Raw genomic sequence first — 288,358 nt, 5'->3', positions numbered from 1 at the left:
CCTCCGAGACGTGTGGAGCAAATTTGGCTCCTATCATATCTGGACAATGTCGGCCAGGCGTCAATAGTATGGAGTGTTAGATGCAGCCATTGTTGATACTAGACCAGAGGCTCACACGGGAGCAAATTCGGCTCCTGTTAAATTTACTTGGACGTAGTGTTATGGAAACTAAAGGTGTACCATTATCAACACGCTGTCTACAAATTCAAGTTAAGTGTTCTTTCCGAAACCCATTATCTATCATTAGTGGCCATTAATGTCATTGGGTAGGGTTAGCAGGTTAGAACGCGAAATCGCCTCATACTAAAGGTAATTAAGCCAGGTCTTTATTGTTCCATGTACTGTATAGTGTTTTCTCTGATATAGCTTGTCATATATAGGATTCTGGCTTCACAGCTAGCGCACTTTTGACAGGTCAAGACGAGGAAGCAAGATTTGTGCACCAGTTACTGGGTGATGGAAGCTACCTCAAAGAGGATAATTTGGTGTCTACACCCTAGTTATACCTGGTGGACTAACCTGCTGTACTATAAGATAAGGAACCACTTCAATGTATGTAGTTAATACTGTAGTTTGATTGGCTGCATATATATAAATATAACCCCCCTAATGTGTAGAGGATCGATTTGTGAGATTAAGAGATTATTGCAGAAATACAGTCCACTTATCATTATACAAATTGCTATCGAAGTATACAAATTAACGTAAATATAAATTCATATAAATTAAATAAATATAAATCTCACAGGTCGGTTCCCACAACGCATGCTATACCCTAGACACGCCACTGGTGGTGCTCAATACGCGTGCCATTCTCTAGATACGCCAATGGTGGTGCCCAAGACGCGTGCCATAACCTAGATACGCCTTTTTGGGTTGCTCGGAACGCGTGCCATACCTTAGATACGCAACTGATCGGGCCCAGGACGCGTTCTATACCCTAGACACGAAACTGGTCGTGCTCAGGACACGTGCACGATACCACTAGATACCACTGGTAGTTCCCAGGATGCGTTCCATACCCTAGATACGTCACTATTGGTGCTCATGACGCGTGCTATACTCTAGATAAGCTTCTTGTGGTGCTCAGAACGCGTTCCATACCTGAGTTACGCAACTGGTGGCAGCCAAGACACGTGCCATACCCTAGATATGCCATTGGTTGTGCTCAGAATGCGTGCAATACACTAAATATGCCACTGGTGGAGCTCAGGACGCGTTCCATATCCTAGATACGCCACAGGTGGTGCTCAAGACGCGTGCCATACCCTAGATATGCCACTGATGGTGACAAAAACGCGTGCCATACACTAGATACGCCACTGTTCATGCTCTGAATGGGTGCCATACCATAGATACGCCAGTAGAGGTGCTCAGGACGCGCGCTAACCTTAGATAACCTATTGGTTGTGCCCAGAACACGTGCTATACCCTAAATACGCCACTGGTGGCGTTTAGGACGCGTGTCACACCCACGACACGCCACTGGTGATGTCCAGGACGCGTTCCATACCCTAGACACGAAACAGTTGAAATCCAGGATACATGCCATACTCTAGATACGCTACTGGTGGCACCCAGGACACGTGCCATACCTTAAATACGGTACTAGCGGTGCTCAAGACGCATACCATACCCTAGATACGTCACTGGCAGGGCCCAGGACGTATCCCATACCCTAAATACGCCACTGGTGGTGCACAGGATGCGTGCTATTCATTAGAGCTGCCACTGGTGCTGTCCCATGACGCTTGCAATTCCCTAGATACGATACTGGTGGTTCCCTTGGACGCGTCCCATATCCTAGATACGCATTGGTGGTGGTCTGGACGCGTGCCATACACTAAAAATGTTAAGGTGGTGGTCAGGACGCGTGCCATACCCTAGATACGCCACTAGTGGAAATATTTCCACTTCGATATTTCACTCCGGACTAGTAAAATATCCTAGATATGCCACTGGTGGTGCTCAGGGTGCGTGTCATATCCATGATACGCAACTGGTGTTGCGAAGGACGAGCGCTATACCCTAGATACACACCTAGTGTTTCTCAAGACGCGTGCTGTATCCTAGATACGCAACTGGTGGCGCTCAGGACACGTGCAATTCCTTAGATACGCCACTGTTGGTGCCCAAGATGTGTGTCAAACCCTAGATATGACACTGGTGGTGCTCAGAACGCGCGAGATACACTAGAAACGCCACTGGTGGTACATAGGACTTGTGCCATACCCTAGATACGTCACTGTTGGTACTCATGACGCGTGTCATACCCTAGATACGCCACTGGTGGTGCTCAAAACGCACGCCATACCATAGATACGCCACTAGTGGCGCCAAGGACACTTGCCATTCCCTAGATACGGCACTGGTGGTGCCCAGGACGCGTGCAAAACCTTATATATTACCAAGACGCGTGTCATACCCTAGATACGCCACTGGTGGCGCTCAGGATTCGCACCGTACCCTAGATACGCCACTTGTGGTGCTCAGGATGCGTGAAATACCCTAGATTCGCCACTGGTGGTGCTTAAAAACGTGTGCCATACCCTAGATACGACACTAGTTATGACCAGGACGCGTGCCATATCCTAGATACGCAATGGTGGTGCTCAGGACGCGTGCTATAAACTAGATACGCCACTGGTGGTGCACAGGACGCGTGCTATACCCTAAATACGTAACTGGTTGCGCTCAGGACGCGTACCATGCCATAGATACGCCACTAGTGGTGCACAGGACGCGTGCAATACCCTGGACATGACACTGGTGGTGCTCAGGACGCGTGTCGTACCCCTGATTCACCACTGGTGTTGCCAATGACGCGCTCAACACCCTAGATACGCCACTGATGGTGCTGAAGACGCGTGCAATTACCTACATACGCCACTGGTGGTGCTCAGGACGCGTGCAATACCCTAGATACGCAACCGGTGTCGCCCAGGACACGTGCCATATACCCTAGATATGCCACTGGTGGTGCTCAGAACGCGCACAATACACTAAAAACGCCTTTGGTGGTGCCCAGGACTTGTGCCATAACCTAGATACGCCACTGGTGGAGCTCAGAACGCGTGCCATACGTTAGTTACGCCACTGGACGCGACGAAGACTCATACCATACCTAAATACACCAATGGTGGTGCTTAAGACGCGTGACATACCCCTAGATGTGCCACTGATGGGGCACAGGACGCGTGCTATACATTAGATACGCAAAGGGTGGTGCTCAGGTCACAAGAAATACCCTATGTACGCCACCAATGGAGCTCAGAACGCGTGCTATACCTTAGATATGCCACTGGTTGTGCTCAGGACGCGTGCCATGCCCTAGTTACGGCACTAGTAGTGCCCAGGACGTGAGCCATGTCCTAGATACGCCATTGGTAGCATTAAAGACGCGTGCCATGCCGTAGATATGCTACTGATGGTGCTCATTACGCGTGCAATACACTAGATACGCCACTGGTGGTGCCCAGGACGTATGCCATACCCTATATACGCTACTGATGTGCCCATGAAACGTGCATTACATAGATATGCCACTGGTGGCGCTCAGGACACGTGCCATACCTTAGATTTGCCACCGGTGGCGCTCAGGACGCGTGCCATTCCTTAGATCCGCCACTGGTGGTGCTCAGAATGCGTGCCATACCTTAGATACGCCACTGGTGGTGCCCAGGACGCGTGCCATAACTTTAGATACGCCACTGATATAACTTAGATACGCGACTGGTGGTGCTCAGAACGCGTGCCATACATTAGTTACGTCACTAGACGCGACGAAGACTCATGCTATATCCTAGATAAAGCACTGGTGGTGCTCAGGAAGCGTGTAATACCCTAGATACTCCACTGGTGGCGCTCAGGAGGCGTACCATACCCTAGATACCCCAATAGCCAATGGTGGTGCACAGGACACGTGCCATTCCCTAGTCACGCCTTTGGTGGTGCTCAAAAATAGGGTATTGCTCGTGCAATACCCTAGATATGCCAATGGTTACGCTCAGGACACGTGCTATACCCTTAGAAACGGCACTGCTGGTGGTCAGGACGCGTGCCATACCCTAGATACGACACTGGTTGTGTCAAAGACACGTGCTATACCCTAGATACGCCACTGGTTGTGCCCAAGGCACATGCAATGCCCTAGATACGACACTGGTAGTGCTCAGGATACGTGCAGTACCCTAGATACGCCACTGGTGGCAATCAAGACACGTGTAATATTCTAGATACGCCCCTGGTGGTGCTCAGGACGCGTGCCATATCCTTCATCCGCCACAGGTGGTGCTCAGAACGCGTACCACACCCTTGATCCGCAATGGTGGTGCTCAGGACGCGTGACATATTCTTGATCCAAAACTGGTAGTGCTTAGAACATGTGCCACACCCTTGATCCGCCTCTGGTGGCGCCCAGAACACGTGTCACATCCTATATACAGCACTGATGGTGCTCAGGATGCGTTCCATACACTTGATACGCAATTGGTGGTGCTCAGGACGCGCCCCATACTTTAGATACATTGGTTGCGCTCAGAAATCTTGCCATACCCTATATACGGCACTGGTGATGCTCAGGACTCATGCTATACTCTATATACGCTACTGATGGCGCCCAGGCACGTGCCATACCCTACATACCCCACTAGTGGTGCTCAAGACACATGCAAACCCTAGACACGCAACTGGTGGTTTCCCAGGGTGCGTTCCATACCATAGATACGCCACTTTTGGTGCTCCCAGGACGCGTGCTATATCCTAGATACGCCATTGGTGATACCCAAGACACGTGCCATACCCTAGATACGCCACTGGTGGCGACCAAGACACGTGCCATACCCTAGATACGCCACTGGTGGTGCCCAGGACGCGTACCATATTTTAGATACGCCCAGGGTGCGTTCCATTCCCTTGATACGCCACTGGTGGTGCCCAGGACAAGTGCCATATCATAGATTCGCCATTTGTGGTGCTCAGGACGCGTGGCATACCCTAGATACGCCACTGGTGGGGCTCAGAACGCATGCCATACTCTTGAGAGGCCAATAATGGCGCTCAGATGGCGCCCAGGGCGCGTGTCATTCCCTATATACGCCACTGGTGGTTCTCAGGACGCGTGACATACCCTAGATACGCTGCTAGTGGTGCTCAGGACGCGTGATATACCCTAGATACGCCACTGGTAGCATTCAAGGCTCGTGTGATAAAATAGATACGCCACTGGTGGTGCTCGGGACGTGCGCTATGTGTTAGAAATGCCACTGGGGGTGCTCAGTCCACGTGCCATACCTTAGATACGTCACTTGTTGCACCCAGGACACGTGCCATACTCTAAATACGCCAATGGTGGTGCTCAGATTGCGTTGCATTCCCCAAATACGTCACTGGTAGTGCTCAGGATGTGTGCCATATCCTAAATACGGCACTTGTGGTGCTCAGGACGCGTCCCATACCCTAGACACCCTTCTGGTGGTGCCCAGGACGCGTGCCATACCCTAGATACTCCACTAGCTGCGCTCAGGACGCGTGCCATAACCTAGATACGCCACTGGTCTTGATAAGGACGCGTGCCATACCCTAGATACGCTACTAGTGGGGTTCAGAACGCGTACCATACCTTAGATACGCCACAAGTGGCCTTCACTCCGCGTGCAATATCCTAGATACGCCACTGGTGGTGCCCAGGACGCATGGCGTACCCAATATACACCATTAGTAACACTCAAGGCACGAGCGATACCCTAGATATGCCACTGGTGGTGCTCAAGACGCGTGCCATTCACTAGATTCGCCACTGGTGGTTCCTAGGACGCGTACCGTACCCTAGATACGCCATTGGTGGTGCTCAGGACGCGTGCAATATCCTAGATACGCCACTTGTGGTGCTCATGACATTTGCTATACCCTAGATACTCCACTATGTCGCTCAGAACATCTGCCATTCCCTAGATACGCCACTGGTGGTGCTCAGGATGCGTACTTTACCTTAGATACGCCACTGGCAGTGCTCAGAACGCGAGCTATACCATAGATACGCCACTGGTGGTCCTCAGGACGCGTGCTATACCCTAGATACGCCACTGGTGGTGCCCAGGTCGCGTGTAATACTTTAGATACGCCACTGGCGGCGCTCAGGACACGTGCAATACCCTCGACACGCTTTTGGTGGTTCTCAAAGACACGTGCAATATCCTAGATACGCCACTGGTGGCGTTCAGGACACGTGACATACATTAGATACGCTACTGGTAGTACTCAGGACACGTGCCAAACCCTAGATACGCCACTCCTGGTGCCCACGACACGTGCTATACTTTAGATACGTCACTGATGGCACTCGGGTCAAGTGCCATACCCTAGATACGACACTGGTGGTGTCAAAAACACGTGCCGTACCCTAGATACGCCACTGGTGGTGCCCAAGACGCGTGCCATACCCCAGATACGGCACTGATGTCGCTCAGGGCGCTTGTCATACCCTTGATTCGCCACTGGTGGCGCTCAGGACACGTGCCATACCGTAGATACGCCACTGTTGTTGCTCAGGACGTGTGCTAGACCCTAGATACGGCATTGGTTGTGCTCAGGACGCATGCTATTCCCTAGATACGCTACTAGTGGTGCTCAGGACGAGTGCCATACCCTGGATATGCCACTGGTGGCACTTAAGGCACATGCCATACCCTAGATACGCCACTGGTGGTGCCCAGGACGCGTGCTATACCCTAGATATGCTACTGGTGGTGCTCAGGACGCGTATCATACTTTAGATACGCAACCAGTGGTGCAAATACGCAACCAGGATGCGTGCAAATACTCTAGTTACGCCACTGGTGGTGCTCAGGACACTTGCTATACCCTAGATACTCTTCTGTGGCGCTCAGAACATCTGCCATACCTTAGATACAACACTGGTGGTGTCAAAAACACGTGCCATACACTAGATACGCCACTGGTGGTGCTCAGGACGCGTGCCATACCTTAGATACGACTCTGATGGCACCCAGGGCGCATGTCATACCATTGATTCGCCACTGGTGGCGCTCAGGACACGTGCAATACCGTAGAGACGCTACTGTTGTTGCTCAGGACGTGTGCTAGACCCTAGATACGCTACTAGTGGCGCTTAAGACGCGTGCAATACCCTAGATATGCCACTGGTTGTGCTCAAGACGCGTGCTTTTCCCTAATACGTTACTAGTCGTGCTCAGGACAAGTCACATACCCTAGATATGCCAATAGTGGCACTTAAAGCACATGCCATACCTTAGATACGCCGCTGGTTTTGTTCAGAACGCGTGCAATATTTTAGATACGCCCAGGGTGCGTTCCATTCCCTTGATACGCCACTGGTGGTGCCCAGGACAAGTGCCATATCATAGATTCGCCATTTGTGGTGCTCAGGACGCTTGCTATACCCGAGATACGCCACTGGTGGTGCTCAGAACGCGTGTAATATCTTAGACATGCCAATAGTGGTGCCGAGGCCGCGTGGCATACCCTAGATACGCCACTGGTGGGGCTCAGAACGCATGCCATATTCTTGAGAGGCCAATAATGGCGCTAAGGCGCGTGTCATTCCTTATATACGCCACTGGTGTTGCTCAAGACGCGTGTCATACCCTAGATACGCTACTAGTGGTGCTCGGGATGCGTGATATACCCTAGATACGCCACTGGTGGCACTCAAGACTCGTGTAATACCATAGATACGCCACTGGTGGTGCTCGAGACGTGTGCTATACCCTAGATATGCAACTGGTGGTGCTCAGAACGCGTGCCATACCTTAGATACGTCACTGGTGGCGCCCAGGACACGTGCCATACTCTAAATACGCTTCTGGTGGTGCTCAGATTGCGTTGCATGCCCCAAATACGCCACTGGTAGTGCTCAGGACGCGTGCCATATCCTAAATACGCCACTGGAGGTGCTCAGGACGCTTGCTATACCCTAGATACGCAACTGGTGATGGTTAGGACGCGTGCTATACGCAAGATTGCCATTGATCTTGCTCAGGACACGCACAATACCTTAGATACGCGTGCCACACCCTTGATACGCCAATGATGGGGTCTAGGACGCTTACTATACACTAGATACACCACTGGTGGTGCTCAAGACGCGTGCCATACCCAAGATACGCCACTGGTGGCGCTCAGGACGCGTGCCATACCCTAGATACGCCACTGGTGGCGCTCAGGACGCGTGCTATACCCTAGATACACCACTGGTGGTGCTCAGGACGCGTGCTATACCCTAGATACACCACTGGTGGTGCTCAGGACGCGTGCTATACCCTAGATACACCACTGGTGGTGCTCAGGACGCGTGCTATACCCTAGATACGCCACTGGTGGCGCTCAGGACGCGTGCTATACCCAAGATACGCCACTGGTGGCGCTCAAGACGCGTGCCATACCCAAGATACGCCACTGGTGGCGCTCAGGACGCATGCAGTACCTTAGATACGCCACTGGTGGCGATTTGGACGCGTGCCATACCTTAGATACACCACTGGTGGCGCTCAGGACGCGTGCAGTACCTTAGATATGCCACTGGTGGTGGTCAGGACGCGTGCCATACCCTAGATACACCACTGGTAGTGCTCAGGAGGCGTGCCATACCCTAGATACACCACTGATGGCGCTCAGGACGCGTGCCATACCTGAGGCCAGTGGTAGAGAGCTTGTGGGACCCTAAGCTAAGGTATCCTCGTATGAAGGAGAAGACATAGTCTATTGGTATGTTACTAATTTGTAGTCCATTGTTTCGCTTATTCACTTGTCTGTTACATGTGACAGACATTAAACATTTCACTGTTTACATGTGACTGTGGGTATTGGTATGTACAATGATGGCATCTACACAGGTAATTGCGATATTATAGGTTTTGCTGGGGCCCCTTTCCCCAGGTGAGGAGGGTGGGGTTGGGGGAAGGACGGCTCTCAGGGTTATCTGTGCCTGGCCGAGTCCACTTCCCCAGGACTCTTGAGGCATCTTCATACACTCCCTTCCCTTCTCTTCACTCCTTCCATTCTTTCTTTCCCTTCACTGTGTCACTCTACTGTGTTTACGGCCGCAGTTATACATAGTCATATCCTTGCCTCCTGTATTGACATAGACACAGTGATCTAATGTGTCAGTAATTTTGTATGAAATCAGTACTAAATTTATTAAATTTAGCGCCGAGAGGCGAGTTTGTTAGGGCGCGTCACTCATGGTGTGGGTTAAAGGTTTTATTTGTTAACTTTCATTCATCTGTACGTTCATTGTTTTTAATTTGGGTGTTTCTTTATTATATGTTTTTAGTTACAACCACACGAGTGACTGACTCTACAACCACACGAGTTACTGACTACAACCACACGAGTGACTGACTACAACCACACGAGTGACTGACTCTACAACCACACGAGTGACTGACTCTACAACCACACGAGTTACTGACTACAACCACACGGGTGACTGACTACAACCACACGGGTGACTGACACCACAACCACACGAGTTACTGACTCTACAACCACACGAGTGACTGACTCTACAACCACACGGGTGACTGACTCTACAACCACACGAGTTACTGACTCTACAACCACACGAGTTACTGACTCTACAACCACACGAGTTACTGACTCTACAACCACACGAGTTACTGACTCTACAACCACACGAGTTACTGACTCTACAACCACACGAGTTACTGACTCTACAACCACACGAGTTACTGACTCTACAACCACACGAGTTACTGACTCTACAACCACACGGGTGACTGACTCTACAACCACACGAGTTACAGACTCTACAACCACACGGGTGACTGACTCTACAACCACACGGGTGACTGACCCCACAACCACACGGGTGACTGACCCCACAACCACACGGGTGACTGACCCCACAACCACACGGGTGACTGACCCCACAACCACACGGGTGACTGACCCCACAACCACACGGGTGACTGACCCCACAACCACACGGGTGAGGGTGGTGCCTGTAGGTGGCTGGGTGAGGGTGGTGCCTGTAGGTGGCTGGGTGAGGGTGGTGCCTGTAGGTGGCTGGGTGAGGGTGGTGCCTGTAGGAGGCTGGGTGAGGGTGGTGCCTGTAGGTGGCTGGGTGAGGGAGGTGCCTGTAGGTGGCTGGGTGAGGGTGGTGCCTGTAGGTGGCTGGGTGAGGGTGGTGCCTGTAGGTGGCTGGGTGAGGGTGGTATCCGTAGGTGGCTGGGTGAGGGTGGTGCCTGTAGGTGGCTGGGTGAGGGTGGTGCCTGTAGGTGGCTGGGTGAGGGTGGTGCCTGTAGGTGGCTGGGTGAGGGTGGTGCCTGTAGGTGGCTGGGTGAGGGTGGTATCCGTAGGTGGCTGGGTGAGGGTGGTGCCTGTAGATGGCTGGGTGAGGGTGGTATCCGTAGGTGGCTGGGTGAGGGTGGTGCCTGTAAGTGGCTGAGTGAGGGTGGTGCCTGTAGGTGGCTGGGTGAGGGTGGTGCCTGTAGGTGGCTGGGTGAGGGTGGTATCCGTAGGTGGCTGGGTGAGGGTGGTGCCTGTAGGTGGCTGGGTGAGGGTGGTGCCTGTAGGTGGCTGGGTGAGGGTGGTGCCTGTAGGTGGCTGGGTGAGGGTGGTGCCTGTAGGAGGCTGGGTGAGGGTGGTGCCTGTAGGTGGCTGGGTGAGGGTGGTATCCGTAGGTGGCTGGGTGAGGGTGGTGCCTGTAGGTGGCAGGGTGAGGGTGGTGCCTGTAGGTGGCTGGGTGAGGGTGGTATCCGTAGGTGGCTGGGTGAGGGTGGTGCCTGTTGGTGGCTGGGTGAGGGTGGTGCCTGTTGGTGGCTGGGTGAGGGTGGTGCCTGTAGGTGGCTGGGTGAGGGTGGTGCCTGTAGGAGGCTGGGTGAGGGTGGTGCCTGTAGGTGGCTGGGTGAGGGTGGTGCCTGTAGGTGGCTGGGTGAGGGTGGTATCCGTAGGTGGCTGGGTGAGGGTGGTGCCTGTAGGTGGCTGGGTGAGGGTGGTGCCTGTAGGTGGCTGGGTGAGGGTGGTATCCGTAGGTGGCTGGGTGAGGGTGGTGCCTGTAGGTGGCTGGGTGAGGGTGGTGCCTGTAGGAGGCTGGGTGAGGGTGGTGCCTGTAGGAGGCTGGGTGAGGGTGGTGCCTGTAGGTGGCTGGGTGAGGGTGGTGCCTGTAGGTGGCTGGGTGAGGGTGGTGCCTGTAGGTGGCTGGGTGAGGGTGGTGCCTGTAGGTGGCTGGGTGAGGGTGGTGCCTGTAGGAGGCTGGGTGAGGGTGGTGCCTGTAGGTGGCTGGGTGAGGGTGGTGCCTGTAGGTGGCTGGGTGAGGGTGGTATCCGTAGGTGGCTGGGTGAGGGTGGTGCCTGTAGGTGGCTGGGTGAGGGTGGTGCCTGCAGGAGGCTGGGTGAGGGTGGTGCCTGTAGGTGGCTGGGTGAGGGTGGTGCCTGTAGGAGGCTGAGTGAGGGTGGTGCCTGTAGGTGGCTGTGTGAGGGTGTTGCCTGTAGGTGGCTGGGTGATGGTGGTATCCGTAGGTGGCTGGGTGAGGGTGGTGCCTGTAGGTGGCTGGGTGAGGGTGGTGCCTGTAGGTGGCTGGGTGAGGGTGGTGCCTGTAGGAGGCTGGGTGAGGGTGGTGCCTGTAGGTGGCTGGGTGAGGGTGGTGCCTGTAGGTGGCTGAGTGAGGGTGGTGCCTGTAGGAGGCTGGGTGAGGGTGGTGCCTGTAGGTGGCTGGGTGAGGGTGGTGCCTGTAGGAGGCTGGGTGAGGGTGGTGCCTGTAGGTGGCTGGGTGAGGGTGGTGCCTGTAGGTGGCTGGGTGAGGGTGGTGCCTGTAGGTGGCTGGGTGAGGGTGGTGCCTGTAGGAGGCTGGGTGAGGGTGGTGCCTGTAGGTGGCTGGGTGAGGGTGGTGCCTGTAGGTGGCTGGGTGAGGGTGGTGCCTGTAGGTGGCTGGGTGAGGGTGGTGCCTGTAGGTGGCTGGGTGAGGGTGGTATCCGTAGGTGGCTGGGTGAGGGTGGTGCCTGTAGGTGGCTGGGTGAGGGTGGTGCCTGTAGGTGGCTGGGTGAGGGTGGTGCCTGTAGGTGGCTGGGTGAGGGTGGTGCCTGTAGATGGCTGGGTGAGGGTGGTATCCGTAGGTGGCTGGGTGAGGGTGGTGCCTGTAGGTGGCTGGGTGAGGGTGGTATCCGTAGGTGGCTGGGTGAGGGTGGTGCCTGTAAGTGGCTGAGTGAGGGTGGTGCCTGTAGGTGGCTGGGTGAGGGTGGTGCCTGTAGGTGGCTGGGTGAGGGTGGTATCCGTAGGTGGCTGGGTGAGGGTGGTGCCTGTAGGTGGCTGGGTGAGGGTGGTGCCTGTAGGTGGCTGGGTGAGGGTGGTGCCTGTAGGTGGCTGGGTGAGGGTGGTGCCTGTAGGAGGCTGGGTGAGGGTGGTGCCTGTAGGTGGCTGGGTGAGGGTGGTATCCGTAGGTGGCTGGGTGAGGGTGGTGCCGTAGGTGGCTGGGTGAGGGTGGTGCCTGTAGGAGGCTGGGTGAGGGTGGTGCCTGTAGGTGGCTGGGTGAGGGTGGTGCCTGTAGGTGGCTGAGTGAGGGTGGTGCCTGTAGGAGGCTGGGTGAGGGTGGTGCCTGTAGGTGGCTGGGTGAGGGTGGTGCCTGTAAGTGGCTGAGTGAGGGTGGTGCCTGTAGGTGGCTGGGTGAGGGTGGTGCCTGTAGGTGGCTGGGTGAGGGTGGTATTCGTAGGTGGCTGGGTGAGGGTGGTGCCTGTAGATGGCTGGGTGAGGGTGGTGCCTGTAGGTGGCTGGGTGAGGGTGGTATCCGTAGGTGGCTGGGTGAGGGTGGTGCCTGTAGGTGGCTGGGTGAGGGTGGTGCCTGTAGGAGGCTGGGTGAGGGTGGTGCCTGTAGGAGGCTGGGTGAGGGTGGTGCCTGTAGGAGGCTGGGTGAGGGTGGTGCCTGTAGGTGGCTGGGTGAGGGTGGTGCCTGTAGGTGGCTGGGTGAGGGTGGTGCCTGTAGGTGGCTGGGTGAGGGTGGTGCCTGTAGGAGGCTGGGTGAGGGTGGTGCCTGTAGGTGGCTGGGTGAGGGTGGTGCCTGTAGGTGGCTGGGTGAGGGTGGTATCCGTAGGTGGCTGGGTGAGGGTGGTGCCTGTAGGTGGCTGGGTGAGGGTGGTGCCTGTAGGAGGCTGGGTGAGGGTGGTGCCTGTAGGTGGCTGGGTGAGGGTGGTGCCTGTAGGAGGCTGAGTGAGGGTGGTGCCTGTAGGTGGCTGGGTGAGGGTGGTGCCTGTAGGTGGCTGGGTGAGGGTGGTATCCGTAGGTGGCTGGGTGAGGGTGGTGCCTGTAGGTGGCTGGGTGAGGGTGGTGCCTGTAGGTGGCTGGGTGAGGGTGGTATCCGTAGGTGGCTGGGTGAGGGTGGTGCCTGTAGGTGGCTGGGTGAGGGTGGTGCCTGTAGGTGGCTGGGTGAGGGTGGTGCCTGTAGGTGGCTGGGTGAGGGTGGTGCCTGAAGGTGGCTGGGTGAGGGTGGTGCCTGTAAGTGGCTGGGTGAGGGTGGTGCCTGTAGGTGGCTGGGTGTGGTTTGTGCCATTAGGGGAGTGAGTGTGTGAAGTTGAGTTTGATTTGTTGAGCAATCAACCACAGAAGGTGATTGTAGTGCTTGTTAAAATGCTTAAGAAACCTGTATTCATCACCACACAGTTGGGTCTGGGGTCCTCCTAGACAGTCGACTAGTAAGGTCAGCGCTGGAGTACAACTGTCAATGAGTCTTGACCTTAGATTTGTTGTTATGAAGCGTCGAGGGTAACATATCTCTGCTTCTCCCTCACACAAGTTGTAACTCAGACCCAGCCAGAGGAGGAGGAGGTGGGAGAGGGAGAGGAGAGGAGAGGACGGGCGCCCGAGGATTGATGGCGCCTGAATGGGGAGAGGAAAGAGGGTAAGAATAAGGAGTAAGAAGGGGAGAGGTTGAAGGTAGTGAGGTATTAGAGGGCAGGTCTGGGGGTGGAGGGTGAGGGGGAGAGGTAAGGTGGAGTGACCACTTACCTTTGTTTACCTCCACCCACTCTCCCCACTACGGCACGAACCCTTCCCCTCTACCCCTTCCTCCCCCACCCCTTCCCCTCCACCCCTTCCTCCCCCACCCCTTCCCCTCCACCCATTCCCCTCCACCCCTTCCCCTCCACCCCTTCCCCTCCACCCCTTCCCCTCCACCCCTTCCTCCCCCACCCCTTCCCCTCCACCCCTTCCTCCCCCACCCCTTCCCCTCCACCCCTTCCTCCCCCACCCCTTCCCCCCCACCCATTCCCCTCCACCCCTTCCCCTCCACCCCTTCCCCTCCACCCCTTCCTCCCCCACCCCTTCCCCTCCACCCATTCCCCTCCACCCCTTCCCCTCCACCCCTTCCCCTCCACCCCTTCCTCCCCCACCCCTTCCCCTCCACCCCTTCCTCCCCCACCACAACGACACCAACCCCCCCCCATCGTGCAACGACCCCCACTACGCCACCCCCTCACAACGACCCACGCCAAGACCTCTCCTACCACTATACACACCACAACACCACCACTATACACACCACAACACCAACACTATACACACCACAACACCACCACTATACACACCACAACACCACCACTATACACACCACAACACCAACACTATACACACCACAACACCACCACTATACACACCACAACACCACCACTATACACACCACAACACCACCAACACTATACACACCACAACACCACTACCACTATGCACACCACAACACCACCAACACTATACACACCACAACAACACCACTATACACACCACAACACCACCACTATACACACCACAACACCACCACTATACACACCACAACACCACCACTATACACACCACAACACCAACACTATACACACCACAACACCACCACTATACACACCACACCACCACCACTATACACACCACAACACCACCACTATACACACAACAACACCACCACCACCACTATACACACCACACCACCACCACTATACACACCACAACACCACCACTATACACACCACAACACCACCACCACCACTATACACACCACAACACCACCAACACTATACACACCACAACACCACTACCACTATGCACACCACAACACCACCAACACTATACACACCACAACAACACCACTATACACACCACAACACCACCACTATACACACCACAACACCACCACTATACACACCACAACACCACCACTATACACACCACAACACCAACACTATACACACCACAACACCACCACTATACACACCACACCACCACCACTATACACACCACAACACCACCACTATACACACAACAACACCACCACCACCACTATACACACCACACCACCACCACTATACACACCACAACACAACCACTATACACACCACAACACCACCACCACCACTATACACACCACAACACCACCACTATACACACCACAACACCACCACCACTATACACACCACAACACCACAACAACACCACTATACACACCACAACACCACCACCACCACTATACACACCACAACACCACCACTATACACACCACAACACCACCACCACTACTATACACACCACAACACCACCACCACCACTATACACACCACAACACCACAACACCACCACTATACACACCACAACACCACCACCACCACTATACACACCACAACACCACCACTATACACACCACAACACCACCACCACTACTATACACACCACAACACCACCACTATACACACCACAACACCACCACCACCACTATACACACAACAACACCACAACACCACCACTATACACACCACAACACCACAACACCACCACTATACACACCACAACACCACAACACCACCACTATACACACCACAACACCACCACCACCACTATACACACCACAACACCACAACACCACCACTATACACACCACAACACCAACACTATACACACCACAACAGCACCACTATACACACCACAACACCACAACTATACACACCACAACACCACCACTATACACACCACAATACCAACACTATACACACCACAACACCACCACTATACACACCACAACACCACCACTATACACACCACAACACCACCACCACTATACACACCACAACACCACAACACCACCACTATACACACCACAACACCACAACACCACCACTATACACACCACAACACCACCACTATACACACCACAACACCACAACACCACCACTATACACACCACAACAACACCATCACTATACACACCACAACACCACCACTATACACACAACAACACCACCACTATACACACAACAACACCACCACTATACACACCACAACACCACCACCACTATACTCACCACAACACCACCACTATACACACCACAACACCACCACCACTATACACACCACAACACCACCACCACTATACACACCACAACACCACCACTATACTCACCACAACACCACCACCACCACTATACACACCACAACACCACCACCACCACTATACACACCACAACACCACCACTATACACACCACAACACCACAACACCACCACTATACACACCACAACACCACCACCACCACTATACACACCACAACACCACAACACCACCATTATACACACCACAACACCACAACACCACCACTATACACACCACAACACCACAACACCACCACTATACACACCACAACACCACCACTATACACACCACAACACCACCACCACTATACACACCACAACACCACCACCACTATACACACCACAACACCACCACCACCACTATACACACCACTACACCACAACACCACCACTATACACACCACAACACCACCACCACCACTATACACACCACAACACCACAACACCACCACTATACACACCACAACACCACAACACCACCACTATACACACCACAACACCACAACACCACCACTATACACACCACAACACCACCACTATACACACCACAACACCACCACCACTATACACACCACAACACCACCACTATACACACCACAACACCACCACCACCACTATACACACCACAACACCACCACCACAACTATACACACCACAACACCACCACCACCACTATACACACCACAACACCACCACCACCACTATACACACCACAACACTAACACCACCACTATACACACCACAACACCACCACCACTATACACACCACAACACCACAACACCACCACTATACACACCACAACACCACAACACCACCACCACTATACACACCACAACACCACCACTATACACACCACAACACCACCACTATACACACCACAACACCACAACACCACCACTATACACACCACAACACCACAACATCACCACTATACACACCACAACACCACCACTATACACACCACAACACCACCACCACTATACACACCACAACACCACCACCACCACTATACACACCACAACACCACCACCACCACTATACACACCACAACACCACAACACCACCACTATACACACCACAACACCACCACCACCACTATACACACCACAACACCAACACCACCACTATACACACCACAACATCACAACACCAACACCACCACTATACACACCACAACACCACCACTATACACACCACAACACCACCACTATACACACCACAACACCACCACTATACACACCACAACACTACCACCACCACTATACACACCACAACACCAACACCACCACTATACACACCACAACACCACCACCACCACTATACACACCACAACACCACCACTATACACACCACAACACCACCACTATACACACCACAACACCACCACTATACACACCACAACACCACCACCACCACTATACACACCACAACACCACCACTATACACACCACAACACCACAACACCACCACTATACACACCACAACACCACAACACCACCACTATACACACCACAACACCAACACCACCACTATACACACCACAACACCACCACTATACACACCACAACACCACAACACCACCACTATACACACCACAACACCACCACTATACACACCACAACACCACAACACCACCACTATACACACCACAACAACACCACCACTATACACACCACAATACCACCACTATACACACAACAACACCACCACTATACACACAACAACACCACCACTATACACACCACAACACCACCACCACTATACACACCACAACACCACCACTATACACACCACAACACCACCACCACTATACACACCACAACACCACCACCACTATACACACCACAACACCACCACTATAAACACCACAACACCACCACCACCACTATACACTCCACAACACCACCACCACCACTATACACACCACAACACCACCACCACCACTATACACACCACAACACCACAACACCACCACTATACACACCACAACACCACCACCACCACTATACACACCACAACACCAACACCACCACTATACACACCACAACATCACAACACCAACACCACCACTATACACACCACAACACCAGCACTATACACACCACAACACCACCACTATACACACCACAACACCACCACCACCACTATACACACCACAACACCAACACCACCACTATACACACCACAACACCACCACCACCACTATACACACCACAACACCACCACTATACACACCACAACACCACCACTATACACACCACAACACCACCACCACCACTATACACACCACAACACCACCACTATACACACCACAACACCACAACACCACCACTATACACACCACAACACCACAACACCACCACTATACACACCACAACACCAACACCACCACTATACACACCACAACACCACCACTATACACACCACAACACCACAACACCACCACTATACACACCACAACACCACCACTATACACACCACAACACCACAACACCACCACTATACACACCACAACAACACCACCACTATACACACCACAACACCACCACTATACACACAACAACACCACCACTATACACACAACAACACCACCACTATACACACCACAACACCACCACCACTATACACACCACAACACCACCACTATACACACCACAACACCACCACCACTATACACACCACAACACCACCACCACTATACACACCACAACACCACCACTATACACACCACAACACCACCACCACCACTATACACACCACAACACCACCACCACCACTATACACACCACAACACCACCACTATACACACCACAACAACACCACCACCACTATACACACCACAACACCACAACACCACCACTATATACACCACAACACCACCACTATACACACCACAACACCACAACACCACCACCAACACTATACACACCACAACACCACCACTATACACACCACAACACCACAACACCACCACTATACACACCACAACACCACCACTATACACACCACAACACCACCACCACTATACACACCACAACCCCACCACCACTATACACACCACAACACCACCACCACCACTATACACACCACAACACCACCACTATACACACCACAACACCACCACCACCACTATACACACCACAACACCACAACACCACCACTATACACACCACAACACCACAACACCACCACTATACACACCACAACACCACAACACCACAACACCACCACTATACACACCACAACACCACAACACCACCACTATACACACCACAACACCACCACTATACACACCACAACACCACAACACCACCACTATACACACCACAACACCACCACTATACACACCACAACACCACCACCACCACTATACACACCACAACACCACCACCACAACTATACACACCACAACACCACCACCACCACTATACACACCACAACACCACCACCACCACTATACACACCACAACACTAACACCACCACTATACACACCAGAACACCACCACCACTATACACACCACAACACCACAACACCACCACTATACACACCACAACACCACAACACCACCACCACTATACACACCACAACACCACCACTATACACACCACAACACCACAACACCACCACTATACACACCACAACACCACAACATCACCACTATACACACCACAACACCACCACTATACACACCACAACACCACCACTATACACACCACAACACCACCACTATACACACCACAACACCACCACCACTATACACACCACAACACCACCACCACCACTATACACACCACAACACCACCACCACCACTATACACACCACAACACCACAACACCACCACTATACACACCACAACACCACCACCACCACTATACACACCACAACACCAACACCACCACTATACACACCACAACATCACAACACCAACACCACCACTATACACACCACAACACCACCACTATACACACCACAACACCACCACTATACACACCACAACACCACCACCACCACTATACACACCACAACACCACCACCACCACCACTATACACACCACAACACCAACACCACCACTATACACACCACAACACCACCACCACCACTATACACACCACAACACCACCACTATACACACCACAACACCACCACTATACACACCACAACACCACCACCACCACTATACACACCACAACTCCACCACTATACACACCACAACACCACAACACCACCACTATACACACCACAACACCACCACTATACACACCACAACACCACAACACCACCACTATACACACCACAACACCAACACCACCACTATACACACCACAACACCACCACTATACACACCACAACACCACCACTATACACACCACAACACCACAACACCACCACTATACACACCACAACACCACCACTATACACACCACAACACCACAACACCACCACTATACACACCACAACACCACCACTATACACACCACAACACCAACACCACCACTATACACACCACAACACCAACACCACCACTATACACACCACAACACCACCACTATACACACCACAACACCAACACCACCACTATACACACCACAACACCACCACTATACACACCACAACACCACGACTATACACACCACAACACCACAACACCACCACTATACACACCACAACACCACGACTATACACACCACAACACCACAACACCACCACTATACACACCACTATACACACCACAACACCAACACCACCACTATACACACCACAACATCACAACACCAACACCACCACTATACACACCACAACACCACCACTATACACACCACAACACCACCACTATACACACCACAACACCACCACCACCACTATACACACCACAACACCAACACCACCACTATACACACCACAACACCACCACCACCACTATACACACCACAACACCACCACTATACACACCACAACACCACCACTATACACACCACAACACCACCACCACCACTATACACACCACAACACCACCACTATACACACCACAACACCACAACACCACCACTATACACACCACAACACCACCACTATACACACCACAACACCAACACCACCACTATACACACCACAACACCACCACTATACACACCACAACACCACAACACCACCACTATACACACCACAACACCACCACTATACACACCACAACACCACCACTATACACACCACAATACCACAACACCACCACTATACACACCACAACACCACCACTATACACACAACAACACCACCACTATACACACAACACCACCACCACTATACACACCACAACACCACCACCACTATACACACCACAACACCACCACTATACACACCACAACACCACCACCACTATACACACCACAACACCACCACCAGTATACACACCACAACACCACCACTATACACACCACAACACCACCACCACCACTATACACACCACAACACCACCACCACCACTATACACACCACAACACCACCACTATACACACCACAACAACACCACCACCACTATACACACCACAACACCACAACACCACCACTATACACACCACAACACCACCACTATACACACCACAACACCACAACACCACCACCAACACTATACACACCACAACACCACCACTATACACACCACAACACCACCACTATACACACCACAACACCACCACTATACACACCATAACACCACCACCACTATACACACCACAACACCACCACCACTATACACACCACAACACCACCACCACCACTATACACACCACAACACCACAACACCACCACTATACACACCACAACACCACCACCACCACTATACACACCACAACACCACAACACCACCACTATACACACCACAACACCACAACACCACCACTATACACACCACAACACCACAACACCACCACTATACACACCACAACACCACAACACTACCACTATACACACCACAACACCACAACACCACCACTATACACACCACAACACCACCACTATACACACCACAACACCACCACCACTATACACACCACAACACCACCACTATACACACCACAACACCACCACCACCACTATACACACCACAACACCACCACCACAACTATACACACCACAACACCACCACCACCACTATACACACCACAACACCACCACCACCACTATACACACCACAACACTAACACCACCACTATACACACCACAACACCACCACCACTATACACACCACAACACCACCACTATACACACCACAACACCACCACCACTATACACACCACAACACCACCACTATACACACCACAACACCACCACTATACACACCACAACACCACCACTATACACACCACAACATCACCACTATACACACCACAACACCACCACTATACACACCACAACACCACCACTATACACACCACAACACCACCACTATACACACCACAACACCACCACCACTATACACACCACAACACCACCACCACCACTATACACACCACAACACCACCACCACCACTATACACACCACAACACCACAACACCACCACTATACACACCACAACACCAACACCACCACTATACACACCACAACACCACCACTATACACACCACAACACCACAACACCACCACTATACACACCACAACACCACCACTATACACACCACAACACCACAACACCACCACTATACACACCACAACAACACCACCACTATACACACCACAATACCACCACTATACACACAACAACACCACCACTATACACACAACAACACCACCACTATACACACCACAACACCACCACCACTATACACACCACAACACCACCACTATACACACCACAACACCACCACCACTATACACACCACAACACCACCACCACTATACACACCACAACACCACCACTATAAACACCACAACACCACCACCACCACTATACACTCCACAACACCACCACCACCACTATACACACCACAACACCACCACCACCACTATACACACCACAACACCACAACACCACCACTATACACACCACAACACCACCACCACCACTATACACACCACAACACCAACACCACCACTATACACACCACAACATCACAACACCAACACCACCACTATACACACCACAACACCAGCACTATACACACCACAACACCACCACTATACACACCACAACACCACCACCACCACTATACACACCACAACACCAACACCACCACTATACACACCACAACACCACCACCACCACTATACACACCACAACACCACCACTATACACACCACAACACCACCACTATACACACCACAACACCACCACCACCACTATACACACCACAACACCACCACTATACACACCACAACACCACAACACCACCACTATACACACCACAACACCACAACACCACCACTATACACACCACAACACCAACACCACCACTATACACACCACAACACCACCACTATACACACCACAACACCACAACACCACCACTATACACACCACAACACCACCACTATACACACCACAACACCACAACACCACCACTATACACACCACAACAACACCACCACTATACACACCACAACACCACCACTATACACACAACAACACCACCACTATACACACAACAACACCACCACTATACACACCACAACACCACCACCACTATACACACCACAACACCACCACTATACACACCACAACACCACCACCACTATACACACCACAACACCACCACCACTATACACACCACAACACCACCACTATACACACCACAACACCACCACCACCACTATACACACCACAACACCACCACCACCACTATACACACCACAACACCACCACTATACACACCACAACAACACCACCACCACTATACACACCACAACACCACAACACCACCACTATACACACCACAACACCACCACTATACACACCACAACACCACAACACCACCACCAACACTATACACACCACAACACCACCACCACCACTATACACACCACAACACTAACACCACCACTATACACACCACAACACCACCACCACTATACACACCACAACACCACCACTATACACACCACAACACCACAACACCACCACCACTATACACACCACAACACCACCACTATACACACCACAACACCACCACTATACACACCACAACACCACCACTATACACACCACAACATCACCACTATACACACCACAACACCACCACTATACACACCACAACACCACCACTATACACACCACAACACCACCACTATACACACCACAACACCACCACCACTATACACACCACAACACCACCACCACCACTATACACACCACAACACCACCACCACCACTATACACACCACAACACCACAACACCACCACTATACACACCACAACACCAACACCACCACTATACACACCACAACACCACCACTATACACACCACAACACCACAACACCACCACTATACACACCACAACACCACCACTATACACACCACAACACCACAACACCACCACTATACACACCACAACAACACCACCACTATACACACCACAATACCACCACTATACACACAACAACACCACCACTATACACACAACAACACCACCACTATACACACCACAACACCACCACCACTATACACACCACAACACCACCACTATACACACCACAACACCACCACCACTATACACACCACAACACCACCACCACTATACACACCACAACACCACCACTATAAACACCACAACACCACCACCACCACTATACACTCCACAACACCACCACCACCACTATACACACCACAACACCACCACCACCACTATACACACCACAACACCACAACACCACCACTATACACACCACAACACCACCACCACCACTATACACACCACAACACCAACACCACCACTATACACACCACAACATCACAACACCAACACCACCACTATACACACCACAACACCAGCACTATACACACCACAACACCACCACTATACACACCACAACACCACCACCACCACTATACACACCACAACACCAACACCACCACTATACACACCACAACACCACCACCACCACTATACACACCACAACACCACCACTATACACACCACAACACCACCACTATACACACCACAACACCACCACCACCACTATACACACCACAACACCACCACTATACACACCACAACACCACAACACCACCACTATACACACCACAACACCACAACACCACCACTATACACACCACAACACCAACACCACCACTATACACACCACAACACCACCACTATACACACCACAACACCACAACACCACCACTATACACACCACAACACCACCACTATACACACCACAACACCACAACACCACCACTATACACACCACAACAACACCACCACTATACACACCACAACACCACCACTATACACACAACAACACCACCACTATACACACAACAACACCACCACTATACACACCACAACACCACCACCACTATACACACCACAACACCACCACTATACACACCACAACACCACCACCACTATACACACCACAACACCACCACCACTATACACACCACAACACCACCACTATACACACCACAACACCACCACCACCACTATACACACCACAACACCACCACCACCACTATACACACCACAACAACACCACCACCACTATACACACCACAACACCACAACACCACCACTATACACACCACAACACCACCACTATACACACCACAACACCACAACACCACCACCAACACTATACACACCACAACACCACCACTATACACACCACAACACCACAACACCACCACTATACACACCACAACACCACCACTATACACACCACAACACCACCACCACTATACACACCACAACACCACCACCACTATACACACCACAACACCACCACCACCACTATACACACCACAACACCACCACTATACACACCACAACACCACCACCACCACTATACACACCACAACACCACAACACCACCACTATACACACCACAACACCACAACACCACCACTATACACACCACAACACCACAACACCACCACTATACACACCACAACACCACAACACCACAACACCACCACTATACACACCACAACACCACAACACCACCACTATACACACCACAACACCACAACACCACCACTATACACACCACAACACCACCACTATACACACCACAACACCACCACCACCACTATACACACCACAACACCACCACCACAACTATACACACCACAACACCACCACCACCACTATACACACCACAACACCACCACCACCACTATACACACCACAACACTAACACCACCACTATACACACCAGAACACCACCACCACTATACACACCACAACACCACAACACCACCACTATACACACCACAACACCACAACACCACCACCACTATACACACCACAACACCACCACTATACACACCACAACACCACAACACCACCACTATACACACCACAACACCACAACATCACCACTATACACACCACAACACCACCACTATACACACCACAACACCACCACTATACACACCACAACACCACCACTATACACACCACAACACCACCACCACTATACACACCACAACACCACCACCACCACTATACACACCACAACACCACCACCACCACTATACACACCACAACACCACAACACCACCACTATACACACCACAACACCACCACCACCACTATACACACCACAACACCAACACCACCACTATACACACCACAACATCACAACACCAACACCACCACTATACACACCACAACACCACCACTATACACACCACAACACCACCACTATACACACCACAACACCACCACCACCACTATACACACCACAACACCACCACCACCACCACTATACACACCACAACACCAACACCACCACTATACACACCACAACACCACCACCACCACTATACACACCACAACACCACCACTATACACACCACAACACCACCACTATACACACCACAACACCACCACCACCACTATACACACCACAACTCCACCACTATACACACCACAACACCACAACACCACCACTATACACACCACAACACCACCACTATACACACCACAACACCACAACACCACCACTATACACACCACAACACCAACACCACCACTATACACACCACAACACCACCACTATACACACCACAACACCACCACTATACACACCACAACACCACAACACCACCACTATACACACCACAACACCACAACACCACCACTATACACACCACAACACCACAACACCACCACTATACACACCACAACACCACCACTATACACACCACAACACCAACACCACCACTATACACACCACAACACCAACACCACCACTATACACACCACAACACCACCACTATACACACCACAACACCAACACCACCACTATACACACCACAACACCACCACTATACACACCACAACACCACGACTATACACACCACAACACCACAACACCACCACTATACACACCACAACACCACCACCACCACTATACACACCACAACACCAACACCACCACTATACACACCACAACATCACAACACCAACACCACCACTATACACACCACAACACCACCACTATACACACCACAACACCACCACTATACACACCACAACACCACCACCACCACTATACACACCACAACACCAACACCACCACTATACACACCACAACACCACCACCACCACTATACACACCACAACACCACCACTATACACACCACAACACCACCACTATACACACCACAACACCACCACCACCACTATACACACCACAACACCACCACTATACACACCACAACACCACAACACCACCACTATACACACCACAACACCACAACACCACCACTATACACACCACAACACCAACACCACCACTATACACACCACAACACCACCACTATACACACCACAACACCACAACACCACCACTATACACACCACAACACCACAACATCACCACAATACACACCACAACACCACCACTATACACACCACAACACCACCACCACTATACACACCACAACACCACCACCACCACTATACACACCACAACACCACCACCACCACTATACACACCACAACACCACAACACCACCACTATACACACCACAACACCACCACCACCACTATACACACCACAACACCAACACCACCACTATACACACCACAACATCACAACACCAACACCACCACTATACACACCACAACACCACCACTATACACACCACAACACCACCACTATACACACCACAACACCACCACTATACACACCACAACACCACCACCACCACTATACACACCACAACACCAACACCACCACTATACACACCACAACACCACCACCACCACTATACACACCACAACACCACCACTATACACACCACAACACCACCACTATACACACCACAACACCACCACTATACACACCACAACACCACCACCACCACTATACACACCACAACACCACCACTATACACACCACAACACCACAACACCACCACTATACACACCACAACACCACAACACCACCACTATACACACCACAACACCAACACCACCACTATACACACCACAACACCACCACTATACACACCACAACACCACAACACCACCACTATACACACCACAACACCACCACTATACACACCACAACACCACAACACCACCACTATACACACCACAACAACACCACCACTATACACACCACAATACCACCACTATACACACAACAACACCACCACTATACACACAACAACACCACCACTATACACACCACAACACCACCACCACTATACACACCACAACACCACCACTATACACACCACAACACCACCACCACTATACACACCACAACACCACCACCACTATACACACCACAACACCACCACTATAAACACCACAACACCACCACCACCACTATACACTCCACAACACCACCACCACCACTATATACACCACAACACCACCACCACCACTATACACACCACAACACCACAACACCACCACTATACACACCACAACACCACCACCACCACTATACACACCACAACACCAACACCACCACTATACACACCACAACATCACAACACCAACACCACCACTATACACACCACAACACCAGCACTATACACACCACAACACCACCACTATACACACCACAACACCACCACCACCACTATACACACCACAACACCAACACCACCACTATACACACCACAACACCACCACCACCACTATACACACCACAACACCACCACTATACACACCACAACACCACCACTATACACACCACAACACCACCACCACCACTATACACACCACAACACCACCACTATACACACCACAACACCACAACACCACCACTATACACACCACAACACCACAACACCACCACTATACACACCACAACACCAACACCACCACTATACACACCACAACACCACCACTATACACACCACAACACCACAACACCACCACTATACACACCACAACACCACCACTATACACACCACAACACCACAACACCACCACTATACACACCACAACAACACCACCACTATACACACCACAACACCACCACTATACACACAACAACACCACCACTATACACACAACAACACCACCACTATACACACCACAACACCACCACCACTATACACACCACAACACCACCACTATACACACCACAACACCACCACCACTATACACACCACAACACCACCACCACTATACACACCACAACACCACCACTATACACACCACAACACCACCACCACCACTAAACACACCACAACACCACCACCACCACTATACACACCACAACACCACCACTATACACACCACAACAACACCACCACCACTATACACACCACAACACCACAACACCACCACTATACACACCACAACACCACCACTATACACACCACAACACCACAACACCACCACCAACACTATACACACCACAACACAACCACTATACACACCACAACACCACCACTATACACACCACAACACCACAACACCACCACTATACACACCACAACACCACCACTATACACACCACAACACCACCACCACTATACACACCACAACACCACCACCACTATACACACCACAACACCACCACCACCACTATACACACCACAACACCACCACTATACACACCACAACACCACCACCACCACTATACACACCACAACACCACAACACCACCACTATACACACCACAACACCACAACACCACCACTATACACACCACAACACCACAACACCACCACTATACACACCACAACACCACAACACCACCACTATACACACCACAACACCACAACACCACCACTATACACACCACAACACCACAACACCACCACTATACACACCACAACACCACCACTATACACACCACAACACCACCACTATACACACCACAACACCACCACCACCACTATACACACCACAACACCACCACCACAACTATACACACCACAACACCACCACCACTATACACACCACAACACCACCACCACCACTATACACACCACAACACTAACACCACCACTATACACACCAGAACACCACCACCACTATACACACCACAACACCACAACACCACCACTATACACACCACAACACCACAACACCACCACCACTATACACACCACAACACCACCACTATACACACCACAACACCACAACACCACCACTATACACACCACAACACCACAACATCACCACTATACACACCACAACACCACCACTATACACACCACAACACCACCACTATACACACCACAACACCACCACTATACACACCACAACACCACCACCACTATACACACCACAACACCACCACCACCACTATACACACCACAACACCACCACCACCACTATACACACCACAACACCACAACACCACCACTATACACACCACAACACCACCACCACCACTATACACACCACAACACCAACACCACCACTATACACACCACAACATCACAACACCAACACCACCACTATACACACCACAACACCACCACTATACACACCACAACACCACCACTATACACACCACAACACCACCACCACCACTATACACACCACAACACCACCACCACCACCACTATACACACCACAACACCAACACCACCACTATACACACCACAACACCACCACCACCACTATACACACCACAACACCACCACTATACACACCACAACACCACCACTATACACACCACAACACCACCACCACCACTATACACACCACAACTCCACCACTATACACACCACAACACCACAACACCACCACTATACACACCACAACACCACCACTATACACACCACAACACCACAACACCACCACTATACACACCACAACACCAACACCACCACTATACACACCACAACACCACCACTATACACACCACAACACCACCACTATACACACCACAACACCACAACACCACCACTATACACACCACAACACCACAACACCACCACTATACACACCACAACACCACAACACCACCACTATACACACCACAACACCACCACTATACACACCACAACACCAACACCACCACTATACACACCACAACACCAACACCACCACTATACACACCACAACACCACCACTATACACACCACAACACCAACACCACCACTATACACACCACAACACCACCACTATACACACCACAACACCACGACTATACACACCACAACACCACAACACCACCACTATACACACCACTATACACACCACAACACCAACACCACCACTATACACACCACAACATCACAACACCAACACCACCACTATACACACCACAACACCACCACTATACACACCACAACACCACCACTATACACACCACAACACCACCACCACCACTATACACACCACAACACCAACACCACCACTATACACACCACAACACCACCACCACCACTATACACACCACAACACCACCACTATACACACCACAACACCACCACTATACACACCACAACACCACCACCACCACTATACACACCACAACACCACCACTATACACACCACAACACCACAACACCACCACTATACACACCACAACACCACAACACCACCACTATACACACCACAACACCAACACCACCACTATACACACCACAACACCACCACTCTACACACCACAACACCACAACACCACCACTATACACACCACAACACCACCACTATACACACCACAACACCACCACTATACACACCACAATACCACAACACCACCACTATACACACCACAACACCACCACTATACACACAACAACACCACCACTATACACACAACACCACCACCACTATACACACCACAACACCACCACCACTATACACACCACAACACCACCACTATACACACCACAACACCACCACCACTATACACACCACAACACCACCACCAGTATACACACCACAACACCACCACTATACACACCACAACACCACCACCACCACTATACACACCACAACACCACCACCACCACTATACACACCACAACACCACCACTATACACACCACAACAACACCACCACCACTATACACACCACAACACCACAACACCACCACTATACACACCACAACACCACCACTATACACACCACAACACCACAACACCACCACCAACACTATACACACCACAACACCACCACTATACACACCACAACACCACCACTATACACACCACAACACCACCACTATACACACCATAACACCACCACCACTATACACACCACAACACCACCACCACTATACACACCACAACACCACCACCACCACTATACACACCACAACACCACAACACCACCACTATACACACCACAACACCACCACCACCACTATACACACCACAACACCACAACACCACCACTATACACACCACAACACCACAACACCACCACTATACACACCACAACACCACAACACCACCACTATACACACCACAACACCACAACACTACCACTATACACACCACAACACCACAACACCACCACTATACACACCACAACACCACCACTATACACACCACAACACCACCACCACTATACACACCACAACACCACCACTATACACACCACAACACCACCACCACCACTATACACACCACAACACCACCACCACAACTATACACACCACAACACCACCACCACCACTATACACACCACAACACCACCACCACCACTATACACACCACAACACTAACACCACCACTATACACACCACAACACCACCACCACTATACACACCACAACACCACCACTATACACACCACAACACCACAACACCACCACCACTATACACACCACAACACCACCACTATACACACCACAACACCACCACTATACACACCACAACACCACAACACCACCACTATACACACCACAACATCACCACTATACACACCACAACACCACCACTATACACACCACAACACCACCACTATACACACCACAACACCACCACTATACACACCACAACACCACCACCACTATACACACCACAACACCACCACCACCACTATACACACCACAACACCACCACCACCACTATACACACCACAACACCACAACACCACCACTATACACACCACAACACCAACACCACCACTATACACACCACAACACCACCACTATACACACCACAACACCACAACACCACCACTATACACACCACAACACCACCACTATACACACCACAACACCACAACACCACCACTATACACACCACAACAACACCACCACTATACACACCACAATACCACCACTATACACACAACAACACCACCACTATACACACAACAACACCACCACTATACACACCACAACACCACCACCACTATACACACCACAACACCACCACTATACACACCACAACACCACCACCACTATACACACCACAACACCACCACCACTATACACACCACAACACCACCACTATAAACACCACAACACCACCACCACCACTATACACTCCACAACACCACCACCACCACTATACACACCACAACACCACCACCACCACTATACACACCACAACACCACAACACCACCACTATACACACCACAACACCACCACCACCACTATACACACCACAACACCAACACCACCACTATACACACCACAACATCACAACACCAACACCACCACTATACACACCACAACACCAGCACTATACACACCACAACACCACCACTATACACACCACAACACCACCACCACCACTATACACACCACAACACCAACACCACCACTATACACACCACAACACCACCACCACCACTATACACACCACAACACCACCACTATACACACCACAACACCACCACTATACACACCACAACACCACCACCACCACTATACACACCACAACACCACCACTATACACACCACAACACCACAACACCACCACTATACACACCACAACACCACAACACCACCACTATACACACCACAACACCAACACCACCACTATACACACCACAACACCACCACTATACACACCACAACACCACAACACCACCACTATACACACCACAACACCACCACTATACACACCACAACACCACAACACCACCACTATACACACCACAACAACACCACCACTATACACACCACAACACCACCACTATACACACAACAACACCACCACTATACACACAACAACACCACCACTATACACACCACAACACCACCACCACTATACACACCACAACACCACCACTATACACACCACAACACCACCACCACTATACACACCACAACACCACCACCACTATACACACCACAACACCACCACTATACACACCACAACACCACCACCACCACTATACACACCACAACACCACCACCACCACTATACACACCACAACACCACCACTATACACACCACAACAACACCACCACCACTATACACACCACAACACCACAACACCACCACTATACACACCACAACACCACCACTATACACACCACAACACCACCACTATACACACCACAACACCACAACACCACCACCAACACTATACACACCACAACACCACCACTATACACACCACAACACCACAACACCACCACTATACACACCACAACACCACCACTATACACACCACAACACCACCACCACTATACACACCACAACACCACCACCACTATACACACCACAACACCACCACCACCACTATACACACCACAACACCACCACTATACACACCACAACACCACCACCACCACTATACACACCACAACACCACAACACCACCACTATACACACCACAACACCACAACACCACCACTATACACACCACAACACCACAACACCACCACTATACACACCACAACACCACAACACCACCACTATACACACCACAACACCACAACACCACCACTATACACACCACAACACCACCACTATACACACCACAACACCACCACCACCACTATACACACCACAACACCACCACCACAACTATACACACCACAACACCACCACCACCACTATACACACCACAACACCACCACCACCACTATACACACCACAACACTAACACCACCACTATACACACCAGAACACCACCACCACTATACACACCACAACACCACAACACCACCACTATACACACCACAACACCACAACACCACCACCACTATACACACCACAACACCACCACTATACACACCACAACACCACAACACCACCACTATACACACCACAACACCACAACATCACCACTATACACACCACAACACCACCACTATACACACCACAACACCACCACTATACACACCACAACACCACCACTATACACACCACAACACCACCACCACTATACACACCACAACACCACCACCACCACTATACACACCACAACACCACCACCACCACTATACACACCACAACACCACAACACCACCACTATACACACCACAACACCACCACCACCACTATACACACCACAACACCAACACCACCACTATACACACCACAACATCACAACACCAACACCACCACTATACACACCACAACACCACCACTTTACACACCACAACACCACCACTATACACACCACAACACCACCACCACCACTATACACACCACAACACCACCACCACCACCACTATACACACCACAACACCAACACCACCACTATACACACCACAACACCACCACCACCACTATACACACCACAACACCACCACTATACACACCACAACACCACCACTATACACACCACAACACCACCACCACCACTATACACACCACAACTCCACCACTATACACACCACAACACCACAACACCACCACTATACACACCACAACACCACCACTATACACACCACAACACCACAACACCACCACTATACACACCACAACACCAACACCACCACTATACACACCACAACACCACCACTATACACACCACAACACCACCACTATACACACCACAACACCACAACACCACCACTATACACACCACAACACCACAACACCACCACTATACACACCACAACACCACAACACCACCACTATACACACCACAACACCACCACTATACACACCACAACACCAACACCACCACTATACACACCACAACACCAACACCACCACTATACACACCACAACACCACCACTATACACACCACAACACCAACACCACCACTATACACACCACAACACCACCACTATACACACCACAACACCACGACTATACACACCACAACACCACAACACCACCACTATACACACCACAACACCACCACCACCACTATACACACCACAACACCAACACCACCACTATACACACCACAACATCACAACACCAACACCACCACTATACACACCACAACACCACCACTATACACACCACAACACCACCACTATACACACCACAACACCACCACCACCACTATACACACCACAACACCAACACCACCACTATACACACCACAACACCACCACCACCACTATACACACCACAACACCACCACTATACACACCACAACACCACCACTATACACACCACAACACCACCACCACCACTATACACACCACAACACCACCACTATACACACCACAACACCACAACACCACCACTATACACACCACAACACCACAACACCACCACTATACACACCACAACACCAACACCACCACTATACACACCACAACACCACCACTATACACACCACAACACCACAACACCACCACTATACACACCACAACACCACCACTATACACACCACAACACCACCACTATACACACCACAATACCACAACACCACCACTATACACACCACAACACCACCACTATACACACAACAACACCACCACTATACACACAACAACACCACCACTATACACACCACAACACCACCACCACTATACACACCACAACACCACCACTATACACACCACAACACCACCACCACTATACACACCACAACACCACCACCAGTATACACACCACAACACCACCACTATACACACCACAACACCACCACCACCACTATACACACCACAACACCACCACCACCACTATACACACCACAACACCACCACTATACACACCACAACAACACCACCACCACTATACACACCACAACACCACAACACCACCACTATACACACCACAACACCACCACTATACACACCACAACACCACAACACCACCACCAACACTATACACACCACAACACCACCACTATACACACCACAACACCACCACTATACACACCACAACACCACCACTATACACACCATAACACCACCACCACTATACACACCACAACACCACCACCACTATACACACCACAACACCACCACCACCACTATACACACCACAACACCACAACACCACCACTATACACACCACAACACCACCACCACCACTATACACACCACAACACCACAACACCACCACTATACACACCACAACACCACAACACCACCACTATACACACCACAACACCACAACACCACCACTATACACACCACAACACCACAACACTACCACTATACACACCACAACACCACAACACCACCACTATACACACCACAACACCACCACTATACACACCACAACACCACCACCACTATACACACCACAACACCACCACTATACACACCACAACACCACCACCACCACTATACACACCACAACACCACCACCACAACTATACACACCACAACACCACCACCACCACTATACACACCACAACACCACCACCACCACTATACACACCACAACACTAACACCACCACTATACACACCACAACACCACCACCACTATACACACCACAACACCACCACTATACACACCACAACACCACAACACCACCACCACTATACACACCACAACACCACCACTATACACACCACAACACCACCACTATACACACCACAACACCACAACACCACCACTATACACACCACAACATCACCACTATACACACCACAACACCACCACTATACACACCACAACACCACCACTATACACACCACAACAACACCACTATACACACCACAACACCACCACCACTATACACACCACAACACCACCACCACCACTATACACACCACAACACCACCACCACCACTATACACACCACAACACCACAACACCACCACTATACACACCACAACACCACCACCACCACTATACACACCACAACACCAACACCACCACTATACACACCACAACATCACAACACCAACACCACCACTATACACACCACAACACCACCACTATACACACCACAACACCACCACTATACACACCACAACACCACCACCACCACTATACACACCACAACACCAACACCACCACTATACACACCACAACACCACCACTATACACACCACAACACCACAACACCACCACTATACACACAACACCACAACACCACCACTATACACACCACAACACCAACACCACCACTATACACACCACAACACCACCACTATACACACCACAACACCACCACTATACACACCACAACACCACAACACCACCACTATACACACCACAACACCACAACACCACCACTATACACACCACAACACCACCACTATACACACCACAACACCAACACCAGCACTATACACACCACAACACCAACACCACCACTATACACACCACAACACCACCACTATACACACCACAACACCAACACCACCACTATACACACCACAACACCACCACTATACACACCACAACACCACCACTATACACACCACAACACCACAACACCACCACTATACACACCACAACAACAACACTATACACACCACAACACCACCACTATACACACCACAACACCACCACCACTACTATACACACCACAACAACACCACTATACACACCACAACACCAACACCACCACTATACACACCACAACACCACCACTATACACACCACAACACCAACACCACCACTATACACACCACAACACCACAACACCACCACTATACACACCACAACACCACCACTATACACACCACAACACCACCACTATACACACCACAACACCACCACTATACACACCACAACACCAACACCACCACTATACACACCACAACACCAACACCACCACTATACACACCACAACACCACCACTATACACACCACAACACCACCACTATACACACCACAACACCACCACCACCACTATACACACCACAACAACACCACTATACACACCACAACAACACCACTATACACACCACAACACCACCACTATACACACCACAACACCACCACTATACACACCACAACACCAACACCACCACTATACACACCACAACACCAACACCACCACTATACACACCACAACACCACCACTATACACACCACAACACCACCACTATACACACCACAACACCACCACCACCACTATACACACCACAACAACACCACTATACACACCACAACAACACCACTATACACACCACAACACCACCACTATACACACCACAACACCACCACTATACACACCACAACACCAACACTATACACACCACAACAACACCACTATACACACCACAACACCACCACTATACACACCACAACACCACCACTATACACACCACAACACCACCACTATACACACCACAACACCACCACCATCACTATACACACCACAACAACACCACCACCACTATACACACCACAACACCACCACCACCACTATACACACCACAACACCACCACCACCACTATACACACCACAACACCACCACAATACACACCACAACAACAACACCACCACTATACACACCACAACTCCACCACTATACACACCACAACACCACCACCACTACTATACACACCACAACACCACCACTATACACACCACAACACCACCACCACCACTATATACACAACAACACCACAACACCACCACTATACACACCACAACACCACCACTATACACACCACAACACCACCACCACTACTATACACACCACAACACCACCACTATACACACCACAACACCACCTCCACCACTATACACACAACAACACCACAACACCACCACTATACACACCACAACACCACCACTATACACACCACAACACCACCACCACCACTATACACACCACAACAACACCACTATACACACCACAACAACACCACTATACACACCACAACACCACCACTATACACACCACAACACCACCACTATACACACCACATCACCACCACTATACACACCACAACACCAAAACCATCACTATACACACCACAACAACACCACTATACACACCACAACACCACCACTATACACACCACAACACCACCACCACCACTATACACACCACAACAACACCACTATACACACCACAACACCACCACTATACACACCACAACACCAACACTATACACACCACAACAACACCACTATACACACCACAACACCACCACTATACACACCACAACACCACCACTATACACACCACAACACCACCACTATACACACCACAACACCAAAACCATCACTATACACACCACAACAACACCACCACCACTATACACACCACAACACCACCACCACCACTATACACACCACAACACCACCACCACCACTATACACACCACAACTCCACCACAATACACACCACAACAACAACACCACCACTATACACACCACAACACCACCACTATACACACCACAACACCACCACTATACACACCACAACACGACCACTATACACACCACAACACCAACACCACCACTATACACACCACGACACCACCACTATACACACCACAACAACAACACCACCACTATACACACCACGACACCACCACTATACACACCACAACAACAACACCACCACTATACACACCACAACAACAACACCACCACTATACACACCACAACAACAACACCACCACTATACACACAACAACACCACCACTATACACACCACAACACCACCACCACTATACACACCACAACAACACCACCACCATCATACTAGTTATTGCTCACTCCTATGCATAAATATCCTTAGTTATCTCCATTTAGAAGTTATGGGGCCAACCCAACTCAACCAGTCCGCCACCGTGGCTGGTCCACAGAGGACAAAACATGCTTCAGTTGTACTTAAAGGTCACCTGACAAGACAGCTCAGTAAATGTAAGAATTTGTCCCAGGAGTTTCCAATTGATTATTACCAGCTGGGAATCTCCTTAAGGGTGACTGGTTACAAATTCGATCAAGTGAAACTAATGATTGAGTTTTACCTAGATGAGCTCCTTGCCAATGACATTACAACTGACGATAAGGAGCAAATCATGTCTGACCTGGCCATGTATGAGGATGACATTCAAGCCAGGATGGATCACTTGTTAAGGATGCTTGCACCAAATCAAGCAGCCAGTACATCAGATGAAATAGATGATATTATGGCTGATCTGGCTCAATATGAGGATGACTCTCAAGCCAGGTTAGATCCTTTCGTCAAATCAATCACCGATGATAATGTCTCATCCACCACCGCGTTTCCTAACACTACACAACCTGAAGTCGAACTGACCATAGTCAGTTTACCCACATTTTCTATGGATTTTGAAACCTCAATACCTGAGGCTACCGAATTATCGTGCCTCCAAGGTGAACATAAGGCTGAAGCTGAATCTGAAGTAGCAAATTGAAATAAAAATAGTGACAGCACTAATCTTACAGTCCAACTCCCTGGGGATAATGCTGACAAGGAGAAAGCTGTCACAGATCTAGTCCACAAATTGTTGGACTTACCCCAACCTAATCAAACAACTGACTCCCTACAGGCTTTCAGATTGGAGTTTGAGTCACTACTTAGAGCACTCAGCCTTAAGGTTGACATAATCACTGCTGAGTGGATGACTAAAGTTGTCATCCGACGAAAACTGCTCAGTGATATACTAGATGAGTTATAATTACATCAACACAAGACTGCCCTGACAGTACAGGACTTCTCTGAAGGTTTTCGTTCTGTCGTAGATAGACGACGAGCAAACAAGGATTTTACAGCCTATTGTAAGCCCTCAAATGTGTGTATTAATCTTGACATATTGAACATCAAGTGAAATGGTTTATTATGAGACCCATAATAGTAAATATATAATTGATCAACTTATTTTGATAAATTGTCTTTAATTCTAATCCCTAGATCATGAATTTTCTACGATATAGTGCAAGTTAGAGTGGAGAGCACTCTGGAGTTTGCGGGCTTGAAATTTTGAATTAAATATTCTTGGTTATACGAGTACATGCTTACAGCTCGATGTAAGATATTATCAAAGATGATAGCATCTTTGATAATATTGTTGTACAGACAAGTTCCATTCCTTGTCATATATATAATTAACTAGAATGGATGGTGGTAGCATATTTCTAATTTCTACTCTTTAAATCTTTTCTAACTACTCTTACTTTCTACCCTTTTTAACTTTTCTACTGTCTACTCTTCTACTTTCCTCCTTGATCTCATCCTTTCTCTCTCATTCTTAAGCTTTCCCTTTCTCCTAACCACTCCTTCCTCACACCTCCCTTCCACTTCTCTACCTCCCTCAACCTATCAATGACCTCTTTCTTCTTTTCTTCCTTTTCATTTCCCTATTCGTTACAATGGTAAGCAGCGGTGCTGAATAATGTTTAAAGTAGATGGTGTTAGTTAACATTGTTCAGTCCCACGTGTCTTTGCCACTCAGGCGCTATCACAGAGACTTTGCCAGGTGTTTAATTTTCTCGATGTAGCGAATTTTTCAGGTTAGTGATTCTCTGGCGATGTGTTCTCGGGAACAGATTTGAGAATGGTCCAGGACGGACCGAAACGTCGTCGTCCCTTCACCTTTTAGTGTGTGGTCTGGTCAACATACTTCAGCCACGTTATTGTGACTCATCGCCTGCATGTGTTCTCGTGATTTTGGGAGATTTGTGAAGTTCAGGGAATGTTCACCAGAACTTGAGTGTGTAGTGAGATTTGTGATAGTGGTAATATTTGGCGATTTGGAAACTTAGCAGTTGGCGGTCGTTTGTAGAGGTCGTATAAGTCAGAGAGACAAGTGACTCGCTAGTTCCCAGGGGGACACACAGCCTTGGTTGGTTTACAGGTCATCTGTGGAGTAAGAGGTGTGGTGGAGTAGTAAGAGTTTCAGTAATAAGGTGTAGCAGTAAGTATAGGGAAATAGGGATAGGTTTTTAGGAAGTAATAATTTCTGTGAGAATATTATTTTATTGTGTTTAATGATTAAGAATTGTTTCATGTCATATTCTTCATTATATTTGTGTGGCCATTCCATGCTTGAGAGAGCACGTCTGGGAACTGTAAGGATAGGGAGGCTAAGCCAAGGAGGCTGGTAGTATTAAGGGTGTAGCGATTACAGACAATATACTCACTCCAACCTCTCATTAGCTTCATGGCGTAACTAAGTAGCACTAATTACAGAAGCTATAATCTTTTCCCTAATTACAGGTAACAGTCCTTCCATCCATCTATCCTATTGGAGGAAGCTGAGGGGTAGTCATCAAATATAAGGCAAGCAAGATGCAAATAGCTACATTTTGGTCCGGGAGACATCTCCCGTCACGCAGGGTGCAGTCGCACCTCCACAGATCTCCAGTATCATCTATTGATTCTGGTGATGGCTCAAAAGGGCCACCACTTACGAGCTATTCATGCCTGTGCCACCTTTTGGGTGGCTTCATCTTCATCTTAACACATTCACAAGGGAGACCGTCATGCAGGGTGCATTCGCACCTCCACAGATCTCCAGTATCAGCTCCTGATACTGGTAATGGCTTAAAATGGCCACCACTTACGGGCTATTCATGCCCGTGCCACCTTTTGGGTGGCTTCATCTTCATCTTAACACATTCACAAGGGAGACCGTCATGCAGGGTGCATTCGCACCTTCACAGATCTCCAGTATCAGCTCTTGATACTGATAATAACTCAAAAGGGCCACCACTTACGGGCTATTTATGCCCGTGCCTCATCTTCATCTTCATCTTAACACATTCATAAGGGAGACATCTCCCGTCATGCAGGGTGCCAGTCGCACCTCCACAGATCTCCAGTATCAGCTCTTGATACTGGTAATGGCTTAAAAGAGCCACCACTTACGGGCTATTCATGCCCGTGCCACCTTTTGGGTGGCTTAATCTTCATCAATCAATTATCAAATAGCTAATCGCTCATCGTGCCTTTCCTGTGCCAGGTAAGTCCACTACGGGCTCACCATAGCCCGTGCTACTTGGAACTTTTTGTTCCATGTAGCGAATCTTAAACAACAACAACAACGAATAGCCAACATTATGGGCTATTCATGCCCATGCCACCTCTTGGGTGGCTTAATTTTCATCAATCAGAATAGCCAACAGTACAATTTCCAGTGATTCAGATAACTTCAGTACTGATGCTTCGGATACCACACTTCTTCAACCTTAAGAATGTAGCAGTCGGTGTATGCAGTTCTTATCGACCCCAAGACGCTACAGCTTCGACACAGCAGACAGCAGATTACGACCGCATCGAGCTACAACGCTCTCGCTCCCCCATCGAGTTTAGACACTCGTGATTCCCCATTCGCCACGCTCTCCCACATAGAGCTCTGCGACTCCGGCCACACTCAGCTCTCTGCTCTGCTTCAAGATCCGTCACAACGTCTACGACACTGCTGTATCCAAGACTACTAAATAAATATAAAAACCCACTAAACACTGTGTATCTAAGCTACCCAACAACATAACATAACAGTACGTTACCTTATCTTGAGGTTACCTTGAGGTGCTTCCGGGGCTTAGCGTCCCCGCGGCCCGGTCGTCGACCAGGCCTCCTGGTTGCTGGACTGATCAACCAGGCTGTTGGACGCGGCTGCTCGCAGCCTGACGTATGAGTCACAGCCTGGTTGATCAGGTATCCTTTGGAGGTGCTTATCCAGTTCTCTCTCTTGAACGCTGTGAGGGGTCGGCCAGTTATGTCCCTTATGTGTAGCGGAAGCGTGTTGAACAGTCTCGGACCTCTGATGTTGATAGTTCTCTCTTGAACACTGTGAGGGGTCGGCCAGTTATGTCCCTTATGTGTAGTGGAAGCGTGTTGAACAGTCTCGGACCTCTGATGTTGATAGAGTTCTCTCTCAGAGTACCTGTTGCACCTCCGCTTTTCAACGGGGGTATTCTGCACATCCTGCCATGTCTTCTGGTCTCATGTGATGTTATTTCTGTGTGCAGGTTTGGGACCAGCCTCTCTAACATTTTCCACGTGTAAATTATTATATATCTCTCCCGCCTGCGCTCAAGGGAGTACAGATTTAGGCTCTTTAGTCGGTCCCAATAGTTTAGGTGTTTTACTGAGTGAATTCTAGCAGTATAGGATCTCTGCACGCTCTCCAGGTCGGCAATTTCTCCAGCTTTGAAATGGGCTGTCATTGTGCAGCAGTACTCCACTCTAGAGAGCACAAGCGTTTTGAAAAGTGTCATCATCGGTATAGCATCTCTAGTGTGAAAAGTTCTTGTTATCCAACCTGTCATTTTTCTTGCAGTTGTGACGGCTACTTTATTGTGTTCTTTAAAGGTAAGGTCTTCCGACATGAGTACACCCAGATCCTTTACATTGCCTTTTCGTTCTATGTCATGATTTCCCTGAGTTTTATACGTGGTTTCCGTTTTTATATTTTCATATTTCCATAGCGCATGAGCTGGAACTTATCTTCGTTAAACACCATATTATTTTCTGTAGCCCATAGAAAGACCTGATCTACATCTGACTGGATGTTTGCCGTGTCCTCTATGTTGCCTACTCTCATGAAGATCCTAGTGTCATCTGCAAAGGATGATACAGTGCTATAGGTTGTGTTCTTGTCTATGTCCGATATGAGGATGAGAAAAAGTACTGGAGCAAGCACAGTACCCTGGGGGACTGAGCTCTTCACGGTTGACGGGCTGGATTTTATTTTGTTGACTATTACACATTGGGTTCTGTTGGTCAGGAAATTGTAGATCCATCTGCCTATTTTTCCGGTAATTCCTTTTGAACGCATTTTATGTGCAATAACGCCATGATCACATTTATCAAAAGCTTTTGCGAAATCTGTGTAAATTACATCAGCGTTTTGTTTGTCTTCCATAGCATCTAATGCCATATCATAGTGGTCCAGCAACTGCGACAGGCAAGAGCGCCCTGTTCTGAAACCGTGTTGTCCGGGGTTATGGAGATGCTGTGATTCCATGTATTTTGTGATCTTACTTCTTAGCACTCTCTCAAAATTTTTTATAATGTGCGATGTTAGTGCTATCGGTCTGTAATTTTTTGCCTCTGCCTTATTTCCTCCTTTATGAAGTGGTGCTATCTCTGCTGTTTTTAGTATATCAGGAATAACGCCAGTATCTAGGCTTTGTCTCCACAGAATGTGGAGGGCCTGCGATAGTGGTTTTTTACAGTTCTTGATGAATATGGAGTTCCAAGAATCCGGGCCTGGTGCAGAGTGCATAGGCATACTGTTTATGGCTTCTTCAAAATCTAGTGGGGATAGGGTGACGTCTGATATATGATTTGATGTTGGTATCATATCCATGAAAAATTCATTTGGGTTATCAATCTTTAGTGCGTTTAATGGCTCACTGAAAACAGAGTCGTACTGCTTCCTCAGTAGCTCGCGCATTTCTTTGTTGTCATCGATAAAAGTTCCATCTCCCTTTCGCAGGAGCCCGATACTAGATGTGGTTTTTGATCTTGATTTTGCATAGGAGAAAAAATATTTCGGATTTCTCTCTATTTCACTGATGGCCTTTTGCTCTCTTTGCCTCTCCTGGGTTTTGTATGATTCTTGTAGCTTGAGTTCAATTGTTTCTATTTCTCTACCTAACCTTCTTCGCCGTTCTTGAGATAAGGTGCGACTCTCAAGTTGTTCCGCGATTCGTTTTCTTCGCCTATATAGGGAACGACGTTCCCGTTCCAATCTGCATCTCTTTCTCTTTTTTCTTAGGGGTATGCGGTTTGAACATATTTCTAGTGCTACTGAGCTTATTTTTTCCAGGCACTGGTTCAGGTTTGCATTTTCTAGCTGTTCTTCCCAGTTTATTTCTGTGAAGTCCTAGTTTATTTGCTCCCAGTTTATCTGTTTATTATTGAAGTTGAATTTGCTGAAATCTCCTCCACCGGGAATCTGTACTGGTTTTGAAGGTCTACTCCCCATGGTTGTCATAACTTCAATTAAGTTGTGATCTGAGTAACAGGTATTTGTAATCATTATGTTCCTGATCAATTCATCATTATTAGTGAAAATGAGGTCCAGCGTGTTCTCCTTCCTAGTTGGTTCTACTATTTGCTGGTTTAAGGCAAACCTGTCGCACATCCGTAGCAGGTCATTTGCATGTGCCTGTTCATTTAGGCTACTTCCTGGTATTCTTTCTGATATTACTGTATTAGCCAGGTGCTTCCATTTCAGGTGCCGTAGGTTAAAGTCCCCAAGCAGGATGATGTTCGGAGCTGGGTTAGTGAGGTTTTCCAAGCAGTGTTCTATTTTCATTAGTTGGTCTTTAAACTGCTGAGGGTTTGCCTCCGGTGACTTATATACAAGGACAATAACTACATTTAGAATCTCTATTTTGATTATCAGCACTTCCACCATATCATTTGAGGTGTTTAGCAGCTCAGTACAGATGAGTGTGTCTTTGATGTAGAGGCTGACCCCACCCTGAAGCCGGTGTTTCCTATCACATCTGAAAAGATTGTACTCTGAGATCCATATTTCACCATCATGGTAGTCCTTTGTGTGGGTTTCTGTTAGGGCTGCAAACACTGCATTTGCTTCATGAAGGAGACCATCAATAAAGTGAACTTTGTTGGATTTGCGTGTTTTTATACCCTGGATGTTGGCAAATATAAATGATGTTATCGTGTTAGTGGAGGTGCTGAATGCCTTACTTGGTGTTAATATCTGAGGCTCTGGTAAGGAAGCCACTGTGTTTGCGTCCAAGGTGTGTTGTTTTGGAAGTGATTCGTCCAGTTTTGGTAGTAGGACGGGTGTTGTGTGATGTAGTACCTGTGTGCTTGTTGATAGTTTGTATTCCAGTCTTGTGGGTATCTCCCTTCCCCTCTGTAATCCTGTAGTGGTTCCATCTGACTGTTCCTCTCTCTTATATTTACTACTCTGTTTCTGCCTTCGTCTAAAAAATTTCCAGTAGTGTCATATTGATCTTCCCGTCTATAATGCTGTGTACCTCTCACGTGGAATTCCGGACACTGAAGATTGTAACATTTTTTGTCCCTAATTGAAAATTGACATAATTTAGGGTGGAAGTATCTACACCCTGTTCCAAAACGGCATGTACCCCTCTCCAACATGTTCCTGCAATTTCGAGGATGCAGAAAATGGCATTTTGCTCCTAATTTTCCATATTTGCATATTCCTTTAGCGTAGAATTTGCAAATATGTTCCGGTTTTGCGTTTTTCAAGGTATTTATATCTGTGACTGTCTTGTCTACCTCTTTATTGGAGCCATCTCCGGTTTTCGTCCCAATTCCTTCATTTATGCACTCTGTCTCACTGTTGCTCTCATCGTTTATATTACCTGGCTCTGCAATATTGCTGTTATCTTGTACCACAATACCCTCTTCCTCCACACTACTGCTGCAGTTCTCTAAACTATCTGTTCTTGAGTTTTGGTCGTTATCCAATGTTGTCTTTTCCCAGTCCGCATATATCACTGGTAGCCTGTCTGTGAATGATAATCTCTGTGACTCGGGAATGTTTTTCATCAGATTAGTTATGTTCTCTAACATTAATCTGTCATCTTTGCAAACCCAGTAAATTCCTGGCCTTTTTGTTCATCTTGGAGATACTTCTGTACAGCCCAGGTGAAATCTTTTGTTACAGATGCAACACGTTACGCCTACATTACGTCTTCCCAGTACTCCCGAACACTCGCCACACCTCTCCATTGTCTGATGTATTGTGTTGCATTTGTGGTTCACTGTACGGATCACTTGTTGATGTCAGTCCTTCTAACTCTTTATAAAATTATATGTATATATTTATATACATAGTTAATATATTTATATATATATTTAGTATTTATAATATTATATGTATACCGTATCTTTGTAATATTATGTATGTTATTTTGTTCAAACTTTAGGGCAGGTACTTAGCGTAGCGTAGCGAAGCTGGTCCGCGGTCGGTACAAGTGACCTCTTGTAGTCCCAGGTTGATGTCACCAGTTTCCAGTTACTCGATTTATAACCACTGATGCCGCCTCTTGCCACTATTCTATATTTCTAGTATTCTATGCACGATTTTCCTACACTTCCAACTTATATGTTGTTGTGATACCCGTTCCACTTCACTGTTCCCCGAATCACTGTTCACTATTTTTTCCTCATACACGCATGTACACAAAGCCTCGTGCACTGGCTCACACGTGGTCTCCCGTTTATTCTCTATTTAACACAAAGTTCTATTGTTAATGACTGTTTTCAATTTTCCAGCGGGTCACTATGCACTTTGCTATGTCTGTAATCAGTAATCCATGGCAGTAGTCCTAAGAAATCCTGGTTAATGTCACGATTTTAACAGAGCGCGCACGATATGTCTTCCCCCTCCCTAGACCTCGACTCGGCTCCAAGGGGTTCTGTTCATGTTATCGCGTTTGACTGATTTACTAAATTTAAACGCAATAAGTTGAGGTGTACTGGTATTGTACAGCATGCTAAGAGAGACTTAGTGTGTCAGTAGACCTCACGTCTGGGGACGCCTGATGTTTGATAGTCTGGTCACGAGGTGTGGCAACAATTTTGAATTGTGGATCCGCATAGAAGTGAGGGAAACAGTTCTGGGTCACGTGATGTGGCTGCAGGTTAAGGTGTAGGAGTAATGGCTAAATTAAGTACTCTACAATGGGAATGGTAGAGTTAGGTCAGATAAGTGTATTATGTCTCGAGTGGCATCAACATTTTATTGTGGAGATTGTTTTTTATGAGGGACAAGTTGATAGTGTCTACCTTATTCTCTCTTCCCAACTTTACTCTGGTACTGCTAATGTTACACCAAGTCATTAAGATTTAAGTATGTGAGTCGTTGCCAGGAAGAGAACAGTGTGACTGATCTGTGTGAACCCAATTATACTTGTAGGGTCACATAACATTTTTGGAACACAGATATTGTCACCTGTTCATTCCCAGGTCGGAGTCAAGAGGAGAGGTGCGCATATTCAGATTGCCTCAACATATTGCCTCACTCACTACCTTATGGAATCTCCACCATTATGGAATCCGAGGCCTTGCCCTGAACTATATTCGATCCAATCTTAATGACAGACACCAATGTGTAGCCATCAATGATATAACCTCTCTCACTCTACCATTAACCGTAGGATCGAGTGCCACAGGGCAGCATCATAGAACCTCTGCACCATTCCTTCCCCTCGTACCATCCCAAATCGTTATCCTGGCCCTTTCCCAGTTCTATATAGTCCTAATGGCTTGGCGCTTTCCCCTGATAGTTCCCTCCCTTTCTCTATTTCTTATATATATCAATGATCTGCCTAATGTCTCTAACATGCTTAAACCTATATTATTTGCTGATGATACAACCCTCATCTACTCAGACTCCAACCCACACACACTAAATAATGTTCATGGGGGTGGCGTGGACATACATAGGGTACTCTTTCTTCAGTATGTTGAGGTCAGTGTAGGAGTTCATGGGGGTGGCGTGGCCATACATGGGGGGGGGGTGCAGGTGTTTGTTGACGTTCTTTGTGCTGATTATCCTGTTACATTTGTGGGGCAGTTGTCGTCTGGTGTTTGTGTTGCCGTTGAACTCGCTGGCCGCAATGTAGAGAACATAGGTGGTCCTTTTGTCGTTGTCCTTGTATACGTCGTCGTCGTCGTCGATTGCAAGACCATTCTCGTCAACGTCGGTGTCGGCTCTGGAGTGCCTCCTGGTGTCGGTTGTCGGAGTTACGGGTGGTCCGCCATCGTCCTCGGGTGTCGGGATGTTGATGTTGGCACGGGCAGCCAGGGTGGGTGGCGTCCCTGTTTCCGGACTGGTTGTGGGGCCGGCAGCTGGAGGAGCTGGGAGAAGGTCACCAGTACTGTCACCATTGGGAGTCCTTTTGGGGTAAGCAAGCAGGCGGTAATGAGGTCGGCTGAGTGTGGCGTCTCCATGGACCAGGTGGTGGTGAGGTAGCGGCAGCTTCCCCAGGTGTGATCCTGGGCAAGGCCGGGAATGCTGCAGACGTGGGCGGGTTGTCAGATGGAGGTGTGGGGTTGGCAGAGATTTCCCTCTTCTTGATTTCCTCCTTCCTGTGAGGACAGTCAGGGGAGACTGCTGTATGTTGGTCGTTGCAGAGTAGTAATTTCTGGTGGGTGGCTGTTCAGGCAGAGTAGTGGTGGTGATCCTTGGCGCATATGCTGCATTTAGGTGCACATGCCGGTGTAGTGAGAGTACTAGTAACATCTGAAGCATTGCTTCAGCCCAAAATATCGTTCCTTCTTCACTAGGTCGGGTGGTGTGGTGATTCCTGAGCATCGGAATCCGCGGCAGCTGTGGCGAGGTCGGCCGCGGCAGCTGTGGTGAAGGACATCTTCAAGGTCGGGTGTCGGATCTCGTCGCTGGTGATGAGTTTTGCCGTACAAACCATCATGGCAGGATTTTCTGAGTTGATGCTTCAGAGAGTGGACTGTATGGTTTTATCCCACTATTAACCTCCTTCTCATTATTGTTGTTATTTCTATATGTTCTGCCAAATCAACACTAATTTATTGATCAAATTTGTTACTACTGGTTATTCTACAATTTCAAGAATGGTTAATAATAAGAATGCAGCCTTGTTAACAAGCAATAAACACGTCCAGATCACGTCAACTGGGTCTCCTCGTGGACCATGTGGTTATGGCATCTTGTAGCGTAATAAACCAGTTAAGTTGCTGTTAATGTCTCATGCAGTCATAATTTCACCTGCCGGAATGTTACATTATAAACAATGCAAAATAATATCTATATGACAGATATGACAATGAGAAGAAATAAATTAATGTTGGACGCTTACCCGTTTAGTGGCCAGATAATAATTATAAAGCAGGTGAACCGGAAACAAGATACTGCCGAATAATTTGGAGAGATCGCTGTGGAGAACAGCTCAAAGATATCTCGGAAATCTTGAGAATTTGTAGCACTATGCAGCATGTCTCACGGGAAATGAACCTTAATGGCGTTCTCCTTTCTAGTGTAATGGCTCTTCTTCCCTCCCACTCTGGACGCGTCCAGAAATGGTTCGTTTTTTATTTCCGGAGAAGTAGTTTTATTTAGTATATTTGATTACTAATAATTGTGTTTATTACAGGGAAGCATTTTTTATCAAATACAGCCATCTGACTGTAGATTTTATTATTGATTAATATAATTTTGGAACGAGAGGTAATCAACATGTAATTTAATATTCTTGTTTTCTAGAGAAAATCAAGACGTGTTTTATTTCTTGTATGTATTATTAGATGTCCCGTACTAGAGTTGCAGATGTGGAAGATCTCTAGGCGACTCTATACTCCTGGGTTAAAATCTAGCAGCCATTTTTCAGACCACTTCTGGAGTGTGTCCAAATCCTTTAGCAATACTTCACAATCTAACCCTGACCTGACTCAGGGTTAGTTTTGCATCATTTGTAAACATTAATATAAAGCAGCCAATTTCCTCTGTCAGGTCATTGACATATATCAGAAACAGGATGGGCCTTAAATACTGTCACTATGATGGTATATTCACTCGCAGGATGAGTGACGCTGCCCAATACTGTCACTATGATGGTATATTCACTCGCAGGGTGAGTGACGCTGCCCAATACTGTCACTATGATGGTATATTCACTCGCAGGATGAGTGACGCTGCCCAATACTGTCACTATGATGGTATATTCACTCGCAGGGTGAGTGACGCTGCCCAATACTGTCACTATGATGGTATATTCACTCGCAGGATGAGTGACGCTGCCCAATACTGTCACTATGATGGTATATTCACTCGCAGGATGAGTGACGCTGCCCAATACTGTCACTATGATGGTATATTCACTCGCAGGGTGAGTGACGCTGCCCAATACTGTCACTATGATGGTATATTCACTCGCAGGATGAGTGACGCTGCCCAATACTGTCACTATGATGGTATATTCACTCGCAGGATGAGTGACGCTGCCCAATACTGTCACTATGATGGTATATTCACTCGCAGGATGAGTGACGCTGCCCAATACTGTCACTATGATGGTATATTCACTCGCAGGTTGAGTGACGCTGCCCAATACTGTCACTATGATGGTATGTTCACTCGCAGGATGAGTGACGCTGCCCAATACTGTCACTATGATGGTATATTCACTCGCAGGATGAGTGACGCTGCCCAATACTGTCACTATGATGGTATATTCACTCGCAGGATGAGTGACGCTGCCCAATACTGTCACTATGATGGTATATTCACTCGCAGGGTGAGTGACGCTGCCCAATACTGTCACTATGATGGTATATTCACTCGCAGGATGAGTGACGCTGCCCAATACTGTCACTATGATGGTATATTCACTCGCAGGATGAGTGACGCTGCCCAATACTGTCACTATGATGGTATATTCACTCGCAGGATGAGTGACGCTGCCCAATACTGTCACTATGATGGTATATTCACTCGCAGGATGAGTGACGCTGCCCAATACTGTCACTATGATGGTATATTCACTCGCAGGATGAGTGACACTGCCCAATACTGTCACTATGATGGTATATTCACTCGCAGGATGAGTGACGCTGCCCAATACTGTCACTATAATGGCATGTTCACCTTAGGAGTCAGCTTATGTACGCAAGATTACCGAAATATCTTATTCACTCTACATGAAGTAAAAGCTGGCGGGGCGAGGAATTCCCTACAGTAAGACCTCAAGTGCTGAGGTTCGCGGGCGAGCTGCGAGCGTCATCGCATCTCTAAATAAACGTATCATCTCCTTCCGAGAAAATCAGTAAGATAGGTTGCGTAATGTGAGAACCCTGGACCTCAAGTGGGAAGGGAAGGTGGGCCAGGCATGCTTGGCTGCTGCCAGGCCTGGCCTAGCCTCGGCCCGGTTATAACATGGCCAAGGCCCGGCCTGGCCTCAACCCGGTTTTGGCCTGGCCACGGCAAGGCCTAGGGTCGGCCCGGCCCCGGCTCCGACTAGCCTCGGCCTGGCCGCCCTTACGCTCACACCTCTCATAATGCATTTTAAATGGAAAACACCAAAATAAATTAATTTACTGCAGAGTAGTGTTGCAGGAGGGTACAGAGAGTAGTGTTGCAGGAGGGTACAGAGAGTAGTGTTGCAGGAGGGTACAGAGAGTAGTGTTGCAGGAGGGTACAGAGAGTAGTGTTGCAGGAGGGTACAGAGAGTAGTGTTGCAGGAGGGTACAGAGAGTAGTGTTGCAGGAGGGTACAGACGCCACTGCTCAGGACGCTTTACCGGCTGTTGTTCACCCAGAGTAGTGTTGCAGGAGGGTACAGACGCCACTGCTCAGGACGCTTTACCGGCTGTTGTTCACCCAGAGTAGTGTTGCAGGAGGGTACAGACGCCACTGCTCAGGACGCTTTACCGGCTGTTGTTCACCCAGAGTAGTGTTGCAGGAGGGTACAGACGCCACTGCTCAGGACGCTTTACCGGCTGTTGTTCACCCAGAGTAGTGTTGCAGGAGGGTACAGACGCCACTGCTCAGGACGCTTTACCGGCTGTTGTTCACCCAGAGTAGTGTTGCAGGAGGGTACAGACGCCACTGCTCAGGACGCTTTACCGGCTGTTGTTCACCCAGAGTAGTGTTGCAGGAGGGTACAGACGCCACTGCTCAGGACGCTTTACCGGCTGTTGTTCACCCAGAGTAGTGTTGCAGGAGGGTACAGACGCCACTGCTCAGGACGCTTTACCGGCTGTTGTTCACCCAGAGTAGTGTTGCAGGAGGGTACAGACGCCGCTGCTCAGGACGCTTTACCGGCTGTTGTTCACCCAGAGTAGTGTTGCAGGAGGGTACAGACGCCACTGCTCAGGACGCTTTACCGGCTGTTGTTCACCCAGAGTAGTGTTGCAGGAGGGTACAGACGCCACTGCTCAGGACGCTTTACCGGCTGTTGTTCACCCAGAGTAGTGTTGCAGGAGGGTACAGACGCCACTGCTCAGGACGCTTTACCGGCTGTTGTTCACCCAGAGTAGTGTTGCAGGAGGGTACAGACGCCACTGCTCAGGACGCTTTACCGGCTGTTGTTCACCCAGAGTAGTGTTGCAGGAGGGTACAGACGCCACTGCTCAGGACGCTTTACCGGCTGTTGTTCACCCAGAGTAGTGTTGCAGGAGGGTACAGACGCCACTGCTCAGGACGCTTTACCGGCTGTTGTTCACCCAGAGTAGTGTTGCAGGAGGGTACAGACGCCACTGCTCAGGACGCTTTACCGGCTGTTGTTCACCCAGAGTAGTGTTGCAGGAGGGTACAGACGCCACTGCTCAGGACGCTTTACCGGCTGTTGTTCACCCAGAGTAGTGTTGCAGGAGGGTACAGACGCCACTGCTCAGGACGCTTTACCGGCTGTTGTTCACCCAGAGTAGTGTTGCAGGAGGGTACAGACGCCACTGCTCAGGACGCTTTACCGGCTGTTGTTCACCCAGAGTAGTGTTGCAGGAGGGTACAGACGCCACTGCTCAGGACGCTTTACCGGCTGTTGTTCACCCAGAGTAGTGTTGCAGGAGGGTACAGACGCCACTGCTCAGGACGCTTTACCGGCTGTTGTTCACCCAGAGTAGTGTTGCAGGAGGGTACAGACGCCACTGCTCAGGACGCTTTACCGGCTGTTGTTCACCCAGAGTAGTGTTGCAGGAGGGTACAGACGCCACTGCTCAGGACGCTTTACCGGCTGTTGTTCACCCAGAGTAGTGTTGCAGGAGGGTACAGACGCCACTGCTCAGGACGCTTTACCGGCTGTTGTTCACCCAGAGTAGTGTTGCAGGAGGGTACAGACGCCACTGCTCAGGACGCTTTACCGGCTGTTGTTCACCCAGAGTAGTGTTGCAGGAGGGTACAGACGCCACTGCTCAGGACGCTTTACCGGCTGTTGTTCACCCAGAGTAGTGTTGCAGGAGGGTACAGACGCCACTGCTCAGGACGCTTTACCGGCTGTTGTTCACCCAGAGTAGTGTTGCAGGAGGGTACAGACGCCACTGCTCAGGACGCTTTACCGGCTGTTGTTCACCCAGAGTAGTGTTGCAGGAGGGTACAGACGCCACTGCTCAGGACGCTTTACCGGCTGTTGTTCACCCAGAGTAGTGTTGCAGGAGGGTACAGACGCCACTGCTCAGGACGCTTTACCGGCTGTTGTTCACCCAGAGTAGTGTTGCAGGAGGGTACAGACGCCACTGCTCAGGACGCTTTACCGGCTGTTGTTCACCCAGAGTAGTGTTGCAGGAGGGTACAGACGCCACTGCTCAGGACGCTTTACCGGCTGTTGTTCACCCAGAGTAGTGTTGCAGGAGGGTACAGACGCCACTGCTCAGGACGCTTTACCGGCTGTTGTTCACCCAGAGTAGTGTTGCAGGAGGGTACAGACGCCACTGCTCAGGACGCTTTACCGGCTGTTGTTCACCCAGAGTAGTGTTGCAGGAGGGTACAGACGCCACTGCTCAGGACGCTTTACCGGCTGTTGTTCACCCAGAGTAGTGTTGCAGGAGGGTACAGACGCCACTGCTCAGGACGCTTTACCGGCTGTTGTTCACCCAGAGTAGTGTTGCAGGAGGGTACAGACGCCACTGCTCAGGACGCTTTACCGGCTGTTGTTCACCCAGAGTAGTGTTGCAGGAGGGTACAGACGCCACTGCTCAGGACGCTTTACCGGCTGTTGTTCACCCAGAGTAGTGTTGCAGGAGGGTACAGACGCCACTGCTCAGGACGCTTTACCGGCTGTTGTTCACCCAGAGTAGTGTTGCAGGAGGGTACAGACGCCACTGCTCAGGACGCTTTACCGGCTGTTGTTCACCCAGAGTAGTGTTGCAGGAGGGTACAGACGCCACTGCTCAGGACGCTTTACCGGCTGTTGTTCACCCTGGTGAGGGTGAGGTAAGTCTGGATAATATACATGTGGACGCCCATAACATAGGCGCTGACCTGTGCAGAGCTGCGAGGCTGGCGGTGGTGATGACCTTAGTGAGGTGACGGTGGTGATGACCTTAGTGAGGTGACGGTGGTGATGACCTTAGTGAGGTGACGGTGGTGATGACCTTAGTGAGGTGACGGTGGTGATGACCTTAGTGAGGTGACGGTGGTGATGACCTTAGTGAGGTGACGGTGGTGATGACCTTAGTGAGGTGACGGTGGTGATGACCTTAGTGAGGTGACGGTGGTGATGACCTTAGTGAGGTGACGGTGGTGATGACCTTAGTGAGGTGACGATGGTGCTGACCTTAGTGAGGTGACCATGGAACAAGTAATTGGTTGTCAACTGGATGTACAGGATGACACAATGGAGGATAGTGATGTAGAACTGTCTGTGGAGAGGGGAACTCCACCTCTTCAGTAAGGTCTGGTAGAAAGGGTAAGGGTAGTGTGAAGGCTGGTTCTGTAACCAGTCATGTGAAGACACATGGGAAAAAATTAAAAGTCTCTGAAAAAATTGAGGAAGTTGTTGCCGTTGAAGTTCACCATGACCAAGGCCACGAAGAATCACCGAAGCGAAGCGAGCTAGGGCACAGTACAACCGGTGAGTGGGGATCATGGTAACGAGAACAGTGATGAGGCGTGGTGGTATCTTGTGGAACATGAACAGAATCGAGCCGCGAAGGGAAATATTAAACTTGGATTGATGCCAAACACACACACACGTCTGGATGCTGGAAATGGCTAGACGTCACTAGCCGAGAAAATTAAATAAAAATATTAAGGACACTGGAAATATCTGGACAGACACAACACTCAGAGAGTGGAAAGGTGTTGTGAATGGCATGTTTAAATTAGATAAATTTAGGTAGGACAGCTTAAATTTTGCCGATAAGATTGTGTAGGTTAGGATATGGAATATCTTAGAGGCAAATGAACAAGTTTTTTCCGGTAAATTAGCCTATTTGGACAAATCCCCAAGGGCCGTGACGAGGATTCGAACCTACGTCTGAGAGCATCCCAAATGCTGCCTTAATCGATTAAGGTACGACATGGTATAAGAGTTGCAACGAGAAATTCTACTGAGCCTGCAGCCTCTCCGAGACACAAACCAGGATTTTACACAATTTCCCAATGCACTCGAGCTATGTCAATAGGCTCTTCGCCCTTACTTGATTACTTGATTACACACAGGGCGAAGTATGAAGTAAAGGCGAAGAGGTAGAACGGCCTATTGACATAGCTCGAGTGCATTTGGGAATTGTGTAAAATCCTGGTTTGTGTCTCGGAGAGGCTGCAAGATCCAAGTAAATTCAGTAGAATTTCTGGTTGCAAGTCTTATACCATGTCGTAGCTCAGTCGATTAAGGCAGCGTCTGGGATGCTCTCGGACGTAGGTTTGAATCCTCGTCACGGCCCTTGTGGATTTGTTTGATGCATCACGCTATTGTGATTTCTGTGTGTAGCCTATTTGGGTTTGAAATATAATTAGTGCTCGTAATGAATAGACTGGTGATCATAGGATTGTGATGAAATGGTTCCAAATGATAAAAATATGTATTACTCAGGTATATGAGATCTTGAATGGCTGAAGGTAAATTAGGTTGGGACATAATTAGGTACAACTCTTTCGGGATAATTGAAGACAAATTTTGGCTAGATTTGTTAGATTAAATGTAGTGAAATTCGGATAGGATAAGTGGAATTTTGCTAGATTTAGTTCAATTTAGGTTATATTTCGGTACATTTTGGTGGGATACAGAAAATATCCTTAACTTTTGTTTTAAGATATTATGGGTTTGGGTTGGACAGTGTGGGTTTTATAACTTTTGATGGGATAAACTTTGGGATGATACAGCAATTTAGTTGGCCCAGACTATCCTAACCTAACCCAACCTGTCCTAATGCTGTCCTAAGAGTGAGGGCAGGACAGCAGGAGGGACAGTGAGGGCAGGAGGACAGCAGGTGGGACAGTGAGGGCAGGAGGACAGCAGGTGGGACAGTGAGGGCAGGACAGCAGGTGGGACAGTGAGGGCAGGACAGCAGGTGGGACAGTGAGGGCAGGACAGCAGGTGGGACAGTGAGGGCAGGAGAGCAGGTGGGACAGTGAGGGCAGGACAGCAGGTGGGACAGTGAGGGCAGGACAGCAGGTGGGACAGTGAGGGCAGGACAGCAGGTGGGACAGTGAGGGCAGGACAGCAGGTGGGACAGTGAGGGCAGGAGAGCAGGTGGGACAGTAAGGGCAGGAGGACAGCAGGTGGGACAGTGAGGGCAGGACAGCAGGTGGGACAGTGAGGGCAGGAGAGCAGGTGGGACAGTGAGGGCAGGAGGACAGCAGGTGGGACAGTGAGGGCAGGACAACAGGTGGGACAGTGAGGGCAGGACAGCAGGTGGGACAGTGAGGGCAGGAGAGCAGGTGGGACAGTGAGGGCAGGAGAGCAGGTGGGACAGTGAGGGCAGGACAGCAGGTGGGACAGTGAGGGCAGGAGGACAGCAGGTGGGACAGTGAGGGCAGGAGGACAGCAGGTGGGACAGTGAGGGCAGGAGGACAGCAGGTGGGACAGTGAGGGCAGGACAGCAGGTGGGACAGTGAGGGCAGGAGGACAGCAGGTGGGACAGTGAGGGCAGGACAGCAGGTGGGACAGTGAGGGCAGGAGGACAGCAGGTGGGACAGTGAGGGCAGGAGGACAGCAGGTGGGACAGTGAGGGCAGGACAGCAGGTGGGACAGTGAGGGCAGGACAGCAGGTGGGACAGTGAGGGCAGGAGGACAGCAGGTGGGACAGTGAGGGCAGGACAGCAGGTGGGACAGTGAGGGCAGGAGGACAGCAGGTGGGACAGTGAGGGCAGGAGGACAGCAGGTGGGACAGTGAGGGCAGGAGGAAAGCAGGTGGGACAGTGAGGGCAGGAGGACAGCAGGTGGGACAGTGAGGGCAGGACAGCAGGTGGGACAGTGAGGGCAGGACAGCAGGTGGGACAGTGAGGGCAGGACAGCAGGAGGGACAGTGAGGGCAGGACAGCAGGTGGGACAGTGAGGGCAGGACAGCAGGTGGGACAGTGAGGGCAGGAGGACAGCAGGTGGGACAGTGAGGGCAGGACAGCAGGTGGGACAGTGAGGGCAGGACAGCAGGAGGGACAGTGAGGGCAGGAGGACAGCAGGTGGGACAGTGAGGGCAGGACAGCAGGTGGGACAGTGAGGGCAGGAGGACAGCAGGTGGGACAGTGAGGGCAGGACAGCAGGAGGGACAGTGAGGGCAGGACAGCAGGTGGGACAGTGAGGGCAGGACAGCAGGTGGGACAGTGAGGGCAGGAGGACAGCAGGTGGGACAGTAAGGGCAGGACAGCAGGTGGGACAGTGAGGGCAGGACAGCAGGAGGGACAGTGAGGGCAGGACAGCAGGTGGGACAGTGAGGGCAGGACAGCAGGTGGGACAGTGAGGGCAGGACAGCAGGTGGGACAGTGAGGGCAGGACAGCAGGTGGGACAGTGAGGGCAGGACAGCAGGAGGGACAGTGAGGGCAGGACAGCAGGTGGGACAATGAGGGCAGGAGGACAGCAGGTGGGACAGTGAGGGCAGGAGGACAGCAGGTGGGGCAGTGAGGGCAGGAGGACAGCAGGTGGGGCAGTGAGGGCAGGAGGACAGCAGGTGGGGCAGTGAGGGCAGGAGGACAGCAGGTGGGACAGTGAGGGAGGAGAGCAGGTGGGACAGTGAGGGCAGGACAGCAGGTGGGGCAGTGAGGGCAGGAGGACAGCAGGTGGGGCAGTGAGGGCAGGACAGCAGGTGGGGCAGTGAGGGCAGGACAGCAGGTGGGGCAGTGAGGGCAGGACAGCAGGTGGGACAGTGAGGGCAGGACAGCAGGTGGGACAGTGAGGGCAGGACAGCAGGTGGGACAGTGAGGGCAGGAGGACAGCAGGTGGGGCAGTGAGGGCAGGAGGACAGCAGGTGGGACAGTGAGGGCAGGACAGCAGGTGGGACAGTGAGGGCAGGAGGACAGCAGGTGGGACAGTGAGGGCAGGAGGACAGCAGGTGGGACAGTGAGGGCAGGACAGCAGGTGGGACAGTGAGGGCAGGACAGCAGGTGGGACAGTGAGGGCAGGACAGCAGGTTGGACAGTGAGGGCAGGACAGCAGGTGGGACAGTGAGGGCAGGACAGCAGGTGGGACAGTGAGGGCAGGAGAGCAGGTGGGACAGTGAGGGCAGGACAGCAGGTGGGACAGTGAGGGCAGGAGGGCAGCAGGTGGGACAGTGAGGGCAGGAGGACAGCAGGTGGGACAGTGAGGGCAGGAGGACAGCAGGCGGGACAGTGAGGGCAGGAGGACAGCAGGTGGGACAGTGAGGGCAGGAGGACAGCAGGTGGGACAGTGAGGGCAGGACAGCAGGTGGGACAGTGAGGGCAGGAGGACAGCAGGTGGGACAGTGAGGGCAGGACAGCAGGTGGGACAGTGAGGGCAGGAGGACAGCAGGTGGGACAGTGAGGGCAGGAGGACAGCAGGTGGGACAGTGAGGGCAGGACAGCAGGTGGGACAGTGAGGGCAGGACAGCAGGTGGGACAGTGAGGGCAGGAGGACAGCAGGTGGGACAGTGAGGGCAGGACAGCAGGTGGGACAGTGAGGGCAGGAGGACAGCAGGTGGGACAGTGAGGGCAGGAGGACAGCAGGTGGGACAGTGAGGGCAGGAGGACAGCAGGTGGGACAGTGAGGGCAGGAGGACAGCAGGTGGGACAGTGAGGGCAGGACAGCAGGTGGGACAGTGAGGGCAGGACAGCAGGAGGGACAGTGAGGGCAGGACAGCAGGTGGGACAGTGAGGGCAGGACAGCAGGTGGGACAGTGAGGGCAGGAGGACAGCAGGTGGGACAGTGAGGGCAGGACAGCAGGTGGGACAGTGAGGGCAGGACAGCAGGAGGGACAGTGAGGGCAGGACAGCAGGTGGGACAGTGAGGGCAGGACAGCAGGTGGGGCAGTGAGGGCAGGAGGACAGCAGGTGGGAGAGTGAGGGCAGGACAGCAGGTGGGACAGTGAGGGCAGGACAGCAGGTGGGACAGTGAGGGCAGGACAGCAGGTGGGACAGTGAGGGCAGGACAGCAGGAGGGACAGTGAGGGCAGGACAGCAGGTGGGACAGTGAGGGCAGGACAGCAGGTGGGACAGTGAGGGCAGGACAGCAGGTGGGACAGTGAGGGCAGGACAGCAGGTGGGACAGTGAGGGCAGGATAGCAGGTGGGAAAGTGAGGGCAGGACAGCAGGAGGGACAGTGAGGGCAAGACAGCAGGTGGGACAGTGAGGGCAGGAGGACAGCAGGTGGGACAGTGAGGGCAGGAGGACAACAGGTGGGGAAGTGAGGGCAGGAGGACAGCAGGTGGGGCAGTGAGGGCAGGAGGACAGCAGGTGGGGCAGTGAGGGCAGGACAGCAGGTGGGGCAGTGAGGGCAGGACAGCAGGTGGGGCAGTGAGGGCAGGACAGCTGGTGGGACAGTGAGGGCAGGACAGCAGGTGGGACAGTGAGGGCAGGACAGCAGGTGGGACAGTGAGGGCTGGAGGACAGCAGGTGGGGCAGTGAGGGCAGGAGGACAGCAGGTGGGACAGTGAGGGCAGGACAACAGGTGGGACAGTGAGGGCAGGAGGACAGCAGGTGGGACAGTGAGGGCAGGAGGACAGCAGGTGGGACAGTGAGGGCAGGACAGCAGGTGGGACAGTGAGGGCAGGACAGCAGGTGGGACAGTGAGGGCAGGACAGCAGGTGGGACAGTGAGGACAGGACAGCAGGTGGGACAGTGAGGGCAGGACAGCAGGTGGGACAGTGAGGGCAGGACAGCAGGTGGGACAGTGAGGGCAGGACAGTGAGGGCAGGACAGCAGGTGGGACAGTGAGGGCAGGAGAGCAGGTGGGACAGTGAGGGCAGGACAGCAGGTGGGACAGTGAGGGCAGGACAGCAGGTGGGACAGTGAGGGCAGGACAGCAGGTGGGACAGTGAGGGCAGGAGAGCAGGTGGGACAGTGAGGGCAGGAGGGCAGCAGGTGGGGCAGTGAGGGCAGGAGGACAGCAGGTGGGACAGTGAGGGCAGGACAGCAGGTGGGACAGTGAGGGCAGGACAGCAGGTGGGACAGTGAGGGCAGGACAGCAGGTGGGACAGTGAGGGCAGGAGAGCAGGTGGGACAGTGAGGGCAGGAGGACAGCAGGTGGGGCAGTGAGGGCAGGAGGACAGCAGGTGGGACAGTGAGGGCAGGACAGCAGGTGGGACAGTGAGGGCAGGACAGCAGGTGGGACAGTGAGGGCAGGACAGCAGGTGGGACAGTGAGGGCAGGACAGCAGGTGGGACAGGAAGGGACAGGAGGCAGCGGTCACTTCTCTGCGTTAGCTTCCTTAATTAATTTTGTCACAGCGCCTCTCTGGCCCGTGTCTGCCACACACCCCCCTCCCCTGGCCAGCGTCTGCCACACCCTCCCCTCCCCTGGCCAGCGTCTGCCCCACCCTCCCCTCCCCTGGCCAGCGTCTGCCACACCCTCCCCTCCCCTGGCCAGTGTCTGCCACACCCTCCCCTCCCCTGGCCAGCGTCTGCCACACCCTCCCCTCCCCTGGCCAGTGTCTGTGACACCCTCCCCTCCCCTGGCCAGCATCTGCCACACCCCTCCCCTGGCCAGCGTCTGCCACACCCTCCCCTCCCCTGGCCAGTGTCTGCCACACCCTCCCCCTCCCCTGGCCAGTGTCTGCCACACCCTCCCCTCCCCTGGCCAGCGTCTGCCACACCCTCCCCTCCCCTGGCCAGCGTCTGCCACACCCTCCCCTCTCCTGGCCAGCGTCTGCCACACCCTCCCCTGGCCAGCGTCTGCCACACCCTCCCTTCCCCTGGCCAGCGTCTGCCACACCCTCCCCTGGCCAGCGTCTGCCACACCCTCTCCTCCCCTGGCCAGCGTCTGCCACACCCTCCCCTCCCCTGACCAGTGTCTGCCACACCCTCCCCTCCCCTGGCCAGTGTCTGCCACATCCTCCCCCTCCCCTGGCCAGTGTCTGCCACACCCTCATCTCCCCTGGCCAGCGTCTGCCACACCCTCCCCTCCCCAGCGTCTGCCACACCCTCCCCTGGCCAGCGTCTGCCACACCCTCCCCTCCCCTGGCCAACGTCTGCCACACCCTCCCCTCCCCTGGCCAGTGTCTGCCACACCCTCATCTCCCCTGGCCAGCGTCTGCCACACCCTCCCCTCCCCAGCGTCTGCCACACCCTCCCCTGGCCAGCGTCTGCCACACCCTCCCCTCCCCTGGCCAACGTCTGCCACACCCTCCCCTCCCCTGGCCAGCGTCTGCCACACCCTCCCCTCCCCTGGCCAGCGTCTGCCACACCCTCCCCTCCCCTGGCCAGCGTCTGCCACACCCTCCCCTCCCCTGGCCAGCGTCTGCCACACCCTCCCCTCCCCTGGCCAGCGTCTGCCACACCCTCCCCTCCCCTGGCCAGCGTCTGCCACACCCTCCCCTCCCCTGGCCAGCGTCTGCCACACCCTCCCCTCCCCTGGCCAGTGTCTGCCACATCCTCCCCCTCCCCTGGCCAGTGTCTGCCACACCCTCCCCTCCCCTGGCCAGTGTCTGCCACACCCTCCCCTCCCCTGGCCAGCGTATGCCACACCCTCCGCTCCCCTGGCCAGCGTCTGCCACACCCTCCCCTCCCCTGGCCAGCGTCTGCCACACCCTCCCCTCCCCTGGCCAGCGTCTGCCACACCTTCCCCTCCCCTGGCCAGCGTCTGCCACACCCTCCCCTCCCCTGGCCAGCGTCTGCCACACCCTCCCCTGGCCAGCGTCTGCCACATCCTCCCCTCCACTGGCCAGCGTCTGCCACACCCTCCCCTCCCCTGGCCAGCGTCTGCCACACCGTCCTCCTGGCCAGTGTCTGCCACACCGTCCCCTGGCCAGTGTCTGCCACACACCCTCCCCTCCCCTGGCCAGTGTCTGCCACACCCTCCCCTCCCCTGGCCAGTGTCTGCCACACCCTCCCCTCCCCTGGCCAGTGTCTGCCACACCCTCCCCTCCCCTGGCCAGCGTCTGCCACACCCTCCCCTCCCCTGGCCAGCGTCTGCCACACCCTCCCCTCCCCTGGCCAGTGTCTGCCACACCCTCCCCTCCCCTGGCCAGTGTCTGCCACACCCTCCCCTCCCCTGGCCAGCGTCTGCCACACCCTCCCCTCCCCTGGCCAGTGTCTGCCACACCCTCCCCTCCCCTGGCCAGCGTCTGCCACACCCTCCCCTCCCCTGGCCAGCGTCTGCCACACCCTCCCCTCCCCTGGCCAGTGTCTGCCACACCCTCCCCTCCCCTGGCCAGTGTCTGCCACACCCTCCCCTCCCCTGGCCAGTGTCTGCCACATCCTCCGCTCCCCTGGCCAGCGTCTGCCACACCCTCCGCTCCCCTGGCCAGTGTCTGCCACATCCTCCGCTCCCCTGGCCAGCGTCTGCCACACCCTCCCCTCCCCTGGCCAGTGTCTGCCACATCCTCCGCTCCCCTGGCCAGCGTCTGCCACACCCTCCCCTCCCCTGGCCAGTGTCTGCCACACCCTCCGCTCCCCTGGCCAGCGTCTGCCACACCCTCCCCTCCCCTGGCCAGCGTCTGCCACACCCTCCCCTGGCCAGCGTCTGCCACACCCTCCCCTGGCCAGTGTCTGCCACACCCTCCCCTGGCCAGTGTCTGCCACACACCCCCCTCCCCTGGCCAGCGTCTGCCACACCCTCCCCTCCCCTGGCCAGCGTCTGCCACACCCTCCCCTCCCCTGGCCAGTGTCTGCCACACCCTCCCCTCCCCTGGCCAGCGTCTGCCACACCCTCCCCTCCCCTGGCCAGTGTCTGCCACACACCCCCCTCCCCTGGCCAGCGTCTGCCACACCCTCCCCTCCCCTGGCCAGCGTCTGCCAAACCCTCCCCTCCCCTGGCCAGTGTCTGCCACACCCTCCGCTCCCCTGGCCAGCGTCTGCCACACCCTCCCCTCCCCTGGCCAGCGTCTGCCACACCCTCCCCTCCCCTGGCCAGTGTCTGCCACACCCTCCCCTGGCCAGTGTCTGCCACACCCCCCCCTCCCCTGGCCAGCGTCTGCCACACCTTCCCCTCCCCTGGCCAGCGTCTGCCACACCCTCCCCTGGCCAGTGTCTGCCACACACCCCCCTCCCCTGGCCAGCGTCTGCCACACCCTCCCCTCCCCTGGCCAACGTCTGCCACACCCTCCCCTGGCCAGCGTCTGCCACACCCTCCCCTGGCCAGCGTCTGCCACATCCTCCCCTGGCCAGTGTCTGCCACACCCTCCCCTGGCCAACGTCTGCCACACCTTCCCCTCCCCTGGCCAGTGTCTGCCACACCTTCCCCTCCCCTGGCCAACGTCTGCCACACCCTCCCCTGGCCAGCGTCTGCCACACCCTCCCCTGGCCAGCGTCTGCCACACCCTCCCCTGGCCAGCGTCTGCCACACCCTCCCCTGGCCAGCGTCTGCCACATCCTCCCCTGGCCAGTGTCTGCCACACCCTCCCCTGGCCAACGTCTGCCACACCCTCCCCTGGCCAGCGTCTGCCACATCCTCCCCTGGCCAACGTCTGCCACACCCTCCCCTGGCCAGCGTCTGCCACACCCTCCCCTGGCCAGCGTCTGCCACACCCTCCCCTGGCCAGCGTCTGCCACATCCTCCCCTGGCCAGTGTCTGCCACACCCTCCCCTGGCCAACGTCTGCCACACTTTCCCCTCCCCTGGCCAGTGTCTGCCACACCTTCCCCTCCCCTGGCCAACGTCTGCCACACCCTCCCCTGGCCAGCGTCTGCCACACCCTCCCCTGGCCAGTGTCTGCCACACACCCCCTCCCCTGGCCAGCGTCTGCCACACCCTCCCCTCCCCTGGCCAACGTCTGCCACACCCTCCCCTGGCCAGCGTCTGCCACACCCTCCCCTGGCCAGCGTCTGCCACATCCTCCCCTGGCCAACGTCTGCCACACCCTCCCCTGGCCAGCGTCTGCCACACCCTCCCCTGGCCAGCGTCTGCCACACCCTCCCCTGGCCAGCGTCTGCCACATCCTCCCCTGGCCAGTGTCTGCCACACCCTCCCCTGGCCAACGTCTGCCACACCTTCCCCTCCCCTGGCCAGTGTCTGCCACACCTTCCCCTCCCCTGGCCAGTGTCTGCCACACCCTCCCCTCCCCTGGCCAGCGTCTGCCACACCCTCCCCTGGCCAGCGTCTGCCACACCCTCCCCTCAGACACCAGGAGCTGCTTGGAGAGCCCCTCACCAGGAGATACCTGTTGTTGTTGTTGTTGTTAAAGATTCACTACCTGGAACAAAAAGTTCCAAGTAACACGGGCTATGGTGAGCCCGTATGAGGAGATACCTGGTTGATGGGGTTCTGAGAGTTCTTCTACTCCCCAAGCCCGGCCCGAGGCCAGGCTTGACTTGTGAGTGTTTGGTCCACCAGGCTGTTGCTTGGAGCGGCCCGCAGCAGGCCCACATACCCACCATAGCCCGGTTGGTCCGGCTTTTGTTTCGGAAACAATCTAGTTTTTCCTTGAAGATGTCCACGGTTGTTGCGGCAATATTTCTTATGCTCGCTGGTAGGACGTTGAACAACCGTGGACCTCTGATGTTTATATTGTGCCTCTGGCTAGGGGAGGGGACGGAAGTGCTGATGACACCTCTGCTCTTTACTGGTTCTATTCTGCATTTTCTTCCATATCGTTCACTCCAGTATGTTATTATTTTACTGTGTAGATTAGGGACCTGATTATCGACTATCGATATTTTCGACTATCTTCCATGTGTAAATTATTTGGTATCTCTTTCGTCTCCTTTCTAGTGGTATCTTTCTTTGGTATCTCTCTCGTCTCCTTTCTCACCACATTTGGAGGCCTTTGAGACGATCCCAATAATTTAGGTGCTTTATTTCGTCTATGCGTGCCGTATATGTTGTCTGTATTCCCTCTATTTCAGCAATCTCTCCTGCTCTGAAGGGGGAAGTGAGTAATGAGCAGTACTGGAGACGGGACAACACAAGTGACTTGAAGAGTACAACCATTGTGATGGGATCCCTGGACTTGAAAGTTCTCGTAATCCATCCTATCATTTTTCTGGCTGACGCAATATTGTGCTTGGTTATGCTCCCTAAACGTTAGGTCGTCGGACATCATTATTCCCAAAACCCTTGACATGCTGTTTACCTACTATGGGCAGATTCTCTCGAGGTAGAGCCTCTCACCAGGAGCCACCAGGAGAGCCCCTCTCCAGGAGCCACCAGGAGCCACCAGGAGAGCCCCTCACCAGGAGCCACCAGGAGAGACCCTCACCAGGAGCCACCTGGAGAGCAGCTCACCAGGAGCCACCAGGAGAGCCCCTCACCAGGAGCCACCAGGAGAGCCCCTCACCAGGAGCCACCAGGAAAGCCCCTCACCAGGAGCCGCCAGGAGAGCCCCTCACCAGGAGCCACCAGGAGAGCCCCTCACAAGGAGCCACCAGAAGCCACCAGGAGAGCCCCTCACCAGGAGAGTCCCTCACCAGGAGCCACCAGGAGCCATCAGGAGAGCCCCTCACCAGTAGCCACCAGGACAGCCCCTCACCAGGAGCCACCAAGAGAGCCCCTCACCAGGAGCCACCAGGAGAGCACCTCACCAGGAGCCGCCAAGAGAGCCCCTCACCAGGAGCCACCAGGAGAGCCCCTCACCAGGAGCCACCAGGAGAGCCCCTCAAAAGGAGCCACCAGGAGAGCCCCTCACCAGGAGCCACCAGGAGAGTCCCTCACCAGGAGCCACCAGGAGCCATCAGGAGAGCCCCTCACCAGTAGCCACCAGGAGAGCCCCTCACCAGGAGCCACCAGGATAGCACCTCACCAGGAGCCACCAGGAGAGCCCCTCATCAGGAGCCACCATGAGAGCCCCTCACCAGGAGCCACCAGGATAGCACCTCACCAGGAGCCACCAGGAGAGCCCCTCATCAGGAGCCACCAGGAGAGCCCCTCACCAGGAGCCACCAGGATAGCACCTCACCAGGAGCCACCAGGAGAGCCCCTCACCAGGAGCCACCAGGAGAGCCCCTCACCAGGAGCCACCTGGAGAGCCCCTCACCAGGAGCCACCTGGAGAGCCCCTCACCAGGAGCCAACATAAGAGCACCTCACCAGGAGCCACCTGGAGAGCCCCTCACCAGGAGCCACCAGGAGAGCCCCTCACCAGGAGCCACCAAGAGAGCCCGTCACCAGGAGCCACCATGAGAGCCCCTCACCAGGAGCCACCAGGAGAGCCCCTCACCAGGAGCCATCTGGAGAGCCCCTCACCAGGAGCCAACAGGAGAGTCCCTCACCAGGTGCCACCAGGAGAGCCCCTCACCAGGAGCCACCAGGAGAGCCCCTCACCAGGAGCCACCAGGATAGCCCCTCACCAGGAGCCACCAGGAGAGCCCCTCACCAGGAGCCACCAGGAGAGCCCCTCACCAGGAGCCACCTGGAGAGCCCCTCACCAGGAGCCACCTGGAGAGCCCCTCACCAGGAACCAACAGAAGAGTCCCTCACCAGGTGCCACCAGGAGAGCCCCTCACCAGGAGCCACCAGGATAGCACCTCACCAGGAGCCACCAGGAGAGCCCCTCACCAGGAGCCACCAGGACAGCCCCTCACCAGGAGCCACCTGGAGAGCCCCCCACCAGGTGCCACCAGGAGAGCCCCTCACCAGGAGCCACCAGGAGAGCCCCTCACCAGGAGCCACCAGGAGAGCCCCTCACCAGGAGCCACCAAGAGAGCCCGTCACCAGGAGCCACCATGAGAGCCCCTCACCAGGAGCCACCAGGAGAGCCCCTCACCAGGAGCCACCTGGAGAGCCCCTCACCAGGAGCCAACAGGAGAGTCCCTCACCAGGTGCCACCAGGAGAGCCCCTCACCAGGAGCCACCAGGAGAGCCCCTCACCAGGAGCCACCAGGATAGCCCCTCACCAGGAGTCACCAGGAGCCACCAGGAGAGCCCCTCACCAGGAGCCACCTGGAGAGCCCCTCACCAGGAGCCACCTGGAGAGCCCCTCACCAGGAGCCAACAGAAGAGTCCCTCACCAGGTGCCACCAGGAGAGCCCCTCACCAGGAGCCACCAGGATAGCACCTCACCAGGAGCCACCAGGAGAGCCCCTCACCAGGAGCCACCAGGAGAGCCCCTCACCAGGAGCCACCTGGAGAGCCCCCCACCAGGTGCCACCAGGAGAGCCCCTCACCAGGAGCCACCAGGAGAGCCCCTCACCAGGAGCCACCAGGAGAGCCCCTCACCAGGAGCCACCAGGAGAGCCCCTCACCAGGAGCCACCAGGAGAGCCCCTCACCAGGAGCCACCAGGAGAGCCCCTCACCAGGAGCCACCAGGAGAGCCCCTCACCAGGAGCCACCAGGAGAGCCCCTCATCAGGAGCCACCAGGAGAGCCCCCCACCAGGTACCACCAGGAGAGCCCCTCACCAGGAGCCACCAGGAGAGCCCCTCACCAGGAGCCACCAGGAGAGCCCCTCACCAGGAGCCACCAGGAGAGCCCCTCACCAGGAACCACCAGGAGAGCCCCTCACCAGGAGCCACCAGGAGAGCCCCTCACCAGGAGCCACCAGGAGCCACCAGGAGAGCCCCTCATCAGGAGCCACAAGGAGAGCCCCCACCAGGTGCCACCAGGAGAGCCCCTCACCAGAAGCCACCAGGAGAGCCCCTCACCAGGAGCCACCAGGAGAGCCCCTCATCAGGAGCCACCAGGAGAGCCCCCCACCAGGTGCCACCAGCTAGGAGAGCCCCTCACCAGGAGCCACCAAGAGAGCCCCTCACCAGGTGCCACCAGGAGAGCCCCTCACCAGGAGCCACCAGGAGAGCCCCTCACCAGGAGCCACCAGGAGAGCCCCTCACCAGGAGCCACCAAGAGAGCCCCTCACCAGGAGCCACCAGGAGCCACCAGGAGAGCCGCTCACCAGGAGCCACCAGGAGCCACCAGGAGAGCCCCTCACCAGGAGCCACTATAGGAGAGCCCCTCACCAGGAGCCACCAGGAGAGCCCCTCACAAGGAGCCACCAGAAGCCACCAGGAGAGCCCCTCACCAGGAGCCACCAGGAGAGCCCCTCACCAGGAGCCACCAGGAGAGCCCCTCACCAGGAGCCACCAAGAGAGCCCCTCACCAGGAGCCACCAAGAGGCACCAGGAGAGCCGCTCACCAGGAGCCACCAGGAGCCACCAGGAGCCACCAGGAGAGCCCCTCACCAGGAGCCACAAGGAGAGCCCCTCACCAGGAGCCACCAAGAGAGCCCCTCACCAGGAGCCACCAAGAGCCACCAGGAGAGCCGCTCACCAGGAGCCACCAAGAGAGCCCCTCACTAGGAGCCACCAGGAGAGCCCCTCACCAGGAGCCATCAGGAGAGCCCCTCACCAGTTGCCACCAGGAGAGCCCCTCACCAGGAGCCACCAAGAGAGCCCCTCACCAGGAGCCACCAAGAGAGCACCTCACCAGGAGCCACCAAGAGAGCCCCTCACCAGGAGCCACCAAGAGAGCCCCTCACCAGGAGCCACCAGGAGAGCCCCTCACAAGGAGCCACCAGAAGCCACAAGGAGAGCCCCTCACCAGGAGCCACCAGGAGAGTCCCTCACCAGGAGCCACCAGGAGCCATCAGGAGAGCCCTTCACCAGTAGCCACCAGGAGAGCCCCTCACCAGAAGCCACCAAGAGAGACCCTCACCAGGAGCCACCAGGAGAGCAACTCACCAGAAGCCACCAAGAGAGCCCCTCACCAGGAGCCACCAGGAGCCACCAGGAGAGCCCCTCACCAGGAGCTACCTGGAGAGCCCCTCACCAGGATCCACCAGGAGAGCCCCTCACCAGGAACCACCTGCAGAGCCCCTCACCAGGAGCCACCAAGAGAGCCCCTCACCAGGAGCCACCAGGAGCCACCAGGAGAGCCCCTCACCAGGAGCTACCTGGAGAGCCCCTCACCAGGATCCACCAGGAGAGCCCCTCACCAGGAACCACCTGCAGAGCCCCTCACCAGGAGCCACCAGGAGCCACCAAGAGAGCCCCTCACCAGGAGCCACCAAGAGAGCCCCTCACCAGGAGCCACCAAGAGAGCCCCTCTCCAGGAGCCACCAGGAGAGCCCCTCACCAGGAGCCACCAAGTGAGCCCTTCACCAGGAGCCACCAGGAGAGCCCCTCACCAGGAGCCACTAAGAGAGCCCCTCACCAGGAGCCACCAGGAGAGCCCCTCACCAGGAGCCACCAGGAGAGCACCTCACCAGGAAAGCCTCTCACCTGGAGCCACCAGGAGAGCCCCTCACCAGGAGCACCCTGGAGAGCCCCTCACCAGGAGCCACCAGGAGAGCCCCTCACCAGGATCCACCAGGAGAGCCCCTCACCAGGAGCCACCAGGAGAGCCCCTCACCAGGGGCCACCAGGAGAGCCCCTCACCAGGAGTCACCTGGAGAGCCCCTCACCAGGAGCCACCAAGAGAGCCCCTCACCAGGAGCCACCAGGAGAGCCCCTCACCAGGAGCCACCAGGAGAGCCCCTCACCAGGAGCCACCAAGAGAGTCCCTCACCAGGAGCCACCAGGAGATCTTCTCACCAGGAGCCACCAGGAGAGCCCCTCACCAGGAGCCACCAGGAAAGCCCCTCACCAGGAGAACCCCTCACCAGGAGCCACCAGGAGAGCCCCTCACCAGGAGCCACCAAGAGAGCCCCTCACCAGGAGAACCCCTCACCAGGGCCCACCAAGAGAGCCCCTCACCAGGAGCCACCAGGAAAGCCCCTCACCAGGAGCCACCAGGAGCCACCAGGAGAGCCCCAAACCAGGAGCCACCAAGAGAGCCCCTCACCAGGAGCCACCAGAAGCCACCAAGAGAGCCCCTCACCAGGAGCCACCAGAAGCCACCAAGAGAGCCCCTCACCAGGAGCCACCAAGAGAGCCAATCACCAGGAGCCACCAGAAGTCACCAGGAGAGCACCTCACCAGGAGCCACCAGGAGCCACCAAGAGAGCCCCTCACCAGGAGCCACCAGGAGAGCCCCTCACCAGGAGCCACCAGGAGCAACCAAGAAAGCCCCTCACCAGGAGCCACCAAGAGAGCCCCTCACCAGGAGCCACCAAGAGAGTCCCTCACCAGGAGCCACCAGGAGAGCCCCTCACCAGGAGCCACCAGGAGAGTCCCTCACCAGGAGCCACCAGGAGAGCACCTCACCAGGAGAGCACCACATCAGGAGCCACTAGGAGAGCCCCTCACCAGGAGCTACCAGGAGAGTCCCTCACCAGGAGCCACCAGGAGAGCACCTCACCAGGAGCCACCAGGAGAGCACCTCACCAGGAGCCACCAGGAGAGCACCTCACCAGGAGCCACCAGGAGAGCACCTCACCAGGAGCCACCAGGAGAGCACCTCACCAGGAGCCACCAGGAGAGCCCCTCACCAGGAGCCACCAGGAGCTACCAAGAGAGCCCCTCACCAGGAGCCACCAGGAGATCCCCTCACCAGGAGCCACCACGAGAGCCCCTCACCAGGAGCCACCAGGAGAGCCCCTCACCAGGAGCCACCAAAGGAGTCCCTCACCAGAAGCCACCAAGAGAGCCCCTCACCAGGAGCCACCAGGAGAGCCCCTCACCAGGAGCCACCAGGAGAGCCCCTCACCAGGAGCCACCAAGAGAGCCCCTCACCAGGAGCCACCAGGAGCCACCAAGAGAGCCCCTCACCAGGAGCCAGCAGGAGAGCCCCTAACCAGGAGCCACCAAGAAAGCCCCTCACCAGGAGCCACCAGAAGCCACCAAGAGAGCCCCTCACCAGGAGCCACCAGGAGCCACCAAGAGAGCCCCTCACCAGGAGCCACGAGAAGCCACCAGAAGCCACCAGGAGAGCCCCTCACCAGGAGCCACCAGGAGCCACCAGGAGAGCCCCTCATCAGGAGCCACCAGGAGAGCCCCTCACCAGGAGCCACCAGGAGAGCCCCTCACCAGGAGCCACCAGGATAGCACCTTACCAGGAGCCACCAGGAGAGCCCCTCACCAGGAGCCACCAGGAGCAACCAAGAAAGCCCCTCACCAGGAGCCACCAAGAGAGCCCCTCACCAGGAGCCACCAAGAGAGTCCCTCACCAGGAGCCACCAGGAGAGCCCCTCACCAGGAGCCACCAGGAGAGTCCCTCACCAGGAGCCACCAGGAGAGCTCCTCACCAGGAGAGCACCTCATCAGGAGCCACCAGGAGAGCCCCTCACCAGGAGCCACCAGGAGAGTCCCTCACCAGGAGCCACCAGAAGAGCACCTCACCAGGAGCCACCAGGAGAGCACCTCACCAGGAGCCACCAGGAGAGCACCTCACCAGGAGCCACCAGGAGAGCCCTTCACCAGGAGCCACCAGGAGCCACCAAGAGAGCCCCTCATCAGGAGCTACCAGGAGATCCCCTCACCAGGAGCCACCAGGAGAGCCCCTCATCAGGAGCCACCAAAGGAGTCCCTCACCAGAAGCCACCAAGAGAGCCCCTCACCAGGAGCCACCAGGAGAGCCCCTCACCAGGAGCCACCAGGAGAGCCCCTCACCAGGAGCTACCAATAGAGCCCCTCACCAGGAGCCACCAGGAGAGCCCCTCACCAGGAGCCACCAGGAGCCACCAAAAGAGCCCCTCACCAGGAGCCACCAGGAGAGCCCCTAACTAGGAGCTACCAAGAGAGCCCCTCACCAGGAGCCACCAGAAGCCACCAAGAGAGCCCCTCACCAGGAGCCACCAGGAGCCACCAAGCGAGCCCCTCACCAGGAGCCACCAGAAGCCACCAGGAGAGCCCCTCACCAGGAGCCACCAAGAGAGCCCCTCACCAGGAGCCAGCAAGAGAGCCCCTCACCAATAGCCACCAGGAGCGACCAAGAGAGCCCCTCACCAGGAACCACCAAGAGAGCCCCTCACCAGGAGCCACCAGGAGCCACCAGGAGAGCCCCTCACAAGGAGCCACCAGGAGAGCCCCTCACCAGGAGCCACCAGGAGAGCCCCTCACAAGGAGCCACCAGGAGAGCACCTCACCAGGAGCCACCAGGAGAGCCCCTCACAAGGAGCCACCAGGAGAGCACCTCACCAGGAGACACCAGGAGAGTACCTCACCAGGAGCCATCAGGAGAGCACCTCACCAGGAGCCACCAGGAGAGCACCTCACCAGAAGCCACCAGGAGAGCACCTCACCAGGAGCCACCAGGAGAGCCCCTCACCAGGAGCCACCAGGAGAGCCCCTCACAGGTGCCACCAGGAGAGCCCCTCACCAGGAGCCACCAGTAGAGCTCCTCACCAGGAGCCACCAGGAGAGCACCTCACCAGGAGCCACCAGGAGAGCCCCTCACCAGGAGCCACCAGGAGAGCCCCTCACCAGTTCCACCAGGAGAGCACCTCACCAGGAGCCACAAGGAGAGCACCTCACCAGGAGCCACTAGGAGAGCCCCTCACGAGGAGCCACCAGGAGAGCCCCTCACCAGGAGCCACCAGAAGAGCCCCTTACCAGGAGCCACCAGGAGAGCCCCTCATCAGGAGCCATCAGGAGAGCCCCTCACCAGAAGCCACCAGGAGAGCCCCTCACCAGGAGCCACCAGGAGGGCCCCTCACCAGGAGCCACCAGGAGAGCCCCTCACCAGGAGCCACCAGGAGAGCACCTCACCAGGAGAGCCCCTCATCAGGAGCCACCAGGAGAGCACCTCACCGGGAGCCACCAGGAGAGCCCCTCACCAGGAGCCACCAGGAGCCACCAGGAGAGCCCCTCACCAGGAGCAACCAGGAGAGCCCTTCACCGGGAGCCACCATGAGAGCCCCTCACCAGGAGCCACCAGGAGAGCACCTCACCAGGAGCCACCATGAGAGCCCCTCACCAGAAGCCACCAAGAGAGCCCCTCACCAGGAGCCACCAGGAGCCACCAAGAGAGCCTCTCACCAGGAGCCACCAGAAGCCACCAGGAGAGCCCCTCACCAGGAGCCACTAGGAGCCACCAGGAGAGCCCCTCACCAGGAGCCACCAGGAGAGCCTTTCACCAGGAGCCACCAGGAGAGCCCCTCACCAGGAGCCACCAGGAGCCACCAGGAGAGCCCCTCACCAGGAGCCACCAGGAGAGCCCCTCACCAGGAGCCATCAGGAGAGCCCCTCACCAGGAGCCACCAGGAGAGCCCCTCACCAGGAGCCACCAGGAGAGCCCCTCACCAGGAGCCACCAGGAGAGCCCCTCACCAGGAGCCACCAGGAGCCACCAGGAGAGCCCCTCACCAGGAGCCACCAGGAGAGCCCCTCACCAGGAGCCACCAGGAGAGCCCCTCACCAGGAGCCACCAGGAAAGCACCTCACCAGGAGCCACCAGGAAAGCACCTCACCAGGAGCCACCAGGAGCCACCAGGAGAGCCCCTCACCAGGAGCCACCAGGAGAGCCCCTCACCAGGAGCCACCAGGAGAGCCCCTCACCAGGAGCCACCAGGAAAGCACCTCACCAGGAGCCACCAGGAAAGCACCTCACCAGGAGCCACCAGGAGCCACCAGAAGAGCACCTCACCAGGTGCCACCAGGAGCCACCAGGAGAGCCCCTCACCAGGAGCCACCAGGAGAGCCCCTCACCAGGAGCCACCAGGAGAGCCCCTCACCAGGAGCCATCAGGAGAGCCCCTCACCAGGAGCCACCAGGAGAGCCCCTCACCAGGAGCCACCAGGAGAGCCCCTCACCAGGAGCCACCAGGAGAGCCCCTCACCAGGAGCCACCAGGAGAGCACCTCACCAGGAGCCACCAGGAGAGCCCCTCACCAGGAGCCACCAGGAGAGCACCTTACCAGGAGCCACCAGAAGAGCACCTCACCAGGAGCCACCAGGAGAGCCCTCACCAGGAGCCACCAGGAGCCACCAGGAGAGCCCCTCACCAGGAGCCACCAGGAGAGCCCCTCACCAGGAGCCACCAGGAGAGCCCCTCACCAGGAGCCACCAGGAAAGCACCTCACCAGGAGCCACCAGGAGAGCCCCTCACCAGGAGCCACCAGGAGAGCCCCTCACCAGGAGCCACCAGGAGAGCCCCTCACCAGGAGCCACCAGGAGAGCCCCTCCCCAGGAGCAACCAGTAGAGCACCTCACCAGGAGCCACCAGGAGAGCACCTCACCAGGAGCCACCAAAAGAGCCCCTCACCAGGAGCCACTAGGAGAGCTCCTCACCAGGAGCCACCAGGATAGCCCCTCACCAGGAGCTACCAAAAGAGCACCTCACCAGGAGCCACCAGGAGAGCACCTCACCAGGAGCCACCAGGAGAGCTCTTCACCAGGATCCACCAGGAGAGCCCCTCACCAGGAGCCACCAAAAGAGCACCTCACCAGGAGCCACCAAAAGAGCACCTCACCAGGAGCCACCAGGAGAGCCTCTCACCAGGAGCCACCAAAAGAGCATCTCACCAGGAGCCACCAGGAGAGTCCCTCACTAGGAGCCACCAGGAGAGCCCCTCAACAGGAGCCAAAAGGAGCCACCAGGAGCCACCAGGAGTGCCCCTCACCAGGAGCCACCAGGAGCCACCAGGAGAGGACCTCACCAAGAGCCACCAGGAGAGTCCCTCACCAGGAGCCATCAGGAGAGCCCCTCACCAGGAGCCATCAGGAGCCACCAGGAGAGCACATCACCAGGAGCCACCAGGAGCCACCATGTGAGCACCTCACCAGGAGCCACCAGGAGAGCCCCTCACCAGGAGGCACCAAGAGAGCCCCTCACCAGGAGCCATCAGGAGCCACCAGGAGAGCACCTCACCAGGAGCCACCATGTGAGCACCTCACCAGGAGCCACCAGGAGAGCCCCTCACCAGGAGCCAGCAGGAGAGCCCCTCACCCGGAGCCACCAGGAGAACCCCTCACCAGGAGCCACCAGGAGCCACCAGGAGCCACCAGGAGAGCACCTCACCAGGAGCCACCAGGAGCCACCAGGAGAGCCCCTCACCAGGAGCCACCAGGAGAGCACCTCACCAAGAGCCACCAGGAGCCACCAGGAGAGCCCCTCACCAGGAGCCACCAGGAGAGCACCTCACCAAGAGCCACCAGGAGATTCCCTCACCAGGAGCCACCAGGAGAGCCCCTCACCAGGAGCCACCAAGAGGCACCAGGAGAGCACCTCACCAGGAGCCACCAGGAGAGCCCCTCATTAGGAGCCACCAGGAGCCACCAGGAGAGCCCCTCACCAGGAGCCACCAGGAGCCACCAGGAGAGCCCTTGACCAGGAGCCACCAGGAGCCACCAGGAGAGCCCCTCACCAGGAGCCACCAGGAACCACCAGGAGAGCCTCTCACCAGGAGCCACCAGGAGAGACCCTCACCAGGAGCCACCAGGAGAGCCCCTCACCAGGAGCTACCATGAGAGCCCCTCACCAGGAGCCACCAGGAGACTACCTCACCAGGAGCCACCATGAGAGCCCCTCACCAGGAGCCACCAGGAGAGTCCCTCACCAGGAACCACCAGGAGAGCCCCTCACCAGGAGCCACCAGGAGAGCACTTCACCAGGAGCCACCATGAGAGCCCCTCACCAGGAGCCACCAGGAGAGCCCCTCACCAGGAGCCACCAGGAGAGCTCCTCACCAGGAGCCACCAGGAGCCACCAGGAGAGCACCTTACCAGGAGCCACCAGGAGAGCCCCTCACCAGGAGCCACCAGGAGCCACCTGGAGAGCACCTCACCAGGAGGCACCAGGAGAGCCCCTCACCAGGAGCCTCCAGGAGAGCACCTCACCAGGAGCCACCAGGAGAGCAACTCACCAGGAGCCACCAGGTGAGCACCTCACCAGGAGCCACCATGTGAGCACCTCATCAGGAGCCACCAGGTGAGCCCCTCACCAGGAGCCACCAGGTGAGCCCCTCACCAGGAGCCACCAGGTGAGCACCTCACCAGGAGCCACCAGGAGAGCCCCTCACCAGGAGCCACCAGGAGAGCACCTCACCAGGAAACAATTATGTACCGTCACGGTCCTGCATCATTGAGACGTTTGGAGCGTCGTCTGAACTGTCATGACCCTCGGGGCTAGGACAGTGTACACCCCGGGGCTTGGACAGTGTACACCCCGGGGCTTGGACAGTGTACACCCCGGGGCTTGGACAGTGTACACCCCGGGGCTAGGACAGTGTACACCCCGGGGCTTGGACAGTGTACACCCCGGGGCTTGGACAGTGTACACCCCGGGGCTTGGACAGTGTACACCCCGGGGCTTGGACAGTGTACACCCCGGGGCTAGGACAGTGTACACCCCGGGGCTAGGACAGTGTACACCCCGGGGCTAGGACAGTGTACACCCCGGGGCTTGGACAGTGTACACCCCGGGGCTTGGACAGTGTACACCCCGGGGCTTGGACAGTGTACACCCCGGGGCTTGGACAGTGTACACCCCGGGGCTAGGACAGTGTACACCCCGGGGCTAGGACAGTGTACACCCCGGGGCTAGGACAGTGTACACCCCCGGGCTAGGACAGTGTACACCCCGGGGCTTGGACAGTGTACACCCCGGGGCTTGGACAGTGTACACCCCGGGGCTTGGACAGTGTACACCCCGGGGCTAGGACAGTGTACACCCCGGGGCTTGGACAGTGTACACCCCGGGGCTTGGACAGTGTACACCCCGGGGCTTGGACAGTGTACACCCCGGGGCTTGGACAGTGTACACCCCGGGGCTAGGACAGTGTACACCCCGGGGCTAGGACAGTGTACACCCCGGGGCTAGGACAGTGTACACCCCGGGGCTTGGACAGTGTACACCCCGGGGCTAGGACAGTGTACACCCCGGGGCTAGGACAGTGTAAACCCCGGGGCTAGGACAGTGTACACCTCGGGGCTAGGACAGTGTACACCCCGGGGCTAGGACAGTGTAAACCCAGGGGCTTGGACAGTGTACACCCCGGGGCTTGGACAGTGTACACCCCGGGGCTAGGACAGTGTACACCCCGGGGCTAGGACAGTGTACACCCCGGGGCTAGGACAGTGTAAACCCAGGGGCTTGGACAGTGTACACCCCGGGGCTTGGACAGTGTACACCCCGGGGCTAGGACAGTGTACACCCCGGGGCTAGGACAGTGTACACCCCGGGGCTAGGACAGTGTACACCCCGGGGCTAGGACAGTGTACACCCCGGGGCTAGGACAGTGTACACCCCGGGGCTAGGACAGTGTACACCCCGGGGCTTGGACAGTGTACACCCCGGGGCTAGGACAGTGTACACCCCGGGGCTAGGACAGTGTAAACCCCCGGGCTAGGACAGTGAGCACCCCGGGCTAGGACAGTGTACACCCCCGGGCTAGGACAGTGTACACCCCCGGGCTAGGACAGTGAGCACCTCGGGCTAGGACAGTGTACACCCCCGGGCTTGGACAGTGTACACCCCCGGGCTAGGACAGTGTACTCCCCCGGGCTAGGACAGTGTACACCCCCGGGCTTGGACAGTGTACACCCCCGGGCTAGGACAGTGTACACCCCCGGGCTTGGACAGTGTACACCCCCGGGCTTGGACAGTGAGCACCCCCGGGCTAGGACAGTGTACACCCCCGGGCTTGGACAGTGAGCACCCCCGGGCTAGGACAGTGTACACCCCCGGGCTTGGACAGTGTACACCCCCGGGCTTGGACAGTGTACACCCCGGGGCTTGGACAGTGAGCACCCCCGGGCTAGGACAGTGTACACCCCCGGGCTTGGACAGTGAGCACCCCCGGGCTAGGACAGTGTACACCCCCGGGCTTGGACAGTGAGCACCCCCGGGCTAGGACAGTGTACACCCCCGGGCTTGGACAGTGTACACCCCCGGGCTTGGACAGTGTACACCCCGGGGCTTGGACAGTGAGCACCCCCGGGCTAGGACAGTGTACACCCCCGGGCTTGGACAGTGAGCACCCCCGGGCTAGGACAGTGTACACCCCCGGGCTTGGACAGTGAGCACCCCCGGGCTAGGACAGTGTACACCCCCGGGCTTGGACAGTGTACACCCCCGGGCTAGGACAGTGTACACCCCCGGGCTAGGACAGTGTACACCCCCGGGCTTGGACAGTGAGCACCCCCGGGCTAGGACAGTGTACACCCCCGGGCTTGGACAGTGAGCACCCCCGGGCTATGACAGTGTACACCCCCGGGCTTGGACAGTGTACACCCCCGGGCTTGGACAGTGTACACCCCCGGGGCTAGGACAGTGTACACCCCCGGGCTTGGACAGTGTACACCCCGGGGCTTGGACAGTGAGCACCCCCGGGCTTGGACAGTGAGCACCCCCGGGCTTGGACAGTGAGCACCCCCGGGCTAGGACAGTGTACACCCCCGAGCTTGGACAGTGTACACCCCCGGGCTAGGACAGTGTACACCCCCGGGCTAGGACAGTGTACACCCCCGGGCTTGGACAGTGTACACCCCCGGGCTTGGACAGTGAGCACCCCCGGGCTTGGACAGTGAGCACCCCGGGGCTAGGACAGTGTACACCCCCGGGCTTGGACAGTGTACACCCCCGGGCTTGGACAGTGTACACCCCCGGGCTTGGACAGTGTACACCCCCGGGCTTGGACAGTGTACACCCCCGGGCTTGGACAGTGTACACCCCCGGGCTTGGACAGTGAGCACCCCCGGGCTTGGACAGTGAGCACCCCCGGGCTAGGACAGTGTACACCCCCGGGCTTGGACAGTGAGCACCCCCGGGCTAGGACAGTGTACACCCCCGGGCTTGGACAGTGTACACCCCCGGGCTAGGACAGTGTACACCCCCGGGCTTGGACAGTGAGCATCCCCGGGCTAGGACAGTGTACACCCCCGGGCTTGGACAGTGTACACCCCCGGGCTAGGACAGTGTACACCCCCGGGCTTGGACAGTGAGCACCCCCGGGCTAGGACAGTGTACACCCCCGGGCTAGGACAGTGTACACCCCCGGGCTAGGACAGTGTACACCCCCGGGCTTGGACAGTGAGCACCCCCGGGCTAGGACAGTGTACACCCCCGGGCTTGGACAGTGTACACCCCCGGGCTAGGACAGTGTACACCCCCGGGCTTGGACAGTGAGCACCCCCGGGCTAGGACAGTGTACACCCCCGGGCTTGGACAGTGAGCACCCCCGGGCTTGGACAGTGAGCACCCCGGGGCTAGGACAGTGTACACCCCCGGGCTTGGACAGTGTACACCCCCGGGCTAGGACAGTGAGCACCCCCGGGCTAGGACAGTGTACACCCCCGGGCTAGGACAGTGAGCACCCCCGGGCTAGGACAGTGAGCACCCCCGGGCTAGGACAGTGTACACCCCCGGGCTAGGACAGTGAGCACCCCCGGGCTAGGACAGTGTACACCCCCGGGCTAGGACAGTGTACACCCCCGGGCTAGGACAGTGTACACCCCCGGGCTTGGACAGTGTACACCCCCGGGCTAGGACAGTGAGCACCCCGGGGCTAGGACAGTGTACACCCCCGGGCTTGGACAGTGTACACCCCGGGGCTAGGACAGTGTACACCCCGGGGCTAGGACAGTGTACACCCCCGGGCTAGGACAGTGAGCACCCCCGGGCTAGGACAGTGTACACCCCCGGGCTAGGACAGTGAGCATCCCCGGGCTAGGACAGTGTACACCCCCGGGCTAGGACAGTGAGCACCCCCGGGCTAGGACAGTGTACACCCCCGGGCTAGGACAGTGAGCACCCCCGGGCTAGGACAGTGTACACCCCCGGGCTAGGACAGTGTACACCCCCGGGCTAGGACAGTGAGCACCCCCGGGCTAGGACAGTGTACACCCCCGGGCTTGGACAGTGTACACCCCCGGGCTTGGACAGTGTACACCCCGGGGCTAGGACAGTGTACACCCCCGGGCTTGGACAGTGTACACCCCGGGCTAGGACAGTGAGCACCCCGGGGCTAGGACAGTGTACACCCCCGGGCTTGGACAGTGTACACCCCGGGGCTAGGACAGTGAGCACCCCGGGGCTAGGACAGTGTACACCCCCGGGCTTGGACAGTGTACACCCCGGGGCTTGGACAGTGTACACCCCGGGGCTAGGACAGTGTACACCCCGGGGCTAGGACAGTGAACACCTCGGGGCTAGGACAGTGTACACCCCGGGGCTTGGACAGTGTACACCCCGGGGCTAGGACAGTGTACACCCCGGGGCTAGGACAGTGTACACCCCGGGGCTTGGACAGTGTACACCCCGGGGCTTGGACAGTGTACACCCCGGGGCTAGGACAGTGTACACCCCGGGGCTAGGACAGTGTACACCCCGGGGCTAGGACAGTGTACACCCCGGGGCTAGGACAGTGTACACCCCGGGGCTAGGACAGTGTACACCCCGGGGCTAGGACAGTGTACACCCCGGGGCTTGGACAGTGTACACCCCGGGGCTTGGACAGTGTACACCCCGGGGCTAGGACAGTGTACACCCCGGGGCTAGGACAGTGTACACCCCGGGGCTAGGACAGTGTACACCCCGGGGCTTGGACAGTGTACACCCCGGGGCTTGGACAGTGTACACCCCGGGGCTTGGACAGTGTACACCCCGGGGCTTGGACAGTGTACACCTCGGGGCTAGGACAGTCTACACCTTGGGGCTAGGACAGTCTACACCCCATTGCTAGGACAGTGTACACCTCGGGGCTAGGACAGTCTACACCCCGGGCTAGGACAGTATACACCTCGGGGCAAGGACAATCTACACCTCGGGGCGAGGACAGTCTACACCTCGGGGCTAGGACAGTCTACACCTCGGGGCTAGGACAGTCTACACCTCGGGGCTAGGACAGTCTACACCTCGGGGCTAGGACAGTGTACACCCTGGGGCTACGACAGTGTACCCCCCGGGGCTAGGACAGTCTACACCTCGGGGCTAGGACAGTCTACACTTCACGGCTAGGACAGTGTACACCCCTGGGCTAGGACAGTGTACACCTCGGGGCTAGGACAGTCTGCACTCCGGGGCTAGGACAGTCTACACTCCGGGGCTAGGACAGTCTACACCCCGGGGCTAGGATAGTGTACACTTCGGGGCTATGACAGTGTACACCCCGGGGCGAGGACAGTCAACACCCTGGGGCTAGGACAGTCTACACCCCGGGGCTAGGACAGTGTACACCTCGGGGCTGGGACAGTGTACACCCCGGGGCTAGGACAGTGTACACCCCGGGGCTAGGACAGTGTACACCTCGGGGCTAGGACAGTGTACACCTCGGGGCTAGGACAGTCTACACCTCGGGGCTAGGACAGTGCACACCCCGGGGCTAGGACAGTCTACACCTCGGGGCTAGGACAGTGTACACCCCGGGGCTAGGACAGTGCACACCTCGGGGCTAGGATAATCTACACCTCGGGGCTAGGACAGTCTACACCTCGGGGCTAGGAAAGTCTACACCTCGGGGCAAGGACAGTCTGCACCTCGGGGATAGGACAGTGTACACCCCGGGGCTAGGACAGTCTACACCTCGGGGCTAGGACAGTGTACACCCCGGAGATAGGACAGTCTACACCTTGGGGCTAGGACAGTCTACACCCCAAGGCTAGGACAGTCTACATCTCGGAGCTAGGACAGTCTACACCTCGGGGCTAGGACATTCTACACCTCGGGGCTAGGACAGTCTACACCTCGGGGCTAGGACAGTCTACACCCCGGGGCTAGGGCAGTGTACACCTCGGGGCTAGGACAGTCTACACCTTGGGGCTAGGAGAGTCTACACCCCAGGGGTAGGACAGTGTACACCTCGGGGCTAGGACAGTCTACACCCCGGGGCTAGGACAGTGTACACCTCGGGGCAAGGACAGTCTACACCTCGGGGCGAGGACAGTCTACACCTCGGGGCTAGGACAGTCTACACCTCGGGGCTAGGACAGTCTACACCTCGGGGCTAGGACAGTCTACACCCCGGGGCTAGGACAGTGTACACCTCGGGGCTAGGACAGTCTACACCTTGGGGCTAGGAGAGTCTACACCCCAGGGGTAGGACAGTGTACACCTCGGGGCTAGGACAGTCTACACCCCGGGGCTAGGACAGTGTACACCTCGGGGCTAGGACAGTCTACACCTCGGGGCTAGGACAGTCTACACCTCGGGGCTAGGACAGTCTACACCTCGGGGCTAGGACAGTCTACACCTCGGGGCTAAGACAGTCTACACCTCGGGGCTAGGACAGTCTACACCTCGGGGCTAGGACAGTGTAACCTCGGGGCTAGGACAGTGTACATCCCGGGGCTAGGACAGTGTACACCTCGGGGCTAGGTCAGTATACACCCCGTGGCTAGGACAGTGTACACCCCGGGGCTGGGACAGTCTACACCTCGGGGCTAGGACAGTGTACACCCCGGGGCTAGGACAGTCTACACCTAGGGGCTAGGACAGTGTACACCCCGGGGCTAGGACAGTGTACACCTCGGAGCTAGGACAGTCAACACCTCGGGGCTAGGACAGTCTACACCTCAAGGCTAGGACAGTCTACACCTCGGGGCTAGGACAGTCTACACCCTGGGGCTAGGACAGTCTACACCCCGGGCCTAGGACAGTGTACACCTCGGGGCTAGGACAGTCTACACCCCGGGAATAGGACAGTCTACACCCCTGGGCTAGGACAGTGTACACCTCGGGGCTAGGACAGTCTACACCTCGGGGCTAGGACAGTCAACACCTCGGGGCTAGGACAGTCAACACCCCGGGGTAGGACAGTGTACACCCCGGGGCTAGGACAGTCTACACCCTGGGGCTAGGACAGTCTACACCTCGGGGCTAGGACAGTCTACACTGTGGCTAGGACTGTGTACACCCCGGGGCTAGGACAGTCTACACCCTGGGGCTAGGACAGTGTACACCCCGGGGCTAGGACAGTGTACACCTCGGGGCTAGGACAGTCTACACCCCGGGGCTAGGACAGTCTACACCTCGGGGCTAGGACAGTCTACACCTCGGGGCTAGGACAGTCTACACCCTGGGGCTAGGACAGGCTACACCTCGGGGCTAGGACAGTCTACACTCCGGGGCTAGGACATTCTACACCCTGGGCCTAGGACAGTCTACACCTCGGGGCTAGGACAGTCTACAGCTCGGGGCTAGGACAGTCTACACCTCGGGGCTAAGACAGTCTACACTCTGTGGCTAGGACAGTCTACACCCCGGGGCTAGGACAGTCTACACCCTGGGCCTAGGACAGTCTACACCTCGGGGCTAGGACAGTCTACACTCCGGGGCTAGGACAGTCTACACCTCGGGGCTAGGACAGTCTACACCCCGGGGCTAGGACAGTGTACACTCTGGGGCTAGGACAGTGTACACCCTCGGGCTAGGACAGTGTACACTCTGGGGCTAGGACAGTGCACAATCTGGGGATAGGACAGTCTACACCCTGGGGCTAGGACAGTGTACACTTTGGGGCTAGGACAGTGTACACCCTGGGCCTAGGACAGTCTACACCTCGGGGCTAGGACAGTCTACACCCCGGGGCTAGGACAGTCTACACCTCGGGGCTAGGACAGTCAACACTCCGGGGCTAGGACAGTCAACACTCCGGGGCTAGGACAGTCAACACCCCGGAGGTAGGACAGTCTATACCTCGGGGCTAGGATAGTGTACACCCCGGGGCTAGGACAGTGTACACCCCGTAGCTAGGACAGTCTACACCTCGGGGCTAGGACAGTCAACACCCCGGGGCTAGGACAGCCTACACCTCGGGGCTAGGACAGTGTACACCTCGGGGCTAGGATAGTGTACACCCCGGGGCTAGGACAGTGTACACCTCGGGGCTAGGACAGTTAACACTCCGGGGCTAGGACAGTCAACACCCCGGAGCTAGGACAGTCTACACCTCGGGGCTAGGACAGTGTACACCCCGGGGCTAGGACAGTGTACACCCCGGGGCTCGGACAGTGTACACCTCGGGGCTAGGACAGTGTACACCTCGGGGCTAGGACAGTGTACACCTCGGGGCTAGGACAGTGTACACCTCGGGGCTAGGACAGTGTACATCCTGGGGCTAGGACAGTCTACACCCCGGGGCTAGGACACTGTACACCTCGGGGCTGGGACACTGTACACCTCGGGGCTGGGACAGTGTACACCTCGGGGCTAGGACAGTGTACACCCTGGGGCTAGGACAGTGTACACCTCGGGGCTAGGATAGTGTACACCTCGGGGCTAGGACAGTCTACACCCCGGGGCTAGGACAGTCTACACCCCGGGGCTAGGACAGTGTACACCCCGGGGCTAGGACAGTGTACACCCCGGGGCTGGGACAGTGTACACCCCGGGGCTAGGACAGTGTACACCTCGGGGCTAGGACAGTGTACACCCCGGGGCTAGGACAGTCTACACCTCGGGGCTAGGACAGTGTACACCTCGGGGCTAGGACAGTGTACACCTCGGGGCTAGGACAGTGTACACCTCGGGGTTAGGACAGTGTACACCCCGGGGCTAGGACAGTCTACACCTCGGGGCTAGGACAGTGTACACCTCGGGGCTAGGACAGTCAACACCCCGGGGCTAGGACAGTCAATACCTCGGGGCTAGGACAGTCTACACCTCGGGGCTAGGACAGTGTACACCTCGGGGCTAGGACAGTGTACACCTCGGGGTTAGGACAGTGTACACCCCGGGGCTAGGACAGTCTACACCTCGGGGCTAGGACAGTGTACACCTCGGGGCTAGGACAGTCAACACCCCGGGGCTAGGACAGTCAATACCTCGGGGCTAGGACAGTCTACACCTCGGGGCTAGGACAGTGTACACCTCGGGGCTAGGACAGTGTACACCTCGGGGCTAAGACAGTCAACACCCCGGGGCTAGAACAGTCAACACCCTGGGGCTAGGACAGTCTACACCTCGGGGCTAGGACAGTGTACACCCCGGGGCTAGGACAGTCAACACCTTGGGGCTAGGACAGTCTACACCTCGGGGCTAGGACAGTCTACACCCCGGGGCTAGGACTGTCTACACCCCGAGGGTAGGACAGTCTACACCTCGGGGCTAGGACAGTGTACACCCCGGGGCTAGGACAGTGTACACCCCGGGGCTAGGACAGTGTACACCCCGGGGCTAGGACAGTGTACACCTCGGGGCTAGGACAGTGTACACCCCGGGACTAGGACAGTCTACACCTCGGGGCTAGGACAGTGTACACCTCGGGGCTAGGACAGTGTACACCTCGGGGCTAGGACAGTGTACACCCCGGGACTAGGACAGTCTACACCTCGGGGCTAGGACAGTCTACACCTCGGGGCTAGGACAGTGTACACCTCGGGGCTAGGACAGTCAACACCCCGGGGCTAGGACAGTCAACACCTCGGGGCTAGGACAGTGTACACCTCGGGACTAGGACAGTCTACACCTCGGGGCTAGGATAGTGTACACCCCGGGGCTGGGACAGTCTACACCTCGGGGCTAGGACAGTGTACACCCCGGGGCTAGGACAGTCAACACCTCGGGGCTAGGACAGTCTACACCTCGGGGCTAGGACAGTGAACACCCCGGTGCTAGGACAGTCAACACCTCGGGGCTAGGACAGTCTACACCTCGGGGCTAGGACAGTGTACACCTCGGGGCTAGGACAGTCAACACCTCGGGGCTAGGACAGTGTACACCCCGGGGCTAGGACAGTGTACACCTCGGGGCTAGGACAGTCTACACCTCGGGGCTAGGACAGTCAACACCTCGGGGCTAGGACAGTCTACACCTCGGGGCTAGGACAGTGTACACCCCGGGGCTAGGACAGTCAACACATCGGGGCTAGGACAGTCTACACCTCGGGGCTATGACAGTGTACACCCCGGTGCTAGGACAGTCAACACCTCGGGGCTAGGACAGTCAACACCTCGGGGCTAGGACAGTCAACACCTCGGGGCTAGGACAGTCAACACCTCGGGGCTAGGACAGTCAACACCTCGGGGCTAGGACAGTCAACACCTCGGGGCTAGGACAGTCTACACCCCGGGGCTAGGACAGTGTACACCCCGGGGCTAGAACAGTCAACACCTCGGGGCTAGGACAGTGTACACCTCGGGGCTAGGACAGTCAACACCTCGGGGCTAGGACAGTCAACACCTCGGGGCTAGGACAGTCTACACCTCGGGGCTAGGACAGTCAACACCTCGGGGCTAGGACAGTCTACACCTCGGGGCTAGGACAGTCAACACCTCGGGGCTAGGACAGTCTACACCTCGGGGCTAGGACAGTCTACACCCCGGGGCTAGGACAGTCAACACCCCGGGGCTAGGACAGTCTACACCTCGGGGCTTGGACAGTCAACACCTCGGGGCTAGGACAGTCAACACCCCGGGGCTAGGACAGTCTACACCTCGGGGCTAGGACAGTCAACACCTCGGGGCTAGGACAGTCTACACCTCGGGGCTAGGACAGTCTACACCTCGGGGCTAGGACAGTCAACACCTCGGGGCTAGGACAGTCTACACCCCGGGGCTAGGACAGTCTACACCTCGGGGCTAGGACAGTCTACACCCCGGGGCTAGGACAGTCTACACCCCGGGGCTAGGACAGTATACACCTCGGGGCTAGGACAGTCTACACCCCGGGGCTAGGACAGTCTACACCCCGGGGCTAGGACAGTATACACCTCGGGGCTAGGACAGTCAACACCTCGGGGCTAGGACAGTATACACCTCGGGGCTAGGACAGTCTACACCTCGGGGCTAGGACAGTCTACACCCCGGGGCTAGGACAGTATACACCTCGGGGCTAGGACAGTCTACACCCCGGGGCTAGGACAGTATACACCCCGGGGCTAGGACAGTCAACACCTCGGGGCTAGGACAGTCTACACCTCGGGGCTAGGACAGTCAACACCTCGGGGCTAGGACAGCCTACACCTCGGGGCTAGGACAGTCAACACCTCGGGGCTAGGACAGTCTACACCTCGGGGCTAGGACAGTCAACACCCCGGGGCTAGGACAGTCTACACCTCGGGGCTAGGACAGTCTACACCCCGGGGCTAGGACAGTCAACACCTCGGGGCTAGGACAGTCTACACCTCGGGGCTAGGACAGTCTACACCCCGGGGCTAGGACAGTCTACACCCCGGGGCTAGGACAGTCTACACCTCGGGGCTAGGACAGTCAACACCTCGGGGCTAGGACAGTCAACACCCCGGGGCTAGGACAGTCTACACCTCGGGGCTAGGACAGTCAACACCTCGGGGCTAGGACAGTCTACACCTCGGGGCTAGGACAGTCAACACCTCGGGGCTAGGACAGTCTACACCTCGGGGCTAGGACAGTCTACACCTCGGGGCTAGGACAGTCAACACCTCGGGGCTAGGACAGTCTACACCCCGGGGCTAGGACAGTCTACACCTCGGGGCTAGGACAGTCTACACCCCGGGGCTAGGACAGTCTACACCCCGGGGCTAGGACAGTATACACCTCGGGGCTAGGACAGTCTACACCCCGGGGCTAGGACAGTCTACACCCCGGGGCTAGGACAGTATACACCTCGGGGCTAGGACAGTCAACACCTCGGGGCTAGGACAGTATACACCTCGGGGCTAGGACAGTCTACACCTCGGGACTAGGACAGTCTACACCCCGGGGCTAGGACAGTATACACCTCGGGGCTAGGACAGTCTACACCCCGGGGCTAGGACAGTATACACCCCGGGGCTAGGACAGTCAACACCTCGGGGCTAGGACAGTCTACACCTCGGGGCTAGGACAGTCTACACCTCGGGGCTAGGACAGTCAACACCTCGGGGCTAGGACAGTCTACACCCCGGGGCTAGGACAGTCTACACCTCGGGGCTAGGACAGTCTACACCCCGGGGCTAGGACAGTCTACACCCCGGGGCTAGGACAGTATACACCTCGGGGCTAGGACAGTCTACACCCCGGGGCTAGGACAGTCTACACCCCGGGGCTAGGACAGTATACACCTCGGGGCTAGGACAGTCAACACCTCGGGGCTAGGACAGTATACACCTCGGGGCTAGGACAGTCTACACCTCGGGGCTAGGACAGTCTACACCCCGGGGCTAGGACAGTATACACCTCGGGGCTAGGACAGTCTACACCCCGGGGCTAGGACAGTATACACCCCGGGGCTAGGACAGTCAACACCTCGGGGCTAGGACAGTCTACACCTCGGGGCTAGGACAGTCAACACCTCGGGGCTAGGACAGCCTACACCTCGGGGCTAGGACAGTCAACACCTCGGGGCTAGGACAGTCTACACCTCGGGGCTAGGACAGTCAACACCCCGGGGCTAGGACAGTCTACACCTCGGGGCTAGGACAGTCTACACCCCGGGGCTAGGACAGTCAACACCTCGGGGCTAGGACAGTCTACACCTCGGGGCTAGGACAGTCTACACCCCGGGGCTAGGACAGTCTACACCCCGGGGCTAGGACAGTCTACACCTCGGGGCTAGGACAGTCAACACCTCGGGGCTAGGACAGTCAACACCCCGGGGCTAGGACAGTCTACACCTCGGGGCTAGGACAGTCAACACCTCGGGGCTAGGACAGTCTACACCTCGGGGCTAGGACAGTCAACACCTCGGGGCTAGGACAGTCTACACCTCGGGGCTAGGACAGTCTACACCCCGGGGCTAGGACAGTCAACACCCCGGGGCTAGGACAGTCTACACCTCGGGGCTAGGACAGTCAACACCTCGGGGCTAGGACAGTCAACACCCCGGGGCTAGGACAGTCTACACCTCGGGGCTAGGACAGTCAACACCTCGGGGCTAGGACAGTCTACACCTCGGGGCTAGGACAGTCTACACCTCGGGGCTAGGACAGTCAACACCTCGGGGCTAGGACAGTCTACACCCCGGGGCTAGGACAGTCTATACACCTCGGGGCTAGGACAGTCTACACCCCGGGGCTAGGACAGTCTACACCCCGGGGCTAGGACAGTATACACCTCGGGGCTAGGACAGTCTACACCCCGGGGCTAGGACAGTCTACACCCCGGGGCTAGGACAGTATACACCTCGGGGCTAGGACAGTCAACACCTCGGGGCTAGGACAGTATACACCTCGGGGCTAGGACAGTCTACACCTCGGGGCTAGGACAGTCTACACCCCGGGGCTAGGACAGTATACACCTCGGGGCTAGGACAGTCTACACCCCGGGGCTAGGACAGTATACACCCCGGGGCTAGGACAGTCAACACCTCGGGGCTAGGACAGTATACACCTCGGGGCTATGACAGTCTACACCTCGGGGCTAGGACAGTCTACACCCCGGGGCTAGGACAGTATACACCTCGGGGCTAGGACAGTCTACACCCCGGGGCTAGGACAGTCTACACCCCGGGGCTAGGACAGTATACACCTCGGGGCTAGGACAGTCTACACCTCGGGGCTAGGACAGTCTACACCCCGGGGCTAGGACAGTATACACCTCGGGGCTAGGACAGTCTACACCTCGGGGCTAGGACAGTCTACACCCCGGGGCTAGGACAGTATACACCTCGGGGCAAGGACAGTCTACACCTCGGGGCTAGGACAGTCTACACCCCGGGGCTAGGACAGTATACACCTCGGGGCTAGGACAGTCTACACCTCGGGGCTAGGACAGTCTACACCCCGGGGCTAGGACAGTATACACCTCGGGGCAAGGACAGTCTACACCTCGGGGCTAGGACAGTCTACACCCCGGGGCTAGGACAGTATACACCTCGGGGCTAGGACAGTATACACCTCGGGGCTAGGACAGTCTACACCCCGGGGCTAGGACAGTATACACCTCGGGGCTAGGACAGTCTACACCTCGGGGCAAGGACAGTCTACACCCCGGGGCTAGGACAGTCTACACCTCGGGGCTAGGACAGTCTACACCTCGGGGCTAGGACAGTCTACACCTCGGGGCTAGGACAGTGTACACCCCGGGGCTAGGACAGTCTACACCCCGGGGCTAGGACAGTCGGGGCTAGGACAGTCTACACCTCGGGGCTAGGACAGTCTACACCCCGGGGCTAGGACAGTATACACCTCGGGGCTAGCCTCCTATCCCCAGTTCTTGTGGCACCCCCCCCCCCCCCGCCAGGTGAAGGACGGGGATGGATATAAGTGGGTGAAGAGGAAGGCTTGGGACAGGTGGAGTGAGGAATGAGGATAGGTGGGGTTAGGGGTGATTGGGGTTCCCCCATGTGGGTGGTGCCCCTCACCCCCACCTCCCCAGCCCCGCCCCCCCCTCTACCCCCGCCTTCCCCTCCCACCCCCTTCTCCCTTATCTCCCCTCTCCCTTCTCCCCCAGCAATCCCCGCCTCCCCTTTTCTGCCCTATTCCCCCCCTTCTATCCACCCTTCTGCCCCCACCCCTGCTCCCAACCCTTCCCCGCCCTCAGCCCCCCTCGTCACCCCTCCCCTCGCCCCCTCCTACTGGGGGGGAGGGGCGCAGAAGGGGGGCCAGAGGGCGCCTCCGGGCATGTAGACGAGAGTAAGTGGCCGGGGAGTCCAGTGGTCTCCCCGCCATTCCCACGCGCGCCCGCCCCTCCACACACACTCACACGCACACCACTCCTCATGTGCGCACACGCACGCAAACTCATATTAACAAACACGTACGCAAAGCCGTATTAACGCACGCACGCACGCGCACACACTGGGGCACGCGCGCGCGAATGTACACAAACCATCGGCCGGCTAAAGTGGGATCACTTCTGGGCAGTGGCGTTAAGGGCTCCGTCGGCGGCGCTTGGTGGTCGCTCCCTGTGGTGGTAGTGGTGGTAGTGAGAGTGGTGGTAGTGGTGGTGAGAGTGGTGGTAGTGGTGAAGCAGTGTGTGGTGCGTGTGGACCTAAGCTACACCTCGCTACACTCCCCCAAGGTGAGTACCCGCCAGGTAGGAGAGTACACAGTACTCGTGTCAACATGTCCAACACTGCCGCAGGTCCTCCACACCTGTAGCGTCACATGTATACACACACACGACCTCCTGTACACCTCGTGTCTACACCTCAAGCTGGGTGTCGAACCCCGTCTCGTCTCTTGGGGTCACGGGTGCTCTGTCTTGCCCGCGCTGCCACTGTGTCTTGTTGATATTTGTAAGGTGAGACTTCACTACTCTCACCTGTCATGTCTCCCTTGGCTCCTGTCTCCTCTCACCTGTCATGTCTCCCTTGGCTCCTGTCTCCCCTCACCTGTCATGTCTCCCTTGGCTCCTGTCTCCCCTCACCTGTCATGTCTCCCTTGGCTCCTGTCTCCTCTTACCTGTCATGTCTCCCTTGGCTCCTGTCTCCCCTCACCTGTCATGTCTCCCTTGGCTCCTGTCTCCTCTTACCTGTCATGTCTCCCTTGGCTCCTGTCTCCCCTCACCTGTCATGTCTCCCTTGGCTCCTGTCTCCTCTTACCTGTCATGTCTCCCTTGGCTCCTGTCTCCTCTTACCTGTCATGTCTCCCTTGGCTCCTGTCTCCCCTCACCTGTCTTGTCTCCCTTGGCTCCTGTCTCCCCTCACCTGTCATGCCTCCCTTGGCTCCTGTCTCCCCTCACCTGTCATGCCTCCCTTGGCTCCTGTCTCCCCTCACCTGTCATGCCTCCCTTGGCTCCTGTCTCCCCTCACCTGTCATGTCTCCCTTGGCTCCTGTCTCCCCTCACCTGTCATGCCTCCCTTGGCTCCTGTCTCCCCTCACCTGTCATGCCTCCCTTGGCTCCTGTCTCCCCTCACCTGTCATGCCTCACTTGGCTTCTGTCTCCCCTCACCTGTCATGCCTCACTTGGCTCCTGTCTCCCCTCACCTGTCATGTCTCCCTTGGCTCCTGTCTCCCCTCACCTGTCATGTCTCCCTTGGCTCCTGTCTCCCCTCACCTGTCATGCCTCCCTTGGCTCCTGTCTCCCCTCACCTGTCATGCCTCCCTTGGCTCCTGTCTCCCCTCACCTGTCATGTCTCCCTTGGCTCCTGTCTCCTCTCACCTGTCATGTCTCCCTTGGCTCCTGTCTCCCCTCACCTGTCATGCCTCCCTTGGCTCCTGTCTCCCCTCACCTGTCATGTCTCCCTTGGCTCCTGTCTCCCCTCACCTGTCATGCCTCCCTTGGCTCCTGTCTCCCCTCACCTGTCATGTCTCCCTTGGCTCCTGTCTCCCCTCACCTGTCATGCCTCCCTTGGCTCCTGTCTCCCCTCACCTGTCATGTCTCCCTTGGCTCCTGTCTCCCCTCACCTGTCATGCCTCCCTTGGCTCCTGTCTCCCCTCACCTGTCATGTCTCCCTTGGCTCCTGTCTCCCCTCACCTGTCATGTCTCCCTTGGCTCCTGTCTCCCCTCACCTGTCATGCCTCCCTTGGCTCCTGTCTCCCCTCACCTGTCATGTCTCCCTTGGCTCCTGTCTCCCCTCACCTTTCATGCCTCCCTTGGCTCCTGTCTCCCCTCACTCATAACTCCATTGACTCTCTTGGTTCCCGTCACGCTTCACCCTCACTACTAATGTCTTCCTTGACTCATAAATTTTTAAATTTTGCCCCGAGGGGCGAGTTTATTGGGCAGCGCCACTCATCTTGTGAGTGGACTCATGTATATCATATTCATGTCATCCCTTACTCATGTCATCTATGACTCATATCTCTCTCATGTCTCATGTATCTCACTTTAGACCAGGACCTTATACAGAACAGAAACATGACAGACTAGGTCCACTATAGACCAGGTTCACTATAGACCTTATTTACTATGGACCTTAAACACTATAGACATTATACACTATAGACCTGGGCCACTATAGACCTGGACCACTATAGACATTATACACTATAGACCTGGGCCACTATAGACCTGGGCCACTATAGACATTATACACAATAGACCTGGACCCCACCCCCACCCACGGACCTCCACCATCACCCCCACCCACGGACCTCCACCATCACCCCCACCCACGGACCTCCACCATCACCCCCACCCACGGACCTCCACCATCACCCCCACCCACGGACCTCCACCATCACCCCCACCCACGGACCTCCACTATTACCACCACCCACGGACCTCCACCATCATCTCCACCCACGGACCTCCACCATCACCCCCACCCACGGACCTCCACCATCACCCCCACCCACGGACCTCCACCATCACCCCCACCCACGGACCTCCACCATCACCCCCACCCACGGACCTCCACCATCACCCCCACCCACGGACCTCCACCATCACCCCCACCCACGGACCTCCACCATCACCCCCACCCACGGACCTCCACCATCACCCCCACCCACGGACCTCCACCATCAACCCCACCCACGGACCTCCACCATCACCCCCACCCACGGACCTCCACCATCACCCCCACCCACGGACCTCCACCATCACCCCCACCCACGGACCTCCACCATCACCCCCACCCACGGACCTCCACCATCACCCCCACCCACGGACCTCCACCATCACCCCCACCCACGGACCTCCACCCATCACCACTACCCACGGACCTCCACCATCACCACCACCCACGGACCTCCACCATCACCACCACCCACGGACCACCACCATCACCACCACCCACGGACCTCCACCATCACCACCACCCACGGACCTCCACCATCACCACCACCCACGGACCTCCACCATCACCACCACCCACGGACCTCCACCATCACCCCCACCCACGGACCTCCACCATCACCACCACCCACGGACCTCCACCATCACCCCCACCCACGGACCTCCACCATCACCACCACCCACGGACCTCCACCATCACCCCCACCCACGGACCTCCACCATCACCACCACCCACGGACCTCCACCATCACCCCCACCCACGGACCTCCACCATCCCCCCCACCCACGGACCTCCACCATCACCACCACCCACGGACCACCACCATCACCACCACCCACGGACCTCCACCATCACCACCACCCACGGACCTCCACCATCACCACCACCCACGGACCACCACCATCACCACCACCCACGGACCTCCACCATCACCCCCACCCACGGACCTCCACCATCACCACCACCCACGGACCTCCACCATCACCACCACCCACGGACCACCACCATCACCACCACCCACGGACCTCCACCATCACCACCACCCACGGACCACCACCATCACCACCACCCACGGACCACCACCATCACCACCACCCACGGACCTCCACCATCACCACCACCCACGGACCTCCACCATCACCCCCACCCACGGACCTCCACCATCACCACCACCCACGGACCTCCACCATCACCACCACCCACGGACCACCACCATCACCACCACCCACGGACCTCCACCATCACCACCACCCACGGACCTCCACCATCAGCACCACCCACGGACCACCACCACCCACGGACCACCACCATCACCACCACCCACGGACCTCCACCACCCACCATCATTCCTTTTTTTATTTGTGTCTCCTACTCCTTCTATCGCCCTTTTTCTCTCTATCTTCCTCCTCCTATTTTTCTTTTTCTCAAATTCAAGTCTTAGTGCTCCCATGCTCTCACTCTCCCTCATTCTCTCTCTTCCTCCCCCTCTCTCTTATTCCTTTCTCTATCTCCCTTGCTCTCTTGTTTTTCTCAATTTCAAGTCTTAGTAGATCTGATTCTTTACTACTGTAATTATAATATTACTAAGATAAAGAATGAACTTATATGTGAAAACAAAGTAAAAGAAGGAAGGAAGGTTAAGTGGGATGGCGGGTTTGGGTAAAATATACAAAAAGGAGAAACAAAACTACATCTGAAAGGTTAGGATAAGGATAATATATGCAACAAATACGTCAAACACAATAAACAAATAAACTACATCTGAAAGGTTAGGTTAAAGGGTTGGGGGAATAAGAACAAATGATAACCAACATAATAAATACAACTTATGAGCAACTTGATGAGCTTTAACAAATAACCCTTGAAATGCAAAAATGACCATTTGAGAAATTAACCCTTGAAACGAGTAAATGCGCATATATAACAAAAATCCTTTGAAATGCTTAAATACCCAATCTTTAACAAATTGCACTTGAAATGCGTAAATGACCATTTGAGAAAATATCCCTTGAAACGAGTAAATGAATATGAGACATTGACGAAACACAAAAGACAAGCAGGAATATTTATGTAAGTTAGGTCATGTCTGATTGGGTAAGTTGGACTAGGTAAGTTAGGTTACGTCAGTTTGGGTAAGTTAGGTTATGTAAGTTAGGCTAAGTTAGATAATTTACTTTAGGTTGGGATAAGTTAGGATAGGTTAAGTTAGGTTAGGTTAGGTAAGTTAGGATAGGTAAGTTAGCTTAGGTAAGTTAGATTAAGTTAGGTTAGGTAAGTTAAGTTAGGTTAGGTCAGGTTAGTTAAGTTAGGATAGGTAAGTTAAATGAACAAATCCACAAGGGCTGTGACGAGGATTCGAACCTGCGTCCGGGAGCATCCCAGACGCTGCCTTAATTGACTGAGCTACGACAGGGTAAAAGGGTTGAAACCGAAGTTCTACTGAACTTACTGGATCCCGTAGCCTCTCCGAGGCACAAACCAGGCTTTTACACAACCCCCCCCCCTGCACCTGAGCTATGTCAATAGGCCGTTCTCCCTCTTCACCCTCTTTTAACCCTGTCGTAGCTCAGTCGATTAAGGCAGTGTCTGGGATGCTCCCGGACGCAGGTTCGAATCCTCGTCACGGCCCTTGTGGATTTGTTCATTTGATGCATCACGTTATTGTGGTCTCTGTGTGTGATAGGTAAGTTAGGTTAGGTTATGTAAGCTAGGTTGGGTAAGTTATGGTAGGTAAGCTAGGTTAGGTAAGTTAGGTTAGGTAAGTTAGGTTAAGATAAGTTAGGTAAGGTAAGTTAAGTTAGGTTAGGTTAGTTAAGTTAGAATAAGTAAGTTAGGTTAGGTTATGTAAGTTAAGATAGGTTAGCTTAATTTAGGATAGGTAAGTTAGGTTACATAGGTTAGGTTAGGTTAGGGTTAGTTAGGTTAGGTTATGTAAGTTAGGTTAGTTAAGTTAGGTAAGTTAGGTTAGGTTAGGTAAGTTAGGATAGGTAAGTTAGGTTAAGTTAGATAGGGTTAGGTTAGTTAAGTTAGGTTAGGTTATGTAAGCTTGGTTAGGTAAGTTAGGTTAGGATGGGGGGGGGGCCGGGGGCCTCGTAGCCTGGTGGATAGCGCGCAGGACTCGTAATTCTGTGGCGCGGGTTCGATTCCCGCACGAGGCAGAAACAAATGGGCAAAGTTTCTTTCACCCTGAATGCCCCTGTTACCTAGCAGTAAATAGGTACCTGGGAGTTAGTCAGCTGTCACGGGCTGCTTCCTGGGGGTGGAGGCCTGGTCGAGGACCGGGCCGCGGGGACACTAAAGCCCCGAAATCATCTCAAGAAGGATAAGATAAGTTATGTAAGGTAAGTTAAGTTAGGTTAGTTAAGTTAGGATAGGTAAGTTAGGTAAGGTTATGTAAGTTAGGTTAGGTTAGCTTAGTTAAGTTAGGATAGGTAAGTTAGGTTATGTAGGTTAGGTTAGTTAAGTTAGGTTAGGGTTAGTTAGGTTAGGTTATGTAAGCTAGGTTAGGTTATGCAAGTTATGTTAGGTTAGGTTAGGTTAGTTAAGTTAGGATAGGTAAGTTAGGTTAGGTTATGTAAGTTAGGTTAGGTTAGCTTAGTTAAGTTAGGATAGGTAAGTTAGGTTAGGTAAGTTAGGTTAGGTTAGTTAAGTTAGGTTAGGTTACGTAAGCTAGGTTAGGTTTAGGAACGTTGTGTTAACTAAGTAACATTGGGTGGGGAGGATAGGTTAGGTAGGTTTAAGCAGTGTTGTACAGAGAACAGTTTTAAAGGTAAAGTGTCTAAGAAAATATATTTTAACAGAAGTGCAAGTTTGATATGAAACGCTGAACTAGTTACATTTTGGAGAGAAATTTTATGACTGAAGATGTCTTAGAGAACAACATTGTTATCTTAAAGTATAACTTGTTGGAAGAGGGAGGGTTTCTTTGATGAACGAAGATGTCTTAGAGAACAACTTTTGATGAACGAAGGTGAGTTAGAGATTACCTTTGATGACACTGAGAATAACTTTGATGAACGAAGATGTCTTAGAAAGCTTCTCTGATGAACGAAAGGTTACTTAGAGAATAACATTTGATGACTGAGATTAACTTTTTGATGACTGAGATTAATTTTTAATGTCTCTGGGAATAACTTTTATGAGAATAACTTTGATGAATGAAAGTGACTTAGAAATTACCTTTGATGACTGAGAATAACTTTCGACGACTCTGAGAATGACTTTGATGTCTTAGAGAACAACTCTGATGACTTAGAGAATGACTATGATGAAGGATAGTGAGTTAGAGATTACCTTTGATGACTGAGAAAATCTTTGATGACTTTGAGAATGACTTCTGAGAACATAAGTAGTATTGTTTGATAGCTCGGAGAATAACTTTTGATGACATAGAGAATAACTTTATGTCTTAGAGAACAAATTTGATGACTTAGAGAATAACTTTGATAAACGAGGGTGACTTAAAGAATAACCTTGATGATTCTGAGAATAACTTTTGATGTCTTAGAGAATAACTTTGATGAACAAAGATGTTTTGGAAAGTTTCTCTGATGAAACGAAGGTGACTTAGAGATTAACTTTGAAGACTGGGAATAACTTTTGATGACTCTGAGAAAGACTTTGATGTCTCTGAGAATAACTTTAATGAACGAAAGTGAGTTAGAGCTGACCATTGATATATCTGAGAATAACTTTGATGAACAAAGATATCTTACAGAATAACTTTGATGACCGAGATTAACTTTGATGACTTAGAGATTAACTTCTGAGGATTGAGATTAACTTTTGATAGCTCAGAGAATAACTTTTGATTACATAGAGATTAACTTGTGTGTCTTAGAGAATAACCTTGATGACTCTGAGAATAACTTTCGTAGGCTTGAGTAGTATTTGACGTCTTTGAGTATGTTCTTGATGTCTCGAAGAGTGTCCTTGACTATTTGTTCTTACTCCTTGAAGTATACTGTTAGTTACAAAAGTGTAGAACAATGTTCCATTTGACTATTTTAGCGAAGTGAAAGGTTGCTTTAGTTAAGAACAGTGTTGGAAAGAATCTACACTTGACTATTTTCAATTGAGTGACGATGGATAAAGTTAATTATGAATAGTATTGGAAAGTTTCCTTTGACAATTTTTTAGCTAAGAGAAAGGTCATTTTAATTAAGAACAATATTGAACGAGGTTAATTCTGACTATTTTTAGTTGATTGGATAATAAGTTTAGTTGAGAAATGACGAAAGTGACTCTGTTTTTAGTTGATTGGCGAATGATTTTAGTTAAGGAACGTTAAGAAAAGAATGCCTTGGTACATTTGATTTTAAGAATATGTAAGAGAATACGGTGAACACAGAGAACATATGTAGAACATGACAAAGAACACAGAAAACATGTAAGAAAAGTTGGTGAACACAGTGAACATGCAGGGAATATGAACTTACAAAGAACATGATAAGGAGCATAGGGAGTACATAGAATGAACAGTGAATATGTGAAGAAACATGCTAAGAACACTTAGAACATGAATATTGAGTATAAAATTTGTACAGAGAACATATGATGTACATGAAAACATGACAAAGAACATAGTGAACATACGGGGAAAATGGTAGAAAACAGAGAAAAATTGAGAAAACTGGTGAAAAAACATATGAACTGAGCATGCTATGAACATTTGTAGAACATGGAGTGAACACAGAAAACATGGAAAAGAATGCGAAGAACACAGTGAATATAGAGAAAATATATAAATACAGTAGGATTATTGAAGGTTTGGATAAGTTGGGGGAAGGTAAGGGAGGGAAAGGGTACGGTGGGATTTTTGACCGTGTGATTATTGCTTACTTGGGTAAACAAAAGGTATTGAAGGTAAGGTGTTATATGACCGTGTGAATATTACATAGCTGAGTACAAAAAGGGTATTAAAGGTAATGATGTTTACTTTGATAGACTGGAGAGGGGCTCGATCTGAAATAATTTGATGAACATTGAACTAAGGTGGGGACAAGAGCTGGAGCTCTGTAACTGACTTGATCTTATTTACTATGTCTGAAAATATCACAGTTACAAATTTCAGGGAAAATTAGTCTGTTACTAAAGAACTTGTACAAATGAACTAAGGTAGGGGGGGGGGGAGGACATGAGCTGGAGCTCAGTAACTGACTTGAACTTATTTACTGTGTCCGAAATACAGCGGGTTTAAATTTCAGGGAAATTGATCTGCTACTAAAGAACTTGTACAAATGAACTACGGTGGAGGACAAGAGCCGGAGCTCGGTAACTGACTTGATCTTATTTACTGTGTCTGAAATACAGAGGGTATAAGTTTCAGGGAAATTAATTAGGTATTAACGAAGATAAGAGAAGGAATGAAGGCTGACGACAGGAGCTAGAACTAGGTAATTGTTCGGATCTTATTTACTACGTATGAAATAAGACTGTTAAAAATTTAAGGGGGATTGGACTGTTAGTAAAGATGTTATGAGAATGGGTTAAGGCAGGAATAGGAGCTGGAGCTCGCTTACTGTCTCGGTTTGATTTACTATGTTTGAAATATGACTGTTTAAAACTTCAGGGAATTTGATAGGTTAATATTGAGACTGCACTTATAAATACGGACTCTATTAAATTTTGGTCTGGAAATGGTCTCTGATGAAAATTGGTCTCTGAATATTCCTGGCCTTAAACTGGATTCTGTCTAATTTTCGGTCATTACTGGACTCTGGCTAATTTTCATACATTACAGGACTCTGATGAAAATTGTTTTGAAAATGGACTCTGAAGAATTTTGCTCACAAAGTGGACTCTGAAGAATTTAGGTTAACAACAGGACTCTATTAATTTTCAGGGTAAAACTTGACTGATTATTTTCAGGCATAAACTGCACTCTGATGAAATTTGAGCTTTAAACTGTCTCTGACTAATTTTCGGTCTTAAATGTCTTGGCTAAGATGTTTGTTTTATTAACAAAACTTCTGTGAGCATATTCTCAGAAAATGATATTTGAAAAAATGTGTGATTTTGAAAACAGGCAACATATGTCCGTAGAGTTTACCCGGAAATGCTGTGACATATCGACCCTTTTTTTCTGAATTTTTCTATAAGATTTTTCTACTTAATTTCTCCCATAAGAACTCTTAACAAACCTCTAAAACCCTGACGCCGTAGCGTCCTCTTTTCCAAAGTTCGGCGAATAAGGTGAGACATATCAGCCCCTTTTCCCAGAAAAAAAAGGGGCCCATACGGCTTCAAACCTACTACTGACCTCCCACCACCCACGGACCTCCACCATCACCCCCACCCACGGATCACCACCATCACCACCACCCACGGACCTCCACCCATCACCACCACCCACGGACCACCACCATCACCACCACCACCACTTACGGACCTCCACCATCACCACCACCCACGGACCTCCACCCATCACCACCACCCACGGACCTCCACCATCACCACCACCCACGGACCACCACCATCACCACCACCCACGGACCTCCACCATCACCACCACTTACGGACCTCGACCCATCACCACCACCCACGGACCTCCACCATCACCACCACCCACGGACCTCCACCATCACCCCCACCCACGGACCTCCACCATCACCACCACCCACGGACCACCACCATCACCCCCACCCACGGACCTCCACCATCACCTCCACCCACGGACCTCCACCATCACCACCACCCACGGACCTCCACCATCACCCCCACCCACGGACCTCTACCATCACCACCACCCACGGACCTCCACCATCACCTTCACCCACGGACCTCCACCATCACTACCACCCACGGACCACCACTATCACCACCACCCACGGACCTCCACCATGACCACCACCCACGGACCTCCACCATCACCACCACTCACGGACCACCACCATCACCACCACCCACTGACCTCCACCATCACCACCACCCACGGACCTCCACCATCACCACCACTCACGGACCACCACCCATCACCACCACCCACGGACCTCCACCATCACCACCACCCACGGACCTCCACCATCACCACCACCCACGGACCTCCACCATCACCCCCACCCACGGACCTCCACCATCACCACCACCCACGGACCACCACCCACGGACCTCCACCATCACCACCACCCACGGACCTCCACCATCACCACTACCCACGGACCTCCACCATCACCACCACCCACGGACCTCCACCCATCACCACCACCCACGGACCTCCACCATCACCACCACCCACGGACCTCCACCATCACCACCACCCACGGACCTCCACCATCACCACCACCCACGGACCTCCACCATCACCACCACCCACGGACCTCCACCATCACCACCACTCACGGACCACCACCCATCACCACCACCCACGGACCTCCACCATCACCACCACCCACGGACCTCCACCATCACCACCACCCACAGACCTCCACCATCACCCCCACCCACGGACCTTCACCATCACCACCACCCACGGACCTCCACCATCACCACCACCCACGGACCTCCACCATCACCACCACCCACGGACCTCCACCCATGACCCCCACCCACGGACCTCCACCCATGACCCCCACCCACGGACCTCCACTATCACCACCACCCACGGACCACCACCATCACCACCACCCATGGACCTCCACCATCACCACCACCCACGGACCTCCACCATCACCCCCACCCACGGACCTCCACCATCACCCCCACCCACGGACCTCCACCATCACCACCACCCACGGACCACCACCATCACCACCACCCACGGACCTCCACCATCACCACCACCCACGGACCACCACCATCACCACCACCCACGGACCTCCACCCAACACCCCCTCCCACGGACCTCCACCATCACCACCACCCACGGACCTCCACCATCACCACCACCCACGGGCCACCACCATCACCACCACCCACGGACCACCACCATCACCACCACCCACGGACCTCCACCCATCACCACCACCCACGGACCACCACCATCACCACCACCCACGGACCTCCACTCATCACCACCACCCACGGACCTCCACCATCACCACCACCCACGGACCACCACCATCACCACCACCCACGGACCACCACCATCACCACCACCCACGGACCTCCACCCATCACCACCACCCACGGACCACCACCATCACCACCACCCACGGACCTCCACCATCACCACCACCCACGGACCACCACCATCACCACCACCCACGGACCTCCACCCATCACCACCACCCACGGACCACCACCATCACCACCACCCACGGACCTCCACCATCACCACCACCCACGGACCTCCACCATCACCCCCACCCACGGACCTCCACCATCACCACCACCCACGGACCACCACCATCACTTACGGACCTCCACCATCACCACCACTCACGGACCTCCACCATCACCACCCCCCACGGACCACCACCATCACCACCACCCACGGACCACCACCATCACCACCACCCACGGACCTCCACCATCACCACCACCCACGGACTACCACCACCACCCACGGACCTCCACCATCACCACCACCCACGGACCTCCACCATCACCACCACCCACGGACCACCACCATCACCACCACCCACGGTCCACCACCATCACCACCACCCACGGACCTCCACCCATCACCACCACCCACGGACCACCACCATCACCACCACCCACGGACCTCCACTCATCACCACCACGCACGGACCTCCACCATCACCACCACCCACGGACCACCACCATCACCACCACCCACGGACCACCACCATCACCACCACCACCACCCACGGACCACCACCATCACCACCACCCACGGACCTCCACCATCACCACCACCCACGGACCACCACCATCACCACCACCCACGGACCTCCACCCATCACCACCACCCACGGACCACCACCATCACCACCACCCACGGACCTCCACCATCACCACCACCCACGGACCTCCACCATCACCCCCACCCACGGACCTCCACCATCACCACCAACCACGGACCACCACCATCACTTACGGACCTCCACCATCACCACCACTCACGGACCACCACCATCACCACCACCCACGGACTTCCACCCATGACCCCCACCCACGGACCTCCACCATCACCACCACCCACGGACCACCACCATCACCACCACCCACGGACCACCACCATCACCACCACCCACGGACCTCCACCATCACCACCACCCACGGACCACCACCACCACCCACGGACCTCCACCATCACCACCACCCACGGACCTCCACCATCACCACCACCCACGGACCACCACCACCACCCACGGACCTCCACCATCACCACCACCCACGGACCACCACCACCCACGGACCTCCACCATCACCACCACCCACGGACCACCACCACCACCCACGGACCTCCACCATCACCACCACCCACGGACCACCACCACCACCCACGGACCTCCACCATCACCACCACCCACGGACCACCACCACCACCCACGGACCTCCACCATCACCACCACCCACGGACCACCACCATCACTGTAACAGGGGGGGGGGAATAGCTTTCTTTAGTCCATTATCCCGCCCGTAGTTAACTATTTCTAGAGTTCCACCAGAGCTCCTACTGCAACCTCTCTAGTTCAACACCTTGTAACCTAGGCATTTGATTACCTAGGTGCTACACCCACAAGGCATTGTAACTTGATCAGCTACCCACAACTCTAGAGAACTCTACAACATTTCACTGCCACAAATGTATAAGAGAAACGAATGGAAAGAAGTGAATAATGAAGTAATGAGTGAGGGTTTGGGGTGAGAGGTGGGGAGGATCGTCAGTTGAAAGGGAAAGTGGAAGAGAGACGGAGGGAGAGAAGAGAGAGTACGGAGATGAGTAGAGGTAGAGGGTAAAGCTATATGGGTAGATAGGTAGAAGTAGAGAGTGCTGCCACCATCCATTCTAGTCAGTACATACAAGACAAGGAATGGAACTTGTCTGTATCACAAAATTATTCAAGGAGTTCATGTATCAACTCTAAACATGTACTCATTAAAATCATCAAATCAGTAGCCACAGAGGCTCTCTCGCCGCAACTCACAAAGCTCTAGGGAACAAAGTTAAAAACCATTTAAACAATAAATTCATCAATTATATTTCTCATGATAAGTATCATAATTTAAGCTTTTTTTTTTTTTTTTTTTTTTTTTTTTTTTTTTTTTTTTTTTTTTTTTTTTAGAGTTGTTACATTCTTGTAGAGCCACTAGTACGCGTAGCGTTTCGGGCAAGTCCTTAATCCTATGGTCCCTGGAATACGATCCCCTGCCGCGAAGAATCGTTTTTTCATCCAAGTACACATTTTACTGTTGCGTTAAACAGAGGCTACAGTTAAGGAATTGCGCCCAGTAAATCCTCCCCGGCCAGGATACGAACCCATGACATAGCGCTCGCGGAACGCCAGGCTAGTGTAGTGTCCTGTCTTACCACTACACCACGGGGACTGCGGAGAATTCAATTTAATGTTCAAGATTAATATACAAAATGAGTCATTACACAAGAATTTGAGAACTATTACAGCCGTCTGCCCCAAGATAATCACACACCACTGTAGTAAACACGACTAAGTCACCTTACCGTTCAACTCACCAAGGACTGAGCCTAATGTGGATAGAGAGGGGGGGTGGAGGGGGATGACCGGCAGAGTCCCCATCCAGCCGGACAGCCTGGACTGGCTGTTGATCGCTACTCTGCTCTGCTTCTGTTGTGCTGTCTGTGTTGTCCTGTCGAATCTACAGTTCCCTGGGTATTTATTGGGAACCTAGTAGCTAACTCTGCACACCAGTAGATAGCCCCAGGCCCTCTACCAAGCTACACCTTACGGCGGCTTGTTTGAAGGACATACCCAACTATCAGGCTACAATTATCAGAGTAGCAGATGCCAGGTCAGATCACACGACCTGAATACGGGTCAGTTTGTCGTCATTAACGCCTCTAGGTGTGACTTTTTTAATTACTAGGGTCACACACCCTGACGCCCCCCTCCCTGTTCAGCTCGTTCTTGTCATGAAGGGGGCTTGATAGGCGGCTGCCAGAGTGTGATGCTCCCTGGGACAGTCCTCTGTCCTTCTGTAGCCTTATGCTCCTGCTGCTGTCCTCTCTAATTGTGCTGAACGACTTTTTCTTTTCCTTCTGTTTCGTTTTTCTCCCCCCCTCTTCTTCTATCTGTTTGTCGTTTCCTGCCGACCTTATGCTTGTTTTGGATCTTTCTTTGGACTTCTGCTATTTTGACGCCCGGGTGCTTGAGGAGGCATACTCTTGCACCCGTAGAACTGTAGTACCCAACGTCTTGAGCAAGGGGAGCCTTTTATTGTCAATCTCCCTTTCGTCACTGAACCCGATCTCGACGGATTGACGGTTCTTAAGGTGGCGTTTGTGGGGCGTATACTCATGACACATCCCTAGGAAGCCCCGGCATGATCAGCGATAGTTTCTTGTTGGGTGTCCTGCCTCTAATTGTGGCTCCATGGTGGGTATGGGGGCACATTCGTGGATGAATTTGTCACTCTTCGTATTTATGTCATTGAATGTTTCTCTTGTACCCTCTCAGGCTCGTGGGGTGGGCGCCCAAGCCCCGAGTCGGCCTGTATTGGAAGACCGGGCTCTGTAGCCCCCGCTGCGTTGGGCCCCTGACCTTGCTCCTCCTTTGACCCTCCTGATTTCTTCCCTCGGCTCCCCTCCCTCCTCTGTGGTTGGGTCGAGCCTCAAGTCCCCAGTGGTGACCACTCCGTCCCCTGGCGCGACTAAGTCTCTCGTTGTGACTACTGTGCCTTTTAACCCCTCTCCTCTCTGGGGGTTCTCAACGCCGTCCGCGCCACGGCCACACTTGCTCGATTCCTTCCCGTACTGATGTGTATCAGGCCTTGTTTAGTCCTGCTTCATGGGCCAATTACTTTGATCTCCTCCCTCTTGATTCTACGCCTCCTGACAATTTCTCCCTCCATCAGCATCTTGTTGATTCCGTGGATGCCTCCTTTATCTTCAACCCCACTAGTCTCGGTACACGTGTCGTTGCTACTCCTTCTCAGGATGCAGCTTCCCGCTTGGCTGCCTTAGCGAGACCCCTGTTCGAGTCTCAAAGAACGCTCGGTTGAAGGCCTGTGTTGGCACTATTCTCCTCCCGCCCCATGTTGCGACCGGTGTTCGGAATCTGCAAGACTGCCACGATGATATTCGGTATATCCTTGATGCCCAAGTCCGTTCTGTCCTCCAGGTAGACACGTTTACTCGTCCCCCTCGTGGTCATCGCCGTCAACTCCTTCGGGTTGTGAAGATTACCTTTGATGGTAGGACCCTTCCACCCTCTGTCATTCTTGCTGGTGCCAGGTGCTCTGTCCAGGAGTACATTCCTTCTCCTAGGCTCTGTAACAAGTGCTGGAGGTTTGGGCATGGTGCCCTCCGCTGCTCAGGGACTGTCTCTCTCTGTCCTTTGTGTGGGGGCGAAGGTTACTCTAAGTCGGAGTGCACTTCTTCCCAAGCTCGGTGCCTCAACTGCGGTGAGGCCCATCCTACCTTCTCTCGTGTGTGTATCCATTACAAGCTTGAGGCAGCCGTCCTCAACTTGAACCACCGGGAGCATTTATCTTTTCCTGAGGCAATGCGCCAGGTTCGCCGACTTCCGCCTTATGCTAATGTTTCTTATGCTCGCATGGTACGCTCTTCCTCTCCTCGTCCTTCCCACCTTCCTCAAACTCACAACCGTTTCCGTGCCTTGGACCCTGATACGCCCACTGCCCCCTCCTCTGTTCCTTTGAGTTCTGTCCCGAAGGGTCCCCCTCCTGGTCCTCTATCTGGGGTTCCCCTTCTTTCTACCCGATCTGTCATGTCTCCTGTGTCTTCTTCCTCGTCTCCCTTCGGTCCTCCTCCCCATCCTTCTCCTCCGTCTATTGACTCTCCCTGCCGCCTGTCAGTGCGGGCTGATGTCCATCGCTCTCCTAACGGTCGTCGTATGTGCTCTCGTTCGGCTTCTCCTGTTGAGACGCTGGAATCCGTTGGGTGCAGAGGGGAAGGGGGTTGTGTAAAATCCTGGTTTGTGCCTCGGAGAGGCTACAGGATCCAGTAAGTTCAGTAGAACTTCGGTTTCAACCCTTTTAACCCTATCGTAGCTCAGTCGATTAAGGCAGTGTCTGGGATGCTCCCGGATGCAGGTTCGAATCCTCGTCACGGCCCTTGTGGATTTGTTCATTTGATGCATCACGTTAGTGTGATCTCTGTGTGTAATGATGTAAGGGCGAAGAGGGAGAACAGCCTATTGACATAGCTCGGGTGCAAGGGGGTTGTGTAAAATCCTGGTTTGTGCCTCGGAGAGGCTACGGGATCCAGTAAGATCAGTAGAACTTCGGTTTCAACACTTTTAACCCCGTCGTAGCTCAGTCGATTAAGGCAGTGTCTGGGATGCTCCCGGACGCAGGTTCAAATCCTCGTCACGGCCCTTGTGGATTTAGTACACTGTTCCATTTATCTCCCCCGAGTGTCCCGCTTTCTCTTCCTGATCTGAAACACCTACTGGACTCCTTGCTGGAACCTGTGCTCCTGCTGGGTGATTTCAGTTGTCGTCATTCCCTTTGGGGTGATGTTCTAATGAACACCCGAGGTCGCCTTCTTGAGCCGTTTATCCTCTCTTCTTCTCTGTCTCTTCTGAATTCTGGTGAGCCCATACATTTGGACTCTCGGACTCGTACCCTTTCCTGTCTTCATCTTTCTCTTTGCTCATCTTCTCTTTAATTAGATTTCACTTGGCAGGTTCTTGATGACCTCCATGGCAGTGACCATTTCCCCATCCTTGTTACCTTTTTCTCTTTTCACTTTCCCCTCTCCTTCCCTAGGTGGCAGTTTGCTAAAGAGGACTGGAACCTATTTACCCTCAGTGCTGCTCTCTCTGACCTCTCCCTTGCTCTCTCCTCCTTTTAATGACACTGTCTTCGAAGCTGCCCTCCACTCTGTTCCTCGCTCTTCCTCTTGGGGTCCACTGAAGTGCGTTCCCTGGTGGAATGCCCGCTGTAAGCGTGCAGCCTGGAAGAGACACCGCTATCAGCAGATGGCCGATTCTTTTCTTATTTTTTCGGAAGGCAAGTGCGGTGACCTGTAGGGCCATCCGTACAGCTAAACGTGAATGTTGGGCATCTTATATCTCCACCATTACGTCCGAAACTCCTCTGCTGCAGATCTGAGAGCGTATCCGCAAGATAGCGGGTAAGTTCGTTCCCAATGTTTCACCAGTCCTTAACCTCCATGGTACTCTTGTGGCAGACCCGTTGCAGGTCGCTACCGAACTGGGTTCCCACTTTTCTTCTGTTAGCTCTGGTTTTCATCTTCCCCAATCTTTCCTTCTTCGTAAACCTGTCCTTTAATCTCGTCCTTTAGATTTCTGCACTCGTCTTCGACTTCCCTATAACGATCCCTTCTCTCTCTCTCTGGACTTCGTTCTGCCCTGGCTTCTGCGGTTCTACTGTGGCGGGCTCCGATGGCATTCATTATGAGATGCTTCGCCATCTCCCTCCGTGCACGTCTCAGTCTTTACTGTGTCTGTATAATCGGATTTGGGAATCGTCATCAGTCCCTGAGGACTGGCTCGATGCCGTTGTCCTCCCTGTTCGCAAACCAGGGTCTCTGGGAACATCCTCTAAGGACTTTCGCCCTATTGCCCTCACAAGTTGTGTCTGCAAACTCTTTGAACGTATAGTTAATGTTCGTCTGATGTGGTTCCTGGAACACCATCACCTTCTCTCCCCTTCTCAATTTGGTTTCCGCAAGTGCCACAGCACAACAGATGTCCTGGTGAACTTGGAGGTCTATGGCCGTGGCCGTCCTCCGACCACCATAACCGGCGATGGGAAACAGCCCTGGCGAGGTTGCGTATTGGCCATACTCGCTTAACTCATGGTCACTTGATGGAGCGCCACTTTTCCTTATTGTCCTAATTGCATTGTCCCTCTTAAGGTCGTGCATAAACTTGTTGAATGTCCTGACTTCTGGGACGAGCATGTGTCTTGTATTCCGACCGTCCCCCGCGGTCTCTCGATAGTATTCTTGGTGACTCGGATACTTTTGATATCGTTCGCCTTATGCGTTTCTGTTCTCGTATTGGCATCCTTGGTGATATTTAGCGCCCTCTGATTATCCCGCACATTTGATGGTGCTACAGAGCCTTCCTGGTTTGGTGCCTTCTCTTCATAATTACTTACACCCTGACGCCTCTCAAAATCTTGTCTGTGACTCATGTACTCTATGTATATATATTAAAAACAAAACACCTTTACGGTGTTACATCACCCCCACCCACGGACCTCCACCAATCACCCCCACCCATTACCTCCACCCACGGACCTCTACCCATCACCCCCACCCATTACCCCCTCACCCACCGACCTCCACCCATGGACCTCCACCCATCACCCCCTCACCGACGGACCTCCACCCATCACCCCCTCACCCACAGACCTCCACCCATCACCCCCTCACCCACGAGCCTCCACCCAACACCCCCTCACCCACGGACCTCCACCCATCACCCCTCACCCACAGACCTCCACCCATCACCCCTCACCCACGGACCTCCACCCATCACCCCTCACCCACAGACCTCCACCCATCACCCCTCACCCACAGACCTCCACCCATCACCCCTCACCCACAGACCTCCACCTTTCACCCCCTTACCCACGGACCTCCACCCATCACCCCTCACCCACGGACCTCCACCATCACCCCCACCCTCGGACCTCCACCCATCACCCAGGGACCTCCACCCATCACCCCTCACCCACAGACCCCCACCAATCACCCCCACCCATGGACCCCCACCCATCACTTCCTCACCCACAGACCTCCACCCATCACCACCTCACCCACAGACCTCCACCCATCACCACCTCACCCACGAACCTCCACCCATCACCCCCTCACCCACGGACCTCCACCCATCACCCCTCACCCACAGACCTCCACCCATCACCCCTCACACACAGACCTCCACCCATCACCCCTCACCCACGGACCTCCACCATCACCCCCACCCTCGGACCTCCACCCATCACCCAGGGACCTCCACCCATCACCCCTCACCCACAGACCACCACCAATCACCCCCACCCATGGACCTCCACCCATCACTTCCTCACCCACGGACCTCCACCCATCACCCCTACCCACGGGCCTCCACCCACGTACCTCCACCCATCACCCCCACCCATGGACCTCTACTCATCACCCCCACCCATCACCCCTTCACCCACGGACCTCCACCCATCACCCCTTCACCCCTTCACCCACGGACCTCCACCCATCACCCTTCACCCACGGACCTCCACCCAACTGACATTCTCGCAATGTTTACAAATATTTAATTTGTGGGTTCCTTTTTGCCGAGTGAGAGTGTACGTCATCAGTAAGAGTGAGAGTGTACGTCATCAGTAAGAGTGAGAGTGTACGTCATCAGTAAGAGTGAGAGTGTACGTCATCAGTAAGAGTGAGAGTGTACTTGAAGAGAGACACTCGAGTACAGCTCTAGTGCTCGCCAGGGTTTTATTCACTCATTCAAACACTGAATGATTTGGTGAAGATCTTGACTTACCTTGAGGTTACCTTGAGGTGCTTCCGGGGCTTAGCGTCCACGCGGCCCGGTCGTCGACCAGGCCTCCTGGTTGCCGGACTGATCAACCAGGCTGTTGGACGCGGCTGCTCGCAGCCTGACGTATGAGTCACAGCCTGGTTGATCAGGTATCCTTTGGAGGTGCTTATCCAGTTCTCTCTTGAACACTGAGGGGTCGGCCAGTTATGTCCCTTATGTGTAGTGGAAGCGTGTTGAACAGTCTCGGACCTCTGATGTTGATAGTTGTCTCATGAACACTGTGAGGGGTCGGCCAGTTATGCCCCTTATGTGTAGTGGAAGCGTGTTGAACAGTCTCGGACCTCTGATGTTGATAGTTGTCTCATGAACACTGTGAGGGGTCGGCCAGTTATGCCCCTTATGTGTAGTGGAAGCGTGTTGAACAGTCTCGGACCTCTGATGTTGATAGAGTTCTCTCTCAGAGTACCTGTTGCACCTCTGCTTTTCAACGGGGGTATTCTGCACATCCTGCTATGTCTTCTGGTCTCATGTGATGTTATTTCTGTGTGCAGGTTTGGGACCAGCCCCTCTAATATTTTCCACGTGTAAATTATTATGTACCTCTCCTGCCTGCGCTCAAGGGAGTACAGTTTTAGGCTCTTTAGTCGGTCCCAATAGTTTAGATGTTTTACTGAGTGGATTCTAGCAGTAAAGGATCTCTGCACGCTCTCCAGGTCAGCAATTTCTCCAACTTTGAAAGGTGCTGTCATTGTGCAGCAGTACTCCACTCTAGAGAGCACAAGCTTTTTTAAAAGTATCATCATCGGTATAGCATCTCTAGTGCGAAAAGTTCTTGTTATCCAACCTGTCATTTTTCTTGCAGTTGTGACGGCTACTTTATTGTGTTCTTTAAAGGTAAGGTCTTCCGACATGAGTACACCCAGATCCTTTACATTGCCTTTACGTTCTATGTTATGATTTGCCTGAGTTTTGTACGTGGTTTCCGTTTTTATATTTTCATTTTTTCCACAGCGCATGAGCTGGAACTTATCTTCGTTAAACATCATATTATTTTCTGTAGCCCATAACCTGATCTACATCTGACTGGAGGTTTGCCGTGTCCTCTATGTTGCCTACTCTCATGAAGATCCTAGTGTCATCTGCAAAGGATGATACAGTGCTATAGGTTGTGTTCTTGTCTATGTCCGATATGAGGATGAGAAAAAGTACTGGAGCAAGCACAGTACCCTGGGGGACTGAGCTCTTCACGGTTGATGGGCTGGATTTTATTTTGTTGACTATTACACATTGGGTTCTGTTGGTCAGGAAATTGTAGATCCATCTGCCTATTTTTCCGGTAATTCCTTTTGAACGCATTTTATGTGCAATAACACCATGGTCACATTTATCAAAAGCTTTTGCGAAATCTGTGTAAATTACATCAGCGTTTTGTTTGTCTTCCATGGCATCTAATGCCATATCATAGTGGTCCAGCAACTGTGACAGGCAAGAGCGCCCTGTTCTGAAACCATGTTGTCCGGGGTTATGGAGATGCTGTGATTCCATGTATTTTGTGATCTTACTTCTTAGCACTCTCTCAAAAATTTTTATGATGTGCGATGTTAGTGCTATCGGTCTGTAATTTTTTGCCTCTGCCTTATTTCCTCCTTTATGAAGTGGTGCTATCTCTGCTGTTTTTAGTATATCAGGAATAACGCCAGTATCTAGGCTTTGTCTCCACAGAATGTGGAGGGCCTGCGATAGTGGTTTTTTACAGTTCTTTATGAATATGGAGTTCCAAGAATCCGGGCCTGGTGCAGAGTACATAGGCATACTGTTTATGGCTTCTTCAAAATCCAGTGGGGATAGGGTGACGTCTGATATATGATTTGATGTTGGTATCATATCCATGAAAAATTCATTTGGGTTATCAATCTTTAGTGTGTTTAATGGCTCGCTGAAAACAGAGTCGTACTGCTTCCTCAGTAGCTCGCTCATTTCTTTGTTGTCATCGGTGAAAGTTCCATCTCCCTTTCGCAGGGGCCCGATACTAGATGTGGTTTTTTATCTTGATTTTGCATAGGAGAAAAAATATTTCGGATTTCTTTCTATTTCACTGATGGCCTTTTGCTCTCTTTGTCTCTCCTGGGTTTTGTATGATTCTTGTAGCTTGAGTTCAATTGTTTCTATTTCTCTACCTAATCATCTTCGCCGTTCTTGAGATAGGGTGCGACTCTCAAGTTGTTCCGCGATTCGTTTTCTTCACCTATATAGGGAACGTTCCAATCTGCATCTCTCTCTTTTTTCTTAGGGGTATGCGGTTTGAACATATTTCTAGTGCTACTGAGCTTATTTTTTCCAGGCACTGGTTCAGGTTTGCATTTTCTAGCTGTTCTTCCCAGTTTATTTCTGTGAAGTCCTGGTTTATTTGCTCCCAGTTTATCTGTTTATTATTGAAGTTGAATTTGCTGAAATCTCCTCCACCGGGAATCTGGACTGGTTTTGAAGGTCTACTCCCCATGTTGTCATAACTTCAATTAAGTTGTGATCTGAGTAACAGGTATTTGTAATCATTATGTTCCTGATCAATTCATCATTATTAGTGAAAATGAGGTCCAGCGAGTTCTCTTTCCTAGTTGGTTCTACTATTTGCTGGTTTAAGGCAAACCTGTCGCACATCCGTAGCAGGTCATTTGCATGTGCCTGTTCATTTAGGCTACTTCCTGGTATTCTTTCTGATATTACTGTATTAGCCAGGTGCTTGAGTGCAAACGCCGAAGATTTCTTTGATCACCATCAACACTGTGGTCACCATCAACACTGGTCACCATCAACACTGTGGTCACCATCAACACTGTGGTCACCATCAACACTGTGGTCACCACCAACACTGGTCACCATCAACACTGTGGTCACCATCAACACTGTGGTCACCATCAACACTGTGGTCACCATCAACACTGTGGTCACCATCAACACTGTGGTCACCATCAACACTGTGCTCACCATCAACACTGTGGTCACCATCAACACTGTGGTCACCATCAACACCGTAGTCACCATCAGCACTGTGGTCACCATCAACACTGTGGTCACCATCAACACTGTGGTCATCATCAACACTGGTCACCATCAACACTGTGGTCACCATCAACACTGTGGTCACCAACAACACTGTGGTCACCATCAACACCGTGGTCACCATCAACACTGTGGTCACCATCAACACTGTGGTCACCGTCAACACTGTGGTCACCGTCAACACTGTGGTCACCATCAACACTGTGGTCATCATCAACACTGTGGTCACCATCAACACTGTGGTCACCATCAACACTGTGGTCACCATCAACACTGTGGTCACCATCAACACTGTGGTCACCATCAACACTGGTCACCATCAACACTGTGGTCACCATCAACACTGGTCACCATCAACACTGTGGTCACCATCAACACTGTGGTCACCATCAACACTGTGGTCACCATCAACACTGGTCACCATCAACACTGTGGTCACCATTAACACTGTGGTCACCATCAACACTGTGGTCACCATCAACACTGTGGTCACCATCAACACTGTGATCACCATCAACACTGTGGTCACCATCAACACTGTGGTCACCATCAACACTGTGGTCACCATCAACACTGTGGTCACCATCAACACTGGTCACCATCAACACTGGTCACCATCAACACTGTGGTCACCATCAACACTGTGGTCACCATCAACACTGTGGTCACCATCAACACTGGTCACCATCAACACTGGTCACCATCAACACTGTGGTCACCATCAACACTGTGGTCACCATCAACACTGTGGTCACCATCAACACTGTGGTCACCATCAACACTGGTCACCATCAACACTGGTCACCATCAACACTGGTCACCATCAACACTGTGGTCACCATCAACACTGTGGTCACCATCAACACTGTGGTCACCATCAACACTGTGGTCACCATCAACACTGTGGTCACCATCAACACTGTGGTCACCATCAACACTGTGGTCACCATCAACACTGGTCACCATCAACACTGGTCACCATCAACACTGTGGTCACCATCAACACTGTGGTCACCATCAACACTGTGGTCACCATCAACACTGGTCACCATCAACACTGTGGTCACCATCAACACTGTGATCACCATCAACACTGTGGTCACCATCAACACTGTGGTCACCATCAACACTGTGGTCACCATCAACACTGGTCACCATCAACACCGGTCACCATCAACACTGTGGTCACCATCAACACTGTGGTCACCATCAACACTGTGGTCACCATCAACACTGTGGTCACCATCAACACTGTGGTCACCATCAACACTGTGGTCACCATCAACACTGTGGTCACCATCAACACTGGTCACCATCAACACTGGTCACCATCAACACTGTGGTCACCATCAACACTGTGGTCACCATCAACACTGGTCACCATTAACACTGTGGTCACCATCAACACTGGTCACCATCAACACTGGTCACCATCAACACTGGTCACCATTAACACTGTGGTCACCATCAACACTGGTCACCATCAACACTGGTCACCATCAACACTGTGGTCACCATCAACACTGGTCACCATCAACACTGTGGTCACCATCAACACTGTGGTCACCATCAACACTGTGGTCACCATCAACACTGGTCACCATCAACACTGGTCACCATCAACACTGGTCACCATCAACACTGTGGTCACCATCAACACTGTGGTCACCATCAACACTGTGGTCACCATCAACACTGTGGTCACCATCAACACTGTGGTCACCATCAACACTGGTCACCATCAACACTGGTCACCATCAACACTGGTCACCATCAACACTGTGGTCACCATCAACACTGGTCACCATCAACACTGTGGTCACCATCAACACTGTGGTCACCATAAACACTGTGGTCACCATCAACACTGTGGTCACCATCAACACTGTGGTCACCATCAACACTGTGGTCACCATCAACACTGTGGTCACCATCAACACTGGTCACCATCAACACTGGTCACCATCAACACTGTGGTCACCATCAACACTGTGGTCACCATCAACACTGGTCACCATCAACACTGTGGTCACCATCAACACTGTGGTCACCATCAACACTGGTCACCATCAACACTGTGGTCACCATCAACACTGGTCACCATCAACACTGTGGTCACCATCAACACTGTGGTCACCATAAACACTGTGGTCACCATCAACACTGTGGTCACCATCAACACTGTGGTCACCATCAACACTGTGGTCACCATCAACACTGTGGTCACCATCAACACTGGTCACCATCAACACTGGTCACCATCAACACTGTGGTCACCATCAACACTGTGGTCACCATCAACACTGGTCACCATCAACACTGTGGTCACCATCAACACTGTGGTCACCATCAACACTGGTCACCATCAACACTGTGGTCACCATCAACACTGGTCACCATCAACACTGTGGTCACCATCAACCAATGTTATGATAAGCTCTCAGACTAACAATCTTTTACATAAATAAAAATTAATGTCTGTTCTTTTCCTTGTTGGATGTTATGGACCAGACGCCTCTGGCCAGCCTCACCAAACACTGCAGGATAACTTGTCTTTGTCTGTTGGTTGTCATGGGTGGGGGCGGGGTCCAGCTTCCTTTATATTTAGATTGAATTGGTAAATCTCACTAAGTTTAAATTTTGCTAAATAGAAGCCTGTAATACTCACTAAAATGACAGTGATGAAGGAAAAGTGGTGAAGGATAGTGATGGTGGTGAAGGGTAGTGATGGTGGTGAAGGGTAGTGATGGTGGTGAAGGGTAGTGATCGTGGTGAAGGGTAGGAAAGGGGGGGGGTGAAGTGAAGAGAGAGTATATAGTGAAGATGGTTACAGTGATGACTAAAGTATGTAGTGAAGATGGGGGGGGGGGCATGTGTCACCTAAGCAACTCATGAACCCTCCCCCCCCCCCCCTCCCCCCTTATAGTCTATACCTATTAGAGGAAATGTCCATTTGTCTGCCTGTTTAATGTTGGAGGCCAGATGCTGTGGGCGAGGCTCACCCAACTGTTCAGCGAGGGGGTAGGGGGAGGGGGGTTAGTAAGTCTGGGGTATGGGGCAGATATAGACTTGTTGGGGGTCACCAAAATTCAAGAATGCCATATTATAACCCCCGTGTGGGGAAATCTGGATCTAGTTTATATGCTAATAAAATAATATATAATTCTAATATGCTCGAAGAATCAGAATTATATTCTAAATGAGAGAACTAGTGGCTTATGGAACTCCATGATTAAATGCAGTTAAATTCTAAAGATTCTATGCAATAAATTAACTGTAAATTCTATAAATTCTAGAGCCGCTTCCCATAACACATTTTGGGAGGTTATTCTATAAGGTTGCTAAATCGAAGCCTACGTGAATAAGCCAACGTGATGTATAATAAATTACATAAATGATGAGAATAAGAAATGCATGTATATAGATTATAAATCATACAATATTCAATGGTTACTTAAATGCAATGTTTGTCTACTAAAAACGAGAAAGACAGCTTAGCTGTAAGCAGGTATCACAGCGGGCGTCTCGTAAATCGTATACTCGTGGAAGTAAACTTGTTGCTCAGGCTACTTGAGGAAACACATAATCGTGGCAGAAGTTACTGTCTCGCATACGTTTGTACTTCAGCTGAAATACAAATATTATGTAAATTCCACTCTAAACCCTAGAATCATTCATTTAATAGTAAATTCTAAATGGATTTGGAGATCCGGAGTACACTTATTTGAGGCTTATATGTTGCCAGGCATCGTCACGACAGGGAAGCAACCTAATTAAGTTTAATGGCCTGTAAATCTTATCAAAGGATACTTTTTCCCTGCCGACCGTGGTGTCCGTAAATAATTGAAGTTGCAGAATCAGTCTGGAGGCTGTAGGTAGTCAGATGCTCCAAATTTGGATTGATGTCAATAAGCTAACCTCAGAACACCCAAACAATGGCGTTTCTCGCGTCTCTCTCCACTTCCTTCTTGGCGCATGCGCAATAGCTCCCAAACCTGGGATCCCGAATATAATGATATTGGAGTTTAGTTTAGTTCATTTATTATGCACCCCATACCCATCTTGTGGGCGGTAGTGGAAAGGGTCACAGAGGAACATAATGGGCTCAGGGACTGAACCCCACAGTTCATTTAGCTAAGCAAGTTACAATCTTGATGAGCTAGTTACAAAATTCAATATAAGTCTTCACATCAACAATGGGTTCGAGATAGACCTCAAGTACAGGTTCTAAATTAAGCAACTGACATATGTGGAGAGCTAGTGTCACAAGTTATATGTTTGTCCTGCACACCGCCCCCCATCCAGTGGGCAGCGGTGGATAGGTTACAATCACTCAGTTACTACCTATTGGAGGAAATGGGGTATGATGAATATTTACGTCATAAATAAATGTATTATGCGGCAACTATTATTTTCTCGTAATGCAGCCAATTAATTTAGACGATATTAAATGAACGAGAAAGATTTAGAGAGGAGATATGGTTTATCATTCTGTTCACTGGTACAGACAATCTTGGCTTTATAAATTAATTCCAGTAAAACATGATAGATTTACTAGAGATGAATCTATTAATAAACGATTATTCTTAATAAAAAGGGCAAAATAAGCCTAGATTCTACTTGATCTGTTAATATATAAAATGATTCCCTAGCTGACTGACACAACATTTCCACGTTTCTAGGAAAAATTATATGACGTTCTATGTCTTAATGAAATGAATTCAGTATCACTAAACTGCTAATTAGTAGTGTTAGTTAATTATGACTTCCAGTACAGGAAATACGTCTTATTGTATTAGGAATTAGTAATTAGGTGTTGGATGATTATGATGTCTAGTACAGGAAATACATCCTATTGTATAAGGGATTAGTAATTAGATGTTGGAAATTTCCAACACCCCACTCCCCCCCCCCTTGACGATTTTTGGTACTACCTGCCAGCTACCCCTAGCTAAATAATTTAAAAGAAGCATTTATAATCAGTTTTTCTTACAGTAAAATACACTATTTTTCACTGATCTCTGGAAAATTTATATACATTTTCTGCTATTTATTTATTTATGCATAAACAAGAAGGTACATTGGGGGTTAACAGAGAACATAGAAATTAAGTTTATTTTATATTCTTGTACAGCCACTAGCACACAGAGCGTTTCAGGCAATTCATACTTTGCGTGTAGTAACCTGAAACACAATCCTCCCACATCTTCAAAGGTATTCTTAAACCCCGCCACTTTCTCAAAGCAAATGGGTAACTATTATATTTTTTAATATTTCACTTTTTGGAATCTTATGTTCCTGCTGCTCTCTTCACAAATTGTGCTGGATGCATTTTCCTCTTCCTTATGTTTAATTTTTCCTACCCCGCTTCTCCATTTTGATTGTTTTCCCGCCAACTTTTTCCCATTCTAGATTGTTCTTTCAGATATCTTCTTCTGTTTTGACACCCGAGTGTTTGGGGAGGCGCACAAACCTACTCGGTGAACTGTGGTACCCGACACTGTCGAATAAGGGGATGCTTTTATTGTCAAACTTTACCTTCATTGCTGAGCCCGATCTCGATGGATTGATGGTTCTTAGGTGACAATTGCAGGGTGTATATCCACGATGCACCCCTGGGGGGGCCCCCCCCCATCTTGTTTGGGTGTCCTATCCTCTAATTGTGGCTCCATGGTGGGTATGGGGGCTTATTCATGGATGAAATTTTTACCTGTTAGTTCATATTCAAATTCAAATTCCAAATTCAAATGTTTATTCAGGTAAAGTACATACATACAAGGTGTATGCTGATATCTCTCCCTCTTTTAACTTCTCAGGCTCATGGGGTGGGCGATCAGGCCCCGAGTCGACTGTAATGGAAGTCCGGGCTCTGTAGCCCCCACTACATTGGGCCCAGACCAAGCTGCTTCTCTGACTCTTCCGACTACCCTTCTCTGTTCCCCTCCCACCTCTGTGGCCACAAACCCCCAGTGGTGACCACCTCATCACCTGGAGTGACTCCATCTCTCATTGTAACAACTGCGCCTTGTCGCCCCTCCAACAGGAAGGGGGGTACTCGCCACTGTCACCTCCAAAATCGAATGCACACGCTTCCTTCCAGTTCTACTCCATTCCAAGCTTTGTTTGGGCCTGATATATGGATTAAGTATTTTGATCTCAGTCATGTTGATTCTACATGTCCTGATGATTTATTCATTAATAAACACCTTGTTGATTCGGTGGATACCTTTGTCACTTATAACCCCACCCATACTGGCACACGTGTTGTTGCAGCCCTTTCTCAGGAAGCAGCTGAGCACTTAGCCTTGCTCTCCTGCATTGGGGAGACTCCTGTTCAGATCTCCAAAAATGTCTGGTTAAATGCCAGCATTGGTACAATTATTTTCCTGCACCATGTTGCAACTGGTGATAGAGAACTGAAAGACTGCCATGAGGATATTAAACATATCTTTGAGACCCAAGATCATTCTATCCTCCAGATTGATACTTTCACTCGACCCCCTCGTGGTCGTCGTCGTCAGCCTCTACGTGTAGTGAAGATCACTTTTGATAGTAGGTTCCTTCCGTCTTCTCTAATTCTTGCTGGTGCCAGATGCTCCGTTCAGAAATACATCTCCTCGCCTCTGCACAGGTGCTGGTGATTTGGGCATGGTCCCTTCACATGCACAAATAAAGTATCTCTATGTCACTTGTGTGGAGACTCGGGTCATTATAAGACGGAGTGCTCTTTTCCCAAACTCACTGCATCAATTGCGGTAACACCTATCCTACCTTCTCCTGCGCATTTATGCACTACAAATTTGAGGAAGCCATCCTCAATTTGAAACATCACGATCATTCATCTTTTCCTAAGGCGAGACACCAAATACACAGTCTTCCACCTTTCTCTGGTGTGTCTAATGCTCGTGTGTGTTACGTTCCACTTCTCCTCGCCCTCTCCCACTTTTTCAGGTTTGCAACCGTTTCCAAGCCATGGATCTGGACACCACCACCATCTCACCTGCTCCTTTGCGTTCTGAGCCAGAGGGTCTTTCTCCTGATTCTCCATCAGGTGTTTCCTTCCTTCTTTCCTTCCTTCCTTCCCAGTCTTCCTTTCTTCATTCCCATCTCGCCCCAGTCCTTCTTCTCAACCCTCCCCTCTGTTTTTTGGCCCTCCACACCGCCTATCCGTCCAGGCTGTTGTCCATCCTCCTCCTAGTCATCTTCATGTTGCCCGCTCCTGTTCTTCTTCTCTTGTTCTTAGAAAATCTTATGCCTTAGAAAATCTTCCTAAAAACCGCTTCTTGTTTTTAGAAATCTTATGTCTCCACCATTATGACTGACACTCCTCTGCCCCTGATCTGGAAGAAAATCCCTAAGATAGCGGGTAAGTTTGTTAAGATGTCTTACCAATCCTTCGGCTCTGGGTTTCTATTGTGGTGGATCCAGTGTCCAGTGTTCCTACTTTTCTACTGTTAGCTCCGGTCCTCATCTTCCTCCATCTTTCCTTATTCGTAAGCCCGTTCTTGGATATCGTCCCTTAGATTTTCGCACGCATCTCCGGCTTCCCTATAACGATCCCTTCTCTCTCTCCAAACTCCAGTCTGCCCTGACTCTGCGGTTTTACAGCAACGGGCTCTGATGACATTCATTATGAGATGCTTTGCTATCTCCCCCCATACACTTTTCAGTATTTACTGAATCTGTATAACCGTATCTGGGAATCGTTGTCAGTCTCTGAGGACTGGCTTGAGCCTGTTGTTCTTTCTATTCGGAAATCAGGGTCTCTCTAGAGACATCCCCTAAGGACTTCTGCCCCATTGCCCTCACGAGTTGCATCTGCAAACTCTTTGAACGAATGGTCAATGTCTGTCTGATGTGGTTCTTGGAATACTATCACCACCTCTCCCTTTCTCAAGTTGGCTTTCACAAGTGTCGCAGCACGACTTGTGAACTTGGAGATCTATATTCGTACAGCCTTTACTGCGAAGACCTCCGTTGTTGATGTTCCTTTTTACCTAGAAATGGCGTATGACACCACCTGGAGATTCCATATTCTGTCCCAACACTGTTCTTTTGGCCTTCGTGGTAATCTCCCTCTCTTCCTACAAAGCTTCATTTCTAGTCATTCCTTTAGAGTGAGGCTTGGTACAACTCTCTCTCTCTCTGCCTCTTTTCGGCAGTAAGAAAGTGTACCACCAAGGTAGTGTTCTGAGTACTACTCTTTACCTGGTTGCTCTCAATGGTCTTCTTTCCTCCCTTCCCTCTGGCACTCTCTTTGCTCTCTATGTAGACGATCTTACCCTCCGCTGTTAAGGTGATGACTCGCCTTATCTCCAACGACTGTTTCAACTTGCGGTTGATGCCGAGTCGTCCTGGGTCACCAATCATGGCCTCAAGTTCTCTACAACTAAAACTTGTGCTATGACTTTTACGTGGAAGCAGGTCGTTTTTTGTCCCCTCTTTGCCGCTTTATGGTAATCCCTTTTTGTACAAAGATTCTGCTAAGATTTTTGGGTTAATCTTTGACACTCATTTGTCTTGGTCGCCCCATACTTCTTACCTACGAGTTGAATGCTCCAAGTTCCTTAACTAACTTAAGGTCTTGTCCCATATTTCATGGGGAGCTGATAGGCACATGTTCCTCTCTTTACATTCCTCTCTCCTGCTGTCTAAACTCGATTAATGTGGTCTTGCTTACTCGTCTGCCTTTCCATCTACTCTTCGTCGTCTTGATGGTCTTCACCATACTGGGTTACACCTCAGCTCTGGTGCCTTTCGTTCAACTCCTACCTTAAGCCTGTATGTTGAAACCACCATCCTGTCTCTACAGGATCGCCGTGATCGATACTGTCTTCGCTATCTTGCACGGTCCCTACAACACCCTCACTCTCTTTTATGTCTTACTTTGACCATTACCCCTCCTGTGGGCCCTGTTCCCTTTCACCTCCTACCTCTTTCTGTACGGTTGTCTCGCCTGCAAGGTTCTCTTTTGATTCGTGTTACCAATATTTCTCCTCGTGTCGTTCCAGCCTTGCCTCTGTGGAGGGCCCCTCTTCCTTAGTTTTGTAAAACCCTGACCTATATGTCAAAAGCTTTTACACTCCTCCAGTTCTGAAACGCCTTTTTCTTGAACATTTTTCTTCACAATACCGTTCCATTTCCGTCCTCACAGATGGGTTTAAGTCTGCAGACGGTGTAGGCTACCCTGTTGTGTTTCCTGACCACACCTGTATGTGTCACCTGCCTACAGAGACTAGCATCTTCTCGGCAGAAGAATTTGTTATTTTGTATGTTCTTTGTCAAATGCTTTATCGCTGTCAATCTTCCTTTATTGTTGTAGTTGACTCTCGCAGTGCCCGCATGGCTCTGGAGTCCTTTAATCCAGTTCATTGTGTGGTAGTTGTAATTCAACATTGGCTGTTTCTTATCTCCAGAAGATTTAAGACAGGTGAGTTTTGCTGGGTTCCCAGTCATATTGGTGTGTCCTTAAATGAGTGTGAAGATGCTTCCGCTAAGGAGGCTTTCCACAGTTGTCCTATTTCCCATAAGGTATTCCTTATTCTGACTTGTACCTGGTTATTCATTCCTCAGTCCGTGCCTGTTAGCAGGGTTGTTGGTATTCTCCTACTGGTAACAAACTGCGTGCTCTTAAGGGTGGCATGTCCCCGTGGCCTTCCTCCTACCACCGTAACTGGCGGTGGGAAACGGCTCTGGCGAGGTCACATATTGGCAATGCAAGTTTAACTTACGGGCACTTAATGGGTCGCGGTCCTGCTCCTTATTGTCCAAAGAGCGTTGTCCCTCTTACAGTCATGCATATTCTTGTTAAATGTCCTGACTTCCAGGACGAGCGTGTGTTTTGCTTCCCGACCGTCCCCCGCGGTCACTTGTACCTCAATAGAATTCTTGGTGAATTGGATACTTTTGATGTTGTTTGCATTATGCTCTTTTGTTCTCGTATTGGCACCCTTAGGAATATTTAGCGCCTTTTTGAATAACCCGCACATTTGAAGGTGCTACATAGCCTTCCCGGCTTGGTGCCTTCTTTTTATAATTACTTACTTGAATATTTCTCACTACTGATAAATGATAATGATAATGATAATGATAATGATAAATGTTTATTCAGGTAAAGTGCATACATACAAGAGGTTTTACAAAAATTTATAGACTTATAGATAGACCTAGTACATACAATGCCTAAAGCCACTATTACGCAAAGCGTTTCGGGCAGGCATCTTACTAGGCATCTCCCACTGACAGACACCCACATGCTATTATTTAGATATACATATACACTTTAGGACCTTGTTCCTAACAAGTACTGTTAACAAGTATGCAAATACTTCACAATTTTGTTACTTTAACAGTAAGTAGCCAGGCCGATGACGGTGGCAACATCTTAATACTGATATTGGGAACTCTCTAACTATTAATTCACTCTCCTTGGGGTCTGGGCTAAATTATAATTATTATTGTATTTAAGATATATTATGGGATAGACTGGGTGCATAAAACTCACAAATATGACAATCAGTATGCACCTACAAGACCATGCCAAGCATGGAACAATCAATACCAATTTAAAATCTCCTACCGAGCCACTAGATAAAGTAGACAAATACTTCTGCAATAAATAACACACATTAAGCCGCTTCATTACCATTAATGCAATATGCAAACTACTTATAATGCAACCATGTCTAGTTAAGCATGTAAAGTATTCCACTGTTCTATTGCAAAGCAAATTTACATATTAAGCTGTATCAAATTTACTATGCAGCAGACAGACGAAGAAATGAACATGCAGCAATTTAGATCAACATTAGCAACATCGTAGAATAACGTGAGCCAGGCAATGGAAAATATAAATTAATCTCTAAACTTAGCCTAAGATTGTAACAGAAATGGAATTAAATTTATGATGAGTCGATCTCTTTATTCATAACAATAATTGCAGACAGCAATTACAAATAAGTGGGCAACAAACGACTGAGTGTTCTAGTGCAGCATCCCGCTTGGTCATCACCCTTAAACAATACGACAATTTCCTCACATTTCTTGGACTCATTTGCATTTCCAGCCTTCACTTATGTTCTGTTGACTTACTTCCTCTCAATTTAAATTGGCTGGCCTTGTTCATCTTGTGTATTCCCCCACAGTATCTTATATCTTGTGGTCATATCCATGTTATAGCCCGCGCGATGGAAACATGCAACAATTGTCCCCCATACCGAAGCCCAATGACCCTGGCAATTACAGACCTATCAGTCTCGTGTCATCCACTTGCAAGATGCTTGAAAGGATCATCCTAAACCGACTGTTGCACAAAATAGGCAGGTTAGGGGAGGGGGTCAATGGATTTGTTAAAGGACGGAGCACAGCAAATTGTATAGTTAATTACTTGGCTAATGACACGGCTAGGTACTCTGTATTTGTTGACATCAAAGGAGCCTTCGACAAAGCACAGGGGATTGCGATCTTGGACGAGCTTGCATGCATGGGTGTCAGGGAGAGACTCTTGAAATGGATTGAAGACTACCTCACAGGGAGGAAAGCCAAGGTTTGCTTCAATGGAGCAGTCTCAAGAACAGTGAACATGAAACTTGGTACCCCCCAAGGAGGAGTCTTAAGCCCCACACTATTCAACATATTTATGAACGCCATTGCAAATATTGAATTTCCGGAAGGAACACAACAAGTGAGATATGCAGATGATGTCCTAATACAAGCCCCCACCCTGGGAAAAATTTAAGCAGTCCCCTTGAACTCCTTGGAAGGAAATGTGTTGAACTCGGTTTCACTCCCTTCACAAACAAGACAAAAGCATACTCCCATCACAAGCAGGGAGAAAATGAAGAACTACAAAGTAATGGTGTAACATTTGAATGGGGTTGACCACTATCGGTACCTTGGAGTCTCTGTCGGCTCTCACAAGGGGAAGAAAGAGGAGCTGAACCAGCTCATAGGAACATGCAAAAGTCGACTCAGGGTACTGAAAGCTAGGACCTGGAATGGACATGGAGCCTCTATTGCTGTGCTTAAAATGATGAACACAGCCTTACCTTGAGGTTACCTTGAGGTGCTTCCGGGGCTTAGCGTCCCCGCGGCCCGGTCGTCAACCAGGCCTCCTGGTTGCCGGACTGATCAACCAGGCTGTTGGACGCGGCTGCTCGCAGCCTGACGTATGAGTCAAAGCCTGGTTGATCAGGTATCCTTTGGAGGTGCTTATCCAGTTCTCTCTTGAACACTGTGAGGGGTCGGCCAGTTATGGCCCTTATGTGTAGTGGAAGCGTGTTGAACAGTCTCGGACCTCTGATGTTGATAGAGTTCTCTCTCAGAGTACCTGTTGCACCTTTGCTTTTCAACGGGGGTATTCTGCACATCCTGCCATGTCTTCTGGTCTCATGTGATGTTATTTCTGTGTGCAGGTTTGGGACCAGCCCCTCTAATATTTTCCACGTGTAGATTATTATGTACCTCTCCCGCCTGCGCTCAAGGGAGTACAGTTTTAGGCTCTTTAGTCGGTCCCAATAATTTAGATGTTTTACTGAGTGGATTCTAGCAGTAAAGGATCTCTGCACGCTCTCCAGGTCAGCAATTTCTCCAGCTTTGAAAGGGGCTGTCATTGTGCAGCAGTACTCCACTCTAGAGAGCACAAGCGTTTTGAAAAGTATCATCATCGGTATAGCATCTCTAGTGTGAAAAGTTCTTGTTATCCAACCTGTCATTTTTCTTGCAGTTGTGACGGCTACTTTATTGTGTTCTTTAAAGGTAAGGTCTTCCGACATGAGTACACCCAAATCCTTTACATTGCCTTTTCGTTCTATGTTATGATTTGCCTGAGTTTTGTACATGGTTTCCGTTTTTATATTTTCATTTTTTCCCTAACGCATGAGCTGGAACTTATCTTCGTTAAACACCATATTATTTTCTGTAGCCCATAGAAAGACCTGATCTACATCTGACTGGAGGTTCGCCGTGTCCTCTATGTTGCCTATGTGCGTTCTGTTATAGACTATGCCGCACCAGTTTTGTGCACCTACTCCCAAACCGATATGAAAAACTTGAAAACATACAAAACAAAGTCATGACTCCAAGAGTGATCTTGGAGTCCGAAGAACTGCCAAAACGTATTATCTACGAGAGGAGTTTTCCGTCCTTCCTACTTACAGGAGGAAACAGAAGCAAAAAAATGGCATCACAGATCAGTCTGCCACCTCGAAGAACTTCACCTGCTTGAGCAAGCCCGTGAGCTCCTGCCTGTAGAGAGGTTACCTCCCTGGGAGGATGACTCATACAGGATTATCATAAATGAAATGGCAACGAAAAAGTCCAACATGATACCACAAGAAATGAGGCCCAATTATCTTGAGGAAATCTATAAAGAAGCTGGAAATGGTTTAGATCAAATCTATACTGATGGGTCATCTTGAATCAGTGCTCAGATCACTGCACTGATTCAAAAGCAGTGCTATAAAGCCTTAATCTAAATCGGGCTGAAAATCCTGCGATAGTTACTGAAATCAAGATAGCCATGAGGGTACTAACCAATCAGGGAAGAGTCGTCAAATTTCTGTGGATCCCCTCCCAAGTTGGAATCTGTGGAAATGAACAAACAGATGTACTGGCTGCTGAAGGAGACCATATTAAATGCTTCATTCCCAAGATTCCTACAAATTAGAGGTATCATCAGTCAATATCACCATGACAAGGTTACTGAGGAAAGGAGGATAGAAGAACAAATGAGTGAATCTGTATGCTGGTACAACATGGTTGCAGCTGGCAATCCCAATCATTACGGCCACAATGGGTCGCAACCGGGTTCTTTGCTGGTGGAACTAAAGTTCTGGTATCCAGCCCTAAGTTAGTAGTGGCTTTCAAGGAGTGAGCTCGGCAATGCAAGTACAACACAATGGGGGAGGTGCATTGAATGCTACACTTCATTAATTATCAATATATTCATATATAATCACTTTCCCATTACCTCATATATAATTCTAGAAGAAGTATTACTACACTTAATATGTACACAAGTGTCTCTCTCATAGGACACTAAGCGCTCCTCGATGCTCAATCGATGCAGTCTTGTCAGCTACCACGTTTCCTCAACACAAGTACCGTCCTCAACCAGTACTGGGAAACACCAATGAGTCTACCCTAGCCATGGGCCAAGCAAAACACGGTCTCACCAGGTGTTCTTGGTGCACACCCGTAATCACTCTCCAGCCTGGAGCTGGCAGTGAACATCAGCCTCGCGCTGCTGGGCCTCTTCACGTACAATTACAAGGGTAGCGAACCCTTGGCAGGAGCTTCTTGCAACTCGCTGGTTACGCTCCTCCGTAGCACCTTACTGTCAGTCGTCTCTTCTGTTAGCCAGTCCTGGGTACGCTGAATTCTGTCACTGCCACTTCACAGGCAGACAGTAGAAAACTACACAGTTCTTCTCCGGCGGCGGCTCATTGCTTCCATAAAGCAGAATGGAGTAGAGATATATTGGCTGCCCTGGGTAGACTGTCCTTGTACCATAGCAGCCCTGGGTAGACTGTCCTTATACCATAGCAGCCCTACGTCGACTCTGTGGATACTGACACCTCATCAGTACACTGGTCAGTACATGGGACACTAGGAAACATCACTTACGTACTCTGACAGACATACAACTCTTCCTATAACAGATGGCGCTGATTTTCTAGGCACCACCTCACCAGAGGTCAGCACCAGCTACCTCTCGAGCTGACTAGGATAGGATTCTAGCGCCTCTTGCTGGTATGATCCTGTCACCACTAGATGGCGTTGTCCAATTTGTGGGGGTTTCGGGAGCTGACTCACAGATGGCATTGACGTCGCTGCTCCAGGCTCCGACGATGGAATCGGGTTTGTAACAACGAAGTGAAAGGGGACCGTGAGGAAAGAGTCAGAAATAGCAAGAATCCGTCTTGGATGCAAATATCCATGGAGATTAGGAATGGAAATAACAGCAACGGAGTTTCAGAATCAGTGGTGAGAGTAACAGACACCGCCTTGACCACTACCTGAGAGAATGTGAACATCTAATTGTTATTAGAAATATGAATAGAATAATAAACCCCCACATTGTTTAAGTTATGGAAAAATACTATTTGTCAAATATAGATACTGTTCTTAAAAGATTCCCCCATTTTGTGCCTGCAAGATAACGTAAGTTTTTAAGGGTTGACAAATGTTAATTTTTTTGTTTGATAAGCTGTTCACTTGAGACAGTTAAGCAAGTCCGAGCTGTGTCTGGGTACAAGTGACAGGATGAACAACCCAGCGGGGTTTCTTTCTATTGGGGGGTGTTGTACATGCTGCTATGGTGGTATGTCCACTCACAAGATGACTGGCACTCCCCAATAAACTCGCCCCTCGGGGCAAAACTTAAAGAGATACGATGCACATCGTCATCAAACAGCGTCCCCACACCGTGATCACGCAGTTTTCTCTCAAACTCTTCACCATGAGCTACAAACTTCCTTCTTCATAGGAGGCAACGACGTAAGTCTGTCCCTGACAACTCGAGTGACTCTTTAAGACCTCCGCTCACGTCACGTCTCATAACATACTGTCGACATCTTATCCTATTCTGTTTCCTTAAGATGCTTGCATCTGCTCCTTTTCCTTAGTCGTAACTACTTACGTTTGCTCGGTTTAATTCCTTTAATCTAGTCAAGTGTGGAATAACTCTCACGGAGGCAAACCTGTCTCATTAGGCTACCTGGGATTCATAACACCAAACACAGGGTGCTTGACATAGAAGTCATCGTATATTCATTCAATATACCTTTCAGTAATTAGAATGAACTGTGGTGATAAGAATAATATAAAATATGAAATTATTATATATATTAATTATTAATATGATTATATATGAAGGATTCTCTGTGTGTCCAGATGCGCCTGGGACTGATGTTGTGGTGGAGCCTGGCGGTCGCAGTGGGAGTGGTGGGCAGAGCTTGGGGGCCCGCCACCCAACACAACACACTTCCAAACATTCCTCTATCTGACACCACACTTCCCGACACCACGCATCAATATACCATGCTACCAGACATCACGCATGAATACACGATGTTACCAGACACCACGCATGAGTACACCATGCTGCCAGACACCACGCGACAGTACACGATGCTACCAGACACCACGATACCGGTCACTACAAATCCAGACACGACGCAGCCAGTCACCTCACTACCAGACACAACGATACGAGTCACCACGCATCCAGACACGACGCAGCCAGTCACCTCACCACCAGAAACAACAATACGAGTCACCACGCATCCAGACACGACGCTGCCAGTCACCTCACGACCAGATACAACAATACGAGTCACCACACATCCAGACATGACACTGCCAGTCACCTCGCCACCAGTCACGCTGTTACGTGAAAGCACAAACTATGCAGAGGAAAACACGCAACAGAAGATGGGTATAAATCAGGAGCTGATTCATGCAGAGGTAAGTGTGTAGTACATATTATTATTGTTATTAATGTCATTAATTACTGTTTTCATACTTTCTCTCTGTGTCCTTCAGAGTAGTATGGCTGTTCTATCTAGCTATTAATGATCTGTTTAACTTGTCCATTAGTGTTCATTGTTGACAAGAACTTGCCTAACTCAACCTACTTCCAGCTTAAGCTGTGTGCGAGAGGTAGGTTGACATGGGCCTCCACAACACTAAGGTTGTAACTCTCAGGGCGCTCAATCCTGGCATTAAGACCCATTTATACGTTGGTTCCCTTAGTAGACGTTAGGTTCTAGGGGTCTGGGGCCACAAGAACGTTCTCCTCAGTAGTCAAAGTTAAAATTGGCAAATAGAACACCTAGAGGAGAGAGAAGCTATCCTGAGAAGGTGCCAAACCATTACGACTATATAGCACTTGGAAGGAGTCAGGATGAGGATTTGGGATTTAACAGGAGGAAGGAATGGTGCCCAACCACTTGGACAGTCAGGGATTGAACACCGACCTGCATGAAGCGAGACCATCACTCTACTGTCCAACATCTAAAAGAGAGACCATGGCTTCAGCGACATGTGTGAGGACAAATAAAATAGTAAAATGAACTCCATAAGTTAATTCGTAAACTTCATTTTGAAGTGAAGGAGAACATCTGTATATATGAAAGCAAATGTATGTTTGTCTGTGTGTCTATCTGCCCGTCTGCCTGCCTGTCCTGTTTTGTCTGTGTGTCTATCTGCCTGCCTGCCTGTCACATTGTTTTGTATATATATACAAGAATTCTTAATAGTAGGCATCCGTCAACCCCGTGGAGTTATGGAGTTGTGCTCTGGGTGTCTGGTTGGGTGCAACATCTGCTGTGGCTGTGAACTCCAACCCAAGAATGGCAGTCTCGACCACAGCGAGCGCAGATAAAGGCCAAAGTGGTTGCATCCGTCAGTGGTCAAGACTTCCTCTGAAGTCTCTTTTCCTCCGCCTGCCTCTTCAGTTCGCCTTCGAATTGCTGGAGTCCCTTCCACGCTCTGCATCTCCAGGCAGATCTGTCCGTAGCTGCTGCCTCCCAATTGTTGATGTTGATGTTCATCTGCTTGAGGTCGCGTTTGCAGGCACCAGTGAAACGCAGCTGGGTTTTCCAGTGCACCTCTTTCCTGATACCTGTTCTCCATATAAGAGGTCCTTCAGTATGCAGCCATCTTCCATGCATGTGACATGTCCCAGTCACCGCATGCATCTCTACTTCAGGAGAATGAACATTGAAGGACTTCCTGTTCTCTCGGGCACTGTATTGCTGATCTGGTCTCTCCATGTGATATCAAAGATGCGTTTCAGTTCTGCATGTGATAGGTATTGAGCCATCTCTCCTGGCGAGAGCGCAGGTCCAGGATTCCGAGCCATAGAGAAGTGTACTTGCCACACATGTCATGTAAACCTCCGCCTTAGTGTGCACTGTCAGTTTGACATTTGCCCAAACATGCTTCGTGAGCCTGGCTAATGTTGTTGCAACCTTCCTGATATGCCTGTTGACCTCAGTGTCCAGGGAAAGGGTGTCTGAGATTGTGGAACTCAGGTACACAAACTCGTGGACTGCCTTCAGCTCGCAGTCTGTGATGTTTAAATAAGAGTAACTCATTGACGTTTTGTCCCATCGCCTGTGTCTTTTTCCGGCTGATTGTCAGGTCGAATGTGAAACAGGTCACGGGAAAGTGGTTGAATAGCTGCTGCAGGCTTTTAGCTGAGTGTGGGTTCATCTGCGTCGTCGGCGAAGATGAAGTCCCTAGGGAGTCTCATCTGTAATTTTGTCTTCGCTCAGATTCCGGATAGATTGAAGAGCTTTCCATCAGATCTTGTATGGAGATAGATGCTCTCTATGGTTGTTCCAAAGGCATGCTTGACGAGTATCACGAAGATGATGCCGAACAGGGCTGGAGCAAAGATTCATCCCTGTTTAACACCCATGTTGATATTGGATTGTTCTGAAGTTGAGCCAGGGAAAACATCATGTCAGTGGTCGACTTCTCGGCTCTGAAACCGCACTGTGACTTTGGAACACTCTTTCAGCAAGAATCTGGAGCGTGACCAAAACGACCCTGGCGAAGAGTTTATCGACGACGCTGAGGAGGGAGATACCGCAATAGTTGTTGCAATCGCTTCAGTGACCTTTATTTTTGTAGAGAGTGATGATGTTTGCATCTCTCATGTCTTGTGGCACCAAGCCCTCCCTCCAGCACTGGCACAGAAGTTCATGAAGCTCAGTTTTAAGTGTTCCTCGAGTGCACTTGAGAACTTCAGACGGAATGCCGTCGTCTCCTGGGGCCTTCCTTGAGAAAAGTGAATCCAGTGCTTTCATAATTTCTTCCACAGTCGGTTTAAGGTCAAGAAAGTTTTTCCAAGGTGGGCAGGCATTCGATTGCATCCAGGGCATTCTATGCTGATCAAGTTTTCTCTGGAATAGAGTCCGGAGTGATGTTCCACCCAGCGATTCATCTGCTGATCACAGTCTTTAATGATCTCTCCGGTGGCTGACTTCAGAGGAGCCGTCCTGTTTCGTGTAGGGCATGTTGCCTGTTTGATACCTTTGTACATGCCGTTTATGTTGCCGACGGTAACTGCGGTCTGGATACAGGAACAGAGTCAGAGCCAGTAATCGTTAGCAGAGCGCCTTGCAGCTTGTTGAACTTTACTGCGGGCAGTATGGAGGGCCTATAGGTTCCTTTCTGAGGACAAGTTTTTGTAGGCTGAGAAAGATCGTCTCTTTTCCTCTACGAGGAGTAACAGTTCCTCTGCACTGACCTCGAACCAGTCTGCTGACTTGTTCTGCCTCTTACAGGTGTACATGGCTGTGTTGAAAATGTTCCCCTGAGATGTGACCACTTCTAACTTGCACTATTGCAGGGTTGTCCAGGAAGGGCATTTTCCAGCGCTGCAGTGAACTCCACCACCTTGTGTGGATCTTGTTTGTAGAGAGCATGGGATTGTTTACGTTAATATATGGTCTTCCCTTCTTCTTTGCTCTGTGGACTTTCCGGGGTTGGAACTTTACTTTGCAAACGTCGAGAGAATGGCTGGTGTCACAATCTGCACTCTGGAAGCTGCGGGTCAGTTTGACGCTTCTCAGACTGCTACACCTCATAAGCACCAGGTCGAGTTGGTGCCAATGCTAGACCTGGGATGTCTCCAGGAAACCTTGTGCTGGGGCTTGGTGTCGAACAAGAAATTGGTGATGCAGAGATCATGACGACAGCAGAACTCCAGGAAGTGCTGCCTATTCTCATTCATCTTCCCAAATCCAAACTGGCTCAGGCAGGAAGGCCAAGAGCTGTGATCAGAACCAACTCTTGCATTGAAGTCTCCCAGGAGGAAGACTGGCTCTTGTTGAGGTATGTCTCTGAGAGTTAGGCCGAGGTCATCATAGAACTCATCCTTCATTTAGGTAGAGGAGGTCAGTGTTGGTGCATAGACGTCGATGAGGCTGACCTTCCTACTGCTGTGTGAAGCTGAAGTTTGAGGGTTCTTGCAGACCCCTCTGTGGGCGGTACTATGGACCCTAACAACCAGTTTCTGATGACGAAACCAATTCCATGCTCCCTTACCTCTTCTGGTGGTTTGCCCTGCCAAAAGAAAGTAAAGTCCTTCTCTCATATGCTGCCGGTCGTGGGCTGACGTGTCTCCTGCAGGGTGACACGTCCATCTGGAGCTTGCATAGTTCATTGTTGATCACAGCTGTCTTGTGGGGGTTGTTTACTTCCAGTAGATCTTCCGAGAGACCGGTATCATGATTCCATACATTCCATGTAGACTGTGGGTGATTATTGTATGCATGATAGTATGATAGTAAACACAAGCTATGAAGAGAAGGGAACTATCAGGAGAAAGCACCAAGCCATTATGACTATATAGCACTGGGAAGAGGTCAGAATAAGGATTTGGGATAGGACGGAGGGGAAAGGAATGGTGCCCAACCACTCGGACAGTCGGGGATTGAACGCCGACCTGCGTGAAGTGGTTGGGCACACACAAGCTATAGCAATACTATTAGTTCGTGTGTCACACTTCTTCAGGAACTGTTGGAGAAGTACGGGTACCTGCAGTGTGTACCGCCAGGCAGCGAGGGCAACACCCGCCTGCACCGCCTGCTGCTGTACCGTCGCCGCCACCCACCCCCTGCCCTCCCACGCCACCCACCGGATTTTAGACTAGCGGCGGGTGTGGGTGGCAGCCACCCGCCGCTGCCCACCACTGTCCACCACAAGGTAGGGAGAGTACTGGGGGAGAGGACGTCCCCAGCAGAGAACCTAGACGTACCATCAGCACGCCAGGATCTGCTGTCTCCAGCCTGGGGCGCCAGGAAGCGCGCGGGGGGCAGCCTGCAGCAGGAGCGGCGCCCCCCGACAGTTGCGGTTTGGGACCCCGACACCTCCAGGCTCCATCACCTCCCCGTCTGCTCCCTCTCACAGATACAACACGCTATCACCAAGTTCCAGGTAAATACATCGCAATGTATATGTATGAGAAGCCTGTATGGGAGTATGCCTGTATGGGAGTATGCCTGTAAGGGAGTATACCTGTATGGGAGTATACCTATATGGGAGTATACCTGAATGGGAGTATACCTGTATGGGAGTATGCCTGTATGGGAGTATGCCTGTAAGGGAGTATACCTGTATGGGAGTATACCTATATGGGAGTATACCTGAATGGGAGTATACCTGTATGGGAGTATGCCTGTATGGGAGTATGCCTGTAAGGGAGTATACCTGTATGGGAGTATACCTGTATGGGAGTATACCTGAATGGGAGTATACCTGTATGGGAGTATGCCTGTAAGGGAGTATACCTGTATGAGAGTATACCTGTATGGGAGTATACCTGTAAGGGAGTATACCTGTATGGGAGTATACCTGTATGGGAGTATGCCTGTAAGGGAGTATACCTGCATGGGAGTATACCTGTATGGGAGTATACCTGAATGGGAGTATACCTGAATGGGAGTATACCTGAATGGGAGTATACCTGTATGGGAGTATGCTTGTATGGTAATATGCCTGTATGGGAGTATGCCTGTATGGGAGTATGCCTATATGGGATGGGAGTATACCTGTATGGGAGTATACCTGTATGGGAGTATACCTGTATGGGAGTATGGGGAGTATGCCTGTATGGGGAGTAAACCTGTATGGTAGTATACCTGTATGGGAGTATGCCTGTATGGTAGTATACCTGTATGGTAGTATACCTGTATGGTAGTATGCCTGTATGGGAGTATGCCTGTATGGTAGTATACCTGTATGGTAGTATACCTGTATGGGAGTATACCTGTATGGTAGTATACTTGTATGGTAGTATACCTGTATGGTAGTATACCTGTATGGTAGTATATCTGTATGGGAGTATATCTGTATGGGAGTATACCTGTATGGTAGTATACTTGTATGGTAGTATGCCTGTATGGTAGTATACCTGTATGGTAGTATACCTGTATGGTAGTATACTTGTATGGTAGTATGCCTGTATGGTAGTATACCTGTATGGTAGTATACCTGTATGGTAGTATATCTGTATGGGAGTATATCTGTATGGGAGTATACCTGTATGGTAGTATACTTGTATGGGAGTATATCTGTATGGGAGTATACCTGTATGGTAGTATACTTGTATGGTAGTATACCTGTATGGTAGTATACCTGTATGGTAGTATATCTGTATGGTAGTATATCTGTATGGGAGTATATCTGTATGGGAGTATACCTGTATGGTAGTATACTTGTATGGGAGTATATCTGTATGGGAGTATACCTGTATGGTAGTATGCCTGTATGGTAGTATACCTGTATGGTAGTATACCTGTATGGTAGTATATCTGTATGGGAGTATATCTGTATGGGAGTATACCTGTATGGTAGTATACTTGTATGGGAGTATATCTGTATGGGAGTATACCTGTATGGTAGTATACTTGTATGGGAGTATACCTGTATGGTAGTATACCTGTATGGTAGTATACTTGTATGGGAGTATATCTGTATGGGAGTATACCTGTATGGTAGTATACTTGTATGGGAGTATATCTGTATGGGAGTATACCTGTATGGTAGTATGCCTGTATGGTAGTATACCTGTATGGTAGTATGCCTGTATGGTAGTATACCTGTATGGTAGTATACCTGTATGGTAGTATACCTGTATGGTAGTATACCTGTATGGTAGTATACCTGTATGGTAGTATACTTGTATGGGAGTATATCTGTATGGGAGTATACCTGTATGGTAGTATGCCTGTATGGTAGTATACCTGTATGGTAGTATGCCTGTATGGTAGTATACCTGTATGGTAGTATACCTGTATGGTAGTATACCTGTATGGTAGTATACCTGTATGGTAGTATACCTGTATGGTAGTATACTTGTATGGGAGTATATCTGTATGGGAGTATACCTGTATGGTAGTATGCCTGTATGGTAGTATACCTGTATGGTAGTATGCCTGTATGGTAGTATACCTGTATGGTAGTATACCTGTATGGTAGTATACTTGTATGGGAGTATATCTGTATGGGAGTATACCTGTATGGTAGTATACTTGTATGGGAGTATACCTGTATGGGAGTATACCTGTATGGGAGTATGCCTGTATGGTAGTATACCTGTATGGTAGTATACCTGTATGGGAGTATACCTGTATGGTAGTATACCTGTATGGGAGTATACCTGTATGGTAGTATACTTGTATGGGAGTATATCTGTATGGGAGTATACCTGTATGGTAGTATACCTGTATGGGAGTATACCTGTATGGTAGTATACCTGTATGGTAGTATGCCTGTATGGTAGTATACCTGTATGGTAGTATACCTGTATGGTAGTATACTTGTATGGGAGTATATCTGTATGGGAGTATACCTGTATGGTAGTATACTTGTATGGGAGTATATCTGTATGGGAGTATACCTGTATGGTAGTATACTTGTATGGGAGTATACCTGTATGGGAGTATACCTGTATGGTAGTATACCTGTATGGGAGTATACCTGTATGGTAGTATACTTGTATGGGAGTATATCTGTATGGGAGTATACCTGTATGGTAGTATACCTGTATGGGAGTATGCCTGTATGGTAGTATACCTGTATGGTAGTATACCTGTATGGGAGTATACCTGTATGGTAGTATACCTGTATGGTAGTATGCCTGTATGGTAGTATACCTGTATGGTAGTATACTTGTATGGTAGTATACCTGTATGGGAGTATATCTGTATGGGAGTATACCTGTATGGTAGTATACTTGTATGGGAGTATATCTGTATGGGAGTATACCTGTATGGTAGTATACCTGTATGGGAGTATGCCTGTATGGTAGTATACCTGTATGGTAGTATACCTGTATGGGAGTATACCTGTATGGGAGTATACCTGTATGGTAGTATACCTGTATGGGAGTATACCTGTATGGGAGTATACCTGTATGGGAGTATACCTGTATGGTAGTATACCTGTATGGGAGTATACCTGTATGGGAGTATACCTGTATGGTAGTATACCTGTATGGTAGTATACCTGTATGGGAGTATACCTGTATGGGAGTATACCTGTATGGTAGTATACCTGTATGGGAGTATACCTGTATGGGAGTATACCTGTATGGGAGTATACCTGAATGGTAGTATACCTGTATGGTAGTATACCTGTATGGGAGTATACCTGTATGGGAGTATACCTGTATGGTAGTATGCCTGTATGGGGAGTATACCTGTATGGGAGTATACCTGTATGGGGAGTATACATGTATGGGGAGTATACATGTATGGGAGTATACCTGTATGGGGAGTATACCTGTATGGGAGTATGCCTGAATAGGAGTATACCTGTATGGGAGTATACCTGTATGGGAGTATACCTGTATGGTGAGTATACCTGTATGGGAGCATACCTGTATGGTAGTATACCTGTATGGGAGTATACCTGTATGGGAGTATACCTGTATGGGAGTATACCTGCATGGGAGTATACCTGTATGGGGAGTATACCTGCATGGGAGTATACCGGCATGGGGAGTATACCTGCATGGGAGTATACCGGCATGGGGAGTATACCTGTATGGGGAGTATACCTGCATGGGAGTATACCTGTATGGGGTGTATACCTGTATGGGAGTATACCTGTATGGTAGTATACCTGTATGAGAGTATACCTGCATGGGAGTATACCTGTATGGGAGTATACCTGTATGGGAGTATGCCTGTATGGGAGTATACCTGTATGGGAGTATACCTGTATGGTAGTATACTTGTATGGGAGTATACCTGTATGGTAGTATACCTGTATGGTAGTATACTTGTATGGGAGTATACCTGTATGGGAGTATACCTGTATGGTAGTATACCTGTATGGGAGTATACCTGTATGGTAGTATACTTGTATGGGAGTATACCTGTTTGGTAGTATACCTGTATGGGAGTATACCTGTATGGGAGTATACCTGTATGGGAGTATACCTGTATGGGAGTATACCTGTATGGGAGTATACCTGTATGGGAGTATACCTGTATGGGAGTATACCTGTATGATAGTATACCTGTATGGGAGTATACCTGTATGGAAGTATACCTGTATGGGAGTATACCTGTATGGGAGTATACCTGTATGGTAGTATACTTGTATGGGAGTATACCTGTATGGGAGTATACCTGTATGGGAGTATACCTGTATGGGAGTATACCTGTATGGGAGTATACCTGTATGGAAGTATACCTGTATGGTAGTATACTTGTATGGGAGTATACCTGTATGGGAGTATACCTGTATGGTAGTATACTTGTATGGGAGTATACCTGTATGGGAGTATACCTGTATGGAAGTATACCTGTATGGGAGTATACCTGTATGGAAGTATACCTGTATGGAAGTATACCTGTATGGGAGTATACCTGTATGGGAGTATACCTGTATGGAAGTATACCTGTATGGGAGTATACCTGTATGGGAGTATACCTGTATGGGAGTATACCTGTATGGGAGTATACCTGTATGGGAGTATACCTGTATGGGAGTATACCTGTATGGGAGTATACCTGTATGGGAGTATACCTCGGGTGTGGTGACTGGGTGTCGACGCCCACCTCAGCACGACCTCCATTATGCTGCCAAACAAGACGTGTTTAACTGTTCGTAATGTTGCTGGTTGGCAATTTAAGTTCAACAGGAAGATTATCAGCAACATGTTTTTGATTAGATTTATTTTGTTTAAATATCGTTCTTATTTGATATGTTTATTGTCTTAAATTGTTATATATCTTTACAAGGCACAAGATAAGAGAGAGAAATGAGCTGTAGAAGTCTGAACAGTTTGTGTAGTGGTGTAACTAAGTAATTGTGTAAGGAAGGTGGGTGTGTGTGTGTGTGCTCACCTAGTTGTGCTTGCGGGGGTTGAGCTTTGGCTCTTTGGTCCCGCCTCTCAACTGTCAATCAACTGGTGTACAGATTCCTGAGCCTACTGGGCTCTATCATATCTACATTTGAAACTGTGTATGGAGTCAGCCTCCATCACATCACTGCCTAATGCATTCCATCTGTTAACTACTCTGACACTGAAAAAGTTCTTTCTAACGTATCTGTGGCTCATGTGGGTACTCAGTTTCCACCTGTGTCCCCTTGTTCGCGTACCACTCGTGTTAAACAGTTTATCTTTATCTACCCTATCAATTTCTCTGAAAATTTTGTAGGTAGTGATCATGTCTCCCCTTACTCTTCTGTCTTCCAGTGTCCTGAGGTGCATTTCACACAACCTTTCCTCGTAACTCATGCCTCTTAGTTCTGGGACTAGCCTAGTAGCATACCTTTGGAGTTTTTCCAGCTTCGTCTTGTGCTTGACAAGGTACGGGCTCCATGCTGGGGCCGCATACTCCAGGATTGGTCTTACATATGTGGTGTACAAGATTCTGAATGATTCCTTACACAGGTTCCTGAACGCTGTTCTGATGTTAGCCAGCCTCGCATATGCCGCAGATGTTATTCTTTTGATGTGGGCTTCAGGTGGCAGTTTCAGGTGTGTGTGTGTGTGTGTGTGTGTGTGTGTGTGTGTGTGTGTGTGTGTGTGTGTGTGTGTGTGTGTGTGTGTGTGTGTGTATGTGTGTGTGTGTGTGTGTGTACTAACAACACCCTTGGTGTACATACAGACAGTGTACCACGTGGGTGGCGGCGGCGCCCTGGACTCTGCCACAGTTGGACTGCTGTCCAGTCCTCGCTGTGGCAACCCTGACACACTCATGGACCACGAGGCCCTCAAAACACCAAGAGTGCCTCTTGATGACCTCGGCGATGACCAGGTGACCCAGTACTCAAGCCGCCCGCGTCGAAGTGCGACCTCCGTTGAGGAGGACCTCGAGCCGACGGGTCCAGAGAGTGAAGAAGGCTTGGAGGAGACGATGCCGGACCAGCAGCGGCTGAGGGAGGTGGCCCAGGAGCTGAGGGACGCCACGAGGGCCAGACACCCTCCGGTGGAGGAGCACCTCGAGTGGGAACCTCACCCTACGGTGAGTTGCTGCTCCAGCTACACCTCTATACTTTACCATAGTCTCTATAGTTATATCAACACCTTGTGTCACCACAGGCCGCTCAAGTAGTGGAGAGCTCCATATGTGTCACTCATGTAGTGGAGAGCTCCACATGTCACTCATGCAGTGTAGAGCTGCACATGTGTCACTCCAGCAGTGTAGAGCTGCACATGTATGACCATCACAAGTGTTACAGGTGTGTGTGTGTGTGTGTGTACTCCCACAGGAAGCTCGGAGGCGGCGCCGGCGGTGGGTTGAGGAGCTGGTGGAGAAGATCAACTCCGGGGAAGAGGACGCCCGCCTGGCCGCCCTCACGACCCACCTGGCAGCGAGAGGCGCCCACCCCACGACCCACCTGGCAGCGAGAGGCGCCCACCCCACGACCCACCTGGCAGCGAGAGGCGCCCACCCCACGACCCACCTGGCAGGGAGAGACGCCCACCCCACGACCCACACCCCACGAGGCAAGAGGTCTATCTTCTCCCACCTCGGACGTCCCTTCAATGAGGTGAGCTTCGTTCGTTCCCTGTCTTTGTTCTTGGGTCCTCGACTCTCTTTGCTCAAAATATCGTCTTTGTTCTTAGTTCACCATCTCTGCTTTTCTATTATTTTCTGCTTGCTTCATATTCTCCATAGTGTTAGTGTAGACGGGCAGGTGGTCGGTGGTCGGGAGGAAGACTCAGCTCTGAGGTCGTGTGGTGTGTCTTAACTCTTGACAGTAAGAGGTCACCATATTGCAGTTTCTCATCTGTAAGATCACCACTACACTGGAGATTGTTCAGTGTAAGATCACCACACTGGAGATTGTTCAGTGTAAGATCACCACCACACTGGAGATTGTTCAGTGTAAGATCACCACACTGGAGATTGTTCAGTGTAAGATCACCACCACACTGGAGATTGTTCAGTGTAAGATCACCACCACACTGGAGATTGTTCAGTGTAAGATCACCACACTGGAGATTGTTCAGTGTAAGATCACCACCACACTGGAGATTGTTCAGTGTATATATATATATTTAGGGTATATATGTTTAGGTAACATATATCCAATCTTTTTAACAACTTCAAGAACTGTTTAATGTTTTCATTATGTGTGCAAGTATGGAGGTGCCACAGGCTGTATGAAGGGGTGGAGAGAGTGTGTGTGTGAGGAACTGGCTACGTCAGGCTAAACCTCCCCATCTCGCCGGATGGTTAGTCATACAGGGCCATGTGATCAAGAGGCAAGCTTTGGCTGCATTAGAAGGATATCCTCAAGAACATTGAGTGGATGAAATAATTGCAATGCTTCAAGTACCTAGAAATACCTAGTGGCTGGATATTTGTAATGTACTGTGTGAGAACATGAAAGAGTTCTTCCGCACAAAGTTTACGTATGGAGTGCTCAAGGTTGGGAGATGCGCCTCCTGTAGGTACCTGCCACAGGTAACGATAGCCCAACCTGATCCTGGCAACCACTCGGTCGCACTGTCTGGCGGACATGTTGTACTGCCCATGTACATAGGTTGCAAATCTAAACAAATCATCACTGTTGTTGCAGGCCGCTGGGAGGCAGTAATTTCTCTCCTATCAGAGCTGAGTGTTTGGAATAATATATTCTTAACAACAGAGATGGGAATACCAAGTTCAAGTTCATCCTTGTTACACGTTAATTTGGCTTTCTGTATCATAGCTGAGTAGCAAGGATAAGTTATCCTGTGTAGCAAACAGGATATTTACGGTTGCTATTTTGAGGCTCTTACTGTCGATCTTGCAAAAGTTTTCAAACTCTTGAAGAGCAGACTGAATAAAAAAATGTTTATTCCTCCTGTTTATTTTTTTTTTAGTATACTGGCAGCAAGTTTCAGTACAGGTAGTTGTGTTTGAGCGGGTGTGTGAGATTCTTGGATGTGGTGTACAAAAGGACGGATATCAGTGACAGGTAGATTACATCTAAAAGAAATATTCAATTTGATGAGTTTGAAGGATTTTTACACAATCATTTATCATACAAGGAGTGAGGTGGTATGTTGACACCAGTGACTTTAGAGTAGAGTTTTAGGAGCACCATATAGTTGGTCCCTGGGCACTACTGGCGATGTTGGCTCTCTCGTGACTTTAGTGAAAAAAGTCGTGTTAACCTGCAGGATTTTTCTCTGGTATGGTTGGAAGCTTCAGTTCTTCCCTCATGGTGAGAATTTTTGTGCATCTTGGGGCACTAAGAATCACACTCATGACTTCATCCTGTGTTACCTCTAGTTTGTTCAGAACAGAGACGGGGAAGCTGGTTACGAGCAAGGCATGATAATTAACTGGGGATCTAACATGTAAAACACTCTACCATATTTAACATTGATACCATTACCAGTAAGTGCATTCAGTAGTTTAAGTCTTTCTTGTAACCTATGATGTAGGTCGTTTACAAAACATTGGTAGTTGCACTTATAGGCTAGAGGGATATTTGTTATTTTGTGCTTATGAAGATCTCTGGGTTTTGTTAGACATAATTCCATTACATTCCGCACTTATAGTAGGAAGAGACCCCAGTAGAGGCGGGGTCCAGCGTGTGGGTGTTCGTAGCAGTTTTGTATTGGTACGAACACTGCCAAGCTGGACCCCGCCTCCAGCCGCAGTGGGGCTCCACCACTCACAACACACTGGCTCCCTCAGCTAGGGTGGGAATATCATTTATGACTTTGTGCAGGAAAACCTTGAGCAGTGTAGAGGTAATTATTTGTATTTGTATTTGTATTTTTTATATACATAGGTACATTTGCATTTGTGCAGCTACCCTAGACTATATGAAGGGGAGTACAGTGTGTGTCAAAAAGCTAGCTACGTTGGCTAAAATTCCCATCTCGCAGGATGGTTAGTCATACAGAGGCACGTGATAAGTAGCCTGCACTGGCAAATTCTGGGTGCATTATTAGGCTATCTTCAAGAACACGAGAGTGAATAAAGTAATTGCACAGCTCCAGGTACCTCATGACAACGGGTGTGAATGGTGTGATAACTCTCTGGCAGACAGGAGCCAGGTTTCACTGCCTGGTTCCTAGCAACACAGACGGCAGCCGTCAGACAAGCGGTTCACTGTACTCCGGTTAACAAAGTGACCGTGAACCACCACCCCGACGACGCCTCCCGCTATAGTCAAACAGTTCGCATCATGGTGAACTGTTTACCCTGATGGACGTCTTCAGTCCTCCTCCACCTGCACAATTAACCGCCTAATTCACCTCTTAGCCAAAATTCCTCCACTTCCTCTTTACACAGCCACGTGCACAGTTACTCTCCAGCATGCCCTACTACTACTACACACTTCCCACTAAGGCTATGCTCCGCCTCCTACTCCTTCAGGAACTGATCACATGGCGGCTGGTGACGTCTGGGTACAGCTCGCAGCTGGAGGTGGGGGCGCAGAGGGCGTCCCTGGCGCTGGCCTTCAGGATGTGGAGTGAGGTCATCCCGCCCATCTTCCTGGAGGACAAGGTCTCCCCGGCGCACTACGTTAACATCAGCATCGGCTTCGGCAAGAGTTAGTGTGTGTGTGTGTGTGTGTGTGTGTGTGTGTGTGTGTGTGTGTGTGTGTGTGTGTGTGTGTGTGTGTGTGTGTGTGTGTGTGTGTGTGTGTGTGTGTGTGTATTCACTTAGTTGTGTTTGCGGGGGTTGAGCTCTGCTCTTTCGGCCCGCCTCTCAATTGTTTACTAACTACTTTTTTTTTTCTCTCTCCACACCACCCACACACACCAGGAAGCAGCCCGTGACAGCTGACTAACTCCAAGGTACCTATTTACTGCTAGGTAACAGGGCATTCAGGGTGAAAGAAACTTTGTTCATTTGTTTCTGCCTGGTGCGGGACTCGAACCCGCGCCACTGAATTACGAGTCCTGCGCGCTATCCACCAGGCTACCAGGGCCCCCCAGGCCACCAGGTGTGTGTGTGTGTGTGTGTGTGTGCATGTGTACTCACCTACTTGTACTCACCTAGTTGTGCTTGCGGGGGTTGAGCTCTGGCTCTTTGGTCCCGCCTCTCAACTGTCAATCAACTGATATACAGATTCCTGAGACTATTGGGCGCTATCATATCTACATTTGAAACTGTGAATGGAGTCAGCCTCCACCACATCACTGCCTAATGCATTCCACCTTTTAATTACTCTAACACTTAAAAAGTTCTTTCTAACGTCCCTGTGGCTCATTTGAGTATTCATCTCCACCTGTGCCCCTTTGTTCGCGTACCACCTGTGTTAAACAGTTTATCCTTATCTACCCTGTCAATTCTTCTGATAATTTTGTAGGTAGTGATCACGTCTGCCCGAGCTCTTCTGTCTTCCAGTGTCGTGAGGTGCATTTCCCGCAGCCTTTCCTCGTAACTCATGCCTCTTAGTTCTGAGACTAGCCTAGTGGCATACCTCTGAACTTTTTCCAGCTTCGTCTTGTGCTTGACAAGGTACAGGCTCCATGCTGGGGCCGCATACTCCTAAATGATTCCTTACACAGGTTCCTGAAAGCTGTTCTGATGTTAGCCAGCCTCGCATATGCCGCAGATGTAATTCTTTTTATGTGGGCTTCATGAGACAGGTTTGGTGTGATATCAACCCCTAGATCTTTCTCACTGTCCGTTTCATGAAGTACTTCATATCCTATTCGGTATCCTGTGTCTGGCCTCCTGTTTCCACCGCCTAGTTTACTTGGGTTGAACTTTAGTAGCCATTTGTTGGACCATTCATTCAGTCTGTCTAGGTCATCTTGTAGCCTCCTACTATCTTCCTCCGTTTTTATCCTCCTCATAAGTTTTGCATAATCAGCAAACAATGAGAGATCAATCAATGAGAGAAACAATTCTATAACCTCTGGGAGATCATTTACATATATCAGAAACAGTATAGGTCCAAGGACTGACCCCTGCGGGACTCCACTCGTAACGTCTCGCCAATCTGAGACCTCACCCCTCACAGTGACTCGCTGTCTTCTGTTGCTTAGGTACTCTCTTATCCAATGGAGTACCTTCCCTTTCACTCCTGCCTGCACCTCAAGCTTTTTCACAAGTCTCTTGTGTGGTACTGTGTCACAGGCTTTCTGGCAATCCAAAAAATGCAGTCTGCCCACCCTTCTCTTTCTTGCCTGGTTTTTGTTGCCTGGTCGTAGAATTCAATTAATCCTGTGAGGCATGCGCTACAAAGTTCTTTTGCTGTAGATGTTGCACTAGCTTTTTTTCGCACAATCTTCTCCATCAGCTGGCATGGTATGCAAGTTCATTGCCTCCTGTCTATCCCCCTATGTGTACTCACCTATTTGTGCTTGCGGGGGTTGAGCTTTGGCTCTTTGGTCCCGTGTGTGTGTGTGTGTGTGTGTGTGTGTGTGTGTGTGTGTGTGTGTGTGTGTGTGTGTGTGTGTGTGTGTGTGTGTGTGTGTGTGTGTGTGTGTGTACTCACCTAGTTGTACTCACCTAGTTGTGTTTGCGGGGGTTGAGCTCTGACTCTTTGGTCCCGCCTCTCAACCGTCAATCAACAGGTGTACAGATTCCTGAGCCTATTGGGCTCTGTCATATCTACACTTGAAACTGTGTATGGAGTGAGCCTCCACCACATCACCCCCTAATGCATTCCATTTGTCAACCACTCTGACACTAAAAAAGTTCTTTCTAATATCTCTGTGGCTCATTTGGGCACTCAGTTTCCACCTGTGTCCCCTTGTGCGTGTTCCCCTTGTGTTAAATAGACTGTCTTTATCTACCCTATCAATCCCCTTCAGAATCTTGAATGTGGTGATCATGTCCCCCCTAACTCTTCTGTCTTCCAGCGAAGTGAGGTTTAATTCCCGTAGTCTCTCCTCGTAGCTCATACCTCTCAGCTCGGGTACTAGTCTGGTGGCAAACCTTTCAACCTTTTCCAGTTTGTGTGTGTGTGTGTGTGTGTGTGTTTACTAGTTGTGTTTTACTAGTTGTGTTTTTGCGGGGGTTGAGCTTTGCTCTTTCGGCCCGCCTCTCAACTGTCAATCAACTGTTTACTAACTACTTTTTTTTTTTTTTTTTTTTTTTTTTTTTTTTTTTTTTCCCACACCACACACACACACACACCCCAGGAAGCAGCCCGTGACAGCTGACTAACTCCCAGGTACCTATTTACTGCTAGGTAACAGGGGCACTTAGGGTGAAAGAAACTTTGCCCATTTGTTTCTGCCTCGTGCGGGAATCGAACCCGCGCCACAGAATTACGAGTCCTGCGCGCTATCCACCAGGCTACGAGGCCCCTGGACATGTGTGTGTGTGTGTGCGTGCGTGTGTGTGCGTGCGTGTGTGTGTGTGTGTGTGTATGTGTGTGTGTGTGTACTCACCTAATTGTACTCACCTAATTGTGCTTGCGGGGTTGAGCTCTGGCTCTTTGGTCCCGCCTCTCAACCGTCAATCAACTGGTGTACAGATTCCTGAGCCTATTGGGCTCTATCATATCTATATTTGAAACTGTGTATGGAGTCAGCCTCCACCACATCACTTCCTAATGCATTCCATTTACTAACTACTCTGACACTGAAAAAGTTCTTTCTAACGTCTCTGTGGCTCATTTGGGTACTCAGCTTCCACCTGTGTCCCCTTGTTCGCGTCCCACCAGTGTTGAATAGTTCATCCTTGTTTACCCGGTCGATTCCCCTGAGGATTTTGTAGGTTGTGATCATGTCCCCCCTTACTCTTCTGTCTTCCAGTGTCGTAAGGTGCATTTCCCGCAGCCTTTCCTCATAACTCATGCCTCTTAGTTCTGGGACTAGTCTAGTAGCATACCTTTGGAGTTTTTCCAGCTTCGTCTTGTGCTTGACAAGGTACGGGCTCCATGCTGGGGCCGCATACTCCAGGATTGGTCTTACATATGTGGTGTACAAGATTCTGAATGATTCCTTACACAGGTTCCTGAACGCCGTTCTGATGTTAGCCAGCCTCGCATATGCCGCAGACGTTATTCTCTTTATGTGGGCTTCAGGAGACAGTGTGTGTGTGTGTGTGTGTGTGTGTGTGTGTGTGTGTGTGTGTGTGTGTGTGTGTGTGTGTGTGTGTGTGTGTGTGTGTGTGTGTGTGTGTGTGTTTATCTATTATTTGTATTTATTATTTGTACCTGCAGAATCAAGCTGTTAGCTCTTGGATCCCGCCTTTCTAACCAATCTATTTTCCTCATATGTCTACTACATATATTTCTCTCTAATACACACACACACACACACACACACACACACACACACACACACACACACACACACACACACACACACACACACACACACACACACACACACACAGGAAGCAGCCCGTAGCAGCCGTCTGATTCCAGGTACGAAGGCTGCAGAAATAATTTGTCATCTCTTACCAAAATTTTTTAATAAAATGCTTGAGACTTGAAGTGTCCCAGAAGTGTGGGAAAAGGCATAGTCCCAATATTCAGAGAAAGAGGCCAGTCAGCAGACACTACACTACACCCGTGTTGTTGTCAAGCGTTCCGTGTAGAGTGCTGGAGAAGGTAAACAGGTTAAGAATGGTGGCCCATCTGGAGAGGTCAGTATCGATTTAGGAAGGGAAAGTCGTGCCTAACAAACCTAACTGAAGTGTGTGTGTGTGTGTGTTCTCACCTATTTGTGCTTCCGGATCGAGCGTTGGCTCTTGGATCCCACCTTTCTAGCCATCGGTTGTTTAAGGCAATGATTCCTGTCCTACCTTTCTATTATACCTAGTTTTAAAGCTATGAATAGTGTTTGATTCCACAATGTGCTCCTTTAGTTCAATCTATTCCCCACTACTCTCACGCTAAAAGAAAACTTCCTAACATTTCTATGACTCATGGGTGAAGTTTCCAGCTCCACCCATGTCCCCTTGTTCTGTTGGTATGCCGTGTGAACATTTCGTCTATTTCCACTCTGTCAACCTTCCAAAGTATTTTGTATGCTGCTATCATATCTCCACGCTCTCTCCTTTTTTCTAATGCCGTCAGGTTCAGTTCCTTCAGTCACTCTTCATATCCCATCCCATGCAACTCCGGGACTAGCCTCGTCGCAAATTTTTTAACCATTTCCAGTTTCCTAGTGTGTTTCTGTAGGTGGGGGCTCCATGATGAGGCGACAAACTCTGAGACTGGTCTCACGTAGGCGGTGTAAGACGCTCTGAATACCTCCTTATTTAGGTTTCTGAATGATGTTCTAACTTTTGCCAGTGTAGAGTACGCTGCTGTCGATATCCTATTTATATGTGCCTCAGGAGTTAGATTCGGTGTTACGTCCACACCCCTAAGGTCTCTTTCTTGCGTCGTCACAGGATGATAGTTTCCTTCATTGTGTACTGACGCTTTGTTCTCCTGTCATCTGGTCCCATTTTCATAACTTTACACTTGCTCGTGTTGAACTCCAGTAGCCATTTCTCTGACCATTTCTGCAGCTTGTTCAAGTCCTCTTGGAGGATCCTACAATCCTCATCTGTCACAACTCGTCTCATTAATTTGCGTCACCCGCGAACATCGACATCTAGGACTCGACTCCTGTAAACATGTCGTTAACGTATATTAGAAATAGAACTGGTGCCAGCACCGATCCTTGAGGTACTCCACTCGTTACTGTTCGCCAGTCTGACTTCTTGCCCCTGACTGTTACTCTCTGGCTCCTTCCTGTTAAGTATTTCCTTACCCATGCTAGGGCCTTTCCGCTTATTCCCGCCTGCCTCTCAAGTTTGAATAGCAGTCTCCCGTGAGGAACTGTATCAAAGTTTTTTGGGGAGTCCAGAAATATGCAGTCTGCCCATCCTTCTCTGTCCTGCCTTATTTTTGTTACTTTATCATAGAGATCCGGAAGGTTTGTTAGGCATGATTTTCTTTCTCAGAACTATGGTTGGTGTTTGTTTACAAACATAATGTTCTCCAGGTGTGTAACCAGTCTTAACCTAATTGTTTTACAGGGGATGCTTGTCAGTTATACTGGTCTACAGTTAAGTACCTCTTCCCTATCCCCCTTTCCATATTAGCCTTCTTACAGCAACTGGGCAACAGCGTAACTCATTATAGATCCTTGCTAGAGGCACGCTGAGGGCCTGCGTACACACACACACACACACACACACGCTGCACCCTGTGTGTGTGTGTGTGTGTGTGTGTGTGTGTGTGTGTGTGTGTGTGTGTGTGTGTGTGTGTGTGTGTGTGTGTGTGTGTATGTGAGAATAATACCCAACCGTGCTTGGCATGTCCGATACTGTTAGCATGGATGAGTACTCCTGAGGGATGCTTTACACGGGAAGCCTTCCTTCACGTTAAGGGCTCCAGGAGAGGTGGTGGTGGTGGCCAGCCCCACCAGGGTGCTGGGGACGCAAGCACCGAGCGTGTCTACATTCATGCAGTCATTCTCAGCCTTCCACAAGTGAAAAGAATGTGGCATTTATGACGCGTGGAGCATGACAGGGAAGGTATACGATCCACCTTATGAAAACAAACAGAGAGGCAGGTGTGTTTATGTTAGGTAAGTGGAGTGGATGCTCGCGTGTGTTGAGTGTGGGGAAGGTGTCTGTCAGTGTGTGTGTTGAGTGTTGAGTGTGGGGAAGGTGTCTGTCAGTGTGTGTGTTGAGTGTTGAGTGTGGGGAAGGTGTCTGTCAGTGTGTTGAGTGTGGTGAAGGTGTCTGTCAGTGTGTTGAGTGTGGGGAAGGTGTCTGTCAGTGTGTTGAGTGTGGTGAAGGTGTCTGTCAGTGTGTTGAGTGTGGGGAAGGTGTCTGTCAGTGTGTTGAGTGTGGGGAAGGTGTCTGTCAGTGTGTTGAGTGTGGGGAAGGTGTCTGTCAGTGTGTTGAGTGTGGTGAAGGTGTCTGTCAGTGTGGGGAAGGTGTCTGTCAGTGTGGGGAAGGTGTCTGTCAGTGTGTTGAGTGTGGGGAAGGTGTCTGTCAGTGTGAGGAAGGTGTCTGTCAGTGTGTTGAGTGTGGGGAAGGTGTCTGTCAGTGTGTGTTGAGCGTGGGGAAGGTGTCTGTCAGTGTGGGGAAGGTGTCTGTCAGTGTGTTGAGTGTGGGGAAGGTGTCTGTCAGTGTGTTGAGTGTGGGGAAGGTGTCTGTCAGTGTGAGGAAGGTGTCTGTCAGTGTGTTGAGTGTGGGGAAGGTGTCTGTCAGTGTGTGTTGAGTGTGGGGAAGGTGTCTGTCAGTGTGTGTTGAGTGTGAGGAAGGTGTCTGTCAGTGTGTTGAGTGTGGGGAAGGTGTCTGTCAGTGTGTTGAGTGTGGGGAAGGTGTCTGTCAGTGTGAGGAAGGTGTCTGTCAGTGTGTTGAGTGTGGGGAAGGTGTCTGTCAGTGTGTGTTGAGCGTGGGGAAGGTGTCTGTCAGTGTGGTGAAGGTGTCTGTCAGTGTGTGTTGAGCGTGGGGAAGGTGTCTGTCAGTGTGGGAAAGGTGTCTGTCAGTGTGTGTTGAGTGTGGGGAAGGTGTCTGTCAGTGTGTGTTGAGTGTGGGAAGGTGTCTGTCAGTGTGTTGAGTGTGGGGAAGGTGTCTCTCAGTGTGTTGAGTGTGGGGAAGGTGTCTGTCAGTGTGTTGAGTGTGGGGAAGGTGTCTGTCAGTGTGTGTTGAGCGTGGGAAAGGTGTCTGTCAGTGTGTGTTGAGTGTGGGGAAGGTGTCTGTCAGTGTGTGTTGAGTGTGGGGAAGGTGTCTGTCAGTGTGTTGAGTGTGGGGAAGGTGTCTGTCAGTGTGTTGAGTGTGGGGAAGGTGTCTCTCAGTGTGTTGAGTGTGGGGAAGGTGTCTGTCAGTGTGTTGAGTGTGGGGAAGGTGTCTCTCAGTGTGTTGAGTGTGGGGAAGGTGTCTCTCAGTGTGTTGAGTGTGGGGAAGGTGTCTGTCAGTGTGGGGAAGGTGTCTGTCAGTGTGTTGAGTGTGGGGAAGGTGTCTGTCAGTGTGTGTTGAGTGTGGGGAAGGTGTCTGTCAGTGTGTGTTGAGTGTGGGGAAGGTGTCTGTCAGTGTGTGTTGAGTGTGGGGAAGGTGTCTGTCAGTGTGTTGAGTGTGGTGAAGGTGTCTGTCAGTGTGTTGAGTGTGGGGAAGGTGTCTGTCAGTGTGTTGAGTGTAGTGAAGGTGTCTGTCAGTGTGTTGAGTGTGGGGAAGGTGTCTGTCAGTGTGTGTTGAGTGTGGGGAAGGTGTCTGTCAGTGTGTGTTGAGTGTGGGGAAGGTGTCTGTCAGGTTGTGGTGACGGTTGTCAGGTTGTGGTGACGGGGTTGTCAGGTTGTGGTGACGGTTGTCAGGTTGTGGTGACGGGGTTGTCAGGTTGTGGTGACGGGGTTGTCAGGTTGTGGTGACGGGGTTGTCAGGTTGTGGTGACGGGGTTGTCAGGTTGTGGTGACGGTTGTCAGGTTGTGGTGATGGGGTTGTCAGGTTGTGGTGACGGGGTTGTCAGGTTGTGGTGACGGGGTTGTCAGGTTGTGGTGACGGGGTTGTCAGGTTGTGGTGACGGTTGTCAGGTTGTGGTGACGGGGTTGTCAGGTTGTGGTGACGGGGTTGTCAGGTTGTGGTGACGGGGTTGTCAGGTTGTGGTGACGGGGTTGTCAGGTTGTGGTGACGGTTGTCAGGTTGTGGTGACGGTTGTCAGGTTGTGGTGACGGTTGTCAGGTTGTGGTGACGGTTGTCAGGTTGTGGTGACGGGGTTGTCAGGTTGTGGTGACGGGGTTGTCAGGTTGTGGTGACGGGGTTGTCAGGTTGTGGTGACGGGGTTGTCAGGTTGTGGTGACGGTTGTCAGGTTGTGGTGACGGGGTTGTCAGGTTGTGGTGACGGGGTTGTCAGGTTGTGGTGACGGGGTTGTCAGGTTGTGGTGACGGGGTTGTCAGGTTGTGGTGACGGTTGTCAGGTTGTGGTGACGGGTTGTCAGGTTGTGGTGACGGGTTGTCAGGTTGTGGTGACGGTTGTCAGGTTGTGGTGACGGGGTTGTCAGGTTGTGGTGACGGTTGTCAGGTTGTGGTGACGGGTTGTCAGGTTGTGGTGACGGGGTTGTCAGGTTGTGGTGACGGTTGTCAGGTTGTGGTGACGGGGTTGTCAGGTTGTGGTGACGGGGTTGTCAGGTTGTGGTGACGGGGTTGTCAGGTTGTGGTGACGGTTGTCAGGTTGTGGTGATGGGGTTGTCAGGTTGTGGTGACGGGGTTGTCAGGTTGTGGTGACGGGGTTGTCAGGTTGTGGTGACGGGGTTGTCAGGTTGTGGTGACGGGGTTGTCAGGTTGTGGTGACGGGGTTGTCAGGTTGTGGTGACGGTTGTCAGGTTGTGGTGACGGTTGTCAGGTTGTGGTGACGGGGTTGTCAGGTTGTGGTGACGGGGTTGTCAGGTTGTGGTGACGGGGTTGTCAGGTTGTGGTGACGGGGTTGTCAGGTTGTGGTGACGGTTGTCAGGTTGTGGTGACGGTTGTCAGGTTGTGGTGACGGTTGTCAGGTTGTGGTGACGGTTGTCAGGTTGTGGTGACGGTTGTCAGGTTGTGGTGACGGGGTTGTCAGGTTGTGGTGATGGGGTTGTCAGGTTGTGGTGACGGGGTTGTCAGGTTGTGGTGACGGTTGTCAGGTTGTGGTGACGGGGTTGTCAGGTTGTGGTGACGGTTGTCAGGTTGTGGTGACGGTTGTCAGGATGTGGTGACGGGGTTGTCAGGTTGTGGTGACGGGGTTGTCAGGTTGTGGTGACGGTTGTCAGGTTGTGGTGACGGGGTTGTCAGGTTGTGGTGACGGGGTTGTCAGGTTGTGGTGACGGTTGTCAGGTTGTGGTGACGGTTGTCAGGTTGTGGTGACGGTTGTCAGGTTGTGGTGACGGTTGTCAGGTTGTGATGACGGTTGTCAGGTTGTGGTGACGGGGTTGTCAGGTTGTGGTGACGGGGTTGTCAGGTTGTGGTGACGGGGTTGTCAGGTTGTGGTGACGGTTGTCAGGTTGTGGTGACGGGGTTGTCAGGTTGTGGTGACGGTTGTCAGGTTGTGGTGACGGTTGTCAGGTTGTGGTGACGGTTGTCAGGTTGTGGTGACGGGGTTGTCAGGTTGTGGTGACGGGGTTGTCAGGTTGTGGTGACGGGGTTGTCAGGTTGTGGTGACGGGGTTGTCAGGTTGTGGTGACGGTTGTCAGGTTGTGGTGACGGGGGTGTCAGGTTGTGGTGACGGGGTTGTCAGGTTGTGGTGACGGTTGTCAGGTTGTGGTGACGGGGTTGTTAGGTTGTGGTGACGGGGTTGTCAGGTTGTGGTGACGGGGTTGTCAGGTTGTGGTGACGGGGTTGTCAGGTTGTGGTGACGGTTGTCAGGTTGTGGTGACGGGGTTGTCAGGTTGTGGTGACGGGGTTGTCAGGTTGTGGTGACGGGGTTGTCAGGTTGTGGTGACGGTTGTCAGGTTGTGGTGACGGGGTTGTCAGGTTGTGGTGACGGTTGTCAGGTTGTGGTGACGGGGTTGTCAGGTTGTGGTGACGGGGTTGTCAGGTTGTGGTGACGGTTGTCAGGTTGTGGTGACGGGGTTGTCAGGTTGTGGTGACGGTTGTCAGGTTGTGGTGACGGGGTTGTCAGGTTGTGGTGACGGTTGTCAGGTTGTGGTGACGGGGTTGTCAGGTTGTGGTGACGGGGTTGTCAGGTTGTGGTGACGGGGTTGTCAGGTTGTGGTGACGGGGTTGTCAGGTTGTGGTGACGGAAATGTGCCTTCCAGCAGCCCCTGACACAAGTGCTGACAGCGGAGGAGGGCGGCAGTGATGACGGGGCAGGCGCTCGGTTACGCTAATGTGACACCCGCTACCCATTACGCTCCTCAACTGTAAACATCTTTTACTGCTCTGCTTTTTGTCCATAACATTAAACGTACGAACTTATTTAAGCACTGATAGAGATATTTTCTCACATTATAGTTTCTGTATATTGGAAATTGTGCGTAAGGAACCTTGAGAAACGTTCATGAGACAACCACTTGTCGCACTTCTCCTCTGTCTCCAGTCTTGTGGGTACTCGTCCACATGTGCAGCTACACACAGTTGGTGGGGTACACATGTGGTGGATAACAGCGTGTTGTTGTGTACAACTTCCTCCACGGCTTATATTTACGCGGGCAAATCGTCAAAAAATTGAGTCAATTTGCGTGTATCAGAGCAGACGGGATGAGGCTGTCAGACGCCCCGCGCCGCACTCCTTCTCTCCAACCTGTTAAAAATAGTTGGACTCTTCTCTGGCCCAAGGGACGGGGCGGCCCCTATCAGCATGGAAGTGGGTGGATGAGAGTTGCAGGTGTGTGGTGGAGATTGTCACGTCTCCACCACTATCAACCACTAAGTATTTCTCGCCACACGCCCTGGGTATCCACCACACGCCCTGGGTATCCTCTCAGTTCACAGATTATGACCCATTTGTGGTTATCCTGCACTTAATGGGTCCCAGGTGAGGGTGGAAGGCAGCGCCCCGCCAGCCACCCACGGTAATGGGTCCCAGGTGAGGGTGGAGGGCAGCGCCACGCCGCCCACCCACGGTAATGGGTCCCAGGTGAGGGTGGAGGGCAGCGCCACGCCGCCCACCCACGGTAATGGGTCCCAGGTGAGGGTGGCGGGGCAGCGGCGGGGCGCTGCCCCGCCACCTACCAACGGGGCCCCATACCCACTTGCCAGTGGGTATGGGGCCCCAACACCAACACCTTGGTACTATTTAAAGCTGGAGACAAGTTAATTACTGCAATACAATATTTTACACACTATTGGTAAGTTTAGCCCGGGAGGAGACGAGGTTTACAGCACCCACTTACCCTCACCTGTCACCCTCACCTGTCACCTCTTAACTGTCACCCTCACCTGTCACCCTCACCTGTCACCCTCACCTGTCACCCTCACCCTCACCTGTCACCCCTTAACTGTCACCCTCACCTGTCACCCTCACCTGTCACCCCTTAACTGTCACCCTCACCTGTCACCCCTAACCTGTCACCCTCACCCTCACCTGTCGCCCCTCAACTGTTGCCTCTCACTTGTCACCCCTCACCTGTCACCCATCACCCTCACCTGTCATCCTCACCTGTCACCCCTCACCTGTCACCCCTCACCCTCACCTGTCACCCTCACCTGTCACCCTCACATGTCACCCTCACCTGTCACCCCTCAATTGTCACCCTCATCTGCCACCCCCACCTGTCACCCTCAACTGTCACCCTCACCTGTCACCCTCAACTGTCGCCTCTCCCTTGTCACCCTCACCTGTGATCCTCACCTGTCACCCCCTCACCTGTCACCATCACCTGTCACCCCCACCTGTCACCCCACCTGTCACCCTCACCTGTCACCCTCATCTGTCACCCTCACCTGTCACCCCCACCTGTCACCCTCACCTGTCACCCTCACCTGTCACCCCTCACCTGTCACCCTCACCTGTCACCCCCATGTAACAAACTAGGCTGTTGTAAGAATTATCCAGAAGGTTCCAGAAGTTTCGTGTAGGGACTTGACCTCACAACGCGCATCCTGGGGATTAGCAAGTCTGAGTCACATAATGGCTGACGTCTTTGTTCATAAGTTCGTATAATGAACCATTCTATAGTATTCACTTGTTTACAGAAATTAGCCTTTATTCATTTTGTATTAAAATTGTATTGTATAATATTACTGGTACAATATCAAGAGTATTCTAATTATTAGGAGAATGAGTGTAAGTCACCATCAGTGACGTCACTATCCATGACTAGACCTCGGCGTGGAAGAATTTGAGTGACCTGGCGGTCACAGGTCACAATAGTTCCCACATTCAGTAATTTCTCAAAGGTTAAATAGCCATTTTGGGGATCGGGAACAGCCCTTCCTTAAGAGGCTTGTGTAATTTAACTTGAGTAAAATATGTCAACCAATCTGGATCAATTCAGTACAAACAGAGGTTAATTGTTATAACTTAAGCCTTGCTAGTAACTTGGTAAAACTTAGACTATGCGGAAGGATACAATGCTCTAGTCTGGGGAAGACCAGACGAGGAGAGATCAGTGTGGGATCGAGATCAACTGGGAGAGGTCAACCATCTCACCTCTCCCCCCAAGACCAGCACTCCACCCAAGCTGGTCAACATAGAGGTATAGTTGCTGAGAGTTCTGATAGGGATAGTCAATTCATTGCCGATCTGGTCAATTAGGGAGTGTTCAAGTAGGGAGTGCTAACAATTTAGATTTTGCTTAATTTTGAATAAATTAATTAGTTAATAATTTGCATTTTCATTATTTCCGTGTGTGTGTTATATATATGTGAATTTGTCCTTGTCACGTGGTCCCCACGAGGCAGAGTTGAATTGGGCGCCGATTTTAACATCGAATCAGGATTATCAGTCCCGTTTAATTAATTCCACACTTAAGTGCCAAGGTCATAAGTTATTAGTGGGGATCAAGCCCCAAGGTTGATTAATTAGCATGATCGATCCAGACCTCGATCATTGCTCAGTGCAAGGTCTGGTGGTGGCGGCGGAGGCGACTCTAGGGTTTTGCTCACAGCCTATGTCCTGTCAGACGGGTTGTAGAATCCTAAGTCGGTAAATCGTCTTAGGACCACGTGGCGTGGAGTCGGCTTTGGTAAGAGTTTGGGAGTCCCTTAGTATACAGAACAAAAGTAAGAATACAGGTAGAGGGAGAAAAAGGAAGAAAGGTCATTCGAGAACCCCCTCCCCGTGTTACACCCACCTGTCACCCTCACCTGTCACCCCCACCTGTCACCCTCACCTATCACCCTCAATTGTCACCTGTCACCCCTCACCTGTCACCCTCACCTGTCACCCTCAATTGTCACCTGTCACCCTCACCTGTCACTTGTCTCAACAGTTTAGTCCAGTTCTCACTAACTAGGATGACTGGCCCTTCACTGCTCAGCCATCTTCCACTTTAGGGATAAGTTTTCTTAACTCTTTTATACAATAGTGAAGTGACGTCTCTTACTGATCAACGAGGGTAGTTACTCTTACTGATCAACGAGGGTAGTTACTCTTACTGATCAACGAGGACAGTTACTCTTACTGATCAACGAGGGTAGTTACTCTCACTGATCAACGAGGGTAGTTACTCTTTCTGATCAACGAGGGTAGTTACTCTTACTGATCAACGAGGGTAGTTACTCTTACTGATCAACGAGGACAGTTACTCTTACTGATCAACGAGGGTAGTTACTCTTACTGATCAACGAGGACAGTTACTCTTTCTGATCAACGAGGGTAGTTACTCTCACTGATCAACGAGGACAGTTACTCTTTCTGATCAACGAGGACAGTTACTCTTTCTGATCAACGAGGGTAGTTACTCTTACTGATCAACGAGGGTAGTTACTCTTACTGATCAACGAGGACAGTTACTCTTACTGATCAACGAGGGTAGTTACTCTTACTGATCAACGAGGGTAGTTACTCTTACTGATCAACGAGGACAGTTAGTCTTACTGATCAACGAGGGTAGTTACTCTTACTGATCAACGAGGACAGTTACTCTTACTGATCAACGAGGGTAGTTACTCTCACTGATCAACGAGGGTAGTTACTCTTTCTGATCAACGAGGGTAGTTACTCTTACTGATCAACGAGGGTAGTTACTCTTACTGATCAACGAGGACAGTTACTCTTACTGATCAACGAGGGTAGTTACTCTCACTGATCAACGAGGACAGTTACTCTTTCTGATCAACGAGGGTAGTTACTCTTACTGATCAACGAGGGTAGTTACTCTTACTGATCAACGAGGACAGTTACTCTTACTGATCAACGAGGGTAGTTACTCTCACTGATCAACGAGGACAGTTACTCTTTCTGATCAACGAGGGTAGTTACTCTTACTGATCAACGAGGGTAGTTACTCTTACTGATCAACGAGGACAGTTACTCTTACTGATCAACGAGGGTAGTTACTCTCACTGATCAACGAGGACAGTTACTCTTTCTGATCAACGAGGGTAGTTACTCTTACTGATCAACGAGGGTAGTTACTCTTACTGATCAACGAGGACAGTTACTCTTACTGATCAACGAGGGTAGTTACTCTTACTGATCAACGAGGACAGTTACTCTTTCTGATCAACGAGGGTAGTTACTCTTACTGATCAACGAGGACAGTTACTCTCACTGATCAACGAGGACAGTTACTCTTTCTGATCAACGAGGGTAGTTACTCTCACTGATCAACGAGGACAGTTACTCTTTCTGATCAACGAGGGTAGTTACTCTTACTGATCAACGAGGGTAGTTACTCTTACTGATCAACGAGGACAGTTACTCTTACTGATCAACGAGGGTAGTTACTCTTACTGATCAACGAGGACAGTTACTCTTTCTGATCAACGAGGGTAGTTACTCTTACTGATCAACGAGGACAGTTACTCTTACTGATCAACGAGGGTAGTTACTCTCACTGATCAACGAGTACAGTTACTCTTTCTGATCAACGAGGGTAGTTACTCTCACTGATCAACGAGGACAGTTACTCTTTCTGATCAACGAGGGTAGTTACTCTTACTGATCAACGAGGGTAGTTACTCTTACTGATCAACGAGGACAGTTACTCTTACTGATCAACGAGGGTAGTTACTCTTACTGATCAACGAGGACAGTTACTCTTTCTGATCAACGAGGGTAGTTACTCTTACTGATCAACGAGGACAGTTACTCTCACTGATCAACGAGGACAGTTACTCTTTCTGATCAACGAGGGTAGTTACTCTTACTGATCAACGAGGGTAGTTACTCTTACTGATCAACGAGGACAGTTACTCTTACTGATCAACGAGGGTAGTTACTCTTACTGATCAACGAGGACAGTTACTCTTTCTGATCAACGAGGGTAGTTACTCTTACTGATCAACGAGGACAGTTACTCTTACTGATCAACGAGGACAGTTACTCTTACTGATCAACGAGGGTAGTTACTCTTACTGATCAACGAGCACAGTTACTCTTTCTGATCAACGAGGGTAGTTACTCTTACTGATCAACGAGGACAGTTACTCTCACTGATCAACGAGGGTAGTTACTCTTACTGATCAACGAGGACAGTTACTCTTACTGATCAACGAGGGTAGTTACTCTTACTGATCAACGAGGACAGTTACTCTTACTGATCAACGAGGGTAGTTACTCTTACTGATCAACGAGGGTAGTTACTCTTACTGATCAACGAGCACAGTTACTCTTACTGATCAACGAGGACAATTACTCTTACTGATCAACGAGGGTAGTTACTCTTACTGATCAACGAGGGTAGTTACTCTTACTGATCAACGAGGACAGTTACTCTTACTGATCAACGAGGGTAGTTACTCTCACTGATCAACGAGGGTAGTTACTCTCACTGATCAACGAGGACAGTTACTCTCACTGATCAACGAGGACAGTTACTCTCACTGATCAACGAGGACAGTTACTCTCACTGATCAACGAGGACAGTTACTCTTACTGATCAACGAGGACAGTTACTCTCACTGATCAACGAGGACAGTTACTCTTACTGATCAACGAGGACAGTTACTCTCACTGATCAACGAGGACAGTTACTCTCACTGATCAACGAGGACAGTTACTCTTACTGATCAACGAGGACAGTTACTCTTACTGATCAACGAGGACAGTTACTCTTACTGATCAACGAGGACAGTTACTCTCACTGATCAACGAGCACAGTTACTCTCACTGATCAACGAGCACAGTTACTCTCACTGATCAAAGACATAAGTATCTAATTCTGCAAAATACCTTAATCCTAACACTTAAATTATAACATAAAACAAAATTTATAACACCTATAAATTATGGACATAAAACATTATAAAATGAAAAAGAGAGTAATGGAGTGAGAGAGAGAAGCTATGGTACAGCTCAAAGGGTCATTCTCAATCAAATATAATTTGATTTAACTATAAGTGATGCAGGAGGTGAAGGGCAGAGTGGTCAACCCTCAAGTGGTCCCTTCTTGGGCTGTTATGTCTTTATTGTATGTGGTCATTCACACACACACACACACACACACACACACACACACACACACACACACACACACACACACACACACACACACACACACACACACACACAAGTCTTTGCTTTGCTTGCCTCGCAAGCAAGGCAAAGACTCAGCCTAAATTGCTGCATAGCCACATCAGGAGAAAAACAACAGTAAAAGAACAGGTAATGAAATTAAGGATAGGGGCAGAAGGATTCACTACAAATGACAAGGAAGTGTGTGAGGAACTGAATAAGAAATTCCAGGAGGTCTTCACCTTAGAGCAAGGAGAAATCCCAGAGATAAGAGAGGGAATAGCTGACCAGGAACTACTGGAAGAGTTGGAGATTACCAGCGGGAAAGTAAGGAAGTGTTTACTAGAGTTGGATGTGACAAAGGCTATAGGCCCAGATGGAATCTCCCCTTGGATACTAAAGGAAGGAGCAGAAGAACTGTGCCTACCACTCTCCATAGTGTATAACAAATCTCTGGCAACAGGAGAACTGCCAGAAATTTGGAAAGCAGCTAACGTAGTTCCGATATACAAGAAAGGGGATAGACAGGAGGCACTGAATTACAGGCCAGTGTCCCTAACCTGCATACCATGCAAGCTGATGGAGAAGATTGTGCGAAGAAAGCTAGTGGAGCATCTGGAGCGAAAGAACTTTGTAACACAGCATCAACATGGGTTCAGGGATGGCAGGTCCTGCCTCACAGGGTTACTTGAATTCTACGACCAGGCAACAAAAATAAGGCAAGAAAGAGAAGGGTGGGCAGACTGCATATTTTTGGATTGTCAGAAAGCCTGTCATCCTCAACTGTCGCCTCTCACTTGTCACCCTCACCTGTCCCCCTCATCTGTCACCCCCACCTTTCACCCCCTCCTGTCTCCCTCACCTGTCACCCTCAAGTGCCACACAAGAGGCTAGTGAAAAAGCTGGAGATGCAGGCTAGAGTGAAAGGGAAGGTACTTCGTTGGATACAGGAGTACCTAAGCAACAGGAGACAACGAGTCAGTGTGAGTGGTGAAGTCTCAGATTGGCGAGACGTTACGAGTGGAGTCCCGCAGGGGTCAGTCCTTGGACCTATACTGTTTGTGATATATGTAAATGATCTCCCAGAGGGTATAGAATCGTTTCTCTCAATGTTTGCCGATGATGCAAAAATTATGAGGAGGATTGAAACTGAGGACGATAGTAGGAGGCTACAAGATGACCTAGACAGACTGAGTGAATGGTCCAACAAATGGCTGTTGAAGTTCAACTCGAGTAAATGCAAAGTAATGAAACTAGGCAGTGGAAACAGGAGGCCAGACACAGGATACAGAATAGGAGATGAAGTACTTAATGAAACGGACAGAGAGAAAGATCTAGGAGTTGATATCACACCAAACCTGTCTCCTGAAGCCCACATAAAAAGAATAACGTCTGCGGCATATGCGAGGCTGGCTAACATCAGAACAGCGTTCAGGAACCTGTGTAAGGAATCATTCAGAATCTTGTACACCACATATGTAAGACCAATCCTGGAGCATGCGGCCCCAGCATGGAGCCCGTACCTTGTCAAGCACAAGACGAAGCTGGAAAAAGTCCAAAGGTATGCCACTAGACTAGTCCCAGAACTAAGAGGCATGAGTTACGAGGAAAGGCTGCGGAAAATGCACCTTACGACACTGGAAGACAGAAGAGTAAGGGGAGACATGATCACAACCTACAAAATCCTCAGAGGAATCGACCGGGTTAACAAGGATAAACTATTCAACACTGGTGGGACGCGAACAAGGGGAAACTGATGGAAACCGAGTACCCACATGAGCCACAGAGATATTAGAAAGAACTTTTTTAGTGTCAGAGTGGTTGACAAATGGAATGCATTAGGAAGTGATGTGGTGGAGGCTGACCCCATACACAGTTTCAAATGTAGATATGATAGAGCCCAGTAGGCTCAGGAACCTGTACACCTGTTGATTGACGGTTGAAAGGCGGGACCAAAGAGCCAGAGCTCAACCCCCGCAAGCACAACTAGGTGAGTACAACTAGGTGAGTACAACTAGGTGAGTACAACTAGGTGAGTACAGTCCAGTTAGAAAGGCGGAGTCCAAGAGCTAATAGCTCGATTCTGCAGGCACAAATAGTAAAATACAAACAGTAAATATCACAGTATGAGTTAACCATCCTAGAGTTCACTAGGAGCAGTGTTGATGTTGGTGATGCAAGTGTATGACATGAGACTAAGGGCGCGGCCCTCCTCCAGGGAGCCACCTGGGCTGCGTGACGGAGTTCGACGGGCTGGGCGGGGAGCTGGGCCACGCGCTCAGGCCCGACCATGACGCCCAGATCCACATGGACGACGACGAGCACTTCACCCTCGACTCCGACCACGGCACCAACCTCGTCAAGGTCAGTCACAACCCCACACCTTCCTTACTGTCTTCGTCAGTGTGTGTGTGTGTGTGTGTGTATACACACACACACACACACACACACACACACACACACACACACACACACACACACACACACACACACACACACACACACACACACACACACACACGCACACACACACTGCAGCAGGCTCTAGGAACATTAACTTACTTAAGTATTGTGAACAGGTTGAGGGCTGTAAGTGCTGTCCCAAGTTACATAAAGGTTGAGGGAAGCTGAAAAGTTAATAAGATACAAGAAATAAATGAAAGTGAGTAAAAGTTATGTGTTGGAAATTTTATATTCCACAACAAACGATCGTCAATAACAAAGATGGCCGCCACCATGGGGAATGTAAACACACCAGCAGATGATTGTTTCTGAGGATTCTCACCACAAGATATAATGAAAGGAGGTTTTCTTGGCAGGTCAGAGATAACTGAGAATATTCTAAAGAAGTATGAAAAAAAAAAGCACTTGGATTAGAAATAAGAAAATGGAGCTCAAAGGAGTGAGTTTCGGACTTTAAAAGGAAGTATTCTTAAACATGGTTAGAAAACTACTGCTTTAACCAATAAGGTAAGGAGACAGAAGGAACTAGTGAAAGACAATGAGGTATGGAAAGTGGTGCATTTGAAGAAAATAGCAAAAAAATACTCATATGGTGAACAACTCCAAGAAACCCTAAATCAAATCAAATCAAATCAAATGTTTATTTAGGTAAGGTACATACAAGAGATTTTACAAAGAGTGATGGATTTATAGATAGAGCTAGTACATACAATGCCTAAAGCCACTATTACGCAAAGCGTTTCGGGCATGAAAAACTTAAATGACTAAAGCTTAATACTAATTGAGCATAAAGAGTAAAATGAGTTCAGAACAAATAAAAAAAAAAGATATAAAAAGGGGGGAACATGGCTGAAAAAGCAGCACAAATACAATTCTGTCGACAAACAGCGCTCTTTAAAAAAAAAAAAAACAGACATTGGTTGACAATAGAAGGGTAAGGTAGGTTACAGGGAATTTATTAGGTATAGCTTCGTTTTTATCTTAAACTGGTTGAGAGAGGTACAGTCTTTAACATGGTTGGGAAGGTCATTCCACAATCTGGGTCCCTTGATTTGTAGAGCATTTCTAGTTTGATTAAGTCGTACTCTAGGAATATCAAAACTGTATTTATTTCTGGTGTGGTGCTCATGGGTTCTGTTACAACCTTCTATGAAGCTTTTGAGATCAGGATTGGCATTACAGTTCAGCGTTTTATATATGTATAATACACATGAGAGAATGTGCAGTGACTTAATGTCTAACATATTCAGAGATTTGAGTAGGGGTACCGAGTGATGTCTGGGGCCAGAGTTGGATATTGTCCTAATAGCAGCTTTGTGTTGAGTAATTAGAGGACGTAAATGATTTTGGGTAGTAGAACCCCAAGCACAAATACCATAGTTGAGATATAGATAGATGAGGGAGTAATAGAGTGTCACCAAGGCAGGGCGGGGTACATAATATCTGATCTTAGAAAAGACGCCTAAAGGCCAACATAGGATATGCAAGGATATGCAAAGATAAATAGAATTGACAACTCGCATAGAGGAGGTTAATAAAGAACTAGAAAAATACAAAGAAGAAATAAAAGAGACGTATGAGCTCCAAAACCTCACTAATACCCTTCGTCTTCTTGACATAAAGCTCACCTTTCGACACACTCTTCGTAGTAATCTGGTTCACACTTTTCCTCCTGCTTCTAATACTGCTAGTGTCTACTCTTTTTCCTGTTTGTCTTGTCCTCTCCAATACTTTGGTGAAACTGGCCGTACACTAAATGACAGACTTAAGGAACACAAGAGAAGTGTTAAGTCTGCAGACATAAACAATGCTCTTTTCTGCCATGTTAGGGATTCTTATCATCCTGTTGATTGGTTTTCTTCTAAAATAGTTTTCCTGCCTCTACACAGACGCCATTTTGTCGACTCAGCTCTGATACACAACCTACCCAACATGAACTTGAGTCTTGGCATTGTTGCTGTTGACTCTTTCCTTTCACAGTACATACTCAAATGCTCTAAACTTTCTAACAAACATGACCTAACATAAACCTACCCATCCTCTTTCTCTTTCTTTTAATTTATCCTCATTTTCTTATGTTCCCTTTCTTACTCCTATTATTACACCTTACACCCATTTAATACACCTATCCCATCTGTACCTCTCACCTTCTTCATACCGTCCTCAAAGATTTCCTCCTTCTCGCCTCTCTCTTGTCTTACTTAAAGCCCTTAATGTCTCCCTCGTCTCATCACCGTCGACTTGATAATGGTCCGGGACGGACCGAAAGGTCGTCGTCTCCTCTTTTTCTAGAGTGGTTTAGTCTTCATATCTTAAGCCACGTTATTGTGACTCATCATCAGCTAAGAAGGAACTAGATGACAAACGAGAGAGCCTCATAATAGTCATGAGGGAGATTATTGTACAAGCAGATAAAGATAAATCATGATTGCTGGTACTAAGGGACTTCAACTTGAAAGCAATAGACTGGGAGGCCTACGAAGCAAGAATAGAGGACATTTGGACAGTCAAATTTGTAAACCTCATTCTGGAGACATTCACGTATCAACACGTCAAGCAGGCCACAAGAATGAGGGAAGAGGATGTTCTGTCAATACCGTATCTAATATTCACCAGGAAAGAAGAAGAAATATTTTGACATCCAGCACCTTTCTCCCTTGGGAAATTTGATTGTTGCCGCCTTCAAGGCGGCTAGTTTATTGTGCACCCCATACTCATCCTGTGAGCGGTAGCGCAAAAAGCATTACAGAGGGCACAATAGGTCTTTATCAGACCTCATCTTAGATTATTACATAAACAATTTCATCTATCCTTCACACCTTATAGTTACAATGTCCGCTAGTTACAGAGAAAGTGCTATTTCAAGAGCTATATATTTACAGTAAGTCATCATACATTAATGGTAGGTCTTATTGCTAATACATAATAGTTTGACCAATGGGAAATTACAGAGTCATAGGGGAGCTTCTGTTTATTATTAGTCCTCACAATACACTACTTGTTTCTGAATCTCATATGTCGTTCATCTACTGGAAGCAAAATATGGATACAGTGCAAGGATTTCAGGTAATTTATCCATGGTAATAAGATAGGTTGCCATATCATACAGCGTGAGCTTAGATTTATTTCTAAATGGCTCAATTTTACTACAATCCAAGATATAGTGTTACGGGATTGGTTCAACAGAAATTGTGAGAGGGACAGAGAGGAAAAGACAACAAAATGGGAGTCAATGTAGGAAGAGTCCTAACCCACAAACACACCAGCATTACAAGCAAGCAAGAAACAATTACACAACAGTGAGGAGAGAGGACGAATGGAACTTTGGTAAAGGTACAGCAGACTAATATAAAATAGATCCAGGCCTTTTCTATAAATTCATTAAAAGCAAGCTGCATGTACAGGATAAAATTTAGAGATTGAGAACGGGGAACAGGACTACTGAGAATGAAAAAAAATGTGTGAAATGCTAAATTAACAGTTTCAAAGTGTGTTTGTATAAAATGAGGATTTCAGAGAGCTGAACCCAATACCAATTCCAGAAAAAGCCATAGAATACATACAAGTATCTCAAGACGAAGTGGAAAAATTACTCGAGGGGCGAGGAAGAAATAAAGCAGTTGGACCTGATGGAGTTTCACCTTGGGTGCTGCGAGAATGTGCAACTGAGCTGAGCATTCCACTCCAATTAATATTTCAAACATTCTTGTACACAGGAATCTTAGCAGATATATGGAAAAAGGCAAACCAAGTTCCAATCTATAAACATGGCAGTTGAGAGGACCCTCTGAATTATAGACCCATATCATTAACAAGCGTGGTAGTCAAAACACTAGAAAAAATTGTTAAACCCAAATGGAATGAACACCTAGAGAGCAACGATATAATAATGGACAGAAATTATGGTTTTCGAACAGGAAGATTCTGTGTAACAAATCTTTAGTTTTTATGATAGAGCCACAGAGATGTTACAGGAGAGAGGTGGTTGGGTTGACTGTGTCTACCTTGACCTAAAAAAGGCTTTTGATATTGTCCCACACAAGAGGCTGTTCTGGAAGCTGGAACATGCTGGAGGAGTGACAGGGAGACTACTGACACGGATGTAAAACTTTCTTACTGACAGACAGACAGATGAGGGCAGTAATCAGAGACAATGTATGATTGGAGGAGTGTAACGAGCGGGAGTACCACAGGGTTCAGTTCATGCATCAGTAATGTTCATTATCTACATAAACGATCTACCAGAGGAATACAAAATTAATTGAACATATTTGCGGATGATGCTAAGATACTGGGGAAGATAAGAGGCGGAGACGATTGTAATGCCCTTTAAATTGCTCTAAAGATAATCTAGATCTTTATATAATCTATGATCTAGATAATATAAGTGCTTGGAGTGTCAAGTGACGAATGGAATTCCATGTGAATAAATGCCATGTTATGGAATGTGGATCCGGAAAAATTGAACCACACACAACTTACAAATTATGTGGAAAGGAATTACAGAACTCTAATAAAGAATGAGGCCTGGGAGTGGTGATAGTAAGTTGTCGCCAGAGGAACACATAAAGAACATTGTGAGAGGAGCGTATGAGAGAGAAGCACATAAATAAACTGGATAAGTTGTAGTGGCATGCTACAAAATGGTGGCGTTAAACATGCCAAAACTATAAGATAGAAGAAAAAGAGGCGATACGATCACCACACACAAAATACTAACAGGAATCGACCAAATTGACAAAAAGGAATTCCTGAAACCAGCAACTTCACGAACAAGAGGACACAGATTCAAGCTAAGGAAACAAAGGTGCCGGAAAAATATTAGAAAGTTTTCTTTCACAGAGTGGTTGATGGTTGGAACAAGTTAGGTGAGAAGGTGGTAGAGACCAAAGCCGTCAGTAGTTTCAAAGTGTTATACGACAAATAAGTATACGACACTTAGGTAATTACAAGCAGTGAAACTGGGGACATGCGTGCGTAACACCTGGGACAGGCATGCCACCGGGCACACTTCTCCCATTTGAGCATGTTGGGATCCGTCTCATCACGATGAGAGGTGCCCCGCTCGTATGGTCCATGTCTCCATGTGTTTAATGGCGTGTGTGGTTAGGATAGGGTGAGCATGTGAACGTGTATAGCAGGTGTGTATGTTGATCTGTTCTCATGTTGACGTGAAAGTAAGGGAGTGTTGAAAGTGTATGTATTGAGAGCGAAGACTTGTACATGTATGCTTAGAGAGAGTTAAGCATGGGGCCTCTATATCTATGCATGGGGGTAGGAGATCTAACCATGTGGAACAGATGACTGTGAGGCTCGTGTATGACACGAGTCAATGGGATGAGAGCGGGAGGGATTCTGGAGGAAGAGGATCGGACGCACTCTGAGTATGCTTCTCACCTGCACTCATGTTTCCAACTCCGGGCATCAGCAGGCCTAGTAGACAGGGTACAGTATGTAGTGGGTTGGGTTAGGGTTGTCGGGAAGGGGAAGGTTTCTTTCTCTCTCTCTCTCTCACTCTCTCTCCCTTTCTCTCTCTCTCTCTCTCCCTTTCTCTCTCTCTCTCACTCTCTCTCCCTTTCTCTCTCTTTCTCTCTCTCCCTTTCTCTCTCCCTTTCTCTCTCTTTCTCTCTCTCTCTCTCTCTCTCTCTCTCTCTCTCTCTCTCTCTCTCTCTCTCTCTCTCTCTCTCTCTCTCTCTCTCTCTCTCTCTCTCTCTCTCTCTCTCTGTCTCTCTCTCTCTCTCTAAGTAAGAGAGAGAGAGTAATAAGTAATACATACTCTCTCTAATACAGTAAGAGAGTATGTATTAGATGCTTTATGCATCGATGCTTTATAATAGTATTATTTACTTGAAGATGAAAAGTACTTTGGTTTCACAACTATGGAGATAAGGAAGACAGTTCAACAAAAGAAAAAGTTATATAAATGTGAATACATTTCCTATGTGCAGAGGAGGGTTTAAGGATTTGACAGATGATTGACGTGCGACAGGTGAAGGAGGGAGGGGTGCCTGCGGATGTGTGGTGGAGGGAAGGAGTATGGGTAGTGCCCCAAACTGGGCATTAGTCTCCCATCCTCTGGCAGGTGTAGTCATAATGATTGGCTGTAGAGAAGCTCCTCACACCTTAATACTTAATCTATTTATCTATCTTTATATAAATATTACGGTCCCACACATTGAGGTTTGCAGCACATCAAAGTCTGTGTGGGTGTAACGGGCTGACATCTGTGTTGGTTCCGATGGAGACCTGACAGAGGGAGACCTCAACGGAGGTCCTTTGGTCTCTGTGATTTGTATGTGGTTATTAGCACTCCGAGGCTGAGTGAGGGATAGTGGACAGCCTCTGGAAGGAGTAGGTGAAGGGAGCCGGATGTCTCGGGTACTACAAAACCTATGTGAGTATGCCGCCCACACCTTAATACATTATTCCATCTATCTATCTATCTATCTATCTATATATATATATATATATATATATATATATATATATATATATATATATATATATATATATATATATATATATATATATGTATATATATATATATATATATATACATATATATATATATATATATATATAAATATATATATATATATATATATATATATATATATATATATATATATATATATATATATATATATTTTTTTTTACCATCTCTTTTAAGGGTCTGAGCTGGTGGTGGAGCGGGTTAAGGCGTACCTGTTATGCCAGTTGCTGGAAGGCTTCTGTGCTGGCTAGGGTTCGAGTCTCCTGGTGGGAAAGTGTTCTAAAGTTGTACACTTCACTCTCGTGTTTAGGAGAGTTGTGCCTTATATATATATATATATATGCAATTGACTATCACAAAACACTGATCATTTTATGCGGAAAATCCACAGAGAAATATGAAATGAGGTGAACGTTTCGGCTTTGTTAAAGCCTTTGTCAACACCAGACTGACTAAGGAGAAGGGAGAAGGGGGAGGATATATAGGCCGACACCTGACCAACATGAGGCTTTCATGAGGCTGTTCATGAAGTGTTCATGAGGCTTTTCTTTAATCTTTCATCCTTATTCTCTGACCGCTTAATCCTCTTTGACCATTCTAAGCTAAGCTATACCTGTTTTTGGTTAATTACACCTGACCAACCCTAGGGATGGGTTGGTCAGGTGTCGGCCTATATATCCTCCCCCTTCTCCCTTCTCCTTAGTCAGTCTGGTGTTGACAAAGGCTTTAACAAAGCCGAAACGTTCACCTCATTTCATATTTCTCTGTGGATTTTCGGCATATATATATATATATATATATATATATATATATATATATATATATATATATATATATATATATATATATATATATATATATATATATATATTAATAATAATAATAACAATAATAATAAAATGTTTATTTAGGTAAGGTACATACATACAATAAATTTTTACAAAGATTGTTTGACTTATAGGTAGAGCTAGTACATACAATGCCTAAAGTCACTATTACGCAAAGCGTTTCGGGCATGATAAACTTAAATGACAAGCTTAATACTAATTGAGCATAATGAGTAGAATGAAAACAAGAAATGAAAACATAGATGAAAAAGCAGCACAAATACAATTATGTCGACAAACAGCGCTCTTTAAAGAAAAAAACAGACATTGGTTGACAATAGAAGGGTAAGGTAGGTTACAGGGAATTTATTAGGTATAGCTTCGTTTTTAACTTAAACTGGTTGAGAGAGGTACAGTCTTTAACATGGTTGGGAAGGTCATTCCACATTCTGGGCCCCTTGATTTGTAGAGCATTTCTAGTTTGATTAAGTCGTACTCTAGGAATATCAAAACTGTATTTATTTCTGGTGTGCTGCTCATGGGTTCTGTTACAACCTTCAATGAAGCTTTTGAGATCAGGATTGGCATTATAGTTTAGCGTTTTATATATGTATAATACACATGAGAGAATGTGCAGTGACTTAATGTCTAACATATTCAGAGATTTGAGTAGGGGTACCGAGTGATGTCTGGGGCCAGAGTTGGATATTGTCCTAATAGCAGGATATATATATATCCTACACTCCGATGCACACTCATATACATAATCTCTTACTGAAAATGAGAGAGAGAGAAAGACCTTCTCCTTCTGAATAAACCTAACCCAACCCATTACATACTGTACCCGGTCTACTAGGCCTGCTGACGCCCGGTGTTGGTATGCGTGCAGGCAAGAAGCATACTCAGAGCCCGTCGGATCCACTACCTCCCGCACCCCTCCCGCTCCCATCCCATTGACTCGTGTCATACACGAGCCTCACAGTCATCTGTTCCACATCCTTAGATCTCCCACCCCCATGCATAGATATAGAGGCCCCATGCTTAACTCTCTCTAAGCATACATGTACAAGTCTTCGCTCACAATACATACACTTTCAACACTCTCTTACTTTCACGTTAACATGAGAACAGATCAACATACACACCTGCTACACACGTTCACATGCTCACCCTATCCTAACCACACACGCCATTAAACACATGGAGACATGGACCGTACGAGCGGAGCACCTCTCATCGTGATGAGACGGATCCCCACGTGCTCACCTGTCCCAGAAGTCGTGCATGGTCTATGTCCCAGATTTCACTACTTATACACAAACACACACACACACACACACACACACACACACAAACATGTACAGTACATCTAAAAAAGTGTATACACACTATGAATAATTATAGAGTTAGTGTTTATTGAAATACATTTCATTTTCAAAGTGTAATCAAAAGTATCTACTGACAATCTTCAGTTGTTTTGTCAACACGAGTATTCAAAAAGAAAGATTTCATTGGATATTTTAGTGCATTTTTGTTCAATGGCAACACTCAACTCAGCGACTGTTGCCGGCTTAGTAGCGTTGAATTAATTATTTAGGCTTCCCCCATAACAAACAGGTACTGTGGTACTGTTGCTTCTGGTACTGTTGCTTCTGGTACTGTTGCTTCTGGTACTGTTGCTTCTGGTACTGTTGCTTCTGGTACTGTTGCTTCTGGTACTGTTGCTTCTGGTACTGTTGCTTCTGGTGCTGTTGCTTCTGGTACTGTTGCTTCTGGTACTGTTGCTTCTGGTACTGTTGCTTCTGGTACTGTTGCTTCTGGTACTGTTGCTTCTGGTACTGTTGCTTCTGGTACTGTTGCTTCTGGTACTGTTGCTTCTGGTACTGTTGCTTCTGGTGCTGTTGCCTCTGGTACTGTTGCTTCTGGTACTGTTGCTTCTGGTACTGTTGCTTCTGGTACTGTTGCTTCTGGTACTGTTGCTTCTGGTACTGTTGCTTCTGGTGCTGTTGCTTCTGGTACTGTTGCTTCTGGTACTGTTGCTTCTGGTACTGTTGCTTCTGGTACTGTTGCTTCTGGTACTGTTGCTTCTGGTACTGTTGCTTCTGGTACTGTTGCTTCTGGTACTGTTGCTTCTGGTACTGTTGCTTCTGGTACTGTTGCTTCTGGTACTGTTGCTTCTGGTACTGTTGCTTCTGGTGCTGTTGCTTCTGGTGCTGTTGCTTCTGGTACTGTTGCTTCTGGTACTGTTGCTTCTGGTGCTGTTGCCTCTGGTACTGTTGCCTCTGGTACTGTTGCTTCTGGTACTGTTGCTTCTGGTACTGTTGCTTCTGGTGCTGTTGCTTCTGGTACTGTTGCCTCTGGTACTGTTGCTTCTGGTACTGTTGCCTCTGGTACTGTTGCTTCTGGTACTGTTGCTTCTGGTGCTGTTGCTTCTGGTACTGTTGCTTCTGGTGGTTGCTTCTGGTACTGTTGCTTCTGGTACTGTTGCTTCTGGCACTGTTGCTTCTGGTACTGTTGCTTCTGGTGCTGTTGCTTCTGGTACTGTTGCTTCTGGTGCTGTTGCTTCTGGTACTGTTGCTTCTGGTACTGTTGCTTCTGGTACTGTTGCTTCTGGTACTGTTGCTTCTGGTACTGTTGCTTCTGGTACTGTTGCTTCTGGTGCTGTTGCTTCTGGTGCTGTTGCCTCTGGTACTGTTGCTTCTGGTACTGTTGCTTCTGGTGCTGTTGCTTCTGGTACTGTTGCTTCTGGTGCTGTTGCTTCTGGTACTGTTGCTTCTGGTACTGTTGCTTCTGGCACTGTTGCTTCTGGTACTGTTGCTTCTGGTGCTGTTGCTTCTGGTACTGTTGCTTCTGGTGCTGTTGCTTCTGGTACTGTTGCTTCTGGTACTGTTGCTTCTGGTACTGTTGCTTCTGGTACTGTTGCTTCTGGTACTGTTGCTTCTGGTACTGTTGCTTCTGGTACTGTGCTTCTGGTACTGTCGTGCTGGTACTGTTGCTTCTGGTACTGTTGCTTCTGGTACTGTTGCTCTGGTACTGTTGCTTCTGGTACTGTTGCTTCTGGTAACTGTTGCTTCTGGTACTGTTGCTTCTGGTACTGCTGCTTCTGTGCTTCTGGTACTGTTGCTTCTGTACTGTTGCTTCTGTACTGTTGCTTCTGTACTGTTGCTTCTGGTACTGTTGCTTCTGGTACTGTTGCTTCTGGTACTGTTGCTTCTGGTACTGTTGCTTCTGGTACTGTTGCTTCTGGTACTGTTGCTTCTGGTACTGTTGCTTCTGGTGCTGTTGCTTCTGGTACTGTTGCCTTCTGGTACTTGTTGCTTCTGGTACTGTGCTTCTGGTACTGTTGCTTCTGGTACTGTTGCTTCCGGTACTGTTGCTTCCTGTACTGTTGCTTCTGGTACTGTTGCTTCCGGTACTGTTGCTTCCGGTACTGTTGCTTCCGGTACTGTTGCTTCCGGTACTGTTGCTTCCGGTACTGTTGCTTCCGGTACTGTTGCTTCCGGTACTGTTGCTTCCTGTACTGTTGCTTCTGGTACTGTTGCTTCCGGTACTGTTGCTTCCGGTACTGTTGCCTCCTGTACTGTTGCTCCGGTACTGTTGCTTCCGGTACTGTTGCTTCCGGTACTGTTGCTTCCGGTACTGTTGCTTCCGGTACTGTTGCTTCCGGTACTGTTGCTTCTGGTACTGTTGCTTCTGGTGCTGTTGCTTCTGGTACTGTTGCTTCTGGTACTGTTGCTTCTGGTACTGTTGCTTCTGGTACTGTTGCTCTGGTACTGTTGCTTCTGGTACTGTTGCTTCTGGTACTGTTGCTCTGGTACTGTTGCCTTCTGGTACTGTTGCTTCCGGTACTGTTGCTTCTGGTACTGTTGCTTCCGGTACTGTTGCTTCCGGTACTGTTGCTTCCTGTACTGTTGCTTCTGGTACTGTTGCTTCCGGTACTGTTGCTTCCGGTACTGTTGCTTCCGGTACTGTTGCTTCCGGTACTGTTGCTTCCGGTACTGTTGCTTCTGGTACTGTTGCTTCCGGTACTGTTGCTTCTGGTACTGTTGCTTCCGGTACTGTTGCTTCCGGTACTGTTGCTTCCGGTACTGTTGCTTCCGGTACTGTTGCTTCCGGTACTGTTGCTTCCGGTACTGTTGCTTCCGGTACTGTTGCTTCCGGTACTGTTGCTTCCGGTACTGTTGCTTCTGGTACTGTTGCCTCCTGTACTGTTGCTTCCGGTACTGTTGCTTCTGGTACTGTTGCTTCTGGTACTGTTGCTTCTGGTACTGTTGCTTCTGGTACTGTTGCTTCTGGTACTGTTGCTTCTGGTACTGTTGCTTCTGGTACTGTTGCTTCTGGTACTGTTGCTTCTGGTACTGTTGCTTCTGGTACTGTTGCTTCTGGTGCTGTTGCTTCTGGTACTGTTGCTTCTGGTACTGTTGCTTCTGGTACTGTTGCTTCTGGTACTGCTGCTTCTGGTACTGTTGCTTCTGGTACTGTTGCTTCTGGTACTGTTGCTTCTGGTACTGTTGCTTCTGGTACTGTTGCTTCTGGTACTGTTGCTTCTGGTACTGTTGCCTCCTGTACTGTTGCTTCTGGTACTGTTGCTTCTGGTACTGTTGCTTCTGGTACTGTTGCTTCTGGTACTGTTGCTTCTGGTACTGTTGCTTCTGGTACTGTTGCTTCTGGTACTGTTGCTTCTGGTACTGTTGCTTCTGGTACTGTTGCTTCTGGTACTGTTGCTTCTGGTACTGTTGCTTCTGGTACTGTTGCTTCTGGTACTGTTGCTTCTGGTACTGTTGCTTCTGGTACTGTTGCCTTCTGGTACTGTTTGCTTCTGGTACTGTTGCTTCTGGTACTGTTGCTTCTGGTACTGTTGCTTCTGGTACTGTTGCTTCTGGTACTGTTGCTTCTGGTACTGTTTGCTTCTGGTACTGTTGCTTCTGGTACTGTTGCTTCTGGTACTGTTGCTTCTGGTACTGTTGCTTCTGGTACTGTTGCTTCTGGTACTGTTGCTTCTGGTACTGTGCTTCTGGTACTGTTGCTTCTGGTACTGTTGCTTCCGGTACTGTTGCTTCCGGTACTGTTGCTTCTGGTACTGTTGCTTCCGGTACTGTTGCTTCCGGTACTGTTGCTTCCGGTACTGTTGCTTCCGGTACTGTTGCTTCCGGTACTGTTGCTTCCGGTACTGTTGCTTCCGGTACTGTTGCTTCCGGTACTGTTGCTTCTGGTACTGTTGCTTCCGGTACTGTTGCTTCCGGTACTGTTGCTTCCTGTACTGTTGCTTCCGGTACTGTTGCTTCCGGTACTGTTGCTTCCTGTACTGTTGCTTCCGGTACTGTTGCTTCGGTACTGTTGCTTCCGGTACTGTTGCTTCTGGTACTGTTGCTTCTGGTACTGTTGCTTCTGGTACTGTTGCTTCGGGTACTGTGCTTCTGGTTACTGTTGTTCTGGTACTGTTGCTTCCTGGTACTGTTGCTTCTGGTACTGTTGCCTCTGGTACTGTTGCCTCTGGTACTGTTGCTCTGGTAGCTGTTGCCTTCCTGGTAGCTGTTGCTTCTCGGTACTGTTGCTTCCTGGTACTGTTGCTTCTGGTACTGTTGCCTCGGTACTGTTGCTTCTGGTACTGTTGCTTCTGGTACTGTTGCTTCTGGTACTGTTGCTTCTGGTACTGTTGCTTCTGGTACTGTTGCTTCGGTACTGTTGCTTCTGGTACTGTTGCCTCTGGTACTGTTGCTTCTGGTACTGTTGCTTCTGGTGCTGTTGCTTCTGGTACTGTTGCTTCTGGTACTGTTGCCTCTGGTACTGTTGCTTCTGGTACTGTTGCTTCTGGTACTGTTGCCTCTGGTACTGTTGCTTCTGGTACTGTTGCTTCTGGTGCTGTTGCTTCTGGTACTGTTGCTTCTGGTACTGTTGCTTCTGGTACTGTTGCTTCTGGTACTGTTGCTTCTGGTGCTGTTGCTTCTGGTGCTGTTGCTTCTGGTACTGTTGCTTCTGGTGCTGTTGCTTCTGGTACTGTTGCTTCTGGTACTGTTGCTTCTGGTACTGTTGCTTCTGGTACTGTTGCTTCTGGTACTGTTGCTTCTGGTGCTGTTGCTTCTGGTACTGTTGCCTCTGGTACTGTTGCTTCTGGTACTGTTGCTTCTGGTACTGTTGCCTCTGGTACTGTTGCTTCTGGTACTGTTGCTTCTGGTGCTGTTGCTTCTGGTGCTGTTGCTTCTGGTACTGTTGCTTCTGGTGCTGTTGCTTCTGGTACTGTTGCTTCTGGTACTGTTGCTTCTGGTACTGTTGCTTCTGGTACTGTTGCTTCTGGTGCTGTTGCTTCTGGTACTGTTGCCTCTGGTACTGTTGCTTCTGGTACTGTTGCTTCTGGTACTGTTGCTTCTGGTACTGTTGCCTCTGGTACTGTTGCTTCTGGTACTGTTGCTTCTGGTGCTGTTGCTTCTGGTACTGTTGCTTCTGGTACTGTTGCTTCTGGTGCTGTTGCTTCTGGTACTGTTGCTTCTGGTACTGTTGCTTCTGGTACTGTTGCTTCTGGTACTGTTGCTTCTGGTACTGTTGCTTCTGGTACTGTTGCTTCTGTTGCTGTTGCTTCTGGCAATTAGGGAACTACTCTCCTCAGCTGCCCTCCCCTACTCACCTCAGCTGCCCTCCCCTACTCAGCTCAGCTGCCCTCCCCTACTCACCTCAGCTGCCCTTCCCTACTCAGCTCAGCTGCCCTCCCCTACTCAGCTCAGCTGCCCTCCCCTACTCTCCTCAGCTGCCCTCCCCTACTCTCCTCAGCTGCCCTCCCCTACTCACCTCAGCTGCCCTTCCCTACTCACCTCAGCTGCCCTCCCCTACTCAGCTCAGCTGCCCTCCTCTACTCAGCTCAGCTGCCCTCCCCTACTCAGCTCAGCTGCCCTCCCCTACTCACCTCAGCTGCCCTTCCCTACTCAGCTCAGCTGCCCTCCCCTACTCACCTCAGCTGCCCTTCCCTACTCAGCTCAGCTGCCCTCCCCTACTCACCTCAGCTGCCCTTCCCTACTCACCTCAGCTGCCCTCCCCTACTCACCTCAGCTGCCCTTCCCTACTCAGCTCAGCTGCCCTCCCCTACTCACCTCAGCTGCCCTTCCCTACTCAGCTCAGCTGCCCTTCCCTACTCAGCTCAGCTGCCCTTCCCTACTCAGCTCAGCTGCCCTCCCCTACTCACCTCAGCTGCCCTTCCCTACTCAGCTCAGCTGCCCTCCCCTACTCACCTCAGCTGCCCTTCCCTACTCAGCTCAGCTGCCCTCCCCTACTCTCCTCAGCTGCCCTCCCCTACTCACCTCAGCTGCCCTCCCCTACTCACCTCAGCTGCCCTTCCCTACTCAGCTCAGCTGCCCTCCCCTACTCAGCTCAGCTGCCCTCCTCTACTCAGCTCAGCTGCCCTCCCCTACTCAGCTCAGCTGCCCTCCCCTACTCACCTCAGCTGCCCTTCCCTGCTCAGCTCAGCTGCCCTCCCCTACTCACCTCAGCTGCCCTTCCCTACTCAGCTCAGCTGCCCTCCTCTACTCACCTCAGCTGCCCTTCCCTACTCAGCTCAGCTGCCCTCCCCTACTCACCTCAGCTGCCCTTCCCTACTCAGCTCAGCTGCCCTCCCCTACTCACCTCAGCTGCCCTTCCCTACTCAGCTCAGCTGCCCTTCCCTACTCAGCTCAGCTGCCCTCCTCTACTCAGCTCAGCTGCCCTCCCCTACTCACCTCAGCTGCCCTTCCCTACTCAGCTCAGCTGCCCTTCCCTACTCTCCTCAGCTGCCCTCCCCTACTCACCTCAGCTGCCCTCCCCTACTCACCTCAGCTGCCCTTCCCTACTCAGCTCAGCTGCCCTCCCCTACTCAGCTCAGCTGCCCTCCTCTACTCAGCTCAGCTGCCCTCCTCTACTCAGCTCAGCTGCCCTCCCCTACTCAGCTCAACTGCACTCCCCTACTCTCCTCAGCTGCCCTCCCCTACTCAGCTCAGCTGCCCTCCCCTACTCTCCTCAGCTGCCCTCCCCTACTCTCCTCAGCTGCCCTCCCCTACTCTCCTCAGCTGCCCTCCCCTACTCTCCTCAGCTGCCCTCCCCTACTCAGCCCAGCTGCCCTCCCCTACTCACCTCAGCTGCCCTCCCCTACTCAGCTCAGCTGCCCTCCCCTACTCTCCTCAGCTGCCCTCCCCTACTCTCCTCAGCTGCCCTCCCCTACTCAGCCCAGCTGCCCTCCCCTACTCACCTCAGCTGCCCTCCCCTACTCACCTCAGCTGCTCTCCCCTACTCACCTCAGCTGCCCTCCCCTACTCTCCTCAGCTGCCCTTCCCTACTCAGCTCAGCTGCCCTCCCCTACTCAGCTCAGCTGCCCTCCTCTACTCAGCTCAGCTGCCCTCCTCTACTCAGCTCAGCTGCCCTCCCCTACTCAGCTCAGCTGCACTCCCCTACTCTCCTCAGCTGCCCTCCCCTACTCAGCTCAGCTGCCCTCCCCTACTCAGCTCAGCTGCCCTCCCCTACTCTCCTCAACTGCCCTCCCCTACTCTCCTCAGCTGCCCTCCCCTACTCAGCCCAGCTGCTCTCGCCTACTCAGCCCAGCTGCCCTCCCCTACTCTCCTCAGCTGCCCTCCCCTACTCAGCTCAGCTGCCCTCCCCTACTCTCCTCAGCTGCCCTCCCCTACTCTCCTCAGCTGCCCTCCCCTACTCAGCCCAGCTGCCCTCCCCTACTCAGCCCAGCTGCCTTCCCCTACTCAGCCCAGCTGCCCTCCCCTACTCAGCTCAGCTGCCCTCCCCTACTCAGTTCAGCTGCCCTCCCCTACTCTCCTCAGCTGCCCTCCCGTACTCAGCCCAGCTGCCCTCACCTACTCACCTCAGCTGCCCTCCCCTACTCAGCTCAGCTGCCCTCCCCTACTCAGCTCAGCTGCCCTCCCCTACTCTCCTCAGCTGCCCTTCCCTACTCAGCTCAGCTGCCCTCCCCTACTCAGCTCAGCTGCCCTCCTTTACTCAGCTCAGCTGCCCTCCCCTACTCAGCTCAGCTGCACTCCCCTACTCTCCTCAGCTGCCCTCCCCTACTCAGCTCAGCTGCCCTCCCCTTCTCAGCTCAGCTGCCCTCCTCTACTCAGCTCAGCTGCCCTCCCCTACTCAGCTCAGATGCCCTCTCTACTCAGCTCAGCTGCCCTCCCCTAATCTCCTCAGATGCCCTCCCCTACTCTCCTCAGCTGCCCTCCCGTACTCAGCCCAGCTGCCCTCACCTACTCACCTCAGCTGCCCTCCCCTACTCAGCTCAGCTGCCCTCCCCTACTCAGCTCAGCTGCCCTCCCCTACTCTCCTCAGCTGCCCTTCCCTACTCAGCTCAGCTGCCCTCCCCTACTCAGCTCAGCTGCCCTCCTCTACTCAGCTCAGCTGCCCTCCCCTACTCAGCTCAGCTGCACTCCCCTACTCTCCTCAGCTGCCCTCCCTACTCAGCTCAGCTGCCCTCCCCTTCTCAGCTCAGCTGCCCTCCTCTACTCAGCTCAGCTGCCCTCCCCTACTCAGCTCAGCTGCCCTCTCTACTCAGCTCAGCTGCCCTCCCCTAATCTCCTCAGCTGCCCTCCCCTACTCAGCCCAGCTGCTCTCCCCTACTCAGCTCAGCTGCACTCCCCTACTCAGCTCAGCTGCCCTCCCCTACTCTCCTCAGCTGCCCTCCCCTACTCTCCTCAGCTGCCCTCCCCTACTCAGCCCAGCTGCCCTCCCCTACTCAGCCAAGCTGCCCTCCCCTACTCACCTCAGCTGCCCTCCTCTACTCAGCCCAGCTGCCCTCTACTCAGCCCAGCTGCCCTCCCCTACTCAGCCCAGCTGCCCTCCTCTACTCAGCCCAGCTGCCCTCCTCTACTCAGCCCAGCTGCCCTCCTCTACTCAGCTCAGCTGCCCTCCCCTACTCAGCTCAGCTGCCCTCCCCTACTCAGCTCAGCTGTCCTCCCCTACTCAGCTCAGCTGCCCCCCCCCTACTCAGCTCAGCTGCCCTCCTCTACTCAGCTCAGCTGCCCTCCCCTACTCAGCTCAGCTGCCCTCCCCTACTCAGCTCAGCTGCCCTCCCCTACTCAGCTCAGCTGCCCTCCCCTACTCAGCTCAGCTGTCCTCCCCTACTCTCCTCAGCTGCCCTCCCCTACTCTCCTCAGCTGCCCTCCCCTACTCTTCTCAGCTGCCCTCCCCTATTCAGCCCAGCTGCCCTCCCCTATTCAGCCCAGCTGCCCTCCCCTACTCACCTCAGCTGCCCTCCCCTACTCACCTCAGCTGCCCTCCCCTACTCTCCTCAGCTGCCCTCCCCTACTCTCCTCAGCTGCCCTCCCCTACTCAGCCCAGCTGCCCTCCCCTACTCACCTCAGCTGCCCTCCCCTACTCACCTCAGCTGCCCTCCCCTACTCACCTCAGCTGCCCTCCCCTACTCTCCTCAGCTGCCCTTCCCTACTCAGCTCAGCTGCCCTCCCCTACTCAGCTCAGCTGCCGTCCTCTACTCAGCTCAGCTGCCCTCCTCTACTCAGCTCAGCTGCCCTCCCCTACTCAGCTCAGCTGCCCTCCTCTACTCAGCTCAGCTGCCCTCCCCTACTCAGCTCAGCTGCCCTCCCCTACTCAGCTCAGCTGCCCTCCCCTACTCAGCTAAGCTGCCTTCCTCTACTCAGCTTAGCTGCCCTCCCCTACTCTCCTCAGCTGCCCTCCCCTACTCAGCCCAGCTGCTCTCGCCTACTCAGCTCAGCTGCCCTCCCCTACTCACCTCAGCTGCCCTCCCCTACTCTCCTCAGCTGCCCTCCCCTACTCAGCCCAGCTGCTCTCCCCTACTCAGCCCAGCTGCCCTCCCTTACTCTCCTCAGCTGCCCTCCCCTACTCAGTTCAGCTGCCCTCCCCTACTCTCCTCAGCTGCCCTCCCCTACTCAGCTCAGCTGCCCTCCCCTACTCAGCCCAGCTGCCTTCCCCTACTCACCTCAGCTGCCCTCCTCTACTCAGCCCAGCTGCCCTCCCCTACTCAGCTCAGCTGCCCTCCCCTACTCTCCTCAGCTGCCCTCCCCTACTCACCTCAGCTGCCCTCCCCTACTCACCTCAGCTGCCCTCCCCTACTCAGCCCAGCTGCCCTCCTCTACTCAGCCCAGCTGCCCTCCTCTTCTCAGCTCAGCTGCCCTCCCCTACTCACCTCAGCTGCCCTCCCCTACTCAGCTCAACTGCCCTCCCCTACTCAGCTCAGCTGCCCTCCCCTACTCAGCTCAGCTGCCCTCCTCTACTCAGCTCAGCTGCCCTCCCCTACTCAGCTCAGCTGCCCTCCCCTACTCAGCTCAGCTGCCCTCCCCTACTCAGCTCAGCTGCCCTTCCCTACTCAGCTCAGCTGCCCTCCCCTACTCTCCTCAGCTGCCCTCCCCTACTCACCTCAGATGCCCTCCCCTACTCACATCAGCTGCCCTCCCCTACTCAGCCCAGCTGCCCTCCCCTACTCAGCTCAGCTGCCCTCCACTACTCTCCTCAGCTGCCCTCCCCTACTTTCCTCAGCTGCCTTCCCCTACTCTCCTCAGCTGCCCTCCCCTACTCTCCTCAGCTGCCCTCCCCTACTCTCCTCAGCTGCCATCCCCTACTCAGCCCAGCTGCCCTCCCCTACTCACCTCAGCTGCCCTCATCTACTCAGTCCAGCTGCCCTCCTCTACTCAGCCCAGCTGCCCTCCCCTACTCAGCCCAGCTGCCCTCCCCTACTCACCTCAGCTGCCCTCCCCTACTCACCTCAGCTTCCCTCCCCAACTCAGCTCAGCTGTCCTCCCCTACTCACCTCAGCTGCCCTCCCCTACTGACCTCAGCTGCCCTCTCCTACTCACCTCAGCTGCCCTCCCCAACTCAGCTCAGCTGTCCTCCCCTACTCAGCTCAGCTGCCCTCCCCTACTCAGCTCAGCTGCCCTCCCCTACTCTCCTCAGCTGCCCTCCCCTACTCTCCTCAGCTGCCCTCCCCTACTCTCCTCAACTGCCCTCCCCTACTCTCCTCAGCTGCCCTCCCCTACTCTCCTCAGCTGCCCTCCGCTACTCTGCCCAGCTGCCGTACCCTACAGTGGGGCACGGCCGGGGCACGTAACTCTGACTCTGGCCCCCAGGTGGCGGTGCACGAGATCGGTCACGTGCTGGGACTGAAGCACGAGGTGAGGAACTACTCCATAATGTACCCCGTCTACGAGAAGACCGTCCCCAACCAGGGGCTCGAACTGGGGTGGGAGGACCGCAAGTTAGTCCAGAAGGAATACGGCTCCTGCATCGGCGCCTTCAACACCGTCTTCGACTTCCTGCGGTGGCGGGCCGACGGCTCCCTCACCTACAACACTTACTTCTTCAGGAAGGACCACTACTGGATGTATGAGAATAAGTGAGTTGGTCCGTGTGTGTGTGTATCTAAGTGTAGTTACAGGCTCAGAGCTACGCTTGTGGTGTCCCGTCTTCCCAGCACTCTTTGGCATGTAACGCTCTGAACTACTGACGGTTTTCCTTCTCACTTAGCTTGTTCCAACCGTCTACCTCTCTGTGAAAGTCAACTTCCTAATGTTTTTTTTCGGCACCTTAACTTTCTTAGCATGAGTCGGTGTCCTCGTGTTCGTGAAGTTGCTGGTTTCAGGAATTCCTTTTTGTCGACTCCTGTTATTATTTTATATGTGGTGTTCATATCACCTCTTTTTCTTCTGTCTTTTAGTTTTGGCATGTTTAATGTCTGTGGTCTCTCCTCGTAATTCTTGTTTTTCAGTTCCGGGAGCCATTTTGTAGCATGCCGTTGCACCTTTTCCAGATTCATTACATGCTTCTTGAGATTTGGGCACCATACAACTGCTGCATATTTCAATTTCTGTCTCACAAAAGTCATGAACAGTTTCTTTAGTATTTCACCAGCCATATAATTAAAAGCAAGTTTGAAGTTGGAAAGCGACGCATATACGCTCCTCTCACAATGTTCTTTATGTGTTCCGCTGGCGACAACTTACTATCCAAGACCACCCATAGGTCTCGTTCTTTATTTCCTTTCCACATAATTTGTAAGTTGTGTGTGGTCTATTTGCTTCGATTCCACATTCCATAAGATGGCATTTATTCACATTGAATTCTATTTGCCACTTTATGCTCCAAGCACATATTTTATTTAGATCAATTTAAAGGACATTACAATCGTCTGTGTCTCCTATCTTCCCCAGTATCTTAGCATCATCCGCAAATATGTTGAAATAATTCTGTATTACTTCTGGTAGATGGTTTATGTTAGACGATGAACATTACTGGTGCAAGAACTGAGCCCTGTGGTACTCCCGCTAGTAACACTCCTCCAGTCAAATACTTTGTCTCTGATTACCGCCTTCATCTGTCTGTTAGTCTGAAAATTTTTCAGCCACGTCAGAAGTCTCCCTGTCACCCCTCCAGCATGTTCCAGTTTCCAGAACAGCCTCTTGTGTGGGACTCTATCAAAAGCCTTTTTTATGTCCAGATAGACACAGTCAACCCAACCACAATACTGCAGCTGCCTCTTTTAGGCTCCATGGTGAGATCTTGTTTGGGCTCCTCTAATTGTCCAGTTCCTCTATGTGTCTCCCCGCCATCCGATGTCACTTGTATTTTTAACGGTTTATCTTCTGGTAAAATACATTTCATTATAAACTAGATATATAGAGGCAGCTCTGGTTCCAGCTTAAAAAATATTTTAAGGCTTTTATTTAGTTCTTGGCACACTTCCTCATCACTTACCGACACCCTTCTCATATGACTATGTAGCAGTTTAAGCTGATCCTTAGCCCTTGGCTGCTATGTCATTCTGTGCTGCGTGCTTAGTTCCTGCCCATCCTTTGTTTCTCTTATGTATATGTTGTGGTTCTCGTCCCTTTCGTGCACGCTTTGTTACATACACTCTTGCTTCTCATTAATACATTCAACCTTTTTCACTTAACCTGGAGCATTATTTGTGGGGGACTTGTTTACCACCTGGGAGCACCTGGATGTGTTCCTCCAGCAGCTGTATACTCAATAGTTATGAAGCCCATGGTGACTTGTGTCTCTGTCCCTCGCGCCCTCTGTCCCACACTCTGTGTTGCTCACTATTTCCTCTCTCTCTCTAGTTCCTCCATCTTTCTACTGAACCTTTTCTCTCCCTAGTACAGCACGTCCTTAACCTTTAATCGACCATTGTATCATATTCATCTCAATTCTTACATCAGTCATCTCTTTCCTGGTTGGTGGTGCTTCTGCTACTGCCTCACCTGCTGCCTCGCCTGCTGCGTGGGTCTGTTCCTGCCTCGCCTGCTGCATGGGTCTGTTCCTGCTTCACCTGCTGCCTCGCCTGCTGCCTGGGTCTGCTCCTGCCTCAGGTACAACCGGACAAGGTTTGGTGACCCGCTGTACATCCAGCCAGAGTGGCGAGGTCTGCCCAACGACGTGGACGGCTATGCTCACATCTGGACTCGTACCAAGGATGCCCACCTCTTCTTCCAGGGTACGTGCCTACATCTTGCTCGTCTTCCTATGCTTAGGGAACGTCGCGCCAGGCCTAGGGTGCCATACCCACCATGCCATGCCCAGGGTGCCATACCCACCATGCCATGCCAGGAGTGGGTATGGCAGGTTAGCGAGTACTTTTTGTTTTTTGGAACATTACTCGCTGCTCCTCTACGCTTAAAAATGTAGAGAATCTGTCCTGGAGTAAAGTTTTTTTCGTGAAACCGTATCAAGTTAATTTTCGGAGAATGGTTTTATTGGGAGCTTATCTATTTATTACTGATTTATTTATATCTATATACAAGAAGGTACATTGGGTTTATGAGAGTACATAGCATTGATGTTTTTACAGACTTGTAAAGGCACTAACACGCAGAGTGTTTCGGGCAGATCCTTTATCTGAAAGATAATTTTAAGTAGGTAATTTCTAGCAAAATTGAGAAATGTTAACAGGTACATTGTAGCATATTTTGAGGATTATTTCGAGGTATAATGTAATAAAATATGCGTTCAATATAACAACCATGAGTTTGTTAAAGAGATCTTATGTAGACAAAAATATATGCTCTATACCCTTTCAGTAGTAAATTTCACAGTTTCCAAGTTCGAAAGATATTTTCATAAAAGTTTAAGTAATTCCTAGTGTCAGAAGTTAGTTCTTGGACCCGGCTCTATTTATTTTCAGAGATTTAGTTCCCCAGGTAGGCTGGGGAGGGTGGGGACAGAAGTCTGCAGGTCCCCCAGACTGGCTGGGGGGGAAGGGAGGGTCTGAGGCTATATATACCCAGCAAGGCTCCGCGTTTCTGTTCAGAATAATCAGGAAAATAGCGGAAATGACTCATAAAACTGTTGGCATTTGCTGAGGGCACGGTATATATAGGCAGGCTCAGGCCCCTATACAAAGGCACCCAGATTATACTCACATTTGCACTCTCTACAGACTCGTGTAAGTTGGTTTTATGAACAAAATGTTATAAATTATGAGCTCAGTTTAGCATTTATATGAGCATATTTACCATTAGTGGACGTGTAGCGTTACTGGCTGAGGGGCGATATGACGGTACTGTGACTCCCGCCGGGTCCTGTGGCACCCATATTTCCTCCCTGGGTGAAGGAATGGACCACAGCTTTGTGGCCATTATTGTTCGCGGTGGTCCTAACTCCTCCAGCACGCATGTCACAGGCTTCACTAAGAAATAATTAGGTAAACATGGCGTATTTGCCGGAGTGGCCAACAATTATAAACGTCAACCCAAGTAAGTGTCGTGTTGGGTGTAAGCGCAGGCGGCAATAAGTGGGTGTGACGGGAGGGGAGAAACAAGTGTCCAGATCACTTACCCTGGCGGAGTGAGCGCGGCACTTTTTGCCGCGGCGCTACTTAATGGCGTCCCCGTCCACCGCTAGGCGTCTGTCCCACGGGGCTCTGACAGGATAGGGGAGAGTACGGTTACATCCTCCCGTCCACTGACAGTTTCCCTCACATCTACAGTGTCTTATAGTGGGCATGATGATGACAGCCACGGGGGAGGTGGAACAGCCGAGGTGGGACCACTTGTGGGACCACGAGGTGGACCACGAGGTGGGACCACTTGGTGGACCATGAGGTGGGACCACTTGGTGGACCACGAGGTGGGACCACTTGGTGGACCATGAGGTGGGACCACTTGGTGGACCACGAGGTGGGACCACTTGGTGGACCACGGGGTGGGACCACTTGGTGGACCATGAGGTGGGACCACTTGGTGGACCATGAGGTGGGACCACTTGGTGGACCATGAGGTGGGACCACTTGGTGGACCACGAGGTGGGACCACTTGGTGGACCACGAGGTGGGACCACTTGGTGGACCACGAGGTGGGACCACTTGGTGGACCACGGGGTGGGACCACTTGGTGGACCACGAGGTGGGACCACTTGTGGGACCACGAGGTGGGACCACTTGTGGGACCACGAGGTGGGACCACGAGGTGGGACCACTTGTGGGACCACTTGGTGGACCACGAGGTGGGACCACTTGGTGGACCACGAGGTGGGACCACTTGTGGGACCACGAGGTGGGACCACTTGTGGGCCTACTTGGTGGACCACGAGGTGGGACCACTTGGTGGACCACGAGGTGGGACCACTTGTGGGACCACGAGGTGGGACCACGAGGTGGGACCACGAGGTGGGACCACTTGGTGGACCATGAGGTGGGACCACTTGGTGGACCACGAGGTGGGACCACTTGGTGGACCACGAGGAGTGACCACTTGTGGGACCACTTGGTGGACCACGAGGTGGGACCACTTGGTGGACCACGAGGTGGGACCACTTGGTGGACCACGAGGTGGGACCACTTGGTGGACCACGAGGTGGGACCACTTGGTGGACCACGAGGTGGGACCACTTGGTGGACCACGAGGTGGGACCACTTGGTGGACCACGAGGTGAGACCACTTGGTGGACCACGAGGTGGGACCACTTGGTGGACCACGAGGTGGGACCACTTGGTGGACCACTTGGTGGACCACGAGGTGGGACCACTTGGTGGACCACGAGGTGGGACCACTTGGTGGACCACTTGTGGGACCATGAGGTGGGACCACTTGTGGGACCAGAGGTGGGACCACTTGTGGGACCACGAGGTGGGACCATATATTAGCATTGTCTATAATCTGACAAATGCCTCAGTAGTTCTGGTGTAGTTGAAGTAGGTCCCGCCAGAGGTCAGGTTGGGACACGTGGTTCTGTTGTTGTGTTGATTTAGGGGCGACGAAGATCGTGGGATCGGATGCGCCCCGGCTGCCCGATACCGGGAAATAGCGGAGGGATGGGGTCCCTATAGTCTCTTCAGGCCACGGACATGACAGATAAAGCGGAAGGTATGGTGAAGGATGTCATGACGGACGTCTTCGTCTCTCGCACCTGCCCCGTCAAGGAGAACGGGAACTGTGAGGCGGGGAATATTCAGCCTACGAACGGCACTATGTAGTCTGACACGAGCGCTATGAAATCGAGGGCAGTGAAGAAGAAGGTGTTCCACTGTATCCTCCTGGGTCTGACACCACTGGCAGTATGGGGAATCTACCATAGATTCGTAGACGATGGAGATGTATGGCCAGGCAGGTGTGCCCAATCCGGAGACGAGTGATGGCAGTGTCTAGGAGTCAAGAATGATGACGAGTCCATGGACGCGGGGTGGAATCCTCCCGGAGACCCACCAGAGAGGAGGACCTGAGTGCTGGCTCCATCATTGCCTCCCAACTCGCGAGGCAAGCCGTCCGGAGTTGCGGGAGAATTTCGGAAAGGTCTAGAGGTACATTTGTAGAGTCATGGAGAGCATGCGCCATCCCTGCTGCTGCGTCGGCGACCTCAATGCCATTAATACCGACATGTGACTGAACCCATTGGAGATAGATGGACCAACCTGGAGTACCAGAGTATGACAGCAGTTCTCCACGGATCTGTGACACAGTATGACGATGGACTCGTGGACGCCGAAATGATATCAGATGTAGGGCTGTAACTGAGTCCACGTAGAAAACCACTGCAGAGGGCCCTGAAACTTGTCGAAGGAGTCATAAGGCTAGTAAGATTGCAAACAGTTCCCCGGCCAGGCACGAATGAGCAGGGGAGAGTTTCCACATCTGACAGAAAGAAAAAGGAGCAAAGTATGCTGCAGCAGATGTAGATGGTGGCTGATCTTTGCGGGACCCATCCGTGTAAACCTCCAAGTATCCAGAGTATAAGGAGGCTCGTAGGTCTGCAAAAATTAAAGGGGCCAAACCCTCAAAATCTCTCTTCCGACGAGGAGGCTTGGAAAAGTCCACAGAAACCCGGATGAGCTCTTCTGCCCACGGAGGCACCGGTGAGATGATCGGGCCAGGGGTGAGTACAGGGACGGGAAGGGAAAGCTGTGAATATGCATCTAAGGCCCGGACAACGAAAGGAAACTGACGACGTCCAGCCGGCACATTCCACCAGTTAGCCTCGAGCTGGAGGCGAGTAAGTGGATGGGTAGCAGGGAGACGCACTATCCGTTGAAATTGGCGGCAGTGGGCGAGAAGACGTTCAAAGCTCAGAGGCCATAGCCCCGACTCGGCATGGAGAGAAAGAACTGGCGAGGAGGGCATAGCTCCTAGCGCTGAGTGAAGGGCACCATTTTGAATGGGATCCAGCCTTGCCAAGACAGATGCTGCTGCTGAGCCATAGACTTCACTCGCATACATGATCTTGCTACGAATGAAGGCCTTATAGAGAGCTAGGAGCGACTCCCGTGAAGCCCCCCAAGCCGCAGCAGAGAACCGTTTCATAATGTTCATGCAACGAAGGCATGAGGCCCGAAGGTAATCCACGTGGTGCCTCCACGTCAGCCAAGGGCTATCTAGAACGACCCCCAGCCACCTGTGTTCCGTAGCGATCGGGAGACGACAGCCCCCGAGGGTCACCACTGGCTGGTCTGGTAAGCGGGTCCAGGTGAAGCTCATGACGCAACTTTTCACAGGGTTAATGGAGAGCCCCTTCCCTAGCACAATTGCTAAGAACACAGTCACGGCATTTTGCAGGGAGCCTTGTGCCTCTAGGAGAGTGGCACCATCCGCCACGAGGGTTACATCATCGGCATAGGCTAAAACCTGGACCCCCCAGAATACAGGGAGATCAGACAGAAGAATGGAGAATAGTAGTGGGCTCAGAATCGCTCCCTTGGGGACACCACGCGAGACAGGGCGAGACGTAGAGATGACTCCACCAACCGCCACTTTGAATGAGCGGCCCTGTAGATAGTTTTGAAACCACCTTAACGCCGGACCCGAGAGACCTAGTCGGGCCAAACTCTGAAGGACAGCAGAATGAGAAGCAGAGTCAAATGCACTCTTGATGTCGAAGAATGCTGCAAGGAGCACTCTTCTCCGGCGATAAGTATCCATTATTCGATGTTCCAAGGAGAGGAGGCAGTCCATCGTGCTTCTTCCCGGCCAAAATCCACTGATACCCTCAGGTAGGAGACCTGAGGTTTCCACCACCCATTGTAGCCGGGTGTGAACAAGACGTTCCATCAGTTTCCCGAAACATGGAAGCAGACTTATGGGCCGATATGAACTCGGGACAGACGGATCCTTCTCTGACTTGGCCAATGGTAGAAGAATGGCGTGTTTCCACGGGGCAGGGAAGACACCAGAGGACCAGCAGGTGTTGTAGAAGTAAAGGAGGTGGGACTGAAGGATCTTGGGTGCCCTCCGAACAAATTCATATGGGACGTTGTCTATCCCTGGCATAGTGCCCGACCTAGAGAGTGATAGAGTGTCCTTCAGCTCAACAGAAGTAAATGGGTGATCCAGGTCCTGAGCTAGTCCTATACCCTGTCGGGAGCCCCATCCTATAGAACTCACAGAGAGGAGCGGAGAACGGTAAACATCCTCAAAGTGGTCAGCCAAGAGTTCGGCTATTTGTGCTTCCCCCAGGCCCCCATTACCACTGGGGTCTCTGAGTGGGATGGAAGGCCGGGAGTACCTACCTGTCATCTTACGAACAAAGGCCCAGGCTCCCGCAGAGGAGGAGTCGAATCGGAGAGAGGCACAGTAATCAGCCCAGGCCTTGCGTTTGGCAAGGAGGATTGTTCGTCTACACCTGGCGTCCGCCCTGTGGAAGGTCTGCCGCTGCAGTGGAGTAGGGTGGCGCCGCCACGAATTCCACGCATGTCGCCGGTCCAGTACTGCCTGCCGACATTCAGGAGTCCACCACGGTGCCCCACGGCGGGAAGGATTGGTTGTCTGGCCACTAGTCCTCCTGAAATGCCAAGAGCCTACACTGAAGAGGGACTCGGAGAGAGCATCCGCTGACCCATGCAGATCTGCAGTAACTGGGGGAAGGGTCGACCAGTCATCTGCCTCATAGCCATGCCACCCCTCTTCCGGGAGGTCAGAGCAGGACGAACAGTGCCCCCGAAGGAGATGACGATGGGCAGGTGATCACTACCCAGGTAGGCCCGGTCCATATCTGCGCCATCGTGAAGGGGCCTCTTCCAATGCAAAGATCGAGCGTTGAAGTATGCCCATTTAGCGGGTCTATCCGAGTTCCCAAGCCTGGCGGCGTCAGTAAGGAGAGGTCTGGGGAGTCAAGGAGAAACTGAAATAGGGCTCGGCCAGCTATGTTGTGGTGGCGACCCGATAGCATAGGTTGCCATGATGAGTGCTGAGCGTTAAAGTCACCCAAGACGAGGCAGGTGTCTGTGATCTGACCAAAATAGTGTTCTAGTTCCTTCTTCGTTACCGGTAGACAGGGGTTATACAGAACTCCAAAGGTGCCCCACCCATGGGAGAGGGCCACCTTCACTGCCATGAATTCTAAATGTCCACTTGGGAAGGAGTGAATCCGGAGCATGGAGCTCGGAACTGAGTCCCTGACCAAGAGGGCAAGTCCCCCTCCACCCCGTATTGGCCGATCTTGTCTATAGACCGAATACCCCGGCATTGTGAAGGAAAGATCGGCACTGTGAAGGAAAGATCGTCAGTAAGCCAAGTTTCACAGAGTCCCACGATCAACGGTGGTGCGCTGGCGATAAAATTGCGTAGAAATTGCGTCTTCTTAAATAAGGAGCGGGCATTCCAAAACACCACAGTATTTTCAGGATGGGGCGCCATTATCCCTGAAATACAACAGCTAACTTTTTGACCACCAGTGCACAGACGTCTCCAAAGGGGGAACCACTAGAAAAAGCCATAAAACCCTCATACAAAGTAAGTAAAATATGTGGTATCAATGACAGCCAGTCCAGAGGATGTTGATCAATGCTTCTCTCTGCCTGACGGAAGCGGTGATCGGCTCGAGAACTCTCTTGATGGCGCCTGCGACTGGTGGGTGCTTCACTCTGGGCCTCATGTTCCACCGGTGTCACAATCCCTTGGGAAGGTGCCTGGGGGACCAGAGGATCATCAGGGCTGTCTGTTGGAACAGTACCTCCTGATCGATGGGTGTGTCGACGACGCCCGTGTTGGCTTCTTTGGGGAGAGGCAGGAGGGTGACGAGTGCCAGGCTCCGGCCGAGACTGAGCGTCCATGTCTGTATCCGTGGATGAGTTTCCGTCAATGTCAAGGCTACCCAGGAGGAAAAATCGATTAGCAACCTGGGCGTATGAGGCATGTGACTGGGACAGGCAAGAGCGTCTGCTAGTTCCTACTTGGGAAGAGGCCCGACTAGGGGGAACCTGGAGGCGAGAAGAAGCGATAGGCTGATTGAGGGTGCGCAACTTCTGGAACAGCTCATGTCGAGGTGTCCCCGCTGTTTTATGATCGATGTCCAACTGGAGGGCCTCAAGATATACAGGGCAATTCTTGGACGTAACCTTATGATGGCCATGGCATAAAAAGCAGCGAGGTGCAGCAGAGCACCCACCGTTATCTCTGTCTGTATGGCCTGTTTTGCCGCAGTTTGCACGTGCTGCACTACGGCAAGTGAGGCAACTGTGGCCCAATAGATGACAAGCGTAACATCGTAAAATAGGGAAGTTGTAGGGCTGAACCTGATACGAGGTCCTGTGTAGTGCCACTTGGTCAGGGAGAGCCTCATCGAACTTTACATGAACCATGGATGTCGGCCCTGCTGCTCCGCGAATCCTGGTAACTTCCAATAATCTCGCTGATGCACCCCCTAACACCTGCAGAGCGGCCTGGATGTCATCCACATCTACACTCTGGTCAATTGGGCCAATCTTCCCATACCGGGCCCGAGACTCCTCCTGCGACAATAACTGTCGGCACCTGACAGGCAAGTCCCCCAACTTAATAATGTCGGATACACGGATGCGTGATAGAGCCTCCTTTCTGATATGTAACTTCAGTGCTGCACCCCTACCCAGGGTACTATGGTCTCAGGCAGGCAATGTGGCCACAAAACCGAAGCCTCAATTGCTGCACCTAAGGTACGAGGATTTGCAAACACGCACTGACCTGATTCTGACTGGATTAGGACTACCACAAACGAGGAACGAGGGGTACCACAAGACTAAGGTCTTCTGAAGGGGAAGACATCCTCTTAGCATCTCGCTCTGGGGCAGCATCAGCCGACTCATTTTCCAGCAGTCGTTTTCCTCTCTGGGACTTGTTGTCAACATCAATGGCGCCCCCGCTCGGGGAGGCTCCATTAGGGAGGCTCCGGCCTCCCCCGGTGCTGTGAGCCCCTGGGTAGCTGCAGTGAGCACACACTGGCCCAAAGAAGCCAGCTAAATTCAAAGATGAGCTCCAGGTAAGGTGTGGAAAGAAAGTTTAGCCAGGAGCGTTCAATCCGAGCGCCAAGTTGGCCGACCTTTGCGACACGTGGTTCTCTGCATGTTTACAAACAACTCGACAAGGGCCCCGACAAGGAGTCTTCGTATAAGTGGAACGTTTAGAAAAGTAAATATAAACTACATAATTTCACAGAAACTACGTTAGGTGGTCTCTCGTTCATAGAGGAGATAATGTATATATTTATTTATTTAATTATTTATTTATCTATTTATTTATTTATTTACATGAAGGCACAATGGGTTTGTGAGAGAACATTGCCTAACACTGTCATGGTCCCCAGAGTCCCTAACATTGTCACATCACAAGACAGTGTGACGTGTGGTGGTGGTGGTAACAAGACAGTGTGACGTGTGGTGGTGGTGGTAACAAGACAGTGTGACGTGTGGTAGTAACAAGACAGTGTGACGTGTGGTGGTAACAAGACAGTGTGACGTGTGGTGGTAACAAGACAGTGTGACGTGTGGTGGTGGTGGTAGCAAGACAGTGTGACTTGTGGTGGTGGTGGTAACAAGACAGTGTGACGTGTGGTGGTAGTGGTAAGAAGACAGTGTGACGTGTGGTGGTGGTGGTAAGAAGACAGTGTGACGTGTGGTGGTGGTGGTGGTGGTAACAAGACAGTGTGACGTGTGGTGGTGGTGGTAACAAGACAGTGTGACGTGTGATGGTGGTGGTGGTGGTAACAAGACAGTGTGACGTGTGGTGGTGGTGGTAACAAGACAGTGTGACGTGTGGTGGTGGTGGTAAGAAGACAGTGTGACGTGTGGTGGTGGTGGTGGTGGTAACAAGACAGTGTGACTTGTGGTGGTGGTGGTAAGAAGACAGTGTGACGTATGGTGGTGGTGGTAAGAAGACAGTGTGACGTGTGGTGGTGGTGGTGGTGGTAACAAGACAGTGTGACGTGTGGTGGTGGTGGTAACAAGACAGTGTGACGTGTGGTGGTGGTGGTGGTGGTAACAAGACAGTGTGACGTGTGGTGGTGGTGGTAGCAAGACAGTGTGACGTGTGGTGGTGGTGGTAACAAGACAGTGTGACTTGTGGTGGTGGTGGTAACAAGACAATGTGACGTGTGGTGGTGGTGGTAACAAGACAGTGTGACGTGTGGTGGTGGTGGTGGTGGTAACAAGACAGTGTGACGTGTGGTGGTGGTGGTAGCAAGACAGTGTGACGTGTGGTGGTGGTGGTAACAAGACAGTGTGACGTGTGGTGGTAACAAGACAGTGTGACGTGTGGGTGGTAACAAGACAGTGTGACGTGTGGTGGTGGTGGTAACAAGACAGTGTGACGTGTGGTGGTGGTGGTAACAAGACAGTGTGACGTGTGGTGGTGGTGGTAACAAGACAGTGTGACGTGTGGGTGGTAACAAGACAGTGTGACGTGTGGTGGTGGTGGTAACAAGACAGTGTGACGTGTGGGTGGTAACAAGACAGTGTGACGTGTGGTGGTGGTGGTAACAAGACAGTGTGACGTGTGGTGGTGATGGAGGTCGTACCCACAGGTGAACACTACTACGTGTACGACCCGGAGGCTGGGGGCGTGGCCGTCGGGTACCCTCGCCGCATCGCCCAGGACTTCCACGGGCCGCCCACGCCCAAGCGGCCCCTCGGGCGCACCATCCCCAGCGACATCGACAGTGTATACTTCGACAAAAGGGACGAAAACCTGTACTTCTTCAAGGGCAAGAAGGTTAGTACATAATTACTGATCATGTTCTGTTGATGCAGGAAACTGTATTGTCAAAGCCATTCTACTTTAAGGTTCTAAGGCTGACAGAAGAGCAATTACTGACAGGCTGCTGTCGTTTAGTAATTACCTAAATGTTACCCAAGTGTAGTTACAGGATGAGAGATACGCTCGTGTTGTTCCGTCTTCCCAGTACTCTTTGTCATTCAACGCTCTGAAACTACTAACTGTTTTGGCCTCCACCGCCTTTTCACATTTTCTACCCTTTTTTTTCTCACCGTCTACCACTCTGTGAAAGTAAACTTTCTTATATTTCTTCGGCAGCTTTGTTTAGTTAGTTTAAAACTATGACGTCTTGTACTTGAAGTTCAGGGTCTCAGGAATTATTCCCTATCAATTTTATGGATTACCGTTACTATTTTGTACTTAGTGATCATATCGCCTCTTTTTCTTCTATCTTCTAGTTTTGGCATATTTAATGCTTCTAACCTCTCCTCGTAGCTCTGTTCTTCATTTCCGGGAGCCATTTATTTGCATGTCTTTGTACCTTTTCCAGTTTGTGGATGTGCTGCTTAAGATATGGGCACCCACACAACTGCTGCATATTCCAGCTTTGGTTTAACAAAGGTTGTAGACAATTTCTTTAGTATTTCACCATCCATGTATTTAAAAGCAATTCTGATTCTGTTTCAAACAATTCAGTAGTAGAGCAGGCTACTCCAAGTTCTGCAGGCTAATATAGGTTAATGAAGGCTACTGCAGACTACTACAGACAAGTAAGTAATTATCAAAAGAGGGCACCAAGCTGGGGAGGCTACCAAGAGAGTGGTACCAAGCCTCACTCCAAAGGAACGAGTAGAGAGGAAGAGAGGGAGATTATCACGAAGGCCAAAAGAACAGGGTTGATATAGAATATGTTATCTCCAGGTGGTGTCATATGCCTTTTCCAGGTCAAAAAGGACAGCAACGACGAGGTCTTTGCATCAAAGGCAGTACGAATATAGACCTCCAAGTTCACTAAGACATCAGTAATGCTGTGACACTTGCACAAGCCAAATTGAGAAGGGAAGAGGATATGATAGGGGTTCCAAGGATCACATCAGATGGACATTGACCATACGTCAGAGAATTTGTAGACGCAATTCGTTAGAGCAATGTGGCGGAAGTCTGTAGGGGGATGACCCTAGAGAACTAGGTTTCCGAATAGGAAGAACAACTGCCTCAAGCCAGTCCTCAGGGACTGACGACGACTCCCAGACACGCTGATAAATATTCAGTAAATACTGAAACGCGCATGGAGAGAGATGGCAACGCATCTCATAATGAATGTCATCTAAGCCCACTGCCATAGAACTACAGAGGGTTTGGGCAGACTGGAGTTCTGAGAGGGAGAAAGAATCGTTATAGAGAAGCTGAAGATGAATGCAAAAATCTAAGGAGCAAAATTCAAAAAGGGGCTTGGGAGAAAGGAAAGAAAGAAGAAGATGAGAACCTGAGCTAACAGTCGAAAAGTGAGAATCCTGTTCGGTCGTCTTGAACAAACTTACCCACTACCTTATGTATTTCCTTCCAGATCAGGGGCAGAGGAGTGTCAGTGGTAATGGTGGTAATGCCATACGGATATGGCTCTATGGGACACTGCACTCACCTTTTGAAACAAAATAAGAGAATCGGGAGTCCATCGGCATTTCTTCCAGGCTGCACACTTACAGCGGACAGCCTGAGCACAGTCTGCAGTCCACCAGGAAACGCATTTCTGCACGCCCCAGGAGTTAGAGCGGGGAACAGAGCAGAGGGCAGTGTCGAATACGGTGTCATGAAAAAGGAGGAGGGCTCGCAGGAGAGGCAGATCAGAGAGGTCAGAAAGAGTGAGTATAAAGTGAAGAGGTTTTAGTCAGTCTTGGCAAACTGCCATCTAGGGAAGGAAAGGGGAGAGTGAAAAGAGAAGGTGCTAAGATGGGGAAACAGTCATTGTTATGGAGGTCATCAAGAACCCACCACGTGAAGTCTAAACCAAGAGAAGATGAACAGAGAGAAAGATCAAGATAGGAAAGGGAGTGAGTGTGGAAGTCCACACGAGTGGGTTCACCAGAATTCAGAAGAGACAGAGAAGAAGAGAGGACAAATGGTTCGAGAAGGTGGCCCCGGGTGTTTGTCAGAGCATCACCCCAGAGGGTATGCCGACAGTTTATATCACCCAAAAGGAGCACAGGCTCAGGTATGGAGTCCATCAGGTGTTTAAGATGAGGAAGAGAAAATGGGACATTTGGGGGAGATAAATGGAACAGACCATATACCATTTACTCACAAAGATACGGGCTGCAGTACGTTGGATGGGAGACTGAAAAAGTAGGGGGACGAAGGGAATATCAGTACGAATCTAGATAGCAGCAGAGTTATGAGTCCCAGCAAAAGCTGGAGAGGGGGAGAGAAAGAAATAACCACAGAAGTGACCAGGACGAGCACCAAGCATCGGCTCCTAGAGACATACACAAAGCGGTGAAAATTGCATGATTAGAAGTTGGAGTTCATGGAATTTGGCATAAAAACCACAAATACTCTATTGAAGAATAGACAGATAAAAAGAGAGAGAACCAAAACAGATATAACAAAGGAGGAACAAAAGCAAAGAAGAACACAGTAGGTTAAGTAAGATCAGGATCAGTGAAATTGGGGTTATGGGGCATAGTTAAAGCTAATAAAAGCAATGGAGGCAAGGGAATGGGATGACGAACCAGATGCAAACTGACAGAGTCTAGAGCGGGAGGCGGAATCGGAGAGAATCAAGGGAATCGGGGCAGGAAGGACAGAAACAGGAAAGGCCACCAGATCAAAGGCAGCATCGAAGAGAGGATCAAGGACCAATCGAACCTCCATAGCAGCTATTAATAGGTTACGGCTATTGAAGGCCATGGGGGCACACTACTCTTAAGAGCATGCAGTTTGTCACCATTAACAGAAGACCAACGAGCATGGACGGCTGAATGAATAACTGGGTAAAAGTCGGAATAAAAGGAGAGAGAACATCAACAGAGAACAATGAAGAAACAAAGGCAAAGAAGAACACAGCACACTAAAGAAGATGAAGATCAGGATCAGGAACAGGATCCGTGAAATTAGGGTTAGTAGCGATAAGACCTACCATTAATGTATAATGACTTACTGTAAATATATAGCTCTTGAAATAGCACTTTCTCTGTAACTAGCTGACATTGTAACTATAAGGTGTGAAGGACAGATGAAACTGTTTATGTAATAATCTAAGATGAGGTCTGATAAAGACCTTTTGTGCCCTCTGTAATGCTTTTGCACTACCGCTCCCAGGATGGGTATGGGGTGCACAATATACTAGCCGCCTCCGGTGGCAACAATCTAGGGTTAGGGGGCATGGGTCAATTTAGTAAGGACGATGGAGTTAAGGGAGCGGGAGGACGGACTAGAGGCGGGTGGACAGGGTCTGGAGCAGGAGGAAGCAACGGAGAGAGGCGGTGAAGGGAAGCAGGGGGGGGGGGGTTAGAAACAGGGGACAGCAACCGAGAGAGAATCAAGGGCTAAAGGAACTGCTATAGCCGGGACAGGGGGGGCCCCATCCACCGAAATGGGAGGGGGATGCAGAGATAGAGACGGAGGTGGAGAGAGTGGAAGAAAGTGATTCTGTCTTACCTGCTGAGAAGGAAGAAAGAGAGGAGCCAGGTTTACGTTTCTGACAAAAAGACAAGTGTGCCGACGTACTGGGCGACAGTCTATTGTCTCAACAGGAGATGAAGAATGGGAGCGAACAACATGAAGATTGCTGGAAGGATGATGGACAACAGCCTGCACAAACAGACGGTGTGGAGGGCCAAGAGACAGGGGGAGAGGGCTGGGAAGAAGGAACAAGGGGGAGATGGGAAAGAAAACACAGGAGACATGGGAGACTGGGAAGGGAAGGGAAAGGAAGGTAACTATCAGGGGGGAAAGCGCCAAGCCATTACAACTATATAGCACTGGGAAAGGATCAGGATAAGGATTTGGGATGGGACGGGGGGAAAGGAATGGTGCCCAACCACTTCGACGGTCGGGGATTGAACGCCAACCTGCGTGAAGCGAGACCGTCGATCCACCATCCAGACCAAGTGATGGGAGACTGGAAAGAAAGGAGGGAAACACTAGATGGAGAACTAGGAGGAGGACCCTTTGGTTCAGAACGTAAAAGAACAGGAGAGAAGGTGGTGGGCGTGTCCGGGTCTAAGGCATGGAAACGGTTGTGAGACTGAGAAGGGCAAGGAGAGGTGGAACACAGCACACGAGCACAAGATACGCTAGTGAAAGAGGAGAGACGGCGGACTTGGTGCTTCGCCTCACAAAAAAGCAAACGATCATGGTGCATCAAATTGAGGACGGCTTCCTCAAATGTATAGTGTATACACACGCAGGAGAGGGTAGGGTGGGCTTGACCGCAATTTAGGCAGCATGCCTGGGGAGAAGAGCACTCCGTCTTAGAGTGACCCAAGTCCCCACACACGGGGCATAGAGACATTGCACTTGTGTAGTTGATGGCGCCATGCCCAAATTTCCAGCACTTATTGCAAAGTCTAGGGAAGGGAATGTACTCCTTAATGGAGCATCTGGCACCAGCAAGAATTTTAGAAGATGGAAGGGTCCTGCTATCAAAAGTGATCTTCACAACTCGAAGAGGCTGATGACGACAACAAAGGGGTTGGGTGAAAGTATCAACCTGGAGGACAGAATGGCCTTGGGCTTCAAGGATATGTTTAATATCCTCGTGACAGTCTTTCAGGTCCCTAACACCAGTCGCAACATGGTGGGGCAGGATAAGTGCCAGTACCAGCATTTAACCGAGCATTTTAGGAGATCCTAACAAAGGGTCTCCTCGATGCTGGACAATGCAGCTAAGCAGGTAGCCACCGAATCAACGAGGTGTTTATGGAGGAAGAAATCATCGGGAAGCATAGAATCCATATGAGTGAGATAAAAGTATTTATTCCATGTAGCAGGACCAAACAAGACATGGAACGTATTAGCATGGGAAGGGATCGTGCGGGAGCGTCTGTGGGAGGTTCGGCGCTAAGAGCCCCCGGTTAGAGAGAGGGGGGGGGATAAAAGTTGCAGTAGTCACAATGAGAGAGGGAGCCGCTCCAGGGGACGTAGTGGCCACCAATGAGGGCTTGGGGCTCACCCCTACCATAGAGGAGGGAGGGGAGTAGTCGGAAGGGTCAAAGAAGTAGCTTGGTCTGGACCCAATGTAGTGAGGGCTACAGAGCCCGGTCTTCCATCACAGTCCGTCTCGGGGGCCTGGTCACCCACCCCACGAGCCTGGGTAAGAGAGGTCGGTTCAGTTTCCATATATCAGCCATTCAAAAAGTCTGGGGCCTGGAACCAAGGAATACCACCCACCAGGGCAGCCAGGGAGGCCAAGCACGGGACAGCGCAGGAAGGATGTGTCGTCCCCAACGATGATCTCCCTCTCTAACTGAGGAGTCCTACTGCCTTGTCTATTCTTCCACACTGATGCAAAGACCTCATTCTCCCTTTTGCCCCAGCCTGAAGGCCCAGCCATCCACTTAGGGTAGCCCCTCACAGGCGACCCGTCCAGCGGGCGGTCCGTTGACTCACAACTCACTACATGATGCCCTGCTGCTCATACAACACCCAAAGAGGGGCAGAAGAGGGTGGGCGAAGGCAACCCTCACCGGTCTCAGGGAGGTGTACATGAGCACCTCACCACGACAGAACGACTCCACGGATGGGGCGTAGCACAAGATAAGATGTGAGTTTGAAGCACAAAGTAGGAAACTATGATGATGAAATTAGGTACTTTATGCTTTTACTTTTGAATAAGGTATAGGCAGAACAATTTTGTAATTCATTAGGGAGAGAGTTCCATAGACTTTGTCCTTGTATTTGCATAGGGTGCACAGATTTAGTTTGACTCTGGAGATATTAACAAAATATTTATTTCCGGTGTGGTGCTCATGGGTTCCATCTCCAACAACTGACTACTGTGACCAAGACTATTATTTAAATATAAAAACGACTGACTTGCGCTTCAAGCTCACACTGTATCGTGTGCGACCCACTTCCCCAATATTAGTACTTAAGACATATATCTTCACCAGTGAAATAAGTGTAGTCAACAATATTATACCAACTGTGTAGTGTTGGTGACCTGAGTGTAATGTTGGTGACCTGAGTGTAGTGTTTGTGACCTGAGTGTAGTGCTGGAGATCTGAGTGTAGTGTTGGTGACCTGAGTGTAGTGTTGGTGACCTGAGTGTAGTGTTGGTGACCTGAGTGTAGTGTTGGTGACCTGAGTGTAGTGTTGGTGACCTGAGTGTAGTGCTGGAGATCTGAGTGTAGTGCTGGTGACCTGAGTGTAGTGTTGGTGACCTGAGTGTAGTGCTGGTGACCTGAGTGTAGTGTTGGTGACCTGAGTGTAGTGTTGGTGACCTGAGTGTAGTGTTGGTGACCTGAGTGTAGTGCTGGTGACCTGAGTGTAGTGTTGGTGACCTGAGTGTAGTGTTGGTGACCTGAGTGTAGTGCTGGTGACCTGAGTGTAGTGTTGGTGACCTGAGTGTAGTGTTGGTGACCTGAGTGTAGTGCTGGTGACCTGAGTGTAGTGTTGGTGACCTGAGTGTAGTACTGGTGACCTGAGTGTAGTGCTGGTGACCTGAGTGTAATGTTGGTGACCTGAGTGTAGTGTTGGTGACCTAAGTGTAATGTTGGTGACCTGAGTGTAGTACTGGTGACCTGAGTGTAGTACTGGTGACCTGAGTGTAGTACTGGTGACCTGAGTGTAGTGTTGGTGACCTGAGTGTAGTGTTGGTGACCTGAGTGTAGTGTTGGTGACCTGAGTGTAGTGCTGGTGACCTGAGTGTAGTGCTGGAGACCTGAGTGTAGTGTTGGTGACCTGAGTGTAGTGCTGGAGACCTGACAGTAGTACTGATGACCTGAGTGTAGTACTGGAGACCTGAGTGTAGTGTTGGTGACCTGAGTGTAGTGCTGGTGACCTGAGTGTAGTGTTGGTGACCTGAGTGTAGTGTTGGTGACCTGAGTGTAGTGTTGGTGACCTGAGTGTAGTGTTGGTGACCTGAGTGTAGTGTTGGTGACCTGAGTGTAGTGCTGGTGACCTGAGTGTAGTGTTGGTGACCTGAGTGTAGTGTTGGTGACCTGAGTGTAGTGTTGGTGACCTGAGTGTAGTACTGGTGACCTGAGTGTAGTGTTGGTGACCTGAGTGTAGTACTGGAGACCTGAGTGTAGTGTTGGTGACCTGAGTGTAGTGTTGGTGACCTGAGTGTAGTGCTGGTGACCTGAGTGTAGTGTTGGTGACCTGAGTGTAGTACTGGTGACCTGAGTGTAGTACTGGAGACCTGAGTGTAGTGCTGGTGACCTGAGTGTAGTGTTGGTGACCTGAGTGTAGTACTGGTGACCTGAGTGTAGTGCTGGTGACCTGAGTGTAGTGTTGGTGACCTGAGTGTAGTACTGGTGACCTGAGTGTAGTGTTGGTGACCTGAGTGTAGTGTTGGTGACCTGAGTGTAGTGTTGGTGACCTGAGTGTAGTGTTGGTGACCTGAGTATAGTGTTGGTGACCTGAGTGTAGTGTTGGTGACCTGAGTGTAGTGTTGGTGACCTGAGTGTAGTGCTGGTGACCTGAGTGTAGTGTTGGTGACCTGAGTGTAGTACTGGAGACCTGAGTGTAGTACTGGTGACCTGAGTGTAGTGCTGGTGACCTGACTGTAGTACTGGTGACCTGAGTGTAGTGTTGGTGACCTGAGTGTAGTGTTGGTGACCTGAGTGTAGTGTTGGTGACCTGAGTGTAGTGTTGGTGACCTGAGTGTAGTGTTGGTGACCTGAGTGTAGTACTGGTGACCTGAGTGTAGTGCTGGTGACCTGAATGTAGTGTTGGTGACCTGAGTGTAGTACTGGTGACCTGAGTGTAGTGTTGGTGACCAGAGTGTAGTGTTGGTGACCTGAGTGTAGTGTTGGTGACCTGAGTGTAGTGCTGGAGATCTGAGTGTAGTGCTGGTGACCTGAGTGTAGTGTTGGTGACCTGAGTGTAGTGCTGGTGACCTGAGTGTAGTGTTGGTGACCTGAGTGTAGTGTTGGTGACCTGAGTGTAGTGTTGGTGACCTGAGTGTAGTGTTGGTGACCTGAGTGTAGTGTTGGTGACCTGAGTGTAGTGTTGGTGACCTGAGTGTAGTGCTGGTGACCTGAGTGTAGTGTTGGTGACCTGAGTGTAGTGTTGGTGACCTGAGTGTAGTGCTGGTGACCTGAGTGTAGTGTTGGTGACCTGAGTGTAGTACTGGTGACCTGAGTGTAGTGCTGGTGACCTGAGTGTAATGTTGGTGACCTGAGTGTAGTGTTGGTGACCTGAGTGTAGTGTTGGTGACCTGAGTGTAGTGCTGGTGACCTGAGTGTAGTACTGGTGACCTGAGTGTAGTACTGGTGACCTGAGTGTAGTACTGGTGACCTGAGTGTAGTACTGGTGACCTGAGTGTAGTACTGGTGACCTGAGTGTAGTGTTGGTGACCTGAGTGTAGTGTTGGTGACCTGAGTGTAGTGCTGGTGACCTGAGTGTAGTGCTGGAGACCTGAGTGTAGTGTTGGTGACCTGAGTGTAGTGCTGGAGACCTGACTGTAGTACTGGTGACCTGAGTGTAGTGTTGGTAACCTGAGTGTAGTACTGGAGACCTGAGTGTAGTGTTGGTGACCTGAGTGTAGTGCTGGTGACCTGAGTGTAGTGTTGGTGACCTGAGTGTAGTGTTGGTGACCTGAGTGTAGTGTTGGTGACCTGAGTGTAGTGTTGGTGACCTGAGTGTAGTGTTGGTGACCTGAGTGTAGTGTTGGTGACCAGAGTGTAGTGTTGGTGACCTGAGTGTAGTACTGGTGACCTGAGTGTAGTGTTGGTGACCTGAGTGTAGTGTTGGTGACCTGAGTGTAGTGTTGGTGACCTGAGTGTAGTGTTGGTGACCTGAGTGTAGTGTTGGTGACCTGAGTGTAGTGTTGGTGACCGGAGTGTAGTGTTGGTGACCAGAGTGTAGTGTTGGTGACCTGAGTGTAGTGTTGGTGACCTGAGTGTAGTACTGGTGACCTGAGTGTAATACTGGAGACCTGAGTGTAGTGTTGGTGACCTGAGTGTAGTGTTGGTGACCTGAGTGTAGTACTGGTGACCTGAGTGTAGTGTTGGTGACCTGAGTGTAGTGTTGGTGACCTGAGTGTAGTACTGGTGACCTGAGTGTAGTGTTGGTGACCTGAGTGTAATGTTGGTGACCTGAGTGTAGTGTTGGTGACCTGAGTGTAGTGTTGGTGACCTGAGTGTAGTGTTGGTGACCTGAGTGTAGTGTTGGTGACCTGAGTGTAGTGTTGGTGACCTGAGTGTAGTGTTGGTGACCTGAGTGTAGTACTGGTGACCTGAGTGTAGTGTTGGTGACCTGAGTGTAATGTTGGTGACCTGAGTGTAGTGCTGGTGACCTGAGTGTAGTGTTGGTGACCTGAGTGTAGTGCTGGTGACCTGAGTGTAGTGTTGGTGACCTGAGTGTAGTGCTGGTGACCTGAGTGTAGTGTTGGTGACCTGAGTGTAGTGCTGGTGACCTGAGTGTAGTGTTGGTGACCTGAGTGTAGTGTTGGTGACCTGAGTGTAGTGTTGGTGACCTGAGTGTAGTGCTGGTGACCTGAGTGTAGTGTTGGTGACCTGAGTGTAGTATTGGTGACCTGAGTGTAGTACTGGTGACCTGAGTGTAGTGTTGGTGACCTGAGTGTAGTGCTGGTGACCTGAGTGTAGTGTTGGTGACCTGAGTGTAGTATTGGTGACCTGAGTGTAGTGTTGGTGACCTGAGTGTAGTGTTGGTGACCTGAGTGTAGTGCTGGTGACCTGAGTGTAGTGTTGGTGACCTGAGTGTAGTGTTGGTGACCTGACTGTAGTACTGGTGACCTGAGTGTAGTGTTGGTGACCTGAGTGTAGTGTTGGTGACCTGAGTGTAGTGTTGGTGACCTGAGTGTAGTATTGGTGACCTGAGTGTAGTGTTGGTGACCTGAGTGTAGTATTGGTGACCTGAGTGTAGTACTGGTGACCTGAGTGTAGTGTTGGTGACCTGAGTGTAGTGTTGGTGACCTGAGTGTAGTGTTGGTGACCTGAGTGTAGTATTGGTGACCTGAGTGTAGTGTTGGTGACCTGAGTGTAGTACTGGTGACCTGATTGTAGTGTTGGTGACCTGAGTGTAGTGTTGGTGACCTGAGTGTAGTGTTGGTGACCTGAGTGTAGTGTTGGTGACCTGAGTGTAGTATTAGTGACCAAAGTGTAGTGTTGGTGACCTGAGTGTAGTATTAGTGACCAAAGTGTAGTATTGGTGACCTGAGTGTAGTGTTGGTGACCTGAGTGTAGTATTAGTGACCAAAGTGTAGTATTGGTGACCTGAGTGTAGTGTTGGTGACCTGAGTGTAGTATTGGTGACCAAAGTGTAGTATTGGTGACCTGAGTGTATGTTACGAACACAAGTTCATCAATCAAATCAAATCAAATCAAATCAAATGTTTATTTAGGTAAGGTACATACATACAAGAGATTTTACAAAGAGTGATGGATTTATAGATAGGGCTAGTACAAACAATGCCTAAAGCCACTATTACGCAAAGCGTTTCGGGCATGAAAAACTTAAGTGACTAAAGCTTAATACTAATTGAGCATAAAGAATAAAATGAGTTGAGAACAAATAAAAAAAAGAGATAAGAAGGGGGGGAACATGGCTGAAAAAGCAGCACAAATACAATTCGGTCGACAAACTGCGTCATTTAAAAAAACAGACATTGGTTGACAATAGAAGGGTAAGGTAGGTTACAGGGAATTTATTAGGTATAGCTTCGTTTTTATCTTAAACTGGTTGAGAGAGGTACAGTCTTTAACATGGTTGGGAAGGTCATTCCACATTCTGGGTCCCTTGATTTGAAGAGCATTTCTAGTTTGATTAAGTCGTACTCTAGGAATATCAAAACTGTATTTATTTCTGGTGTGGTGCTCATGGGTTCTGTTACAACCTTCTATGAAGCTTTTGAGGTCAGGATTGGCATTACAGTTCAGCGTTTTATATATGTATAATACACATGAGAGAATGTGCAGTGACTTAATATCCAACATATTCAGAGATTTGAGTAAGGATACCGAGTGATGTCTGGGACCAGAGTTGGATATTGTCCTAATAGCAGCTTTGTGTTGAATAATTAGAGAACGTAAATGGTTTTGGGTATTAGAACCCCAAGCACAAATACTATAGTTGAGATATGGATAGATGAGGGAGTAATAGAGAGTCACCAGGGCAGGGCGGGGTACATAATATCTGATCTTAGAAAGAATGCTAACAGTTCATTGTCAGAGCACGGAGCAGTGACGTCAATGCCATCTGTGAGTCCGCTCCCGAAAACCCCCACAACATGGTCAACGCCATCTAGTGATGACGGGAATATATACTGGCAATAGGTGCTGCATTCCTGTCCTAGTCGGCTCGTGAGGTAGCCGGTGCTGACCTCTGGTGAGGTGACGCTTAGACAATCAGCACCATCTATGGAGCAAAAACATGTGCGTTTGTGGCTAAGCCAGTAAGTGATGTTTCCTAGTGGTCCCACGTAGTATCCCAGAGTACTGATGACGTGTCTGAATTCACAGAGTCAAAGTGGGGCTGCTGTGATGTACGAAGAGTCAGTTTACCCAAGGCAGCCAAGGTCTCTACACCAGTCTGGTTTACAGAAACAGTGAGCCGCCGCCGGACGAGAACTGTAGAGTGTTCAACTGTCTGCCTGAGGAGTGGCAGTGACGGGATTCGCCGTACCCGGGGCTGGCTGGTGGAAGAGACAGCCGACTGTGGGGCCGAAAGAGGAGAGTAACCAGCGAGTTACACGAATACTAGGGCTCGCAACCCTAGTATTCACTCGTGAAGTGGCCTAACAGCGTGAGGCTGATTGGTACCTGCCAGCAACAGGCTGAACTGTGGTTGTGGGCCTTCACGACGAGGCACCTAGTGGAATTGTGATTTGGCTGGCCCGTGGCCAGGGTAGACTCATCGTTGTTTCCTGGTACCTGCTGAGGGTAGTGCCACGGATAAGGAAACCCGGTACAAGACTGCACGGAGTGAGCTTCGCAGAGTGTTCAGTGTCTTCAGAGAGATGTACATAGTCTAGTAATATTTTCCGTTTAAGACTTTTATATATATACGGTGGTGGGAAGACTAATTATATATGGTTAAAGTGACGAACTTCTGTATTTTTAATGTACCTCCCCTTTTTATTTTACTTGCATTACTGAGCTCACCTCTTGAAAGCCACTACTAGCTTGGGGCCAGATACCATAACTTTCATACCACCAGAAAAGAATCCGGTTGCGTCCCATTGTGGCCATAACAGTGTAGTGTTGGTGAGGCGAGTGTAACACTGCTGGTGTTCCGGCAGGTGTATGGGTACGACGTCAGCAAGGGGTCAGCAGGGTGCTGCCTCTCTGGTTACCCTCGACGCATAAAGGACGAGTTCTTGCCAGCTGACTCTGGCTCCCGCCCTCTGCCCAGGGACCTGGACGCTGTCTACTACTCCTACACCGACAAAACCGTCTTCTTCATCAAGGTCAGTTCTCTCTCTCGCGTGATCAAGTAATATTTTCTGGTGATCTTTCTCTTCTTAGTAGAATTCTAATAGAATTTATTTTTAATAGATTTAGAAATTCTATTAGAAATTCCATTACAAAAAAAGAAATATAACTTTGATATCCCCAGTCAAACTAAATCTGTGCAAACACTCAATGCAAATATAGAGACTTGGTCCATGGAACTCACTCCTTAACGAATTGAAATGCTGTCCAACCTACGCCTTATTCAAAAATGAAACCAAAATGTACCTAATTTCATCCTCATACTTTCCTACCTAGTGCCTTAAACTTGCACTTTATCTTGTGCCACACAATTCCCCAATATATGTACCTAAGCCATTCAACTGCACCATTGTATTCATTGCTATCATCTAATATTATGGTTGTTATATTGAACGCATATTTTACATTATACCTAGAAATAATCCTCAATTATGCTACAATGTACCTTTTGATCAACCCAAAGAGTATCCCCTGCCACAGAGGTCGTGGCACGCAAGTAACGGCAAAGAGCCGCAACCAGACACAAAGCATGATGCACCCCTGACTAAACCAACCAAGCATCAACAACCCAAGGACCCCTCCCAAAAGCAGCAGTCTCATTCGTCACCAGAAAAGGAGATGGCTGCAAACGAACAAAACGACCACCAGGACCGAAAGAGCAGAAACCCTTTTGCCAGAGGAGAGCATGAAGCTCCTCTACTAGGAGAAGAAAGAAAAAAAGATCTAGGAGAAGAAAGAAAAGAGAGCACCTGGTACAACGATCAGGACGGCTCAGGCGGCACATGAGCCAGCTGAAGGTGAAACAATGCCATAGAAAGCTTGCAGAATGGAGCAGAAGTGACATCCACCTGAACGCAAGCTGAAGCAGTTCCGCCAGCACCGCACGATAAGAGGCGACAGTACTCGGTATACGATGATGGTCCTGAAGCAACCAAGAGAGAAAGGACAAAACAACCCAATCAGAAATCGAAGACAACCTACGAAGAGTCAAGAAATGCCAAAAGGACCACCAGGAAACTTCATACTGCTGCCGAGATGAGACTTGCAGGTGGAACGCCTTTAACAAAGCCACCTGATCACCATGCAAGTGGTAATAAACCTGCATCAAAAAGACCAGACGTGAAAGATCATAGAAGATCGAACCAGCCACATACTGGACCGGACCGATCTGCTGAAAGAGGCAGAGCCGCGGGAAGATCCTCGGGTTCAGACACCAAGCAAGCAGCACCAGAAACCACGGCTAGGGCTGCCATCAAGAGGCCAACAGAACCACTCTCCCCTGGTAAGTCTCTAAGCGCGCCAGGACATGGAGCAACAACCGAATTGGAAGGAAGAGGTACAGGTAACCCCACCTTGACCAGTCCAGTCAAAAGGCATCGACTGCGACGGCCTCGCAGTCGGGGAAGGGCGCCACATAAACCGTGAGACACCTTGAGCACACCGATACAAAGAGGTCCACCTCCAGGCGCCTGAACATCCAGCAGAGCTAAAGGTCCCGAGGCATCGTCGACTGTCCATTCCATGGACAGAGGAATGAAACGGGACAGGCCGTCTGCCAGGACGTTGGACACCCCATTGGATATGAATAGCTAGGAGAGCCAAACCCTGAGAACTCGGCAGACAAGTCACCTGAAGCGACCAATGAATCATACAATGATTCACTAGGGAGCAGTCTGAATGGAGCCGAATCATCGATCCGCAAACAACACAAACCCTATGAAGTGAAAGCCACACTGCCGCAAACTCCAGCACCATGCTGTGAGCCTGATGGAAGGACGGACCCCACCGATCCTGACCAGCCTGGTAAGCACTGGTCACAAAGCCCCAACAGAGAGATGACGCATCCATGAACACATCGAACGAGGGCTCGACTAAGCGCCATGACATTGAACCCCCAAAAAAACGAAGAGGAAGCCTGCTAAGCAGCAGCTGACGCAAAGCCCCCGGGGTCCGAACCCAGCTATCACAAGAGCGGCGGAAAGGACACCCTCAAAGAAACCAGAACAGCCGCCAAAGCCAGATCCGACCCAATGGGTAGACCAACACAGCAAAGTTCAGACTCCCGCACAGCTGCTCGAGCAACCGACAAGTGACCCAGGTGCCCTCCAAAAACAGCCGAAGGCAGGACTGCAGCCGCAGCAATGCTGCTGGAGGGAGAGACAAGGATGTGCTTCAAGATTCCCAAACAAGACCCAGCCAAGTCCAAACCTTAGAGGGAAACAAATGGGACATACGCCAGTTCACCAAGAACCCAAACCCGGCGAGCTGGGAAAGAACCAAACCTCTGGCGAGCAGATACGCGGACCGGCTTGTCTCCGTGTTTGATGCAAACAGATGCAAATGGGTCACCATGACAAGATTAAGGTGTGTAAAAACACGAGGCGCCAGATTCAAGCCAAATGGAAGGCAACGAAAACATTAAGCGTGCCGTCCCATGACAAAACTGAGCCAGTCCTTGAATCCTGGATGAATCGGGACATGCCAATACGTGTCCTGGAAGTCCAGAGACAGTGACCATCGGAAAGGAAGGGCAAAAGACCCAGGGGTTCAGATGGTACAAGTCCCAAATGAACGTCAGGTCTGCATAGTCCTGTTTCGGAACTGGAAACAGGCGGGAAACGCACCTCAGGGACACCATAATTTCGACCACGCCCAAATGTACCCACTCCAGGATGACTCAACAGGGCGCAGGGAAAGAGGCCTGTCCTGAACTTCCCGAAGGAAGAGCCACTCAACGCCACCACAGGCCAGAGGAAAAGACCCGTAACGCCTATGAATCGTGGGACCAGGAGTGAGCAAACAGCGTGAGCCTCCCCCCCCCCCCCCCATCACCCCATAAACAGGGTGAACCACGAAATTATCTATGACCCTTACGAGAGCCCGATGAATGTTCAGAGCAAGCACTGCACCGACTAGACGTCACTGGCTTATGACAACTGAAAAAAAAGAGCCCTGGCACAACCCTTTCTGGCAGGACCACCATCGCATCCCCAGAGAACCAATAAGTTCGACTTAGGACGGCAACTAAACGAAGACGCCCACAGAAAATGCACCATCGCAGACTCTGCAAACAGCAACGAACAAAAAGGGGACGAAAATCTAAGAACCATGGCCCAAGCAGATTCCAAAGAGTAGACGAGCACTGCCTGTCAGTACACGGGGTGAGAAGAAAAGAACAGAGACATTGCTTCCTTCAGAATCGGCGCAAACAACTTCAAGAAGGCAGCCGATGCCCAAGCTTCCAAGGCAAGCGCATTGGTCACTGGCCAGCATGTAAATAAGAGCTCTGGTAGGGTCGGCCATCTTGGTGTGCAGACTGATAGCTCCAGGCTGTGCTTTCTTTTCTCACCTCATCCGGAGCTCAACTTTGAATTCAGCTGGCTTCTTTGGGCAAGTGTGCACTCCCTGCAGTTACCCAGGGGCTCCCAGCACCAGGGGAGGCCTAATGGATGCCTCCCTGATCTACGCCTCCCTGAGCAGGGGGGCTCCATGGACGTTGACAGCATGTCCCAGAGAGACAAACGTCTGTTGGAAAATGAGTCGGCTGATGCTGCCCCAGAGCGAGATGCTAAGAGAATGTCTTCGCCTTCAGAAGACCCTCCTCCTGTGGTACCTCATTCCTCATTTGTGGTTATCCTAATCCAGTCAGCAACAGGTCAGTGTGTGTTTGCAAATCCTCGTACCTTAAGTGCAGCAATTGAGGCTTTGGTATTGTGGTCATATTGCCTGCCTGAGACCATGTGTACCCTGGGTAGCAGTGCAGCACTGAAGCTACACATCAGAAAGGAGGTTCTGTTGCACATCTGTATATCCGACATTATCAAGTTGGTGGACTGGCCTTTCAGGTGCCGACAGATATTGTCGCAGGAGGAGTCTCGGGGCCCGGTATGGGAAGATTGGCCCAATTGACCCAAGTGTTGAAATGGATGACATCCAGGCTGCTCTGCAGGTGTTAGGGGGTGCATCAGTGGGATTATTGGAAGTTACCAGGATTCGCACAGCAGCAGGGCCGACATCCATGGTCCGTGAAAAGTGCGATAAGCCCCTACCTGACCAGGTGGCACTACAATGGATCTCGTGTCAGAACCAGCCCTATAACTTTCCTGTGTTATGATGCTATGCTTGTCATCTATTGGGCCACAGTCACCTCACCTGCCAAATGCAGCACTCTGTGCAAACTGCAGTAAAACAGGCCAAACAGACAGAGTTGACGGTGGGTGCTCTGTCGCACCTCGCTACCTTTTAAGCCATGGCTATTACAAGGTTACGTCCAAGAGTTGACCGGTATATCTCGAGATCCTCCAGTTGGATATCAATCATAAAGCAGTGGGGACCCCTGGACATGAGCTGTTCCAGAGGTTGTGCGCAGAAACACGCCATTCTTTTTCCATTGCCCAAGTCGGGGAAGGATCCATCTGTCCCGAGTTCATATCGACCCATAAGTCTGCTTCCATGTCTCTGGAAACTGATGGAATGTCTTGTTCTCACCTGGTTACAATGGGTGGTGGAAACCTCAGGTCTCCTACCTGAGGGTTTCAGTAGATTTCGGCCAGGAAGAAGCACATTAGACTGCCTCCTATCCTTGGAACATCGAATAATTGATACTTATCGCCAGAGAAGAGTGCTCCTTGCAGCATTCTTCGACATCAAGAGTGCATTTGACTCTGCGTCTCATTCTGCTGTCCTTCAGAGCCTGGCTTGACTAGGTCTCTCTGGTCCGGCGTTGGAGTGGTACCAAAACTATCTACAGAGCTATCCATTCAAAGTGGCGGTTGGAGGAGTTATCTTCACGTTCCACCCTATCTCGCATGGTGTCCTCCGGGGAACAATTCTCAGCCCGCTATTATTCTGTCAGATCTCCCTGTGCTCCGGGGTGCCCAGGTTTTAGCCTATGCTGATGACGTAACCCTCGTGGTGGATGGTGCCACTCTTGGAGGCACAAGGCTCCCTGCAAGACGTCGTGACGGTATTCTCTGCACTTGTGCTGGGGAAGCATCATGAGCTTCACCTGGACCCGCTTGCCAGACCAGCCAGTGGTGACCGTTGGAGGCAATCGGCTCCCAATCGCCATGGAACATAGGTGGTTAGGGGTCGTTCTAGATGGGCCTCGGCTGACGTTAAGGCATGATGTGGATTAACTTCGGGCCTCATGCCTTCACCGCGAGAACATCCTGAAACAGCTCTTTGGTGCGGCATGGGGGCTTCGCGGGAGTCGCTCCTAGCTCTCTACAAGGCCTTCGTTCGTAGCAAGATCATGTATGTGAGTGAAGTCTATGGCTCAACATCTGTCTTGGCAACGATCTGGATCCCATCCAAAATGGTGTCCTTTGCTGAACGCTAGGGGCTATGCCCTCCTCGACAGTTCTCTCTCTCCATGCCGAGTCGGGGTTATGGCCCCTGAACTACAAACGTCTTCTCGTCCTCTGCCGCCAGCTTTAACGGATAGTGCATCTCCTTGCTACCCATCTACTTACTCGCCTCCAGCTCGAGGCTAACTGGTGGAATGTACCGGCTGTCCATTCCAGGCACCGTCAGCTGCCTGCTAACAAACTCACCCATAACATTGACAAAATTTTCTATATTTTGTTTGGTAATAAATCCTCAAATGAAATTAATCTAAGAATAAACAATATACAAATCAGTAGTAAAGTTGATGGTAAATTCCTTGGTGTCCTCATCAATAACAAGCTGAATTTCCAGGGACACATTCTAAATATAGCAAAAAAAAAAAAAAGTTTAAAACTGTTGGCATTCTTTCTAAGATCACATATTATGTTCCTCGCCCTGCCCTGTTCTCATCTATCCTTATCTCAACTATGGTATTTGTGCTTGGGGTTCTACAACCCAAAATCATTTACGTCCTCTAATTACCCAACACAAAGCTCCTATTAGAACAATATCTAACTCTGGCCCCAGACAGCACTCTGTACCCTTACTCAAATCTCCGAATTTGTCAGATATTAAGTCACTGCACATCTTCTCATGTGTACTCTATGTATTTAAAACTCTGAATTGTAATGTCAATCCTGACCTTAAAAGCTTTTTAGAAGGTTGTAACAGAACCCATGGGCACCACACCAGAAATAGTATAAAAAAAAAGGCACCAAACCGGGAAGGCTATATAGCATCATCAAATGTGCGGGATAATCAGAGGGCGCTAAATATCACCAAGGATGCCAATATGAGAACAGAAACACATAAGGCGAATAATATCAAAAGTATCCGAGTCACTAAGAATACTATCGAGGGACAAGAGACAGCGGGAGACAGTCGGAAAACAAGACACATGCTTGTCCCGGAAGTCAGGACATTCAACAAGGACATGCACAACCGTAAGAGGAACAATGCAATTAGAACAATATGGAGCAGGGCGGCGCTCCATCAAGTGACCATGAGTTAAGCGAGTATGGCCAATACGCAACCTCGCCAGAGCCGTTTTCCATCGCCAGAAACGGTGGTAGGAGAACGGCCACGAACTCTTAAGAGTACGCAGTTTGTTACTAGTAACAGACGACCAACAAGCCTGCCAACGGGTAAGGATGGAGGAATGCATAGCCGGGTAAAAGTCGGAATAAGGAATACTGTACCTTTACGAGAGATGGGACGAGTGGACAGCTTCCCTGGCGGCAGCATCCGCGCGATCATTTAAAGAGACACCAACATGGCTGGGAACCCAACAAAACTCAACCGACTTAAATTTACTGTGAACAAGAAACAGCCAATGCTGGATCTCGACAACCACTGGACAAACCGGATTAAAGGATCAGAGAGCCACGAGAGCACTATGAGAGTCAACAACACAGGAAGATTGACAATGAGAAAGGAGACAAAAAGCATAGAGAATAGCATAAAGTTCCGCTGTGAAGATGCTAGTTTCCGGAGGTAAACGACACATGTAAGTGCAATCAGGAAAAACAACAGAGTAGCTAACACCGTCTGCAGACTTAGACCCATAGGTGAAGATGGAAACGAAGTGGGAGAAGAAAAGTGCTCAAGGAAAAGGCGTTTTAGAACCATAGGAGGGTTAAAAGCTTTAGTGATGCGGGTCAAGGAAGTACAAATATGCAGAAGGGGGACTCTCCACGGGGGCAAAGAAGGAACAATACGAGTAGAAATATTAGAAATACAAACTGAAAGAGAATCCTCTAAGAGAGATAACCGGACAGAAAGAGGGAGGTGGTGAAGAGGAACAGGAACTGCAAGAGGGGTAAAAGTTAAAGCACGACAGAGGCGAGACGAAGGATGTTGCAAGGACTGTGCAAGGTAGCGAAGACAGTAGCGATCACGGCGGTCCTGGAGAGATAGGAAGCCAGTGTCAACATACAACCTGAGGATGGGAGTTGAACAAAAGGCACCAGAATGGAGGTGCAACCCAATATGGTGTAAAGCATCAAGACGGCGAAGAGTAGGAGAAGCAGACGAGTAAGCAGGGCAACAATAATCGAGCTTAGATAGGATGAGAGAGGAATGTAAAGCAAGTAGAGTGCGCCTATCCGCTCTCCAAGAAGTATGGGACAATACTTGAAGGAGGGTAAGGGCCTTAGAGCACTCAACATGGAGGTAAGAGATATGGGGAGACCAAGACAAATGAGTGTCAAAGAATAACCCGAAAAGCTTCAAGGAATCTTTATACTCAAGGGGATGACCATAAAGTGACAAAGAGGGACGAAGAACGACCCGTTTCCAAGTAAGTCATGGCACAAGTCTTAGTAGTAGAGAACTTAAAGCCATGATCGGTGGCCCAAGACGACACTGCATCAATCGCAAGTTGAAGCCGGCATTGATGGAGAGGCGAATCATCACCCTGACAGCAAAGGGTAAGATCATCGACATAGAGAGCGGAGAAAACACCTGAAGGAAGAGAGGAAAGAAGACCATTGAGGGCAACCATAAAAAGAGTAGTGCTCAGAACACTACCCTGGGGCACACCTTCGTATTGCTGAAAAGAGGCAGAGAGAGAGGTACCAAGCCTCACCCGAAAGGAACGACAAGAGAAGAAGCTGCAGAGAAAGAGAGGGAGATAGCCATGAAGGCCAAAAGAATGAAGCTGGAATAGAATATGATATCGCCAAGTGATGATGTAAGCCTTTTCCAGGTCAAAAAGAACGGCAACAACGGAGGTCTTCGCAGCAAAAGCAGTACGAATATAGACCTCCAAGTTCACCAGGACATCTGTTGTGCTGCGGCACTTGCGGAAACCAAATTGAGAAGGGGAGAGGAGGTGATAGTGTTCCAGGAACCACATCAGACGAACGTTAACCATACGTTCAAAGAGTTTGCAGACACAACTTGTGAGGGCAATAGGGCGAAAGTCCTTAGGGATGTTCCCAGAGACCCTGGTTTGCGAAAAGGGAGGACAACAGCATCGAGCCAGTCCTCAGAGACTGACGACGACTCCCAGATCTGATTATATAGACTCAGTAAATACTGAGACGTGCACAGAGAGAGATGGTGAAGCATCTCATAATGAATGCCATCGGAGCCCGCCGCCGTAGAACTACAGAGGGTCAGGGCAGAACGAAGTTCAGAGAGAGAGAAGGGATCGTTATAGGGAAGTCGAAGAAGAGTGCAGAAATCTAAAGGATGAGATTCAAGGACAGGTTTAGGAAGAAGAAAAGATTGGGGAAGAAGAAGACCAGAGCTAACAGAAGAGAAGTGGGAACCCAGTTCGGTAGCGGCCTGCAACGGATCTGCCACAAGAGTACCATGGAGGTGAAGGACCGGTGAAGCATCGGGAATGAACTTACCCGCTATCTTGCGAATACGCTTACAGATCTGCGGCAGAGGAGTTTCGGACGTAATGGTGGAGACATAAGACATTCACGTTTAGCCATATGGATGGCCCTACAGGCCACCGCACTCGCCTTCCAAAATAAAAGAATCGGCCGTCTGCCGGCGTCGGTGTCTTTTCCAGGCTGCACGCTTACAGCGGACAGCTCGAGCACAGTCTGTATTCCACCAGGGAATGCACTTCCGTGGGCCCCGAGCGGAAGAGCGAGGAATAGAGCGGAGGGCAGCGTCGAAGACGGTATCATGAAAAAGGAGGAGAGAGCAAGAGAGAGGCAGAAGGGAGAGGTCAGAGAGAGCAGCACTGAGGGTAAATAGGTTCCAGTTTGCCTTAGCAAACTGCCACCTAGAGAAGGAGAGGAGAGGGTGAAAAGAGAAAAATGTAACAAGGATGGGGAAACGGTCACTGCCATGGAGGTCATCAAGAATCTGCCACGTGAAATCTAAGTAAAGAGAAGACGAGCAAAGAGAAAGATCAAGACAGGAAAGGGTGCGAGTCCGAGAGTCCAAATGCATGGACTCGCCAGAATTCAGAAGAGACAGGGAAGATGAGAGGATGAACGGCTCAAGAAGGCGACCCCGAGTGTTCATCAGAACATCACCCCAAAGGGAATGACGGCAATTGAAATCACCCAGCAGGAGTACAGGCTCCGGCAAGGAGTCCAGTAGGTGTTTCTGATCGGAAAAAGAAAGCGGGACACTCGGGGGGGAGATAAATGGAACAAACGGTGTACCATTTCCTCACAAAGATACAAGCAGCAGAACAATGGAGAGGCGAAGGAAAAAGTAATGGGACAAAGGGAACATCAGAGCGAATCAAGAGAGCAGAAGAGTTTAAGAGCCCCAGCAACAGCTGGGGGGGGGGGGGGGAGAGAAAGGAATAGCCACGAAAGTGACCAGGACGAGCACCAAGCATTGGCTCCTGGAGACAGACACAAAGGGGTGAAAACTGCGAAATCAGAAGCTGGAGTTCGAGGAAATTGGTGTAGTAACCACAAACGTTCCATTGAAGAATAGACATCGACAAGAAGAGGAAGGACAGCAACAGAAAACAACGAAGAAATAAAGGCAAAAAGGGAACACAGTACGTTAAAGAAGGGCAGGATCAGGGTCAGGGTCAGCGAAGTCAGGATTAGAGGGCATGGGTAAACTGAGTAAAGAAGGAAGGATGGTAGCTAGAGGACTGACCAGGGGCGGACAAGTAGGGTCTGGAGGAGGAAGAGGGGGGGATAACCGAGGGTCAAGGACAGCAGCAGGAGGGGCAGAAACCAGGGGATGCACCTCAACAAGGGCACCAAGCGAGAGGAAAGCAGGAGTCAAAGAGACCTTCATAGCACGAACAGGGGGCGTAACCACCAAAACGGGAGGGGACGGAGCGAGAGTGTCAGAAGTAGGGGTGAGGAAGAAAGCGAAGCCTTTTTACCCACCTAGGAGGAGGAAGAAGAGGAGCGAGGCTTACGCTTCTGACTCAAAGAGACAGGTGTCCCAGCAACTACGTACTGGGCAAGGGATTCCAGCGTCCCAACAGGAGAAGCTGAACGAGAGCATACCTGATGGCCGTTGGGAGAGCGATGGACATCAGCCCGTACTGACAGGCGGCGTGGAGGGCCAATAGACGGAGGAGAAGGATGGGAAGGAGGATCGGAGGGAGATGACGAAGAAGACACAGGAGATATGACAGACTGGACAGAAAGAAGGGGCACCCCAGACAGAGGACCAGGAGGGTGACCCTTGGGGACAGACCTCAAAGGAACAGAGGAGGGAGCGGTGGGTGTATCAGGGTCCAAGGCCTGGAAACGGTTTTGAGTCTGAGGAAGGTGGGAAGGACGAAGAGAGGAAGAGCGCAACATGCGAGCATAAGAGACATTAGCATAAGGTGGGAGCCGGCGAACCTGGCGCCTCACCTCAGGAAAAGATAAATGCTCTCGGTGCTTCAAGTTGAGGACGGCTGCCTCAAGCTTGTAATGTATACACGCACAGGAGAAGGTAGGGTGGGCCTCACCGCAATTGAGGCAGCGAGCCTGGGAAGAAGTACATTCCGACTTAGAGTGACTATCGCCCCCACACAAAGGACAGAGAGAGAGACAGTTCCAGAGCAGCGGAGGGAACCATGCCCAAATCTCCAGTACTTATTACAGAGTCGAGGAGAGGGAATGTACTCCTGGACGGAGCACCTGGCACCAGAAAGAATGACAGAGGGTGGAAGGGTCCTACCATCAAAGGTAATCTTCACAACCCGAAGGGGTTGACGGCGACGACCACGAGGGGGACGAGTAAACGTGTCCACCAGGAGGACAGAATGGCCCTGGGCATCGAGGATATGACGAATATCTTCGTGGCAGCCCTGGAGATTCTGAACACCGGTAGCAACATGGAGTGGGAGGAGAATAGTGCCAACACTGGCATTCAACCGAGCGTTCTTGGAGGCTCAAACAGGGGTTTCGCCAAGGCAGGACAAGGCGGCCAAGCTGGAGGCTGCATCCTGAGGAGCAGCAGCAACAACACGTGCACCGAGACGGGTGGGGTGGAAAGTAAGAGGCATCTACGGAATCAACAAGGTGCTTATGAAGGGAGAAATCATCAGGAGGTGCAGAATCAAGAGGGAGGAGATCAAAGTATTTGGTCCATGAAACGGGACCAAACAAGGCCTGATATGCATCAGTACGGGAAGGAATCGAGTGAGTGCGGTCGTGTCGAGGATGGCGTTAAGAACCCCCAGAGAGAGAGAGGGGTTAAAAGGCACAGTAGTCACAACTAGAGACTCAGCCATGCCAGGGAACGAGGTGGTAACCACTGGGGGTTTGGGGCTCGACCCAAGCACAGAGGAGGGAGGGGAGCCGAGGGGAGTAGTCAGAGAGGTCAAAGGAGGAGCAAGGTCGGGGCCCAAAGCAGCTGGGGCTACAGAGCCTGGTCTTCTAATATGGTCCGACTCGGGGGCTTGGTCACCCACCCCACGAGCCTGAGAAGGTAAAAGAGGAACAGAATGTGACTTGGTACGAAAAGAAAAACATTCATTAACGAATGTGCCCCCCATACCCACCATGGAGCCACATAGAGGCAGGACACCCAACAAGAAGCTATCGCCGATCATGTCGGGGCCCGCTAGGGGTGCGTCGTGAGTATACGCCCCACAAACTCCACCTTAAGAGCCATCAGTCCATCGAGATCGGACTCAGTGATGAAAGGAGGATTGACAATAAAAGGTTCCCCTCGCTCTCGACGTTGGGTACTACAGTTCTACGGGTGCAAGGATATGCCTCCTCAAGCACCCGGGCGTAAAAATAGAAGAAGACCAAAAGAATAACCAAAACAAGCAAAAGGTCGGCAGGAAACGACAAGCAGATAGGAGAAGAGGGGAGAAAAACGAAACATAAGGAAAAGGAAAAGCGATCTGGCACAATTGGAGAAGACAGCAGCAGGAGCATAAGGCCACAAAAGGACAGAGGACTGTCCCATGGAGCATCACACTCCGGCAGCCGACCACCAAGCCCCCTCACGGGGCCAATGGGCCGGATGGGGAGGGGGCGGATCCCCCAAAGTGATACGCCTAGGTACATGAAGATAGCTAAGAATTATATACCAATAATTGTAATTAGGGTAAATTTAAATAAAGGAACATTAAATTACTAATTATAAATGTAAATATTATTTGTAATTGAATGAATCTATTCTTATATATATAATACATTATAATTATTTATTATTATTAAAATAAACAAGTCCCCCACTCTATGTGCGTGTTTTCTTCCATACGCAGAAAATCCCAACTCTTATCTTGCTGTCATTATCAGCTCTCATTCTTTTATCATTTACCTTGCAAGTACAGTACAGTACTTCATAATGATACTGGCTTAATTGGGTCTCTTGATAATTACCTTACCTTACCATGATTCGTGTGTCAGCAGGACCGCCTCTACTGGGAGCTGGTGACCTTCAATCCCCATGACCAACTGCGCAACAACAATGTTGTGGGACCTTCCTACGTCCATCATAAATGGTACGACATCTGTGACACTGAGCTCGACCCCTACTACGCCTACTCTCTGGTCTAGTTAAAGGCTGGACTACCTTCTTTTATGAGACCCTTCCAGCCATGACTTCATCTAAATTATTGCCAAACAGCTGGAGCTCCACTGCAGTAAAATATCGTGTAGATTACTTTGGAATATCTCGTGCATACTGCAAACACCTGCATAACATTTTCCAGCTACTGTTCTTTTGTATCCTAAATCCAAGCTGCTACAAGTTCTCACACTACATGGGTAGAGATTTGCATGCAAAGAAAAACAACATGGAAATTATACATATATGGTCCATATACAGGCGGCTTCGTTCTCAATTCACAATCGGGAATTCTGGGTTTGGATCCTGGGTGGGGACAGAAATGGTTGGGCGCATTTCCTATCGCCTAATGTTTACATATCAGTAAATAAGTACCCAGGAGTTAGTCAGCTTGTTGTGGGGTTGCATCCTAGAGAGGATCAGTAATTCAACTTTGGGAGAGACCTCAAAATAAGCCTAAAATATACACTGCCTGTACACACACGACACAATGAACTATTATATATCAATCAGGACCGAAAGCCAAGCATTGTCAAGAGGTTACAGGACGAGTGCTAGTTCATGTACATATTTTAAGGTCAACCATAAAAATTGGATGCTTGTTACATTGGGAGAATGGACTGACAAGGTTAATATTAGAGGTAAGAACTTTCTTGCTAGTCTATAACCATGTAAGTGTAGAATTCAGAAGATACTTTTTATTGTCTTTATAACTTCACTTCACTAAAGTCACTAAAGTCATGTTTCTTATGGAGTGTTTTATAAGATACAGAAACACCCTAACCCAGGCACAGCTTGTGTGTCTTAGCCTTTCAATGGGGCGAGATATCTCCGACAGTGCCTTAGTTATCACCCTAGTCGAGCACGTGTATGGATGTGCTGCTCTAATGTGACGTCTGAAAATAACGTTCACACCCTAGTCAAGTAACAAGAGGATATAATTCTCGAGGTTAAGCCATCACCCTAACCAGGTTCATATAACTGTACATTGGTGTTTGTACAAACTTGCATGCCGTACATTAGCAACAGTTCATGTAAAGTAGCGACTTGTAGAGAGGTTTTAACTCGAGCCCTTCACATAATCATGCACTACCCAGCCTGACCTTCAGAGTGGCTTGGAAACCCCACCTCAGCAATTCTCTCTCTCGCTAGGGCGCTCTTCTTCTTATAGTGGCTAGATGTTCCATTCTGTCACCTAAACTTGTGTGCAATTTGTGAGGGTGGGTGACACCTGTCACCTACATGTATGTGTACCTTCTGGTGGGGAGGGTGGTCGACACCCCATCACCTACATGTGTGTGTGCACCTACACCTGTCTCCTGAACATATGTGCACCATGTGGTGGTGGTGGTTGACACCTGTCAATTACACATATATATACACCTTGTGGAGGACTCAACATCTATCACCTAGATATATGTGCACTCTGTAGTGGAGGAAAGACATACATGTTGACCTCCCTCAGTCCCTCACCCCTGAGGAAGGTCAATATATAAAGACCTCCCTCACCCCTGAGGAAGGTCAATATATAAAGACCTCCCTCACCCCTGAGGAAGGTCAATATATAAAGACCTCCCTCACCCCTGAGGAAGGTCAATATATAAAGACCTCCCTCACCCCTGAGGAAGGTCAATATATAAAGACCTCCCTCACCCCTGAGGAAGGTCAATATATAAAGACCTCCCTCACCCCTGAGGAAGGTCAATATATAAAGACCTCCCTCACCCCCTGAGCTGTGACGGCACAGCCTGCTGCCAGTCATTACACAGTTTTCCCAGTTTACAGCCCCCATAGTTATTCAACACAACTAGCCACTTCACCACCATAGTTATTAAACAGAACAAGTCACCTACATGTGACTCCACCATGGTCACTCAACAGAACCAGTCACTACACCACAATGGTCACTCAACAGAACCAGTCACTACACCACCATGGTCACTCAACGGAACCACTTACTACACCCCACCCCACAGTCACACAACAGATCCAGTCATGATGTAGTGCCAGTAGCAGTGATCCATTGAGGCAATCACCAATGAACACCCCTGTAACTCTGGCCAATGTATCTCCGACAACCAAGTCATTGGTGATGCTTGCCCAACGACATCATGTTATTCTCAAGTATCTGGTGCTGTTGTCAATTACCTGTTGCTATTGTCAACTACTGTACCTAGTGCTGTCCTCTAGTACCTGTTCTTATCCTGAGCTACCTATCGTTATCCTCAACTAAATAATGTTATCCTGAACTACCTGTTGCTATCATCAACTACCTGTTAGTATCCATAACTAGCTGTTGCTATTGTCAACTACCTGCTGCTATCCTCAGCTACCTGTGACTATCTTCAACTACCTATTGCTACCATCAATTACCTATTACTATCATTAACTACTTGTTGCTATCCTCAACCACCTGTTGCTATCCACAAGGCATTTCCCAGTGTATGGTGTGTACATTAACAACTCTTATTATAGTTGACTTATAACTTTCACAATGTGTGATGTATATTATAGAAAAAACATTAGTTTTAGTTGACTGTCCTACAATAAATGTAGTTGAGACAAAAGACTCCATATATCTTGCAAGAATTTCTCGTTTGTTTTGGATTGTTCAAGTAGTTTTAGATTTCCTATACACTCGCACACGTTACCAAATAACATTAACTTGTACTATTAACTGAAAAAATTATTATCTGTAAATTCTATTACTTATTTAATGAAGGGTCTGGGACATAAATCTTAAAAGTAAGCCATGAAAAAGTTAACTGCTAGACTGCTTCCTTGTAACCATAGCACTGTATTTTTTAAATTGCACTGCAAGAAATTGTAGTATTTGCTGAATCTAAATACAGTAAGTAATAAATGAGAAGTCTACCTATTCATATTTTAGTTCTGATGTAATTGTTAATAATTTCTATATGTTCCAGTCTTGTTCTTTATCTGTGATATTAGATGTAACCAGACAGAGCGTACACACGGCCGCCTAGTGCTGGACTGTGCGTGTCAATACAAGCACTGCTTCTTCACCTGGCTCATAATTTGCCATTTAATTAATCTCTCAAATTGTTATTTTTTATTGTCCCTGTATAAGAGTAATAATACTGAAGCTATTTCATTTAATCAGGTATAAAATTTTATTTTTATTAAGCACATAATTCATTGAGTGTTTTAGCAACTTATATGTAATAAAGTTTCCTACTCCACATGCCACTGGAGTCAATAGTGTTTACTGTATGAAGTTGTTACATTAGCTTAGGTTTTAATTTTGAGCTAGAGTGGATTTATTACTGTGTGCATTTGAAAGTATTACTGTAATAAGCTTTAAAGCACTTACTTTAATCTTTGACAGCCAACTTGGCAAAAATTATAGTAATATTATTGTAGATCTGTAAATAGTAAATTATAGTATAGTAATAACAATAAAATATTCAAAACTGACTGACTTTGTTTCATAGACACGATTGTTGATGTCTCCAAATTGGTTTACATCACATTATTGTTGTACCTAGATACAGTATCAAAAATATCAGTATCTATTACAGCCACTTCTCACCATCACAAATCTTAGGAAAGAAATATTATAGGATTGATTCTTATTAGCTAAGCCTAAACAGTATGAGTGGCTTTGAACTCTCCTAGTTTGCTTTAAATTAGTTTCAAAATTGATTGTGTCATCTTTTACCTTAAATAAAGAATTATCAAAAAAGAAAGTGCCATGTCTGGAAAACTACTTATTACCATCGGGCATGGATCATGTAATCAGAAATTCCCAGATATCATTCTGGATGTTAACGTGTACAGACAGAGAAGTCAGCAGACGGGTAATCAATGCTGTAAAAGACTGCAATGGAGAGCGAGAAGGCATGTCACCTGGAGCAAGAGTCAAGATGTAGCACAAGTAGGAATGAGGGCACTGTAGGGTCCGCACAATGTACCGAAGGTAATACCAACCATGAAGATTACATAACATAAAACTAGTTTCTAATTCAGGTCATTCCATCTTTGTCACTTAAGCTCAGGTCATTTCATCTCTAGGTCACTCCACCATCAGTTAATTCATACTCCAGATTGTTCCACTTTCAAAACACTTCACCTCCAGGTCACTCAATCTACAGGTTATTCCATCTCTACATCACTCCATCTCTAGGCCACTCTTGCTACAGGTCACTCCAACTCCAGATAATTTGTGCTCCAGATTGCTGCACCTATAGGTCATTCCACCTCTATTATCTTCAAACCCCAGGTCATTCAAAGCTCCAGATCAATCCACCTCCAGGTCACTCAAGCTACAGGTCATTGAAGCTCCAGGCTACACCACCTCCAGGTCACTCACAACAACATATAACATTAAAAAATCAGAAGCGAACAAATAAATTTATCTTTCTGGTGAGTTCTTGATGGCTTCAATCCATCCCAGGCCCTTGTGAATCATTATATAAACTTACCAGGGACCAGAGGCTAAAACCTTGCCCCTTTAAACAAGTGCAAGGAACAGGAGATATAAGATTACCCTAATCAAGAAAAATTCACCAGAAGGTGGGAGAACCAAAACATACAAACAGCAAGATAAACTAAGCATAGAAATTTAGAAATCAAAGACCCAAAATGAGCAATCATCCAGATGTGAAGCAGTTCTCTTGTACGTTCCACCTGCACACCACAGAAGGAATGTGACCCTTCTTCCTACATCCATTAGTCAGGAAGATGAAAACGAAAATAAGCCCTTCAAGAGGGTTGGTAGAAAGGTCCTACCAGAAAGAAGCATTTTATTACAATCAACACTGCCTCTCTGGGAAGACTCCTATTGGTGGCTCCTTAGTACCATGTCACTACAGAGAAAAAACAAAAGGGGTACTCATCAGGGGCATTGAAAAGCTGCAGAAAGTAATCTTCATACTGCCCTAAAGCCCCACAATATCCAGCATGGACTGGGTATGTTGACTAAGTACCAAGCTGCCAGCACAGTTGGACTGCCAAAATCCTAGAGCTTGAATGTCTGGGCAAAAAGCCAACATTGAATGTAATTACATGCCAGTTTCTGGGTGAGCCCAAGAGGCTCCCTGAAACTATATTACTGATCAAGTGACATACTACTTGAGTGTCATCAGTAGCAGTTTTTGTTATCTACTTGGGACCACAAGTCAGAACCTGGCTCCCTCAGGAACGCGCAGGGAGCAAATGGCCCCTGAACACCTTGCATTTGAAGTTTATCATCTTGCCATCAACCAGGGTAGCACTAAGAATGGCAGGCAAATCAAAACAGATTACTACATGACTGAAGAACGAAACCAGCACCCTTAAAATGTGAAAAAACTCTCCCAACCAGAAAACAAATAGCAAACCAGACCCTGCTAATTAGCTTCACCACCTCCCTCATTGGGGAAAGTGGGGAGCTGGCCCAGGTCAGCCGGAACGACAACGATTAGTTCTGGAATTATGAAAAGTCGCCAACTTAAGGGATGGTGTCAGGGAGCTTCCAAGGGCTCACCCAGAAACTGGCATTTTATTACATTCAGTGCTGGTTTTCTGGAGGAAGCCCCATTAGCCCCCTGGAGCTAACTACCCACAGAGACAGGAAAAAACAGGGGACTTACCAGGGAAGCAGAAGTATCGCAGGTATCAACTCAAAAGCGAGTCCGACGTTACGACAGATGCCCCAGGGCAACACAAGGCCACCGAGAAACAAAGGACAGTGACAAGATACCAAGCCGCCAAGACCCCATTAACCCACCAAAACCCAAATATTGCACCCAAATATTGGCCAAAAGCATTATTAAAAACAGCTGTCAGAGCGACACAGACATGGAAAGCATGAGCACGAGGGTAGACCACAGGCTCGCTAGACAAAACAACACTGCGGACGACTTGGCACACATGAGCCCCTAGAACAGGTAAATGCAAAGTTATGAGGATTGGAATAGGAGTGCGAAGATCAGTACAACAGTATAGGATGATGGGAAGACAAATACTGTACTTCAAATCAGAAAAGGAGAAAGACCTGGGAATGAACATAACCCCAAATCTGATGCCAGTAGCACACATTAGCAGAATAACAACAGTTGCATATGGTAAATTTTTTATTTTATTTTATTTATATATACAAGAATTCTTACTTCCTTGTAAAGCCACTAGCATGCACAGCATTTCAGGCAGGTCCTTAATCCTAATTTTTTTTGGAATATGACCTGCCAAATCATTTAACAACCTGGATGTTTACTTCTGGGTGAACAGAGGCTACAGTTAAGGATTGGTGCCCAGTCAATCCTCCTCGGCCAGGATACGAACCTAAGGCAAAGAGCTCCTGAAGCAACAGGCGAGTGTTTTACCACTGTGCCACTGGAACTGCATACTTTCCAACATCTGTGTATCCTTCAGAAACTTGGATAAACAAGCTTTCCAGACCCTATATACAGTGAAGGTGAGGCCCACTCTTGAATATGCACCCCAAGCATGGAACTCTTACCTAAAAAAGGAGAAGGATAAAGTAGAAAAGGTCCAAAAATATGCAATGAGACTTGTTCAGGAGCTGAATGGATTGAGCTATGAGGAAAGATTGAAGGGACTGGACCTAACCACACTGGAGAAAAGGAGCGATAAGGGGGGACATGATAACAACATATAAGATTCTGATGGAAATTGACAAAATAAACAAAGTAGCATTCTTCAGAGCTAGGAACAGCAGAACGAGAGGTCATACCTGCTTGATACCTGTTTGATGGGGTTCTGGGAATTTACTCCACTCCCCAGGGGAGTCAGCCACTCCCCTGACTTGTGAGAGCAGGTAGAAGGCAGGTAAATATACAATATATAGCTAAAAGTTTCTAAAACAGTAGGTATTCTCTCCAAATTCAGACACTACTAGTATGTACCTTACCCTGCCCTAGTAACTATTATTCACTCATTTATCCATGTCTCACCTATGGTGTCTGTGCCTGGGGATCTACCCACTCTCAATTACCTGTAACCCTTAATTACTCAACATAAATCAGCAATTTAGACAAGAAATATTTACTTAATAACATGTAATTAATATCTAATAATCAATACAAAGTAACTAATTTCACTCACACTTTCCCATAGATAATAAGTTACTTTTGTGTTACTCATATCTTAAATTTCATTTACTAATAATTTTGTTCTTTCTTAAGTGTCATCCAATTATTTCATCTTATTTATAAAATTACTTTTTCACTTGCATATTTACAAATATGCTTTCAAAAAATTCAAAATTCAAATGTTTATTCAGGTAAAGTACAGTACATACATACAAGGTGTCATACAAACATTGATAGATTTATAGATAGAGCTAGTACATACAATGCCTAAAGCCACTATTACGCAAAGCTTTTCAGGCAGGAAAAACACTAAAGACTAAAACCTAATACTAATTGAGATTAGAGTATAAATTATGTTGAGAAAATATAAAAATAAAAAAGGGGGGAACATGGCAGAAAAATAGCAAATATACAATTTGGTCAACAAACAGCATAGTTTAAAATGACAGACATTTTAGGGGTAAGGTAGGTTACAGGGAGTTAATTAGGTAGTACTTAGTTTTTATCTTAAACTGGTTGAGAGAGGTACAGTCTTTAACATGATTGGGAAGGTCATTCCACATTCTGGGTCCCTTGATTTGTAGAGCATTTCTAGTTTGATTAAGTCGTACTCTTGGAATATCAAAAAGGTATTTGTTTCTGGTGTGGTGCTCATGGGATCTGTTACAACCTTCTAGGAAGCTTTTAAGGTCATGATTGACATTACAGTTCAGCATTTTATTATATATATATATATATATATATATTATATATATATATATATATATATATATATATATATATATATATATATATATATATATATATATATATATACAGTGGAACCTCTATTAACGAGTTTAATCCGTTCTGGCACCGAGCTCGTTACCTGGAAAACTCGTCTTTGGAAACAAATTTCCCCATTTAAAATAAAGGATATAAATTTAATCCGTTCCACTCCCAAAAACATCCATACTTGTATGACTTTTTTTTATGTAAATATAATACTGCACATGTAAATATAAATATTTTGTTGTAGTGTTTTAATGTTTACTTTACCTTATGAAGAGTAGTTGCTGGCTTGAGGGAGACGATGGGGAGGTGGGAAGGAGGAGAGGGGTTATGGTGTGGAAGGAGAATCCACCTCTGAGTCAGGTGGACTCTCTCTTCTTGGGAATTTCCCCCAAATTTCATTTCAAATGTCACACAAGGATGCGTTAGACCAGCACCAAATAAAAAACTACGTTGATTACACTCGTTGTGTCGACAATATAATAGTCTTACCACAAAGATACAATACAATGCCGTTTTCTCAAATAGGCAATGTGGTAATTAAAGAAAACGGAAATTTCATGACAAACATGTATACAATCCCCAAGTCGATCGGATAAGAATTGGATTTTATAGAAATATTTGCTCAAATGACGCTTGAGCGCGGTGTTTGGGTGCATTCAAGAGAAAAAAAGTGTGTTACGTTCAAGCGACATATACCTGCGAAAGTGATAACACTTTCATAAAGTGTTATCACAACGTGATAAATTAATTAAACATTTTCACACACCGGGTTGTCACTGCTTTATCAGGGCAGCTTTTCCAAGAATGCGTTCACCTTTTCAAACAATCCAAACACTTCCCTGATCTCAGTGGAAGAGGCAGCATCCTCCCTTGCCTCCTCATTCCCTTACTAATGGTGTTAATTGTTGATGAGGACCTGCCATACTTCCTTGTGAGATCAATCACACAGACACCACACTCATGCTTTGCTATAATTTCCTTCTTAAAATCCACAGTAATTGAGTCTTTCTTCCTCTTGACAACACTATCTTTAGCAAGCAGCTTCTTTGGAGACATCATGTGTTACAAATTGTAGTCACAAAACCACTAAAAACCCAAAGAAAAGCTCAAATAAATCCAGAGGGATGCTTGTCGTGTGAGATACAACAACAACACTGGCGTCGGAGGCGTCCGAGAATTTGCGAGAACCCGTGAGACGCTAGGAAGCGCCATGTGGTTTCACTCGTTAATAGAGGCGAGCTCGTCAATAGAGACAAATTTGCTGCGAGTGGCTTGCTCGTTACTGGAAAAACTCGTTAATAGAGACAGTATGGTTTTCGATCTGGAAGATCCTGTGTATCGAATTTACTCAGTTTCTATGATCGAGCCACAGAGATATTACAGGAAAGAGATGGTTGGGTTGACTGCATCTATCTGGACCTAAAAAAGGCTTTCGACAGAGTTCCACATAAGAGGTTGTTCTGGAAACTGGAAAATATTGGAGGGGTGACAGGTAAGCTTCTATCATGGATGAAAAATTTTCTGACTGATAGAAAAATGAGGGCAGTAATCAGAGGCAATGTATCGGAATGGACAAATGTCACAAGTGGAGTACCACAGGGTTCAGTTCTTGCACCAGTGATGTTTATTGTGTACATAAATGATCTACCAGTTGGTATACAGAATTATATGAACATGTTTGCTGATGATGCTAAGATAATAGGAAGGATAAGAAATTTAGATGATTGTCATGCCCTTCAAGAAGACCTGGACAAAATAAGTATATGGAGCACCACCTGGCAAATGGAATTTAATGTTAATAAATGTCATGTTATGGAATGTGGAATAGGAGAACATAGACCCCATACAACCTATATATTATGTGAGAAATCTTTAAAGAATTCTGATAAAGAAAGAGATCTAGGGGTGGTTCTAGATAGAAAACTATCACCTGAGGACCACATAAAGAATATTGTGCAAGGAGCCTATGCGATGCTTTCTAACTTCAGAATTGCATTTAAATACATGGATGGCGATATACTAAAGAAATTGTTCATGACTTTTGTTAGGCCAAAGCTAGAATATGCAGTTGTTGTGTGGTGCCCATATCTTAAGAAGCACATCAACAAACTGGAAAAGGTGCAAAGACATGCTACGAAGTGGCTCCCAGAACTGAAGGGCAAGAGCTACGAGGAGAGGTTGGAAGCATTGAACATGCCAAAACTAGAAGACAGAAGAAAAAGAGGTGATATGATCACTACATACAAAATAGTAACAGGGATTGATAAAATCGACAGGGAGGATTTCCTGAGACCTGGCACTTCAAGAACAAGAGGTCATAGATTTAAACTAGCTAAACACAGATGCCGAAGAAATATAAGAAAATTCACCTTCGCAAATAGAGTGGTAGACGGTTGGAACAAGTTAAGTGAGAAGGTGGTGGAGGCCAAGACCGTCAGTAGTTTCAAAGCGTTATATGACAAAGAGTGCTGGGAAGACGGGACACCACGAGCGTAGCTCTCATCCTGTAACTACACTTAGGTAATTACACTTAGGTAATTACTCGTTAATAGAGGTTCCACTGTGTGTATATATATATATATATATATATATATATATATATATATATATATATATATATATATATATATATATATATATATATATATATATATATATATATGTATACATATATATATATATACATATATATATATATATATATATATATATATATATATATATATATATATATATATATATATATATATATATATATATATATATATATACACACACATATACATATACATATACATACACACACATACACACACACACACACACAGGCGAGGATACGTGGAGAGCCAAGCTACTGGAGGTGGTGATTAGAAACTTCTTAACCCAGCATGTCAGAGAACCCACAAGGATGAGAGGAAATGACGAACCAGCGAGACTCGACCTGGTCTTCACCCTGAACGACTCTGACATAAGAGAAATCGGTTTTGAGGCCCCAGTAGGAATGAGCGACCACAGTGTATTGGTGTTTGAGTACCTGATTGAAGAAGGGTTATTGAACTCGAGGAGGGATACCGAAACCAAAAGGTTAGCACACCGAAAGGGAAACTATGAGGAGATAAGAAAATTCCTAAAAGATATAGCATGGGAAACAAAGCTCAGGGAAAAGATGGCCCAAGATATGATGGACTACATCACGCAAAAGTGCAAGGACGCAGCAAACAAGTTTGTCCCAGCCCAAAAGGAAAACAGTGAAATGAAGATGAGAAACTCATGGTTTAATCAGAGATGTAGGCTAGCTAAGCAGCAAAGTAAAAGGGCATGGAGAAACTATAGGAATAACAGGACACTGGAGAGTAGAAAAAGATACCAGAATGCCAGGAATGAATATGTCAGGATGAGAAGAGAGGCAGAAAGACAATACGAAAACGACATCGCAAGCAAGGCAAAGACTCAGCCTAAATTGCTGCATAGCCACATCAGGAGAAAAACAACAGTAAAGGAACAGGTTATGAAATTAAAGATAGGGGCAGAAGGATTCACTACAAATGACAAGGAAGTGTGTGAGGAACTGAATAAGAAATTCCAAGAGGTATTCACCTTAGAGCAAGGAGAAATCCCAAAGAGAGGGAATAGCTAACCAGGAACCACTGGAAGAGTTTGAGATTACCAGCGGGGAAGTAAGGAAGTGTTTACTAGAGTTGGATGTGACAAAGGCTATAGGCCCAGATGGAATCTCCCCTTGGATACTAAAGGAAGGAGCAGAAGAACTGTGCCTACCACTCTCCATAGTGTATAACAAATCTCTGGCAACAGGGGAACTGCCAGAAATTTGGAAAGCAGCTAACATAGTCCTGATATACAAGAAAGGGGATAGACAGGTGGCACTGAATTACAGGCCAGTGTCCCTAACCTGCATACCATGCAAGGTGATGGAGAAGATTATGCGAAGAAAGCTAGTGGAGCACCTGGAGCGAAAGAACTTTGTAACACAGCACCAACATGGATTCAGGGATGGCAGGTCCTGCCTCACAGGGTTACTTGAATTCTATGAGAAGGCAACAAAAATAAGGCAAGAAAGAGAAGGGTGGGCAGACTGCATATTTTTGGATTGTCAGAAAGCCTTTGATACAGTGCCACACAAGAGGCTAGTGAAAAAGCTGGAGATGCAGGCTGGAGTGAAAGGGAAGGTACTGCGTTGGATACAGGAGTACCTAAGCAACAGGAGACATCGAGTCAGTGTGAGGGGTGAGGTCTCAGATTGGCGAGACTTTACGAGTGGAGTCCCGCAGGGGTCAGTCCTTGGACCTATACTGTTTCTGATATATGTAAATGATCTCCCAGAGGGTATAGAATCGTTTCTCTCAATGTTTGCCGATGATGCAAAAATTATGAGGAGGATTGAAACTGAGGACGATAGTAGGAGGCTACAAGATGACCTAGACAGACTGAGTGAATGGTCCAACAAATGGCTGTTGAAGTTCAACCCGAGTAAATGCAAAGTAATGAAACTAGGCAGTGGAAACAGGAGGCCAGACACAGGATACAGATTGGAGATGAAGTACTTAATGAAACGGACAGAGAGAAAGAGCTAGGAGTTGATATCACACCAAACCTGTCTCCTGAAGCCCACATAAAAAGAATAACGTCTGCGGCATATGCGAGGCTGGCTAACATCAGAACAGCGTTCAGGAACCTGTGTAAGGAATCATTCAGAATCTTGTACACCACATATGTAAGACCAATCCTGGAGTATGCGGCCCCAGCATGGAGCCCGTATCTTGTCAAGCACAAGACGAAGCTGGAAAAAGTCCAAAGGTATGCCACTAGACTAGTCCCAGAACTAAGAGGCATGAGTTACGAGGAAAGGCTGCGGGAAATGCACCTTATGACACTGGAAGACAGAAGAGTAAGGGGGAGACATGATCACAACCTACAAAATCCTCAGAGGAATCGACCGGGTAAACAAGGATAAACTATTCAACACTGGTGGGACGCGAACAAGGGGACACAGGTGGAAACTGAGTACCCACATGAGCCACAGAGACGTTAGAAGGAACTTTCTCAGTGTCAGAGTAGTTAACGGATGGAATGCATTAGGCAGTGATATGGTGGAGGCTAACTCCATACACAGTTTCAAATGTAGATATGATAGAGCCCAGTAGGCTCAGGAATCTGTACACCAGTTGATTGACAGTTGAGAGGCGGGACCAAAGAGCCAAAGCTCAACCCCCGCAAGCACAAATAGGTGAGTAAATAGATGAGTACACACACACACACACACACACACACACCTAGGCAGGGAAGTAAATGAAATGTATGCCAAATTTTTAAAAATATACGAGGAAGGCACACAAACATTCATACCAAAACAGAGAGGCAGGGCCAGAAAACAGGATTAGTTTGACAGAAATTGTGAGAGGGCCAGAGACCAAAAGACACAAAAATGGAATCAGTATAGGAAGAGGCCAAACCCCCAAACATACCAGCGATACAAAGATGCGAGAAACAACTATACAGCAGTAAGGAGAGAGACAGAAAGAAATTTTGAAAAAGGGATAGCGGATAAATGTAAAACAGAACCGGGCCTATTCTACAAATTCATAAACAACAAATTGCAGGTAAAGGATAATATCCATAGGTTGAAAATGGGAAACAGATTCACGGAAAATGAAAAGGAAATGTGTGAAACATTAAATGAAAAATTCCAAAGTGTGTTTGTACAAAATGAAATCTTCAAAGAACCAGACTCGATAAGAATTCCAGAGAACAACATAGAGCGGATAGAGGTGTCTAGAGATGAAGTGGAAAATATGCTAAAGGAGCTCAGTAAGAACAAAGCAGCTGGCTCAGATGGAGTTTCACCATGGGTTCTGAGAGAATATGCATCTGAGCTCAGCATTCCACATCACCTGATCTTTCAGGCATCCCTGTGTACAGGAATCGTAGCAGACGTGTAGAAACAGGCTAACATAGTTCCAATCTACAAAAGTGGCAGCAGGGAAGACCCCCTCAATTATAGACCTGTATCATTGACAAGTGTAATAGTGAAAGTATTGGAAAAACTAATCAAAACTAAATGGGTAGAACACCTGGAGAGAAATGATATAATATCAGACAGACAGTATGATTTTCGATCTGAAAGATCCTGTGTATCGAATTTACTCAGTTTCTATGATCGAGCAACAGAGATATTACAGGAAAGAAATGGTTGGGTTGACTGCATCTATCTGGACCTAAAAAAGGCTTTCGACAGAGTTCCACATAAGAGGTTGTTCTGGAAACTGGAAAATATTGGAGGGGTGACAGGTAAGCTTCTAACATGGATGAAAAATTTTCTGACTGATAGAAAAATGAGGGCAGTGATCAGAGGCAATGTATCGGACTGGAGAAATGTCACAAGTGGAGTACCACAGGGTTCAGTTCTTGCATCAGTGATGTTTATTGTCTACATAAATGATCTACCAGATGGTATATAGAATTATATGAACATGTTTGCTGATGATGCTAAGATAATAGGAAGGATAAGAAATTTAGATGATTGTTATGCCCTTCAAGAAGACCTGGACAAAATAAGTATATGGAGCACCACTTGGCAAATGGAATTTAATGTTAATAAATGTCATGTTATGCAATGTGGAATAGGAGAACATAGACCTCACACAACCTATATATTATGTGAGAAATCTTTAAAGAATTCTGATAAAGAAAGAGATCTAGGGGTGGTTCTAGATAGAAAACTATCACCTGAGGACCACATAAAGAATATTGTGCAAGGAGCCTATGCTATGCTTTCTAGCTTCAGAATTGCTTTTAAATACATGGATGGCGATATACTAAAGAAATTGTTCATGACTTGTTAGGTCAAAGCTAGAATATGCAGCTGTTGTGTGGTGCCCATATCTTAAGAAGCACATCAATAAACTGGAAAAGGTGCAAAGACATGCTACTAAGTGGCTCCCAGAACTGAAGGGCAAGAGCTACGAGGAGAGGTTAGAAGCATTAAATATGCCAAAACTAGAAGACAGAAGAAAAAGAGGTGATATGATCACTACGTACAAAATAGTAACAGGAATTGATAAAATCGACAGGGAAGACTTCCTGAGACCTGGAACTTCAAGAACAAGAGGTCATAGATTTAAACTAGCTAAACACAGATGCCGAAGAAATATAAGAAAATTCACCTTCGCAAATAGAGTGGTAGACGGTTGGAACAAGTTAAGTGAGAAGGTGGTGGAGGCCAAGACCGTCAGTAGTTTCAAAGCGTTATATGACAAAGAGTGCTGGGAAGACGGGACACCATGAGCGTAGCTCTCATCCTGTAACTACACTTGGGTAATTACACACTTAGGTAATTACATGTTTAAACGTTTAAATGAGAGCAGGAATGAAGAAGAAATCAATTCTTTTTTCTACAAAGTAATAGGGGTAGGCAGACCAGTAAAGTGGTACATAAAGGCAAACCAACAAAATCATTAGAGAAAGGGGGAGTGAAAAATAAGAATAGGGGGAACAAGTTCCTGAAGATTGCATACACCAACATAGATGGAGTAAGATCGAAGATACTGGAGTTAAGGGATGTAATACAGCTGCAGACACCAGACATTGTTGCACTCACGGAGTCAAAACTTGAAGATATTATTTTAAATGAGGTCATATTCCCAAGGGGCTACTCAATTTGGAGACAGGACAGAAAAATTAGGAAAGGTGGTGGCGTTGCTGTGCTGGTGAAAGAACTCCTAAAGGTGAAGGAAATAATGACTGCCAATCCACAAGAAGTTGACATAATAGCACTAGAAATCTGCCATGAGGATGATAAACTAATGATCATAAATGAATATAGTCCACCGCCAAGCAGCACATGGTCAAAGGAGGAGCTAGATAGTAAACGAGAAGGTCTTATAAAAATAATGAGAGAGATCACAGCGAGAGCGGATAACGATAGTTCACGACTGTTGATAGTCGGCGACTTCAACTTGAAATCCATAGACTGGGAAGCATATGAAGCTAAAACAGAAGATTTTTGGACCTGTAAATTTGTAGACCTCATCCTGGAAACATTCTTGTATCAACATGTTAAACAAGCTACGAGGATGAGGGAAGGGGACGTTCCCTCCATGCTAGATTTGATATTTAGCAGGAAGGAGGAAGAAATATTTGATATTCAGTACCTTCCTCCCTTGGGTAAAAGTGACCATGTCTTTTTGGGAATAAAGTATGCAATGCATTATAATCTGGAAGAAAATATGATAGCTGATGAAATTGAAAAACCTGACTTTAGGAGAGGACATTATGGCAACCTTAGAAAATTTTTTAGTGAGTATAATTGGACAGACTTGTTGCTAGGCAAGGAAGTGAATGAGATGTATGTCAAGTTTTGTGTAATATATGATAAAGGCACAAAAAAATTTATACCAAAACAGAGATGCAGAACTAGGAAACAGGATTGGTTCAACAGAAATTGCGAGAGGGCCAGAGACCAAAAAGACACAAAAATGGAATCAATACAGGAAGAGGCCAAACCCCCAAACATACCAGCGATACAAAGATGCGAGAATCAACTACACGGCAGTGATTAGTGAGGCAGAAAGAAATTTTGAAAAAGGGATTGCAGACAAATGTAAAACAGAACCAGGTCTATTCTATAAATTCATAAACAACAAATTGCAGGTAAAGGATAATATTCAGAGGTTGAAAATGGGAAATAGATTCACAGAAAATGAAAAGGAAATGTGTGAAACATTAAACGAAAAGTTCCAAAGTGTGTTTGTACAAAATGAAATCTTCAGGGAACCAGATACAATAAGAATTCCAGAGAACAACATTGAGCACATAGAGGTGTCTAGAGACGAAGTGGAAAAAATGCTCAAGGAGCTAAATAAGAACAAAGCAGTTGGTCCAGATGGAGTTTCACCATGGGTTCTGAGAGAATGTGCACCTGAGCTCAGCATTCCTCTTCAACTGATTTTTCAGGCATCCCTGTTTACAGGAGTTGTAGTTGATGTGTGGAAAAAGGCTAACATAGTTCCAATCTACAAAAGTGGAAGCAGGGAAAACCTCCTTAATTATAGACCGATATCATTGACAAGTGTAATAGTCAAAATATTGGAAAAAATAATTAAAACTAAATGGGTAGAACACCTGGAGGGAGAGAAATGATATAATATCAGACAGACAGTATGGTTTTCGATCTGGAAGATCCTGTGTATTGAATTTACTCAGTTTCTATGATCGAGCAACAGAGATATTACAGGAAAGAGATGGTTGGGTTGACTGCATCTATCTGGACCTAAAAAAGGCTTTCGACAGAGTTCCACATAAGAGGTTGTTCTGGAAACTGGAAAATATTGGAGGGGTGACAGGTAAGCTTCTAACATGGTTGAAAAACTTTCTGACTGATAGAAAAATGAGGGCAGTGATCAGAGGCAATGTATCAGACTGGAGAAATGTCACAAGTGGAGTACCACAGGGTTCAGTTCTTGCACCAGTGAAGTTTATTGTCTACATAAATGATCTACCAGTTGGTATACAGAATTATATGAACATGTTTGCTGATTATGCTAAGATAATAGGAAGAATAAGAAACTTAGACGATTGTCATGTCCTTCAAGATGACCTGGACAAAATAAGTATCTGGAGCACCACTTGGCAAATGGAATTTAATGTTAATAAATGCCATGTTAAGGAATGTGGAATAGGAGAACATAGACCCCACACAACCTATATATTATGTGAGAAATCTTTAAAGAATTCTGATAAAGAAAGAGATCTACGGGTGGTTCTAGATAGAAAACTATCACCAAAGGACCACATAAAGAACATTGTGCGAGGAGCCTATGCCACGCTTTCTAACTTCAGAATTGCTTTTAAATACATGGATGGCGATATACTAAAGAAATTGTTCACGCCTTTTGTTAGGCCAAAGCTAGAATATGCAGCGGTTGTGTGGTGCCCATGTCTTAAGAAGCACATCAATAAACTGGAAAAGGTGCAAAGACATGCTACTAAGTGGCTCCCAGAACTGAAGGGCAAGAGCTACGAGGAGAGGTTAGAGGCATTAAATATGCCAAAACTAGAAGACAGAAGAAAAAGAGGTGATATGATCACTACTCTCTCCTACGTTTTGCCTGCATACCACTAGGACCTGGTTGTGATTCAGTGCTTGTTTGTCTCACTAAAAACCTTTCCATAGATTTTTGTTTTTCCATAAGTTTTAATTTTTGTCTGTAGTGAGGCATCACAGTGTCATTAAAAAGGTTAAGACAACGACCTACTGCTCTGTGATTTGGGCGAGTCGTTTCAGCAAAGTTTGCAATTCTTCCCATGCTGCACACATTTTCTTAATTAATGAGGAAGGGACATTCTGTACTGTCTCCTCCTCCTCCCCTGAAGAAATTTCCTCAGCTGTCTCTTGTTGCTGCTCCTTGTGAAGTTCTTCAGTGGTCAGTTCTTCCCTGTGTTCCTCCACCAGCTCGCAAAACACAACACTCAAAACACTATGAATGCCACTTCTTTTTCTAAATTTCTCAAACCATCCCTTGCTCGCCTTAAACTCTTTTGCATTTGCATCACTCGTTCCAGGGGTTTTCTTTAAAAGGTCTTCATGCAATTTCCTTGCTTTTTCACAAATGATGGCTTCTGAAACTCTTTCACCCGCTAACTGCTTGCTGTGTATCCAAATTAATAATAACTGTTCAACACCCTCAAGAGTTTGTGTTCTATGTTTCATGATTATTGATACGCCTTATGCCACTTTAGCACTCATAATGTCCTTTTTCCTAGCATGTATGGTGGATATCGTTGACCGAGATTTGTTGTACTGCCTAGCTAGTTCAACAACCCGCACACCATCTTCATATTTACAAATGATCTCTTGTTTTTGCTCTATGGTCATCCTTACATGGGTTTTCATATGTTGAAACTTACCACTGACTTTCTTGGGACCCATAGCGTGATATATAATAATCAGTTTTATGTTCAAAAAGCAAAAAATCACCACAAAAATGGAATTTCTTATGGGCGTGATCGTCACTTAGCGGGCAGCTCTAGTAAACTGAGACAGGTCGGCCTGCGTGACGCCTGCTCGCCTTATTTAACGATGATTTCTGTGTTGCTTGTTAACAAGCAACACAGAAATCATCGATTGCTTGTTAACAAGCAACACAGAAATCATCGATAAATACAGCGATAGCAGGAGACTCGACATCAGCGAGGCACTACACATCAAAAAGTCAACACCAGCAATCAACAGCCAATTAATGCACAACTATATTCTACCCTCTTCAAAACCCCGAACTAATATGGAAGCAGTAAGAGGAAGTATGGGCCAATAGGCCTTCTCCAGTTACTTCCATTCTTATGTTCTCATACCCATTGTTTCGTGTTCTGTCTTCTGTTTGTCACCTCACCCAAAACTTTTGTGCCATATCACCTCACCCAAAACTTTTGTGCCATATCACCTCACCCAAAATGAGTATGAGTATGAATGTATTTTGTGTGTAAACTAAGTCTTTGAAATTCATAACATTCATTACGTTATGAATTACAGTAGAAATGAACTGCTAGGTCATTAGAATCAACACCAATATGCCTGCAAATCCTGCAGAACTCAACTGTTGTTTACCTCCTACAGAGAGATGCAACCAAAATTAATTCCTGTCACCATGAAACGAATTTTCCCATAAGAAGTAATGTAAATTGAATTAAACCGTTCAACACCTCCAAAAATATTAACTTAAAAATACATTTTATACCGAATAACACCCATTTTGTACTAGCTACAATACAGTACTGTATGTATATCTTACCTTCAATGAGGACTCGTGTTGGCATATGAAAGATGGTGAGGAGGTGAGGAGGAGGAGAGGTGTTATTGTTTGGAAGGGGACTCCCCTTCCATTATAACATCAGGCAGTGATGACTTTTCTGAGGTACTCTCTCTCACCTACATTTTGCCTGCATACTACTAGGACCTGCTTGTGGCTCACTGCTTGTTTTTCTCACTAAAAACCTGTCTAACGACACTTGTTTTTCCCTAAGTTGTAACACTTGTCTGAAGTGAGACATCTGAAATGAGACAGAAATAGAGGGAATACAGAGAACATATACGGCATGCATAGACAAGATAAAACACCTAAATTATTGGGATTGTCTCAAAGCTCTCCAAATGTACTCTCTAGAAAGGAGACGAGAGAGATACCAAATAATATACACATGGAAAATACTGGAGGGCCAAGTACCAAATCTACACAGTAAAATAACAACGTACTGGAGTGAACGATATGGAAGAAAATGCAGGATTGAACCAGTGAAGAGCAGAGGTGCCATAGGCACAATCAGAGAGCACTGTATAAACATCAGAGGTCCGCGGTTGTTCAACGTCCTCCCAGCGACTATAAGAAATATTGTCGGAACAACCGTGGACATCTTCAAGAGAAAACTGGACTGTTTTCTAAGAGAAGTTCCGGATCAGCCGGGCTGTGGTAGGTATGGGGGCCTGCGGGCCGCTCCAAGCAACAGCCTGGTGGACCAAACTCTCACAAGTTGAGCCTGGCCTCGGGCCAGGCTTGGGGAGTAGAAGAACTCCCAGAACCCCATCAAGCAGGTATCATTGTCATTAAAAAGGTTACCACAACGGCCTGCTACAGATTGATTTGGGTGACAATTTTCAGCAAAACTTTGCAATTCTTTCTATACTGCACACATTTCCTTAATAAATGAGAAAGGGACATCCTCTACGCTACATCAATAACCCTCATACCATTTTCATATTTACAAATGATCTCTTGTTTTTCCTCTATGGTCATCTTCACATATTTTTTCTTAGGTTGAACTCTACCACTGACTTTCTTGGGACCCATGGCATGATATATATAATAATGACCTTTCATGTTCAAAAAACAAAAAAGCACAAAAATAATTAAATTCTTTACAAGCACGATCGTCACTAAGCAGGCAGCTCTAGGAAACTGAGGTGGGGTCGGCCGTGCCACCAGGAACGGATCAGTTGATCCGTTCAACTAGTGGCCAACTGACCCACTACCAACTGTTAGTGGGTCAACTGATCACCACTACGCGATCAGTTGACCCATACGCGTATCAACAAGATCACTAATCGAGGCAAAGGTCATAAGTCGAGTCACGTTTTCCAATGAAATTTACGTTGTAACTCAAAAAATTTGCAAGCAGGGGTCAGTTGTAAGTTGAGGTGCCACTGTACTCCCTTAGAGCATTTAATGAAATTAATCACTTCATTCTTCAGGTTCTGTTATTGTATGCTTTCAAAATTAAAATTCTACCCTTCTCTTTATTCAATTAACAAGTATTTTGGCTAAAATAAGTACATTATGCCACAAAAATATACAGATCTAAATTGTAAAACTGGTTGCAAGATCAACGTTCACAAACACAGCTGTACAGCTCATACAACATGTATACTGCAAGGTCTTCTACAAGCAAATACAAAAATATGGATTTAATTTTGTTTATTCTAAACAAATATATATATAAAAAAGATCTCTCCACTAAAGCATGACCATAAATGAAATAATTGTCTGCACAGCAACAAGACTTTGTGTATCAAAAACATCCATCCCGACTTGTTGATGGCACTGTGCACATGTACTGCTCAAACGGGGAACATTAATGATTAAGTGTTCATAAAGTCAAGATAAGACTCTCACTACATAAAACACTATCCAACATGCCATATTTAACACAAGTGTAGTAAAAGTTTCACAAGAGACATTGTGATCCAAATGAACAACGAGTTTCTTCAGCAGTACTAAGGTTGGTCATTTAGTATAATGTGATTAAAAATTACAAAAAGTAATACAAAATAAATGAGTTATAGTACTAACAAAATTTTACAACTCTTCATCACAATAAATGCGTCTATATTTGTATATTTTATACAAGGGATACATGCAAGCTAAACATAATGCAATGGACAAAAATAAAACTTGTAATTGTATGCATTTCTCTGATAAACCAGACCAATGAACATGTAACACTGAATTTATTGGTTAGGCAAGTTTTGTAGGGTCATGCATACATTCTTAAGGTCAACCCATATAATAATTTAATATACAGTGAATGCATATCTTATGAGAACCCACTGAAATTTCCCATTGGCGGCCATGTGAGCTACAGTAGACAATGTTCATGGTGCATATACCCAGGCAAAGGCACTGCCACAGCGAAGGTAAATGTAAATAAACTTTTACCTAACTTGTAATTACTGAATATCCAAAAACTAAATAAAAGAAAATAAAGTATGGAATGGAATGAAATCCTCTTTTCTGATGGCATACCGAGTAGCTTTTCGAGCAATAGCATAGGCGTTGCTAAGCCTTAAGGTATCACTCAATGTTTCCAAGACCCACTTAAACTTATCGTGAGCTAGGACCAGAATCTTGTCCTCTTTATAAGGCAAGGGAAGCTTGGGGATTACAGATTTAACCTCAATGAAAACAAGGAAAACAATAATTATTGAGGGATAAACACACCAGACATATTGAACCCGATGGTCCCCAGATGGTACTTCAGAACACTTGGAGTCCCTCACCAACCTTCCAACTCATTCACAAGCCACCCATACAGAAACCATTTCTTCTCAACTAATACAGAAAAGAAGGAAAGAGGGCAGGTACTGGGAGCTACTGAATGGCCCTTCAGAAGAGGACATTTCATTCCATCCAATGCCCAGTTTCTGGCAGAGCCTCCTCAGTTAGCTAATTCCACCAATTCCAACTCGGTCTTTAACCTCAGCTAATTCACAAGAGAACCTTAAAGGAGATTGGCCTTTCTGAAAGGGAAAAAATATTAATAAGAGAATAGATGGGCTGGGCTTACCTGTGGGAAAAGGCAGCATGAGAGGAGGGCCAAATGCAGAACATCAGCTTTGCCTTCAAACATCCAAGCACCACACACACATGCAGCAAGGTTAAGGGACATCCACCAAACAGGAAGAGACCAACACCTGGTTGGACCACAACAAGCCTTATTATTCACTGTGGACAAAGTATTGGCAAAGCAAGCTAACAAAGCAGCAAACTTCTGCACGTGAGAGTGAGGAATAAACCACCAACTGGTTAAGCAGAAAAATTTTCCCTGTAACATGGAATTAACACCCTTGGAACAAGGGTGAGAGACAGGGTTCTCAAATTAGTCATTGACTCTCACAGCACAAATAGCATACAAATAACACAGTACCACAACCACTGGAATGAATATATGATGTACCCATTGCAGGACAAACTAAACGTTGATGACCGAAGAACCTCTTCAAAAGTTAGACATCTAATTCATAGCCAAACTGAAGGAGAAGTTTGGAGTTGCAGAAAGAGAAGACCAGGCCCAAAGAAAGAGAATCCATGCTTCTGGTGAAAAGCATAAAGCTCCCAAACCTAACAGGCATGGTGGTCAGACATAACAACATCCACGGTCACTTGGGGAAGGTGCCAGAAAAGGTCTGGTTGGATGAACCACACTGACTGCATGACCTAGGCATATGCTTTAAATGCACTTGCAGCATAGCTACAGAATGTGTAGGCATAACTGAACATGCCATGCAAGTGATGAACCAGAACCTGCACACACAAAACGTTATACGACAAAGAGTGCTTGGAAGACGGGACACCACGAGAGTAGCTCTCATTCTGTAACTACACTTAGGTAATTACATGCTAGGAGCGTGAGAAACGTGGACACCAGTCTGCTGAAAAGACTGTATCAGAACAGGTAGTTGCAGCCAACACACCTCTGGCTGAGTTGCTGAAAATCTGCATGCACTCCTGCCAAAATCTTGCAAAACCACTTCCAGGAAAAAACCACCATTGCATGTAATGAAATGCCATTTTCTGGGTAGCACCCAGGAGGCTCCTAGAGCTATTGGACTGATATTAGCTATTATTAGTATAGGGCTTCAGTCATATGGAGTTGTCATGCCTACTGAGGACCACTAGCCAGAACATGGTAACCTCAGAGAGGTGCAGGAAGCAATGGCCTATGAAACTCCCCTGTATGAAAGTGTTCATGTCTGGCATCGACTGGGGTTAGACACCCAGAAAGGTGGGAGCCCCAAAACAGACCCCAACTGGCAGGAAAATTGCAACCTGAGACCAAACAGAGGCAAGAAACTCCCCCCGAGGCAAACAAGAAAACGAGCAATATGTCATTACGCCGCTCGTTCGAGCCAACCCTATCCATCCCCCCTGGGATCGGGAGGAGGGTGGCCCCGGTTCACCTGGCCATGAAATGGAGCCACCATTCCCATTTGATCCCTGTAAACATAAAGGAAAAGCTATTACTAGTAAGGGAAGCCTCCAAACTCTAGGAAACAAAGCCCCCAAGAAATATGGGGATTGAAGGCATCCCCACCACCTCCATCAAAGCCGCAGAAAAGGCAGCCCTGCAAATGCCCCCACCAGTCATCCATTTGCTGGCACCTGCAGAGGCCTTGGAACACAGCTGTTTAGAAGCCTGTACCAAAGGAGGCAGGGAAAATGAAGAAACCAAGGCCAGGTGAACCAGTCATTCAATGACTGAATCAGAGAAGGAAGGTGTAAATTTGGCACAGAAGTTCAAAACAAAATGTTCTAATTCCTCTTCAGAAAACAACAGATCAACTGCTATATTAACAAGCTCAGTCAGGGCTTTGTAATGGTGAGACTGTAGAGTGTGAGGGTGCAAGGACTCCTGAACTCAGCATTTGAAGTAATGTGGGTGGCTGTTGTGAAGAAATGTGGGTAAGAGTGGCCATTGTAGTTTAAGGACACTGAATAACACTCAAGAAAGCTGCACATAGCAGTATCAAGCACAAATGCAGGCAAGGTACCATAACAGCTTGCTCAAACATGTAGACCATCTCCCTTCCTACCCCAGGAAGGTGAGATACTGGTTATCTGAATTGTCCACAGACGAGTAGATGGGCCAGGCATAGGGGTAATGTCTCGGCTGAGCAAACACCGACTCCTGACCTGAACCACTTGGAAGGGGGTCAGGTGTATGCAACCTCAACTAAGAACAACCACTTAGGTGACTTATGAGGCCTCCTCAACTAAGACACAGAACCTGACTACACAGCTAGCAGAACCAGGCACTATAGCCACACAAATATACAGCTAACTACTATCTCTCTCCATCAACAGGCTGCACAATAAGTTGCTTAAAAGAGATTCCTGAAACCAGCAACTTCAAGAACATGAGGACACTGATTCAAGCTAAGGAAACAAAGGTTCCCAAAAAATATTATAAAGTTTTTCTTTGCAAACAGAGTTGTAGGCGGTTGGAACAAGTTAAGTGAGGTGGTGGTGGAGGCCAAACGTCAGTAGTTTCAAAGCATTATACCAGTATGATAAAGAATACTGGGAAGACGGGACACCACAAGCATAGCTCTCATCCTGTAACTACACTCTGGTATGCAGGCGATGAGTCACAATAACATGGTTGAAGAATGTTGACCAATCCACACACTAGAAAATGAAGGGACGACGACGTTTCGGTCCGTCCTGGACCATTCTCAAGTCGATTGTGCCATCAACTTGAGAATGGCCCAGGACGGACCGAAACGTCGTCGTCCCTTCATTTTCTAGTGTGTTGTGGATTGGTCAAAATACACTTTGGTAATTACACCCACGCACTGCCGGTATGAGATGCCTTTAAAATAGTAAACTTGTAGAAGATGAAACCTGAACCGCTCAGAAAAGATAAAACTGGTGAGACAAGGAAGGCACAAGCCAGCTACCAGGGAAGATAATCCTGACATACAGCCAGAGCAAACTGTAAATACTGTACAGGAAACATGCAAGATGGGTGGCATATAGAATTACCAAGTATTATAGAGTATCAAAAAATTAATAAGGAGTGATTTTAAGGGTGGTGATACATGTTTGGCTGACATATCTGCTACATCATTTGGGGTGATGCCAATATGACTGGCAACCAAACAAAAGTACATGATTTATACTAAAGATGATATAAAGTTGAGTTTTCATCTCTATGTAAAGGAAAGATTTAAAAGAACACAAAAGTCATCAAAGCAATTTGTGAGTCAATAACAATAACATAATTTTTGAGTCATTAAAGATGACTTTCTTAAAGCATACATGATTGTATAAACTGTTCTATAAAAATAGAGCATTGAGTGTAATTAATCACCACTTTTGCTGCAGGAAAGAAGCTCAGTAGCTCCCAGTCTACCCTTTCTTCCCTATGGGGTTGGGTGGGGCCCTTTTGGCTTGACAGTAAGAAGGCTGAGAAAATTGGAATGGGTAATTTACCTGGTCTAATTATCAGTCAATTTATCTTATTCTTTTCTCATACAGATATTAGTTGTTTTCAAACTCGCTTTTGACTTTGAGTGGTTCACTTCAGTAGCGAGTTCATTTTTGATCCCCACATGCTTCCATAACCTTCACTAGGGGGCCAGATACTGGTACTGGCTCCTGGTAGGTCAAGAAAGTAACAGGAGCCTGATGTTAGCAGGTGACCCTGTGTGCTAGTACTGTAAACTCCAGGGAGCTACTAAGAGGCTTGCCACAGATGTATTACATATATCTCTAAGGAAAGATGACGCATAAATGTTGTATCTGGGAAAATAAGTGAGAATTGTTAAAATTAAAAGTAGTGTGTGAATCGTAAAAAAAACTATTGATAAACCCAGCATTGAATGTAATGAAACTCCTCTTTCTGGTAGAGCCCCGGAGGCTCCCTGAAGCAGTCTTGCTGAGATTGTTCCATACTAAAATGTAACGTATGAAAAAAACACTGAAAAAATTATTTCTAACGTCTCTGTGGCTCATCTGGGTACTAAGTTTCCACCTGTGTCCCACCTGTGTTTCCACCTGTCTTGTATATATATGTGTGTGTGTGTGTAATTACCTAAGTGTAATTACCTAAGTGTAGTTACAGGATGAGAGCTACGCTCGTGGTGTCCCGTCTTCCCAGCACTCTTTGTCATATAACGCTTTGAAACTACTGACGGTCTTGGCCTCCACCACCTTCTCACTTAACTTGTTCCAACCGTCTACCACTCTATTTGCGAAGGTGAATTTTCTTATATTTCTTCGGCATCTGTGTTTAGCTAGTTTAAATCTATGGCCTCTTGTTCTTGAAGTTCCAGGTCTCAGGAAGTCTTCCCTGTCGATTTTATCAATTCCTGTTACTATTTTGTATGTAGTGATCATATCACCTCTTTTTCTTCTGTCTTCTAGTTTTGGCATATTTAATGCTTCTAACCTCTCCTCGTAGCTCTTGCCCTTCAGTTCTGGGAGCCACTTAGTAGCATGTCTTTGCACCTTTTCCAGTTTGTTGATGTGCTTCTTAAGATATGGGCACCACACAACAGCTGCATATTCTAGCTTTGGCCTAACAAAAGTCATGAACAATTTCTTTAGTATATCGCCATCCATGTATTTAAATGCAATTCTGAAGTTAGAAAGCATTGCATAGGCTCCTTGCACAATATTCTTAATGTGGTCCTCAGGTGATAGTTTTCTATCTAGAACCACTCCTAGATCTCTTTCTTTATCAGAATTCTTTAAAGATTTCTCACATAATATATAGGTTGTGTGGGGTCTATGTTCTCCTATTCCACATTCCATAACATGACATTTATTAACATTAAATTCCATTTGCCAAGTGGTGCTCCATATACTTATTTTGTCCAGGTCTTCTTGAAGGGCATGACAATCATCTAAATTTCTTATCCTTCCTATTATCTTAGCATCATCAGCAAACATGTTCATATAATTCTGTATACCAACTGGTAGATCATTTATGTACACAATAAACATCACTGGTGCAAGAACTGAACCCTGTGGTACTCCACTTGTGACATTTCTCCATTCCGATACATTGCCTCTGATTACTGCCCTCATTTTTCTATCAGTCAGAAAATTTTTCATCCATGATAGAAGCTTACCTGTCACCCCTCCAATATTTTCCAGTTTCCAGAACAACCTCTTATGTGGAACTCTGTCGAAAGCCTTTTTTAGGTCCAGATAGATGCAGTCAACCCAGCCATCTCTTTCCTGTAATATCTCTGTGGCCCGATCATAGAAACTGAGTAAATTCGATACACAGGATCTTCCTGATCGAAAACCATACTGTCTGTCTGATATTATATCATTTCTCTCCAGGTGTTCTACCCATTTAGTTTTGATTAGCTTTTCCAATACTTTCACTATTACACTTGTCAATGATACAGGTCTATAATTGAGGGGGTCTTCCCTGCTGCCACTTTTGTAGATTGGAACTATGTTAGCCTGTTTCCACACGTCTGCTACGATTCCTGTACACAGGGATGCCTGAAAGATCAGGTGAAGTGGAATGCTGAGCTCAGATGCACATTCTCTCAGAACCCATGGTGAAACGCCATCTGGGCCAGCTGCTTTGTTCCTCCCGAGCTCCTTTAGCATATTTTCCACTTCATCTCTAGACACCTCTATCCGCTCTATGTTGTTCTCTGGAATTCTTATTGTGTCTGGTTCTCTGAAGATTTCATTTTGTACAAACACACTTTGGAACTTTTCATTTAATGTTTCACACATTTCCTTTTCATTTTCCGTGAATCTGTTTCCCATTTCCAACCTCTGGATATTATCCTTTACCTGCAATTTGTTGTTTATGAATTTGTAGAATAGGCCCGGTTCTGTTTTACATTTATCTGCTATCCCTTTTTCAAAATTTCTTTCTGCCTCTCTCCTTACTGCTGTATAATTGTTTCTCGCATCTTTGTATCGCTGGTATGTTTGGGGGTTTGGCCTCTTCCTATACTGATTCCATTTTTGTGTCTTTTGGTCTCTTGCCCTCTCACAATTTCTGTCGAACCAATCCTGTTTTCTGGTCCTGCATCTCTGTTTTGGTATAAATTTTTTTGTGCCTTTATCATATATTTCACAAAACTTGCCATACATCTCATTCACTTCCTTGCCTAGCATCAAGTCTGTCCAATTATACTCACTAAAAAAATTTCTAAGGTCACCATAATGTCCTCTCCTGAAGTCTGGTTTTTCAACTGCTTCAACCTCCTTATTTTCTTCCAGCTTATAACGCATTGCATACTTTATTCCCAAAAAGACATGGTCACTTTTACCCAAGGGAGGAAGGTACTGAATGTCAAATATCTCTTCCTCCTTCCTGGTAAATATCAAATCTAGCATGGAGGGAACGTCCCCTTCCCTCATCCTCGTAGCTTGTTTAACATGTTGATACAAGAATGTTTCCAGGATGAGGTCTGCAAATTTACAGGTCCAAAAATCTTCTGTTTTAGCTTCATATGCTTCCCAGTCTATGGATTTCAAGTTGAAGTCACCGACTATCAACAGTCGTGATCTATCGTTATCCGCTCTCGCTATAATCTCTCTCATTATTGTTATAAGACCTTCACGTTTACTATCTAGCTCCTCCTTTGACCATGTGCTGCTTGGCGGTGGACTATATGCATTTATCATCATTAGTTTATCATCCTCATAGCAGATCTCTAGTGCTATTATGTCAACTTCTTGTGGATTGGCAGTCATTATTTCCTTCACCTTTAGGTGTTCTTTTACCAGCACAGCAACGCCACCACCTTTCCTAATTTTTCTGTCCCGTCTCCAAATTGAGTAGCCCCTTGGGAATATGACCTCATTTAAAATTACATCTTCAAGTTTTGTCTCCGTGAGTGCAACAATGTCTGGTGTCTGCAGCTGTATTACATCACTTAACTCCAGTATCTTCGATCTCACTCCATCTATGTTGGTGTATGCAATCTTCAGGAACTTGTTCCCCCTCTCCTTATTCTTCACTCCCCCTCTCTCTATTGATTTTGTTGGTTTGCCTTTATGTACCACTTTACTGGTTTGCCTACCCCTATCACTTTGTAGAAAAAAGAATTTATTTCTTCTTCATTCCTGCTCTCATTTAAATGTTTTGCCTCGGCGAGGTTCAGTTTCAGCTTCTCTCTATCTTCTTTTGAAAGATCTCGTCTTAACGACCACCCTTTCCCATCCTCATCCCTTTGCAATTTTCTAGCATTCCTTAGTACTTCTTCCATCTGTTTGGCACCGTTTAGGGTGATCCTCAAAGGTCGATCTTTCCCTTTTACGTACCTGCCTATTCTCCTGTAGTCGCACACATTCTCTCTGTTTGTAAGACCTTCCACGAGGCCAACAATTTTATCTACTACTTTAGCTTCTTCTACAGCTCTTTCTGACCTAGATGTTATCGCCTTTTCTTTGCAGCCAAAAATGATCAGGGACTTACTCCGATCAACTGTGTTTTGCACCAACTTCGGGTTAGATGCCAATTCTTTCCTCACTTCTAGCCTAATGTTTGTTTTATCTTGGTTGCTGCAGTGTTTGACTTCCTTTACTGCTTCTTCTATTTTTTCCTTCTCCTTGGCCACTTGTGCATAAGTGAGTTGCATATCTTTCTTGCACTGTTCTATTCCCTGTGTAACTTCCTCCATCTGTGCTGACAAAAGCTGTTTCTCCTGTTGAATTTCCTTGCCTAACCTATTGTAGTCATTTATGTTTAAATTTACTTTAACTTCTTCCAAAGCTATTTTTAAGAGTTTATTTTCTTCTTCCATGGCTTTGCAATTTGTTTGTGTGTGTGTGTGTGTGTGTGTGTGTGTGTGTGTATGTGTATTCACTTAGTTGTGCTTGCAGGGGTTGAGCTCTGCTCTTTTGGCCCGTCTCTCAACAGTCAATCAACTGTTTCTAACTACTACTACTACTACTATTTTTTTTTCTCCACACCACACACACACACACACACACACCAGGAAGCAACCCATGACAGCTGATTAACTCCCAGGTACCTATTTACTGTTAGGTAACAGGGACATAGGGTGAAAGAAACTCTGCCCATTGTTTCTTCCCGGCGCCCGGGATTGAACCCGGGACCACAGGATCACGTGTCCAGCGTGCTGTTCGTTCAGCACCCGATCGTGTGTGTTTATATTATATTTTATTTATATATATATATATATATATATATATATATATATATATATATATATATATATATATATATATATATGCGCGCAGAATAACCACATGTGAAAAATAGAAAATGCTTAACGCGTTTTCGGCTAATTCGCCTTCATCAGAGCAAAGTAGAATGAAGATGATCTTCATTCTACTTTGCTCTGATGAAGGTGAATTAGCCGAAAACGCGTTAAGCATTTTCTATTTTTCACATGTGGTTATTCTGCATACTTGGATCAGTGTTTTTATGATCATTATTGCATGCATGCATGCATGCATGCATGCATATGCATATATATATATATATATATATATATATATATATATATATATATATATATATATATATATATATATATATATATATGTATGTCGTACCTAGTAGCCAGAACGCACTTCTCGGCCTACTATGAAAGGCCCGATTTGCCTAATAAGCCAAGTTTTCATGAATTAATTTACTTTCGACTACCTAACCAACCTAACCTAACCTAGCTTTTTCGGCTACCTAACCTAACCTAACCTATAAAGATAGGTTAGGTTAGGTTAGGTAGGGTTGGTTAGGTTCGGTCACATATTTACGTTAAATTTAACTCCAATAAAAAAAAATTGATCTCATATATAATGAAATGGGTAGCTTTATCATTTCATAAGAAAAAAATTAGAGAAAATATATTAATTCTTGAAAACTTGGCTTATTAGGCAAATCGGGCCTTGCATAGTAGGCTGAGAAGTGAGAAGTGCATTCTGGCTACTAGGTACGACATATATATATATATATATATATATATATATATATATATATATATATATATATATATATATATATATATATATATATATATATATATTTGTCGTACCTAGTAGCCAGAATGCACTTTTTGGCCTACTATGCAAGGCCTGATTTGCCTAATAAGCCAAGTTTTCCTGAATTAATATATTTTCTCTAATTTTTTTCTTATGAAATGATAAAGTTACCAATTTCATTATGTATGAGGTCAATTTTTTTTTATTGGAGTTAAATTTAAAGTAGATATATGACCGAACCTAACCAACCCTACCTAACCTAACCTAACCTATCTTTATAGGTTAGGTTAGGTTAGGTAGCCGAAAAAGTTAGGTTAGGTTAGGTTAGGTAGGTTATGTTGTCGAAAAACAATTAATTCATGAAAACTTGGCTTATTAGGCAAATCGGGCCTTGCATAGTAGGCTGAGAAGTGCGTTCTGGCTACTAGGTACGACATATATATTTATATATATATATATATATATATATATATATATATATATATATATATATATATATATATATATATATATATATATATATATGTCGTACCTAGTAGCCAGAACGCACTTCTCTGCCTACTATGCAAGGCCCGATTTGCCTAATAAGCCATGTTTTCATGAATTAATTGTTTTTCGACTACCTAACCTAACCTAACCTAACTTTTTGAGCTACCTAACCTAACCTAACCAATAAAGATAAGTTAGGTTAGGTTAGGTAGGGTTGGTTAGGTTCGGTCATATATCTACGTTAATTTTAACTCCAAAAAAAAAAATTGACCTATTACATAATGAAATTGGTAGCTTTATCATTTCATAAGAAAGAAATCAGAGAAAATATATTATTTCAGGAAAACTTGGCTTATTAGGCAAATTGGGCCTTGCATAGTAGGCCAAGAAGTGCGTTCTGGCTACTAGGTACGACATATATATATATATATATATATATTATATATATATATACTGTATGTATATATATATATATAGTGGATTCACTTCTTTGTCCTAGCATCTGCCGCCTCTCCACCTCCCAGGTAATTCTTTTTCTGTGACCTGTGGTCAGTTAGCATCAAGGAGCCACCTGGGGGTTCCCCTAGACACCCAACATTGAATATAATGAAATGCCTCTTTCTCATAGAGCCTCAGTGGCTCCCTGATTTCTGCCCTTCCCTCCAGGTCATCAGTTAATTAGTGGGCTGTTCATCAACTCCAAAAACTGGTTGAGCAGGGAAGCCTGTTGGGGGCCAGGCCACTTGGTGGTGATCAGTACTAACATGTTTCAAAGCAGTTTAAGTGAATCGCTTGTTCTGTGTAAATTGTTTGTGGAGTTGTTTGGCTGATGCGAAGCTTCCTATTCTGTGAATCCTCCATTTGCCTGTAAAGTTTCGCTGACTTTCTGGATGCTTTCCCGGTGGGGTGGCAAACTGTCACTCACTCTGTGCCTCTGTGAAAAGACAAGGTTCTGGCACTGGTCTCTGGTAGGCCAAACAAAACTTCTGCAACTGATGTGACCTTTTAGTATGGAGCAATCTTGGCAAGATAGCTTCATCGAGCCAACAGGGAAATGCTGCCCCAGAAAAAGTTAATTTAATATATTGGGAGGGGTAAAAGCACTTTTATAATAAATCTGTGCAAAGCAGAATTGTTCAAATGTGAAATCCACATTGGAATTGTTCGGTTCATTTAGCAGGGATATATTGCATGTGTTTATTAATAAAGATTCTATTAAAACAGACACTTTAGTATTAAAATGGTGTGAAGCTCTGACTGTAGGGTTTGTAATGGTTATGATAATTAAAATGCAATACAGGTTCAAAGGGGATCACTGAGGAGTTCTAGCAAAGCATCGAAGACAATATCAATCTCATCACTCTTATAAAGATGTTATACCAGTTTTGATATATTTTATAAACTCTCTTGTGAAAGAGTAAAAATGCACCTGTAATTAGACTTAATATGGTAAGATGTAAAGCATCAAGATGACAAAGTATTCCTGTTCAGGCTGACACATACATGATGCAAGTGTAATATAGTTTTAACAGTAGAGGCAGATACTGTATAAATGGGGAATTAATGTTTAGAAGTATTCTAACTACACCAAAAGTAGAATACGACAAAACTTTTAACAAAGGCCTTGATAGATTCAGTTTTGGGTAATTAAATATAATATCCATTATAATTGGGTGTAAAAAGTTCTCCCTGAACAGTTTGGTAAATATCATAGCGCATGTAGTGACTGAGAATTAAAAACCATGTTTAGCTGATAATATACATTATTCATCTTATTTTGGAGTTTTCTTTGTATATAGGTATGATAAAATAATTATTATTGTATTACAGAAAATAAGTGGTCCATCAAAATACTGTATAATGCAGAATACATCCGAGAGGAAGGGCACCATGTTGTAGAAACAGGCTCACTTGAATGACAGTAAATTATTTGTTGTTTCTACTGAAATATCAATTGATTCACTATTTAAATTATAAAATACTTATGAAAAATAAAGTAACTAATATTTTTCAAACCTTTAAAATGGTTCAAATGAAACATTTAGACACGAAGAAACATAATCTATGTTGGCAGTACAACATCACAGCTTCAGCTTCTGGTATGCAGTGATAAGGGACTTGCAAGGTGATCAACTCTCAATCTCAATATGCTTACACTGCAGCACCTCCAGTGAACACTGCACACAGATAAACTGCTATGCATGCCAAGGAATATGCTTACACTGCAGCATCTCCAGTGAACACAGCACACAGATAAACTGCTATGCATACCAAGGAATATGCTTACACTGCAGCATCTCCAGTGAACACAGCACACAGATAAACTGCTATGCATACCAAGGAATATGCTTACACTGCAGCATCTCCAGTGAACACTGCACACAGATAAACTGCTATGCATGCCAAGGAATATGCTTACACTGCAGCATCTCCAGTGAACACAGCACACAGATAAACTGCTATGCATACCAAGGAATATGCTTACACTGCAGCATCTCCAGTGAACACTGCACACAGATAAACTGCTATGCATGCCAAGGAATATGCTTACACTGCAGCATCTCCAGTGAACACAGCACACAGATAAACTGCTATGCATACCAAGGAATATGCTTACACTGCAGCATCTCCAGTGAACACAGCACACAGATAAACTGCTATGCATACCAAGGAATATGCTTACACTGCAGCATCTCCAGTGAACACTGCACACAGATAAACTGCTATGCATGCCAAGGAATATGCTTACACTGCAGCATCTCCAGTGAACACTGCACACAGATAAACTGCTATGCATACCAAGGAATATGCTTACACTGCAGCATCTCCAGTGAACACAGATAACATCACATGCAGCTGCAGAAACACACCCTGAAGGGATCATACTATTTCTCAAATGATCACAAAAAATAACTCTTACCTTACCAGAAAACCAGAATCTTACCAGAAAAAAAAAGAGCTTGAACTGCACTATTAAAATGACATTGCTCTATAAAACAGTAGTGAACTGTACTCAAAACGATTAGGCTAACGTAAAAAATTATCTACCACATAAACTATCCTCATCAATTTATGCAAGAAATAGCACACACTCATTAATAAAATATAAATATATGTTATACCAAATAGCAAGAACTGCACTACTTAGCCTAGAAAGCAAGGCCTATTTTGCCTAACAGCCAAAGTGATTTTGCATATATTTTCAAATATTTCTTTCAATATCAGTTCAACCCAAATAATGTTAACATTACATTGACAAAATTTCTAACTTAGGCTTAGTTTAACCTATGTTAGGCAGTAATGAGAAATAATAAACAAATTTAGGTTCAGTCAGTTTTTTCAGTTTTTGGCAAATTAAAAAAGAAAACAGAGTTGAATGTAATGAAACGCCATTTTCTGGGTGATTCCCGGAGGCTCCCCGGAGATATCCAGGCCGAAAGCACATGTATAACTTTCTGGCATCAGTCAATGTGCATGGAGTTCTTGCCTACCAGGAACCATGAGCCAGAACCTGGCCCCTCAGAGAGGCACGAGGAGCAATGGCCTATAGACACCCCCGTGTGGTTTGGGAGCATTCTATGTCTGCCATCGACCGGATCTGGCACCCACAAATGTACGCGCCCCGATACAAACCCCTATTCTGATGAAACTATTGCTACCGAAAGCCGAACGAGTGGACAGAACTCCCAAAGAAAAAATAGCAAACGAACATGACATGATCATGTCACCTCTGTCTGCGGACCCCCCCCCCTCCCCCACCCCTTTCCCTGGAGGGGGAAGGGAAAGCCCCAGACTCCTATGCTGGAGATCCACCCTTCAGTTCTTAGGCTGGATGTCAAAATACGCGAAAATACCGCCGACCGGAGGGAGGGAGGGATTCCAGGGAGCCTCAGGGACTCACCCAGAAAATGGCATTTCATTACACATAACGCTGTTTTTTGGGGGCTTTTTCCCAATCAGCTCCCTGGAACTAACTACCCAAAGACAAGGAAAAACAGGGATATACCCAGGCGGCGAGCAGTCCTCACTCCTACATGCGAAGCCGAGACAACTGGCTGCAACTGCCGAGACAACTGGCTGCAACTGCCAAGACAACTGGCTCCAGCCGCCAACCCAATGCAATGCAGGCTCTATGAAGACCAGGGACATTGACAAGGTAGTGAGCGGCTAGGACCCTGTTTGACCTCCAAAAATCCCCTGCCCGAATGTCAACCCAAGACATGTTGCCAAAGATGGCAGCCAAATCAGCAAACTTACGCATGTCGTGGGCAAGAAGACAAGGGCGACCTGGGAGACCCAAGCCCGGGAACAGGGAAGAAGGGAAACTGGATCAACCCAAAGAGCATCCCCAGCCACCAAAGCCGTGACGAGCAAATAACGGCAGAGAGCCGCAACTGGACACAAGATATGATGCACCCCCGGCCTGACCAACCAAGCATAAACAACCCAAGGACCCCTCCTTGGGGCCCTTGGGGGTCCTCCAGTGGGGGCCCCGTCAATGGGGACGAACTGCGAAAGGGCCGATGCACCTTACGAGGATCCAAATGGTACAAAGGGCGATCCCCTCGCCAAACAGAAACAGACAGCACCAAAGGCTGTGCCGGCACAGAACCTGACACCACTGGAATACCATGAGAGAAAGAACCCCGAGCCCTGGCATGATCCCGCCGGGACGACCCCCCACGAGTCCCCTGGAGGACCAACAATTCCAACATAGGACGGCAGCTAACTGAAGCTGCCTATAGATACTGTATCACCGCAGTATCTGCAAACAGCAATGGACAAAAGGAGCAAAAACAATCTAAGAGCCAGGGCCCAAGCAAATTCCAAGGAAGAAGCGAGCACCGCCTGCCAACATCCCAAGCCGAGAAGCAAAAAATTGTGAAACTGCATCCCGCAGGAGCGGCGCGAACAGCTTCAACAGCACAGACGACGCACGCTCCTCCGATGGTAACGCTTTCAAAGAGAAGAAAAGGAAGTCTGCTAACCAGGATGACTCCAGAACTTTGTAACGAACCCAGTAAGGACATGAAGGAACACGGATCCATCAAGAAAGCAAAATCCGGGTTGCGCAGGAGGTAAGCCGCAAGGGTTTCCAGCACCCACTGTGACTGGACTCGGGAAGCCAGAAACCTCCGGAAAAACGGAACCGAAGAGCCGTCAGGGCCACGGAACCAAACATGAGGAGGGGTAGAGGCCAAATCCAACTCGTACAAGGAGGGAGCAAAAGAGAATCCCACACCCCCGTAACACCAAACCCGGCCTCAAGGGTACAAAAACCCAAGCGGGATCCAACAGGACCCAAGGCCCCCAGCCAACCCCTCCCCGACCCAGGAACCTCACCCCGAGGATTCAGGGCTGATCCACCCTCCACACCCCCCTCCTCTAAAAAAATGGCAGGAGCAGCCGAAAAGCAGGAACGAAGGGGGCCCACTGGTCAGACCCAGAAGCTCCAACAGGAGGACCAGGCTCGAATGCCTCTGCCGCCACCCAGGAAGGGGACTCCCCGAGACTGCCCGAGTCTCAACACCAACTAAACCCTGCCCTGACTCCGAAACCCTCAGACGCTTCACAGCCGGAAGCAAGGGGATGGGGGGGGGGGGGGGGAGAACCGGATGATCAACAGAAGGGGGAATGACATTGAAGGGGGTGGGGGTCAGATGGAACCAAAGTCAAAGCGACTCCCATTCCCAAGTCTGGGTCCCTAAAACCAAAACGAAGAGTTCAGTTCAGTTCAGTTTAGTTTAGTTTAGTTTAGTTCCCCCAGTTCTGACACTGAACCATGGGGGAGCCAGATCACCGAGCCCCGAGGAAACAGAACCCTCCGCCACAGCACCTGCCACACCGCTGCAAACTCCCACACCATGCTGTGAGCCCGACGCAAGGACAGCCCTCAATGTCCCAGGCCAGACTGGTGAATACTGGTCACAAAGTCCTATCTGAGAGACGAGGCATCTGTGAACACATCGATCGAGGGACAAGAAAGGCGCCATGGCACCGAACCTCGAAAAAAAACAAAAGGAAGTCGATGATGCAGTAACCAGCGCAACGATACTGGGGAATGAACCCAGTGATCACGAGAGTGATAAAAGAGCAGATAAACTATCAGAGCAAAGTTCAGGCTTCCGAACAGCCGCTCGAGCAACCACTGAGTGACCCGGGTCCCCCTTATAAACAGCAAAGGGCAGGACTGTACCCATAGCAAGGCTGCAGGAGGGAGAGAAAGTGCTGCAATCCAAGAATCCTACACTAGGACCAGCCAAGTTCAAACCTGAGACGGAACCAACTGAGACTTACGCCAGTTTACCAGGAACCCAAACCCGACAAGCCGAGAAAAAACCAGAACCCTGAAGAAAGAATCCATGAAATCCCTGAGAAAGAAAGACCCCCAAAGACCTGAAATCCCTGAGAAAGAAAGACCCCCAAAGACCTAGCAGACGCAGATGAGCCACCACGACCCAAGCGAGGCATGTGAAAATGCAAGGTGCCAGATTCAAGCCGAATGGAAGACAATGTAAATGATAATCCTAACACTTCACAATGAAACTAAACCAATCCTTGAACCCCAGATGAATAGGGACGTGCCAATAAGCGTCCTTGAGGTCTAGGAAAATCATCCAAGCACCCTGCTCAAGTACGAGCCAAACCTGGGACAATGTGGTTATCCGAAAGGAGGAACAAGGAATCAACCGGTTCAGACGATACAAGTCCAGAATGTTCCGAAGATCCACACCTGATTTTAGCAAAAGCTTCATGATGCAATTGTTAAGGACATATTTTTGCTGTTTTTATAAATATTTAGGTAAAGTTAATGTCAAAATGTTTCCAAACTCAACCATTTTCTTTTCAAACCATAAAGAGTGATGAAAACATTAAAAAAACATTAACCCTCGTGTTGCTCAGGGCTAATTAGCATTTGTTACCCACAAGCGCATAAAAAAAAAAAAAAAAAAAAAAAAAAAAAAAAAAAAAAATCCTCTAAACCTGTTAATTTGTGTTCTCTGATCATGGGGAAAAATAATAAAAAAAATTTAAGTGTCCGCTATAATATTGTCCGCTATAGGGTGGGGAAGTATGGCAAAAAACAGTCGCTGACTCAGCATGCATCCCACACGGTCTTTTGCTCGCCAGCTGTCAGGCCAGAGTTGCCACAAAGAGATAATTACCTAATAATTTATATAGTGTGATATATTTATATAATTATATGAGTGAATCATCACTGTACTCAAACATATGGTGTGCATATTGCTGATTTAATTATTATGTTCATCAAACAGTGAACAAATACTTTGTCGGTTATTACACTATATACACAAGTTATATATAAGTATCTGCATGTTTTGTTCACCATGACGAACCACTAAGTTGGTATTATGAGTCATAAAGGAGTGACCGCCAGCCAGCCACTCACTGCCACTCACTCCCTCAACACCTCACTCGCCCATATTCTCCTCCCACCATACTGTTTTTGCTTTTATTTACTATATACAGATGTTATATATAAGTATCTACATTCGTGTTCACCATAACGAACCACTAAGTTGGCATGCTGAGTGGCAGTGGCAGCCAGTGGCAGTCCGCCACAGGCTGCTACTTCCTCCCTCCCTCACCTCACCTGACTCCACATTCTCCTCCCACAATACTGTTTTTGCTTTTATTCACTATATACAGACGTTATATATAAGTATCTACATGTTTTGTTCACCACAACTGTACAACTAAGTTGATAGTTCAGGCACTAAGAAACATCGCTACACACAGTCAGCTGGCGGCTGCTTCCCTCATACATTCTAGGTCAGACGCACTAAAATTTCACCCCCAACAATACTGTTTGTGGTGTTATTACCCTATATACAGAGGTTATATATAAGTATCTACATGTTTTGTTCATAACTGTTCAACTAAGCCGGTATAATGCCCAAAGAGCATAGTGGCCACCCCTACCAACATGACAAATCATGCAGATGTTGCCACACCCACCACTTAAATGGCTTCTCCCCCACACTCCCTTTGCTGTTATTACACTGTATATACACGTTATATATAAGTATCTACATTCGTGTTCACCATAACAAATCACTAAGTTGGTATGCTGAGTGGCAGTGGCAGTGGAAGCCAGTGGTAGCCTGCCACTGGCTGCCACTCCCTCCCTCCCTCCCTCACCTCATCTGACTCGCCACCATTCTCCTCCCACCATACTGTTTTTGCTTTTATATACAGACGTTATATATAAGTATCTGCATATTTTGTTCACCATAGCGAACAACTAATCTGGTATAGTGAGTCCAGACAGTAAAAGGTGGTCACACAGAGTCAGCAGACAACGCTACCTCCCTCCCCACCAAGATTACTCCTCCCACTACAGCGCTAATTATCACAACAATCTTGCTATTATCAGAATCCTGGTCATTTTTATCACAGTCAGGGGTCTTCTGTAATAATATCATCGCTAAATAATAGCATGAACATGTATATTATGGCATTTTTAGGCGATGCTGTGGTCACAAGCTGAACAGAAGTGCTGTGAGCTCATGCTGCGTGCGTCAGGCTTAGTGGCTCACTCAATACTGAGGCCCTCAGACCCGGGAATTTGGCCCACGATTTGTACAAAAACTGGCGTCTGTTTACAAGAGCCCTGATGAAGGTGAGGGTAAAGGTAAACCCTGTGTATCCGCAGGCCGTTTAAATCTTGTGTAGTACTCCAATACATCATATGATGGGATGCGCAATTTATAGCAAGCCACCCAACCCATCATATGATGTGTTACGCAACTTAAGGGTTAAAATATAGTCTAATTAAAAAAAAAAACAGCGTTGAATGTAATGAAACGCCATTTTCTGGGTGAGACCCGGAGGCTCCTCGGAGCTTACTAGGCTGATATGCTAATGTCAGACTTTGGCATCAGTCATGTGTATGGAGTTCTGTGGGCCTACTGGGGACCATGAGCCAGAACCTGGCCCCCTCAGTGAGGCATGGGGAGCAATGGCCTATAGAAACCCCCCATGTGGTTAGAAGCATTCTATGTCTGCCATCGAACGGGTTAGGCACCCAGAAAGGTAAGCATCCCAAAACAAACCCCTATTCTGGTGAAGTTATTGCTACTAAAAGCCGAACAAGAGGATAGAACTCCCCTAAAAGAAACGAGCAAACGATCATGATGTCACACGTCGCCGCACCGCTGTCTGCGCAGCTCCTCCTCCCTGGGAGGGGAAAGGGGGAGCCCCAGACCCGTCACGCCGGCTATCCACCTGTCAGTTCTGAGGCTGGATGTCAAACCACACGAAAAAAACGCCGACCGGGGGAAGGGAGGGATGCCGGGGAGCCTCCGGGTCTCACCCAGAAAGTGGCATTTCATTACATTCAATGCTGGTTTTCTGGGGGGAGCCCCTTCGGCTCCCCAGAGCTAACTACCCACAGAGAAAGAACATAGGGACTTACCCGGGAGGCGGTCGTTGCTCACTCCACAACTCGAAGTCGAGACAACCGACTGCAACCGCCAACCCAAAACGACACAGGCCTGACTAGACCTAGGGACGTGCACGAGGTAACGAGCAGCCAGGACCCTTTATGACCGCCAAAAGCCCCGTGCCCGAATGTCAGCCCAGGACATGGTGCCAAAGACGGCAGCAAGCGCAGAGAACGCACAAATGTCATAGGCACGGGGATAGACCACAGGCTGGCTAGCCGTAAGAACTCTGTGGACGATCTAAGAGACCCGCACCCACGAACAGGAAAGAAAGGGAAAACAGGATCAACTCAAAGTGCGTGCCCGGACACAGAGGCTGAGGCGCGCAAGTAACAGTGAAGAGCCGCCACCTAACACAAAACATGATGCACCCCTGGCCCAAGCATCAACAATCCAGCGACCCCTCCGGAAAGCAGCAGTCCCAATCTTCGTCAGAAAAGGAGACGGCTGCAGATGAACAAAACCATCACGAAGACTGAAAGAGCAGAAACCCCTGCACCGGAGGAGAGCATGAAGCTCCCCAACCCGACCCCCAGAGGCCAATGCCAACAAAAAAGGTGCCTTGGAGAGCAAACCTGAACCGAAGGAGCCACAACAAACTGAGGAGAAGAAACGAGCACTCTGTCCAATGACCAGGATGGCTCAGACGGCGCAAGAGCAGGCCGGAGGTGAAACAATGTATGAGACAGCTTGCAAAACGGCGCAAAATTAACATCAAAACTGAAAGCAAGCCGAAGCGGCTCCGCCATCGCCACACGATACGAGGCAACAGTATGGGGCAAGATGATGGCCCCAAACCTCCACAAGAAAAGGACAAGACCATGCCAAGAAACACAGCTACTGAAGAAGGGACAGAAGGAAAAGGAAGGACCACCAAAAACCCCACACTGCAGCCAAGAAGAAGCACGCAGATGGGACACCATCAATGAAGCCAACCGACCACCAACAGAAGGTGAGAGACTCGAGGCAGAACCGAACAGAACCGAACAGACCCCACCATGGGTCAATCAAGCCTAGGAAGAGGCGGAGCCGCGGGAATATCTTGGGTGCGACCACGGAGCCAGCAAAGCCGGAAACCCAAGCCGGCAAATGGAACAGCTGGAGATGGAACATCTGCCGTACAGAAAACATCTCAACTCCCGCGAGCCCGCCAGGAGAATGGAGACGACAGTCCCGACACGCGATTCAAGAGAAGAGAAATCGAGAGAACGCGAAAACGCCAACAGGCTGGGTAAGCCAAGTAACCAGGAACCGAAACCTGTCAATAGGAGAGCCAAAAGACACAAACAAAACACAACCACGTGTAGGATAAAAGGAGAAAACGGAAAACACAAGAAAAGACCAGACGAACCAAGGAGTACGAGCTATGAGGACAAGATCACCACATCGAAGAATCCCAAAGGAAGAGATAAGGTAGAAAATGACCGACTGCAGGAGCCCAGGGGCACACGCACCAGGAGACACTGGTTGAATGAGAGCCCAAACGAGTGAAAGAGACGTGGGAAAGCAGTATTGCAGTGTCAGAGTAGGAGACAAGCAGAATGCATGAGGAAGCGATGTGGTAGAGGATGACACCACACACAGCTTCAAGTGCAGATATGATAAGAGCCCAGCAGGCCCAGAAACCTGCACATGAGCGAACGACAGGTGAGAAGTGGGACCAAAAAGCCCGAGCCCAACTCCCGCAACACAACAAGGGAAGTACAACTAGGTAAGTACCCTACAGAGAATACAATACAATATATATGGAAGGTCTAAGCCAGGCACTGCAAGACGTGCAAGGAAAGTGTGACCCAGATAAGACCATGAAAAATTTGGCCATGACCCCCTATGCAACCATGAACCCAGCTGAACAAGTAAGGCCTCAGGAAGAGGCACGGAAGGGCCAAACAAAAATCCCCAACCAATCCCCAACACACTTCCATAGCATGAAAACTGCTGCAAAATGTCACCTCAGAACATCCAGACAGGAACACTTACCCCCATAACATATACCCCCACCATTGTACCTCGTAACCTGGTGGAGGTAGGGCCCCTATCTGGACTCAAGCATGGGCTGGACATGCATAAGAGTGGGACAGGATGGGTACTAGTAGGAGCTGCCTCGTATGGCCCATTAGGTCTGCTGCAGTCACTTATGTTCCAATGTTCGTATATTCGTATCCAAAAATCACTAACCAGTGCCTGGCCGAAGAGAAGCCAGACCACATAAACTCACCTGCAGAACGTAGGCATGAACGTGTCATGACACAACATAGCCGAGAAGATTCCAAAAGCACTGCCAGTGGAAGAGAGCAGAGCCGCACATGCAGGAGAAGAGGGTAGAGGTGACGGAGGAACCCTACACCCATACGCAGGGAAAACCCCGCATCCGCCCCATAGCAGCAATCCAGAACACTCCCAGGAGCTACCGGCATGGACTCGAGAATGGAGAAGAGCAAGAGGTGAAGCATCTGAGAGAAAAGGGACGCAAAACACCAGCACACATGCAGACCGCCCATATCAAAACAAACAACCACGGTGCATGTGCAGCAGGGATGCCAGACGTGGGTCACCAGAACTCGTGAGTTGAAGAAAGAAACCATGAATGTGACTAGAAAAGAGACAAAACAGTGCTGTTAACCACCAAATCCCATGAGAGTACACAGGGCAGCCGCCAACCGTAGTCGAAACGAGCAGGAAGGAGTGAAAAGAAACATAGCACAGCTTCCCAACTGGGTTACAAAGAGCCCAACCAGGCTACAAGGAGCCCAATCTGGCAACCCTATGCAGTGCAGGACAGTGCACGCATTGCACTGAGAGAAAGAGACAAACACGAAAGAACGAAACAGGACCAAAAAATGAAAAGCTTGGAGGACCGGCAAGCCCCAGAAAGTACTGGAAGACGACAGACGTTCCAAAAATACGGGAAGAAAAAAAAACCTTCCCGACCCTTCCAGAACAAAGATGCAAACGTGAAGCACAAAGGCAAAGTCGCACCCGAGACCAAAAGTCAAGCAGAACCCCGAGAAGAGGGAAACATGACTGTGAAGGTGGTACGTTTCTCCATCTTTCATTTCCAAGATGAAAGGTGGAGAAACGTACCCCACCAACAGGACGGACCCGACGGATCCAAGGGACGAGGAACCAATCCCAGGGACGGGGCCAACTCCCAAAACATGTACGAAGAGTGGGTGGGGGGGGGAAGAAAAAAAAACACTCCTCGTATATGCAAGCCCCGTCCAAAGGGTAGAAAAACCCAGGAGGGGTCCAAACGTCAGCCTCTCACCAGCCCCGGGAACCCACAAGGCAGGTCCCGAGGCCGAGCCGTTCCCCCAAAGCCCCAGCCTCACAAGAAAAAACCTGGGCATCCAGACAAATAATAAGGAAGGGAGCCTGCTGGCAGACTCATACAACACGGCTGGAGGAACAGGCTCAAATGCCCCCGTTGCTACCCCGGAAAGGGGAAATCCCCAAGACCGCCCGAGTCTCAGGACCAGTGAAGCCCGGCCCTGAACCCGAACCCACGGATGGATCCGGATGCAGGGAGGAAGGGGGGGACCATACCAGGAAAAGAAGAGGGGGCGCGGAAGGAACAAAACCGAAGTGTCCAACACCCCCAAGCCCCGTCACACCAACCAAAACGGGGCAGCCCATGTGCAACGCACGTGCTGCCTGCACCCACATAGTCAGCATAAGACTGGATAATCGAGCCACAAACAAGCAACAAAACTCGCAGGGCTCCAGGCCGAAGGTGCCACCGACCCCACAGGCAGCAGACGGAGGCAAAACAATGAGAGTCACCCCTGAGACAAGGGGATAGAGAAACTCACACAACTCACACAAAGCGAGGGGAAGATTCCAGGACCACATCCATCGGACCCCACGCGCCCCCTAGGGGTTTCCCAGGGTCCTGAGCATTTACCTACAGGGACTCACGCCCAGATAATCCCAGGCAGGGTACTGCTAACCAGCGCCCACAAATACCAAACAACATTCTAAGAACTGAACCCCCGGGATGTGTACACTCACGGGGACCTAGCAGGGGAAACCACCGGAAGAAGGAAGAGTACCCAGTACACAGGGGAAAAGAACAAAGGCAGACCCCCACCAGGCAGATAAACAAAAAAGAAAAAGAAAACTCCGCAAGAGGACAATGTACCCAGGCGGAACAGAGCCGGCTGCTATGATTGGTGAAAACAAGCTGCACAGTACCCTGCGCCCCTACCAGTGCAAACTGCCCCTTACCCTAAGGCGAACAAGGGAGACAGAACACCCTAGCATACAAAGGACAGCCAAAAACCAAGCAGTAAATGGCCTAGCAGGGGCAGAACCCAAGGAACTTGTGGAAGGTGGCCCCAAGCCCCAAGGACAGTACTTACAGGGCACCTAGAGAAGGAAACCTTAAGGCGCATGCAGCATGAGTACTGGAGAAGCACTCCCGGCTCACGTACCACCTAGAAGACAGTCACTACACACTAGGTACATTGCTGAAACAACCACCAGAGCCAGAGCACACGACCTGAGAATTTAGCATCAGCCTTAGAATTGACGGGTGAAAAGCTGACATGAGTGGTCTGGGGCTCCCCCTTCCCCCTCCCTGGTAGGGAGGAGCTGCGCAGACAGCAGCGCTGCGACATGTGACATTATGATCATTTGCTCGTTTCTTTTAGGGGAGTTCTATCCACTTGCTCGGCTTTTGGAAGCAATAATTTTACCAGAATAGGGGTTTGTTTTGGGATGCTTACCTTTCCGGGTGCCTGACCCGGTCGATGGCAGACATAGAATGCTTCCAACTACATGGGGGTTTCTATAGGCCATTGCTCCCCATGCCTCTCTGAGGGGGCCAGGTTCTGGCTCGTGGTCTCCGGTAGGCCCACAGAACTCCATACACATGACTGATGCCAAAGTCTGACATTAGCATATCAGCCTAGTAAGCTCCGGGGAGCTAAGGGGCTCCTCCCAGAAAAGCACAATTCTCAGAGCACCTTTAGGCACTCTGCACATTTTGGTAGTTAATGCCACCCCCCCCTCCTCTGAAAGCCAATCCGATGACAGCTCTAGAAGACCGAGGCCAAATGACCTCGGGTCCAAAAATCATCAGCCATCAAGGCAGCCTAAAGAATGGGAACCTGAGAATGCAACTGCACCAGACCCACATCACAATGAAGCACAGGGGCAAAGAGGCACTCATTAACCCTTAAACTACGCATGGCGTATATATATGCCACGAGTAACATGTCCCACTGTGCGCATGGCGTATATATACGTCATTGGGTGCCGGGCAAGATTCAAATAGCCTGCGTCTACACAGGGTTCACATCAGCTTCCTCAGGGTTTTTGTAAACAGACGCCATGTTTAAAAAAAATAGTGGGCAATATTCTCCGGTGTGAGACCCACATTACTGTGGGAGCAACCAAGGCTGGTGCACACAGCTTGAGCTAACAGCATTGCTGTTCCCCTTGTAACCACAGCATCGCCTAAAAATGTCAAAATAAATATGTAATTGCTATTATTTTGCAATGACAGTATTACAGATGTCCCCTGACTGTGATAAAAATGACCATGATTGTGATAATAGCAGGATTGTTGTGATAATTAGTGCTGTGTGGGAGGAGTAATGCTGAGGGAGGGAGGGAGGGAGGGAGATAGCGTCGTTTACTGACTGTGTGGCCACCTGTTCTTGTCTGCATTCACCATACCAGCTCAGTGGTTCTCTATGGTGAATGCAAATGTAGATACTTATATATAATGTTTGTATTAATGTATTGACAGCAAAAGGATTATGTTGGGAGGAGCCATTTGGGTGATGGAGGTAGCATCATCTGCATGACTTGTCAAGCTGTGTGGAGGATGGCCACTATGCTCTTTGGGCACCCTACAAGCTTAAGTGTACAGTTATGGTGCATACAACATGCAGATACTTATATATAAGTTGTGTATATAGTGTAATAACACTACAAACAGTATTGTTGAGGGAGAAATTTCAGTGCGCCTGACCTTGAATGAGTGAGGGAGACAGCCGCCAGCTTGTGTTTGTGTAGCGATGTTTCTTAGTGCCTGAACTAACTATATCAGCTTAGTTGTATAGTTGTGGTGAATAAAACATGTAGATACTTATATATAATGTGTGTATATAGTGTAATAACAGCAAAACCATTTGTTTATTGTTTTATGAACGTAATAATTGAATCACTAATATGAACACCATACTTTTGAGTATAGCAATGATTCACACATTTTATTATATAAATCTATCACACTACACACTATTGAATAATATTACTGCAAAAAAAATAAGAAAAAATCAATCACAAACATTGAAATAATTAGATAATAATATTACACACAGAAATCACAATTGTGATTGATGCATCAAATGAACAAATCCACAAGGGCCGTGATGAGAATTTGAACCTGCATCCGAGAGCATCCCAGACGCTGCCTTAATCAACTGAGCTACGACATGATCAAAAAGAGTTGAAACCGAAGTTCTACTGAACTTACTGGATCCTGCAGCCTTTCCGAGACACAAACCAGGGTTTTACACAACTCCCTTATGCACTCGAGCTATGTCAATAGCCGTTCTCCTATTCTGGGATGCTCGCAGACGCATGTTCGAATCCTCGTCACGACCATTGTGGATTTGTTCAGATAGGTAATAATATCTTTGTGGCAACTCCCACCTGACAGCTCGGGTGGCACTGACCGCCTCTGATGACCGTTCTGTCAACCCCCACATTTTGCCAGACTTCTTCAGACTATTGCGCCTAAAATATGTCACCTACGATTTTTTTTCCATGCTCAGGGAACACAAATTAACATTTTTAGAAGACGAAAAAATGTTTTAGAATTTTTTTTCTTGCGCACACAAGGGTGTAAATCTCCTCAGGACCCCTTAGCAACTTAAGGGTTAAGGAACTCGAGTGAGCCCTCCGAGAACACCTGCAACACCGAAGAAATCTCCTGTTACTCAAGAGTGTGGATACGACAAAAGCAATGCCAAAGGAAAAGAAGGGGCAGTCTGCCAGCCAGGAAGACTCCGGAACCTCATAATGCACCCAATACAGGAAGAACCGAACTCAAACATAGTAGGATCCATCACAGAGATGTAAACTGGGTTTTGTAGGAGATACGCACCAAGGGATTCCCAAACTTCCGCAGGGGAAAACCCGAGGAAGGAAACCTCCGGAAAGATGAATCCGAGGAACCCAAAGGCACCCGGAAACCAACCCGGAGGGTGGGGGGAGGCGAAGCTACACCTAACTCAAATTCATAACGGGAAGGAGGGGACAAAAACCTCCTCCCCTGCAGCAACAACTGTTGCCCAGAGGGCACAAGGGCCCAAGCAGCATCAAAGGGAGCCCAAGAGCTCCACTCAGACTCCCCCTGAGCTCCGGGAACCCCCGACAAAGGCCTTGCAGCAGAGGCCTCTTCCAAGCCTACCACTAATAAAGAAAAGGTGGACTATAGGGGAAAAAGCTTCCAAAAAGAGAGTATGCTGGGTCGACCCAGAAGCCATGGCGGGAAAATCGGGCTCAACTACCTCCATGCTCGAAGCAGAAGGGGCAGTCCCCGAAGCCATCCGAGCTAAACCCCACCCCGACTCAGAAACCCTCAGACACTTGAAAGCTGGGTGAACCATGCCCACCTAGGAGGAAAAAGGGGCGTGGATGGTACCAAGGCCGAAACAACCAACACCCTCAAATTTAAAGTCCCTAAAACCCAAGTGGGGCAGCTCCGGAGCCTCCAGCCGGGCAACCAACCTGGCCCATTGCAATAAGGAAAATCGAGGACGCAACGCAGCTTCTGCCTGATCCCCGAGATCATCAGACAAGGAATGAGTAAATTGATGCACAAACAGAAACAAGTTCTGCAAGACTTTGGGTTGTAGATCTCCCCAACCCAACAGGTAGCACGACAGAGGCAGTACGGATGATCGTCACACTGAGGCAGGGGCAACGTACAGCCTTCCACTTCCCACAGGGCGAGAGTGGACTTGGAAGAAGTATCCATCTTCCTACTGGGCCCTACTGGAAGCCCAGGCATTGGGGCCAGCTAAGCTGGTAGAACCCTGTCTGTTAGCAGGTAAACTGACTACCAGTAGCAGTTGGGAAACCTCGGGGGCAACAGAGGAGGACCAACACAACTTAGGCTTGCCTAAGAAGCTAGGCAGACCTCCTCTGTCCACAAAACATGAAAATGCCAGAAAAGGAAAACAAAACCCCTGAAGACACAACAAACAAACCGCCAGTCGCAATGCAGCTCCCACCAGCCAACACTTCCCTACCTTGAGTAAGATGGAAAACCCCAAGATCCCCGACGCATTCGAAGGGCAAAGACAACCTCAAGCGATGAAGTCCTCAATGGGGAATGATTCCCGAATGCCCCAGGGAATATAACCCTGAAACGCAAGGGTAGTACTTACGGAGCACCTAGGGAAGGTCACCCTAGGCGCATGGTGCTCCTATACACTAAGACACCTGGCACCATACCACACACACACACACACACACAGCTGGAACAGCCACACAAGAGCAAAAATCTATAACATGAATTTGAGGACAGAGATGACATCCGACCGCCAGCACATCAATTTAAGAACTGAAGTGGTAGGCTGCTGGCTCACCTGAGCCAGCTTTCCCTTCCTCTTCAAGAAAAGGGGGGGGGGGTAATTGTGCTAATGACCAGGGGGGGGGGCGCTAGTTGCATGAAGTGTTGCTTGATTATTTTCTTTTTAGGGAAGATATTTTGATCTTTTCAGGACACAGATTGCAGTGTAACCAGACAGTGGTCTGTTTTGATTCACCTACCTTTCTGGGTCCTTTCCCGGTTGATGGCAATTATGACATACTGTACTTTAAATGTAAACTGCTCATAGGCCATTGCTCCCTGCACCTCTGAGGGGCCAGGTTCTGACTCATGGCCCTGGTAGGCACAAAACTCCTGTGACTGATGTTTCCCAAACTAATATAGCACATATCAATTTGGATAGCTTCAGGGAGCCAACAGGGCTCCCCACAGAAAAATCCATATGAAATTATAATAAACTCTTATCATTCCTTATAAATTGAAAAAATTTATATTTAAAAATTTCAGCTTGTTAGGTAACTTGAACTATCAGATATAATATCTGATAGTTCATACACACACATATATATATATATATATATATATATATATATATATATATATATATATATATATATATATATATATATATACATACATATATATACATATATATATATATATATATATATATATATATATATATATATATATATATATGTGTGTATACACACACACATATATATATATATTTATATATATATTATATACATATATATACATATTATATACATATATATATATATTTATATATATTATATACATATATATACATATTATATATATATATATATATATATATATATATATATATATATATATATATATATATATATATATATATATATATATATATATACACACACACACACACACACAAATATATACATATATGCGGAAAATCCACAGAGAAATATGAAATGAGGTGAACGTTTCGGCTTTGTTAAAGCCTTTGTTCGTTGACAAAGGCTTTAACAAAGCCGAAACGTTCACCTCATTTCATATTTCTCTGTGGATTTTCCGCATAAAATGATCAGTGTTTTGTGATCGTCAATTGCATATACATATATACATACATACATAACATACATTACATTCACACATACATACAGGAAGCTTGTTATGCAAATAAACTTGCTTTAGGTATACGATTATACATAAACAATTACCTTAAGGAAGAATTTTTGGTATTCAACAGGTGATATCTTTTGTATCAATTACTGTATGACACAGATATTAACAAGAGACCAAGTATAATATAAAGACTTCTTTGGCATGTGATGACTTATATAAATACCTTATCTTACATGACACACTTGGAATACATGGTAACTGCAACCATTATATAAACTCCTGAAAAATCCCAGTTACTTCCTTCCTTTGTAAAGACATTTCTTATGAAGTTGTTTGGTGTCATTACGTGTACACAGTATAATGAACAATGACCTCAACACAGCCAACATGTGTTGTCTCGTTATGTGTACACAGTATAATGAACACTGACCTCAACACACCCAACACGTGTTGTCTCGTTATGTGTACACAGTATAATGAACAATGACCTCAACACACCCAACATGTGTTGTCTCATTATGTGTACACAGTATAATGAACACTGACCTCAACACAGCCAACACGTGTTGTCTCGTTACGTGTACACAGTATAATGAACACTGACCTCAACACACCCAACACGTGTTGTCTCGTTACGTGTACACAGTATAATGAACACTGACCTCAACAGACCCAACACGTGTTGTCTCGTTACGTGTACACAGTATAATGAACACTGACCTCAACAGACCCAACACGTGTTGTCTCGTTATGTGTACACAGTATAATGAACACTGACCTCAACACACACAACACGTGTTGTCTCATTATGTGTACACAGTATTATGAATTATGAACACTGACTTCAACAAACCCAACATGAAGCAAAGTAAAATACAAATTCTGAGTGAATTCAAGTTTTTTTCAAGCACATTAGTAAAGGATGATGTGATAGGCCATTTATGTTAAAGCTAATAAAACTAACTAAGTTAACTGATTATCATGTTGAAACATGGCCTCTTTATTATCAATCATATTAATAAAGGTAGATATATTTCACTTGCAGCTGACTGCGGAAGGGTGTTCCCTGCCCCTAAACCATATGTAAATCCCAATACTGTGAATATTATGAAAATAGTATTCATAAAAACAAGAATGCCCCGCTACTCATATATGTAACAGAATACTGATATACACAGAGCGGGAGGCAATGTGTGTGGGTGGTGCTTGGGTGGGCACTGTTTACATATGGGTGGTGGTGGTAGTGTGGATGGTATAGTGTGGTGTACTGAGCTATAGTGGGTGACAGTGTGGTGCACTGAGCCATAGTGGGTGACAGTGGGGTGCTCACAGGTGGTGGTGAGATACAACAGGTGCCTTTGAAGATAATACTGGTGAGTTTTGGTATCAAGGGACTGCATGGAGTTGATGAGAAGGGCTGTTGGTGGTCTGATGTTAATGCAAAAGGTTAACAGCCTCAATGGTGACTTACCCTTCTGCACTAAAACCCAGACCTAATATATGAAAGCAACATTCACTGCAATGAAATACCACTATCAAGGTGAGGCCCCCGCTGGTTCCCTGATGCTTCATGGAGCACCCTGATGGCTCCCAGAAACATCAGGAAACACTAGGGCTCACCCAGAAAGAAACAATTCATGACATTCAATGATGATTTTCTAGATCAGCCCCTTGTGGCTTCCTGAAACTATCTTTCTGAAAAGGCTCCTAATACTAGATCTTAACAGGTGTGGAGTTTTGTTTGGCCTACCAGGGACCAGAGCCTGAACCTCGCTGCCTCACAGAGCATGGAACAGGTGACACTCCACCACCACATTGGGAAAGCATCCAAAAAAGTCAGCAAATCTATACAGGCCACTGCTGAATTCAAAGAGATCGAAGCCTTAAAATCACCAAACAAACTTCCCCAATAATGTAAATAAATGATTGAATCTCTTGAAACTAGTGCGAGCTCATTCACACTACATCCCCCCTTTCCCCACCAGCTGGAAGAGGGGCCTGGAGCTTCCAGTCCCATTCAGCCTTCCACTTCAGTTTTAGAACATACAGTGGTACCTCGGAATACAAGCGTCCCTGTTTACAAGTTTTTCGAATTACGAGCAGGATTTGCTCGGAAAATTTACATCGGAATATGAGCGTTGCCTCAGAATACAAGGGTGTCGATACGCGTACAGGCCGACTAGCACGTGGTGGCACGGCGATCGCACCTCAGTGTACCAGTGCCTCGCACCCAGTGACTATCCCGCCTGAATTCTTCACAAGGATTTAAAGTTTTTTGTCGGATTTTTGGCCATTTGAGCATAAAAATTGTTATTATATATCTCGCCATGGGTCCCAAGAAAGCCAGTGGTAAGGTTCAACCTAAGAAATAAGCTGTGAGAAGAGACAGTAGAGGATGTCCCTTCTTCATTAAGAAAATGTGTGAAGTATGAGAAGAACTGCAAAGTTTTGTTGAAAAAACTCACCCAGATAAAGCTGTAGCAGGCCGTTGCATTGACCTTTTAAATGACAATGTGATGTCTTACTACAGACAAGTGTTAAATTGTAGGGAAAAACAAGTGTCTTTAAGCAGATTCTTAATAAGACAAGCAAGCAGTGAGCCGCAAGAAAGGTCCTAGTGGTATGCAGGTAAAACGTGCCAGTGTGTGCACACCAGTGAAGTCCTCACTGCCTGATGTTATAATGGAAGGAGACTCCCCTTACAAACAGTAACACCTCTCCTCCTCCCTCCTCCTCACCATCTTCCATACACCAACAGCAGTCATCAGCAAAGGTAAGTAATAACTTGAACATACTTTTGTAGTGTACATTTAGATGAATTAGGTATAAAATTTAGTTTGAAGTGAGGTTTTTGGGTAGTCAGGAACGGATTAATTCATTTCCCATTATTTCTTATGGGGGAAATTAGCTTCGGTTTACGAGCTGTCTCCAGGAACGGATTAAACTCTTAAACCGAGGTACCCCTGTATGTGCAACTGACACTGACTAACTGATGACCTGGAAGGAAGGGAGGAAATCAGGGAGCCATCAGGGCTCACCCAGAAAGCGGTATTTCCTTACAATCAACACTGGTTTTCTTGGGAGCTGCTCATGGCTCCCTGAAGCTAACTACCCACAGGGAAAGGAAAACCATGCAATCACCAGGGAGGAGAAGAGACCACAGGCAATCAAATAAAAAAAAGACACAAGAGAGACGACCCAAGGCAACACATGAATTTGCACACCAGCTGATTGACAGTTGAGAGTGGGGCCCAACGAGCCAAACCTCAACCTTCACATGCACAACTAGGTGAGTACCGGCATGACAAGGCCTGGGGACAGGAATGAAACAGTAGGCTGCAAAGACCCTGTCAAACCACCAAATACCCCATACCCGAATAACAACCCAGGATATGTTAGGAACCACCAATGTCATGCAGCATATGTGCAAACATCACAGGCATTAGGGAACACCACAAGCTGACTATAATCAAAGACACAACAGATGGTCTCAGAAAAATGAGCCTCAGAACAGAGTAACCAAGGTAACAGGAGCAAGTCACAATGCACGCACCGAGGCAGAATTGGCGACACAAAGGTGGAGGCAAAGAGCTGCCACTGGACACAACACACGATGCACCCCCAGCCGAGCCAAGCAAGCATCAATAATGAAAAGACTGCTCCGGAGCTGGCCACCAAGGAACTAGGACCATCTTCCCCTGGTAGGACTCCAACCTGGCTAGGATCTGGAGCTGCAGCTCAACTGAGTCAAAGAGGTAAAGAAACCCTGACATTGGCCAATCCAGCCAAAAGGCATCCACTGCGAGACCCTCTCAAATGACTCACAGAGCCACTGGAAGGAGACAGCGCTGATGGTCCACTCCATGGAGATGGGAAGGAAGTGAAAGAGAGAAATACAGCTGATGAGAGAGTTGGACACTCCCGAGCATGAACAGCCCAGAGATCTAATCCCTGAAAATCCAGCAGACAAGCTACCCCTAGCATCCAGCTTTTAAGGCAATGGACTGATAGAAGTTTCCACGGTTCAGACAATGAACTGCCGAGGAACAGTCTAAATGAAGCTGGAGCACAGAACCTGAAGGAATCCGAATCTTCCTCAGGGCATGCCAAATGGCTGTACACTCCCACACCATACTCTTGCCTGACAGAATGGAGCCAGCCAATGACCCCAGGAGACCTGTTGAATGCTGGTCACGAAGCCTTTGCCCAGATCCGACACGTCCACAAAAACGTCAAGTGACGGTGGAGAAGACACTATGGAACAGAACCCTGAAAAGTTTGAAGAGGAAGACAGCAGCACAGCAGCCAACAAAAGGCAAACTGGGGCCTGAACTTAATAGTTGTGGCAGTGGCAAATGGGGGCAGAACTGGAGAAACCAGAACAACCCAAGAAGCCACACCCTGTCCAGTGACAACCCGGGAACCCTTCAGTGGACCTTAACACATGTCCACTTCAGCTTCTGAATTGCTGTGGAAGACTGGAGGGGACCAGAAGTGCTGCTTCCCTGCCAACAACTGGTGGAGGGAGGGGAGGGGGTAGTAATTATCTAAGTGTAGTTACAGGATGAGAGATACACTTGAGGTGTCCCTGTCTTCTCGGTATTCTGTCATATAACGCTCTGAAACTATTGACAGTTTTGGCCTCCACCACAACTTCACTTAACTTGTTACAACTATCTACCGCTCTGTTGGCAAAAGTGAACATTCTAATATTTTTCTGCAGCTTTGTTGCTTAGTTTGAACCTATGTCCTCATTTTCTTTAAGTGGCAGTTTAAAAAAAAATCTTCTTTGTCAATTTTGTGAATTCCTGTTACTATTTTGTGAGTAGTGATCATATCACCTCTTTTTATTTTATCTTCTAGCCTTGGTATATTTAATGAGCCAAACTCTCCTCACAGCTCGTGCTAGTTTCAAGAGATTCAACAATTTGCTTACATTGCTACAGGAGTTTATTTGGCAGTATTTAGGCTTCAGTGTCTTTGAACCCAGCAGTGGTCTATATTGGTTTGCTGACTTTCTGGATGTTTCCTGGTGGGTTGGTGGAGTGTCACCTGCCCCCTGCTCCTCTGTGAGGGGGGCCAGGTTCAGGCTCTGGTCCCTGGTAGCCCAAACACAACTCTGTGGCTGATGTGACCTAGCAGTTGGTACTTATGTACTGGTTTAGCAAAGCCTTAAGAATGGCATCAGGCCTCTGAGATCCACACTAACATCTTGCAGATAGGGCAAGAATCTGCTTCTCTTCACAAGGTGAGGGCAACTTGCTTGGGAATCACGTATACTGTACCCTGTATACCCAAAACTGAGAAACAAGCTCAAGCTTTAAGTAAAACAAAATATGCTACTGCTTGAAAGTTAGAAATAAACAATGAGGAAAATAAGGCAATTAATTGACTGCCATTTGTGAACAGCCATAACACTAGTGCGACCAGCCACCATTAGATGGTGGCTTAGGTTACCCACAGTCCTGGCTTATTACCCATCTTTAAGCCTTCAACACTGAACTTCACAATCATGGGAAAGAATAGGAAAAGGGCAGAGATGATGAGCTACTGAGGGTGTACCAGAAAAGAGCTTTTCATTATATTCAGTGGCTTATTTCTGGTAAGCCCCCCTCAGTAGTTCATCATGTGCTGACTTTCAATGGCACCTTAGAGAGGAGATCAACTTCTCTGGAAAAGTATATATGACGAGCAGAGGCAGAAAAAGGCATAAAGGGTTTACCAGCAGAACACAGAACTAGAGGAGCAAGGTCCAGGGACAAATGAGCATCAGCTGCATGCCAATTACCCAAGTGCCAGACAAGAAAGGAGATAAAGAAACATCAACCCTAAAAGTCAACATGAGAGACAGTCAAAGCTGAACAGTATGAGGAAATAGTTTGTAAGGAGCATCCTTAGCTACAACAACAGACACGGCAGTGGACAAAGAACCCAAGGACAGAGGTTATCTTGAGATGATTTCGGGGCTTTTTTAGTGTCCCCGTGGCCCGGTCCTCGACCAGGCCTCCACCCCCAGGAAGCAGCCCGTGACAGCTGACTAACTCCCAGGTACCTATTTACTGCTAGGTAACAGGGGCATTCAGGGTGAAAGAAACTTTGCCCATTTGTTTCTGCCTCGTGCGGGAATCGAACCCGCGCCACAGAATTAAGAGTCCTGCAGAGAACCAAGATCATCACACAATTGCTCCAAGAAGATCTTCTGAACAGAACAGGACTTGAGAATCTCCACAAAACGAGTTCAAGCCTTGTGACTTGTTGCAATTCCTGCTAAAGACAAATTGGGAACCTGTATGTGGAGTTGCCTAGCCCAAATATTATGGTAAAACAGCACTGTTAATAGCAGTAAAAGAGGAGTGTCAAGAAAAACCTGAAAAACTGGGTCAGCCTCCTCCTACTCCAGGGCCTACATGTCACAGAAGAACTGCCATTTGTCTGAGAAAAGCAAGGAATTGTCTGCCAGCTAGAACAAAACAGGAAACTCATGCCATGCCCAGGAAATAGAAGAGAACTCAAACTAGTTCAGATCTAGTTCTGATGCACTATTAAGATTCCAGTGCAGAAATCAAAGAAAGTCCCATTGAGCTAAACTCAGGAAAAGGCAAGACAGCAAAAACCTATGCAGAGAGGCAAATAAAAGCAATGAAGCAATACTCGAAAACCACACTGTCAGTATAGAGCAACAAAGAACCTGTGCTCTAAGAACCAAACTCCAATGTGGATAAAAAATGATCAAAGATCATCCTATGGCAATACCAAAGCCCTGAGGTTCTACCCTGCTGGAGAAGGAAGGAAGGTCAGGGAGGGAGCCTACTTTCCTCCCAGAGCCCTGAGACCAAGAGTAGAGAAAGGTAATAGTGCCACAAAGAGATGCATTTAACCCTCCAAAAGCAGAGCTTACAGGAACATCACAAAAATATGGGCTTCTTTGTAGAAGGACTAGCAGGCTGTGTAGCACCCATCAAATCACTAGAGGAAACAGACTCAATGGCTGCTGCCATCACCAATACATTCCCTCTGCTGCCTGTGGATCCTTGAACTGAGTCCGTTTAAGGGCATGAACAAGCGGGGAAGGCTGGAAATCTAGCACTGACTACCCAATGGCCAAAGCACAAGTATCCAATGCAGTATCAGCTGCTTATAATCCTCCCCATAGTTAAGTGAAGGGTTTGCAACATCTATGCCAACAACAGCCAGCGGCTGAAATAGCCTGTATTGCAAGGCATAGTCTTGCAAAAAGGGCCAAAACTGATAGGCTATCTCACCCACCCCAGAAGTCTAACGCCGACAAACGGAACACGCCTGTAAGTGAAAGGAGTCTTCTATCCAATAAGTGAAATAATGGAAACATCAGGAATGGCTGTAGGTCAAAAACAACCAATTACTCCCTAAAAAGCTCCATGCAGTAAAGTTTTGTTTTCAATCAGTTGGGTGATTCATCTCATCCTAGTTTACAGAGAATATGAGGTAAACTGACTTTCCAGAAGCAACAGATACTAGCTGCAAAGGTCCTTAGGCAAATGTACAGACATGGCAGTCAAAGAATGTATTGTTGGCATTTTGCACTACTAACCCCAACTAATACCCGAAGAGTAAGTAAGTACTGTAATTATCAAAATGAGGCACCTGATGAAGAAATGTGTATGAAGGTACAGATAATTATAATTACTTAACCTGACCCAAGATCAAACTCAGTAAAGGTGAAAGGCACAAGCATACACATAAATAAAGACCAGGTGTAACACACACTGTAACACAATAAACCACACCAACTACTCATCGCCAGGCCCCGCTGTGGTGAACATGACCTATGGACTACAGGCAGTGAATTAACCTGTAAAATATGAACTCAAACTCCTCAGAGAGGGTATCTCTGATGGAGCAAGACCCAAGACTCTGACCCAACAGAAAACCATGAAAGGCAACCCTGCCACAAAGTGAAATAAAAGCTAGGAAACTCACAATGAGAATGTCACTAAACAAATCTTGAGTGTAAATTAAACAAAACAAAGCAATGCCTTACACACAGAGATTACACTAACGTGATGCATCAAATGAACAAATCCACAAGGGCCGTGACGAGGATTCGAACCTACGTCCGGGAGCATCCCAGATGCAGGGATGGTGTCGTAGCTCCGTCAATTAGGGCAGTGTCTGGGGTGCTCCCGGATGCAGATTCGAATCCTCGTCACAGCCCTTGTGGATTTGTTCATTTAAAGCAATGCCTCCCACAGAACTAATTTGCAAGGAACACCACCAGCACCACTAAGCCTAATAAGGGAGCAGCAAGTGGTTCATACAGATGACGTCTGACCCAGGCTACATTAGGCGAGTGAGTGAAGAGAGAGAGGTGGCGAACCAAGACAAAGGAATGACTTGGGCTGCCATCTGAAGTTAACCAGGCACATTATGGTTAAGGTAGGTCACCCACATCAACAGTCAGTTACTTTGTTGCTCATATCTTTCTTTTAAGCAGTAACTTATTTTGTTTCACCTAACATTTCTGCTTGATTTTCTCAGTTTTAGTTAGCTCTTTGATTTGCAAGCTTTTCTCACCTTGTCTCACCTTACAGAGTGAGCCAGAATCTAGTGCTGGGGCCAGTTTCACGAAGCAGTTACGCAAGTACTTACGAACGTGTACAATTTTCCTCAATCTTTGACAGCTTTGGTTACATTTATTAAACAGTTTACAAGCATGAAACTTCCTAACCAACTGTTGTTATTGTTATAAATAGCCTCCTGGTGATTCGGAGCTCATTAACTGTTTAATAATTGTAAACAAAGCGACCAAAGAGTGAGAAAAGATGTACAGGTTCGTAAGTGCTTGCGTAACTGCTTCGTGAATCTGGCTCCATCACAGATTCATAAGTACCATGGAGCTACTGAGGACGGCCGTCCCAGGAAAACAGTTATGGAACAGCATTACTCGATTTTGTTAGAAGCAAAACTATTTTGCTTATATTTAAATATTTTAAATTTGAAGATATTAACATGTGGTGTTCATTAAATATTTAATGCAAACCTGTGATAAAGAGCAGAACGTGATAAGACTATTAGGTATCCTTACAGTTGATACCTTAATAGTAAAACCTGTATATAAGTCACTATTTTGATCAGTCACTCATTCAAAATTATTCATGACAGTACGGCACAGTATTGTACTGTATTATCAATTTAATGAACATTTGACTTATTTATTAACTACATTCTAACATCAAGTTGCGGCCATAAATTACCTTATATACACAACTTCTTAAAATGTATGGAACATTTACATTTGTAATGCAGATTTAAACCAAGCTGCTTCATCCTCTTCTTCAATAATTAACGTGCACAAAGCACAAATATAAATTAATACAAAGTTTACACAATCTTCATAACTTATTTTCACACTAATGATTGTACTAACAATAATAAGAACCTTATGAATACTGTACTTTGATTACAGGAATTAACACACAATCTCTCTCTTCATTTTTGACAAATTTAACATTGCCAAATATTAAATCAATTTTAGCTGGAAATTCTAATGTAAATTTCAGTTAGTATGGTTCCCAGATATTTAGGCCTAACCTGTGTGCTTCCTGACTCAATTGGGTGAGCACTACCATCACCTCACTCATTCTCCTCTCTTCATAGTGTACATACTCTATATTATATTTATGCTTTTAGTTCTACATCACACTACAAGAGCCACATATCCCAGCATCTTGTACTCTACAAGAGCCATACATCCCTGTTTCTTGTACTCTACAAGAGCCATACATCCCAGCATCTTGTACTCTACAAGAGCCATACATCCCTGTTTCTTGTACTCTACAAGAGCCATACATCCCAGCATCTTGTACTCTACAAGAGCCATACATCCCAGCATCTTGTACTCTACAAGAGCCATACATCCCAGCATCTTGCACTCTACAAGAGCCATACATCCCTGTTTCTTGTACTCTACAAGAGCCATACATCCCAGCATCTTGTACTCTACAAGAGCCATACATCCCTGTTTCTTGTACTCTACAAGAGCCATACATCCCAGCATCTTGTACTCTACAAGAGCCATACATCCCAGCATCTAGTACTCTACAAGAGCTACACATCCCTGTTTCTTGTACTCTACAAGAGCCACACATCCCAGCATCTTGTACTCTACAAGAGCCATACATCCCTGTTTCTTGTACTCTACAAGAGACACACATCCCAGCATCTTGTACTCTACAAGAGCCATACATCCCTGTTTCTTGTACTCTACAAGAGCCATACATCCCAGCATCTTGTACTCTACAAGAGCCATACATCCCTGTTTCTTGTACTCTACAAGAGCCATACATCCCAGCATCTTGTACTCTACAAGAGCCATACATCCCTGTTTCTTGTACTCTACAAGAGCCACATATCCCAGCATCTTGTACTCTACAAGAGCCATACATCCCTGTTTCTTGTACTCTACAAGAGCCATACATCCCAGCATCTTGTACTCTACAAGAGCCATACATCCCTGTTTCTTGTACTCTACAAGAGCCACATATCCCAGCATCTTGTACTCTACAAGAGCCATACATCCCTGTTTCTTGTACTCTACAAGAGCCATACATCCCAGCATCTTGTACTCTACAAGAGCCATACATCCCTGTTTCTTGTACTCTACAAGAGCCATACATCCCAGCATCTTGTACTCTACAAGAGCCATACATCCCTGTTTCTTGTACTCTACAAGAGCCATACATCCCAGCATCTAGTACTCTACAAGAGCTACACATCCCTGTTTCTTGTACTCTACAAGAGACACACATCCCAGCATCTTGTACTCTACAAGAGCCATACATCCCTGTTTCTTGTACTCTACAAGAGCCACACATCCCAACATCTTGTACTATACAACAGCCCTACATCCCAACACAACATCTTGTACTCTACAAGAGCCATACATCCCAGCATCTTGTACTCTACAAAAGCCACACATCCCAGCATCTTGTACTCTACAAGAGCCATACATCCCAGCATCTTGTACTCTACAAGAGCCATACATCCCTGTTTCTTGTACTCTACAAGTCATACATCCCTGTTTCTAGTACTCTACAAGAGCCATACATCCCAGCATCTTGTACTCTACAAAAGCCACACATCCCAGCATCTTGTACTCTACAAGAGCCATACATCCCAGCATCTTGTACTTTACAAGAGCCATACATCCCTGTTTCTTGTACTCTACAAGAGCCATACATCCCTGTTTCTAGTACTCTACAAGAGCCATACATCCCAGTATCTTGTACTCTACAAGAGCCATACATCCCTGTTTCTTGTACTCTACAAGAGCCATACATCCCAACATCTTGTACTATACAACAGCCCTACATCCCAACACAACATCTTGTACTCTACAAGAGCCATACATCCCAGCATCTTGTACTCTACAAGAGCCCTACATCCCAACACAACATCTTGTACTCTACAAGAGCCATACATCCCAGCATCTTGTACTCTACAAAAGCCATACATCCCAGCATCTTGTACTCTACAAGAGCCATACATCCCAACATCTTGTACTCTACAAGAGCCACACATCCCAGCATCTTGTACTCTACAAGAGCCATACATCCCAACATCTTGTACTCAACAAGAACCATACATCCCAACATCTTGTACTCAACAAGAACCATACATCCCAGCATCTCGTACTCTACCAACCAAAAGCATTATAAGACTAAGTGCATCATTAACAAAATTTGTTGCTGTATCAGTCGGAAGCATTCACTCTACACGGTAAGTTAACCGAGAACTGTGAACAAACTTGAAGTACTGTGCTGTATTTGCTGTCATAAGTATTATAGAATTATTTAAAAATAAAAAATAAAAATGTACCTAGAAAATGATAACAAATGTCATGAATAAATATAAAACAAATTTTTGTGTTATAAAACAGTTCTAGAGAAGTGACTGATAATACAAGTTTAATACCACTTTAAAACCCTCGATCTTGGGAGTCATTTTTTAACGGAGATTCACATAACAAATAAAAGTACATCACACAGATTCTATGATTAACAATTTGATATAACCAACTGCTTAATGCATAAACAATATTTATTTTTCTTCAGCAATGATCGGGTCAAATATCAAATATAAAAATCATCGTCTGAGTTAATCCCAGCGATCCTCTTGATCCGAGGCCAGGAATATTTCCAACATGAACTGTGATATACTTTGCATGGCATGAAGAACAATGGCCAACACTATACTGAGTGACAGCTGCACATACTTGATTTCTACCAGCTCTTGTGAAGGAGTACCATTGGAAGAAAGCATGGAATCATTTGAAGGACTTGGCTCACTAGATCCTCCATCTTGACATGCTGGTGTTTCAACCAGAGTAGAAGGTTCAGCACTTGCAGGTGAATCTAATGAGGATGAACCCAAGTCACTTAATGCCTCTGGCATCTCATGGCATAGTGCAGGATGCCCTAACTCCAGCACATCCCCAGGCATTATCTGCTGCATTTCTAAGTCTGATAATGGGCTGTCTTCTGCTAGTTTAGGCACCCCAACTATTTCTGATGATATACTCAAATAGTCTGGGGTGTCATCACCAGGATTCTTTGGTAATGGTGCATCACTTAGTGCATGAATGAGGTTGGTCAACTCAGAGCAGATACTATAATATTCAGTATTGTCGTCGGCCACAGTTTGTGGAGTAGCAAGCTCTGACATAGTATCAGCAGGTGTGGCAAGACTAGATGGTACTCTATTGGAAGAATTACATATGTCTGATAAAGAATCTTTCTGAATATCAGATTGCGGTGAAGTAATCTTCCTTGACAGCTTTTCATCAATTGTAGAACATTCATCATTACAGGCAGAATTCACAGATACTGTAGTTTCTGTTTCATAGCCTGTGTCAGTAGAAAAT

At 49.1% G+C, this 288,358-nt stretch overlaps 2 protein-coding genes across 2 annotated transcripts; one reads left to right on the top strand and one right to left on the bottom strand.

The window, feature by feature from the left end:
- Positions 1 to 9,444: 9,444 nt before the first annotated feature.
- Positions 9,445 to 13,762, bottom strand: LOC138371583 (mucin-2-like). Its single transcript, XM_069336467.1, has 3 exons — positions 13,727 to 13,762; positions 12,515 to 13,523; positions 9,445 to 12,407 (listed from the first exon to the last, which is right to left on the bottom strand). The coding sequence occupies exons 1-3, from the start codon at positions 13,760 to 13,762 to the stop codon at positions 9,445 to 9,447; spliced, it is 4,008 nt and encodes a 1,335-aa protein (XP_069192568.1).
- Positions 13,763 to 94,480: 80,718 nt separating this feature from the next.
- Positions 94,481 to 227,648, top strand: LOC123756091 (uncharacterized). Its single transcript, XM_045739079.2, has 12 exons — positions 94,481 to 94,840; positions 133,541 to 134,113; positions 138,176 to 138,598; positions 144,289 to 144,645; positions 144,893 to 145,174; positions 148,006 to 148,183; positions 166,794 to 166,939; positions 186,421 to 186,686; positions 188,662 to 188,786; positions 198,551 to 198,738; positions 211,169 to 211,336; positions 224,054 to 227,648. The coding sequence occupies exons 1-12, from the start codon at positions 94,637 to 94,639 to the stop codon at positions 224,198 to 224,200; spliced, it is 3,057 nt and encodes a 1,018-aa protein (XP_045595035.2). The 5' UTR covers positions 94,481 to 94,636; the 3' UTR covers positions 224,201 to 227,648.
- Positions 227,649 to 288,358: the final 60,710 nt, after the last annotated feature.

This window comes from Procambarus clarkii, chromosome 36, assembly GCF_040958095.1.
Source record: "Procambarus clarkii isolate CNS0578487 chromosome 36, FALCON_Pclarkii_2.0, whole genome shotgun sequence".
NCBI lineage: Eukaryota > Metazoa > Arthropoda > Malacostraca > Decapoda > Cambaridae > Procambarus > Procambarus clarkii.
Note: the sequence above shows the minus strand (reverse complement) of the source record. Positions and strands in the feature narration are given on the sequence as shown.

Bases quoted from the DNA above. Each gene is read 5' to 3' on its own strand.
- LOC138371583 (XM_069336467.1), bottom strand. From the start codon at position 13,762: ATGTTACCCTCGACGCTTCATAACAACAAATCTAAG. The intron at 13,524-13,726 runs GTCAAGACTCAT...AACCACACCCAG, and splicing joins TTCATAACAACAAATCTAAG to CCACCTACAGGCACCACCCT. The intron at 12,408-12,514 runs GCACCACCCTCA...AGCCACCTACAG, and splicing joins CCTCACCCAGCCACCTACAG to GCACCACCCTCACCCAGCCT.
- LOC123756091 (XM_045739079.2), top strand. From the start codon at position 94,637: ATGTACACAAACCATCGGCCGGCTAAAGTGGGATCACTTCTGGGCAGT. The intron at 148,184-166,793 runs GTTAGTGTGTGT...GCCCTCCTCCAG, and splicing joins CAGCATCGGCTTCGGCAAGA to GGAGCCACCTGGGCTGCGTG. The intron at 211,337-224,053 runs GTCAGTTCTCTC...GTGTGTCAGCAG, and splicing joins AAACCGTCTTCTTCATCAAG to GACCGCCTCTACTGGGAGCT.